This window comes from Felis catus, chromosome A1, assembly GCF_018350175.1.
Source record: "Felis catus isolate Fca126 chromosome A1, F.catus_Fca126_mat1.0, whole genome shotgun sequence".
NCBI lineage: Eukaryota > Metazoa > Chordata > Mammalia > Carnivora > Felidae > Felis > Felis catus.
In genome coordinates, this window is record NC_058368.1 from 108,448,927 (window position 1) to 108,737,284 (window position 288,358).

General features: G+C 37.4%; 4 protein-coding genes across 23 annotated transcripts in view; all 4 read right to left on the reverse strand.

Moving 5' to 3' along the window:
• Positions 1 to 13,101, reverse strand: part of RAPGEF6 (Rap guanine nucleotide exchange factor 6) — a 191,063-nt gene extending 177,962 nt beyond the window's left edge. The window contains exon 1 of one of the 8 annotated variants that reach the window (XM_011281969.4): positions 11,690 to 13,072. In XM_011281969.4, coding sequence (XP_011280271.2) covers positions 11,690 to 11,758 — 69 coding nt within the window. In that variant the 5' untranslated portion in view covers positions 11,759 to 13,072. Of the gene's footprint in view, positions 1 to 11,689 lie in introns of all 8 variants that reach the window. The other 7 variants (XM_003980740.6, XM_045058670.1, XM_045058673.1 and 4 more) reach the window with 7 other exon arrangements.
• A 4,637-nt stretch (positions 13,102 to 17,738) lies between these two features.
• FNIP1 (folliculin interacting protein 1) lies at positions 17,739 to 164,699 on the reverse strand. 3 transcript variants are annotated; one of them, XM_003980742.6, is made up of 18 exons: positions 164,505 to 164,699; positions 104,118 to 104,244; positions 83,700 to 83,834; positions 79,208 to 79,308; positions 78,881 to 78,955; positions 72,653 to 72,744; positions 67,267 to 67,350; positions 66,039 to 66,110; positions 60,541 to 60,676; positions 58,480 to 58,681; positions 54,687 to 54,772; positions 46,699 to 46,845; positions 45,423 to 45,592; positions 40,874 to 42,302; positions 39,913 to 40,081; positions 27,529 to 27,726; positions 22,929 to 23,044; positions 17,739 to 20,548 (listed from the first exon to the last, which is right to left on the reverse strand). In XM_003980742.6, the coding sequence occupies exons 1-18, from the start codon at positions 164,594 to 164,596 to the stop codon at positions 20,470 to 20,472; spliced, it is 3,510 nt and encodes a 1,169-aa protein (XP_003980791.1). In that variant the 5' UTR covers positions 164,597 to 164,699; the 3' UTR covers positions 17,739 to 20,469. The 3 variants fall into 3 exon arrangements, with proteins under 3 accessions (XP_003980791.1, XP_003980790.1, XP_044914614.1); XM_003980741.6 differs by lacking the exon at positions 67,267 to 67,350; XM_045058679.1 differs by lacking the exon at positions 104,118 to 104,244 and having other exon boundaries at positions 164,505 to 164,642.
• A 10,932-nt stretch (positions 164,700 to 175,631) lies between these two features.
• Positions 175,632 to 256,060, reverse strand: MEIKIN (meiotic kinetochore factor). Of its 4 annotated transcripts, XM_023254922.2 has the most exons (15): positions 255,919 to 256,060; positions 255,794 to 255,830; positions 255,365 to 255,467; positions 253,693 to 253,780; positions 252,000 to 252,060; positions 248,017 to 248,154; positions 241,197 to 241,316; positions 231,378 to 231,417; positions 229,600 to 229,664; positions 224,026 to 224,096; positions 205,195 to 205,359; positions 203,049 to 203,129; positions 195,007 to 195,126; positions 185,321 to 185,444; positions 175,632 to 176,044 (listed from the first exon to the last, which is right to left on the reverse strand). In XM_023254922.2, exons 3-15 carry the CDS (start codon positions 255,403 to 255,405, stop codon positions 176,013 to 176,015), a joined length of 1,146 nt encoding a protein of 381 aa, XP_023110690.1. In that variant the 5' UTR covers positions 255,406 to 255,467; positions 255,794 to 255,830; positions 255,919 to 256,060; the 3' UTR covers positions 175,632 to 176,012. The 4 variants fall into 4 exon arrangements, with proteins under 4 accessions (XP_023110690.1, XP_044914617.1, XP_019687275.1 ...); XM_045058682.1 differs by having other exon boundaries at positions 255,794 to 255,934; XM_019831716.3 differs by lacking the exons at positions 255,365 to 255,467; positions 255,794 to 255,830; positions 255,919 to 256,060 and adding exons at positions 254,152 to 254,239; positions 254,385 to 255,033.
• Positions 255,940 to 288,358, reverse strand: part of ACSL6 (acyl-CoA synthetase long chain family member 6) — a 65,724-nt gene continuing 33,305 nt past the window's right edge. For 5 of the 8 annotated variants that reach the window (XM_011281980.4, XM_011281973.4, XM_023254938.2 and 2 more), the window contains 12 exons: positions 288,048 to 288,121; positions 286,388 to 286,465; positions 284,826 to 284,960; positions 284,299 to 284,433; positions 283,144 to 283,239; positions 281,745 to 281,817; positions 278,670 to 278,758; positions 277,827 to 277,943; positions 274,720 to 274,863; positions 272,857 to 272,958; positions 271,858 to 271,929; positions 261,611 to 262,079 (listed from right to left, as the gene is read on the reverse strand). In XM_011281980.4, the coding sequence (XP_011280282.2) occupies positions 261,942 to 262,079; positions 271,858 to 271,929; positions 272,857 to 272,958; positions 274,720 to 274,863; positions 277,827 to 277,943; positions 278,670 to 278,758; positions 281,745 to 281,817; positions 283,144 to 283,239; positions 284,299 to 284,433; positions 284,826 to 284,960; positions 286,388 to 286,465; positions 288,048 to 288,121 (1,253 nt within the window). In that variant the 3' untranslated portion in view covers positions 261,611 to 261,941. Of the gene's footprint in view, positions 256,077 to 261,610; positions 262,080 to 271,857; positions 271,930 to 272,856; positions 272,959 to 274,719; positions 274,864 to 277,826; positions 277,944 to 278,669; positions 278,759 to 281,744; positions 281,818 to 283,143; positions 283,240 to 284,298; positions 284,434 to 284,825; positions 284,961 to 286,252; positions 286,331 to 286,387; positions 286,466 to 288,047; positions 288,122 to 288,358 lie in introns of those variants that run through there. The other 3 variants (XM_045058681.1, XM_023254930.2, XM_045058680.1) reach the window with 3 other exon arrangements.

The following is a 288,358-nucleotide window of genomic DNA, read 5'->3' on the forward strand; positions in this document are numbered from 1 at the left end:
TCCATCACTGTGACATCCACCCTTTTTCACTAGAGACTCTCTACCCTCCACATCCATAGTTGTAACTACCATATATATATACCAATGACGCCAATATTTGTATTTCTAGCCCAGAGCTCTCTAGTAAAACTCAGAAACTACACATTCTAGAACATAATGAACCCTTTCACCTGGGAGATCCATCAGCATCTCAAGTGTAATAAATGCAAAGCTAAACTCATTGTTTATATTCCTGGCTGGGTCTTCTTCCTAGGTTCCCTGATTTACATGATGCTTTCTTCTTTAGTCGCTCTGGCCAGAAATCTATCAATTCTATTTCATAAGTATCTCTGTTCACGATCCCACCTGGAGCAATTTTGAAATTTATTATTTCTCACTGGGTAACAGAAAACAGCCTTCTTGCATCTAAGTCTGACTGCCTGTAATCCATTCTTCATGGTCCTGCCAGAGTTAACTTTCTAAAAAGCATATAGAAACTCCTTAACAAAGAGAAAGCAGTTCTTCACCAGATCTGGACCCTGGCCATGCCTCCAGGCTCATCTCTGTTACTACTTGTGTGCCCAGGCAACTTGCACCTTTGTGTTAAGATCATCTTGTGGCCTTGACAAATGCAGTTCTCTGTTCAGGAAACACAAACTGTCCCTTCTTCATCTAACATTTACATATTCTCATCTATGCTCAAGGCAGCATTCCCTTTTCTAAGACAACAAGAATGACACCTGCCAACCCTTTACTTCTCCCTCCCAGAGTCCTCCTGTAAACTCCTGAGTGCCTCCTTTTACAGCTATACAGTAGTTAACAGGGTATTTTAATTGTTTGTGTATTTGCCTATCTCCTCCCCTAATGAAAGAACTTTAATCTTTGACCCCTGGCATTTAAAAATAGTACTTAAAAAATATTTACCACACAAATATCCACTAGGCACTCCTCCTTAAAAATTATGTATTCAACTCTGCCTCAGTCATTTAAGGCAGGTATTAAGGCATAAATACTTCAAACTCCAGATGGTACCTGTTACACAACTCTTTTGTGTAAAAGAAAAAAAAAAAATCTGTGATAAAGCCTTTTATTATTAGTTGAATGCCCTTAAAAAGCCAAAATTGGGGGCACCCGGGTGGTTGAGTCAGTTAACCATCCATCTTCAGCTCAGGCAATGATCTCATAGTTTGTGAGTTCGAGCCCTGCATTGGGCTCTGTGCTGACAGCTCAGAGCCTGGAGCCTGCTTTGGATTGTGTCTCCCTCTCTCTCTGCCCCTCCCCCGCTCACACTTTTTGTCTTTCTCTCTCTCAAAAAAACAAACTTTTAAAAAAAGCCAAAACTGAATACATAGTACCTTTTGAAAACAAAAATATAAGTTATCAAACAGAATGGTGTAAAAAATCACCAATACAGACATCAAACACACCTGTTTTCATTCTACATAAAACTTGAGAATTCTGAACTTCCATTACATTGATATCCTCCACTGAACTGACACAGCACCTTAAAATACTGCATACATCACAGGCAAGATAAAACAGTAACAATTCAGGAAAATATTAGACATCTATGCAGATGATAAACAAAAGTTCAAAGCTTAAAATATGTCCTAAACTTCACTGTTCTGAGAAGTGGGGTGCTACTGAACTGAGGAAGTCACCAATGAATCATGTGACCTTGAGCAAGACATTTTACCTCTCAGAAGCTTAGTTCCTGGATCAGTATGCAACTCATTTCACTAGCTCTTGACCTCACCGGCTAAAGTATTTCTAAGAGTGCTATATATACATTCACAAATACTTGCTGGCAGTGATACTACTTTAGTTTTGTACTAAGTGTCCTGTCCAGTGAACCCCACTATCTCTGCCACATAACAAAGCCTAAAGCCCTCCAGCTGCCAAAGCTTTAGTTTATGGCAAAGTAGTGGAGAGTGGAAAAACATCAAATAGGGGCTGCTCAGGCGTCCAGAATCTCATGTTCTTAATAAAGTGGCTCGTTCACTTCTTATTTACAGCAATATCTCAGTTTAAATAGGTTGGTCCAAGGTTAAATCAAATAATGACTACAATGTTACAGAGCTCAGTCACTCCATCCCTTCCAAAGAACAGGACTTTGTCACACAGTCAAGCTCATCATGCCTGGATGCTCCTCCTTTCTGCAGAATTCTCTTGGGGAAGCTCCTCAGTCTCTCCGAAACAAAATCTTAGGGTGTCTCCACTCCTCATTGGCTACAGTTTTTTCTCTAGGTGGGAATCTCCAATACATGTAAAATGAGGTGCCCAGAAGAGATGTTGTCTAATAAAGGCCCCATCCAGACTTCTATTCCTTTTCTATCCAGTTGAATTTACAAATGAAGGCCAAAGGGCCCCACAAGCATAAATAAATTCTTTTACTTCCAAAAAACCCTCTGAATGTGCATCTGCTGTAGAAAAGCACAAAAGAATCTTTGTTCTGCCACCCTCAGGGATGTGCACAGTGACTCACTCAAAAATGACTCCAAGTACAATGGCGCACTTTTGCCAATTCAGGAAAAACCTCTACAAGTCTACATTTAAAGACCACTATTCTAAATTCTGAAATGGATAAATAACTACAAGAATACTAAATTTTATCTTCTTACATTCCTAGCTCCCTCTTTGGCTTTTCTAATAAAAAATTGTGTTTTGTTTGTTTTTTTAAGCCTTTTTCTGATTGTAAAAAGGCAATTATATCAGCATCTAGCTAAGCATGAAATTTTTGCCCAGGAAAGTTTTAAAGTCATCCGGTTGAAACTCTATGAGAAATTAAAACTGGTGTTTATCTATATTTCTCCGAAATTTCCTGCACATGTGTTTTTTGTTCGTGTGTGTGTGTGTGTGTTTTAAAACTAAACAAAAAAGGAGTTTCTATCTGTACTACTTATGATGAATTCCAAGGTAAAACAGTCTCTTCATGGCAACTGTACTTTACTCATGTTTTAATTAGAGGATATTAATAGCAAATGTTTGCCATTTTGGCCAAACTTCATCAGTCTTTTAATCCCAGCACTTCAAATATTAGACCAAAAGAAACCACCACTAGAAGAATAGGGGAACAGTAAGTATTTTTCACATTCCTTTTTTTGTAAGTTTATTTACTTTGAGATAGAGCACACACAGGAACAGGGGAGGGGAAGAGAGAGAGGAAGAAAGAATCCCAAGCAGGTTCTGTGCTATTAGCACAAAGCCCAATGCCAGCTCCATCTCACAAACTGTGAGATCATGACCTGGGCCGAAAGCAAGAGTCAAATGCTTAACCAACTGAGCCACCCAGGTGCCTCACATTGCTTTTCTTTTTAAAGTCATTTAAAAAATATCTGGAAACCTACTATGTACCAAGTATTGCATACTAGGCACTGGAACATAAAGATATCTTATTTTCAAGGAGCTTACAGACCAGCCAGAGAGACAAACATGCAAGTAATCATAACAAAGTAATTACTGTGGTGGAGGAAGGTGTCAAATATCCTGGGAACACTGAGGAGTGGAAAAGTGAGCAAACTGAATTTGCCAAGCCATCGGATGGCTTTCCACTAAGGAAATGGCAAGCTAGTACGTATGGCTACCATTTATTGAATGTTGATCACAGGCACGTTGCTAAATACTTTACACATATTATCTCATTTAGTCCACACAAAAACCCCAAAATGATATTCAGTCTTAAAAAAGTTAGGTAACTTGACCAGGGTCACTCAAAGTCTCAGTGCTGGAACCCACACTTGACATAAGGCTTGTCCAAATCCAAAATTCCAGGGCTATAAATACTGCACCATACTTTCCCCTCTTGTGTAAAGCAAAGAGACAGGAGAATGTGACACAATGAACAATGCTTCTCACTGCTATCTATATATCACAACTACTTAAGAAGCTCTCTGTAAGTACTAATGCTTAACACTCCATTCCACAAGGTTCTAATTCAAGAAAAAAAGGGTGGGCATACGCATTCAAAAAAAATTACCTAAATTGAGAAATATACATAGCCTAAGTTGAGAAGTACAGTGTTAAGATATTTGTAAGTAGTTAAAAGGCCTATGTTTGGGGTGGGGGATGATAAGGCTAGAGTGCCAGGTAAAAGATCATGGAGGACTTTATCTGTTTATACATATCACAAATGGTACTTGCTGCCTTCACTTTCTTGGGACTTATTTCCAGGATCCTTATTCATCAATCCAGTGAAATCAGTGATAGACAAAATCCAAAGAATTTATCAGTCCTCACTTTTCTTGAACTCTCTACAGTATCTGACATTACTGATAAGGCTTTGATTTCTGTCTGTTTAACGCCCTCCTGTAGCAGCACTCTTCTGTTCTCCTCCTACCTCTTTAACAACTTCTTTTCACTCTTACGCAGTTTTCTTTTCCTTGTCCCATCCCTTTAACAGGAGAGCACCCAAAGGGGCTGTCCTACTCTCATTCTGCTTTTCATCCTGGTCATTCCTACCAATCTTATGACTTCACCTATAATCAACATGCTGTAGACTCTCATATCAACTCAGATCCACAGCCTGGTTTGATCTTAAGCTCAAAATTCTTAATGAGCATCCCTATTCTGCATCCCTTGCACAGAGTCTCAAACCCCTTCCAAAATTGAATCTCCTCCTACCCTAATTCTTCCCCTTAATGATGCACTCTTTTTTAAAACTTTTTTAAAATGTTTACTTATTTTTGAGACAGAAAGAGCGTGAGCAGGGGAGGGGCAGAGAGAGAGGGAGACACAGAATCCGAAGCAGGCTCCAGGCTGTGAGCTGTGACCACAGAGCTCAACGTGGGACTTGAATTCACAAGTGTGAGATCATGACCTGAGCCAAAGTCGGACACACACCTGACTGAGCCACCCAAGTGCCCCAATAATGCACTCTTAAACATGCAGTTACCCAAATCAAGAATCTAGAAATGATCTAAACTTCTGCTTTGCTCTTGCACCCAGCCAAAACCTGTTCCCAACAAGAAGACAGGAAGGTTTTGCCAGACTTAACCTGGTTCTATTAGAAAGGCTTGAGAGGAACCTAAGGGCAGGGTGTATTTTGGCCTTCAAATGCAACTTCTGGGGCTGAGAAACACCTGTCTCAAAAGTAGGTCTGAACAGTGTGAGGCAGACAATTCAAAAGGGTAGCCAAAAGATGAGTTAAGATACAAAGGAGAGACAGGTGTAGATCAAAGAAATCACCAAGAGAGGAGGTACAAAGTTCAGTCCAGAGATAAAACACAAAAATACAAGGTAGCTTCATAGTCCTCTTGGTTGCTGGAAAACAGGCAGAACAAATTTATGGTAAAAGATGTGACAACAGTGCTTTCCTCTTGGAAAGGGCATTGATTGGAAGGGGCAAAGGGGCAGTTTCTGAAGTGGTGGTAATATTCTATACTTTGATTTCAGTGATACCTAAATATATATGTAAAAATTAAGCTGGCAATATACTTACAGTATATGGACTTTACTGTACATGTATTATAGTCAATTTCAAACTTAAAAAAAAAAAAAGCCAGTTAACGCTTTGGGCCAATTCTACCTCCTCACTATCTCATTATCCCATATGCTACTACCTTATCTCACACTTGAATTACTTCATTTGTTTCCTATAACCAGGACCCGAGCTCCTGGTTTCCCTGTTATCCTGGTAAAATCACTGAAGGTCTCATCTTTCATTCAGAAAAGTAGGCTGTTTTGGACAAAATGTTGCATGTTCACCCTACCTATAACCCTTCCTGCCTTTGTTATAGCACCGTACTTCCTCCCCAATACATCTTCTACAATGCCCAGAGTAATCTTTGTAAAGCTTATCTTCAGGCTCTAAACCCTCCAATGTTTCTCCTTTATTCATAAAATCAAGTTCAAATCCCTAAAATGATCCAACCCAGCCAGTATATCCAGCTTCAACATTTAACATCCAGCACCATGTACCACACCCCACAACCAATATGTGATGTTTTGCAACCTTTATTCATTATCATATCCTTTCCAAAGCACATTTTTAGGCATTTTTCCTAAACGCTGCCCCCACTCCAAATCAAATATTAAGGAATGAAATTCTGTCAGGGAGAACTTAGTTTTAGAAGGCTACAAGCCACAGTAAGATTTTTTTCACTACGCCCCTAAGAAATAATTTTCGTCCCTTTGGGGATGATATCACCCCAATGAGGAATGCATGCTAACAGAGAGGGTTCTTATTCTACCCATATACTTTGCCTTTGCTGTTGTTCCTCTCTGCCTGATAAGACCTCCCTTCTGGATATCATACAGACAGCTATTCACAGTGTTTAAGATTCAATTAACTGCTCCTCAAAGCTTTTCCTCTCCCACTTGCAATCCAAAGTATCCTATCCATACCTTTGTCACTAATAACCTTAACATTTTACTGATGTTTTCATGACTGTCTCTTAAGTCATTGAAAAACAGGGACTATATCCAATTTCTTTCTACAACCTTGGCTTTTAGTATTGTGTCTGACATATTTATTAAAGGAAAGGATAAATTAGTTATTACCTAGTTGATATAACCACACAACTCAGCTTATCTCAGACAGTCCCTCTTTAACCTGTTATTGACATAAACATTAATAATGCCTCAAAATAATGTGGATAACTTATATTGCTAATTTACCTAAGCATGGTAATTCTAAGCAAGACTGAAACATGATTAGATGTAAGTATTAAAAAGAATATCGTACAGTCACCTGGGTGGCTCAGTCAGTTGAGCATCCTACTATTGATTTCAACCTAGGTCATGGTCTCGTGGGTCGTGGGATCGAGCTTCAATGGTGACAGAGCAGACAGAGCCTGCTTGGGATTCTCTTTCCCTCTCCCTCTGCCCCTCCCCTGCTCATGGATATGCTCTCTCTAAAAATAAACACTTAAAAAAAAAAAAAAAGAACACTATAGCAGTGATATAATAAAAAAAATGACTCAAAATACTCAGAGGTAAAATTAAATGAGGGCCTGAACTAGGGTAACAGAGCAGGGGAAAAGAAGGTAGATATTCAGGACATAAGATTAACAAGGTTTAAAGGCCAGTTGGATACAGAGAAGATTAGCAGGGGGAATCAAGAGTGAAAATATGAATTTCTAGACTGAGCAAATGGAGCAGTCACCAACAGAATATTAAAAAGGAATGATGAGTTTTCAATTTAGGACTAGTGACTGAAGAACCTGGAGGACAATTTAGTAGTTAGATATATGGATCCAAAGCACATAAAAGGTGGTTAAGATGGACCAGGTATCAGCACATAAATATTAACTAAAGCCAAGCTGCTGAATGGCTTCCCAGGAGGTACAAAATCAGCAGTTCTAATTGACAGAAACTATTATCTATTTAACATGAAGACCACACAAAATTCTAAATTTTGTTTTAACACATTTATCCATTATTTAGTACATGCAAAGCATGATATTAAACACTAACAAAAAGAAACCCTAAGAGAGTTAAGGAACTACCTCTGAGGTAAAATGAAAGGTTACAGACAAAGAATGATGCTGGATACAGACTGAGCTGAGGAAAAGCCAAATTCAAGGCTTTAATTTTGACTGTAGTATCTTTAACTTTGGTGTAAAGACTCAAAATGAGTACCTTAACAGCTTTCATTGATTTAGAGCACTAAGCTTTGCAGAGTACTTAAGTCTAAAATTTACCATTAAAAAAAAAAAAAATCTCTGTGATGTGGAAATCAGAGAACTAGCTAAGGAAAGACAATGTGCTGTGAAACTGGAACTACAAAGTAGGAGAAATAGCCAGAAAAGTAAAAACTGTTAGAACGCATTCTAAGTGGTATACTTTTAAAACACATTTCCACATTCAATGTCTGGGTCACTAAGATTAAGATGATAGTTTCATGTAAGGACAACAGATGATGGTTCAAAATAAAGGGAATACTAGTTCTGTCCCAGAAACACACAGTAGACTTCTTTACTCATTAACTACACAATGCAAACAACTGACTACAAGATTATAAGGCAGTCATTCTTATCTATTTGTGTATTTTTTCATAACGCTTTGCACCCACTAGGGATTCACAAAAATAACTTGTATGAATTTTATACCCTTCTATTATACACTTCATTGGTTTGGCTTTTCTTTTCCTGCACTGTTTGCTGCCACTCATCCTCTTTTGCTGGTTTCTGCTCTTCTCCCCTGATCTCGTAGTACTCAAGTGTGCCACGGGACTGTCTTCGGTCCTCTTTTATTCTCTGTGTACACTCACAGCCTTGGTAATTTCATCTAGTCTCATGACTTTAATTAATATCTGAAGCTAATGACTATAAAATTTCTATCTGCAGCCCAGCCCTCTCTAGAGAAAAACAAATTTGTATATGCAACTCCTTACTCAACATTTCTAATAGACATTTCAAACTTGAAATGTTCAAAACTAAATTCCTGATCTTCCCTCCCTAAACCTACTCCTGCAGCTTCTCCCCACCCCACCTTGATGGTAACTCCAACACTCCACTTTTCAGGCTGAAGACCTTGAAATCTTGTTCGATTCTACTTTTCCTCAAAGCACAAAGCTAATTCATTAGCAAATCCTACTGGCTAAACCTTCAGAGTTATTTCCATAATTGATTACTTCTTATCACCTGTATTACTATCACTTAGTCTGAGTTACAATCAGCTCTTCCTGACTTTAACATGATAGTTTCTCATTGATGTGCCTGCTTCTTTGTACCCTTGCTCTCATATAGTCTATTCTCAACACAGCAAGCAACCCGCGGACGGGTGCTCTTTAAAAAATTAGGTAGGATAATATCACTGCTTTGGAATCCTCCGGAAGCCCCCTCTATCACACAAAATAGAAGTTAAGATATTTCCAATGATTTACAAAGTCCTTAATGATATACTCCCTCCTACACCACAATTTTTTTTCATGTTTATTTATTATTGAGAGACAGAGAGAGACAGAGCGTGAGCAGCATAGGGACAGATAGAGAGGAAGACACAGAATCTGAAGCAGGCTCCAGGCTCTGAGCTGTCAGCACAGAGCCCAACGCAGGACTTGAACTCACAAGGTGTGAAATCATGATGTGAGCCAAAGTTGGATGCCCAACCGACTGAGCCACCCAGGTGCCCCTACACCAACTGCCTCCATGACTTCATCTCTTAGAATTCTCACCCTTGTTAACTCTCCTCCAGTTACTAAGAGCTCCTTGCTGTTCCCTGAATGCACCAGACATACTCTCCTCTTGGGAGCGCAATCAGTATCCCTTCTACTTAGAAAGCTCTTTCCTCATGTATCTCCAGAGCTAATTCCATCACATGTATGGAGCCTTAAATGAAAATTCGTCTTCTCAAAAATTGTAACACTGACATCTTATTTAAACTGCAACTCAGCCCTTGCCCCTTGCTTCCAACCCCTTCAATCTTTTTTAAATTAGCAATTACCACAGAATAAAATTTTAAGAATCCATTAAAAGAATAAAGATTTCCTGAGAAGAGAAACGAATCTGTGAGAATTTCAAGTTACCACAAATAAATCTCACTTGGATTCAGGTTTACCACTTCTGTACTCAATTTTGTACTGCAAACAAATTCTATACTCACTCAAAAGCAATGCCAATGAATCAAGCAAGTTTTGCTGCTAGATATCTGGACTCTAGACTGTATTGCCAGCAGTTGGTCAGCATTCCCTTAAAGCAATGCTGCTGCTGTTCCAGTAAAACAAGATAAAGTACTTAATGGGGCACACATTGCTCAACAAAATTTTGTGAATAGTTCAGAAAATTTCCTAAGACTCAAAAATGGGCCATTTCAAACTAGTAAATTCTGCTATTAAAGAGAAGTAGAGACACCTGGGTGGCTCAGTTGGTTCAGCGTCTGACTTCGGCTCAGGTCATGATCTCATGGTTCGTGAGTCTGAACCTTGCATAGGGCTCTCTGCTGTCAGTACATTGCCTGCTTAGGATCCTCTGTCCTCCCCCCGCCCCTCCCCCACTTTCTCTCTCTCTCTCAAAATAAATAAAAACTTAAGAAAAAAAGGGAAGTGTGATATTCCCAGTAAGTGTGAATTTATCATAAATTGTATTTAGAAGCAGAGCAGGGGAGGGTGGGGAGGCCTGGGTGGCTCAGTAGGTTGGGTGTCCGACTTCGGCTCAGATCATGATCTTACGGTTGGTGGGTTCGAGCCCTGCATTGGGCTCTGTGCTGACAGCTCAGAGCCTGGAGCCTGCTTGGGATTCTGTGTCTCTCTCTCTCTGCCCCTCCCCCACTCACGCTCTGTCTCCGTCTCTCAAAAATACATAAATGTGAAAACATTAAAAAAAAAAAAAAGCAGAGGGGTGCAGAGGGATGCCTAGGTGGTTCAGTCAGTTAAGTGTCAGACTCCTGATTTCAGCTCAGGTCATGATCTTGTAGTGAGTTGGAGCCTCATGCTGTCAGCACAGAGACTGCTTGGAATTTTCTCTCTCCCTCTTTCCCTCCGCCCCTTCCCCACTTGTGCTTTCCTGCTCTCAAAATAAATTAATTAAATTAAAAAATAAATAAATACAAATAGCAAAAATAAAGGAAGAAAGAATTTTTAAAAAATTTTAAAAGAAAAAAAGTAAAACCTACATTATGCATTGGAAGCCTTATGTAATAGTTTCTAATTATATAAAAACTATAGCAAATTCACCTGTGAAGGTGAACACTTTCAATTAGCTCACAACGACTTCAAGAATCATCACAGGGAAACTAAAACACATGGGATTACAAATGTAGGTCTCAAAACGAGAACTCTGGAAAGTGGCAGAATATGCCTTGTTTCCATTCAAAGATCAGGACCCTCCCCCAAAACAAAGTTTGACTTACCACAACTACAGTTACGGCTTGATTAATGCCATGTCCCAAAAGGTCAGCCCAAAGTTACTGAAACCCACTATGCAAAGCACTATAAATCTGATAAAACCTACAAAGTGACTTAGTAAGAATCAAAGCAATTAATTTCATTTATTGCAACTATATACAAGACAATCCACCGATCTGGTCACGCTGTTGCCAGTTTTTGCTTTTTGCTTTAGGAAACATACCATTTATTACAGAAACTTCTCCAAAGCAAGGAAAACCTCCCCCCCCCCCAAAATTTAAGCACTCTATAAGGCTGTGCAAAATTAAAAGGTTTCAGATACCAGTCTGAAAATCAGCCTTCAGGTCTGATGATGAAAATCATTTAAGCGTATGCCACTGATGCTAAACCAATATACCAAATTCTGGATCCAAGCACAAAATACTGTAAAATTTCCCGCTGACAGTTTGAGAAAGTACCACAAGAAGAGATCTTTAAATATGCATCATCCACTCCCAGAATTCATCATCTGACTGGATGCAGTTTTAAAGTGCTTTTGAAAACTTTCTTTTCTAGGCAATAAGTTACTTCTTAGCAACATGACTATTCACTTATAATGTCTACTTCGTTTTTCAAAGTCTATCTACCTAAGGGTACTCTCCCTCCAAGACGCACATTTTGCCCTGACAAAATACAACTTTGTAATGGTGTCTTCTTATCGAAAACACCAGGAAGTCACCGGCAAAGACGGGTGTACGAGGAACGCGGCATCGCGAGCAAGAAAGGCGGTCATCACCTCGGCGAGAAGGGCCTGGGTGAGGGCGGGGGGACGCAGAGAACAGATACACTGGCAGCAGGTGCGAGGATCTGGCAAGGGGACAGTCGCCGCAGGTTTCGGACCGACAAGGGGATGTTGTCCATTGGACAACTAGAGTCCGCCAACCTTACCTCGGGGGTCCGCTCGGGAGGCTTCTTCTTCAGCGCCTGCCTAGCGCCGGGGTCCACGGGCGAGTTCATGGCCGCTGCCCCGGCCCCCGTGCTCCCCGCCTGGCCTTAGCAGCCCACGAGACAGCACATTCACCTTAGGTAGGGGGTCTACACCTTCCAACCCCGAGGTAGAGAACTCCGGACGGCCCCGGGGTCAGCGCTCAAGCAAACAAGCCTTCGCAACGCCCGCCCAGGGCCTCAGCCCACGCGCGACTGGCCAGAGGGAAGCCCACACGGGGGCGGAAGGGGGGATATTGAGCATGCGCAAGACGGGCGAGCACGCAAACGGGCGCCCAAGGGCGTGTCTCCGGGGTGACGTAAAAACTGGGGTGGTGCATTAGGACTCTTCCGGCTCTTCGTGAGATTTGAAGAAGCGTCGCGAGATCTCACCTAAACCGGCCACAGGATCCGCCTCGGATTTGCGGTTTCGGCCGTTTCAACTTCCGGCTCAGGGGCCGGAAATGCGTTATGACGGACTAAAGAGAAGTTTCCTGTTGGGGCAGAACGGTGGGGTAAGCGTTCTAGGTAGGGGGTTCAGGTTGTGCCCAAATCCGGAAGCTCAGGGCGTGGCCAGGCCCAGGCCAAACTTCAGTTCTGCAACTCCGACGCCCCTCCCTCGGACAAAGTGCAGACTTCGCTGCTACCGTTCAGCGAGCAAGGAAGTTCATTCCCTCTCTTCTTTACATTTGTTGAAATAAAACGAATCTCCTGTGGAAGGAACCCTCCAGGAAGTACTTGCTTGCCCTGTCTTTTACGGACGTACTGAGATCGGGACAGAGAAATCAAAAGCCTCGCGGCCTTGAGCCTCAGAGATTGGCAGGCGCTGATGGCGCGGCCCGCTCAAAGTTAATGTAGGTTCGAGAAGTCGAGTCTGTACTGTATTCACATAACGAGTGCCCAGGGCAGCCCTCCCTCAACTCAGCTTTTTCCTTAGGCGGGTAGGGTTTAGGGTCGTCAGGACTTGAAGTCCCCAATTTCGCACTACATTTTACATGCTAGCCTGTTCCCCAACAGTGCGAATACAACCCATTTCCATTTACAAACTACTGGTCTCTTGGTAAGAAAAACAGACCAAACTTCATAATAGCCAGGCACCCGCAGGTGATGTTTTCACTGTGAGACGACTGATACAATTCCAGAATCCATCGTTCCAGGACAGTATTTTTCATGGCTGTCTTTAGCGCACAGATGGGCCGCACTGGTCTCAAAATGCGTCACTTTGTAGCCATCATAGGCATAATCCTTTTTACTGAATTTGAAGCCTTTTGAGGTCTATACCACATCTACGTACATCGTATTTCTCACAGCAATTAGCACAGTTCATTAAGTAACTCGAAGTGATTTAGGATTATGTTATTCACTCTTTTAATGACGTAGTAAGAATTAAAATTATATTTTAGAACAACAGAAAGTAAAGAATTCAGGCTGCAACATTTACCTTATCTGGGACCTGGTAATGATGGCTGTTAATAATAGTTTTGTTTTCCGTTGGTCGTTGGGCTTGCCCAAACTTGAAGTTTACAACATAATATTAGCACATTTCTTTTTTGGGTATAGGTCAAAAACCTTACCAGGGAAGTTGTGGCTCAGCCATTCTGGAGATAAATTGTGGAGAGATCACAAGGAATTGCAATGACCCTTTTTCGACATTTTTTGTGCGTATAAACAACCTCTGAAAGTCTGCCTAGGATCATAAAGGTTTAGCCCTTCCTTTCTTCAAGGATCAGTTTTTAGGGCCACTTAAGTATTTTGAAAGAAGGTAGAGGAATTAAAGCATGATGACCATGAGCTTGGACTTTAGGGACAAACACTGAATGTGTCGCTTTAATAGGCCATTTCTATTTGAATCACTTGGTGAAGTTACTTAGTATCTCTGAACTTCAGTTCCCTTATCTGTAAAATGAGAATAGTAAAGGACCCCATTGCTTTGGGATTCTCAAGATTATATGAGATAACTCATGTGAAGTACTTAGGATGTTGCCTGCATAATACAAGCACTTTGTTATTCCTATTACTTCACCTCTGAAAAGTGATTTCTCTAAAGCAGAAATTCGAGTTTGAAGAACTGGAAAGTTTTTTTTTAATGCCTAATTTTTTTTTCTTTAATAATTTTCAAACAGGGGCACCTGGGTGGCTCAGTTGGTTAAGCGTCCAACTTCGGCTCAGGTCATGGTCTCGCAGTTCGTGAGTTCAAGCCCTATGTGGGGCTCTATGCTGATAGCTCAGGGCCTGGAGCCTGCTGTGGATTCTCTGTCTCCCTTCTCTCTCTACCCCTTCCCCACTCGCACTCTATATCCGTCTCTTAAAAGTAAACATTAAACATTAAAAAAAAAATAACTTTCAGAAACACTGAGGTATTGATGAAGATGTGGAACAAGAAGAACTCTCACAAACTGCAGATTAAGTGTTAACTGGAAAACTGCTTTGGCAAAAAAATTATGTAGTAAAGCTGAAACATACCCTTTGACAATCCTTGATGTATGTCCTGAAGAATACCCATGTACACCAGAAAAGATGAACAAAAATGTTCATTGTGCATATTAGCCAAAAACTAAAAAATAACACGTCCATCAATAAGAGAATGGGTTTTTATGGTATATGCATTCAGTAGCATATCGACTGCATAATACATGGATGAATCACCAGCAGAGTGTTGAGAGGAAAAAAAGCAAACCACAAAATATCAAGTATAATTATATGCTTGTTCAAACATAAGCAAAATTAAATTATATCACATAGGGATGCAAAGACAGATAAAATTATAAAGAAAAAGGGAGATGATGTTCACAAAAGTCAGGTTGGTAGTTAGAAAAATAAGAAAGAGGATTATATCAGGACAGGGCACGTGGAGGAAGGGGCTTCTAGGTTACTAAAAATGATTTACTTCTTGACCTAAGTGATGGTTACATTAGTGTATATTCATTTTTCTGTATATAATATTTCATGAAAAAATGAATATACAAAAATAACTTACTTTTAGGCTTTACTGTAAGACAACAGTGAAAACAATACATTAATGTTCATGGTAGCTATACAAATCGAAATTAAAGCACATTTTTTTTAAGTTTATTTGAGAGACAGAGTGTGTGTGCCTGTGCACAAATGGGGGTGGGGGGCAGAGAGAGATGGACAGGGAGGGAATCCTAAGCAGGCTCCTTCCTGTCAGCACAGAGCCCAAAAACCATAAGATCATGACCTGAGCTGAGTCAGATGCATAACGGACTGAACCACCCAGGCACCCCACACACATTTTCAAAATCTATCTTGTCCTTACCATCTTTTATGTTCTGGTATGCTGAAAAAAGTGAATTGACACTGAAAGCTCTAATAGCTACTTTCAGAGAAAAGGCCACTTTTGGGATGGGATTCACCAGTACTACCTGGTAGATACCAGGTAGGAAAGGAACCATAATGGTTCTGAATACAAACGGTTTACTAACTCCTAGGAAAAACAAAACATGGTTAAATCTTAAAAAGAAAAAATGGCTTAACTCCTTACCCTACCTTATTTTTCTCCATTGTACTTACCACAACCTGACACCATATTTTTGTCTATCTCTTCCACTGGTGGGAAATATGTAAACTCCATGAGAACACAGAAGAAGGTTTGTGTTATTTATTGGCATATCACTGGCATCCAGACTTGTGCCCAGCACTATAATAAGTGCTCAATCAGTGTTTGTTGAATGAATAAATGAAACTACCTAAGGACTAAGTAATTAAGAGGGGATTTTGCTATAAAAAAAAGATAGGCACTTGATTGCTCTCCAATGGCAAAGAAAGTTCTGGCTAAGCAAATGCTTTAGGCAAAACCAAATCCTAATTAGGCAGACATACTCATAATGTCTGTCTTTCCAAAATAATAGCAAACCAACAAAAACATGCAAGTAAAGAGCCCTGTTTTTAATAGCACCTAGAATAAAGTAAAGAATTGAGATTTGGTATATGCTGGGAGTCTGAGTCACTATGAAAAAGAAGAGCATTTTCTGGCCCAAATCTTAAGTAAGGTCAATTACGGTTATTAAATCAGGACCTGAGGGTGAGGTCTAGGAATTAATATTTCTCAAAAGCTACATAGGTATTTCTAATATGTGGCCAGGTTTGAAAACTACTTGAAACTAACTCAGGTTCTGGACTAGTCTGACCCAACTAATTCCAGACCTTTCATGCAGTGAATGATACTGACCTGTAAGTGCTGGACTAAATGTGCGACACAAAAGTGGCATCACAAGTTTCTTGAGAAAATAATATCACCCTTATACTTAACACATTTCAACAGTGTTATTCCCCTGAAGACTATTTAGGTAACACTGCCTTTACCAAGAATCTGAATTTGAGCATTGAGGTGTATACATCTATTTTTGGACTGCCCTTGTTAAAACAGTCACTTGGAAAAAAGGAAGCTCGAGCCTCTTCAACTTAATACTCTCCTTAGAGTAAATACAGGTTTATCTTATCTGCTGGAGGTCTGATCAGTGTTAACCTAGAGACTGCAATCTGATGAAGGGATCAGACTAGGCTCATACTTTCACCAGAAAGAGAGTCCCTTTAAAAAGAACTAGAAGGGACCAAGTCTCAGGAGGTAGCATATGCTTTAAGACCACCAAAGTTCTCCTGACAAATAATGAATGAATACTTCACATATTCTTTAAAAACATCTTTAGGGATGCTTATAGTTTTTTTTTTTTTTAAGGGAAGTCTCAAATGTTAAACCTAGAACAAACATGACCAAGTCCATGGTCTGCACTCCAAAGCAAGGATAAGCAGCTCTATACTCTCCAACCTCTGCCTTTCTATCTAAGTCCTTCCTACTCAGAACTACAATTCCCCAGCTCCCATTGTACCTTCAACTCACTTTGGTCTTGTTTGCCATCCAACTCCTACATTCTACATTGGCAAAAACAAAGAAATACCAAATAATTTTTTACAATACATTTGTCACCACATAGTAGTTGGAAACCATTCTCGTCTGAGAAACAAAACAAACCCTCAAAGACTACACGATCTCAGATGAAATTCTGTATTTTCAGATTCTTATTACCAAAATCATTCCTCTACACTTGTCAGAAATGTTACAAGATATCATTTATATACAGGAACAGCACATATAGAAACAGGTACCAATTATAAACTTTTAAAATATCTGACGGATGATACCCAAATACTTGATACTTCCTCTCTGCTTTAAAATAGTGCACTTATTTTCTTTGGTCAAATTTAAGAGTCATATATATAAAATGATATGAAAACAGATCTAATCCTATCTCCTGGCATAACTCTGCCAGCCTGAGTAAGAGAAGGTAGCATCTCAACTGCTTACTCAGGGCTTAATCACTACCGCAAAGGAGGCACTCTGGATTGATGGAAGAGATTACTTACCCTATAATGCAGATGAAGAGGACAGACTTGCTCAGAGCCAACACACAAAATCAGTGAACGAATCAGAATTAAAATCCAAACCAACTGGCGAATTTTTTGTTTAATTATAAGGCCAATGGTACTTTGTATTGAATACATGTTCTTAACAGGTTTACATGGATTCTTCTAGGTTTTAAACGATGTTTAGTTTGTTTTCAAAAAGAAGATTTTCTATCTGTCATCATGAGGAACAGGTCAAATGTAACATTATACCAGTATATTTTTTGTGGCTAGGTTTTTATTCACAAGAACATATGTTAAATTCCCCCCCCCCCCCCAAGAGCTGGGTGCCATACAGGGGAGACTGGACAGAATACCTTATAACAGCAGCAGCCAAGAATTATTGACCGTGTGGGGTGTGCCGTGCACTGAGATAAATTTTTGACGTTCACTATTTCACTTGATCCACACAACCATATTAGGAAGCAGATTCTACTATATACCAATAAAGAAATTTAGGATTAAAGGAGGACATAATGAACATGGTCATATATGTAGAAGTGCCAAACTTGTGAAAAGAATCCAAGTGAGGTGACACCTGAGTCTATGATGTTACATACACCTTATTAACACATGAAAGAGACTAACATCATCCATCAAATCGACGTGTATTTATTGCACAAATTTCCCCTAGAACTGGGAGGTTATTATAATACAGGTGTACATTTGAGAAATGTATACAGAACAAGGAACAAGTATGTACATTTTACATATCCCACCATCTAAATAACTTAAGAGAAAGCAGAACAATCTCATAAGACATCCACCAGAAGTAGGCATGGTGTAAAATCTTTTTTTTTAAGTGATCATCCCCAGTGTATGCCAATTGCAACAAAATGAAATCTGTGCTAGTATGTTTATTGCACTTAACATTTTCAAACTCAAAATTAAGACACATTAGTAAAAGCTAAAAATATTTCAAAACAAACCAATTAGTTTATATACAAGGAAAAATTAGTTTTAAATCTATAATGTAAAAGATCCCTTTTTCGTTTCCTGTTGCAACATTAACAGGGTTTTTTTATTCCCTGTTGCATCAAACAGGTTTTTAAAATATGTAACACACAACTGTTTGTACCATAAGAAGTTGAAAAAATTATTTTGAACAGGCCAGAACTCTTTTCACATTCATCATAATGATCACACTTTAAAGAAGTAGCAGCTCATTCCTTGGGCTTTGTGTAAGGAAAAACATGACTATGATGAAGGCAGTAGAAATTACAGAGGGTTAGGAATTATAAAACTCAGGAATCCTATAAGGATTAATGATTCTATTAAGAAACTAAGGTTCTTCCTTCTGAGCAAAGCTTAGTTTTAAAAGGAACGGTAGTAGCATGGGCCATCCATTTACTGAAGACTAGATTTCCTAAATGATAGAGATTTCAAACAGGACTGTGAATCATTTGATGATTAATTAAAAAAAGAAAACAAGCAAAATCAGACATTATCTATCTGCTACATACACATCATTTGAACTACAATAAAAAAAAATAATGTACACTGGCCCCCATATGAATCTGTCTATACTCTGAATTCTGCCAAAGAGACTGACTATAGAATCCCAAACAATAAAAGAGGGAAGAATTTCAGTAATTAATGGAATAAGAAACTCAAGCCAAAGAAAACAGATCTATAAATGCTCCTTGGCAGCAAGTCATCCATGGGAGACTCAGGTATTAACTGGGACCAGGTGACAGGACACAGGGGCAACAATGATTACAGGCACAACAATTTCAGGTTTACACTCCATTAAAATAACCATTTCTTTTCTACTAGAGAGTTCGTGAATACATAAAGAACAAAGCAAAATGTGACCCAACACTATAAATTCAAGGCCAAAGACTAAACAAACCACAGAAATCGTCCTTATTTACTGAAAATTCAAACAGCAAGAATGAATGTATTATACAGTAATTATATTGAGTAAGAGAATAGCAAGTAGGTTTTTTTAAGCTAATCAATTAATTATGATGAAAATAGTCCATGAAAGCAGAAACCAATTTCACTTTCAGCATTAAAAGTATCTTAAATCAGGTAAGTAAAGAATAAACTATAATGTAGTATTCAAGTAAACTGAGGTAGTAGAGCATAATGAAAACTTTATCTACCCATCTTTATATTTACATTACTTACAAGAGTTTGGTTCCATATTAGCCTTTCTTATAAGCAACACTCTACAATATATACAAAAAATATTAACAACTGAAAAGTGAAAATTCTGAAAACAAATTAGATTTTGGAAGGGAGGGGCTATTAGAGAAAAGAGAGTAATTTTAAGAATTAATAAGCTCTATTAGTGTAAACTGATTATTATGAAGCAGTGAAACAAACATTCAGTTCCTATGGGTTCAAGAAGGGCTGATATTGAAAGCAAAGGCCTTGGCTACCTGAGCACTTTTAAAGAAAACAGTATTATTTTTCCCAATGCTTTGGTGCAATTTTTAATCCTAATTTTTATTTATTAAATTAGATGCAAAAATGTAAATACTAACATTTATAAGAATTAGCTTATTCTTACAAACAAAACAAATGGTATAAAGTAGTATTTTTATTTGGGGAACCTACATTACTCAGCCTTAAAAAAAGATTGGCTTTAGTTATGTTTTAGGGTGTGTGAAACAAATAATTCACCAGAAAGCAACATTTCAACACTATTTACAACTGATACTAGTTGAAAATATTTTTTTTTAAAAAGACATGTTTACCAATCAATCTTGTATTTCTACCTCTGCTTCTTTAAAAAATAGATACATATGTACACTTGGATGGATAACATACACACATTTACACTCATTATTCTGGATTATTATAATTAACAGGCTATTTAAAATAGTTTGAGAAATACTCTAAAATTAGCTATTTTGAGTTGAAAAACAAAAGAATAATCAAGTTTTTATAGGTCTCCATACCTTAGAAATAAGGAATTCAAATTAATTAAATGACTATTTCTGAGTCATTTAATTGTGAGATATCCAATGCTATTTATGGGTGTGGCAACACAGGAGTGATCATATGAAATTCCTTGATGATATTCATTTTGTAGAAATTTCTATACTTTGGCTTTTTCAAATGCTTTCCCTAAATATTATTTATGCTGCTTTAGGCTCACTTGGTTAAAAATATACCACCACCCAAAAGTCCAGCCAAAAGAAAAAAGCAATCCAATGATCACACAATATGTACTGCAATGCAGGATACCCAGGCATTTGACTCATTCAGATGGAAGTCTAACAGGGAGAAAAAAAGCCATAAATGCATGTTGCATCTGCTTCTTTAGTTTCTATTTAACTTTCTACCAAAGTTAATTTCTAATGACCTTTGTGTTAAAGGAGTATCTGAGCAACATATGGAGAGTGAGTGCTTGCTACAGCAGCCAGAAGAGGAAGATCACTGGATTCAATCCTGAAATAAAGAAAACAAAAATTTCAGGTTAGGCATTCTGTACCCAGGACATGTGTCCTACAGGCAGTAAGTGCTACGGGTAAAGTCACACTATATCTCAGATGTCAAGAACGTAGGGCACTCTGGCCAAAAGGAAAAGGATAAGAAGAGAGTTGAAGATAACACAAGCTGGAAATTTTTCAGTAAGTAAAAACCAGAGCCAAAGATTTTTTTAAAAAGAAAGTCTCTGAAACCCAACAGCAACAAGATCATGCATGTAGGAAAGCATATCACTGCTAATGGACCATGTATCAGGGCAAGGGACAGTATGTAAGAAATACAATAAATAATAGAAAAATTGTGTGCACCCATACTGTTTTGGATACAAATGTTTTCTTATTTAAAAAAAAAGGGTTTTTTTTTTTTTTTAATGTTTATTTATTATTGAGAGACAGAGAGAGACAGAGCATGAGCATGGGAGGGGTAGAAAGAGGGGGAGACACAGAATCAGAAGCAGGCTCTGGGCTCCGAGCTGTCAGCACAGGGCCCGATGTGGGGCTCGAACCCACAAACCATGAGATCATGACCTGAGCCAAAGTCAGATGCTTAACCGACCGAGTCACCCAGGCGCCCCTGGATACAAATGTTTTTATAAAAAGAAGTACTGGGAAGAAGTAATGGATGCTTCTTAAAAATTCATCCTACCACAAATAATTTATAGGGGGAAAAAAAGGCCAATAAAGACAGAAAAAGTTATGCAGATTCATTCACAGTTAGAGAATAAATCTGAGTAAAATCCTATTACATTTTTTCAGCTAGTAGCTTAACAAAGATGAAAAAATTTGCTAATAGGCAGCAGTAGGAAGAGGTAGCTTCCTGCTGTCTGTGAGAATCTATTCTGATATTTTTTGGATAACCTTTAGTACTACCTATCGCAATAACTAACAATATCTATCAAAAATTTAATACACATGTCCTTTAACCAAAAATTCTACTTCTAAGAATTTATCCTACAAACTTCAAAGATGTATATTCATTTCAGCACTAATTTGTAACAGCAAAAAACCTGAAAATAATTTAAACTCTATCAAATAATGAAATGCTATACAACCATTAAAAATAAATTAGTATGTGCTTGTATGAACATTCAACTCCAAGGCAAATTGCAGGATGATATGTAGAATACAAACTAATTTATATTTTTTATCCTCTACATTTAAAAATTCTGTAAGAAGAGACAATCCATCAACTATGTGGGTGAGGGTTAGAAGTTGAGGAAAAGACACTGATGAATTAATTTTAATTTTATGTCAAAATGCACTGTAAAATCTGGTTATATGCATAATAAATTAAAAGCTAGTTTAAATTAAAAAAAAAAGACATGACACACATAGAATCATCTATGTCCAGTCTAGATGATGAGGATTAACACTGATCAAAGAATTTAATTTGGTTTCTGATGCACAGTTGCTACTTAATGTTGACTTTCCCTCCCTTCTAAAAAGCTTAATTTTAAAAATTTCTACCTTGTTTTAATTTATTCAACAGGATTTTGAGAAATAATTGACATTCTCACACACACACACACACACACACACACAAATACACACACAAAAAGTAGCCACAGAACACAGGCAAAGTGACTACAGAATATAAGGAAAAGGGCTATACAATGCCTCCCACCAACTTCCTGTTCCTCCTTCAGTTGGCATTTTAGAAAAGTGTCTTTTCCCCAGGAGTAACTGCAAAGTAAACAGATAGAATATAAAGATAATAGGGAATGAATAGTAATATGTAGATAATGTTCTACCACCCACAGAATGGTGTTACTTCAATCAGCTCATGTGGATGGCAGGTCATATGCTGGGAATGATGAGTTTTAACACATAAATGAGTAAAAATGAATACTTACTTTCACTAAGATGAAAATTCAGATTTTAGTTCATTTTTATCTGACCATATTCTCAACTTACTGTAATAGTACAAGTGGAGGCCAGGGATGTGCTTTTATATGGTATAGAGCGACCCAACTGGTAACTGTTCAGCTTCTAACAGGAAAATAACTTAAAATGAAAAAAGGCAATTCTGAGGAACGAACATTCCTTTTCTAAAGAAAGTGTAATGAGGGGGGGCCTGCGTGGCTCAGTTGGTTGAGCTTCTGACTTCAGCTCAGGTCATGATCTCACAGTTCCTGAGTTTGAGCCCCACGTCGGGCTATGTGCTGACAGCTCAGAGCCGGGAGCGTGCTTCAGATTCTGTGTCTCCCTCTCTCTCTAACCACCCCTACTTGTGCTCTGTCTCTGTCTTTCAAAAATGAATAAACATAAAAAAAAAAAAATTAAAAAAAAAAAAAGGAAAGTGTAATGAGAAAACAAAGCCAGAAAAGAAACCATAAACATACCCTAGAACCACTCCTAGTTCCTTGACATGGACACGCATCTGTCCTCTCAGGTATTCAGACAGCATTTTGCTCTTGAAGTATAACTCCTGTAATCGGTCTTCGAGATGCATTACACACTGCAGTGAAGGTAGAAATTCCAAAGCATCACATTTGTGACAATTCTGTTTAGTTATTTGTATATAAATTAAAATTTTGAGCACATTTTTAAAGCACATAATTTTAGCTAAAGGAGTGTAAATTTTTTTCTTGCTCATATCAAACATTTAGATCCTACAGAGATTTTTTAATTGTTTATTTATTTATTTTGAGAGAGATAAAGAGAGTGGGAGCAAGGGAGGTTCGGAGAGAGGGAGGGAGAGAGAATCCCAAGCAAGCTCTGCACTATCAGCGCAGAGCCCAATGTGGGGCTCAATATCATGAATCCATGAGATCATGACCTGAGCCAAAATCAAGAGTCAAATGCTTAACTGACTGAGCCATCCAGGAACCCTGTGTTGTTGTTGTTTTTTAATGCAGTAAATTATACACAATATAAAATTTTCCTTTTTAACCATTTTTAAGTGTACAACTGAGAAGCATTAAGTACATTCAAAAAGATGTGAAACTATCACTACACATTTCCATAGCTTTAAAAAACACTTTTATTCCAGATTTGATAAATATAATACTCATGATACATTTCAAATATATTTACATAGGACAGGGTGCATTCTACTCTGGAGAGTTAAAGAAAAAAGTCTACAACAGCTCACAGAGAATGCTCAGTAGTCCTTACTAGAAAAGAGAGGTTTCTAGGCTAGAACATTAAAAACTAAAACACATACACTCCATTTATCAACTAACTTGCTCAATTAAATACAATAGGCAATTTTTCATGTGAATTAATGCTATACATGTATGAGGACAAAACATGAGTTTCAGGTGTTAAAACACTAAATTCTCAGGATGCCTGGGTGGCTCAGTAGGTTCAGCAGCAGATTATCGATTTCAGCTCAGGTCACGATCTCGGTTTGCGAGATCAAGACCTGTGTCCAGCTCTGCCCTGATAGCTCAGAGCCTGCATGGAATTCTCTCTCTCTCTCTCTCTCTCTCTCTCTCTCTCTCTCTCTCTCTCTCTCTCTCTCTCTCTCTCTGCCCCTCTCCTGCTGTGCACCCTCTGGCGTGTGCGCGCTCTCTCAAAATAAATAAATATTTAAAACAAAAACAAACAAAACCCACTAAATTCTTGCAGACCATTCCTTTCCAATGAAAATCAACTATTAAAACTGCTAACAGGTGTGACTGGCTGGCTGGCTCAGTCTGTAGACCATGTGGCTCTTGATCTCAGGATTGTGAGCTTGAGTCTCACACTGGGCATGGAGCTTACTCAAAAAAACAAAACAAAACTGCTAATAACAACCCATTTTCTTCTTGGAAATCAAAACAGAAATTATACGTACACACACACACACACACACACACCTATAAGCTTTACATATAATTTACATATATCTGGGAATTTACTATATTAACCATTTTTAAGTATACAATTCTGTGGCATTAAGTACAGTCACAAAGTTGTGCAACCATCATCACAATCCATTTCAAGAACTTTTTTTCATTATCCCAAACAGAAACTCTGCACCCATTACATAATAACTCCTCATTCCCTCCTTCCCCCAAGCCCTTGGTAATCTCTATCTACTTTCTATCTCTATGAATTTGCCTATTCTAGATACCTCACTTAGCTAGAATCATATAATATCTGTCCTTTTCGCTAATTCTACATAGCATAATGTGTGCAAGGTTCATCCATGCTGTAGCAAAAGGTATTAGAATTACATTACTTTTTATGACTCAAATATCCCATTCTATGTATTATACCACATTTTGTTTATCCATTCATTTGTTGATAGACATGAGTTATTTCCAACTTTTGGCCATTGGAAATCATGCTGCCATGAACATGACAGTAGAATTATTTGAGTCCCTGCTTTCAAATGTTTTGAGTATCAACCCAGAAGTAGAATTGCTGAATCATGGGACAATACAACGTTAAACTCTTTAGGGAACTGCCAAAGTGTTTTGCACAGCAGCTGCACCATTTTACACTCCCACCAGCATTGCGCAAGGGTTCCCATTTCTCCACATTTTGGCTAATCCATGTTATTTTTGTTTTTGCTCGGAGCCATACTTATGGGTGTGAAGGAGTATCTCACTGTGGTTTTGATTTACATTTTCCTAATGACTAATGATGTTGAAGATCTTTTCATATGCTCAATGACTGTTTGTACATCTTTAGAGAAATGTCTATTTGCCAACTTTCAAATTGAGTTTTTCTTTGTTGTTGTTGAATTGTGGGAGTTCTCTATATATTCTGGACACCAATCTCTTGGAAGATACATGATTTACAAATATTTTCCCCTACCCTGCACATTGTCTTTTCACTTGTTGATAATGTCCTTTGATATACAAAAATTTGAATTTGCTGAAGTCCCATGTATCTACTTTTTACTTTTCTTGCCTGTGCTTCTAAAATTTTTTTTAATGTCCATTTATTTTTGAGAGTGAGATAGAGAGAGAGAGAGAGAGAGAGAGAGAAAGGCAAGCAGGGGAAGGGCAGAGAGAGAGGGAGACACAGAATCCAAAGCAGACTCCAGGCTCTGAGTTGTCAGCACAGAGCCTGGACATGGGACTCGAACTCACAAGCTGTGAAATCATGACCTGCCCCAAGTTGAACACTTAACCAACTGAGCCACCCAGGCATCTCTGTGCTTTTGGTTTTAAATCCAAGTAATCAGTGCCAAATCAAATGTCATAAAGATTATCCCCCAAGGTTTTCTTCAAACAGTTTTATACACAGTTTAAGCACTTAAGTTTAGGTTTAAGTTTAGGTTTAAGTCACATTCAAGTTTGAGTTCATTTTTGTACACGGCATAAAGGGCTCAATTTCATGCTTTTGCCATGTGGATATCCAGTTTTCTCAACACGATTTATTGCAAAAGCTCCTTTCCTCTTTGAATGGTCGTGACTCCTTTGTCCAAAACCAACTGACCATGTAAGGAAAGGTTTATTTGGGGGCTATCATATTCTATTGCTTTATGTGTCTGTCGCAAAGCCATATCAAACTGTTTGGAAGATTGTCACTTTGTACTAAGTTTTGAAATCGGGAGGTGTGAGTCCTCCATCTTTTTCTTTTTTTAGGATTATTTTGGCTCTTTAAGTCCTTTGAGAGACCATACAAATTTTAGGATACTTGATCTATTTCCTCAAAAAAAAAAAAAAAAAGGAAGTCATTGGGATTTTTTGTAAGGATTGTACTGAGTAAGTAGATTACTTTGGGTAGTACAGTCATCTTAATAATACTAAGACTTCCAATTTATGAACACTAGATGTCTTCCTCTTTATGTATGTCTTTTATTTCTTTCAGCAATGTTTTCTAGTTTTCAGTATACAAGCCATTTGGGTCTGGTCAAATTTATTACTAAGTAATTTATTCTTTTGATGCTATTTTAAGTGCTTTCTTAACTTCCATTTTAGATTGTTCATTGCTAGTATATGGAAGTACAACTATCTTTGCTGATTTTGTACCTTGCAGATTTGCTGAATTCATTTATTAGCTCTATGTGTTCTTTTGTGGAATCTTTAAGTTTTCTACATTTAAGATTATGTCATCTGCAGAGATAATTTCACCTTTTCCTTTCCAATTAGGATACTTTTTGTTTCTTCTTCTTGCTTAACTGCTCTGCCTAGCAATTTCCAGTACTATGCACAATAGAAGTGGTGAAAGTGGGCATCCATGCCTTGTCCTTGATCTAAGGGGTAAAACTTTCAGTCTTTCACCACTGAGAATAATGTTAGCTGTAGATTTGTTATATGTGGGCTTTATAATGTTGATCTACAGAGGTTTTTAACTAAACTGTATTAGATTTCTCCTAAAAAGAAAAAAAAAAAGAACTTTGGAAATTGGAAATGGTGTCCTCAGTAAGAGGTTATTCAGTATTAGAAGAGGGGTCATTCAAAGTCCTGACACAACAATGAGGCTGTAGAATGCAATGGCATTCTGCACAAAGATGGGGCAGGGGCGCAGGCATTGCATATCCATACCTTACATGACACAAGTCAGGCACTAAATTCTGGCTGCTGCAACCATACAATATACAGAAATGTTCACATCTCTTTCTGAGTTTGGGCTGCCATTACAAAATAGCACAGATTCAATGATTTAAACAACATTTCTGGATGCTGGAAGTCCAAAGATCAGGGTGCCAGCAGGGTCCAGTTCTGATGAGAACTCTCTTCCAGGCAGACAGAGCACTGCCTGTAGCTGCATCCTCACAATCTCTTTTGCTTTTCTTAGAAAGCCACTAATGCCATCATGAGGTCCCCACCCTCATCACCTAATCTAACCCTAATTACCTCCCAAAGGCCCATCTCCGAATAGAATCCTATCAGGTGTTTGGGCTTCAACACAAGGATTTTAGGGAAATACAAACATTCACACCATAACATCTTTCTTCCAGGCAACAGTGATGAAGCTAACAACAGTATTCAATGTAGGCATATACTAAAGTTTAGTCATCTATCACAGTGCTAAATAATTCAAGCCTTACATACTTACAAAATTTGGAGACAAGTTATGCTTATAAAGCTGAAGAGTGGAATGAAGCAGGTTGGAAACAAGACTGGAAACCAATACTTCCTTTCCCAATTTATTATCTGTCATTCGTCTCTGGCTACTGGCCACTTGAACAGTCCATTTATCCATATCTGCTATAATACAGACAGCTTCTGCTATTGGTTCATCCAACACTGGATGCTGAAAAGAAGAATTCATTTTAAGATAAGCAAATGAAGTGTTCAAATAAATGTTAATGAAAATAAGGCAAGGAAGAGATACTAAACAAAAACAGAAAGAAGAATATTAAATTCTGACACCTACTGCCAAAGAATCCTTGACCATGGTAAATGGAATATTTAATTAACTCAGTAACAAATACCCTGAGATATCTTACAGAAATCGTTATTGGAAAAAAAATTTTTTCTTCAAATCATCATTGGTAGAAATTCATTATCAGAAATCTATTCTTTTTTTTTTTTTAATTTTCATTTGAATTGTAGTTAATATACAGTATAATATTAGCTTCAGGTGTAAAATACAGTGAGTGATTCAACACTTCATTAACATCACCTGGTGCTCATCACCAGTGCCCTCCTTAATTCCCATCATCTGTTTCACCCATCTCTCCACCTACCTCCATTCTGGTAAGCATCAGTTGGTTGAACTTCGTATTCTTTAAATTTTTTAAAAAATAGTTATTCATTTTTGAGAGAGAGAGAGAGAGAGAGAGAGAGAGAGAGAGAGAGAGAGAGAGAGAATGCACGTGCACATGAGTGGGAAAGGGGCAGAAAGAGAGGGGAACACAGAACTCGAAGCAGGCTCCAGGCTCCACTGTCAGGACAGAGCCCAACACGGGGCTCGAACTCACAAACAGCGAGATCATAACCTGAGCTGAAGTTGGACACTTAACCACTGAGCCAACCACTAAGCCACCCAGTCGCCCCCTGAACTTTGTATTCTTTAATCCAGAAGTTAACTGTCACCAGTCTTTTGATCATTCAATAATTTTACTGAGTGCTAACTACTGTCAGGCAATTGAAAGAAAATATTTTTTACCTTGAAAGAGCTAAACATTTACAAAGTATGTCCAAAAGGAATTCTAATGAACAAGTTAATGGTAAGGTTCTGTGCTAACTATCCCACCTTGTCAGACATTGATTTACTTGAGCACCTCAGGGGCTATCACTTGATTACATGAAATACCTTGCTGCCTATGTTCCCTGGTTTTTCTATTTTACTACAATATACATCCACATTATGAATATAGCAAATTAAAAAGGAAACAAATCACCAAGCACTAACATGGCTCTCCAAGACACAAGGTTAAGTAGGAAAAAAAAGTCAATAAACGCCCCGACACATGCACGCACATACACCCCATATACATATTATATCCCAGTTGTTTTTTAAAAATTCGTATCTATATCTAAATTAAAATGTGTAAAGAAAAGAATGAAAATACTCAAATCAAACTCTATTATGAAGATCTTTGTGAAGAAGTGTGGATGGAATATTAAGAGTATAAAGAAGGATTTCTTTTTGATTTTGTGTATCTTCATATTGTTTGAATTTCTATCAGAAGCATTTATTTACCTAAGTGACACTCTTATAATTAGAAAGTTTAAGGTAAAATGAAAAATATTTTTAACTAACATATACTATTAAAAGGACCACAGGCACATGGCTATGCCCTTGGCTTCTCATGGTTTATACACAAAGACCAAAAATGACAATCAAGTACATAGCACCACTATTAAAAAGAAATAATGGTCCTAAAGGAAAACAGAAAGAAAAAAGAAATGATGCTCCTACAAGTGCTCAATATTTCAACATCTTTCTACATTTGAAAAGCTAAGGATTTATTTACTGCTGGCCATATGGAATAGCAGGAATAAAACTGAGATTAAAAATTGTCATTTGAAATACTTTAACCCAATGGCTTTTTTCCTTTCAAACTTGTACTGTTACCACATTTTATAGCAAAGAATGTAGGTTTGCTCCTTAGTAAACCCAGGTTTGGCACACGGAAAGGATATCCCTTTGCCTTTGTTAAAGAACAACCACTCTGAATAAAGCCTTTGGCTTGACACTAAGTAAAAAAAGACAATGGAGCTCACAGTCCTGTGTGAGAGATAAAAATAAATACAACTGGCTGTAAAAAGACCTACGTGTAACAGAGAAAACAGGCATCAAGTTGGGGGTAGCAGGAGGGCAATAATGGGTTCTGTGTGATTAGGAGTTTTACAATAGAAGGAACATAACTTTTTTTTTTTTCAACGTTTTTATTTATTTTTGGGACAGAGAGAGACAGAGCATGAACAGGGGAGGGGCAGAGAGAGAGGGAGACACAGAATCGGAAACAGGCTCCAGGCTCTGAGCCATCAGCCCAGAGCCCGACGCGGGGCTTGAACTCACAGACCGCGAGATCGTGACCTGGCTGAAGTCGGACGCTTAACCGACTGCGCCACCCAGGCGCCCCGGAACATAACTTTTAAGTATGTATTGGACTACTGGTAAACAATCAGAGGGGAATATGGATAATTCTGTAAAAGACAATATCATGAGAAGATTCAAAAGAAAGAAGTAGATACATGTGACTAAATTAGTGAAAAATGATACTGAGAAGTGGGGAAGAAGAAAATAGCAAAGAAAAAGCCTGGAAAGTTACACTGTGCAAACTTTCCATGAAGCTCTTAAGTTTGTATTTGTTTTTATGAAATAATACTCAAATATTTCTTAATCAACTTTTACCAAGAATATAACATTTTTCAATTAACCAACTTAATTACTGAAATAAAATTCTGGAAATGGCACATACATCTAAAGATGTAAGCCATACCATACATTTTTAAGAAACAAGATAACAGAGGTGCCTGGGTGGCTCAGTTGGTTAAGTGTCCAACTCTTCATTTTGGCTCAGGTTATGATCTCATGGTTTCTGAGATCCAGCCCTGCATCGGGCTTTGCACTGACAACAGGGAGCCTGCTTGGGATTCTCTCTTTCTCTTTCTGCCTCTCTCCCACTCACTCTCTCTCTCAAAATAAACTTAAAAAAAAAAAAGATATAAACGTATATTTTAATGTAAGTATCTCTATGGTTATAAAAGAAAAATAAGGCAGGAGGTATGATCAAAAAACCAAAGTGGAGGGGCGCCTGGGTGGCTCAGTCAGTTAAGCGTCTGACTTTGGCTCAGGTCATGATCTCATGGTCTGTGAGTTCGAGCCCTGCGTCGGGCTCTGTGCTGATAGCTCAGAGCCTGGAGCCTGTTTCAGATTCTGTCTCCTTCTCTCTGCCCCTCCCCCACTCTCACTCTGTCTCTGTCTCAAAAATAAATAAACATTAAAAAAAATTAAAAAAAAAACAACTGAAATAACAAACTGTTAAAGGCAGATACTACTTTCAAGAGCAGTGGGCATCTTCAGGAGATTAAAATTATGAAGGGGATACATCCATTATTGTCACAAGGAAATGCCTAAACAGATAATGGGGGAACTACTATAAAATATACCTTGTTTAAAAGGTTATAAACCTTAGAAATTAACCTTACCGCTCTTCAATCAAAAGGCATGTGGCTAAGATTTTTCATTTTTGTTTGTTTTTCCCTCAAATTTTTATTCAAATTCCAGTTAGTTAACATACAGTGTAATATTAGTTTCAGGTATGAAATTTAATGACTCATCATTTCCATGCAACACCCAGTGCTCGTGGCAACAAGTGCCCTCCTTAATCCCCATCACCTATTTCATCCATCCTCCCCTCCCACCTCCACTCTAGTTTGCTCTCCATAGTTAAGAGTCTGTTTCTTGGTTTGCCTCTCCATATATTTGTTGTTTTTAAATGTATCTAACCCAAATCTATAAAAGCTATTTTTTTGGTAAGGAAAAGGAAAATGGTCCCAGGTTGGTAGTCTCCCAAGTGAGAAGGGTCTAAATTCCAAGCTTATGATCAGAAATAATTCAAATCAAACTTGCTTTAGAAGTTGTTAAAAAAAAACACAAAGTTGAAGGCAGTGACAGTCATTCATTTTGACTGCTTGTTTTCATTTAATGCACTGTCATATGCAATGTTCTAATCTGATAAAATTTCAATTTAAACAATCCTAGTCTTTCTCTTCATCATCAACTTCTAGAAAAGAGAGACTATATAGCAAATGGGAGAATATTCTCAGGGCAGACCTTGTAGTGGCCTCTTCCACAACCTTAATTAAGCTTGTATCCTGCTTCAGATACTTCCTAGTCATAAAATGGAAAGTAGTTTATGTGAGAAACAGTAAATATAAAGACTTCTTTTTCTTTAATTTGTTTTTGAGAGAAAGAGAAAGCATAAGTGGAGGAGGGGCAGAGAGAAAGGGAGAATCCCAAGCAGGCTCCGCACTGTCAGCACAGAATCCAACACGGGGCTTAAACCCACAAACCATGAGACCATGATCTGAGTCAAAGTTGGATGCTTAACCAACTGAGCCACCCAGGCGCCCCATGAAGCCTTATTTTTCTTAAACCTTCTTTTCTGAGTTTCGTGACTTCTACAGCACACATTCATCCTCAATCTTGCCAGCCTTTTTTTCTCTCCCAGCCATTTCCAGAATGTCAACACATAAACCCCCAAATCTCTTCTCTAGCAGATACTCCTACATCTCCACCCCTTTACAAAACCTCATTATTCAGTCGCCTACTAGCTATTCAAACATGGCCTTGTAAATTGCACTTTTAAACTAAAAATGTACCAACTTAACTTCAGTGTACTGTCCTCAAAACTAGCCACTTTCTTCAATTACTTTTCAAAATAAAAATGAGACCCACAATGCTGCGGAGCAAACAGGTCTTAGAGACACTGCAAATTGCTGTTTAAACTGGCATTGCCTTTTGGGGTGCCTGGGTGGCTCAGTCGGTTAACCATCGACTTCGGCTCAGGTCATGATCTCGCGGTCCATGAGTTCGAGCCCCGTGTCAGGCTCTGTGCTGACAGCTCAGAGCCTGGAGCTTGCTTCGGATTCTGTGTCTCCCTCTCTCTCTGCCCCTCCCATGCTCATGATCTGTCTCTCTCTGTCTCTAAATAATAAATAGATGTTAAAAAAATAAACAAACAAACAAACTAGCATTGCCTTTTGGAGAAGAAACTAACCAACATACATCAAGAACACGAAAATAATCCTAATCTTAAAAGCTGGCCAATAACCCTATTTCTGAGAATCTAGCCTAAAAGAAATAATCTTAAAGTCTTTTAAAACACAGAGACAGTATTAATGTTATTTATAACAGTAAAAGGAATAAAACCTTTTAAAAGTTGAGCAATAGAGAATAGAGAACCCAGAAATAAACTCATGCATAATGTTCAATTAATTTATGATAAAGGAGACAAGACTACACAATGCAGACAGGATACTCTTCAAGAAATGGTGCTGAGGAAACTAGATAGTCACATGCAAAGGAATGAAACCAGATCCCTATCATACACCATACACAAGATTCAAACCAGATTATAGCCTTGAACAAAGAACCCAAAAGCATAAAAATCCTAGAAGAACATGAGGAGTAAGCTCTTTGACACTGGTCTTGGCAATGATTTTTTGGACTTGACACCAAAAAGCCAAGGCAATAAAAGCAAACTAAACTAAAAGGTTGCTGCACAGCAAATGAAACCAGAAGCAAAATGAAAAAGCAGCATATGTATGGAATGGGAGAAAATATCTGCAAACTATGTTATCAGATAAGAAGTTAAAATCTAAAATATATAAAGAATCATATAACTCAATAGCAAAGGAAAAAAAAATCCCTAACAATCATGGGCAGAGAAACTGAAATGACATTTTTCCAAAGAAGACATACAAATGACCAACAGATACATAAGAAGGTGCTCAACATCTCTAATTGTTAAGGAAACACAAATCTAAACCACAATGAGATATCACCTCAAACCTGTCAAACAAGTGTTGGCAAGGGTGTGAAGAAAAGAGAACACTTGTGCATTGTTGGCAGGAATGTATATTGGTACAGTCACTATGGCAAACAGCATGGAGGCTCCTCAAAAAGTCAAAAACAGGACTACCATATCATCCAGCAATACCACTTCTGGGTATGCATATATTCAAAAGACATAAGCAGGCTATCAAAGAAATATCTGCACTCTCATGTTCACTGCACCATTATTCACAATAGCCAAGACAGGGAAACAACCTAGTTTCCATCAACAGATGAATGGATAAAGAAGATGTGGGGGGCACCTGGGTGGCTCAATGGGCTTAGGGTACATCTTTTGATTTTGGCTCACGGTTTTGTGGATTCAAGCCCCATGTTAGCCTCCACGTTGACAGCAGAGAGCCTACTTGGGATTCTCCCTCTCCCTCTCCCTCTGCCCCTCCTGCTTGGGATTCTCCTTTTCTCTCTGCCCCTCCTCTGCTCATGCTCTCTCTCAAAATAAATAAACTTAAAAAAAAAATTTTTTTTAAATATGTGATACACACACACACACACACACACACAGAATACTATTCAGCCATTTGCAACAATATGAATGGACCTTGAGGGCATCATGCTAAGTGAACTAAGTCAGTTGGATGTTAACTAAACATATTATTGCGGTAGTCATTTTGCAATATATACATATATCCAATCATTATGTTGTACCCCTTAAACTAATACGTTGTGAATCATATTTTGAAATAAAAGTGGAAAAAAGAAAGTTGAGCAATAGGAGAATGGTTAGAAAAACTAACCATATAGCAAAACAATGGAATAACCAACAAACATTAAAAACAGTATTTACAAAATATGTTAATAATATGGGGATATTCTCTTACATCAACTGTTAACTAACAAAACAGAATTCAAAACATTAAATACAGGGGCGCCTGGGTGGCTCAGTCAGTTAAGTGTCCGACTTCAGATCAGGTCATGATCTGACAGTTCGTGAGTTCTAGCCCCACGTCAGGATCTGTGCTCACAGTCTCAGAGCGTGAAGTCTATTCAGATTCTGGATTCTGTATTTCCCTCTCTCTCTGCCCCTCCCCCACTTGCACTCTGTCTACATCTTTCTCAAAAATAAACAAACATTAAAAAGAAATTATACATACTGTATATATATATATATATATACACACACAAGGTACATATGCATTTTATATACATGTATAATATATATAAATATGTATTTATACATAAAAATGTAAATTTTAGTGATTTACTATATTGCAGAAAAATTATGGCAAATCTAGATAAAAAATAAAGTTTGTGGGGGGGAATGATCAAAACCATATATACATATATATACTATATATAAAAAATATGTATATGTATATATAAAAGTCCCCAATTAGGTACATATATAAAATGTATATATATATACACACACATACCAATACACACATAGAATAACAACAATGACAAGAAGCTGTAAGATACAAAGAACCTAATATATACAACACACCACACAGTATAACTCTGGTATATAAACATTAGTATTGCTTTCATTATAGCCAAGGAAATCTAGGTTCCATAAGATTAAATATCTTGTCTTAGGATTCACAGATAGGAAGTGGCAAAGTTTGGGTTTTATCAGATGCCACATACTACATAATGACTGGAAGAGGTTTTTATATTAAGAATGTCTGCCACTTCATGGTAGAGCTGGGAAAACTTGTTTTCAGCTTCCTACATATTTCAGTATTTTATATATAGTAAATATACATTGATTTGGTAATGAGAAAAATGCCTCTTTTCTTAGAAAGTGAGGAGAAAAAGAAAAGACACTCCACGATATAGTTCAGAAGAATAAGACTGTATTGTTTTTTAAGTACTATCCTCATGATTTATGTATTAAAAACTCCTACATGGTTTTCCATATAGGTGCATGAGAAATCATTCTCATGTTAAATGTAATGTTGATAAATTATAAGCACACAGTAATTAAAACCATCAAATATAAACCTTAAACATGAATACAGAAAAATGAATGACAGAAGATTCAATCTCTTAATTCTGAGATTAAGTTTAGTATTTTAGTTTTCACTTCCTCATTAAATTTTCTGTAATCTGGGGCACCTGGATGGCTCAGTTCGTTAAGCATCCGACTCTTGATTTCAGCTCTCAGGTCATAGTCTCTGGGTTTGTGGGACTGAGCCCCATGTCAGGCTCTGCAATGACAGCTCAGGGACTCTCTCTCTCTGCCCCTCCCCCTCTTGCACATGCTCTCTCTCTCTCTCAAAATAAATAAACTTAAAAAACTTTTACTGTAATCTGCTTTGATAATAAAATATCTTCTATAGCTAAATGAAAATATAAGAAGAAAAGACTATAAACTATAACTAAATGAAAATATAAGGAGAGGGCAGAAGACAGAAAGCTTACTTTTTACACCACAGTGGAATGACTCCAAGAGCAACAGAAGTACGACCGCTAATAATAAGTCTTGCAAGCTTTGTTTTTGTAATGCCAATTTGCTGTTTTATTTGCATTAACTTCGTACATCTGTTCTAGAGATGGTATGTTTCAGGGATGGTGTTTTGTCTGTGTGTGTGTGTGTGTGTGTGTGTGTGTGTGTGTGTGTGTATTCTTTTTTAAAGTTTATTCATTTTGAGAAAGAGAGAGAGCACACATGTGCAGAGTAAAGGGCACAGAGAGAGAGAGGGAGAGAGAGAATCCTAAACAGGCTCTGCACTGTCAGCACAGAACCTGACACAGGGCTTGAACTCATAAACCATGAGACCATGACCTGAACAGAAATCAAGAGTTGGAGGCTTAACTAACTGAGCCACCCAGGTGACCCAGTGTTTTGTATATATTAAGCACAGAAGCTTAAAAGCATTACTAAAGGCAGATCAGGACTGACTTCTAGCTCTGCCATTCCCTATCTAATGTAACTCTCTGTGCTATGTCTGAAATATACGAATGATAAAAATAAGTATCATAAAATTATTACCATAAAATTAGGTGAGGTATTACATTTAAGTCCCTCGCACATATTAAGGCTACAATAAAAACTGCTTATTACTATTAATATTCCTTCTCTTCCTAAGGTAAAACCCTTAAAACAGAAATGTTTTGTTTTCAATAGGAGACAGTCACCCCTTCCAAAGCGAGGCTTCCAGAGACAGTATCAAAGTACACAGTGTGTGCTAATGGGTACAGATGAAGGGAAAAAAGAGACTGAATAACTAAGATAAGACATAAAGACAAGAGGACACAGTGCATTAGAAGGATCCACATTGGATTTCCTAACCAAGTATTTCAACAAATGTTTACTACATACTACATCAGCAGCAGGACAGAAGTGAAACAAAAAAACCCAAAAACCAGAAATGGAGGCTGTACTCTGAAGGACAAACACCACTAACTGATATAAATTGTTTCCTGTAAAGCATTCAATTACTTTTTATTATCTTTCTCAGGCATGTATTTTTTTATGTATTATACTACACTTATTCATATACTTCCCTAACTTGAGAGTGAGTAAATAACTTGAGATCAGAAGCTATTTCTTTTTCATCTATATATCCCATGGACTATTCGCACCATGTTCAGAACATAGTATGTCAATAAACATTTATCTGATTGGTGTTAAAGGTTTGAGCAAGATGGCTTTTAAATATAAAGAACATGAGTTTTGGGGTGCCTGGGTGGCTCGGTTCGTTGGGTGTCTGACTCTTGATTTCGGCTCAGGTCATGATCTCACAATTTGTGGGAGCAAGCCCCATGTCGGGCTCTGAGCTAACAGTGCAGAGCCTGCTTGGGATTCTCTCTCTCCTCTGTCCCTCCCTCGCTTACACACACACACACACACACACACACACACACACACACTCTCTCTCTCTCTCTCTCTCTCTCTCTCTCTCTTTCTCTCAAAATAAATTAATTAAAAAAAACAAGTCTTGATAAGTTTTCTTTCAAACTTTGTTTTTATCTAGATTTTTCATATTTCCCTACTATATAATAAAACACCAAAGTTTACAACTTTAGATAATTTACTACCAACACAACAGGTTTAAACCTTTCTGGCTAAAATTAAGGGACTGCTTGCTCACTGAGCCATATTTTCTCACTCATGATTTCCCCGTTGACTTTCTCTATTCCTTGTTGCTGTTGTTCTCACAGGGGAAAGGGGGAAGGTTTTGTTAAAAAAATTTATTAGAGTGATACATGGGATTAAAGAAAGAAACAGAAAATTCAACAAAGGTGGAGACTTCAATACTCCATGCTCACTAAACAATGGAACAACTAGACAAAATCAGCAAGGACGTAGAAACCTAAATAAGCCATCAACCAACTTGACTGGACATCTATAGTACACTGTGCCCAACAACAGCTGACTGTTTTTTTCAACTACACATGGAACAAGATACACCACATGCGGGGCCATAAAACAAGACTCAATAAATTTAAAAGGACTAAACTCATACAACGTTTGTTCTCTGACCACAATGGAACTAATTTAGGAATCAAGAAAAGGAAATTTAAGAATTCTACAAATATATGGGGATTAAAAACATACTTCTACATAACCCCTGGGTCAAAGAAATGGGAAGACAAATTTGAAAATATTTTGAAGTGAATGAAAACAAAAACAACATGTCAAAATCTATGAACTTTGGGTAAAGTAGTGTTCAGAGGACAATTTAGAGCTAAATGCATACATTTGAAAAGAAAGAATGCTTCAAATTAATAACCTAAGCTTCCACCTTAACAAAAAAGAGCAAACTAAATTCACAGCAAGCAGAGGGAAGCAATAATAAAGATTAGGATAGGAAACAATGAAACAAAAGACAGAAAAAGAGAGAAAACTCAGTGAAAACAAAAGTTGAACAAAATTAACACACAAGGATAAGGAATCAGCAAACTTTTTCTATAAAGGACAAGACAAAATATTTTAGGCTTTAAAGACTATAAGGTCTCTGTTTCAAGGACTCAACTCTGCTGGTGAAGTAAGAAAACAGTCACAGAATATATAAATGTGTGTGGTCATGTTCCAATGTAACAAGCCTATTGTCCCATGGGCCACAGCCTATTCATCTTTGATACATAAGGGCCCAAAATAACTATTAGGAAGTCAAGCCATGAATGAACTCTTCTTTGGAATATTCCACTTTTAGGAGGGGAAAAAAAAAGGAAAAACACAGATTGTAAGAATCAGGAATGAAAGAAGGGAGATATGAACCATCTTATCCCAACTAATAAATCAGATCACTTAAATGTAAATAATTCCCAGAAAGACAAAAATTATCAAAATTGACTCAGGAAGAAATAGAAAATTGGAATAGATCTGGAACAAGAAGTTGAATCAGTAATTTAAAAATTCTTACTTTACAAAGTCCAGGTCCAAATTACTTCACAGGTGAATTCTATCAAACATTTGGAGAAAAAAATAATACCAATTCTCCAGAAACTCTTCCAGGAAACAGAGAAAGGAGTATGTCCCACCTCATTCCATAAGGCAAGTATTATTCTGATATTAAAGCTACGCAAATATATCACAACAAAAATACAGACTAATATCCCTCATGAATACAGATTCCAAAATCCATACCAAAATATTAGCAAATCATATCCAATAATATATAAAAGAACTATATGGGATTTTTTTCCCAGGAATACAAGAGTTGGTTAACATCTAAAAATCAATCAATGTAATCTATCACATTAACAGTTTAAAGAAGAAAACCAAACGATCATTTAAAGGTGGGGGGGATGAAAAAACTAGGAATAGGAGGAAACTTTTTCCATCTGATAAAGGGCATCTATAAGAATCCTACAGCTAACATCATACTAAACAATGAAAGACTTGATGTTTTCCCCTAATATCAGGAAAAAGACAAGTCTGTCCACTATCAGCAGTTCTATGCAACTCTAGTGAAGGTTCTAGGCTGTAAAATCAGGCAAGAAAGACACAGTGTATCCACATGGGAAAGGAAAATGTAAAACTGTCTATTCATTGATGACATGAACCTATATGTAGAAAAACCTAAGGAATCCAGACACAAAACTTTAGTAACTAGTAAATGAGTTCAGCAGGGCAGATGAATGTAAGATCAATATACAAAAATCAAAGGTACTTCTATATACAAGCAATGAACAATCTGAAAATGAAATTAAGAAAATAACTGCATTCACATTTAAGCATTTACAATTTTTTTGATACCATAAATGATCTGACAATGAACATCCATGAATATATATAATACTCTCCGCATTTCACATTTCTGTTTGCATAGATTCCTGAAACTCTCTACTTGCTTTCATGGTGACAGGCACAAACATGCAGGTGCAAAAGTGACAGATTCAGAGTACAGTGACTGGTACATAGTAAAGTATGACCAAAAATACAAGATAATTTGGGGTTCTGTCAGTAAACAAAGTTCATTCTAAATACATTCAAGAGCAGGGAAGGTAACTCACCTGCACAGCATGAGACAAATCTGACACCAGACACTGACGGAGCCTCTCATCACTACCAATTCCTTGAAGAACAAAGTCAGGCACATAAGATGAGCAGTAGCCACCCAACAAGGACCTCCCAAAGTTGGCAATGTTGGGCTGAACAGCACTCACTTCAATTAACTTTGACCTGGAAGAAAAGTCCCAAAAGAAGGCATATCTAATTAGTAACAAACATATTGTATCAATAAAAAACTTCTTGGACTCTACTACTCCATATTTCTAGTACCATCATTTTCTATAAAATACAGAGTAAAATCATCGTTAAGTAAAAACTGGCCTAAGTGATCAATCAGACCACAAAGTACTCCTTCCTATCAAGAAAAGAGGGTAGATGAACAGCTATGTAAGGAGGTAAGTATAAAACTTTCTTAACAGTCATCAGGAATGCTGTCCCTTTGGTATGTAATACATTCTTAATACAATCAGAAAATGAAAACCATCATTCAAAACAAAGTAGTTAAATAAATACATCACAAACCCAAAGCTTGGAATATAACATTTCTCAAATACAAATCTACTCCTTGTATATTTGACTGAGAGTATCATTCCCTGTTTTTCGTTTTAGTCTTGGCCAAATTTATTTCCAATAGCCATTTCCCACCTTCTCCGTGATTACCTCTCTCTAGTTGCTGGGCTCAGCATATATTTGGGGGCATAATTCATTCTAAAATGGCTTGAAAACTCCTAAGCAGTAAAGAATTTCCCACACACAAATATACTTGTCTTTAATGCCTTCATTGAGCCTTTCTGGGGTGCCTGGAGGGCTTAGCCTTTAATCTTTCCTATGAGTAAGAGCACATGATAATAAAAGAAAATCTGTCCAGGACAATGATCTCTTCTTTTATATTAAAGACCAACTAAACAAAAGAATGGTACATATTTAGAGGGAGTCTATTATACGTTAAAACTTCTTACTCACCCAGGAAAAGGTATCTCATCTTCTTCTGCCCAATCTTCTTGCTCTCCTCCATAATAACTGCTTACTTGTCTAGTCATATCATGACCTGCATCTTCACTTTCACTATCCCCAAGGGCACTATCTGAACTTTCATTCCTTGGAATGTCCCATTCAGTTCCTATAGCAATTTTTTTCTCTGAAGTCTCTTTATCCCCATGGGGGACAAGAATGGAGAGTTTATCTCTTTGGTCCTGCTGAGGAAAGCAGGTTTTACATGAATCTTGGTGAACTGTTTCTACACATTTACAAAATTCACTGTTCTGTTTGCTATTTGTAGTACACAATCCTTTTGAAAATTCTAACATACAGCAGTGTTCTTTACTGTCTGTACTTGTTTTAACTGCAATAATATCATCAATAGTCCTAGTTTCAATTGAATCATCATTAAAATATTCATCAAATAAGCTCATGCTTTCTAGGTCTGAATGATTCCAACAGGGAAGTTCACAGGGCTCTCCAGAAACTACGTTTGGTATAGGAGACTCTCCGGATTGGTCCTTAGCTGTTTGTTTAGTTTCTTGATGCTGCTGATCAACAACAGCCTCTCCTTCTTCCTTCAGTGGCTTGGTGTGGTGCCTGGTAATCTGATCCACCACTGCCTGACTCCTGAGTTCAGTATCTGAGTCAGGTGACATAGAATCTCCAATTAAGAAAGTAACCTTTGTCTGGGATGCTTCACAAGAAAATGCAGCAGTCACAAGCTTATCTGGAGGTTTTTTTTCCACAACCATTCCCGTGGATCTCAACACTTTGCCTGTGTGATTACCTGAGCCCAGCAATTCCTCATTATGCCATGTTTCCTCTGCTGGCTCTAAGCCTGATTTTGACAAGGCACATTTGTCTACTGGAGCAGATCCTGTGCAAACAACGGTCTCCAACTTGGTGTCAAGGCAAGTTCTTAATTTATCTCTGAACTGTTTAACATCAACAGCATTTTCTTCTTGGCAGTCAGAGGGAGAAATCATACGGCACTCATCTGAAATTCCTAGTAGCTCCTTAGAGCTGTTTTGAATCTCTTCTGTCTCTTGTTGTGAAACATTCTCCATATTTTGTCCCAGGAGTGGACGACTGCAATATTTACAGTTACAATTAGGAGTCCTTGTTTCTTCTGGGTCTTTAAAGAGCAAACTGCTTTTGTTTCTGTGCATTGTGATAAGCACATACTCAGATTCTTCTATTTCACCTTTCTCCAAAGTGGTAGTAATTACAGTGCCTGGCATAACGATGGCTTCATCTTCTCCATTTTCTAAAAGATGGGTTTCTTGAAGTTCAGAGCATCTTATAAAATAAGTAAGAAAATAAAGCAGCCTCTGGACCATGTCCTGTCGTTTGCCAACCACTACAGTCCTTGCCAACCGTACAGGAGAGCCAATAGCGCCATACAAGTCCCCTGAAATGGAAAAACCAGTTAATGGACACATCGTCTATTCATGTAGCTAACTAAGCAGGCTATTTTCAATGATCAGAAAGCTAATCTTATTGTATGAGGGCTAGCTCAGGTTTTATTCTTAGTTCTTTCATATGTGAGCGACTATTCAGGAGGATATGATAAGATGAATGAATCTCTTTGTTAGCCAAAGAGAAAGGTGAACAGAGAGGTTTTCCAGATTCCTCCTTAGGCAGCTACTGGTTCTGAAACTTCAACCAAAGAGTCCATTGTGACACTCACATTTATCAAGAATATTCTCGGTGCCAGTCCTCACACAGAGCACTTCAGTGGGATAGAGAAGCTCTACCTAAGGACTATGTGCAAAAGGATTCTATAGCTGCACTCAAAGCAGAGAAGAAAAAGCAAAACCTCTACTGGGGGGCAAGGAGAAAAGGAAGCAACAGTAGAATGGAGGAGAACTGGAGTAGTCACATCACATATCTGATCTTTCTTGATTTAAATTACATCCGTGAACAGTAACTTTTATTGCCCTACCAAGGACCCAAAACTAGCTTTTTAAAAGCCCATTTCCCCTTCCATTTCCTAAAGGGTTGAGTACTCAGAAAAGGCCAGAAAGGACGAGAAGAGTGAGACCTAACTAACCTAAGAGGAAAAGAAAGGGCAACACATTTAGCCATGTAGTTCATTTTCACTTTTACATCCATGTGAGACATAAACAGCCATTACATAAAAAAGGGGAGATGGGGAACCTAAGAGTCATCAATATAAATTTCTGTATTTATGCTATAGCTCAAATTAGAAGACACAGTTGCCAAAGTACACTTAAAAATGGAGAATACAGTCATTAATTTAAATTTAACTCAATTTTAGCATGTTGTTTGCATATATACTTTAAAACTTAACCTCTACATTGTTTAAACATAAACAGGTCTCAAATAAATATATGCTATAAACAATATAGTGACAATTCTTCCCCTCTGGTTAATACACTGGCTCTAATGCCATCATGCCACTATTCAAAACTACTCCTAAGGTTCCCACAAATTACCAAATAAACTGAACTGTTCTGGCATGGCAAATGAGACTTTCATGACTGGTTCTACTTTACTTTTCTAGGTGTATTTTCTTATAGTTACCCTTTTTCATCATTATTCACACAAAGTCCCACTTAAAGCAAACTACATAAAATGAAACACTCATTCTACTCAGCACTTTTAACATGAAGACCCCTTTTCCTCATGCTATGAACTTACCATTTCCCCTGTGACCTCTGCCACTCCAAAGCTTTCCACCCAAGCATCCTCTGTTGGGCAAAAGTAAACTTCCATAACTGAACTCTCACTCAACTTTTCATTTCTCTTACAGTTCCTCTTTGAATTATCCCCGTATTTGTTGACGATAATTTGTCATTGTTATTATTATTGTTCTATTTATTACCTTCAGTAATAAACTATCCACTTCTTGATACCAAGAACTACATTTCACCTTTCATACCCCCCCATATTCTTTGCACAGGACCTTACATATATCATGCACTCAATAAGTGATTGTAGAATTGAAAATAAATTTGATATGTCCAAATAAAAAAATACCACTGAATACTTGATTTGAAAAAAGTTAATATCCATATAATGGAATACTACCTAGCATAACAAAGGGATTGACTATGAATATATACAAAATAGGTGAATCTCAGAGTAATTATGTTGAATGAAAAAAGTCAGACAGAAAAAAAACCATGCACTGTATGATTCCATTTATATCTAGAATTGCAAAGTAATCTATGGTGACAGAAAGCAGACCAACAGCTGCCTGGGTATGGAAAGGAAGGTGAGTAGGGAGAGTAGGGAGGGAAAGGAGGGAGAGATTACATGAGGAAACTTTTGGAAGCGATGAATATGTTTATCATCCTCATTTTGGTAATGGTTTCAGAGGCATTCATATTTTGACATATATATCAAAACTTACAAAATTGTGTGTTTTATACATGTGTTGGCTGTATGTCAATTATTCCACGATTAACTAGATGAAAGTAAAGGAAGAAGGAAGAGAGGGAAGAAAGAGAAAAGAAGGGAAGTTACATGAATAAGTTACATGACCACCTGCCTGACAAGCTCACTCATCAACACAACCTAAGGGAAGTTTCTACCAAGTCATCAAAATGTTCTCATTGGACTCCTCCCCCATGCCCTAACAGCAATAGAGTAAGAGCAGGAGTAACAGCAGCCACATTTACCTCACACTGTTCTAAGCACTTTACACATATTATTTTATTTAATTTCCACATCTTTATGAAGTATGTACTATCTATTATTATTATCCCCAATTTGTAAACAAAGAGACTACAATCCAAATGTGGTCTGCCTAACTCACAGCCTGTCCTTTTTAAAAAAATTTTTTTAAACATTTATTCATTTTTGACTGACAGAGCGTAAGTAGGGGAGGGGAAGAAAGAGAGGAAGACATAAAATCCAAAACAGGCTCCAGGCTCTGAGCTGTCAGCACAGGGCCTGACACAGGGCTCAAACTCCCGGACCGCGAAATCACGACCTGAGCTGAAGTCAGATGCTTAACCAACTGAGCCACCCTCAGCCTGCCCTCACAGCCTGCACTTTTAAGCATCATGCTACAATGCCTGCCTAGTAACCGTCAACTAATCAACTATCCCCTCTCTCCTCAGTTATTCATTTTTTTAACAGGGCCTTGCACTAATGGAAACATTTTCCAAAATTACTCAACAAAAAAACAAAAGTGGAAAACAGGAACCTCAAGGATTGCCTCTCAGTTAACCAGATTTAGTCTAGCTATCACAAGTGACTGTGATCCATGCTTCCCAGGAAAAGTATGTAATGTAAAACACCCTCAAGACCCTGAAGTTACTAGTAAACCAGTCTTCATCCTGCTGCTTCTCTTGTTCCCACTGCAGTTCTATATCTCTAAGGAACAGATACCAATTAATATGGGGATAAGACATGAAAGGACAAGTAAAGAAGTGCTTTAGAATGGAGGAGGTAAAAGAGAACATCTTATTTCTTTATTTTTGTTTTTGCTATAAAGTAACTCCAGACAGTTACACAAAAGTCTAAGTATTATGCATAATGTAAGGGTTTTCAGACATACCTAGTTGTGCCCAAAGTGGGTTATATGGATGAGTCTTTGCCAACATGTCCACACTCTGAGAGGAATGTTTTTCTAAAAATATTTTTATAGGTGGTTGTCCATTTGGCATGACTGTTGGAACCCAGGCAAGATGATTGGTCAGAACTGCAGTAATGAGTGCTGGCAAGAATCTGAAAACAAAAACACAGCTATCATATTCCAAATTGCCTTCATTAGACCTAACGTAAAATGCAGCAAGAGAATAAAGAGACTATATATTCTCATGTAGCCAAACAGCATTAAAAAAGGAGAGGAAAGAAGAAAAGAAAAAGAAAAGATATATCACCTGGATGAAAATAAATATTAACACGGTTTTTGGTTGGGTAGGGGTTAAAAAAAATCCTTGAAATAACAGCAATATTCACACAGGGCTATTTCTGATCATAATTACAAAACAAAACTACCATTTTACTTGAAAAACTAGTTTCTGCAAAATTAATGAATCAACCAACAAGTCTATATATTTCCATATTACTGAATAGGAAAATGAAGGAACATATTAAGCAAACTTTGTCTACCATCTAAAAGAATAAAACATCTAAATTATTCATCTGGATTCTAGGAATCTGATGTAATAATGGTTAGAAGAAAAAAGTATGATAAAAGATCACATTAAATACGTATCACTGGAATCCTGGCACTTCGTTTGTTTTTGTTTTGTTTTGGGTTTTTTTTGTTTGTTTGTTTTACTTATTTTCTATAGAATGAAACTGTAAGTGGATATGACTCACCAAAAAATGGGAAGCCGCAGAGAATTGTTAAATTGTCAGGAACTTTAAGTCCTTAAGTTAACACATAATTAAAGATCTTTTTACAGTTTTTCATTCATAATATTCTGTGGACTTCTATATCTTATCTCTTTTTTTAATATTTAAAAAATGTTTATTTTTCAGAAAGAAAGCACAAGCGGGGGAGGGGCAGCGAGAGGGGGACAGAGGATCTGAAGCAGGCTCCAAGGTGACAGCAGCCCCATGTGGGGCTCAAACTCACAAACCATGAGATCATGACCTGAGCTAAAGTCGGACGCTTAACCAACTGAGCCATGCAGGGCACTCCATATCCTATCTCTTAACTATCTTTTGGAATTCAGTTTTGGTTATTAATAATATGAAATAATTCCAAGGATAACAGTTAATTATTTCACTTTTGTAACTGAGTTTGATCAAAATATAGATAATCACGTTATAGTAAATAATAACTGAGATAGATATACAAAAAGAAAGAGAGAAAGCCATACTGATTTTTGGAAGCATTTTCCATTAGAAATGTGAACTCCTTCATGAAACGATGGCAAAGCTGGTTCTTTTCTGGAGTCCCCGACATCATTGTAAGCCAGACAGGCTCTCCAATTCGTGGCATTGTATAAAGATTACAAATTGTTGTTCTAAAAAGAGGAAAACACATTATGAAATTCATAGTTCCCAGAACTACATACTCTTAAAGTTTATATTGTCAGGTTGGGCCTCACAGGTAGATTATAAAAACTTTCAAAAGGACAAAATCAATCAAGTCATTCCTTCTTTGTCACCAGCATAGTAACACAGGAATGCTCTGCACATGAACTCAATATATGATGGTTCTGATGCAGTCTCTGCCCCTGATGACTGTGTGCTCTTGGGTAAATTACTTCCCTACTTTAGGCATCAGTTTCTGCCACCCATAAAAATGAAAGTATAGAACCAGATAATTTCTAAAGCCCTTCCAGTTCTTCGTTTGTAAGGTATATGCCATACTTAAATATAACGCAAATAATCAACAACCTAGAGGAGAAAAATATTCTGTATTGAATAATAGCTTATCCATACACCCACTCAAAACAATAGTTTATTGGCATCATTTTGTTGCCTATGCTGAGACTCTTTAGTAAAGTTCTAAGGACACTATATCTGCACTCTGTATTTTATAACTCTCAATCTTCTGATGTTTTTCCTTGAATCAACAGAAGAAAGCATTATTGCACAATTATGATGACGCTTGTCTGGCTCTCTCTTGCATTTACTTAGACAACAGCTAGACCCATGAATTACACTCTCTCCTTAAGGCTTCAAGGACACCTTTAAAATATTAATCATTTTACTTCCACATTAATATCTATTCAGCCAAGTCCTATACACTCAGATTAAGCAAATGCTACAAAGCTGAGGCTTAAGAAACTAGTTGATCTTTTGGAAGATACAGAACTGTGTCCTACTTTCTACTCTCTAGAACAGTGCTATGTGATAGAACCTTTTTTTCCACAGTGATGGGAATGTTATGTATCTGTGCTGTCCAAGATGGCACCCACTAGTCATATGTGATTACTTAACACTTAAAATGTGGTCAGTATGACTAATTGATTTTAACTTTAATTTTATTTAAATTAAGTACCAAAAAACAATTCAAGTACCCACATGTGGCTAATGGCTACTATATTAGAAAGTACAACTCTAGAAAGTTATCTGAGATCTCCATAGGTCTAATACCTACTTCAGCATAATTCTTTTTTTTTTTTTTTAATTTTTTTAATGTTTATTTTTGAGAGAGCGCACACAAGAGAGTGGGGGAGGGGCAGAGAGAGAAGGAGACATAGAACTCAAAGCAGGTTCCAGGCTCCACAGTGTCAGCACAGAGCCCCAACACAGGTCTCGAACTCACAAACGGTGAGATCATGACCTGAGCTGAAGTCAGACGCTAAACCTACTGAGCCACCCAAGCAACCCAAGCATAATTCTCTAACACCTAGAACCCAAAAACAGGAAAAGAATTATCTTGCCTGTATAAATTTTACTGAATCTTGACCCAGCATGAACACAATATATTACAATGGATAAAAGTGACAAACACAGGTCACATTAATGAGCTCTTGGTAGGGCATAATATCATGGCTGAGAACTTGAAAATAAACAAATGGAAAAGAATTAAAGGCATTTAACAGAGAAAAATATGATTCAAATATAAACTAGGAATAGCTGAAAATGTTTATTTTTAAAGCCTATTAAGGATGTCCAGGTAAGATGGAAAAGTGAGCACCAATGTTTATCCTGTTCAGTTCTGAGGTCCCAAATGAACACCCGTTAAGGATCCGAAGACAGATTAAAAAAAATCTTTTTAACTGTTTATTTATTTTTGAGAGAGTGACAAGAGTATGAAGCAAGGGAGGGGCAGAGAAAGGCAGAAACACAGAATCTGAAGCAGGCTCCAGGCTCTGAGCTGTCAGCACAGAGCCTGACACAGGGCTTGAGCTCACAGACTGCAAGATCATGACCTGAGCTGAAGTCAGAAGCTTAACTGACTGAGCCACCCAGGCGCCCCAACAGATAAATTACTATAGCAAATAAAAATGGGGAATAATCGGACTTAAAATTTAAATTATACATGTAATAAAATTCTAGAACATAAAACACAGAAAGGAATGTTAAGTGAAGTGTTAAGGTAGATGATGATATGGGTTACAGTGCTCACAGAAGGGGACACATACATAGCTAATCTCCTCCAATGAAACAAGAAGAGGCTCGAGACGGACAAATGCCTGGTAAAGTTAGGACAGGAGTTATAGAGGACTGTAAACAGGGAGACTAATTCAAGGTCCATAAATGGCTGATGACCCCTTTCTGCACCCCCTATTTTTCCACAGAATGACTAGAGACTAGAAGAACAGATGTAGCAACTGACTAGCCCAGAGAAATAACCTTGCTCAAAGCCTTACCGATATTCAAAGATTTCACAGTATGTAAATAGATACACAATGAATCTTTTGATATTAAAATTTAATGGGAAGAAGGGACAGCAATTAGGAGAAAAAATGTCTTATATATGCTCCTTCAGGAAGTGATAATAAAAACAGGTTCACAACCACCACCTTAAAGTTCTCCAGTTTGTGCCTAATTATGTCTAGAACTCCCAACCTGTATTTTAGTGCTTCACTCTCAGCTGTGGAAGGGCGACCCAAATCCTGATATAGAGGGAGAGCCTCCAAGGAGAGAGGGACACAACCAGAAAAACAGAAACACACACTCACTCACACAAAATGACTCCAGAGGAAATAGAAAATGATACATTCAAAAAAAGGAAAACATGAAAAAGACATAAAAGGTCAGTTCAGGAATGCCAGTTACTAACAAAAAGAATTCAAGACAGAGAAGACAGAGGAAAATAAATAATCAAAGAAAGTAGAAAATTTACCAGAACTCAAGCTAGTGCTAGAGCTACACTGAAGTTGAAGGGCCAACAGGCAGGTATAAACTCACGGCAGGAATTAGAAATGCTCCAAAATTGATAAACCAAGAAATATCTACAGTAAGTATACTGTTTAGTAATGTGGAGGTAAATAAAAGAAATAGGTCAGAGTGTTCTTGAGAAGTAAGAATGGGGATGGGAAAGAGAGGATATGGTTCATTTCTTTTTCATTATTAGATTTCTCAGCATATTTTGTGTCTTTAACCATGTGAATGTACTTTCTGATGAAAAGAAATACTGTATAAATGAATGAATGAGCTGATCGATTCATTTTCCATGAGTTTCTTAAGCATATTAGAGACTACTACAAGTCCATGTGTCATGGGGCAGAGCCAGATCACTAACCTTGGTATAGTGGTCCACTGAGGGCATTAGCGTTAATGTTTTGATGCTTAAGACTAGGTACTACAACCTCAGAGTGTATCAAATGCAAAGAAGGCAAAGAAATTAATTATGCAATGGAGCTTCTCATTATACACAACTCTATGTTGTTATTAGCAATCTAGAAATAATAGTACTTTCTTCTCCTCTCCCCTAATGATTATGCCCTAATTTTCAGTGGTAAGAAAGGTAAGAATTTTTAGTTACCTGACCCCTTATTTTTCCTGACTGTCCCTAAAGAATGAAAGACTACCTTAGGTGGAAGTAAACTGTGGGCCTGATTTAGTTTTCTTTGATATGCACAAAGTCTAAGTGAGAGTCCAAGAACCTCAACTTTGCCAAATCGCTCTGCTAACTAAACATGCTTCTTGTCTGTCTAGGTATCATGGCTTCTGCATGCACGTGAATCATTTCCTTCCTCTTTCCAACTACCCTAAATTCATTAATCATCTGGTCTCAAATAATCACATACTTTAAAAACTACCTATTAATTTTTAATAATCATTTAATTTAAAAATTAAGATTCTCATTATTTGCAGCAATGTTCTGTAAAGCCGATGCAAACAATGAATTAGTGAACAATGAATCACTTTACCTAGGGAAAATACATAGTTAGGTTCCTGTGAGTCTCTCATCACATTTTTGTCAGCCCTTCAATATATAACCTTGTTTTATGTGGGTTTCTGTTTACAGATACCTTATTTAATATACTATTGATTCATTTACATTGAATTCACAGCCAACAGCACTGTAACTCAGGTATTCATGAAGGTTACATGTATTTTGTCTGTAAGGCACATCACTGCCTTCTTACACTTAGGAACATTAGACAGCATTTCAGCAGTACACTCGAGGGTGATTTTTTTTTTTTTTTTTAGGTTTATTTTCAAGAGATAGAATGTGAGCAGGAGAGGGGCAGTTAGAGAGGGAGACACAGAATCCAAAGCAGGCTCCAAGCTCTGAGCTGTCAGCACAGAGCCTGACGTGGGGCTCAAACCCACAAACAGTGAGATCATGACCTGAGCCAAAGTTGGAAGCTTAACCGACTGAGCAATCCAGGAACCCCAAGGGTGATTTTTAATAGCAAAATCATTAACAAGAAGCACAAAATGAAAAAAAAAAGTGCCTTTAAATAGATGCAAAAAGGATACTTGTTTATAGAATGAGAGCTGAAACAAGAAGGCAGAGTAATGCCTTGTTCAACCTCATCTAGGAATGTATCAGACTACTCTATTTTTTTTCACTGTTCTGCACATGTTACAAATGATCATTAAAACACTGAGTATATTTTGAGGTCATAAATAAATTTCAGCAAGTAGGTGAATTCACAAATGTACAATCTGTATGTAACAAGGATTAAATGTATATATTAAAGTACTAATGATAGACCTAACAAAAATTACAACAGTTTATAAAGTATTTTTAAGATTCTGTAAGAATGCTTAACTGACTTACAGAGACTTTCATATCTGTACAGTGACTGAAGTAAAATAATCAAACTAATACAAAAGAAAAGGTATACAGTTATGACCTACATTTTCAATGGTTATATAAGTCATACATACTGTAAATTCTAGGCAATATTAAAATTCTAAGACTAGGCCTTTCGTACTACCCAATAATATAGCAATTAACTCACAGGTATTTAAAATTGTTTTGAATAAAAATTTTTATAACCAAAGAGCAAGATCAGTATTCTACTAGAAATGAATCTTATGACAATATTACTATTCTGGTAACCTCTGGATAATGGCAGAGTTTCCTCAGACCTAAAATAGGGACTCTTGGCCTTTTTCCACAAAGCTTGTGACTGCAGAGAAAAAACTATCAATTCAATAATGTAAGAAACAGTTTCTAGTGTAAGGGCAAAGATTCACACTGCCTTGTAATAGTTAAAATGTGAAACTCAAAAAGAATATTACAGGATTCGTTTAGGCAAATAAGCAAAAGTTCTGTTCAAACATATATTTTTAATAATTCCAGTCTAAAGTCAACGGAACAACTCAACTGAAACAAAAATTTTTAAAAATTATTAACAAAATACCCAATCATTAAGAGCACCTTTCTTTTACTTTAAAGGTATAGTATCCACTTCAGGAAAAGCAGAACTCTTAAGAATCTTTGAGCGAACTTTCAAGCAAATTACAGATTAAATTTAGAAACTGAGAAGATTATAACTTTTCATATTTCTTGAAAACCACTTATATTCATGACAAAGGCATATTTTACAGATTTCTCATAGAGAAATCACTCTAGAATTTCTTTGAGTTATGCAGTTAGAGTAAAATTCTTCAGCTCTGTAAACAGAGATGACCAGAGCTACAAGGGAATGTGTGAAGAGCTAAGCTGTCGTAAACCAGGAGAAATGTATAAATAACCATGGTACTCAGCTGATAATATTTCAGGTTACAATGTTCAACATGTCTTGGTTTCAATAAAACAAAAGAACTTCTCCCATAGCACACATAATCTCTCTCAAGAATTTCCAAGGCCAGAAAGTCATTATTTCAAAATAATATTCTCAAATGTGGAGTATGACATCCTTTCTCAGAACTGTACAGCTGCAGTTGCTGTATGGTTGTACAATGAAGGCTTGCAAATATACCTAACATTGTAGTAGTACAGATTTGGTAATTTTTTTCCCTGAAAACAGTTTAACCTAGTAATTTCCACACAGATTGTGAAATAAAAATGCGAGGCTCTAGACCTCCTCATTCAAACTCCACAAGTCTGGGAAACATTTTGTTACATTTGCCTAGTGATCAGCTGAGCACTGCATTTTTCTTTTTAATTGGAAGTTTTTAATATACTTTAAGTTCCAAACAAAATCAATTTGAGTTTTAACAAAATCAATCATTTTTTATTTCAATTCATTGTATTCTTACATGAAAATATTACTTAAAAACAAGCTCACCAAAAAGAACTAAGATTAAACCACAAGATTATAGAATACTTCCTCCTCCATTCCCAGCACCTTGCCACCACCATATTGTATCAACAAAAAATTGCTAAAAGACAATAAACACAGTCTGAAAAGACAAAGAAAGCATCAGAATCAAACTGAGATCTAAGACACAGGTTGTTCCTATCAGATGTTAGTATGTTACCATTTATACATATATATGTGTATATATATATGTATGTATATGTCTATATGTATATATATGTATGTATATGTGTATATATATGTATGTATATATATATATATGTATGTATATATATATACATATATATATAAATTAGTAAAACTATCACCTCCAATATAATTTTCACTTGTGCAAGTTATTTCCTTCTAAGACAAAAAAAGAAAGAATACAGGTTGAAATTTATTTCTCTAATTTTTCTCTACACATTCCCTAACCACTGAATTTAATGAACAAAAGTGGAAGATATTTAAACTCACTTTTAATGCCTTTTATCCTAAAAGCTATGGTAAATAAAAGATGAATGACTAGAAAATTTTATCCTTCTCAGCAGCTGAGACCAGTGGATGATTACTACACAACAGCTATAAAGTATACTCAATTTAAATAAATTCAAAACATGATAAAACATTCCATATTAGTTAGGTTATTTTTACCATGATTTTCTATTTAATGCTTATCTGTAATTCAATTTCAAATATTATACAAAAGATTGTTCAGGCAATTAAGTCTCTCATTTTGAGAGAGGTTAAAAAAACAAAGAAACCAGATTCACTTCCACTGTGGTTTACTTTTAACACAGTAAGAGAAAAATGAAGAATAAAAAAGTTGAAAACAAACACAGATTTTCTCTTATTGTCAAATTTACTAAATATACCACCCCTTAGTAATCTCCATTAACAAAAGGTATGTGGGTATATGTGTATGTGTGTGACATGCCTATAGTTTACCATAGCAATCCTGAAATAGAACAAACTAAAACAGGTTCTCACTTCAAAATGTGATAGTCCTTTTATTTTTTTTATTTTTTTTTCAACGTTTATTTATTTTTGGGACAGAGAGAGACAGAGCATGAACGGGGAAGGGGCAGAGAGAGAGGGAGACACAGAATCGGAAACAGGCTCCAGGCTCCGAGCGATCAGCCCAGAGCCTGACGCGGGGCTCGAACTCACGGACCGTGAGATCGTGACCTGTCTGAAGTCGGACGCTTAACCGACTGCGCCACCCAGGCGCCCCTCTAAATGTGATAGTCCTTTTAAAACAACAATCCAGGAGATCCCTGCCCCAATATAGACCATTCAGTCATCAATGAACAAATATGAAGCCAGTTTTTCTAAAACAGATACATAAACTACTGGTGATAATAACTACTGGTGGTACACTTGACCAGTCTCTAAGAGCCCAACAGGGAAGACAAAGCACATTTCTGCTGGAACGAGGATCTCCTCTTCATATTTGCTGTGTGTAATGGTTCAGTACTAAAAACAATCCCACTGATGAATCCCAAATGTGCCTGAATCCCTAGCCCATTTGACATTTAATAACATAAAAGCCCCACTGGCCTAGTGATTTATACACCCTCATCTGGCCATGGGACAAAGAAATTCAAAAAATTAAATTTTATTAGAATAAGCTAAAGAAACTAAATAAATCTTGCGTACACTGCTAGACAACTCTAAATTATGAAAAGCTGGAGAATACATACCTGAATTCATTTAGGGCATCAACTATTCGATTATATGCCAAACTCCTCTGACTGGCATCAGCAGATCTCCGGCTCATTTTCATAGCCTTGAAAGTAATGAAATAGTTAATTCTTACACTGATCACAGGCAAAATACTGAAGAAAAAAAAAGTGAAAGACAAAGTCACTTATTTCCACAACACTTTTCCATCAACCTTATCTAGAAAGATGTAAAGAAGGCACATATATTTACAGTGGCTTTACTGTATATACCCTTGATCATTAACAATTATAACAAAATTCAAAATTTTCTAATGTTAAATCTTTTACTCTAACTGTCAAATGAAAGAATATCAATACAAAGAGAAAATGATATTGACAGTTTCTATATTATATAAAACTACTTTTTTTTTTTAACAAACAGAACAAGATACAATGATAACTCAGTAACAACAGCTCATGGCTTCCTCTAATATTTCACAGATAATGGCTTGTTAAGTAAACCTTTTATAAAACCTAGAACATCAAGATTCTATTGAAAGATATCACAAGTTATTAGTAATACTTGCTTTCTTAAAACATATTTAGCCAAGGTTGAGAGGCCTTGCTTTAGGTGAACAAAAAGGGGGTCCGGATTAGGATACAGATGTCAAAAATAACCTTGTAATTTTTTAGGCTTTTTCAAAGGGAATGTACTTCTGCATCACTTTTATGATTAAAAATCAATTTAAGAAATTTTAAACATCTTTTTAAGAAATCAGACTACTTTAAGGTCAGAAATCATGTTCATGTATACCCAAAAACTAAGTAAAACTTACTTATGTTTTCACAACCTGTTGACAGATTCCCAATTTATAAAAAAGTGAATATTCTTTAGCTAGAATTGAACACTGTTATTAATTTTACCAGCAGTACAGTATTAAGATTACATTACAGATCTCAAAAGGTAGCACAGGCTTCAAAATAATTCTCAAAGTGCCCAGAGACAAAACCTTACATAAAGGTATTCATTCATTAAGCTTTACCTTTTAGCTATAATAAGAAATAAGATGTTAAACTTGAACAAATATCCAAACAACTGTAAGTACTGCAATGTACACCTTTAGGTTATAAAATGGTCAAAACATTAAAACATTTAAAAAGTAATCTTTAATGAGTTCTATATTGACTGAATATATCAAGTTTTATACAAAACTTCACAATTTTCCCTGTAACCCAAAATGTCAGTTCAGCCACAACTAAATATTATGCATGTGTACAGACTCTGGAAACAACATACTTTAAAAAAGGGACAGCAGCCAACTGAAGAAAATGCCACCAAAGTCTAACTTCTGAAAAAGTAAGTTGACAGACTTCATGTGAATAACAAATATCAGTGTACTCTCTAGAGGCAGATGAGCCTCAGTCATTGATAAGTTACTGAAATGCATCCTCTGCTTTCTAGATCATTCTTACTGGTCTTCCCCTCTACAGCCTCTTATTCCACTCTCTTTTAAAAAACATACCGGTAAATTAATATTCTAAAGCACAGTTTGGAGATAGCTTTAACAACAAAGTCAAAACTTATGGCAAGCATTCTTTGAGATCTGGTTTCCATTAATTCTGCAGCCATACCATCCATGGCTGGTTGGTATGGTAGTGGTGGTTAGTTCCACATACCATCAAAGGGATTAATAATTTAATTATATCCACTGATATATTAGTTTAACTTCCTGGGAATGTCTTCCAAAAATTCACCAAGATGTTAACTACAGTGTAGTTATATTGTGAAAAAGAAGAAATAACCTAATAGAAATATTGTTACTTAAGGAAATCCACTAAAATATATTTAAGAATGATTTATAATGACATGAAAAATATGTATGTTACAATGATGAGTTTTTATTTTTTTTTAATTTTTTAAATGTTTATTTATTTTGAGACCGTGAACATGCATGCACACACACATGCAGGAGAGGGGCATGGAGAGAGGGAGAGAGACAATCTCAAGGAGGCTCCTCACTATCAGCACAGAGCCCAATGCAGGGCTTGATCTCATGAACCCATGAGATCATCACCTGAGCCAAAATCAAGAGTCAGACATTCAACCAACTGAACCACCCAGGCACCCCTACAATGATGGGTATTTTAAAATATGTACATAACAAAAAGAACATGTACACATAACAATACCAATCAAGTAAATGTACAATATATATAGAAATAGCCTGGGTAAGACTTTGAGCAAGAGGTTACATAGTTATTTTTGGGTGGCAAGTATATCTATTTTCCTTGCTATTCTACGATATCCAATTTTCAAAACTTTACATTTAAAAATCATAAACATGCTTTAAGATGTAGTCCAAATGAAACATCTTCTCAACAGGAAATAATTTTTCTTTCCTAGGGACTCCTAACAACTTTGCTTGTCTTTCTTTTTTAGTTATTCTTATGTTCTATCTTGTATTCACAATTTTCTTACTTTATACAAATTTATCATACACACTAGCAGCAGCATGAGATACAAATGATCAGTCCTACCTTCTTAAAACACTTCCTTCACTTGGCTCCCCCTAAAAAAGTACTCTATCTTGTTTCTTCTTATTACTTGAATGGCCAATCCCGTTTCTTCTGTGGGTTTTCTCAACTCTTCAGATTTTAACTGTTGAAATGCTACACAAATCAAGTCTAGGATCTCCTTTACTTTTTTTTAATCCCTCAGTTTCACGGCTTTAAAGATCATCCATACACTGATGACAGTCTAGCCTGGAGCTTTCTCCTAAACTCTAGACTCATATAATGTCCAGGAGGCATCTCAAACAATCAGCTGACTTTCCTCCACCGAAACTGTTCCATCTTAATCTTTCCCATTTTAGTACTAGCAACTCCATCCTTCTTACTGCTTAAATGAAAAATCTCAAGCCAACTGCTCTCTTTCTCATACATCAGCTAATTCAGTCAATCAGCTAATTTCATTAGCTCAATTTTCAAAACATATCCAGAATCCAACCACTGCTCACCAATTCGATCACTAATTTGGTGTACCTGCCATCTCTCACCTGGATCACTGCAACAAACTCCTAACTGCAACATCCACGTTTGACCCTAGAAATCTATTCTCCACCAGCAATAAGAGTAATCCTCATAAATAATGTCATTCTTCTGCTTGAAACTCCAATAGTTTCCCATCTTTCTTAAGAGTAAATGTCAGTGCTCTTACAATGATATCCTAAAAGTCCCTACATAATCTGATCGTACTTCTAACCCAGCCACTTTGGCCTCCTTACTTTGCTCAAGCATCAAGATTACTCTTGACACAAAGCCTTTGCCCCTGCCTGGGAAATTTTTCCCTCAGATAGTTCTATCTCACTTCTTCCATATCTCTGGACCAAATGTCATTTTATCAGGAGCCTTCATGACTAGCCAATAAAAAATGAGCAATAACTCCACCCAACATTCCTTATAAACCTGTTTTATTTTTGTCCACGGTATTTATCATCAAAAATCTTATCTATTAATTTATTTGCTATCTCATGAGATCAAGAGTGCTGCTTTTTCCCCATATTATCTTCAGTTACTAGATTACTGCTTGCCACATTATGGGCCCTCAAACATTTATTAAATGAATGAATGAATGACTTTATACCATTTATTAGACAGTAAGGTCCTTAATAACAGTTGAAGTCTATATTGCATCTCCAGAGCACTTGGTAGGGTACTTGCACCATGGCTGTTAGTTTTTCTGCCAGATGAATAAACATAATACTAAACCAGGAGAGTAAGATTCAGAGGAAAATAAAGGACATTAACAAACCAGCAACATGACTATGCTTACCTGTTCTATTGCACTCTTTAGTTTGTTCATGTGGCTTTCAAAGAGAGGAAAATGTGAAAAAAAGAATTCATTAAATTTGTTATTTTCATCTTCATCTTTGGATAATGAAAAGATTACCCCAATTGCAATCTTCTTTTTCCTCACAATTCCTGGATTAGGGCCACAGCTTTCATCTGACAGATTAAAGCTTTCTTCTATAGACCTTAAAAATAAATGTTTTTTTTTAATATTAAAAAAATAATAATTAAATTCACAATTTCATCTCCTTGCTAATTTAATGTATACATGCTAAAGGTCTTCTGCTGTTTTAACAAGTAAATCTAAAAATGTATCTCAACTGTCTGTGAAAAATCTACTGGCTATTCCTTCATACTCACATTTTTATAAAAAATTTTAACAGAGAGTCATATTGGGAACATTTTTGTTTAGTTAGAAGTCACTAAAAAAAAGGAGTTAATTCCCAATTCATAATCCACCTAAAATGCCTTAATTTTAAGGTTATAAATGACCAGAGTCATTTATATAATTCACTGTTCTACGATCTACTTGTATCTCCTTCTGATTTCAAGAGTAAAATTTAAAAAATCAAGGACTAAAAGGAGTAACTAAAACAGAAAACAAGAAACTTTATTTAATCTACGTTGTACTACGTACATTAATTTTATACTACGTTTAATCTAAGCTGTACTTGACATAGGCTTAAAAAAAATCTTTCAAGAATGAATTAACTTGTCTGATTAGAAACATGAAAAACTGAAATATCAAAACATGGAGTACACTGAACAAACACCTAAACAGAAGAGTTACAATTACAAAACTTTTAGGAAAAAACATAGGGTAAAAGATTTATGACACTGAATTTGGCATTTATTTCTTGGATATGACACCAAAAATACAGACAACAAAAGAAAAAAGATAAACTGGACTACATAAAATTAAAAACTACTGTATATCAGAATGAAAAGGCCACCCATGGAATGGGAGAAATTACTGCCAACCATATGTCTCATAAGGGAATAATATTAGAATATATAAAGAACTCCTACACCTCAACAACAACAAAACAACCTAATTAAAAAATGGGCAAACCACTTGTATAGATATTTCTCCAAAAGACAGACACATGGCCAATAAGCACATAAAAATATACTCAATATCACTAACCATTAGGCAATATTAGGGAATATTACTGCATTAGAGAAATGGAAATCGAAATCACAATAAGATACCACTTCACATCCATTAGGATGGCTATTATCAAAAAAACAGAAAAATAACTACTTACTGGCAAAAATGTAAAATGCCAACTGTAGAAAACAGTATGACATTTCTTCAAAAGCGTATTCAAAGAATTACCATATCACCCGAAAATTCCACTTCTGGGTATACCCACCCCCAAAATTGAAAGCAGGGACTCAAACAGGTATTTATACACATATGTTCATATCAGCATTACTTGCAAAAACCAAAAGGTGGAAGCCACCCAAAAGTCCATCAACAGATAAGTGAATAAACAAAATGTGATATATACATACAATGGAATATCATTCAGCCATAAAAAGAAATAAAATCCTGATACATTCTACAACATAGATGAACCTTAAAGACATGCTGAATGAAATCAGCCACACATAAAAAGACAAATATTGTATGATACCACTTATATGAGGTATCTATAGTAGTCAAATTGAAAGAGACCAAAAAAAAAAAAAAAAAATCGACAGAGGATGACAGGATGCTAAGGGGAAGGAGGAACAGGGAGTTAACTGTTTAATGGGTACAGTTTGGAGGGATAAAAAAGTTCCAACCATGAAGAGTGATGATGGTTGCAAAACAATGTGAAGGTACACTGAACTGTATGCCTAATACTGGTTAAAACTTAAAACTTGAATTTAAAATATATTATATTTTAAAAGTTTCAAGGCTTAAAATACACAAAATACAAGCCCAGGCTCAAAAACAAAAACAAAAACAAAAACAAAACAAAAAAAGCCTTCAGAACTGTGTTTAAGGAACTATTCAATTTTATTACTTTATTATAAAGTGAAGATTCCAACTTACCATCTAGGAAATACCCCATTCTCCAAACTTGTTGTTTGGCTGCGTCGCCAACGTCGCTGGTAACTGCTGGCACAACTTCGGGTAAGTGAGGAGTTGGGAGAGGGAAACGGTGTAATAAGCAAGCTGCTGAGAGATGCTGTCAGTCAAAATAAAAACAAGTATAAGCATTTAAAAATATGTCAATAAAAACTGAGCAAAAATATAAATTTCTTTTTAACAAATTTAACAGTAGTGACTCAAATTTTCCATTTTGTTTCATGAGTTTCTTAAAAATTTCCATTAAAAAAAATAATGTCATTGTTGGAGCAAAGTCTAAGGGCAGAAAAATCATATACCAATAGTGTGTTGGCAAGAGACTCTGAGACATTCCCCTTTTTATATTCTTACCCTCACTCCACCACTTTAGAAGAAAGGGCTCATTTAAAACAAAGCATTATCTCTTTGGCCATAAGTGTCCAAAGCATAGCCAAATAGCCCCTAAATTAAAAGAAATATGCTACAATTCCATTTTTCAAAAAATTTTTTAATTTCATTTTTCTTAAAGTTTGTATTTAAATTCTAGCTAGTTAACATGCAGTGTAATATTAGTTTCAGGTGCACATATATAGAGATTGAATACTCCCATACAACACCTCTTGCTCATCACAAGGCCATTCCTTAATCTCCATCACCTATTTAACCCATCCCCACTAAGCATCAATTTGTTCTCTATAGTTAACAGTGTGTTTCTTGGTTTGCTTTTCTCCCTTTTTTTCCCCTCTTGTTCACTTGTTTTGTTTCTTAAATTCCACATATGAGTGAAATCAAATGATACTGATCTTTCTCTAACTTACTTCACATAGCATACTCTCTAGCTCCATCCATGTCTTTGCAAATGACAAGATTTCATTTTTATGGCTGAATAATATCCCATTGTATGTGTATACACACACACACACACACACACACACACACACACACACACACCCCACATATTGTATCCATTTATCAGTTGATGTATACTTGGGCTGTTTCCATAATTTGGCTATTGTAGGTAATGCTGCTATAAACATGCATTGTAAATTGTATAAACATGCAAGTATCCCTTTGAATTAGTATTTTTATATTCTTTGGGTAAATACCTAGTAGTGCAATTGCTGGTTTGATACAATTCAGTTTTAAAGCAGCAGACAGATTTTAAGAACAAAAGTTTTATTTGAAAATAAGTGCCTGAATGTCATTTAATGATGTCTTTTAAAAGCACATCATCTTATACCTGTCACAATGGCTAGAAACAAAAAGATAAGAAATAAGGGTTGACAAGGATATGGAGAGAAAAGAACTGTCATGTAATGGGAAAGCAAACTGGTACAGCCACTATGGAAAACAGTATGGAGGCTCCTTAGAAAACTAAAAACAGAAATACCATATGATCCAGTTAATTCTACCATTGGGTATTTACTCAAAGAAAACAAAAACACTAATTTAAAAATAGGCACTCCTAAGTTTAGGAGCAGCACTATTTACAATAGCCAAGATATAAAAGCAACCCAAGTGTCCATCAAAAGATGAATGAACAAGTAAGATGCATACAATATTGCTCAACCATACAAAAGAGTAAGATCTTGTCATCTGCGACAACGTGGATGGACCTAGATGGTATTATGCTAAGTGAAATAAGTCAGGCACAGAAAGACAAATACCAGAAGACTTCACTTACATGTGGAATCTAAAAAAACAAAAGGCAGAAAGAGACGCATTAACACAGAGAACAAAGTGATGGTTGCCAGAGGGAGGCTGTTGGATAGGAAGGGCAAGTTGGGTAAAGAGGAGTGGGAGATACAAGCTTCCAGTTATGAAATGAGTAAGTCACAAGGATAAAACGGACAGCATAGGGAATAAAGTCAATCGTACTGTAACAGTATTGAATGGTGATAGATGGTAGCTACACTTGTGGTAAGCATGGTGTAACATCTAGAGTTGTCAAATCACTATGTTGTACACCTGAAATGGATGCAATGGATGCAACATTGTGTATTACAACTATACTTAAAATTATACTTCAATAAAAATAAAATAAAAATACTACTGATCCTTGAACAACATGGGTTTGAAATGTGCAGGTCCACTTATACATTTTCTTTTCAATAAATATAGTATAGTATTATAAATGTATTTTCTCTTCTTTTTAATTTTCTTAATAAAATGTTCTTTCCTCTAGCTTTTTTATTATAAAAATATAGTATATAATACATATAATATGTAAAATATATGATAATTGACTATTTTTGTTATTGGTAAGGCTATTATTTTTTTAGGGAGTCAAAAGTTTTCTTACTGTGCAGGGCTAGAGGAGAGGGTTGGTGCCCCTAACCCTTGCGTTATTGAAGGGTCAACAGTACTCATGATTTGCTTGTGTACAGGTAGTCACGCTTCTGAATGCTTGGCAACTTTTTTTTTTTTCCCAGAGAGAGAAAGAGAGAGAGAGAGAGAGAGAGAGAGAGAGAGAGAGCCCTCAAGTACACACCAGCGGGGGAGGGACAGAGAGAGAGGGAGAAATAATCCCAAGTAGGCTCCACACTATCAGCACAGAACCAGACATTGGGCTCAAACCCAAAAACTATGATACCATGACCTGAGCTGAAATCAAGAATCAAAAGCTTAATGAAATGAGCCACCAGATGCCCAGTTTGGCCACTTTTAATAACAGGACTATACCTAATAAGCTCCAAAGAGTAATCCTATGGACTGCTCTCTGGAGCATTCTAAGGGGTGACAGACACATTCTAACAGAACCCATTATGATTATAATTGCTGCAATCCCCTAATTGTGAGGTTTATTGTCTTCCCAAACCTCTCTTTCCAAAAAGTGCCAAAAGCTACAACCCTTCATTTTTCCTTAGGCTATGAATCCTCCCCTTCTCTATACTGGCTCCAGAGAGGAAAAGACATTAAGAGCTTGCATTTGTTTGGCAAGATTTTATATTCCTATCTTCATGATTACAACCACATGCTAAAAATTTGTAAGGTAATCAAAAACTGCCAAGTATTATTATCATCTATAAAAAGGGACACATCAGATGATATATTATTTTGGACATCAGGAGTGAAAACTAAGACTGTCATTATGAAGATCTGTTCATTTCAATTCTCACTAACAAATTTAATGATCAAGAACTTTATGTGCCATACAACTATCTGAACCATCAATGCATTAATTCTAAACTACTTTCTTCAAAAGACCACATTTTTATCATTGTATTCTAAAACTTTGTAGTCTAGATTGGGTATGTATAACTAACTTGGGTATGGCTTCAATGAAAAATCAAATGCTAACCTAAATTTGGAAGAGCTATGTGTTAACAAATGCTGGTATTAAAAATAACCCTACTTTGGGAAAAGAAGAAAATACACAATTAATTTAAAAGGAGCATGTGAATTTAATGCTTGAACAAGTCTTACAGATCTATCCAGCCTGGTCCTTCAATTTAAACTAAAGAAAATGAAGTGTAGAAATTAATTTATCACCTCTGAAACCTGGATAAAATAAGAACCAAATTCCTGCCACAGTAGAGAAAACTAAAATCTCTAGATTACACAGAAGCAATGAGTATTAAAAGAAAATATACTCTAGATTAGTTCCCAAGAACAAAAATAAAAAACTCAATTAGAAAAGAAGGGTGATCATGCTAGCTACAATCTACGCTCCAGACAGGTATATGGAGTATCTTTCGAAAGCCCCTGGGCAGAATGGACAGGGTCCACACTGGCCAAGCCATCATGTCCATCGTACCAAGCTGCAGAACAAGGGGCATGTGAATGAGGTCCTACAAGGGGCCAAGTTCAAGTTCTCTGGCCACCAGAAGATCCGCATTTCCAAGAAGTTGGACTTTACTAAGTTTAATGCAGGTGAATTTGAAGGCATGGTAAGTGGCTGAAAAGTGGCTCATCCCAGATGGCTATGGGATCAAATATATCCCTAATCATAGCCCCTTGGACAAATGGTAGGGTCTGCACTCAAGAAAAACTTGGCATTGCCCTCTTCCTATTCATGCCCACCAAGAAATCCTACTTTCTGTGAAAGAAAGAAAGAAAGAAAGAAAGAAAGAAAGAAAGAAAGAGAAAGGAAAGGTGAGATTATTTGAAAGATGAAGATTTTTCATATTAGAGAAGCGGTCCTCAACTCTAGCTGTCTGTCAAAAGAGGTATTGAGTTTTTCATTTTGTTGTGTTTTTCAAATATAGTTGCATAAATAAACCTTTCTCTAGGCTTCATAAGAGTCTCATAGTAGAGTTCAGTTGTGTGAACTTTGTTTTTTTTTTTTTTTTTTGGAAACCATGTTATTCTAATTCATACCTAGAGATTATAATATTGGTAAGTTTGGACTTCCCATCTATACTCAAAACTGAATTATAAACAATTTAGACAGCAAAACCGTATAACGTGACAGCTCATAGGGACAGACTACAGTGAATAAAGTTTCTCATACCTTACAATAATGCAAGCCTAAGATACTCTTTTCATTTATTCTAACTCTGGGCCCTGACAAACACTTTTCCTTTTACCTGGAAAGCCCTTACTTATATCATGCCTTAGGCTGGGTAACTCCCACTTCTCAAGATACAACTCAAGTATTATCTCTCTGCAAAGCATTACTGGCCCCCTGCTGCTGGCCCAGGCTAAGTTACGTTCCCATTTTCCAAACCTCTTTGCTCAGGTCTATCACAGAACATATCACACAATGTAGGACAATTTTCCTGACTCCTTTCTCAGTAGATTCTGTGATCCTCAAAGGTAGAATGTGAGCTTTCTTTTTTTTTTTCATCTCTAACATATTGCAATAAAAGTTTGTCAGACCGAAGTTTGTCAGTCCATATTTGAAAACAGTATGTATAGCATTGTTCAAAATGCCTAAGCTTTTCTGGGCAAGAGACAGTCTGAAACTTAAAACTCTAGTTAACAGCAAGCAGATATGAGCAAATGTATTTTTTCTACTATGCTATTTAAGGAGTCTCTTGATTAATATTTTTTTTCGTGTAATGGCTAAGCCTAAACCAATGTGCATTCATTCAGGTGGTACTCCACCAGGTACATGTCACAGTAAACATGAAAATTCTAAATTTAAAGTATTTCTCAGGGCATCTGGGTGGCTCAGTTAGTTGATCACCCAACTCTTGATTTCAGCTCAGGTCATGAACCCAGGGCTGTGGGACTGAGCCCCAGCATGAGGCTCCATGCTGAGTGTGGAGCCTGCTTGGCATTCTCCCTCCCTCTGCCCCTCTCCCCAGCTCGTGCACTCTTTCTCTCTAAAATTAAATAAATTAATAATAAAACAAAACAAAATAAAATAAAACAAAATAAAAATATTTCTCTCTGTTGCCACAATTCTCTTATAAGGTTAATCTCAACACTAACAAACTATGTGCATTAAATTGGATGATAAAGGCAAAAATAAAAATCAATGCTGACTAATAGTGATCTGAAAAAAAAACTAGACTGATACATAAACATGGCATTACCAGAGCGTGCTATGCCACTGTCTCTGTCTTCATTCAGCTCTCTTCCAGGCATGTCCATTGGATTGCTGTGAACTGTGAATTAAGACAAAACTGTCTGTTATAACACATACTGCTATTCAGGGTGATGCCGTTCCTTGTATATAGCAAATGAAATCATGCTTATCTTATTGCATTCCTTTATATTTTTCAATAGCATGGCACAAACCCAACACCAAGAGCTAGTACTCAGTTGAACAAGCTTTGAGATCTATGTGAAGATTTGAAATATAATATGAAAATGATACAGTATCTAAAGAAGCAAAGGAAGACTAAAAGGAAGATATTCACAATACACTTTTAAATGACCAAAAAGCATGCTACTAAACAATAAGAATGATGGTCCTGGCAGTAAGTGATGGGTATACAATGGTTTGCTTTACTATTCTGCCTATATTAATGTATGTTTAAAATTTCTTCATAATAAAAATTTTAAGAAAACAACTGGAATAGTATGATCCCAATTTTGTTTTTTGTAAAGATTAATTCTAGCTGACACAATGGCTAATATATATTTTTTTGCCTATTTTACAAATTTTCTGTAATAAATTTGTACTGTTCCTGCCTCATATTTATAAGGAATATAAATATTAATTAAAACAAGAAGTCAGATACAACTCCCTGAATACAGAGGCATGAACATACACTATAATCATCAATGTAATGATATAAACAAATACACTCACATACACCTTTTACAGATCAATATAATGGTGCTTGTTCATCTAAATCTTAGCTCCAAGAAAAATCGTTCTTATGAAATAATGTAGATCAGAAATTTTAAAATAATAAGATAGGATATTTTCTGCAATTGGTGAACTATGAGTACAAAAGCTACTCAACCATGGAAACAAGAGAGTGTCAAATCAGAAATTCTAGCTGTTATTATAAGAAATAATGTTCATAGTAAAATTTGGTTTAGGATTCTAAAGTTAAAATCTTTATTACATAATGAGATATGAAATAACAAACTAAAGTTTCATGAAAATGTCAATTCCACTGATAGCTGAAAGTTTCTGGAAACTTTTAAGAACATATTCAGTGAAAAGGAATTAAGTTCTCAGCTCAAAAATGTTTTCTTAACTACACCCTCCCCAAATGCATTTATCTACTCTCTTGTTTCCACAGCTAAACTACAGATTCTAGCCACTGGGGCACACCAACTAGTCTACCCACACAGCACATCGCAAACCTGCAAAGAAAGAGGCGCTCCTGATCAGGCGGAGCGGACCCTGTTCAGAGAATGCCCGCCTGGGGCTGCAGAACTGTGAAAGACCTACATGGCAAAAACGTAAAATACATATGAAAGAAGGCTGTTAGAGAAGCCATAAAGCGTCAGGAATAAAGGGTGAGCTTAGGCAGCACAAACGCACAGCAAGAGATATGGATGGAAACTTTTAAACTAAGTAAGAATAATTCAAACAGGGTTCCCTTCTTCCAAACAGGATGGTTTTCTTCTGGTAACAGCTGATGTCAAACGTAACAATTTCATGCCTGTTTACTAATAAATCTGTATATATAATAATAAAAATAACCTTCCACTATACAAGGTAAAGTTTTTTAAATGTTCAACCTTTTCTAACCTAAAACAATGTTTTTAAAGATTCAAAAAAACACAGTAACGTTATCTATAAAATGTGATATTTGCCAAATAAATTTATCTTTTAAAAAGTCAGTTTTAAGACTACAGCATTCTCCTGCCACTGTCATAAGGAGAAAACCACCTAAGTGCTTGGCTGAAGAAAGAGAACACAACATACAACAAAGCAGAAAAGAGATTTACTGGCAAAACAGGTATGAAACTTGTTTTTTCCCTAACCTAGTAAAGCTACAAAGTAACTAACTTTGGAAGAAACCAAAGTTCCTAACCCAAGGGTCAGCCACAATGGAAGGAGGAACACCAACGCACCCATTAGGGCCAGACTCCCAGCTGTCCACAAAGCATGGCCGCCACACACTGGACCAAATGAAGATAACAGTGTCTAAAGACCCCAAAGGGGCAACATTATAGCCGGGAAGCAAGCAGCTGAGTCACCTGTTATGGTTAATCAAGATGGCCTAAAGAGTCACCTAGGAGGTTTACCTAGGAAAGAATAGGGGGCTTTCTGTTCTAAAAAGAAACAAATGTATTTTTCAAATTTGCTAATAGATATTTTTCTATAACAAAAATTTCTAAAATTATAGTGCATATGAAGGCAATCCTTCTCTAGTCACTTCAAAACTTACCTAATGTCTTTAAACTCCTTCTCTACCTAGCACCTCCTTCCTTACTCTCAGGATATGCGACTTCGTCTCTCACAAGTATGCAGATGCAGATGCGTATGTGTGCACACACACGGATTTCACCAGACAGGAACTCTTCCTTTCCTACCCCCTTATCTCCAAACTTAATCAAACACTGACCCACCTGCCTCCTTGATGCCAGTGCAGTAACAACAGGAAACATTATTCAAATCTTACTGTGTGCTAGGAACTTATTCAGTGAAAAATCCTGGGAAGCTCCTCCCTCCCTTCCAAAGCAAATTCTACTATGTCAGATAGTACCTTCAAAAACCTTGCTTTACCGAGTAAGTACCACTTCTATCTCTAACCTTACCCTCCTTATAATCTATTCCATCAACATTTAAACACAGACAAAATTACTCTCCATATATCTAATCCTATATAATAGTTCAATAGTTCTTAAAATGTGGCCTAAGGACTCCTTGGGTCCCTGCAACCTTTCAGGGAGTCTGTGTAAAACTAGATTTTCTTAATACACTTCAACTAAAACAACATATTACAAGAGAATGAACGTTGAAGCAGATAGGAGAATACAGGCAATATTCTATTAAGCCAGAAATTAAAGAGATTTGCAAAAATGTAAAACAATGCCACTGTTCTTCATTAATTTTACTTGGAAAATAATCATTTCACAACATATTTACATTAACATGAAAAAGGATGTTAGTATTTTTTAATAAATTAATAAATGTTTAAAAATCGTTTCAATTTTTAATACAGTATATATCAACAAACGTAACCCACAAAAACAAAAACTCTCTGTGGTCCTCAATAATTTCTAAGTGTGTAAAGGGGTCTTGAGACCAAAAAGAGTCACTAATTAAATCTTGGAAAAAAGTCTAACCTCTGAGTCTCTCCTCAACTCTGGCTTCTATTCTCCCCACTGAAACTGCTCAAGTAGGCCACTAAAAGCCTTCTTATTGATTAATGCAGTCCATACTATCTTATATTACCTTATAGCATATGTGATGTTAAATTACACTTTGAACTTTCCCCTCACAGTTTATAATGATAACATACTAAGTTTTTTTCTTAATCTTCTTTATGTGTTTCTCTTCACCTACTCTGTCTTTAACTCAGCATTTCCCAGGGTTTCATCTTCAACAATCTTGCCTTGTCATTCTTTAACAGTTCCTAGGTCATCTCATTCATTCTCATGCTTTTACTTACCATTTACATGCTAATGATTCATAATTCATGGCAGACACAGCTAACTGTCTAACAAAGAACTGTGTTCTCCCTTCTACTGTATCAAGTAGTTTGTGGGAAGCAGCTGCCCAGCTAGGGATCATATTTCTCAAATCTCCTTATACGTATGTTAGGCCATGTGATTAGTTACCACTAATGGAATGTCAACAAAACCGATGTATATCACATTCAGGCTGAGGTTAATTATGAAATCGAGTGCCTCTTCCATTCTCAATTCCTTTCCACTGGCTTAGTGCAGCTGAGCACAACCTTGGAAACCACACAGTGAAGAAGGTAGAATTCTAAGAAGGAAGGAACTCTAAAACATTGCTTGGAGAAAAACTGTTAATCAATGATGAACACCCTTTAGAACTCCACATGGCTGAAAAAAAACCCCTACTGCTTTAAAGTTATTATACATCCATGGATTTTTATGTTACAGCATCTACCACTACATCTACTAACTAATAACCATAATGGATATCTTTACTTGAACACTCAACCAATACCTCCATTCCAATATACCTAAACCTAAAATCACCAATTCTTAATTTCTTCCAATAAATGGCACTAATACCCAAGCATTTATACAACCAGATAGCAAAGTGCCACCCTTGCTTCCTCCTTTTTCCTCCCCCACTCCATCTAATTACCAAGTCAAGTCCTATCTACTCTATTTCCCATAATGAACCCCTCAAAAACACTCGACCTCACTGGCACAATCTTACTCTAGGTCTCCTTCTCTGTCACTTGGATTATCATAAGCAGCCTTCTTATACAGATCTTTTCTTCAATCCCATCGGTTCACTTGAATCCTTTCCCACTGCAATCAATACTCTTACAGATATAAATCTAATCCAATCATATTTCTGTATCCTGACAACTCCTCTGTGGTGGCCTTGAGAATACATTGCAAAGACCTCCAGCTATAAGGACTATAATTGACTAAGTACCTCAAGCTACTGCATTCTGAAATCTATTGTGATGTTTGAGCAAGGCCACATATCCCATAGGCTGCTCCTAGTCAGTAACTGAACACAGGAGGAATAGTAAGACAGGCACATTTTGGCAATACGTGGGTCACTTTTGACACCAAACTTTGACTCAAAGACTTGTCAATGGCCTTACCAAACCTTTCTTGGATTGCATGGTAGGATAGGACACTTCCATTTCATCTTCTATTCTCTTTCATTTGGGGTCAACATTTGTATCACAATCTGAGGGCTTTCTCAACCTTTCCCAGTTCTTTCCTCTTTTTCTCTCACATAGTCATTTCCCCTAATAATATCCTTGCATATTTAATCATGTCTTGGCACCTGTTAAAAAACAGGTGGAGCACCCAAACTAACATACATACCCTCATTGCTACCCAACTGCTTGCAACCTATATCCAAATTGCTCAGTAAGTCCCACAGTGCCTTCTGTGATCTACCTCCTACTTCTTGATTTAACCTCCTTTACTCCTATTCTTGGCTCCATCAACACTGATTTATACACATCCTTTCTTCATGCCATCATCTCTTGCTCCTAGGCCTTTGCAAATACTATTATGCTTTTTCCTAGAACATTTCTATCTAAACATAAGGCTAATCCTTCAAGGTTAAGTCTCACTTCTTCAAGGAAATCTTCTGGGACTCTCTAGGACTGAATTAGGTACTTCTCCTCATTTCTACCACACGTGCTCTTTAACATGTCCAAAAATTAACTGTAGTATACTGTAATTGTTGTATTATTTGTGTGATTCCCACTAACTATAATTACCAAATACGTTGAGGCAGGAATAGTGTCTGGTTTACCACTGTATCCTTAGGGCCTAGCAGAGTCCTTAGCAGGTAATAGGTGCTTGGTAAGTATTTGTTGATTAACTAAAAATGTAAAGAAAATAAGAGATGGTCCTCAAATATCCTTAATTCACAATTATAAATGTGCAAGTTAAAGTCACTCATTATTTAAAGTCTATACTTTGTTAAATGGATTAATTTCCTATCCTACGTTAAAACAGAGAAGATGAGTATATCTAGCATCTATAAGGTAATTTACCATTTATAAGTGATAATAGATTTGTATTATTAAAATAAACAGCTTTTAATTAACATCTTAAGCTTTGAAAAGTGTCAAATCATAAGGAAAAAAGATTCATTTATTTCCCTGTCACATTTTTACTTTCTTAAAACCAATAAAATAATCAAGTGAGTTAAGAAAAAGCAGAACTACTCTATCTTTCTAAAAAATATGCAAACTGTCTAAAGTACATGCCTTTCACTGTAACTAGCCCATACTATGTGCTAAATAAATGGTTGCTCATTTGAATAAACAGGAATTATGAAAAATAATAGAATACGATACGGTTCAAGTTGGAAGAAAAACTTTTCTACTTACATATATAACTAATATTTATTAAAATTAATTCCAAATAAAAATTCTCACTAAATAGAGAGTAAGAGAAATATTTCTCCTAGTCTAAATGCTGTCCACATTCTGGGATACTATAATATTTTATGCACCAGAAATATGGCCAGCAGCAACTCAGATGAGCTTTCTAGGGTAAAACAAATGGCAAGAAATTTTAGGAACAGTCTGTTGAAATTAAATAACAATAAGAATCAACTATCTGAATTATTAAATAAGCTGTTACTTTAATAAATCTCTTAAGGAACATCACATTTGAATATCTGCCCATTTATGTGAATTCAGGTCACAAAATGAGCACCATTTTAAAATTACTTCTATGGTTAGGGAAGAGACAAGGGACAAAATATAATAATAGTCTTCCTCAGCTGAAATATTCCAAAAAGCTGGTAAAGACTTTTTATATCAGTAACAGTGCCTTTCAAAGATGCATCAAAGTTAAAAACAAAAAAATCAGATAATCAGATATATCTTTAAGTTTTCTTTTTTCATATACAAAATAAATACTCAAATATATAAAAATTATGTTTTCAAATAATACAAATGTTATACATATTTGCAATTTAAATGCCTTTTCCACTTCTAGTATGTCAAACTCTGCGGTCTTATAAAAGATCTACATTATTAAGAAGTAAGTGCAAATCCCTGTTATAGTGTTAACCTTATTTAAAACTTATAAAACCAAAGGAATAATTTACCTATATTTCCAAGTAGTCCATTAATAACTGTGTTACTATCAGCCTTCAATGTACTGTTGTCTTGATTGATGAATTCAAGACTGTCTTGCAGCCTAAGGGAAGAGAAACAATAAACTGCAAATTCATTTTATACAATGAAATTTAAAGCGTCTAACAGTTTTTTAAGTTTTAAGTATTCATAATAGGACTATAAAGTACCTAATCATTTAGATCAGGGGGTGGCAAACTATACGTTGAGGGCTAAATCCAGCCTGCTGCCTGTTTTTGTAAACAAAGTTTTACTGGAACACAGCCATGCCCATTCATATATGTACTGTGTATGGCTGTTTTAATGTTACAATGGTAGAGCTAAGAAACCAGACATACTGTCTGGCCTACAAAGCTAAAATTATTTACTATTAAGGCCTTTACAGAAAAAAGATTACTGACCCAAATTTAAATTGTAAAGTTTCCCCTCATATCTTGGACCTGACATTAGTTTTGAAACTTCTGGCAGGAAAAAAAGACAAAAAAGGAAAAAGAATCCACCAAATATACAAAAAATATCTTCAGTTCACACATTATAAATGAACTGTATTACTCCTGTCCATAAATAACTCAGAATAATAGAAATAAAATTACTTTATGCTTTTAGTACAAAGTATCTGTCCTAAGAACCATCAATAAAAAATTAGAAAACATGAAGAAAGTGAGAAGACTACAGCTAAAACCAGTGATTCCAATATAGGATCTCTAATTTCTACTTTAGTGTTTAATTCTTAAAAATTAGCACTTTTATCATCAGTATTTTTTAAGCATCCAAAATACAGTGAAATACATCTTTCCTTTTCCTTCCTTCCTAAAAGAAAAGCTAATAAAGAGCTACAGGTATTAGAACCTTAGCTAATAAAACACCTGAAAAGTCTTTAGGAACATTTACAATTAATGGAATCTTTTGAAAATTTTTCTAGTTTTGAGTAAACTCCTTACTACCTCCTGTTGCTTCTGACTTTGGGTATCCCTCAGACCCTTGCTAGCCAGAGTTCTGATATGGTCCCTGCAGAATCCATCACTGTGGTCCACTAACATCTCATCCTAGCCCCAGTTCTTCATTTACTAGGTCTGGCAGGTAGTCCAAGAATCTGATATCATATGTGCCTCTGTTTCAGCTTTACTATTCCATTTTTTTTTAATCCAAGTAGGTTAACATACAGTGTAGTCTTGGCTTCAGGAGTAAAAGAACCTAGTAATTCATCTCTTACATATGACACCCAGTGCTCTTCCCAAAAAGTGCCCTCCTTAATGCCCATCACCCTTTTAGCCCATGCCCCCACTCACCCAACTCCCCTCCAGCAACCCTAAGTTTGTTCTCTGTATTTAAGAGTCTCTTATGGCTTGCTTCCGTCTGTTTTTATCTTATTTTTCCTTCCCTTCCCCTATGTTCATCTGTCATGTTTCTCAAATTCCACATATGAGTGAAATCATAACATCTGTCCTTCTCTTATTTCACTTAGCATAATACCCTCTAGTTCCATCCACGTTGTTGCAAATGGCAAGATTCCATTCTTTTTCAATGCTGAGTAATATTCCTATGTGTGTGTGTGTGCGCGCGCGCACGCACACACACCACATCTTCATTATCCATCTGTCAGTTGATGGACATTTGGGCTTCTTCTGTGATTTAGCTACTGTTGATAGTGCTGCTATAAACATCGGGGTGCCTATGTCCCTTCAAATCAGCACTTTTGTATCCTTTGCATAGATTGCTAGCAGTACAATTGCTGAGTCGTAGGGTAGGTCTGTTTTTAATTTTTTGAGGAACCTCCATACTGTTTTCCACAGTGGCTGCACCAGTTTGCATTCCTACCAACAGTACAAAAGGGTTCCCCTTTCTCTGCATCCTTGACAACATCTGTTGTTTCCTGAATTAATTTTAGCCATTCTGACAGGTGTGAGATGGTATCTCATTATGGTTTTGATTTGTATTTCCCTAATGATGAGTGATGTTGAGCATCTTTTCACATCAATGGAACAGAATAGAGAACCCAGAAAAAGACCCACAATACATGGCCAACTAATCTTCCACAAAGCAGGAAAGAGTATCCAATGGAAAAAAGACAGTCTCTTCAGCAAATGGTGTTGGTAAAACTGGACAGGGACATACAGAAGAATGAAACTGGACCACTTTCTTACACTATACACAAAAATAAATTCAAATTAGATGAAAATCCTAAAGGTGAGACAGGAAACCATCAAAATCCTAGAGGAGAAAAAAGGCAGCAACTTCTTTGACTTCAGCTGCAGCAACTTCTTCCTTGACATGTCTCCGGAAGCAAAGGGAATAAAAGCAAAAATGAACTACTGGGACCTCATCAAGATACAAAGCTTCTGCACAGTGATGGAAACAAGCAGCAAAACTAAAAGGCAACCAAAAGAATGAGAGAAGGTATTTGCATATGACATATCAGGTTCACTACCCTAATCCTGGCATTAACAACTTGTAGTATCCTTGTACTCCACCACGGCTTACCTAGGCCAGTCCTGATTGCAGAGTTAATTCTACAGGGGACCTGAAAATTAAAGACCACAACATACAGGTGCTAACTCAGCATGGCACTACAGAACGGAAAATAACATGGAAATGCAGTCAACATTTTACTTCCAGATATAGCTTCTAGAAGCAAATTAGAGAAAAGAGAAAGTACATTTCCTATTCTTCAACTAAACTAAAATGAGAAGTAATCCGGACTCCATACAGAGTGGCTCAATGAATGAAAAACAAGCCAGAGACTCACTTCAGTTTTAAGGATGATATAGGCTCAATATGAAGGGACAGAATAAGATACTCCAGGTAAATGGAAATCAGAAAAGAGCAGGAATAGCTATACTTATATCAGAAAGAAGACTTTAAACTAAAAAGAGTAACAGGAGACAAAAATGGTCATATAATGATAAAAGGAGCAATTCATCAAGAAGACACAACATATAACAATCATGCACTCAACACCAGAGAACCTAAACAGATTCATTTGTCAAATACTAACAGATCGGAAGAGACAATGATGCAATAATTAGTAAAGGACTACTTTCAACAACAAATAGTTCATCCAGACAGAAAATCAACAAAGAAATTTTGGACGTGAACCATACCTTAGGCTAAATGGAACCAAACAGATATATAAATATAGATACAGATAAAACAGTCTATCCACAGGGAAAGCTGAAAAATTCAGACTATGGGGAGATTAAAAAACATGCTCCTGAACAACTAATGGGTCAAAGAAGAAATCAAAAAGTAAATTAAAAAAATACTCTGAAACAAATAAAAATGGAAGCATAGCATATCAAAACTTGTTAGAAGTGCTGCAAAAGCACTTAAAAGAGGGCAGTTATAGTGATAAATGCTTACAGTAAGAAGCTAGAAATATCTCAAATAACCTTGATTTACACCTCAAAAACCCAGAAAAAAAGCCCAAAGTTAGGAAGGAAATAAAGATCAGACGGGAAATATATGAAAGAGAACAAAGAAAAAAATTTAAAGATCAGTTTAACTAAGGGCTAGTTTTCTAAAGAGACAAAATCAACAAACCTTTAGCCAGACTAACTCAAAAAAAAAAAAAAAAAAAAAAAAGAGAGAGAGAGAGAGAGGACTCAAATAAATGAAACCAGATATGAAAGAGACATTACACTGATACCAAATAAAAAGGGATCATGAAACTACTTATCAACAATTACATGCTAACAAAATGCGTAACCTATAAAAAATGGATAAATCCCAAGACTGAATATATAACCTACCAAAACTAAATCATGAAGAAATAAAAAATCTCAAAAGACCAGTAACAAGAAGGTAGAATCAGTCATTGATCAAAAACCTCCTAACAGAGAAATGCCAAGGACCGGATGGTTTCCTTGGTAAATTCTACCAAACATTTAAAGAATTGATGTCAATTCTTTTCAAACTCTTCCAGAAATCAAAGAAGGAGTATTCCCTGGCTCATCTTACAAGGACAGCATGATCCTGACACCAAGGCCAGGACATTATAAGAAAATTACAGATCACTTTTCCTGATGATTATAGATGCAAAAATTCTAAACAAAATATTAGGAAACCAAATTCAACAGAACATTAAAAGGATCATTCAATATGATCAAGTGGGATTTATCCCTGGGATGCAAGGATGCTTCAATAAATGCCAGGCAATAAATGAGAATTACCACATTAAAAGAATGAAACATAAAAATCGTATGATCATCTCAACAGATGCAGAAAAAGCATTTGACAAAACACAACATCTTTCCACGAAAAGAAAAAAAGTCAAAAAAGTAGGTTGGAAGAACAAATATTATTAAAATGTGCATATTACCCACAATCATCTATAGATTCAATGCAAGTCTTATCAAAATTCCAATGGCATTTTTCATAGAAATAAGAAAACAATCCTAAAATTTGTATGTACAAAAGACCCTGAAAAGCCAAAGAGATCCTGAGAAAAAGAACAAAGCCAGAGGTATCATATTTCCTGATTTCAAACTATACTACAAAGCTAAAGTAATCAAAACAGCATAGTACTGGCAGAAAAATAGACACAGAAAACAATGGAACAAAATCAAAAGCCCAGAAAAAAAAACCCGCATATAAAGAACACTTAACAAAGGAAGGAGAGTACCTTCAGTAAATGATTATGGGAAACTGGGTAACTACAGGCAGATGAATGAAATTAGAACCCTATCTTACACCATTCACAAAAATGAACTCAAAATTGATTAAAGACATAAACATAGGACTTCCAAACTGCAAATCTCCTAAAAGAAATCATAGGGAAAAAGCTCCCTTGACATTGATTGTAGCAGCAATTTCCTGGACATGGCATAAAAAGAAAAGCACAAGCAACAAAAGCAACAATAAGTAAATGTGACTACATGAAACTAAAAAGCTTCTGCACAGCAAATAATCAATTGACAAAATGAAAAGGCAATCTATGGAATGGTAAAAATATTTGCAAATCATGTATCTGTTAAAGGGTTAATATCCAAAATATATAAAGAGCTCATACAAATCAAGAGCAAAAAACAAACAACCTGACTAAAAAAGTAGTAACTTCCTCTGAATATTCAGAAGAACTAACTAGACAGTTTTCCAAAGAAGGCATCTGACAAATAGCCAAGAGGTATATGAAAAGGTGCTCAACATCACTAATCATTAAGCAAAGGCAAATCAAACCACAACAAGGTATCACCTCATACATATTACAATAGCTAACATCAAAAAGACAAGAGATACTCAAGTGGTGGCCAGGGTATGGAGAAAAGGAAACCCTTATGCACTTTTGGTGGGAACATATATTGATATAGCCACTTGAAAACAGTATGAAGGTTCTTCAAAAAATTAAAAATAGAACTACCGTATGATCCAGCAATCCCACTTCCTTGGTATATACCCAAAAGAACTGAAATGAAGATCTCACAGACATATCTGCACTCAGGTGTTCAATGTGGCATTAGTGACAACAGTCAATAAATGGAGACAACAGATGAATGGATGTCATACACATACACAACACACGCATGCATGCATGCACTCACACAAAAAATGGAATATTATTCAGCCACGAGAAAGAAGGAAATCCTGCCATTTGCAACAACATAAATGAATCTTAAGGGCATTATGAGAAGTGAAATAAGTCAGACAGAGAAAGACAAACACCATATGATATCACTTCTATGTGGAATATAAAAAAATTGGACACAGAAAAACAAAGAAGAGTGGTGGTTATCAGGGGCTGAGAGTGGAGGAAATGAGAAGATAATAGTCAAAAGTTACAAACTTCAGTTATAAGATCAGTAAGTTCTGGGATCTAATGGACAGCATGCTGATTATAGCTAATAATACTGTATCTGTTATACTTGAAAATTGCTAAGAGGTTAAATCATAGCTGTTCTTACCACAAAAAAGAAATAGTAATTGTGACAGCATGGAAGTATTAGTTAGCTAATGCTATGGTGGTAATCATTTTCCAATATATGAAAGTATCAAACCAATGTGCTGTACACATTAAATTTATATAGTGTTACATGTCAATTATATCTCAATAAAGCTGGAAGAAAAAAGGCTGGCTTCTGTGAACTTTCAAACTTAAGGAGTAGAAGAAAATCTCAATTTAAGCTGCAACCCCGAGAATACTCTGTTTGTTTCCCTACTTTGCACATCCTAAATAATTAATTCTCCCTGCATTCATAATCACTTACGTATTGAGACTTCCACAGATACTGCTGCCAGTCCGTGCAGTAAAAACTTTGCTAAGCATAAGCTGTGGAGGGGAACTATGAAGAAAAAGAAAGAAAGAAAGAGATCAAAACTAAGACAAGGAACTTCTCAATTTATTATAAATCAAAATATGTAAGTGACAGACATTTCACTGTATAGTTACAACAGTCCTGAAGTAGCATGAACCCCACAAAATATCATAAAGAGTATCTGACATGCTCAATCTGCATGAAGACTATATGAAATTCTCTCATGTTTAAAAATTACATATTCTAACATGGATAATGAAAAATCAGAAAAGCCCTCACCGGATCTGATGAATTTTTAAGGTAGATCCTTTGTAGCTCATTGCTACCGAGCCAAACATCATCTCTCCAAGCATATTGGCATCAGAAGAGCACCGGGAACCCTAAAAAAATAACGATAACATTAATCAAATTGCAGAATGTCAAACCTTATGACTATTTCCAATATTGAATTTTATTGACAATTGCTTTGCTATAGTTATTCTACATAATGGTTTTTTTTTTTTAACGTTTATTTATTATTGAGAAGCAGAGCGAGGCAGAGCATGAGAATGGGAGGTGCCGAGAGATGGGGAGACACAGAATCCGAAGCAGGCTCCAGGCTCTGAGCTGTCAGCACAGGGCCTGATGCAGTGCTCGAACTCACAAACCCAGAGATCATGACCTGAGCTGAAGTCGGATGCTTAACCGACTGAGCCATCCAGGCGCTGCTACATAATGATTTTTTTAAGTGATACTACACTGTATACACTGTTCTATAGCTTGATTTTCTCCATTTCACAATGTCTTACACATCTAACTATACGGTTATACAAAGATTCCTTTTGAACAGCTGCATAGTATTCTACTGTATGAAAATACCACAGTTCCCCTTACTGATGGGCTCTTTAGGTTACTTCCAGGTTTTTGCTATTACAATATTGCTTAAATGAACATTCCTTTTTTTTTTTTTTTAAGTTTAGTTATTTTTGAGAAAGATACAGAGAGAGAGAGAGAGAGAGAGAGAGAGAGAGGGAGGGAGGGAGGGAGGGAGGCAGGCAGGGGGAGGGGCAGAGAGGGAGAGACAGAGAATCCCAAGCAGGCTCCACAGGGTCAGCACAGAGACTGACATGGAGCTTGATCCCACAAACCATGAGATCGTGACCTGAGCTGAGATCAAGAGTCAGACACTTAGCCAACTCAAGTGAGCCACCCAGGTGCCCCTTAAATGAACATTCTTAACCACATCTTGTGCATATGCAATGTTTCTCCAGGACAGACAATAAGAAACAGAATTCATTGAACATGCAGAACAGTTTTCACCACTCCTGCTGTACAAAAGAGATATTCACAAACACGGTAATTTACCTCTACTTTGTATTTTTTTAAAAGGACTTATTTAAAACATGAGAATATCTCATTCTCAAAGAACTCCAATTAAAAGTTATTCCTTTCCATCATTTTGTCTTTAATTATCATCCATTTCATCACTAATTAGATACTGTGGTAAATATCACTAATTACCCCCTGAAATATCTTATTCCTTATTTTTTGAAGTCTAATGTGTTTCAGGGCAGCAACGTGCCCAACTGAAAAAAAAGAAAAAACAACTGCATTTCACATCCTCCCTTAAAGACAAACTTAGGGGCGCCTGGGTGGCTCAGTTAGTTGGGCATCCAACTTCAGCTCAGGTTATGATCTCTCGGTTCATGGGTTCAAGCCCTACGTCAGGCTCTGTGCTGACAGCTTGGAATCTAGAGCCTGTTTCATATTCTTTGTCTCCCTCTCTCTCTCTGTTCCTTCCCCACTTACACACTCTCTCTCTTTCTCTCTCTCAAAAATAAATAAAAGATTTTTTTAATTAAAAAAAAAAGACAAATTTAGAGTTGGTTTCCACATTTCGAGGGTTAAACTAATGGCTGGAGTTGCAGCTTTCACAATTTATACATTTATATGCATGAGATATAAATGAAAGTCACTGGAGATGGAGATACCATATTAGGAACACAGAGCAACAATTTAACAATTTAACACATTAACTCTGGGTAAGTAGAAAGATAAGGATACCTTGATCTCTAAAGCCATCTTGAACCCTAAATATCATACCTAGATGGCCTACCTTCAGACCTGTCATCCAGTGAAGAAAATAATCCCTAGGAAAAATGTAATTCCTAACTTGTAGTTATATAATAAAACTGATAAGAAAGAGGACCTAAGTAACTATCTAAGATAATAATTATTCACAAATTTCATTAAATCATTCTATCATAAAAAATCAAGAATTAGGAGTTTTAAGAAAATACTTAAAAGACTCTTCTGATATTAACAATAAAGTAACAAGGACCCTCATTTTACACGTGGAGGATAGGAAATATACCTGTACACTATTTTTATTTTTATGTGATTCTTCTACTCTTTTGCTTATTTACTGCCCATTTTGGATTAAAGAAATCTATGTATTTACATTTGTCAACCTTTCTTAAAAGAGACATCTTCAAATAACAATCCATTTCATCATAATTATTTCATATTAGTTTTAAATATATATTCACTTACATATTTTTTCTCTCTTAGGTGTTAGCCTTAATTTTGTTTTAATAAAGACAAAAAGCTAATGTTTAAAGAAAAAAACACTTTTGATATACCTATTTAATAAAAGAACTCATCTAGGGATTTGGTTAAGAAAAAACTTTTATTTCAAAACACAAAGGTTTGGGTACTAAAAGTAACATTTTAGAAACAGAGACAAATAATTTTTTAATGATCAAATGGGAGGGTCTTTTTTTTTTTCTCCTAAAAAAAAAGATCAATGCAAGGGGTGCCTGCGTGGCTCAGTCCGTAGCATCTGACTCCTGATTTCTGCTCAGGTCATAATCTCACAGTCGTGAGATGGAGCCCCGCGTTGGGCTCCACGCTGCTTAAGATTCTCTCTCTCCCTCCTACTTCCCCTCCCCAGCTACTGTTCCACCCGTATCCAAAAAAAAAAAAAAAAAAAAAAAAAAATTTAATGCCAACCCTACTTGGCAAACTACACTGCTTCTGGTTAATGACAGAAGTGAGAGCCTTCTCTTACAAGCTCATTTTCACTATAACGTGGCTAACTCCATTCTTATTTTGACTAAAATTATTATGAATTTAAGTATCAAAGCAGTTATAGATTTTAATACTAAACTAGAAAAGAAACCTCAGAAACCAAAAAGCAGTAAAAATAAATTGGTGTTTAAATTTTATCAGACCATATAGTTCGCTAGTAAAGGTTCTCTTTGCCTACTCTAATACATATCGAATACTCAGCATAAATGTCACTGGCATATTTATATATGACATAATCTATAATAAAGGTTATAATTTTAGAAGTGCTATTAGTTTAATACTTTTTTTTATAATGCCCTTATTAAAAAGGCAATTTTTTGAACATACTCATTGTTGGAAGTTATTAATCTGTAATAATCTGTGTTAATCAAAGATAATGTTCTAGTTACCTGAAATCACATTTTATCAAGGGTAGTGAACTATATGCTACAATAATTCAATGTCTCTTACTAAAAAAACAGAGTTCCATGACCATACTCAGCCTACTATCAGAATATCTGGGCACAAAGCCTAGGAATCTGTACCTTAAAAAAGAAAATCTTGGGACACCTAGGTGACTCAGTCAGTTAAGCATCCAACTCTTGGTTTTGGCTCAGGTCATGATCTTGCAGTTTCGTGAATTCAAGCCCCACATCAGGCTCTGCGCTAGTAGCACAGAGCCTGCTTAGGATTCTCTCTCTCCCTCTCTCTGCCCCTCCCCCACTCACACTGTCTCTGTCCTTCTCAAAATAAATAAATAAACTTTAAAAATAAAATCTTTTAAAGAAAATCTCTAGAGATATTGATGCAATATAAGAGTCCAATCACTCAATGCTTCAGGGTTCCTATAATCTGTATCCATGTGCTAATTTTCAACTCCATAATCTTAGGAAGAAAGGCAAGCTTACACAATTCATCAAAGTAGTAAACATCCAAATTGGTATAAGTATGATGATGTCACATAGCATATAGCACAATTAGGAACTTATTAATGTATCATGCTTAAGCTGGAGGAATAAAGGTGGACAGGGGAAATTATGTACTACCTCTTAATATCTGGATTTTAATAACTTCAGAGCTCTTTCATAGATACTGTCATATTGACATCATATAAGGGTCACTTTCCTTCCAAACACGACTACCTAATTACAAATAATTTAAAAGCCCAGGATTCCATTTTGGTACCGCTAAATATAAAATACTTGTGATGCATTCATGCAAGCTTGGATGACATGAATAAATTCACAGAGATGACATTTACTTGGTATGAAACCAAACACTTATGTGAAATATAACAAATTTAAAGAGAAGTTACTATTAGATACTATTTTGTTTAAGTTTGTATTTTAAAAGAAGAATCACATTACTTTTGAAAAACAAAAATGTCCATTTCTGCATGTGTATAGTTCCAATCATACTTAATTTCATTAATTAAAGATATCTAAAATAAATTATTCTCATAACCCAAAAAATCTGGTAAATAAAAGGGAGAAAATACTCCTGGCTACCTATGACCATAGTTTTCTGTACTTTTCCTAAGATGTATCAAAATGCATAAATATACTTCTTTAATTATCTGTCTCCACAGCTACAAATGTAAGCTCCAGGAGGGTAAGGACTAGTTCCTATTGTACGGCAATCCCTAGGATGGTGCATAACACATCACGGACACTCAAAAATATTTGTAAATTAATGAATAAGTAAATGACATCAATGATCTTACTTGGTACTTAGGACATTGGTCCTTTACATCAGAAGATGAAGTCACAGAACTATCCAGTGAGGAAGAACTGTCTCCTCCAGGTTTCAACTGGCAGCATTTCCCAAAGACTTTTACTTGAGCATCACTACAGAGTTTCTGAAATAGAGATATTATTCCCATTCATGTTTTAACAAACTTTTCACCATACACAAGTTTAATTTACAGTATAAAAGCCTTTAGAAAAAACAAGTATGAAATAATTCAAAATATAGCCTTAATATATTGATTTTACTACATTTTCTCCAGTACTGTTCTCTATTCTTAATCTCATAATTGTAATAATATTTGTTGGGTTTGTGTTGTGCTTTTCTCATAAACATTGTTAAATCAAGGGAGTTTTTCTATATTATTATGGTCTACAACAATATTCTTTACAAGTGACTTAAGAGATGGCAGCAGTTTTCAAAGTATTTGATCTCAAACTCCATTTAGGCCTTTTGTTTCTGTGAGTTAGATCTATCAATATTTTCCCATATAAGACATTAAAGCTGAGAAATTTTAAAATATTAATTCACTTAAATATAATAATATACCCATTACAAGTTAACATAAATAACATATTTTTAAGAAAGAAAATTTCTATGCAGATATGTAGGGATAAGACGAGAAATACAAAGCTTTCATATTTTACTAAATGTATGTGTATCTGTTTACATATATTAAACATACATGTTTATTATTTTGAAATGAGAATGTATTCATGTGTTGAACAGTTAAATGTTTTGTTTTGTTTTGTTTTTTGCCTTTTAAAAAATTTAAATCCATGATAGTTTACACATAGTGTAATAATGATTTCAGGAATAGAATTTAGCAATTCATCACCTACATGTAACACCCAGTGCTCATCCCAACAAGGGCCCTCCTTAATGCCCATCACCCATTTAACCAATGCTCCCCCCACCCAACTCCCCTCCAGCAACCCTCAGTTTGTTCTCCATATTTAAGTCTCTTGGTTTGCTTCCCTCTCTTAACAAACTTTTAATAAGAGCTAAGTTTAGGACAAGAAGGTTGTACAGTGGCATAGTATGAAAGCATAATGTATTTCTATTCCTTTTTCTTCATTCTCTTGCTTTTCTCCCACTCCCAGATTCTAGAGCTTTCACTGCTCACAACTACCAAAGGTGCAATCTACCATGGACTTTGATACTCCTAAAAATATTTTGGTGCTTTATCACAGTTACCAGTATGTACACTCTTCCATGTAACAGACCTCACGTAGGTTTTCAGAGGAAGTAATCTGACTGAAATCACAGTTTTTGAAGATCAACTGTTTTATAGATGCCATCACCACCAAGGGCATTATAAAAGAGAACACCTGGTAATTCCAAAATCACCTCTAACCAAAAATGTAGAGAGACAGCATGATAAACTAAAATGAATAAAGGTTTTACAACTAAAAAGATGTGAATTTAAATCCTGGCTCAGCGAGTTACCTGACCTCGCTAAATTTATCTATTTAATGGAAAGAAAAACCCTATCTAATGGGCAGGGTATTTGTGACACTTAAGGTGTGTGTGTGTGTGTGTGTGTGTGTGTGTGTGTGTGTGTGTGTGTGTCTCCATATGTACTTATATATAAAATACATAAAGTGCTCTATACAGCATCTAGAACTAGCATGTGCTTACTGGTTTGTAGCTATAAATGATATTAGAAAAAAGTTAAAGTAAGAAGCTAAAATAACTGAATACCTACTTTGGAGTCAGGAAATTCAGTAGATATTTCCATGTATATTATTTCATTTAAACACTTACTAAAATATTGATATTTTTGGTACTGATATTCTTGGCCACATCTTAACAACCTTCTATTTAATGATCACCATCGAAATGCTAGGTCTTTAAAACTATTTTCTTTAATACTCAGGGTGGTAGATATTATAGCCCAGTTTAATGCATAAGAAACATGAAGCCCAGAGAGTTTAAGTAACTTCACCAAAGTTATAACTACATAATATGCTTAAAGGCAAAACCAGGTGGTTTTACATGAAAGATACTCGATATTACTAGTGATTAGGGAAATATAAATTAAAACCACAATAAGGTATCACCTCATGTCTATTAGAATGGTCATCATCAATTAGTTGAGAGATAACAAACACTAGCATGGATCTGGAGAAAAGGGAACCTTTGTATACTCTTGCTAAGACTACAAATTGGTGCAGCCACTTTGAAAAACAGCATGGAGGAACCTCAAAATATTAAAAATAGAACTGTATTACAATCCAACAATTCCACTTCTGGGAATACATATCCAAATGAAATGAAAACTAACTCAAAAATATATCTGCACCCATGTTCATAGCAGCATTATTTACAATAGTTAAGACATGGAAAGAACCTAAGTTTCTATTGACAGATGAATGGATAAAGAAGTTGTAACATAACTTCTTTGTTGTACACAAACTATATTATTTTGCACACATGTAATGTACATTTGTAATGTACACATGTACACACTATATTGTGTACTATATGTACACAAACTATATTATTCAGCCACAAAAAATTAGGAAATCCTACAATTTGTGACAACATAGATGGACCCTGAAAGCATTAGGCTAAATGAAATGTCAGACAAAGAAAAGCAAATACTGTTCAGACTTGTAGTCACCAGAAGTGGAGGGTATGGGGAGGCAGATTTAGAGGAAGGTGGTCAAGAGGTACCAATTTCCAGTAATAATAAGTACTAGGGATGTAATAATGCACAACACAATAATAGATAACACTGCTTCGTAATATTATAGGAAAGTTGTTAACAGAGTAAATTCTAGGGGCACCTGGTTGGCTCAGTTGGTTGAGTGTCCAACTTCGACTCAGGTCATGATCTCACTGGTTGTGAGTTCGAGCCCCGCATCAGGCTCTGTGCTGACAGCTCAGAGCCTGGAGCCTGCTTCAGATTCTGTGTCTCCCTCTCTCTATCTGCCCCTTCCCCACTAGCGCGCGCTCTCTCTCTCTCTCTCTCTCTCTCTCTCTCTCTCTCCCTTTCCTCTCTCCCTCTCTCTCTCAAAAAAAAAATATTAAAAACAATTTTTTAAAGAGTAAATTCTAATAGTTCTCAGCATAAATAGAATTTTTTCTTCCTTTTTTTTCTTTTCTTTTTATTCTGTCTGTATGAGAAGATAAATGTTAGCTGAATCTATGCTGGTAACCATTTCATGGTATACGTAAAGCAAACCATCAGGCTGTATATCTTAAACTTATGGAATGATATATGTCAATTATTTGTCAATAAAACTCAATTTGAATACAATGTATACCAAAAACTAAGAAACAGTTGAATGAAACAGTCCTTTTCCTCATGGAACTAACAATCAAATGAGAGAAAGAGGCATTTAACAAATAATTAGACAACTATGTATAATGAAATATAATATTTCAAATATGTTCTTTTATGTTAGCAATAGCTAACTCATTGTACTTACTATGTGCCTAGGCACTATTCCATTTTACACACAGTTATTCTTTTATTCCTCACAACAACTCTAGGAAGTATTATAATTATCCCCACATTAAAATAGAGGTTAAGGATCAATGATACTTAAGTGAACTGTCCAAGAGAGGACTTAACCTAGTCTAGGGAAACCAAAAAATGACATTTAACCCAGGACTACAAAAAAGCACAGGAGTTAAGATGAAAGAGGAAGAGTGGGAGGGCTAGAAAGATATTCTAGGCTGAGGGACCTTGGTATATCCAATCTCTGAATCATGAAGCAATCTGCTATAGGGAGGAAAGGGACAAACATCCATCAGTTTCAGGACTGAAGCATTAAAGTATACATAAAATTTCTTACTACACACACACACACACCCACCCACACACACACCCCCCCACACACACCCCTCTCTCCTACTAACTCCTCAGCTGTCCAGAGTCTTTTCTCCCTCCCATTCTGAAGTCATGGCTTTTCTGAATCCACATAGCAACAACTTCACGGGAAGATGGTCTAATGAGGGGAGAGGGCACAGTCTGCAACCCTCAGGTAGACAGACATAGGCCTTCTATGAGCACAACCACAGAGCAAAAGGATTCAGTTTTCTTATCTCACTTTCATTCCAAAAAGAATGATGCCATGCTTTATTTTTAACCCACAAAAAATCATGCTCTACTTACGCATAAAAAATAAGTTATAAACACCACTGAAAAAAAACCTGGCTTCTTATAAATGGATTCTAATTTTTATTAACTTTTTTTTAACATTTTCACAAACAAGTTGCAAACTTAGTTCAAAGAATTATTTTTTCCTGAACCAAATGGGAATAAGCTGACTACCTGAGATGCTATGAACTACAGCATCAATACTTCAATGTGTATTTTCTACAAACAAGGACATTCCCTTACATAATCATAATACAGCCACTTTTCATGTGGCATATGATTTCAATGCCCATTAATGATAATATTCTTAATACTGATGATCACTTGATTAAGGTGGCACCTACCAAGCAACCTCACTGTAAACAAACTTTTTTCTCCTTTGTAATTAATAATATTTTGATAAGGGGTGGGGGGAAAATGAAATTCGTATGCTATTTTATTTTTATGCCATAAAAATGCTGTTTCTCATCAAACTTTCAACTTATTTATATCAGTATAAACTCATGGTTTTCTATTTCATCCAATGGGTTGTAATCTGCTACTATCATTATTTGTTTTTATGCTAGAGTTTTCCCTATTTAGCCAGTGACAGGCCCTTCATGCTGGTTTCTATGTCCCTTTGACATGTTCCCATCATTGTTTAAGCTTCTGGCACAAGTTCCAGGCTTTTCTTTTTCTTTCCCTGCTCCAGTCTAAGGACCAGTCATTTCCCTAAAGAGCCCTGGTTCATTCTAATGGAGAAGGGAATTAAGACATTAAGATCTAGATACTAGGTATGAGCCCACATGTTGGGGTCTCATTGTGCTTCTGCTCTCACTGCTCTGACAGGACTGAGGAGTACACATATGTATCTAACATATCCATAAACAAGTTTACATTTACATTTATTGCATTTGAGTATATACATGCGTGTACATATATATTAAAACATAAATTTGCACCAATAAATCCAATTCCATTCCAAGACTACAAGGTTCTTCTAGTTTTCTCATTTATAACTCCCTTTTCTAACAATCAGAACAACATGCCTTTCATTAGCCTTCAAATGTGTTTATTTTATCAATTCCCTTATATGAAACCAGTCTTTCATTTCTCACTCCCTCACCTGCATGGACATTTTCTTTTCCTCAGGCTCAGCGAGCCGAGATGGATGCCCTCAACATCCCACTTGGGCACTGACACTCTGTATCAGGCAGCAGCTATGGAGATGTCCTCCTTAACTTACTTGGGTTCTAATACTCTGCCTTGGACCACCATGTCTCAACCAACTGACATCAGTGTTCAGCCCTACCTAATGGCTTTAGGACTAAATTGTTCAGAAAGGGTAAATGGATGGAAGGTAGAAAGACATGGGGGATTAAAAATTTTAACCTTGACACATAACCATATTTTATGTTCCAGATTCTATATCACAACTGAAATTCAAATAAGTAACCAACACTTACATGGTATTTTCAGTTTACAAGTCTTTCACATAAATTTTCAATTTTTTTCTTGTTCAGTCAACTTTTAATAATTTTAAGTTGTACATAAGTAATCCATTCATATGACTCAAAAGCAAAAACAAAATAAGTAAGTATACACACGGAAATCTAGAAACCCTTCTTGTAGTACCCTATTTCCCACTCCACATATTCCCAATTAGTCACTTTAACTGGTTTATTATTATCCTTCTAAAATTTCTTTTTGCAAATAAAAACACAGTATTACTTTTCTTTCTCTATTACAGAAAAGGTAAGTAATTCAGTTCTGTCCTTGCTTTATTTTCCTCTAAAAGCCTAGAGAATCTTTCCATTTATCGTTAGAAATCCTCCTCCTTCTTTTTTTCATACAGCTGAATAGTATTCCAGTGTGTAAATATATTATAGCTTATTTAACCATTCATCTGTTAAGGAAGGATACTGCTGGTGGAACTGCTGGATTAAAACAAGAATAAATAAGACTTCCAGGGAAGATGGTGGAGTTGGAAGATCCTAACCACATGTCATCCCACGAACACAACTAACTAACACCCATATCAGTGTAAATAACCAAGAAAATGACCCAAGACTGGCAGAACAGACTCCACAGCTAAATGTAGAGATAAGGTCACACGGAAGGAAGGAAGGAAGGAAGGAAGGAAGGAAGGAAGGAAGGAAGGAAGGAAGGAAGGAAGGAAGGAGGGAAGGAATCAGGAGTTAAATGGACCATGGGACTGTCTGCATAAGGGAAGGACACCAACATCACAGGCTCAGAGAGGGATAAGAAACAGACCTTCAGGCCAAGCACCCTAAGCATAGGGATCCCATATAGGGAAGACCAGTCTCCATAACATTTGGCTTTTGAAAACCAGTGGGGCTTAATCTCACAAGTTCTTACCATCAGTGGGGCTTAACACCTGGAGCTTTAAAATCAGCAGGCTCAGCTCTAGGAGAGCAGAGAGGGCAGAGGAAACTGAGTCCCCATGCATAAAGAGCACCAAAAACAGCCCTGTGGAGATACGGCATAGAAGCAGCAGTCTGAAAAATGCCTCAAGTATATGGGAGAGAGAGGTGTTTACTAATCTCAGAGCATGTGTTGGAGGGACAGGGATCCTTGGAAGACTTTTCCAGGAAGAAAGGAGTTGGAAGGCACCATTTCCCTCCCCCACCTCCCCCACCCCCAGACTAGACACATGGACACTTGGGGGGAGAAACCTCAGCCCCGACAAGTTCCAACTAACTTGTTAACAGAGTACCACAGTCCTGTGTTCTCTTCCATACAAGCCCCCTCCAACTATGCCTCATTCCAGGTCCTATCCCACAGCAGACCTGTCCAGACCTGGCTAATACTAAGAAGCCTGCCCCTGTTTTCTCCTGCAGACTTGCCTCCTCCAACAGACCTTTGGACAGAGCCAGCCAAGGTAGTGCACAAACCTGAGAGTATGCAAGCAGCTTGGTAAGGGGCCAGGACCACGTCAAAGTGACTCCTGCACAAGGAGAGGGGAAGACAACCACACACACCAGTTCAAACTAGACTCTAGCAGTGGGCCTGGTCTGACTATAGATTCCACCCACCAATGAAAGCTTCAGAGGATAACACAGGCAAAGGTCCCTGTAGCACAATACACATTCAAGTGCACACAGAACATTCTCCAGAATAGATTGTATGTGAGGGTACAGAGTAAGTCTCAACAAATTCAAAAAGATCAAAGTCATTCCATGTATCTTTTCTGACCACAACACTATGAAACTAAAAAATCAACCACAAGAAAAAGTCTGGAAAGAACACAATACATGGAGGTTAAATAACATGCTACTAAACAATTCATGGGTCAACTGAGAAATCAAAAAGGAAATGAAAGGACGCCTGGGTGGCTTGGTCAGTTAAGTATCTGACTCTTGGTTTCAGCTTAGGTAATGATCTCATGGTCATGAGATCAAACCCTGCATTGGGCTCCATGCTGGGAGTGGAGCCTGCTTAGGATTCTCTCTCTCTTGCTCTGCCCCTCCCTCTCATGTGTGTGCCTTCTCACTCTCTCTGGGAAAAAAAAAATCAGAGGAAATGTAAAAAATACATGGAGACAAATGAAAAAGAAAGCACAATGGTCTAAACAATAAAAGAGGTTCAGCAATACAGGCCTACCTCAAGAAGCAAGAAGAATCTAAAATAAACAATCTAACCTTACACCTAATGAAGCTACAAAAAGAGGAACAAAACCAGTAGAAGAAAGGATATAGTAAAGGAAGAAAGAATATAATAGGATATAAAAGGATATAATAAAAAATATAATATTAGAGAAGAAATAAACAGAAACTAAAAAAACAATAGAACACATCAATGAAACCAGGAGCTGCTTCTTTGAAAAGATCAACAAATTGATAAAGCCTGGCCAGACTAATCAAAAATGGAAAATTCCTAGATACACATAACATCCCAAAACTGAATCAGGAAGAAATAGAAAATGTGCACAGACCAATACCAGCAATGAAGTTTTATTGGTAATCAGAAAACTCCTCACAAACAAAAGTTCAGGACCACATGACTTCACAGGTGAATTTTACTAAACATTTAAAAAAGAGTTAATACCTATTCTTCTCAAACTAATATATACAAAACATAGAAGAGGAAGAAAAGTTTCCAAATTCATCCTATGAGGCCAGCATTACCCTGATACCCAAACCAGATAAAGACACCACTAAAAAAGAGAACTACAGGCCAATATCCCTGATGAACACAGATGCAAAATTTCTCAACAAAACACCGGTAAACCAAATTCAACAATACATTAAAAAAAAGTCATCCACCAGAATCAAGGGGGATTTATTTCTGGGTTGCAAAGGTGGTTCAATATTCACAAATCAATGTGATACTTCACATTAGCAAAAGAAAGCATAAAAACCATATGATCATTTCAATAGATACAAAAAAAAAGTGACAAAGCACACCATTCATTCATGATAAAAACTCTCAACTAAGGATGTTTAAAAGAAACATAGTAAAAGCCATATATGAAAAATCCACAACTAATGTCATACTCAATCGTGAAAAACTGAGAGCCCTTTCCCTAAGATCAAGAACAAGACAAGGATGTCTACTCTCAACACTTTTATTCAACATAGTATTGGAAGTCCCACTCACAGCAATGAGACAACAACAACAACAAAAAAAAGGCATCCAAATTGGTAAGAAAGAAGTAAAACTTTCAATAATTGCAGGTAAAACTTTTCACTAATTATACTATATATATATATATAATTATATAAATAATATATATATTATATAATATATAATATTATATAATATATATATAAATATAAATATATATTATATATATATAAATAATATATATATATATATAAAACTCTGAAGACTTCACCAAAAGACTACCAGAACTCATTAATGAATTCAGTAAAGTTGCAGGACACAAAATCAATACACAGAAATCCATTGCATTTGTATACACTAATAATGAAGCAGCCAAAAGGGAAAGTAAAAAAACAATCCCATTTACAACTGCACCAAAAATAATAAAATACCAAGTAATAAATTTCACCAAGGAGATGAAAGACCTGTTCTCTGAAAACTGTAACACAAGGGGCACCTGGGTGGCTCAGTCAGTTAAATGTCCAACTTCAGCTCAGGTCATGATCTCACCGTTCATGAGTTCAAGCCTTACATCAGGCTCTGTGCTGGAGGTTCAGAGCCTGGAGCCTGCTTTGGATCCTGTGTCTCCCTCTCTCTCTGCCCCTCCTCTGCTCCTTCCCCTGCTCATGCGCACGCTCTCTCTCTCTCTCTCTCTCTCTCTCTCTCTCTCTCTCTCTCCTTCTCAAAAATAAATGAACATTGAAAACTGTAACACAATGATTAGAGAAATTGAAGACGACACGAACAAATGGAAAGGTATTCCACGGTCATGGATTGGAAGAACAAATACTGTTAAAACAGCCACGCTACCCAAAGCAATCTACAGTTTTAATGCACTTTCTACCAAAATAGCAACAGCATTTTCACAGAATTACAACACACAATCCTACAATTTGTATGGAACCACAGAAGACCCTGAATATCCAAAGCAGTCTTGAAAAAGAAATATAAAACTGGAGGTGTCACAATCCTAGACTTTAACATATATTACAAAGCTGTAGTAATCAAAACAGTATGGTATTGTCATAAAAATAGACACAAAGATGAACGGAACAGAACAGAGAGCCCAGAAATAACCCCAAAACGATACAGTAATTTCATCATCAACAAAGGAGAAAGAATATGCAGTGGGAACAAGACTCTCTCTCCAACAAACTGTGTTGGGAAAAATGGACAGCTACAAACAAAAGAATGAAACTGGACCACTTTCTTCATAATACACAAAAATAAACTCAAAATGGATTAAAGACCTAAACGTGACACAAGAAACCATAAAAATTCTAGACGAGTGCACAGGCAGTAATCTCTCTGACATTAGCCATAGCAACATTTTTCTATTTCAAGGGAAATAAAAGCAAAAATAAATTATTGGGACTACATCGAAATAAAAATATTTTGCACAGCAAAGGAAACAACAAAATTTTTAAAAAGCTTATGGAATGGGAGAAGATATTTGCAAATGACTTCTATGATAAAGGGTTAGTATCCAAAATATAAAAAGAACTTATACAACTCAACACCAAAAAACACACAATCCAATTAAAAATGAGCATGAGACGTGAACAAACATTTCTGCAAAGAAGACATACAGATGGCCAAAAGACACATGAAAAGGTGTTCCACATCACTAATCATCAGGGAAATGCAAATCAAAAGCATAATGAAGTATCTCTTACACCTGTAAGAATGGCTAAAATTAAAAAAACAAAAAACAAGAAAAGCTGACAAAGATGCAGAGAATGGAACCCCTTGTGCACTGTTTGTGGGAATGCCAACTGGTGAAACCACTGTGGAAAAACCAGTATGGATGTTCCTCAAAAAATTAAAAATAGAAATGCCATATGATCCAGTAACTCCACTACTGGGTATTTACCCAAAAAATACAAAAACACGAATTCAGAAAGATAAATGCACCCCTATGTTTATTGCACCATTATTTATAATAGCCAAATTATGGAAGCAGCTCAAGTGTCCATCAATAGATGAATGGCTAGAGACGATGTGAGGGAGATATACACATTAGGAAATATTCAGTCATAAAAAAGAATGAAATCTTGCCATTTGCAATAACATTTGCAATAATATAATAAATGGGATTATTATACTCTAGAGAGTATAATGCTAAATGAAATAAGTCAGAGAAAGACAAATACCATATGATTTCACTCAAACGTGGAATTTAAGAAACAAATGAACAAAGAAAAAAAAGACAAAAAAAATTCTAAACTATAGACAATTGATGGTTACCAGATATGAGGTCAGGAATGAGTGAAATAAATGAAGGGGATTAAAAGTACATTTATAATGATGGGCATTAAGTAGTGTATAGAACTACTGAATAACCGTTTTATACACTTGAAACTAATACAACACTATGTTAACTATACTGGAATTAAAATTAAAAAAAGAAAAAAAGAGTCTCTGGGGATGCAGCCTCAGAATCTGTATTTTTAACAAGTGCCCCAGGACATTGTCACGCACAGACAATCACTGGATAGGACCATCAATAGAATTTCTTCCTACTCTAAAAATCTGTTCATTCCCATGACCTAAATTTTAGTTAGCTCTATTTTTCTGTGAACAGAATTGAATTTAAAAAAGAAAGGTACAATTTGCCTGGTGCCTATGTTTGGGGCCTTACATACATTGTTTAATTTTTCTGTACAATAATCCTTTGAGGTAGGTATTATCATCACCACAGTATGCATAGATTCCAAGCTGGAACTCTGTACAAACTTCCAGATAAAGAGTGAGTTAAGTTCTAAGGATGTAATGTACAGCATGGTGACTATAGTTAACAGTACAAAAGTTGCCAAGAGAGTAAATTTGAAAAGTTCTCATCACAAACACACATAAAAATTCTGTGTGACATGATAGATGTGATAACTTACTTTACTGTGACAATCTCTTTTCCATATACACATACATAAAATAACTATATTGTATACCTTACACTTACACAATGCTGTATGTCTACTGTATTTCAATAAAGCTGGGGGGGCGGGGGGGGAGTTGGGACTATGATTTCAAAGTCAATGTTTTTTCCCCACAATATCGTGCTATGGTAAGAAATTATGAAAGAGCTTATTATAACTGATAAACTCTTGTGCAGTACCTTATCTTCATACAATAGATTACTATTTTAGGAACTGTTTCTTCATCCTCTTTCGATCACTGAGTTTCTCCTACTCTGAACCATTAATTACTTGATGTCATGATGATAATATAAAAATAATAAGCTTCACCTTAATTACTCCTTGTCTTATTTTTCTTACCTATTTACAATGTATTCTTCTTCAGGTGCCTAGGAGGCTCAGATGGTTAAGCATCCCACTCTTGATTTCAGCTCAGGTCATAATCTCACAGTTAGTGAGATTGAGCCCTGCATCAGGTTCTGTGCTAGCAATGCAGAGCTTGTTTGGGATTCTCTCTGTCCCTTCTTTCTGCCCCTCCCTCTCTCTTTCTCAATAAATAAAATTTACTAAATAAATAAATAAATAAAATGCACTCTTCTTACATTTTATACATTTTGGAAGGCAATTTAAATCCTTTGTGTGTGGCAGGGAATAAATCAAATGCAAATAAAACAAAAAAAAGCAAAAATAGATATAATATTAGTAGACACTGCAAGATTAACTCCATGGAGATTGTATCACTTTACTCATTCACTTTTACAGCAAAGTATCATGATTAAACATCTGAGTTTTTGCCAATCTAAAAGGAAAGAACTAAAATCACAGTATACTTTTCATTTTTGTTTCCTTTATTAGGAATGAAAATATAAATCCTATTACATGTGTAGTCGTTGTCAAAGTTAAGAGTCTTTTACTTTATGGCCCTTGTATTTTAAGTCATAGTTAGAAAAGTCTTCTTCATTCCACAAAAATATAGGAACTCACATTTTCTTGTGTAATATTGCAGTTTTACTTTTTTTACATTATTATGTCTAACATACTTGAAGTACAAATCCAAATTTATCTTTACTCTAGTTATGTGACTCAATACCATTTACTGATCTTTACTGATTTAAGATGATGTCTTTATCATATACTAAATACCTGTGTGTATGTGGATCTATTTGTGTTTATCTTACTCTGTTAATCTCTTTGCCTATTAGTGTGCCAATTACACACTGTTTTAATTACTGAAACAAAGTATTTTTGCAAATCTGGTACAGCTAGCTCATCCTTACTGTCCTTTTTTCAGTTTTCCAACCAGTTACTGCTTATTATTTTTCCATTTGAACTTCAGATTCCTCTGCCTAGTTCCACACAATGCCGTCCACTAAAAACAAACAAACAAAAAAATGATGGTCTTTTTTATTGGGATTGCATTATTTTACAAAGCAACTTAGAGAGAATGGACAACTTTAGGACAGTATTACCCAAAAATATATTTTGCCTTTCCCTTTGCTCGAGTAGATTCTATATACTTTTGGAGACTTTTAAAATTCTGAAACCATAATTGTTTTTTGTTTGTTTTTTTTTAATTTATGCAAGGCACTTTTTTAAGTTGCTATTTTAAATGTTGTCTTAGCTACCTTCATATCATCTAACTGAAACCTGTAAGTATATATGGAGCTTACTGATTCCTGTATATTACCTTTTTTACAGCTCCAACAACATAAATCCAATGTTCCAAATTTGGTCTCATAATTAAGACTCAACTATTAGTACTTATACAATGCTTCAACGTGTACAAAACTCATACACTGTAATTTGTGTTCACCTTTCCAAACTTACGTGCATTTGCTATACAATTTTATACTTGAATATAATGATTAAAAGCTAAAGCATGTAAATGATCATATAATTTCACTGAGAACTCAAGAAACAGCATTACATTATCATTAAAACAAAAACAATGTCCAGGATAAGGAGAGTATCACAGGATGAAATCACACAGGACACATTTGGCTACATCAGTGTTCAAAGAAACGACATCACAGTGATTTTTATATTTCAGCTATAAAATGAATAAGGTCTGAGGACTGAATGTAAAAAACAAAAAATAAAAATAATTCTTTTACAAAGTGAGTTACTTTATTAAAATCATTGAATGTATTCATTTTAATCTTTACAGTTCAATAGTCATTTTCATAAAATATAATAAAGCTGAAATACGCCTGTTCTGAAAAGCTATACATTGATCAATATAATTTTAACATTATAAGACATTTTAGCATGCAAAGTACTTTAATTTCTAACACAAAATCAAAGCATTCATGTAATTTATGAGTCACAAAATTAAAAAGATAAAATACACAGTTCCCTCATTTTCCCATTAAACCCATTAAATATATTCTAAAGAGGCAGTATTTTCTTTGCATGGAAACATAGAAAAAATCTGTTTATCCATCTAAGGTGCTGCCATGCTCTTCATAGAGAATTCCTTGGTTCAACCAAATCCAGATATGAATCAGTATGCCATTGTGAAAATTTTACCTGCCTTTCCCCCTCCCATCCCAAATAAAAAATACTCAATAAAGTGAATAAAGTGAATCACCTTTACAAAGAAAACTATCTGTCATGTGTTTTATTTAAACGGACCTCATTAAGTATTTTTACAGTGCTCATTTTTTTTTTTGTTTTGAGAGATTGAGTGTATTTAGGCATGCATGCAAGTGTGAGAGGGAAAAGGAGAGAGCGAATCCCAAGCAGGCTCCACTCCCAGTGTGAAACCCAATGCAGGGCTTGATCTCACAACCGTGAGGTCATGACCTAACCCAAAACCAAATTGGAAAATGCTGTCTCCCAAAGCTGCTTCCAAATTGGAAAATGTTAATTTCTTTTTGGTAAAGGGAAAAGAGTAAAGCAATTTCGTATGACTCACACTATAAAATTTAATTCTCCATTTATAATTTATAGTATTATTTTCTCAATTTTAAGAGAGAACTTTCTCAATAAAATTTCTGGTAAAAACACATGTCCAAATCAATATTTGTAATCCTTATCTTTGGTAGACTGTTTTAAACTAAGAAAGAGGAAGGATATGAGAAGTGACTTCAGTATTTATCATATGAAAATAGAATGTTGCTCTGCAAAGACAAGGTTGAATGATTTACCTTTATTCAGCAAACTGCTAATGTCTAAACTATCTCATCATTATGTATAGACTCAAATATTCTGTAAGAAGTAAAAACAAATAGATCATTTACTCACACAGTCCTTCTTTGCCTATGTAGAGCCCACATGATTTGAAGTTCCAAAGGTACAGTAATTGTAGATTTTTAAAAATCACTTAAAGATTCAAACAGCTTGCAATTTGGAGGAAACAATGAGTATTTTGATGTGATTCACAGTATTCAAAAGGAACATATGAAATCTTCATGGAAGTATTTACAGGATTTTGATAATAAACTTCCTAACTATAACTAAAATTGATCAAATCATATCCTGAGTACTTCTTACCACATGTGAGGCAGTAGGCAGTTTAGGAAACTAAGGTAAATAACAGATGAATGTTTTACTTTGTCTTTCTTTCCCAACTAATAATGAATGTGCATAAAAATATAGCTATAATATAGAAGTCTATGAACAAACTATGAATAAAGGATTATGAGAATTTTGATAGAAAAGGAATATACCTAGAAGAATCAGAAAGGAGTCATAAAGTTCTGATAAAATGAACCCTGAAAGTGGATAAATCTTCATCTAGGGAAATGGCACGGAGGATGAGGACATATGAAGCCAAGAGAGACTGGAGATATTCAAGGCTGTTTGATTTCTAGTCACCAGTGAGTCTAGAGAAGTTTGAGTTTTAGTTTTTCAGGGTTTATTGGTTTTTTTTGGGTTTTTGTTGGGGTTTTTTTGAGAGAGAGAAAGAAAGAGAGTGCAATGCAAGCGTGCATGAAAGAGTGTGGAGAGAATCTTAAGAAGGCTCTATGCTCAGTACAGAGCCCAACTCAGGGTTCAGTCTTAGGACCGTGAGATCATGACCTGAGCTCAACAGTTGGATGCTTAAGTAACTGAGCCACCCATGCACCCAGAGAACAGGTTTTTTAACTTTTTTTAATGTTTATTTATTTTGAGAGAGAAAGCGTGTACATACATGAGCAGGGGAGGCACAAAGAGAGAGGGAGAGAGAGAATCCCAAGCAGGTTCCGCACTGTCAGCACAGAGCCCAAGGTGGGACTCAGTCTCATGAACTGTGAGATGATGACCTAAGCTGAAATGAAGAGTCGAATGCTTAAATGACTGATTCACACAGGCACACCAAGAACAGTTTTGTGTTTTTTGCTTGTTTGTTTTTTAAGAGTAGGCTTACAGGAAAATTTCAGAAAAATGAGAAATGAGTGGGTGGTATGAGATTAGAGCCAGCAGACAGATTAATACCGAGACATAGAGAGAGGGAAAAGACCAAGAGACATGAAGCAAACCAAGAAGAGACATTAAGGAGACCAGGGGACAGAAAGGACAGACAGCCTGACGGTGAGGCAGAGAGACTGAGACAGCAACAGATGCTAAGAATGAAGAGTCAGAAAAAGAAAGAGACGACACAGACATGAAGGAGAAAGTAAAAGGATAATCATTTTGTTGGTGTTGTATAAAGGGGCTTTGTGAATGTCTGCAGACAAAGAAAAAAGTTAACCGCGAAAGACATCAGCAAGAGAGAAGACTAACAAGAACCAATTAAGCATCATTCCAGAAAAAGTGGGCGGGAAGGTTCAAGTAACAGCAGGAGTCAAGACTCACGAGGCTGCATAAGAAAAGAAGTAATAATGCTGACAAAACACACAACGAATAAGCATTAATCAAGATAAATAATAAATGAGAGGTCCTATGCTACAATGCAGTGGAACACTATCAAGCAAAGAAAACTCTCAATAAATACTTCCTTAAAAAATCAAAGTAATATATATCAATCAATTATCAATCTGTCAGCCTCAGTCTAGCTCTGCTGAGCTATCAGCAGTCTAAATACAAAGAAGACATGCTTATCACATATGCAACCTTAGATTTCAACTGTCTAACCATCCACAATTCTGTCACTATAAGGCTATATCTCATTACTCAACTATTCAAACCAAACTGTTGGATTTACCAACCACTTCCTTCTCCCTCATCCCCCACATCCAGCCATTCCCCTAACAGCAGCAACTGATTCTTTTCACTATATCTTTTAAACTGAAAGATAACTGACATATAACATTATATTAGTTTCTGGTGTACAACATAATGATTTTTTTAGATACTGCAAAATTACCTCCACAATAAACCTAGTTAACATCCATCAATATACACAGTCACCAATTTTTTTCGTGTGATGATAACTTTTACTCTTTTAACAACTTTCAAATACACAAGACAATATTTTTAAAGATAATCACCATTCTGGACATTACATCCCCATGACTTATTTTATAACTGGGAGTTTGTACCTTTTGACCCCTTTCACCCATTTTGCCCACTTCCCACCCTCTCCCTCTGGCAACCACTTCCTGTTATCTCTATTTAGGACCTTAATCTTTTTTGGGGGGATTCTACATATAAGCAAAATCATAAAGTATTTATCTTTATCTGACTTATTTTACTTAGAATAATGCCCTCAAGATCTATCCATACTGTCACAAATGGCAAAAGTATCTTCTATTTTATGGCTGTTAACACATTTTCTTTCATTCATCCAATGATGTAAACTTTGGTTGCTTTCATGTCTTGGCTATTGTATATAATGCTACAATAAACATAGGGTGCATTTATCTTTTTGAAGTGTTTTCACCGGGTAAATATGCAAGAGCAGAATTGTTAGATAACATAGTAGTTCTATTTGTAATTTTTTGAGGATCCCCCTACTGTTTTCCATACTGGCTACACCAATTTACATCCCCATAAACAGTTCACAAGAGTTCCGTTTTCTCTACACCCTCAACAACACTTGTTATTTTTTAAATTTTTTCAATCTTTATTTATTTTTGAGAGGGAGAGAGAGAGAAACAGAGCGTGAGCAGGGGAGGGGCGGACAGAGAAGGAGACACAGAATCGGAAGCAGGCTCCAGGCTCTGAGCGGTCGGCAGCGAGCCTGACACGGGGCTCGAACTCACAAACTGCAAGTTCATGACCAGAGTTGAAGTCGGACACTTAACCAACTGAACCAACCAGGCGCCCCTCTTGTCTTTTTAAAAATAGCCATTCTGACAAGTGTGAGACAATATCTCATTGCGGTTTTGATTTGCATTTCCCTGATGATTAATGATGCTGAGCACCTTTCCCTGTACTACTGGCCACTCGTAAGTCTTCTTTGGAAAAATTCTATACAGATCTTGTGTCCATTTCTTAATTGCACTGGTTTATTGTTTTTTCTGTTTTGTTTTTGTTTTTTGCTATTGAGTTCCTTATATTTTTTGGATTTTAACCCCTTATTGGATATAAGACTTGTAAATATTTTCTCCCATCAGTAGTCACTGCCCATGTTTTCTTTTAGGAGTTTTATGCTTCCAGGTCTTATGTTTAAGTCTTTAATCCATCTGGAGTCAGTTTTTGTGTACAGTGTTAGATAGTGGTCTAGTTTCATTCTTTTGTATGTGACGGTGCAGTTTTCCCAACATTTACTGAAGAGACTGTCCTTTTCCCTTGTATATTCTTGGCTCCTTTGTCATAGAGTAACTGATTATATATGCATGGGTTTATATCTGGGCTCTCTACCAAAATGATTTTTTGAAATGTTAAAAAGATTCTGGTAGTGGCTTCCCTCTCCATTTAGAACTTAATCTAAATTTCTAACCCAGAGACTGATAAAGCCCTAAATACTCTGGCTCCTGCTGTCTCTCTCCAATTTCATCTCTAGCTACTTTACATACTACTTGCTATCAATCCAGACTGACATTCTTTTAGTTCCTTCAATTCATGAAGCTTCTAAGTCACTTTGTAGTCTGCATTTGTAAGTCCTTCTACCAGGAATATTCATCCCCTATTCCATGCCTTGGGTTTCTTCAGATGTCAGCTGGAATTTCACTTCCTCAATGAGACCTCTTAATACCCCTACATCCAAAATGAGGAAAACTGGTTCCCTTCCTAGGTAATCTCATAAGCATTCTGTGTGTTTCGTTCACAGCACTTCATCACAATTTGGTATTATTTATTTGTGTACTTATTTGTTCAGTGTCTACTTCCCCTAAAAGGATACCTTATTGTAGGTACCAAGGAGCAAAGACTGCTAAATCTCCAAGTGCCTAGTACTTATAAATCTTTAGTTACTTGCACATATAAGCAATATTTTAAGAACATTCTGCAATGCTCTTTTCTAATCAGATTGAAAAAAGTATCCAAAGAATGGCTAAGAAATCTAAACAAAGCACCATCTCCAGAAAACTGAGAAATGTGTTAGTAATTAGAAGGGACATTGTAAAACACGGCAATGAAATTAACTCAAAAATTAGTCAAGTTTCTATTATATGCCACTGTAGTGGATGCTGAGGATGCAATTGTAAATAAAATAGACTATGGCCAATATATCAAATATTTTTAATAACACAAAATCTCAAATATAAACTCCTAAGTCTCAAAAAATGAGTATTTGTTGGCTTTAACAGACAATTCTAGGAAAAGCTTTCCCAAAGCATTTTGTTTCCAGTTATTTAGCAAAATGTTAGTAAAAATTATTAATTTAGAGGAAGGGAGAAAACACTGTTCCAGGGTTTGATTTCCACATTAGAGATGTACAGAATGAGTCTTTAGCAGTAGAAGAAGTAAAGATAATAGCAATCACCTAGGTTTTTGTGAAAATTAGTAATGGATGGGAAACCTCACTAAAATGGAGTCAGAGGGTTCAGCAGGAGTAGCGCTCATGCCCTAGCACTCATACCTAACTGCAGACTCAACAGGAAGAGACAGACTTGACCTTACAGGCACTTGACCCTGCATGAGGATGGTACTCCACTACTCCACCCAAGGAATAGACACGTTCCTCATTCTTCTCACCCCAGTGCCACCCACGGGTAGCTCCACCAATGAGAAGCCACGACACTTCAAACTCCCCAGTTTACCCCAATGGACTTTTTGTTCTGAACCACCTTCCCAACTTACCCTTTTTCTCCTTAAAAAAGCATGTCTCTCCTTTGTTCCTTAGACTTACCTATGGTTTTGCTTCAGCTTGTTTGTCCCGGATTACAATTTTTTTTATTCCCAAATAAACCCACATTTTGCTAGTAAAATAACTAGCATATCTATTTTTAAGGTTAACATTTTCTAGGACAACCAAGTGAATGTCCATGTACTACTCTTAAACTAGTCATAATATATTTCAAAATATGACATCGAAAGTTAACAAAATAGGTGCTCTTTTTACGACGGTAGAGCAGGGGGAAATATCATGCACTAAGGGCTAGATGTAACATGCTTTGCTCCTTCAGACAAATAAATTCACCTCTCTAGGTCACACTTCTCACAACTGTAAGATGGGAGTTTGGACCAGATCCTCTATAAGGATCTCTGAAGCTCTAGTCATATCTCACAATACAATTATATAGGAAAATAAATAATCAAATTAAAATGTTCTCTGGTGACAGAATGATAATAAAGTTCTTTCATTTAAAATTTTTCAAAATCACAGCTCTAAATTTTGAAAATATGATAAAGATGTTTTGTAACGACAAAAGTGTCATAATTGAAATTTCACTCCTTCTTTCTTGAATTATAATATGTGACATTAAATTTCAACCAAATCAATAATGATGCTCACCGATACTGATATGTCCTCATTTTTTCTCTTAACACTGGAGTCAAACAAGACATTTCTCCCTCGTCTTTCACAGTCTTGATACACAATCAGTCGAATTTGGCTTGGATCAAACTCTGGCAAAGGCCAACTTCAAAGAAAAATAAAGATCCATTAGTTACTCTAATAAATACTCCACATAAATTCCTAGAAATAAAATCTATATAATAAAACCCTAAGTTGTGGTATTGCTATAGAATATATAGCAGCTCTTTCTATTAAATACTATCAGTTAGTTTAGGACTAAAAACTCATACGGCAATGACATTTTAGATTAAAAAGTAAAAACAAAAGTTCTAGGAAATGTATATAAAATATAGTCATCCCATATGAATCTAAAAATGGTTAACTTAATAAAAATATGTGGCTACACTTAATGTAATGAAAATACAAATTGTTTCATGGCATGGACCCAGGTGGCTTAATGCTAACCCACATTTTTAAACAGTTTTATTCTGATTCTTTATATATAAATGTAAAAACAGAAACAGTTTTCAGATTAAGTAACAGCAGCTAATTACTTATAGAAACAATAACAAGTAAAAAAAAATAAGGAATGACCAAATGCAGTTGAAATTCTCATATAAAGCTCGTGTGAATAAAAACTGGCTCAATTTCCTTAGAGAGCAGTTTTTTATTTTACTTTATTTTACTATTTTATTTTATTTTATTTTATTTTATTTTATTTTATGTTTATTTATTTTGAGAGAGACAGAGAGCATGTGCGCAAGTGGAGGTAGGGGCAGAGAGAGAGGAGAGAAAGAGAATACCAAGCAGGCTCCACACTGACAGGGCTCAAACTCACCAATCGTGAGATCATGACACAAGCCAAAATCAAGTCAGACACTTAACCAACTGAGCCACTCAGGCACCCTGGCAAGTAGACTTTTTCTAAATTCCTATATCCAACTCTTTAGTTCCCATGTTCCTCTGATGAGCCTTTCCAATCAAGCTTTTTTGATGTTTTTAAAGTTTATTTATTTATTTTGAGAGAGAGACAGTGTGAGCAGTGGAGGGGCAGAGAAAGAGGGAAACTCTCAAACAGGCTTCACACTCAGCGCTGAGCCTGATGCAAGGCTTAATCCCAGAACCAGAAAATCATGACCTGAGTCGAAATCAAGAGTTGGACACTCAACCGAGCCCCCAGGCACCCCTTAAAATACATATAATAAATAGACAAAATCTAGTAAAACTGATTTTTAGTTTTACTAGCAATTCCGTGCCATGCCATTACACAATAATCTTCATAACAGCACTGTTATGGAAACAATGCAAATGTTTATCAAGAGTAGAATGGATAAACATATTATCGTATACTCAGACTATGAATATATGTATATATTCAGACACAATAAATACAATGAATGAACTTCAACTACAGACAAAAACATAGATCAACCCTGAGTAAAAGAAATTAGACAATGGTATGCTCACACAAAACACACACACACAGTTACTGTATTTTTCCATTTACACAAAGTTTAAATCAGGTTAAGTTTTACATACAGATGCATATTTAGTTTTTAAAACTATAAGGAAAATGAAGGGATACCTTCAAAAGTTTGAGAGTGGTTACCTCTGGGGATAAGGCTGGAGGTGGTGGTGGTATAACCAGAAAGGTACACACCAGGTAGACTGGGCACTATGTTCTATTTTTAGACTGGACAGTGCTTACATCAATATTCACTCTAGAGTATTAAAAAAAGCCACTTCTTTGGTTTATGTATGTTTACATATGCATTCTTTGTCATAATTTAAAAAGATTAAAGAAATGAGTAGATAAGGGAAAAGAGAGAAAAAGAGAAAACAATGAACTGTATGGTAAAGATACCTATCCAGTGAACTGAATACAATGCAATACACCTGATGGGACAGTTGCTAACTGCTATTCCAGGGGCTATGTGTTTACTTAATGTCAGGATGAACGGTCAATTCCTCACAATCCATCAGTTACAACTCGTGACTGGGTTCCTTCACCTCCTTAAGAGAATCATAACACTTAATGCATCTTAAATGACCCATAACTGGCAACATAAAATATCTTCATTCCAAATTCTTGACAGTAAATACAATTTTAATTTTCTCCTGTCTAATCCTTATAAACATCTGTATTAAGAACTGATTTACTGGGGTGCCTGAGTGGTTCAGTCAGTTAAGCATCCAACTTTGGCTCAGGTCATGATCTCACGGTTCGTGAGTTCGAGCCCGGCATCGGGCTCTGGACTAACAGCGCAGAGCCTGGGGCCTGCTTCAGATTCTGTGTCTCCCTCTATCTGCCCCTCCGCTGCTTGCACTCTGTCTCTCGCATTGTCTCAAAAATAAATAAACATTAAAAAAATTTTTTTAACTGACTTACCAAACTGTGGCTTGCTGTTATGCAAAGGAAACTATAAAAGAATACACACCAACATATAGGTAAGAGGAAAGAGGTCTTATGGAAACTAGAAAGAACATTTTCGACAGGAAGAAGAAATACCAGGGCAGTCACTAAAAAGCACCCACTAGTTATAGAACAAAGAAGTCTGTGGGGACCATGGCAAAGACACTTCTAAGGAAGTTCAACACATTGCAGAGGATTGAAGAATGAATAGGAACAGAGAAAATACCGAATTTAGGACAAATGTCAAGGAAATAAAGAAAGACATGAAATCATGGAGGGACAGCTTTTTTGTTATTAAAAAGGACACATGTGAACATATTTACATACTGCTGACGATGAATATAAAGTGGAAGAGAGATGATGACAGATACAGCAAAGCCTCCAAAGAAGTAGAGTTGGATAGATATAGACTACAGGTGAAAGGATTCACATCAAACAGGAGAAAGGATAATCCATGCACTAGGATGGAAATAAAGGAGGCAAAGATGGACATGCATCTAGAAAGAACTGTAAATATAAAGGTAAGATGTTGAGAAAATTCATTCTAACAGCTCTAATTTCTTTGTAAAATAGATGAAGGGAAATAAAAGTTGTAAAATGCAGGAAAAGTAGAGAGTAAAATAGAGAAGAACAGTGATGTGGGAATGAAAACTACGATGACTAGGAAACATAAGGTTTCTGGGAAATTCAGGAAGTCTACATGATGTTCAAGACTATGAATATATACCTGCCACCAACTACACAGTTAAGTCATTTTTTCTAACAAACACTCCTATTCTTGAATTTGGATCAGATTGAGCCAAGGCAAGGATTATGATAGGGAGACAGGACAAAAACAAAGGGGAGCCTGGGAGATAGAACAAAAGACTGACAAAAATATACCTGGAATGATGGACAGTGAAATCTAGGCTCGTTAGGTAAGAAAGTGAGGAGGGGGGAAGCTAACAGATTAGAAGAAAATGAAGGCAGTGAGGTCAAAGTGCTGAAATAATATGAAGAGCTATGGGGGGAGGCAGGAAGACAAGGACTAGAAAACCATCATCATAGGGTAGAATACTAGACTTAAGACACTAGAGGTTTAAGATATTAACTATTAGAATGAATAGTTCATTCATTCATTCAATACAAATATGTGCCTACCAAGTGCCAAGCACTGGTTAGGGCAAGTTAGGTAAGAACCTGCTGTGGAAGCAAGAAACAGCAAGAGCAAAGTAAAAAAGAAATGGACATGGTAACTTCAGATAAATAGCTGATGAAATAAAGAAATCAAAACAAGGAATCAATAAACTGTGATAGAATGTGGTAGTAAGGATATGCTATGTGAGTCAGTAAGGTATATTCATTTTTTTTAAGTGCATATCTGGACGAAATGTTCTGAAGAAAATGAAAACTTAGGCTTTGCTAGATGTAGAGTATTCCAACAGAGCTGGAATGAGCAGTGGCCACCATCTCATTCATCCAACACCCTGTGATCTCAAGATACACAAAGAATAAAATCTAAATTCCTTTGCTTAGATGTAAAAATGACCAAAATCCGGCCCTGATCTACCTTTCCAGACTTCCTTCATGTTACCCATAGTATCAACACAATGATCTCAAAGGTGCAAAGACATACCACACAATTTCACAGTTCCATACCTTTGTATGAGTTACTACCTCCACCTGAAATATCCTCAACCACCTTGGCAAAACTCCCATTCATTCTTAAAGATCTAGCTTAAATGTCACCTCTGTGGAAGCTCTTTAGTAATTCCACCAGCAGAGTTAGCTGTTGACTTCTGAGATTACAATGACTTTAGATTAGAAATCTAGTAATACTTTCCACACTGTACTTTTTATCTGTTCACATTTTCTCCCACTAGAAAGAGAGATCTCCATAAGGAAAGCTTACTTATCTTTGTTTAGTTTTGTTTTTTTTTTTAAGTTTATTTATTTATTTTGAGAGAGAAAGGGACAGCACAAGTGGGGGAGCGGCAGAGACAGAGAGAGAGAAAGAATCCCAAACAGGCTCCATGTTGCCAGCACAGAGCCCAACTTGGGGTTCAAACTCACAAAACCATGAGATCATGACCTGAGCTGAAACCAAGAGTCAGACACAACCTACTGAGCCATCCAGGAACCCCTCATCTTTGAATTCCTAGATCCAAGCACATTAAATAAGTAAAACAACATAATCTCAAGAAACCGGTCAGTTACGCATCCAGCTCTTGATCTCAGCTCAGCTCAGGTCATGATCTCACAGTTCTTGAGTTCGAGCCCTACAATGGGATGTGTGCTGATGGCGCAGAGCCTGCTTGGGATTCTGTCTCTCCTTTTCTCTGCCCCTCCCTCGCTTGGGTTCTCTCTCTCTCTCTCTCAAAATAAATAAACTTGAATGAGTGAATGAATAAATAAATAAATAAATAAATAAATAAATAAATAAATAAAAGATTGATAAAATAGACTAGATCAAAATTTAAAACCTGAATATCAAAAGAGAGTTAAAAAAAAAAAGGCCAGCCATTAACTGGAAGAAAGTATTTCAAATGTATATAACTGAGGAAAGGATTTGTATACAAAGAACTACAAAGCAATAAAATAATCCAATTTTAAAATGGGATCAAAAGACTGGAGCATTTTACATAAGTATGTATGTGAATAATGAATGATCAAAAGCACATGGAAAAGATGCTATCAGTACCAATCATTAGAGAAATGCAACTTAGAACCCTCCACAGCTACTAAAATAGCTAATATTAAAAGGACTAATACACCAGTTGATGGTAAGAATACGAAGCACTTGGAATTCTCATACACTGTTAGTAAGAGCATAAAAGGAGACAACCATTTGGTAAAATTACTTGGCAGCTATGACCCAGCAATTATTCTCATAGTACTTGACAAGAGAAATAAAAATTTATGTTCCCAGAAATGCCCCCTCCGGTTTTATTCATCATAGCAAAAAAACTGGGAACAGCATAAATGATCATTAATGGGAGAATGAATACACAACCTAGAATGTACATTTCTACAATGAAATACCACTCCAAAATAACGAGCAATGTGCCACTGATAACACAGTAACATAGATGAACCCTAAAAACATTGTTAAGTGAAAAAATCCAGACACAGAAGCATACATATTGTTGTTGTTGTTTTTTAACATTTATTTATTTTAGAGAAGCAGAGACAGAGCATGAGCAGGGGAGGGGCAGAGAGAGAAGGAGACAAAATCTGAAGCAGGCCCCAGGCTCTGAGCAATCAGCGTAGAGTCCAATGTGGGGCGCAAATTTACAAGCCAAGAGATCATGTCCTGAGCCAATTGAGCCACCCAGCTGCTCCAGAAGCATACATACATATTGTTAATTTCATGTATATGTAGTTCTAGAACAGATAAAACTCATCCATGCTGAGAGAAACCCAAACAGTGGTTGGTCAGAGGTGGAGGGAGCAAGGGGGAATGGACTAGAAAAGTGCATGAAGGAACTTTACGGAGTAACTGAAATATTCTAGATCTTGATTGGGGTTTTAGTTAAACAGGCATATGTATACATTTTTCAAAATTAATCACATTATACACTTAGAATTATGTGTATTTTATGTAAATTTTTAAAAAGAGGATTAAAAAATAATAAAAATAAATTTGAAAATTAAAGAGGATTGGAGGGAGAAAAACAACACTGTATGTAACCAAACTGTATTTACATTACAGACTTCTCATTAAAACAGAGATATTAAACATTTACCACACTAAAAGCACAATGCCAGGTGCTGGGAATATATCTGTTGTCACATTCTTTATCTATGTATTCTTTCACTGACTTAAAAGCATTCATTAAGCATGAAAGGAAAAGATAACTATACCATGAGAAGGTTGATAGTCTAACAGAAAAATAATCAATTTATCAATCTGATATAGTCTATGACTGAGGCAAACTTAAAATCTAGTCAAGACATTTGCATAGGGAGGTCAGTAAGGACTCACTAAAAATTAATAGTAAATGATACACAATAAATAATAAAATTTAACACACATTATCTATTATATACCAACTACTGTTCTAAGTGCATTACATGTGTTGATTCATTTAATCTTCACATTAATTCATTTGATCTTCGTAACAACTCTATTCCTATTTTATAGGTAAGAAAACTAAGGCAGGGAGAGATTAAGTAACTTGCCCAAAATGACATAGCTACCTACTAAAAATAGCAATGCTGGGTTTAGATTCCAAGTAGTATGTCTGTGGAGTACAGGATCTTAACGATTATTATGTACTATAGATTAAGCAGGAAGTACTACTTAAAGCTAACCATTCTCTTCACTGAAAGAAGAAAACAGCATGTGTTGTAATTCTTAGTGACTGTAGCTCAGGAGCCTGCAGTGTAGTTTGTAGCAAACTACAAAGGCAGGCTGGAGCCAGATCACTCAGAAGCACTTCACAGAAACAGAAACACAAAAGAACCTGATCACTCAGGCAGTGAATAAACAAGGGTGTCAAACAGGTGAAAAGATCATTTGTGCATTTCAGAAAATCACATTGACAGAAAATCACATTGAGAACTGACTAGAATGGGAGGTCTAGAGGTAAGATAAACTTAACAAAACAGCACTGAAGACAGAAAGAAAGGGACAGAGTTAGTTATTATTTAGGAGACAGACATGACCTGAAAGACTGTATATGAAGAGTGAGGAAAGAGGATGGCTGACTCTCAGGTTTCCAATTTGATGAAAACAGGTATCATTAACCAAGGTGGAGAATACAGGGGGAAAGCAAGTTTGGGATAAGGGCATAAACAGACTGAGTTTGGAGAGTCTGAAACACAGCTGCAGAAAAGTGTTCAAGAGACTGATGAAAAAATGGTCTGGAGCGTAGGAAGAAAGCTGAGACTAGAGTTTTGGACAAAGGAATTACTGACACGTGTTGGTACTGAAATTATTCAGGAAGAACATATTAGTTGAAAAGAGAAAACAAAGTGAAGGACCAATAAACTATAATTTTAGGACACGGCAATAATTAAAGGACAGGTAGAAAAAAAGCAGAGAAGCCAGGGAAGATCAGTAAAGACAGACCACTAGAGAGAAAAAAGAAAACCCATGGTAAGAGGTTATTTCGAAAGTCAAGGAAGATCTAAAAAGAAAAAAAAAGTCAAGAATATTAAGATAAAGGAATACCGTACAGTACCAAAAGCCAAATTTATAAAGGCTAAAAGTGCCCATGGGATTTGTCAATTTGGGGGTCTTTGGTACTCTTGCAAGAACACTTTCAGTGGAAAAGTGCGATGGGGTGGGGGTAATCACACAGCAATGGCAATGGAATGAAGGGAAAAGAGCTGAGACAATTAAGATAGTAAGTATGTGTGCTATTTGCAAAGGTTTCCCTGTGAAAAGGGAAGAGACAGGAATAACGTGCCCATATAATTCACCACATACACTGCAGAGTTTTAAATGTAAAGGAAGATCCTAAACACACAGGAGTAAACTGAGATTATCTTGGCAACCAAAGTCTATAGTCACCCCAAACAGGTAGGTGAAGTAGGGGCACCTGGGTGGCTCAGTCGGTTGAGCGTCTGACTTCGGCTCAGGTCATAATCTCACATTTTGCGGGTTCGAGCCCCGAATCAGGCTCTGTGCTGACCGCTTGCTCAAAGCCTGGAGCCTGCTTCGGATACTGTGTCTCCTTCTCTCTATGCCCCTCCCCCGCTCACGCTTTGTCTCATTCTGTTTCTCAAAAATAAACAAATGTAAAAAAAAAATTACAAAAAAAAAAGAAAAAGAGGTGAAGCTACAAGAGGCTTTTTTTTAAAGAAAAAAATGTAGACAGATCTTCATATATCTTTTATACACATATATATATTCTTTTATTCTATCTACCTATCTTTATATCTAAAAAGGGTATACACCTAAATGTATGTATTTCCAAATTTATGAGAAGGTAGCAGAGAAACAGTTTAAAAAAGCAACCAGAGAAAACTGTTGGACTAAGATTCCAAAAAAATTAGGACACAGTATCCTGGGTAAGGCTAATGAACTACAAAGTACACTTACTGAGGCAAGAAAAAAAGGATCTACAAATGAAAATTACTGCAGATAGGTTTTCAGGTTGAAGAGACTAGAAACTAAGCATTTGTACTGATCACTTCTGTTTTTTCTAAAAAGTAGAAGTCAAGCATGTACCTAAATATATATGAGATAGATGTGTGGCCTGAACTGGGGTATAGGGTTTGAGAGATAAAGGTCTGACAAAGTCATCAAAAAAAAAAAAAAAAAAGAAAGAAAAAAAAGCAGGGGGTGGGGTGGGGTGGAGTGAGGTGGGGTGGGGTGGGGTAGTGCTAACCTAAGAAAAGCATAAGCCAAAGCACTATCAAGCCAGCAGAGCTAAAAACTATAAATCTGTGATAGGACTAATTTTTTCAACTATCACAAGTTAACCTAGGTACGGAAGGGGCAAAAGTAGACAATGGATTTAACAGGAAATCTTCTGAGTAGCTGCAACGGAAAACCAGGGGCAAGGCTGTTAAGAGTGACATTGAGAAAGAAATTCTGGACACATGGTCAGGATGGAGGTGATGGAAGGAAAACAAAACAAAACAAAAAAACAGTAGTCTCAATGAAGTTAGAGAGCAAATTTATATGAGAGATCAAAGGATATGAAGTTGTGGTCAGAAAAGGAGCATCCCAAAAAGAGAGTAGAGTCAGTTCATACTTAGGCTCAAGGCATAGCTAAGAACAGATCAAGGTAGACAGTAGGAGAAAGAGAGTAAGAGGAGGTACTGTGAAGCCAGAATGTTAGATGTGTGGGTTGCCCAAGACGATGGTGCAAAGTGATCAGGAAAGAAACGCTATCACCTAAATGTCAAAGTTCTTGAAGAATACGAGGGAGCCATCTGGTAGAAGGTCAGCAGTGGATGCCATCAATAAAATAGAGCAAAGTGTGTTCTTATGGCAAAGGCCTCAGAAAAGAAGAGGTTTTCATGAGAGGACAAGAACAATCTGCCAGCAATAATATGGGCCAAGTTCCTACAGCCAGTATTGGGTAGTGTGTGGAAAAATAAACACCCATACTGAAAGGGCAAAAGGAGGAATTACGGCCCATGATAACAAAAATGTGGAGAAATTGCAAAGAAAATGAAAACACAAAGAAGGAATTCTAAATGGTGCAGAGAAAAGGCAGCACAGGCATTAATGGATGGGGAAGGGAATGATGGGGACATGAAGAAGGCTCAATACCTGCAGGGCTCAGACTGTGGGATATGCCTGAATAAGAACAGAGATGTAAATAACACAGCTTTATATTTAAATAGAAATCTTGTGTGAAGTTGTTTTGACAACAGAAGGTCTTACAGTCATTCACTGTTTAGAAAAAAAAAAAATGTCTGATCAAGTTATCTGGAATGAGGGGCACCTACTTGGCTCAGCTGGTGAGCCTCTGACTTTGGCTCTTAAGTCATGATCTCACAGTTCATGAGGTCCAGCCCCACAATGGGCTCTGTGTTGACAGCTCTGACGCTGGAGCCTGCTTTGAATTCTGTGTCTCCCTCTCTCTCTCTGCCCCTCCCCGACTCATGCTATTCCTCTCTCTCTCAAAAATAGGTAAACGTTGAAAAAAAAAATTTTTTTTTAACTTATCTGGAAAGAGATGGGGCGCCTGGGTGGCTCAGTCAGTTGAGCATCCGACTTCGGCTCAGGTCATGATCTCACAGTTTGTGGGTTCGAGCCCCACATCAGGCTCTGTGCTGATAGCTTGCTCAGAGCCTGCAGCCTGCTTCAGATTCTGTGTCTCCTTCTGTCTCTCTGCCCCTCCCCCGTTCATGCTCTGTCTCTGTCTCTCCAAAATAAATAAATGTTAAAAAAAATTTTTTTAAGTTTACCTGGAAAGAGATCTGTGACTTAGAAGACTAAATACCTGAAATGGAGAGGGTTTACTGACAGAGTTATGATTTCCCTTATCCTATAATAGAAACAAGTCGTGAATCCTGAAATTTATAGACATGCCAAACTGAAATTGACTAAATTGATCTGTTACCAAAAAGGTGCCTGACGAATTAATTCTATTTGAAATATACTTGAAGAACATATTAAATACGATAACCCCAAAGTGACTCCTTTAATAGGCAAATAATTGTAAACAGTTAACAGTAATCTTAAATTTATTCAGTTTTCAAATGAAAAATAAAAGAGAAGCATAAATGACCTACCTAACATCACTGTTCTGGTGAGGCTATCTGGTCTCCCCCATTCCATTCACACCCACCTCTATCTTCCACTGGCATTCACTTCTACTCAGCACGCAAACAGTATGGCATGATCCTTTATTATACCAAAACCTAATCTTTGATATCTAATCGACTATGCTTTCTACCTCACCTTGTTGCCTTTTTATCAAAATTTAACTGAAGACATAACTAAGTCAAATCATTAACAGTGATAAGCACACCATTCACAAAAGTTATTTGTAACTTTTGCTATAGCAAAACTTTCCTCAGTATTAGGCTACTGTGTTCAACTTAATATTAATTTAAACATTAGTAAGAAAACTACTCGATAAACCACAAACTATTTTAAGACTCTACACAGATGTTATTTATAGTTTATGTTAGCTTATATGCTCTGCATGTTTTTTATCTAACACTTTCAAAGAATGCTAACAGAAAATAAACATGCTAGAAGAGGCACCTCCCTTAACACACTGACACTGCTAAATCATGCATTCTCGATGGGAGCAAGATGGCTTCCCAAGAGGAGACAAAACAATCTTAAAGGCTCCTTGGGGGGGGACAATAAAGGTAAAAAAAAAAGATTGAGAAACATCAGGCTAAATGTTAGTTTGTATCTCAACACATTTAATGATTGTCACACTTAGATGTAATATCTAAATATTTTACTTTTTCTTTCCTATTTGACCAACTCTTTTGCCTCAACAATTAAATTTCATGCACTTGTAGATAAATACCACCTAGTCTTCTCTTCCTCTACTCCTACTTACATTTGATCATCCAGATATTTTCACTGTTTCTTAAAATCAAAGTGTCTGGAATAATCTCTTACTATAGAGTATATGTATCAGACATGATAAGTTATTTTATTCAATAATCATTTGCAATGCCTACTATGGAAATGGTACTGTTAATTGTTCTTTCCTGGGCCTTATCCATCAATGTTGTCTCACTGAAATGGAAACATGGATGGTGATGCAAACTAACACTGAGCAACAATTAAAATCTTACGCTCTTACAAGACATAGAGAGAGAAGGGAGCCAAGTACCTATACATGAGGAATTAGAGAAATTGCCCCCAATACTAGCAAACATTCTGAGTTTGGTTAAAAAAAAAAAAAAAAAAAAAGAATTGCTGTAGAAAGAAGTGAAGAATGGATGAAGGGAAGGAGGGAGAAAGAGAAGAATGCTAAACTAGGCTACAAAAGATAATCAAAAATCTTTCTCAACATAACAACGTGGCAAGAAGTGGTCACCATCAGAACCCCAAAGCACAATAGCCAAAAAGCACCATATTCAATTAGAGAAAGATATTCTGTACATGGAGCAGGTGACCTGAGTTTTTGAAAACCTGTAGACAGATTGTGCTTTACAGAAATCTGCTGCCAATTAGTCAATGTTCAATAAAATAACATTCACCATTCCCTCTAAAACACAGTGACCAGCAAAGAACTGGCAACTGAATGCATATTTAGGTCTTAAGCTAAAAATAAAAAGTCACAACAAGTATAGTTTTTTAAATTCCTCACTCCAATTAACTTTTTCTTTTAATCTGGAAGTTCCAACTATATCAGATAACAGAGCACCTTATTTTCCTTTCGATATATATTTACTGTGAATTAAAAAAAATAACAATAGTGAACATATGGGTCTGTATGAGCAATTCCCAATAATTTCTAGTAAAAGGACACAATTTTAATATTTTAAAAAATTTGGTATCCAGTAACTGAGAAAATATGAATAAAGGCTACTATGAACTCAGTACAGTATTAATCAAAAGAACATCTATATACTTGTGAAAAACGAAACTACATATTCAACAGTTATTTATTCAGTTTACAGATAGTTTATATAAAATGTGTTTATAAAGTCAAGGACCTAATTCAATAAATCTACTACAACTCAGGGGTTGAAACACCTAATATCAGGATATATACAAAATTAAACAAATCACATACAGGATTACAGGAACCATAAAATACATGTGAAAATTACACTGTACAAAGTTTTAAAAGTATGGAAAAAAGATAAAATATAAATCACCGTCAGAGTATCACTGCATTTCTGCTAGGAGTCACACATTAAAGAATTGTTTAAAGTACATTTTCTTATGAAAGTAGGATTATCAGTAATAAGGCATCATTATTATACAAATTCTGCTTTTCAAGAGAATTAAAAAAAAATTTTTTTAATGTTTGTTTATTTTAGAGAGAGACAGAGACAGAGAGAGCACTAGCAGGGAAGGGGCAGAGAGAGGCGTTGTGGGGGGGAGACACAGAATCTGAAGCAGGCTCCAGGCTCTGAGCTGTCAGCACAGAGCCTGACCCAGGCCTCGAACTCATGAGTTATGAGAACAAGACCTAAGCTGAAGTATGACACTAACCGAGTGAGCCACCCAGCCGCTCCACTTTTCAGTACAATTTAAACTCATTTTGTAAACAGTGAAAATTCCTCCCACATTGATAACTTGCTAATCACAAATTTTAGTTTATATATTATTTTGGTTTTTCTTGTTTCAGTTTCTTACTAAGTACTATGAGATGATGAGAGAGATAAGGAATATAATGTACCTTCAATTAATTTCCTTAACAAGCAAGTGAATGAATGGCTGTATCAGAAAGTACCATTTCAATTCAAGAAGCTAATTTTTTTTTTTAATTCTAATATAGTTAACACAGAGTGTTAATTAGTTTCAGGTGTACAATATAGCAATTCAACAATTCCATACAACACCCAGTGCTCATTACAAGTGCACTCCTTAATCCCCATCACCTATTTCACCCAGGAAATTGTATGTTTCTAATTATTTCTCTTTCTAAGAAACTGAAATTCTCTAACCTGACAGAAAAATAATCCCATGATTTATATGTTAATCTCAGTTCAAAGAAATCAGTTATCAGTTTAGGCCTTTTCCTATCCAAAAAAAATCTTAATTTTTATATAAGCTGTTTATATCCAAGTATTTCTCTCCAATTATGTTTAGTAAACTAAAAATTATAGTAACACTAGATAACCTTTAATCTGTTTATCTTATCATTGAAGTCACAATGAATTCAATTATACCTAGAATATTGATGAAATCCTAATGTCATTTACATTTTAATGAAAAGTATAGTCAGCTAATTGGCTGTAGGGTTACTATTATTTTATCAAACTAGGCATTTACTAGTTTGTGAAAAATATAAAAATATATACTATATATAAAGTAAAATATACATTTTATATGTAACATAAAGTAAAAATATAAATATTACTATGCATAAAGTAAAAATATAACCAGTTACCAGCATTAAAGATCCCCAAATCCATTTATACCTACCCACTAATCTAACATGTATAAAGTCACATGCATGAAGTTAAAATTTTACAAAAAGTATTTCAAAGTAAACAAATTAATAATCTACAATATAAATTCTTGTTGAAATGGAACTCAGCAAGAGTAAATTTCTATAAGAGGATATCATATATCACATCTACTGTAAGAGTTCCTTAATATTTTTCAGCATCACATACGCCTAATTGAAATATACCTGACTTAGGTGGTTTTTAACTCTCTGACATTAATCTGTATACCTGAGAAATTAAGAACCCGTAGTGGAACCCCAAAAGAATGTTAAAATGAGTTAAATAATTCAAAGGGCCAGTATCCAAGTTGTTAACTGAGTTACACATATTGAAAAAATACTTTAAAACTTCATAGTAGGATTCATTTAAAATATAAAAACAATGTACCTTAGTCTAAATTCACTGCTAATTCAGATTATTTAACTCCAGTCATAAATGACTAATTGGGACACGTAAGATGTTCAGAGCATAAAAAACATTACCAGAAAACTTCAGCCCCATGTCATTAAAATTAAAGAATAATATTAACTATAAAAATAATAAGATTATAAAAAAATAGATTATGATTAATAAATTAATACAATATCAATTTTAATTTAAATTTTACTTATATATGTATGAAATACAAACACAATAGCAAACTGCTTTTCAAATATCTGTAATAATTGCTCCTATGTAAACAGGAGAAAAAAAAGCAGTGAATGACCAAGTAAGACACATATACACCAATGATCAATGTACAGTACTTATAAATTATACATTTAAAATAATGAAAACCATCTGCTTAAAACATTCTCAAGAAGTCCTTCTAATTAAATTTATCATCACAATTTTAATCTACTTTTCATAAAATAAGTATATCTAAAAGTCTCAGCATTTAAATTTTTGCTTCAGATATTTTGAAGCAAACTTATCACCAAATTTATAACTAGATTTAGGATGACTCTGAGGTACAACATTTGAAAATAACATCTGAAGTTAAACTGTACATTAGTGGCATTTCTGTTTCTCTTACACAGTTCCACTTTTCAAAATCCCTAAAAACTCCAGTTATGCACAACTGCCAACTCAGGTTAATAATAGCAATGAACCATATTTATATGAAACCACAAGACTGTCAGGTGACATACCAAGAAGTCTGAATTTAACTCAAATAAAAGCTTCTCCAAGCTGCAATGAAAAAGGCTTAATCCTAGCAACAGAACCATGCGCGCGAACGAGAGTCTTTGGGAAATCTATTGCCCATGACAAAAGTCTATTTTTGCATAAGTCTTCAACTTTTCAGTCCTACCATTTCACAACTAGGATCCTATTCTTTTGTTGCACTGAAGACTCTGAGATTTTTAGAGAAGCATAGTATGACTACATTTCAATTCCTTTATGTCTTCTATAAATACATAATTAAAGAAAATCAACCTAAGTATTGTGTCAACTAAGTGCTTCCCTGGCAGCTGCTGCAGCCTAGGAATGCCGATTTTTTTTTAAGGGCGCTTTAACTCAACAATAGCTGGTCTGCGCAGAGGCAACCATGGCTAGTTTCCAGCAATTCAACAATCCCCATCTATAAGGAACTTAGGCTAATCTAATAAACAAGAAGACAGAATAGCTCCTTTTTAACTTCTCTGTGTCCCAACTCTGCCATTTCAGACAAGCACACACACACATTCTTGGAAGCCACACCAAGCTTGTATTCTACCCAGATGACAAGCAACTGGAAAAGCAAGCCCTGATGATCACAGCAGCGGTCACATGTAAACTGGCTCATTAATCTGAACGCCGTGTTGAATTCAGACAGACAAGTCTAGCACAAAATATGACCTCTGAATTTATAAAGTTTATATTTATAAGATTATTCATTTAAAATATAAAAATAAAAATATATTTTTATATACTTCAATAAAACTACCATGTCACATTACTTGGTTGGTTTTGAAATAGAGATATTTCAGCTTGCTTTAAAAACAGTCTTTCACCAGGTTTGTATTTTAACATATATAAGCATGTTCTTTCAGAAAAAGCAAAGAGACCATCTGTGTATTATGCTGATATGACTACTGCAGTAACACAAATGCCTTAATACAATAAGCTATTAATCCACAACCTAATGGGCAATATGCTAAGACCAAGAATCATTCCCCACATCTAACATGGCAGAAACAAAAGAACGGGCTCTGAATCAGCCTAACTTAGGTTTAAATCTCAACTCTGCCACATAGGGGCTGAATGTGATCTTAGAAAATGCCTTAACTTCTCTGGTCCTCAGAATGCCCATCTGTAAGACAGGACTATCTCTATGATTAGTACAGGCATTGTGTTTTATGTCTTTAACACTTAAAACAGTGTGCCACACATATCTAGAATTCAGTAACATTTGCTGAATTACTAACACGCTGCTAGAACTACCTGTCTCTTCCAAGTACATTGCCTTTTGTCTCGACTGTAAAGACTCTAACTTTTCTTTATTTTAATTGTAATACTTTATAATTAATTCTAACAATCCTGGTACTTGTTGAGATATATAAATATCTGCCACAGTGGTACTAGCAATTTCTCCACAATTCATTAGGCAGAAACTTAAAGTCCATCTTTCATCTTTGGGGGCATGGGACAGATGAGTAATTTCTATATCATCTGCTCAATTTTGTTGGGAACCTAAATCACAGCATAATGTATAGAGATGCTAAATCACTGTGTTATATGCCTGAAACTAATGCAGCATTGTGTCAACTACACTCAAATGAAAAAAAAAATTTTAATAAAAAATAAAAAATCCATCTTTGATTGTTCAAGTTAGAAACCTGCATACAGACACAAAAGCAAATTGAATGATTCACAAGGTTTAACAGATCTAAGGTTTCACACGTCATTCATAACAGGCCTGTAATGCAAATCTGGGTTTATTATAATCACATGTAATACAAGCATGTTTACTTCACCACTAAATGTATTAAAGGGGAAAAAAATAGAAACAACTATTATGCCCGTCAATAGGAGACTTGATAAGTAAACTGCACTAACATTCATTCAGTAGAATACTGTACAAGAATGTAAAAGGATGAAACAGAGCTCTATACAAAGATCTCCAAGCTAATTACTACATGAAGAAAAAACAAGGTTCAAAATAGTATGTATACCATCATAGTGAATGCAAATAAACATAAACATAATATTCTCGTAGGTACATTAAAGTAAAATAAGATAAAGTAAGATTTTCAACTAAGATAAATATGAAACTCAATACAAAGATACACAAGCACCTGTTAAAAAAAAAATGAGGGGCGCCTGGGTGGCGCAGTCGGTTGAGTGTCCGACTTCAGCCAGGTCACGATCTCGCGGTCCGTGAGTTCGAGCCCCGCGTCGGGCTCTGGGCTGATGGCTCAGAGCCTGGAGCCTGTTTCCGATTCTGTGTCTCCCTCTCTCTCTGCCCCTCCCCCGTTCATGCTCTGTCTCTCTCTGTCCCAAAAATAAATAAACGTTGAAAAAAAAAAAAATGATCCCCCCAGGAAATAAAAGTAGAAAGTGGAAAAAGGAAGGAAGACTTATTTTCAAATTATGTTCTTTACCTCTAATCAGGTACCAAAACTTTACGTTCATTTCAATAAGCACTTCTTTGACTCCCCAAGACACCTTCTTGTCTAAGAAATACCAAATAGCTTGAAAACCATCATAATCTTACAGAAAGACATGATCTGTTTTTCCACTGAAGAACTTGTCAGAGAAAGCTTGATAGCCACTAGCTCAAAAACCAGCATAGTGTCACAAAACTAAGAAAAAAAATGGAAGAAAAAGGAAGTGTTCCAAAACAGGAAAGCCAGTGGGTGAATTAGCTTATTTCTCTAATGTCAACCTACTAAAGTATTTTTACCTAGAGGCTCAAACCAAAAATGCAGAAGTTACCAACTCTTATTTATTCTACCTCCGAAATGTCTCACGTCAGACCACCACCCCAAACACACTGGCACCATCCTTATGTGAGCTACCGCATCTAACTACTTAAAATAGTCTCCCAACCTCTACTTCTGCCCCCCTCCAGTTTACTCTCCACAGTGTAGCCAGAGTGGGAAAAATCTCCATAGCATAATTGTCTTCTTCCCCCCAACAGAAAGCCCTAAGCTATCAACGTAGTGGATATACAGTGGATGTACCACTGTACATCCCCTATCTTGGTACTTAACAGACTACTGTCGTAATTTCCTGTTTATTGTCTCCATTTTTATCAGACCATAAGCCCTGCGAGGACAGGACCATACTTCTCTCTTGCACACAAGTATATTCCACTGTCTAGCACTATGGATGATAGTGGCTTGGCAATAAGTCAAAACTATTTTCTGATGACATTTCTTATCTTGAGATTAATGTTAAGAAAACACTACCATAGGATCTTGGTAGCTTTTTTTAATGAGAATGAAATAAAAACATCCCTTTCGGTACCTACTTGCTCATACTTACTCTGAGGTACACAGTTATTTCAAGGGGTAATGCATTCACTCTTTCCCCCAATTCTTTATCCGCAAAAAAAGAGAATAATCATTGTAAGTACAATATAAACTGGTTATATACACAGTCCTCTTTTCTCTTTTCCTCCAAGATCAGTTGGGAAAGAGGGTGTCCAGGTCACAAATATTAGGCAGACTTTATGGGAAGCTATGAGAACATTTAACTGTATATCCCCTTTCTTTCCCTTAATTTTCTTTCTCAGTGCTGATCGAATTTTAATGTGTAAATCTTTTACAAAGAGTATTTAAAATATTTGTAACTCACAGAACCTGGCCTCTAATCTTCATGAGGTTTGAACATCATTTAAGCTTCTTAAATCTCTATTTGCTCATCCACAAAATGATTAATAAAATTCCTCTCCTCAACCAACCTCAATCACAGACAGACTTGTTGTTGGGAGAATCAAATAAAAAGCGTGAGAGCAATCTACAAACTATTGCTTCCATTTCTGTCTACTTGGGGACAGGGCATTCATTCTATAAGAAACCTAGAAAACTACCATGAATAAAGCCAGAGAACAGTGTGTAGAAAAGATTTAATATGGCAGGCCTAAGACTGCTATCCTTAGAAAGGCATGTTTGCAACATTAGCCTTTGGCTGGCATCTGTGAACTTGACAGGTAAACAGTTTCCTACCCTGACATGAAACGTTCCCTCACTGGTAAGTGTAGCTTACTACGACTAACCTGTACAATGTGGGTTATGCTGAAAACTTGCTTTTCTTCTGGGAATCTGGATTTTGATCCATGCTACTCAGAGGTACCTATATGCCCAGTCCCCAATAAAAACCTTAGGCATTACCTGATCAGTCCCCAGTAATAATACATAACAGCTATAGGATTTAAAAGCATCTTTAAAAGCATCACTGGAAAAGAACACTTGAAAGAGTACACCTGATTTCCTCTGGACCTTGTTCCAAGGGCCTTTTCCTTTGCTGATTTGTACAAACTTTGTATCTTTTCGCTGTAACAAATTTGAGCTCTAGTATGACCATATAAGGAGTTCTGTGAGTTCTTCCAGTGAATCACCAAGGCTGGGGGTGGTCTTGTAGTACCCCAACACAATAAAAAAATGTACTCATGTAATAAGTAGTATGCAGGTCTGTAAAGGGCATTAAGTTTGCAGTATGAAAACAAAAGTAGTGCTACTTTACCCAGTATTATTTAAAAACAAAAGCAAAAAAACAATTTTGCTCAGTTATGCAATAAATGTTTTCATCCTATCCTGTCCCTCTAGTTACACAAGCCCTCCACTTTACTAATTCCAGTACACATGCCTTCTGATTGAGCTAGAATCTCTGCAGCCTGGCACTTCAATGTTCCCTTTACCACCACCTACATTTTCCCAGATTCCATACTTTCTATTCTTGGCTATTTTCTAATCCTGAATCCCTACCACCACCAGATTCCCCACCATAAACTTGCTTTCTCAACTGAAGAGACTTGCTACAGGAAAACAGAAACTGTACAGTGATCTAATGAGCCACTGCCGTGGCATAGCACACCTCAAACTTATCTCTTACTCATTATGTAAATATTCCACATTTAGTGCTACAATTGTTATCTGACACCATTAAAAGTTCATCATTATATCCCAAAATCTCCACAGCCATTCAAATTGAAAACTAAAATAAGACTGTAGTTAACCGTTCCCTGGAGTTTCCTTTCTCCCTTCCTTCCTTTTAATAACATACCTACCAGAGTTTTCAGAGGCACGAGGCTACCTATCTAGACACTGATTTCCCAGTTTCCCTTGCATCTAAGCGTGGTCATACTACTATATTCAAGTTAATGGACTACAACAGGAATTGATGTGTGCAATTTCTAGGTCATCTCCTGAAATACCAAATGCTTTTCCTTCTCTCCTTAACCCTTTCCTGATAGCTAGGAGACAACAATAACTAGCACAGTCTCTTGGGACTCAGGAAGGGAAGCCACATGTTAAAGATGGCAGAGCTGTCCTAGCTAACCTACCAGTGTGGAACACAAATTGACTTCACACAACTACACTGATAACCTACCAAGAATTACCTACCCAGTTTTTTTTTTTTTTTTAATGTAAGAAAGAAACAATTTTATCTTATTTTACTGTATCTTGTAGACTCTGTTACAAGCTTGGCTTACACCCTGATACATAGCTATACCACTTTGGGTTTGAGCCTCACTTCTTAGGCAAATTGTTTTCCCTTTCTGAGGTCAAAATCCATAGAAGACCAACTTCAACTCTGAATTTATTATTGGTATACATTGCTCTGACTTCTGTCAAACCTGACTTTTTAACAGTGCAATGCATAAGATATATCACTATGCTATATTTCAGGAGCAAAAATTTACAGAGCAAGCTTCATTATATATAACCCCGCATTAAAAATGAGATAGTCTTAGGATGCTTAATAGAAATCTTAAACACATAAATTCAAATAAACACACTTTATGGGAAGGAATTCAGCACAGTAGTTAAATGATTTTAAAAGCAGAGAGACCAAGGTATAAAATCCCAGCTCTGTCATTTATTGCTGTATTGGTAAATATTACAACTATCAGTGTAAATAACAATACTTATTTCATTCTTGTGTAAGGATTTAGAGGAGCTTAATTTAGTACAAAGCATTTGGCACAATTCCTAGGATGCTATAAATATACAATAAAAGATAGCTATTATTAACTGACAAACTACATTTTACTCACTGAACACACCTACATTAGAGACGTATTTTGCGCCAGGCACAACACTAAGCTTAAGATATAAAAATATACATAATTATTCTATGCTACAGAAATATTAGCATTGAAAATATCTATTTTTATTATTATTATAAGTAAAAGTGAAAACACAGGCTTCTGTAGAGGTAAAAACAGCCATCTCAGCCCTGGAAGGGCCTATAATATAATTAAGAAGACAGGGTATATACCAAAATATTAATCATTTACAAAATGGAGTTTACAATATAAGATACATTCTAAAGTTTTTAGAAATTTATACACTTGAGGGGGCAGGGTGATATCAGGAGACAGACACAGCACTGACCAGAACTCACAAGATCAGAGTAAAATATAAGCAACAGGGTCAAAGACTTACTAAACCCAAGGACCGTGCATAATTTGGAAAATAAGGGTAGAAAGGTAAAATTCACCCACCAAAAATCTCACATATAAGAATTCTAAAACTTTCAGATATGACCAAAAAACACAAAAACCAAAAAACAAAAAACCCAGGAATATCACACATTCTTTAGCAAGTGAGTAACACAATTTAGGTGCTGTTAAAAATGTTAAAAATGTAACAGAGAGGGGGTGCCTGGATAGCTGAGTCGGTTAACCATCCCACCCTGGATTTCTTCGGTTCAGGTCATGATTTCAAAGGTTCCTGGGATTGAGCCCCAGCCCCTCACCAGGCTCTGCGCTGTGAGCATAGAGCCTGTTTAGGATTCTCTCTCCCTGTCTCTCTCTGCCCCTCTCCCACACACGTGCACATGCTCTCCCTTGCTCTCTCAAAATAAATAAACTTAAAAAAAGATGTAACAGAGAGAACCAACCTGAAATTACCAATACTGGGCCTAAAATGGTGGAAATGGCAATGGTGACAAAGGGATTTAAGAAAGCAAGAATGAAGGGCGCCTGGGTGGCTCAGTTGGTTAAGCCTACGACTTTGGCTGAAGTCATGATCTCATGGTTTGTAATTTCAAGCCCTGCATCCAGCTCTGCACTGACAGTGCAGAGCCTGCTTGGGATTCTCTCTCTCCCCGCCCCTACACTACTTGTGCTCTCTCTCTAAACAAATAAATAAACCTAAAAAAAACAAAAACAAAAAAAAACAAAAACAAGAATGAAAAAGGTTTAGTGGATAATTAAATATAATATACTAGGACTGTGCAAACTATTCTTTAAGATAACCTAGAGTAGAAATAAGAAGCCTAAACAATTTGATTTTATAATTATCCTAGAGTGGAGGGATGTCAAAATGAAGATGCCCAAAAGGAAGCTAAAATGTGTGTGTGTCTGCTGTGAAGTCAGGACCAGAGATATAATTTTGAAAATCAGCACAAGGCAACTGACAGCTTCTAGAGTAAATTTTTTTTTCCTTTCTCTTTGCCTTTGTCTCCACTTTTGAAACAATCGTCACATTAAAAAAATTAATCTATTTTTAGGGGGAAAAAATCTCAGCATTCTTGAGGATATGAAAAACTGAAAAAATAGGCAGATAGCCTAAAAATGTCCCTTTTTAGCTAGTGGCTTGCCAGTAAGTTTAACTTCTAAGTTACAGAAGAAAAAAGTTTTACAACCAGGCTATAGTATTTTATATATTTAATAATCAACCTGAAGGTCACTGTTTTGAAAAAGATCTTTTAACTCACAAAATGCTTCTGGAATTATGAGAATCAAGAAGTTATCTGAAAGAAAGCAAATATCACCGAGTTGTCATATATTAAAGTATTCTGAATTCCCAGTCCTGACCGAATCAGACTTGGAGTTAGTAACTTTTGTTGTAAAACTGGGGCTAGGAATCATGCTCTTCTTTTTGTAATAAAAGCTGAAAAGTAATTGATTGACTGATAGATACATACACAAACTTACATATAAAAAGTATTCTGAATTCCCAAAAAGGAAAATCATAAGGAGTCATTTTTCAATATCAGCCTAATACTTGAAAATTGGGATGTTGTCTAAAATACAGAGGTAGATTTTAGAAGTCTATGTGCTATACAGGCTGTTCAGAGAAAACTTGACAAATAAGAACTAGAAATAAGTTAATTCAGAATTACAGTAGTGATTCCTAAGGTACATATAATAAAAGCAAAAACTTGCAAAATTAAACAGAATCTCAATAACACCAATTCCATTAGATTATTCAATCTTTTCAATATAATTTTTTAACCCATAATTTAAATTGCTAACAATTCTCAAAATAACCTCTGAACCACAAAACATACAAATATCCCTAGTATCTATCACTTTCATTTCTCGCGACCATCCTAAAATCCAAGCCCTCAAATTTTCCTAAGTAGATATAGCCATCTTTTCAACTTAAGGTTCTCTGTTCCAACTCATTCCAGTCTTATAGGAATATAATGCTTCATCAGGTCATTCCACTACTACAAAACAATCTATGACTCCTTATTTCCTTTCACATGAATGCTTACAAATTTTCTAAGATAACCAAACCTCCATAAATCTTTAGATTTACCTGTAAGAGAGCCCAATCATGCCACACACACATTCCCATTCTACCTTAAAGGGAAAGGTGCTCCTCTCCATCTTCCAAATCTGTCAAGTTGATCCTATCCCTTCTGGTTTCTGGTTCAATCTTGCCTGTTTCTTTTAACTCTGATTTGCTTCTTCCACCCATTTATCTCTAAAAATTTCCAGGATACTACTGACCCATTTCTACCCCTTCTAAATCAAACTTGAAAAGTTACCTAACACAATTTCTTAATGCCCCATTCAACTTTGCACAACATTTGGCACTGTCACATCCTTGCACTCTATTCAATGACTCTCATCCTGTTTGCAACACATTAACATTTCTTGGTTATCTTTCTGAATTCTGATACTAGGGTTTGGAGCCCAGATACACGTGTTTTTATAAACCTTCACACATATAATGGAATACTATACAGCAACAAAAACAAACTACTGATAAAGGCAATAATATACATGAATCTCAAAAGCATTTATACTAAGTGAAAGAACCTGATACAAAAGCCTACAAAATATGTAATTTCACTTATATGACATTCTGGAACAGGAAAAACTATAGAGAGAAAAACGTTATCAGTGGTTGTCAGGAACCGGACGTGGGAGAGAGGAGAATCACTACACAAGGAATACAAGAGGATTTGCGGGGATGATGGAAATGTTCTGTTCTCAATTGTGGTGGTGATTATATGACTACATATTTGTAAAACTCATCAAAAACTCCAAGTCTAGGGGTGCCTGGGTGGCTCAGTCAGTTGAGCCTCAGACTTCAGCTCAGGTCATGATCTCATGTTTTGTGAGTTCGAGCCCTGTGTCGGGCTCTGTGCTGACAGCTCAGAGCCTGGAGCCTGCTTCAGATTCTGTGTTTCCCTCTCTCTCTGACCCTCCCCCATTCATGCTCTGTCTCTGTCTCAAAAATAAATAAACATTAAAAAAAAAAGTGAATTTTAAAGCATGAAAATTACATCTCAGTAAAACTAACCTAAAAAAAAAAAAAAAAAAAAGATTACAGATGACTAGCAGTGCACTGATACAAAGATTTCAAAATCTCTATCTCTAGTCTCAACTGTCTACTAAAAACTGCTACCTGAATCCCAAGGTAGCTCACACTTACTAACTACAAACTTCCTTATCTTCTTTACCATGCCTACTCTTCCCTCCTTTATTCCTCACCTTGGTTAATGGCACTACTATCTTCCATGCCCCAAGTCTCTCATCCAAGTAGATTCAGCCACAACTCCTTCTTCCATATTCAGTCAAAGACTGAATCCTTTTCTCACAGATAAAGCTCTTCCTTTCTCACCCTACTACTATCATGACCTCCTTTCTCTAAGCCTGTTATAAATGTAACAATGTCTTCACTAGTATCAGCTTCCACTCTCTCTCCTACTCTGTCCCATGTGTTTGTCACAATGCCATCTGAGATAATACCCTAAAACACAAAGCTGACTATATCACATCACTTCTAGCTCCCAGTTGCCTAGAACATACAAAATTGTGATTATAATTTGAGATCCACCATAATCCCAATTTCTCATTTCCTGCCATTCCCTTATATGCATATCCTGAAACTCTCAATAATCATTAAACTTGCCATATCCTTTTCTTAGGCTATGCCTATCAACATGCCTCTTCCTTACTTTATTCAACTTGAAAAATCCAATGTATCCTAAATTCAAGATGCAGCTCAAGGCCACCTTCTGTAACAGAAACAGAAGAAACCACTAAGCAAAGGTTATCTCCTCTTTGGCACTCTCAGACTTATTTATATAGCTCTATTAGAGCATGTTACAGTCATCTGCCTAATGTTTACCAGGCATTCTGGAATTATGAAAATACAAAGAAGAAAAGAGATAAAATCCCTGCTCAGACTTCAGGTATAGCTAAGTACTTAAGTGTCAGTCTCACAGCTCCTAAAAGAGAGCTTAAGGTCAAGTCTATGGACACACAAGGTGTATGTAGTTCAGTGTAGAAAATGAACTTGGATAGAGAGGGGGAAAAGATACATTCACTTTCACCAACCTCTAACGACAATTTAGTATTTCCTTCAATTAAAATATAGGCAACAAATCTCAGCACTATTAGCAGTTCCTGTAACTTTGATCACTAACAGGATTCAGTTTCACCACATGAGAGCTGATGCAGATAATCTAGAAAAAAGTTTATGCTCATCATTACTTCAAAATTGCAATACTTATTAGATCTACTGCTACCTCTTTTATAAAAATTTTTTACATTTTATTTTAGAGAGAAAGAGAGAGTGAGTTCACGCATGCAGGGTTAGAAGGGCAGAGAGACAAAGAGAATCCCAAGAAGTGTGGAGCGCGATGTGGGGCTCAATCCCACAACCTGGAACCATGACCCTAGCCCAAACCAAGAGCCAGATGCCCAAATGAACCACCCAAGCTCCTCTACTGCTAACTCTTAATATTTAATGAGTTAATTTGTATACATGCTACTATATCATAAATTTAGCATCTCGACAACTATTTCAAGATACTGAGTTTCCTTTATAATCCTATGAATTTTAAGCATTTATAAACATCTTTCTGAGAAGAGGTCTCTTAAGCTTTACCAGGCTGCAAAAGGTTCAGGCTGTCCCACAGGTTTTGACTTGTCTCCAAAGACCCAGCACAGTATCTGGCATAAAAACAACAACAAAAATCCAAAATGTGCTCACTAAATGAATGAATCAATATGTCTGAAATCAATTTTTTAACTCCTTTGCATTTTTAAAACACAGTCAGAGTCTTTATTTTCTTAATAGTCTAAGGGCAAAACTCAGATAAAGCATCTTAAGTTACCTCTAAAAAAGTAACATTGTATTAGTCTTGGGTGATGGATTTTCAAGAGCTCTAACTTTAAGATTAACTTTTAAGAGCTTATTTGGAGGTTCTAGCAGGGGATAGCAGCTACTCGTATACTCTTGACCAAAGAATGTTGCTCCTCTATGCAAGGTGATCCTCTCTGACCAAGTATACAGCTTTGTGAGGGACATACATGGAGCAGTGAGGGAGGCAGGGACACTGCCTAGCCAGCCAGATCAGCCAAATCAAACCTGGTGATCAATGCAGTGACAGATGTCACAGCCAAAACACCGACAGAAAGCCACACTACTGATGCCTATTTTTTTTTTTTTCCATTTCATACTTTTCCATTATGTTCTTTAAGATTTGGGGAAATTTACAAACGCTCTTTGTTATTATGAAGGAGTAATCAAGCCAACTAATAAAGGTCACTCACAGTATAAAACAAACACATTCTGAAGCACAGGTGTGCATGTTGGTGGCAAGCAAGGCTAGACAACAGCTAAATACCAAGAAAAGGATAAATGGACAATTAAAATTATCCAGTAATATGATTTTAAACATTTGCAACTTCTCAGTGCCCTAGAGTATTTACTATATATCTGAAATACTTTAACTTTTTTTTTTTTAACGTTTATTTATTTTTGAGACAGAGAGAGACAGAGCATGAACGGGGGAGGGGCAGAGAGAGAGGGAGATACAGAATCGGAAGCAGGCTCCAGGCTCTGAGCCATTAGCCCAGAGCCCGACGCGGGGCTCGAACCCACGGACCGCAAGATCGTGACCTGAGCTGAAGTCGGACACTTAACCGACTGAGCCACCCAGGCGCCCCTATATCTGAAATACTTTAAGGAACAGTCATCAGATTTGAAATTCTTCCCAAAATAGCTCTTTTCTTGAGAAGAGGAGTCTGGGAAGCTTCTACAGCTCCACAAACAATACTAATAAATGTTTTTTCATGCTCTCTCTTAGTAACTAGGGATAATCATTAAATACCTTCTATTAATTCATAACTTATTAATGTTACAAGCTTTTTATAAATATCATCTAAACAAATAAGTGCATTTAGATGTGTGACTTATTATTTTTGTATTTATATAGAAATGGACTGGACTCCAGAAGGTTGCCACCTACTCAGAAGTTCCACGTTTCAGAGAAATATACACACAATTTAAAAAAAGCATATAAATGATCATAAAAAGACTCTAATGCATAGTTAAGCTACAATGGAACATCAGTGTTTGTTCAGTATCTAGTTTCTATTTCCAAACTACTATAAATAAGATATGAGACACGAAACAAACCTACGTAATACCAACTGGTACTAGAAGACAACAGGGCTTTTTTTCCCCCTGGCAAACAGTTATTTTATTGTGCATGCTATGGTTTCAGAAAGCTGAATAATCTTTCCTTTAAGCTTTTAAAATTAACATGTAAACATATCAGTACATATCTCACTGAAGACTTTGGCAGGAAGAAAGTGTAAACTCGCAAAGTATCTTTTGTACACAAATAAAACAGTAAAAAAAATTATTAAAAAAATCTATCTAACCTAATACTTGCACGTTCAATTTATAAAATATTGTAAGATAATATCTTTGACAGTTATCTCTGCCATGCAGGTAAATAAAAAATTATTTACTAGTAATTTTAATTCAGTTCTTACCATAATTAGCAAGGTGAAGAAACTGAATTTAGGACATACATATAAAGTACTGCTAGTCCCTGGCTTCTAAAACATTGTCCCTAATTCTAAAAATTTAACTCCTGAAAAATCCATTCTATGCTTAAAGAAAGCCAGAGTACGTTGGGGTACTACTTAAGTGTCTGTCTTACTGCTATAAAGCCAAAGAAGAGATCAGTGGTTGCCAGCAGTTAGAGGGGAAGGGAAGGGTCTGACTACAGAGGTGGTAGCATGAGAGAAATCTAGAGGCATTGAAATTGTTCACTATCAGTGCTGGCAGTTTTAAGAACCTAGTCATGTGTTAAGACTGAAAATAAGTACATGTGTATGTATGTTCTTAGCAGCAAAATACATTTACAGTCGTCAATAAGTAGAAACAGCCCAAATGTCCATCAATGAGTGAATGGAGAAACAAAATCAAGGTACATAAATACAAGAAAATATTATTCGGTCATAAAAAGGGATGGAATACAGAAACATACCACAGCATGGATGAACCTTGAAAACATTATGCTAAGTGAAAGAAGACAGACATTAAATGTCATATAAGATTCTATTTATATGAAATATCCAAAACAGATAAATCCATATAGACCAAATGCAGACTGCAGGGTGCCAGGGATTGAGGGGGAAAGGAAGGAGAAACTGCTTACAGAACAACATTTACTTTGGAGTCATGGAAATGTTTTAGAACTAACTATAAGTAGATAACGATGAGTTCACGCATGCAGGGTTAGAAGGGCAGACCCTTCTAGAAGGACATAACCCTATGAATCTACTAAATGCCACTGAATTGTTCACTTTAAAATGGTTAATTTTATGTTATATGAATTTCACCTCAACAAATCATACACATAAATACATATATATGAAGCTTCATACATAAGCAACATAATGGTGATAATGATGGTGACAATGACAATGATGATGACGATGATGATGTTACAGTGGTAATGAAATGCACTTTAAAAAACCAGGGAGGGCATAGTGTCTACCTTCAACATGCTCAACATTTACAGAGTGTGCAGAACACCTAGAACAGTTAAACACACTGTTTAAAAAAAACGTTCCATCCCTCTGTAAAAATATAGTCACAGCATAAAAGGAAAACACAGATTCTCATCTGACCAGCAAGTCTTATTTAAATGACAAAACTTAACAATAATTTCAGGGGCGCCTGGGTGGCTGAGCAGGTTGAGTGTCTGACTTTAGCTCAGGTTGGTCATTATCTCTTGGTTCATGGGTTCAAGCCCCGAGTTGGGCTCTGTGCTAACAGTTCAGAGCCTGTAGTCTGCCTAGGATTCTGTGTCTCCCCCTCTCTCTCTGCCCGGCCCCCACTTGTGCTGTGTGTCTTTCTCTCTCTCAAAAATAAACGTTATTATTTTTTTTAAAGCAATACTTTCCTTTAAAAAAACAAAATAAAATAAAATAATTTCAGTTAGGGGCACCAGGATGGCTCAGTCAGTTAAGTGTCTGGCTTTTGACTCTGGCTCAGGGCATGATTTCACAGTTCATGGGTTCAAGCCCCACATTGCGCTCTGTGCTGGCAGTGTGGAGCCTGCTTGGGATTCTCTGTCTCTCCATCTCTCTCTTTATCCCTCCCCCACTTCATGCTCGATCTCTCTCTATCTCAGTCAAAATAAAGAAAGAAACTTTTTTAAAAACCCCAGATAATTTCAGTTTAGCCTTTCAAATCACAGTTACTGACATTTGGCTTTGATAGTTTTGTCACTACATGAAACTCAACAAGAAAGTGAAAACATGGTCCCAGTTACAGGGCCCATAAGCTGCTGTTGGCAGGGAGGGAGATCTTGTCACCAACACAGGAAAGAGCAGCCCAGAATGGGTAACTAACTGTTTCCCAATTGCCACAGCTGAGCATTAAGACAGAGGACATTAAAGCAGAAGGCCAACATTCATGGCTTTATTCCCTCAGCAAATGGCATCTTCTGTGTGCCATTTACTGTGACAATCAGTGGGTACACTCTAAATTTCAAAAATGCATAGTTCAAGTCTCACTAGAAGGTGGAGCAAGTCTCACACAAGAGGGAGAGTGAAGAGTGGTACAACCACTTTGAAAAATAGTGTGACAATATCTAAAAAAAACTGAACATATACATATCTGATGACCTATAAAGTCAAACTAAGGTACATATTTAATAGAAATATGTACATACCTCCCTCAAAAAAACCAGTATAAAAATGTTCAAAGCAGGGGCATTTGGATGCCTCAGTTACATGTCTGACTCTTGATTTCAGCTCAGGTCCTGATCTTACAGTTCGTGAGTTCCAGACTACTTGGGATTCTCTCTCTTTCCCTTTCTCTCTGTCCCTCCCCTGCATGTGTTCTCTCAAAATAAATAAACAAACAAACTTGTTAATAAAATGTTCAAAGCAATGTTATTCATTACAGTATCAACCAGGAAATGATCCAAACATCCATCAACGCAATAGTCTGGGTAATAAACTGGTATTTTCACACAACAGAATATTACACTGCAGTAGTTCTCAACCAGGGATGATTTTGCTCCCTACCCCCCCGCTCCCCCCAGAGGATATCTGGCAATGTCTGGAGACATTTTAGGTTGTCACAACTCAGGGGTGCTACTGGCATCTAGTGGGTTAGAGATCAAGGATGCTGTAAACATCCTTCAATGCACAGGAGAGAATTATCCTAACCAAACTGTCAACAGAGCTGAATTTGAGAAATTCTAGCCTATAGCCTATGAGAATGAACTATACAACACAAACCATATGGATAAATTCAAACATAATGGTAAGCAATAAAGAAGCCAAACAAGAATACATATGTATGATTCCATTTACATGAAGCTCAAATTCAGGCAAAATTAACCCCTGACATGAGAGGTGAGGATAGTGGAGGTTGAAAAGTTCACTAGGGATACTCCAGGGGCACAAGCAATACTGTTTCTTGAGCTTGGTAGTAGCTATCTGGCACTATGTGTAAATTCATTTAATTCAATAGTCAAAATATGTACACTTCTCTTAAGTATACTATTCTTCAATAAAAATTTTATTTAAAAAAATTCATAGGACTGTAAGTGCTATGGGAGATTTTTACTCTTTGTAAATTATAAAAATAAAAACTTTGCTTTCCTACCGCAAATCAGTTAAAATTCTTAGTATACTGGTAAATATTTCTCTGAAAAATTTCTCCCGTGAAGTCTGACAATTCCAAGTTCTAGTACTACACTTACCAAGTTATACTGATCTTGCGCAAGTCAAATTTTTCATATTTATATCTTTTTAGAAGTATAGAGGCAACAAACTTACTTTACTGCCAAGGGAATACAAAAAATCAAACAAATATAAAACTATCCCACCAATCTTATTCCCCAGATCTAGCCACTTTCAACATTTTTGTACTCCCTTCTAGACTTTTCTTATAAATGTACAAATACACGTTAACAGAATTAACAAACATATTTATAAAAGTAAAATCATATTGCATACTACCCTACAATTTACTTTTTAACTTAATGTATGTGGAAATCTCTACTAGGAAATACATAATTATCATATTCTATTTAATAGCTATACAGTGTTCCAATGTATAAACTATAATTTATTTAATCACCCTAATTATGGACACAGTAACAACTTAAATTGGAAACTTCAAATAATTCTTCAAGGAACATCAGAATATGCTTATATATTACCTTTGCACAACTGCTGCTCTACAAAGTAGTTGTACCCATATATACTGTCACATAAAATAGGGCTTGCTTTATTTTCTTTTGCCATAATAAGGTATTATTCTTTCCAGTATTATCAGACTGACAGCTTCGTAAATTATAGACAGGATATTATCTTTATTTCTATTTTTCAGTTATTGAGGTTAAACATTATTCAAATATTCAGTAGGTTAAGCGTCGACTTTGGCTTCAGCTCAGGTCATGATCTCACAGTTGATGAGTTCATGTCCCACATCAGGCTCTATGCTGACAGTGTGGAACCTGCTTGGGATCCTCTCTCTCTCTCTCTCTCTCTCTCTCTCTCTCTTCTGTCTGTCTCTCTGTCTCTGCCTTGTCTCTCTCTATCTCCCTTTGCCCTTCACTCCTCTCCCCTTCTCCCTCTCTCAAAATAAATAGACCTTAAAAAAAGGTCTACTGTGAATTTTGTTTAAATCACTTGTGAAGGAAAACATTTAATCACATTTTTATCTTCCTCGGGTACAAAAGTGAGCCAGTCTGACTGGGTGATTGAGAGGTCAAATGAGAAAATGACAGAGTAAAATCAGTGGTTATACTAAGGTATCAGGTAACTAGGGCTATATATCAAAAGCATGTTGGGGCGCCTGGGTGGCTCAGTCGGTTAAGCGTCCGACTTTGGCTCAGGTCACGATCTCACTGTCCGTGAGTTCGAGCCCCGCGTCAGGCTCTGTGCTGACAGCTCAGAGCCTGGAGCCTGTTTCAGATTCTGTGTCTCCCTCTCTCTCTGACCCTCCCCCGTTCATGCTCTGTCTCTCCCTGTCTCAAAAATAAATAAAACATTAAAAAAAAAAAAAAAAAAAGCATGTTGAAGAGCTTCAAAACAAGTTGAAATAATCACCTGGCCAAAAACCTACTCTAGAAGATTGAGAATTAATTCCACATAGGGCAATCTGAAGGATTTTTAGAGAGGTCCACAGGTGATTCTGATGCACACTCCAGGCTGATAACCACTGGCAAATTAGAAAAAAAAGGTCATTCTCTTTCTCGAATATTAGCAAATGTATATTCTCTTTAGATGCATACAGAATCTCTGCTCCTGGATTCTAAATTTTGAAGGACTGGAGACTCTACTGAAAGCACTCTTCTATTGCTTTTCACCCCACAGACTGCTCAGACTACCTGAATAAAAATATTTTCAGTTTTCTGTGCAGTTAAGGCTAAGTTCCAAAGCAAACATTCTTATTTAGTAAGCATATTATGTACAAGGCATTGTGCTTTGGCTGGTTATTAAAATCTTATTGTGTCTCTTTCTACATTCCAAAAACATGCCTAATCTTATACAATAGTACTTCTTTTTTTTATACAATTTTTTAAGTTTATTTATTTTGAGAGCGAGAGAGAGAACACAAGCAGAGGAGGAGCAGAGAGAGAAGGAGACAGAGAATCCCAAGAAGGCTCTGCAAGATCAGCGCAGAGCCCAAAGTGGGGCTCAAACTCACCAACTGTGAAATCATACCACAACAGAAATCAAGAGTCAGACGCTTAACCGACTGAGCCACCCAGGTGCCCTCACAACAGTACTTCAAGTATAGGATGGATAGCATTTATTATTGCCCAGTGGGAAATTCCCTCTGAACTAGAATGTATCTGTAAAAGAGAGACACATGTTAACATATCCTAATTAGACAAAGCTTTTCAAAAGATAACATCTCAACAATAAGCACTAGATAAACCAGATATTCATAGAGAAAAAACCTCAAACCTATCTCACTCTACAGATAAAAGTTAACTCAAAATAAGTCATAGATTTAAACATGAAAGCTCAAAAACTATAAAATCTCTACAAAAAAACAAAAAAGCCAGGATATTTTCCTGACCTTGGAGTACGGCAAAATTTTTTACATCATACACACCCAACCATAAACTTTTATATATATATTTTAAATACACTCTCAAATTGGCTAATATACACTGTGTAAAGTGCTCTTGGTTTTTGGGGTAGATTTTCATGGTTCATCACTTACATACAACACCCAGAGCTCATCCAACAAGTGTCGTCCTCAATGCCCATCACCCATTTTCCCCTCTCCCACACCCCCCATCCACCCTCAGTTTGTTCTCTCTCTATATATTTTTTTAAGGTTTTATTTATTTTTGAGACAGAGAGAGACGCATGAATGGGGGAGGGGCAGAGAGAGAGAGGGAGGCACAGAATCGGAAGCAGGCTCCAGGCTCTGAGCCATCAGCCCAGAGCCCGACGTGGGGCTAGAACTCACGGATCGCGAGATCGTGACCTGGGCTGAAGTTGGACGCTTAACCGACTGAGCCACCCAGGAGCCCTTATTTTGTTCTCTGTATTTAAGAGTCTCTTATGGTTTGCCTCCCTCCCTCTCTGTAACTATTTTTTCCCCTTTCCTTCCCCCAGGGTCTTCTGTTAAGTTTCTCTCAAGATCCACATATGAGTGAAAACATATGATATCCGTCCTTCTCTGACTTATTTCACTCAGCATTAATACCATAAACTTTTAAAAATATCATAGGGGTGGCCTGGGTAGCTCTGTTGGTTAAGCCTCCAACTCCTTTATTTTACAATTTTTTTAAATATTTATTTATTTTTGAGAAAGAGAGAGGGGGAGAGAGAGAGACAGTATGAGCAAGAGAGGGACAGAGAGAGGGATACACAGAATCCGAAACAGGCTCCAGGTTCTGAGCCCGATGAGGGGCCTGAACCCACAAACCATGAGATCATGACCTGAACTGAAGTCAAATGTTCAATCGACTGAGCAACCCAGGTGCCCCATCTTTTTTTCTTTTTTTAATGTTTATTTTTGACAGAGAGGGAGACAAAGGATCTGAAGGGGCTCCATGCTGACAGCAGAGAGGCCCATGAGGGGCTTGAACTCATGAACCATGAAATCACAAGCTAAAAAATTGGAGGCTTAACCAACCGAGCCACCCAGCTGCACTAAGCCTCCAACTCTTGATTGCAGCTCACATCATAACCTCAGAGTTGGTGAGATCGAGCTCCCCATGGGGCACTGCACTAACAGCTCAAAACCTGCTTGGGATTCTCTCTTTCCCTCTCTCTATGCTCCTTCCTCGCTTGCTCGCTCTCTCTCTCTCTCTCTCTCAAAATAAGTAAACATTAAAAAAAAAATAGATAAAATATCATAAGCTAGACTTCATCAAATTTCAGAATTCTGATCTTTGAAAGACATCACTAACACAGAAGCAACCTGGAGCATGGAGAAAATCAGCAATGAGTGTATCTAACCAAGAATTTTGTCCAGAATATATAAAGAAGTCTTGTAACTCATACTAAGAAGTTATCCAGTTTTTACATGGCAAAATACTTGGACTTTATAAAATAAGATACATATATAGCAAATGAGCTCAAAAAATTGCTCAACATCACCCGAATGAAGGAAAGACAAAATAAACTACAATGAGATGCTACTACACACTTACTAAAATTATTAAAATCGTAAGACTGATACCACATTTGCAGTGATGTCGATGGAGCTAGAATGTATTATGCTAAGCAAAGTAAGTCAGTCAGAGAAGGACAAATACCACAGGATTTCACTCCTATGTGGAATTTAAGAAACAAAACAGATGAACATATGGCAAGGTGATGGCGGGGGGCAGGAAAGGGAGGGAAACAAATCACAAGTGACTCTTAATGATAGAGAACAAACTATAGAGGGAAGTGAGTGAGAGATGGGCTAGAGGGATGATGGGTACTAAGGAGGGCACCTGTTGTGATGAGCACTGGGTGTTGTATGGAAGTGATGAATCCGTGAACTCTACTCCTGAAACCAATAGTGCACTGTATGTTAACTAACCAGAATTTAAATAAAAATTTGAAAAGAAAACAGAAAAAGGACTAAGTGTTGGTGATAACTGGAATTATCATATACTGGTGGTGAGCAAGTAAAATGGTGCAACCATTTTGGAACACAGTTTGGCAGTTTCTTATAAAGTTAAGCATACACTTGCTTATAACCCAGCAATTCTACTTCTAGACATCTACCCAACAGAAATAAAAACACATTCAGACAAAGACTCATACATCAATGTTCATAGGAGCTTTATATATAATATTCCCTCAAAGTGAAAATAATCCAAATATTCATCAACTTCTATATGGACAAATTTTATTATATCAGTATAATGGAATACTCATCTTCAATAAAAATCAATGAGCTACTGAAGTAAGCAGAAACACAGGATAAATCTAAGAAACATTCTGCTGAATAAAAGAATCCAGAAACAAAAAAAGCACATATTGTAGAATTTTATTAACATGAAATTTTAGAATGGGGAAAATTAATCTATGGTGACAGAAAGTAGATCAGAAATTGGGGGGAGGGGGGGTCACGGGAGTTGGGGGGGTTGGTTACTGACTATAAAGGGATATAAGAGAACTTTTGGGAGTGACACGAAGTTCACTATTTTTTTTAATGTTTATTTATTTTTGAGAGAGAGAGAGAGAGAAAGACAGAGCACAAGCAGGGGAGGAGCAGGGAGAGAGGGAGACACAGAACCCGAAGCAAGCTCCAGGCTCTGAGCTGTCAGCACACAACCTGACATGGGGCTCAAACCCACAAACTGAGAGATCATGACCTGAGCCAAAGTTGGATGCTTAACCAACTGGGCCAACCAGGCAGCCCCACAAAGTTCTATATCTTGATTATAATAGTTGTTACAAAGGTGCATATATTTGTCAAAACTCAGAAACATAACATTTTATTTTTTTTATAAAGATGACTTTTTTAAGTTTATTAGAGAGAGAGAGTATAGGGGAGGGGCAGAAAGAAAGGGAGAGAAAGAATCCTAACCAGGCTCCATGCTGTCAGTGTGGAGTCCAACATGGAGCTTGAAGTCACGAACAGTGAGATCATGAGCAGAAGTCAAGAGTCACACAATTAACCGAACGAGCCACCCAGGCGCCCCACGAACCATACTGTCTTAAAATGAACCCAGGATTTGTTTTAATCAGGTATTGCAAGACAAAGACATGGAAAAAAACTGTTAGGAAGGAAGAAGTTTATACCCACAGTTCCCTAGAAACAGGAAGCATGTCACACCACATCAGGCCACATGGGAAGCACCAGGGCAATAAGGAGGCAGGGGAAAGAGAAAAATGTGGCAAAAATCTTTACTGTGGTTTTCACCAGAGAAAAAAATGGGCCAGATGTGATAAGCAAGCTAAACATAAGACTGACTAGTCTCAATAATTACAGGGGTCTCCACAGTGTAAGAACAACCCCCTAGTTGGCTGGTACCTAGACCTGGGGTAATTAGAGCAAGAGTATGACAGCTCAGTAAAGGAGGTGGTTGGAGCAGGCTCTGAACTGGTTGGTTCACACATGAAAGATGCACTGTTAACAGGGGAATCCTTTGCTATCTCTAAGAATTAGGTAACCCTGGAAAGGTCAGTCTCTCCAGGATCAAGAAAGCTCCACATGTCAAAACACTAGAAAATACAGACCAAAAAAAGGCATGACTAACACATATATAGTTAAAAGGATGCATTTAATTGAATGTCATATTTCAATAAAGTTGATATAAAAATTAAAATTTTAAGAATAAATAAAACATCAAAGTGGCTAATTCACTGAAAAGGTTGCCAGCACCAAAAAGTATTTACTCAGTTTTAAAAGAAAAAAAAATCCTAATTTTCTAAAATGGTAGCATTACTTAAATGTGGAATTACTCTACAGTATGGATTTTACCAATTATAGAAGTCTAATGTGGGGTGCCTGGGTGGCTCAATAGATTAAGTGTCCAATTCTTGGTTTCAACTCAGGTCATGATCCCATAGTTTCGTGAGTTCAAGCCTGGCATCGGGCTCCACACTAACAGTGTGGAGCCTGTTTGGGATTCTCTGCCTCCCTCTCTCTCACCCCCTCCCCCACTTACTCTCTCTCTCTCTCTCTCAAAATAAATAAACTTAAAAAAATTTTAAGTAAGTCTAATATACTTATAGAGATGTGATCAATTTTTTTTTTTTTGGTAGTTTTTCTAAAATGTATGGTATCATCACTAGGCCCTATATCCCTGGAGTATCCAGCCAATGACATCCACTTTTCTTCTTCATCTTTTTTTCTTGTTCAATGATCCTCAACCCCAGAGCTACATATTAGAGTCATAAAACTGGTACGGAGGAGGGCCTTAACATCAGAATCTTTTTATGTATTTTTTATGCATTTATTTTTTTAAGTTTATTTATTTATTTTGAAAGAAAGAGACCTTGTGTGCACACAAGTGAGGGAGGGACAGAGACAGAGGGAGAGAGAGAATCCCAAGAAGGCTCTGTACTGTCAGTGCAGAGCCCAATAAGGGGCCTGATCTCACAAACTGAGATCATGACCTGCCTGAGCTGAGATCAAGAGGTGAACGCTAAACCAACTGAACCACTCAGGCACCCCTCATCAGAATTTTTTTAAAGCTTCCCTAATGGTTTTAATGAATAGCTATAGTTGAAAACTACTTCCTACTATACATAAGATTGAATTTGAACATCATCTAAATATAAGATATTTTAATGCAAGCATATCAAGGCAAAGTATAGAAAACACATTATAATGTAAATATAGTGGAAAACTATACTGATACAGTGTTATCATGCTTTGGGTAGTTTCCATTTTTGTAAGCCATGCTGGCTCCCAAAAATCCAATATAAAAGTAAAACAAAACAATACGAAAAAACTAGAAAAAAAATTATAAAACTAAATTAAAAGTTAGAAACTAAATTTCTGGAGCACCTGAGTGGCTAAGTCAGTTAAGCATCTATTCAGCTCTTCATTTTGGCTCTGGTTGTGATCTCATGGTTGGTGTTTTCCAGCGCCACATCAGGCTCTGTGCTGACAGCACAGATCCTGCTTAGGATCCTCTCTCTCACTCTCTTTGCTCCTCCCCTGCTCGCATGCTCTCTGTCTCTCAAAATAAATGAACTTTAAAAAAAATTTACAGAAACTAAATTTCTACATCTTAATTACAAAACCAGAAAAGTAAATATAAATTCAAAGCTCTAATGATAGGCTCCCAGCCAATTAATCTGAAAAGAAGAAATTGCTTACCTGCAAAATCATTATTACAGCCACTTGACGGGTCTGTGACTCTAGAAACAATAACTCTCCTACTCTACAGCTTCTACACTACATCCCAGAAATTTTACCATTCCAGTTCCTATTAACATTCCAGTATATATCCATCTCTTGGCTCTCTAAAGAAGCTTCCTTCCAACAGGTAGAGTTAGGAATATGGGCTATTTCCATGGCAGATAACAGCATGAAGAACTCACACTATCCTTCAACCTTCAGGCCAGAAACAATACAAGTAAATAGTATTTACACCAAATTTGCCACAAGAGTCACATGGCGTTGTATGCCTACAAGAACTGTGAAATACGGAAGGGTGTATGAAATTTGGTGAGGAGTAAACAAATATGCCACAGAATGGAATTGCTAGGTCATAAAGTGAGTATTTTCTACCTCACTAAATAATGCCAGATTGTTTTCCAAAGTTGTTTTGTACCAATGTATACTATACAGGGATTCTTACTGCTCCACATTCTTGTTAATATTTGGTACCATCCAACTTTTGGCCATTGCCAAACTAATGCCAATCCGCTTACACTGTTCTTGCCCCAAATATTCTGGCTGTGGAATCAGCAGATACCCTCACCAACCAAAAGTTACCCAGATTAGTGAATTCTGTTCTTAGTTTGCTAAGAGTGTGTATCATAAATGGAAGTTGAATTTTATGAAATAAGTCTGCATCTGCTGACTAATTATGTAGTCTTCCTCCTTTAATAATTAAAATAACACATATAATTCAATGAGCAGACACTGTTGAAATTGCCTTACATATCCTAACTCATTCAATCTTTCCAATGAACTAGTGAAGTATTAGTTACATTTAACAGATAATGAAATGCAGACACCGAGATTTAATTACTTGGCACAGGTACTACCACCAAACAACAAAGAACAATGAGGTTTCAGGGTCTGGGTTCTTAATTCTCTCTCAAAACCTATTAGGTTTTGAGCAAGTTATCTAATACCTTGGTGTTTCAGTTTTCTCATCTATAAAAGGAGGGTAATGTCACCTACCTCATAAAGCTGTTTTTACAATTAAATGAAGTAATATATCTGAAGTCCTTAAAACAATTCCTGAAACATCATAAAGCACTACATAAATATTTTGCTAACATTCTCTTACCTTTTCAACTTCAATCTATCTATAGATAGATTCCATTTCTTATTCTTAGATTAGTTATCTATGGCTTGTTTATTTTTATTATTTTTAGCAGGTTTTGCCTATTTCAAAAAACTAAGTTTCATTTTCTCTTGCACATTCATTTTCTAGTTCATTAATTTTGGGGCTCTTATATTTTTTAATTTTTTTAATTTTTATTATTTTTTTAATATGAAATTTATTGTCAAATTGGTTTCCATACAACACCCAGTGCTCAGCCCAACAGGTGCCCTCCTCAATACCCATCACCCACTCTCCCCTCCCTTCCACCCCCCATCAACCCTCAGTTCTCAGTTTTTACAAGTCTCTTATGGTTTGGCTCCCTCCCTAACTTCTTTTTCCCTTCCCCTCCCCCATGGTCTTCTGTTAAGTTTCTCAGGATCCACATAGGAGTGAAAACATATGGTATCTGTCTTTCTCTGTATGACTGATTTCACTTAGCATAACACTCTCCAGTTCCATCCACGTTGCTACAAAAGGCCATATTTCATTCTTTCTCATTGCCACGTAGTATTCCATTGTGAATTTCGTTAACCACAATTTCATTATCCATTCATCAGTTGATGGACATTTAGGTTCTTTCCATAATTTGGCTACTGTTGAAAGTGCTGCTATAAACATTGGGGTACAAGTGCCCCTATGCATCAGCACTCCTATATCCCTTAGGTAAATTCCTAGCAGTGATACTGCTGGGTCATATGGTAGATCTATTTTTAATTTTTTGAGGAACCTCCAAACTGTTTTCCAGAGTGGCTGCACCAGTATGCATTCCCACCAACAATGCAAGAGGGTTCCCATTTCTCCATATCCTCGCCAGCATCTATGGTCTCCTCATTTGTTCATTTTAGCCACTCTAACCGGCATGATGTGGTATCTGAGTGTGGTTTTGATTTGTATTTCCCTGATGAGGAGTGACGTTCAGCATCTTTTCATGTGCCTGTTGGACATCTGGATGTCTTCCTTAGAGAAGTGTCTATTCATGTTTTCTGCCCATTTCTTCACTGGATTATTTGTTTTTCAGGTGTGGAGTTTGGTGAGTTCTTTATAGATTTTGGATACTAGTCCTTTGTCCAATATGTCATTTGCAAATATCTTTTTCCATGCTGTCGTTTGCCTTTTAGTTTTGTTGATTGTTTCCATTGCAGTGCTGAAGCTTTTTATCTTCATGAGGTCCCAATAGCTCATTTTTGCTTTTAATTCCCTTGCCTTTAGAGATGTGTCAAGTAAGAAATTGCTGCGGCTGAGGTCAGAGAGGTCTTTTCCTGCTTTCTCCTCCAGGGTTTTGATGGTTTCCTGTCTCACATTCAGGTCCTTTATCCATTTTGAGTTTATTTTTGTGAATGGTGTAAGAAAGTGGTCTAGTTTCATTCTTCTGCATGTTGCTGTCCAGTTCTCCCAGCACCATTTGTTAAAGAGACTGTCTTTTTTCCATTGGATATTCTTTCCTGCTTTGTCAATGAGTTGGCCATACTTTTGTGGGTCCAATTCTGGAGTCTCTATTCGATTCCACTGATCTATGTGTCTGTTTTTGTGCCAATACCAGGCTGTCTTGATGATTACAGCTTTGTAGTAGAGGCTAAAGTCTGGGATTGTGATGTCTCCCGCTTTGGTCTTCTTCTTCAATATTACTTTGGCTATTCGGGGCCTTTTGTGGTTCCATACAAATTTTAGGATTGCTTGTTCTAGCTTCGAGAAGAATGCTGGTGCAATTTTGACGGGGATTGCATTGAATGTGTAGATAGCTTTGGGAGTATTGACATTTTAACAATATTTATTCTTCCAATCCATGAGCATGGAATGTTTTTTCCATTTCTTTATATCTCCCTCAATTTCATTCATCAGCTTTCTATAGTTTTCAGCATACAGATCTTTTGCATCTTTGGTTAGGTTTATTCCTAGGTTATTTTATGATTCTTGGTGCCATTGTGAATGGGATCAGTTTCTTTATTTGTCTTTCTGTTGCTTCATTATTAGTGTATAAGAATGCAACTGATTTCTGTACATTGATTTTGTATCCTGCGATTTCGCTGAATTCATGTATCAGTTCTAGTAGACTTTTGGTGCAGTCTATCGGGTTTCCCATGTATAATACCATGTCATCTGCAAAAAGTGAAAGCTTGACTTCATCTTTGCCAATTTTGATGCCTTTGATTTCCTTTTGTTGTCTGTATTATTTCTTTTTCAAGTTTATTCTGTTTTCTCCTTTCTAACTCCTTAAGTAGAACACTCAAGTCATACTTTGAACCGTTCCTTCTTCTCTTATGTAAACATTATAAATTACTGTCATTGAAGCTTTAGGTACATCCAAGATTTGTAATATGGTATTTATTATAATTCAATTCTAGTTACTTTAAATTTCCATTTAGGTTTTCTTTTCCCTGACTCATAAGTTGTTTCCCTAACTGCTCTATGAATGTCAGGGGAAAAAATGTGTTTCCTCTAATTGCTAGTTTCATGCTGATTTTGTTTTCAAAATCTTTTTGTTTTTAAGATTTTATTTTTAAGTAATCTCTACACCCAAAGTGGGCTTGAACTCACAACCGCAAGATCACGAGTCCATGCTCCACTCACAGAGCCAGCCAGGCGCCGCCAGAATCTTTTTTATTCTTAACCTTTTTTTGCTACTTCTAGAGAGGCCAAGAAGGTCTAGAGTGGCTAGACCTTCAATAACTAGAAGAGATATGTTTAAAAGTCACCTACCATGGGGCTCCTGGGTGGCTCAGTCGGTTAAGCACCCGACTTCAGCTCAGGTCATGATCTCACAGTTCATGAGTTCGAGCCCTTAATCAGGCTCTATACTGATTTTGTGCCTCTCTTTGCCCATCCCCTGCTCATGCTTTCTCTCTCCACCCCCCCCACTCTCTCTCTCACACACACAAAAAAATAAAAATAAAAAAATCACCTACTATAGTAGATGTGTCCATTTCTCCTGGACATTTCTGCTTCATGTATTTCCAAAAATACTCTTCTTGGTGAGTTAACCTTTTATCATTACATTTATCATTAATAATTTTCATGTCTATTTTAACTGATGTGACTGCAGTTATCAGCTTTCTTTTTGTTGTCTCAGTATTTTTTTGGGTTTTTTTTTGCTTTCAATCTTTCTATATTTGTATATCTTGAATATATGCTCTTTAAGCAGCAGATACAGATAGATATTATTTTTTCCAGTCCAACAAATTTTTGTCTTCTCTGCATTATTTAGTCTGCTTTCACTTAATGTGGTTTTTATAATGTGCTGGAATTTATTTCTACTACATGATTCTATTGCTTTGTACTTGTTCTGTAACTTATGTTCTTTTTCGTACCCCTTCTTACATTCTTTTTAGTTCTCTTTCTATATTCTATTTTCACTCTAATAATTTGGAAATTACTCTACTTTTATTCATTTAGATGTGTAGCCTTGAAATTTTACCATGCATACTTCATACTTTAGTTAATATCTTTATTCTCAAAACATAATAGAACCTTATGAAATAGAAAGGGGGCATGGGAATATGGTAGAGTAAGAGGACCCTGAGCTGAGCCCCTTCCACGTTTTCAACTAGATATCATCCACATCCAAGTCAATAAACCAGACAGCACCTGAAGACTGACAGAACAAACTCCACAACTAAATATAGAGAAGCAAGTGCATCTGAAAGTAAGAAGGTCAGGAAGGTGGAGGGAGGATGCCCACAGGAGGCAGGGAGCTGCACGAGCACAGAGGGCAGAGAAACTGGCCCTCGCACCAGGGAGCGCACACAGGAAAAACTAATCCCCATAATGCCTGGCTTTAAAAGTCAGAGGAGCTGAACTCAGTGAGTTAGTAAGAACCAGTAAGGCTAAGAACCTGGAGCTTTGGAGGTCAGCTGACTCAGCACTGAGTGAGCCCAAAAGTCAAGTGATAGCCCAGTCATCACCCTGAAAGAGACAGCAGCCTACACAGAGAGGCAACAGCAACAACAACAACCAAAGAAATGGCAATTTACACAACACTGGGCAAAGAGGGCACAGATCTCTTCACAATTATTTCTGAGTGTGTTGGGGGACTTCTCTGAAAATGAGAGAGGTGGCAGGTGCCATTTTCCTCTCCCGGCCCACAGTATAATCACAGAGACATACGCGAGAAGCAGGGCTGCACAGACACTTGCTACCTAACCTGCTAGCAGCGTACCATGCTCACAAGTTCTAAGGAGAATTTGCCCACTCCAAGCCTACTGGCCTCAGCCTTGGGCTCAGGACAAATTTTGTTAAAGCTGAAGGGGCACCCCATCCAGCAGGCCTAGTGCACAGCTGTCACCATGCACTGTGTGCATCCATCCCACTGCACCCAGCTGTTCACCCTCAGCCACTTTCTTGTGTGTCACACAGGCACATTCCCCTGGCCACTCTGGCACACAGGGCCCAGACACCTCAGTACTTCAGAGGGTCCAGCACAGGACTAGTAGCCTGCTGCAAATTGTGCTAACACTGTCGCCCTGCTCCCAAGTTCCCTCACATGCATGCCACCCCAGAGCTGACCTGCCTGAGTCCCAATGACACCACAGAGAAAAAGTACAGCCCACAATAGCCAGAGTCAGTGCAGAGACTGCAATGAAAGGAAATGTGACTCAGGCACAAAAGCAGGGAATAAGCAACACACTTAGGATACTCTCCTGAAAGCCAGGTTCTGATAAAGAAGAGACACTGCACTGCTGGGCATTCCAGGACCTTTTCTTCATAAAGTCACTACTTTCAAGAGGAGAAGACACAGCTGACTTTCTTTAACACAGAGATGCAGACAAAATAAGGAGACAGAGAAATGTATCCCAAATGAAAGAACAGAACAAGGTCACAGTGAGCGATCTAAGAGTAAGAGATATAAGTAACATGCCTGATAAAGAATTGAAAACAATGATCATAAGAATACTCACTGGACTCCAGAAAAGAATTCAAGAAATGAGTGAGACTCTTAACACAGATATAAAAAAACAACACAGGAGAGAAGGCACAATCAATGAAATGAGAAACACGCTTGATGAAATCAAGAGGAGGATAGAAGAAGCAGAAGAATAAATAAGTGACCTAGGAGACAAGGTAATGGAAAGTAATCAAGGTGAACAAAAGTGACAGAAAAAAACTGTGCAAAATGAGAACAGACTTAGGGAACTCAGTTGACACCACCACATGTAATAACATTCATGTTATAGGAGAAGTTCCAGAAAAAGAGAAAGGAGGTGACAGAAAATTTATTTAAAGAAGAGCTATAATCTGGGGAAGGAAACATAGCCAGATCAAGGCGTCACAGAGAACCCCCCAACAGGATCAACAAAAACAGACCCATACCAAGGCATGTTACAATTAAATTTGCAAAATATAGTGATAAAGAAAAAAATTTTAAATCCACAAGACAAGAGGCCTTAACTTACAAGGGAAAACCCATGGGGCTAGGAGGAAACTTCTCAACAGAAATTTAACAAGCCAGAAGGGAGTGGCATGATATATTCAATATGCTGAATGGGAAAAATCTGCAACCAAAGCTACTCTAGCCAGCAAGGCTTTCATTCAGAATAAAATAAGAGAGAGATTTCTCAAACAACAACCAAAGGAGTTCATGACCACCAAACCAGCTCTGCAAGAAATATTAAAAGGGACTCTTTCAATGGAAAAGAGACCAAAAGTGACAATATAGAAGTAGAAAACACAAAAGTAGTAAAAATGAATTACTCTTTCTGTAAAAAAAAAATATCAGTCAAGGAACTCATTAAAAAAAAGGATATAAAATATAATATGGGGCACCTGGGTGGCTCAGTCAGTTGGGCATCTGACTCTTGATCTCAGCTCAGGTCACGATCTCATGTTTCATAAATAAGTTCAAGCCCCGTGTCAGACTCTTCACTGACAGCATGGAGCCTGCTTGGAATTCTCTCTCCCTTGCTCTCTGCCCCTACCCCACTCATCCTCTCTCTTTCTCTCTCTCTCTCTCTCTCTCTCTTCCTATCCCTCCCTCCATCCCTCCCTCAAGAAAAATGAATAAATGTAAAAAAAAAAATTTTTTTTAATACAATAACAAGAGCACCTGAGTGGCTCAATTGGTTAAGCATCCAACTTCAGCTCAGGTCATGATCTTGCCATTCCTGAGTTCAAGCGCCATATCAGGCTCTGTGCTGACAGCTCAGAGCCTGGAATCTGTTTCAGATTCTGTGTCTCCCTCTCTCTCTCTGCCCCTCCCCTGCTAGCGCTCTCTCTCTGTCTCTCAAAAGTAAATAAACATAAAAAAAAAAATACAATAACATACTCTTAAAACATGGGGAGAAAAGGAAAGAATGGGTTCAAACTTAAATGACCGTCAACTTATTATATAGACTGCTATATGCATTAGAGGTTATATAAAAAACTAACAGCAACCATTTGTCAAAAACCACTAATAAATATGCAAAGAATAAAATGAAAACAATCAAAATATATCACTTAAAAATCAAAAAACCATGAAATAAAGACAAGAAATGAAAAAAATCTACAGAAACCACAAAATAAGCAATAATATGGCAATAAATGCATAACTAGCAATAATTATTTTGAATGTAAACGGACTAAATGCTCCCCTCAAAAGACACACGGTGATAAAATGGATTAAAAAAAAGAAGACCCATCTATATGCTGCCTACAAAAGACCCATTTTAGACTATATACACCTGCAGATTTAAAGTGAGGGTATGGAGAAACATCTATCATGGAAATATGTATCAAAGGGAAACCAGAGTAACAAGGCTTATATCAAACAAAATAGACTTCAAAACAAAGACAGTAACAAGAGACAAAAAAGGACACTATATAATAATAAAGAAGATAATCCAACAAGAAGATCTAACAACTGTAAATATTAATGCACTCAACCAACAGAGGAGCACCTAAATACATAAAACAGCGAATAAAAAATAAATAAAATAAAGGAACTAGTTGATAATAATACAATAATGCTAGAGGACTTTAACACCCTGCTTACATTAATAGACAGATTATCTAAACAGAACATCAACAAGTAAACAATGGCTCTGAATGACACACAGGAACAGATGAATTTAACAAATATATTCAGAACATTCCATTGCAAAACAGCATAATACACATTCTATTCAAACACACACAGAACATTCTCCAGAACAGATCACATATTAGCCCACAAAACAAACCTCAACAAATTAAAGAGGACTGAAATCATACCATGCATATTGTCTGGCCATAATGCTATGAAACTAGAAGTCAACCACAAGAAAAAAACTAGAAAGATCACAAACACATGAAGGTTAAATAACATGCTACTAAACAATGAATGAGTCAACAAAGAAGAAATAAAAAAAAATATGGAAACAAAAATGAAGACACAACAGTCCAAAACCTCTAGGATGCAGCAAAAGTGGTTCTAAGAGGGAATTTTATACAATACAGGCCTACCTTAAGAAGCAAGAAAAATTTCAAACACACAGCTTAACCTTATACCTCAACAAACTAGAAAAAGAACAACAAAAAAACCTAAAACCAGCAGAATGAAGAAAATAATAAAGATGAGAGCAAAAATAAATCACACAGAAACTAAAATAACAATACAACAGATCAGTGAAACCAGGAGCTGGTTCTTTGGGAAAAAAAAAATCAATAAAATTAATAAAGCTCCAGCCAAACTTTTCAAGAAAAAGAGTAAGGGCTCAAATAAAATCACAAATGAGAGAGAAGAAATAACCAACACCGTAGAAAAACAAACAGAGAATATTATGGAAAACTATATGCCAACAAATTGGATGACCTAGAAGAAAAAGGTAAAAACATACAAACTATCAAAACTTAAACAGGAGGGGGCGCCTGGGTGGCGCAGTCGGTTAAGCGTCCGACTTCAGCCAGGTCACGATCTCGCGGTCTGTGAGTTCGAGCCCCACGTCGGGCTCTGGGCTGATGGCTCAGAGCCTGGAGCCTGTTTCCGATTCTGTGTCTCCCTCTCTCTCTGCCCCTCCCCCGTTCATGCTCTGTCTCTCTCTGTCCCAAAAATAAATAAACGTTGAAAAAAAAAAATTAAAAAAAAAAAAAAACTTAAACAGGAGGAAACAGAAAATTGAACCAACCAATGACCAGAAAAGAAACTGAGTCAGTAATACAAAAAATCCCAACAAACAAAAGTCCAGGACTAGACGGCTATAAAAAAGAGCCAACACCTATTCTTCTTAAACTCTTTCAAAAATTAGAAGAAGAAGGAAAACTTCCAAATTCATTCTGAGGTCAGCATTACCCTGATACCAAAACCAGATAAAAGATACCACTAAAAAGGAGAACTACAGGCCAATATCCCTAATGAACATAGATGCAAAAATTCTCAGTAAAACACCAGCAAACCAAATTAAACAATTCATTTTAAAAATCACCACAGTCAAGGGGTTGCAAGTGTGTTTCAATATTCACAAATCAATGAGTGTGATACATCACATCAACAGGAGATAAGATAAAAGCCACATGATCATTACAATAGATGCAGAAAAACCAGTTGACGAAGTACAACATCCATTCGTGATAAAAAAAAAAAAAAAAAAAAAACCTCTCAACAAAACAGGTTTAGAGGAAACATACCTCAACATAATAAAGACCATCTATAAAAAACCCAGAGTTACCATCATCCTTAATAAGGGAAAAATAGCTTTTCCTCTAAGTTCAGGAAGAAGACAAGGAGGTCCACTCTCACCACTTTTATTCACCTGGGTTTAGAGGTCAGGTTTAGAATCTTGCAGTTCGTGAGTTCAAGCCCCACACCAGGCTCACTGCTGTCAGTGCAGAGCCCACTTGAGATGCTGTGTCCCTCTCTGCCTCTCCCCTGCTCATGCTTGCACTCTCTCCCTCTCTCTCAAAAATAAACATTAAAAATAATTTAAAAAATAAAACAATCAACAAAACAATCAACAGCTAAGGAAACAATCAGCAAACCTAAAAGGCAACTGATAGAATGCAAGAAGATATTTGCAAATGACATATCTGATAAAGGGTTAGCATCCAAAATATATATATAAAGAACTTATAAAACTTAACACCCAAAAAACCAATAATCCAACTTAAAATAGGTAGAAGACATGAAAAGACATTTCTCCAAAGGAGACATACAGATGGCCAACAGACACATGAAAAGATGCTCAACATCATTCATCATTAGGGAAATGCACATCAAAACAACAGTAAGATATCACCTCATACCTGTCATATGACTAACATCAACAACACAAGAAACAATAGGTGTTGGCCATGATGCTGAGAAAGGGGAACTCTGCTGCACTGTTTTGGGGAATGCAAACTGGTTCAGCCACTCTGGAAAAGAGTGGAGGTTCCTCAAAAAGTTAAAAATAGAACTACCCTATGATCCAACAACTGCACTACTGGTTATTTACCCAAAGAATACAAAAATATTAATTCAAAGGGATACGTGCACCCCTGTTTATGGCAGCATTATTTGCAATAGCCAAGATATGGAAACAGCCCAAGGATCCAAGTGGAAGATTGTAAGCTTCTAGGGATTTATCCATCTCTTCTAGGTTGTTCAATTTATTGATGTATAATTGTTCACAGTAGTTTTTTTCTGATTTTTTGCATTCTGTAATATCAGTTGTAACTTCTCTCTCATTTCTGATTTCATTCATGTGAGCCATCTTTTTCTCTTAGGAAGTCTAGCTAAATGTTTGTCATTTTTATCTTTCCAAAGAACCAGTTCTTAGCATCACTGATCTTTTCTATTGTCTTTTTGTCTCCACCTCATTGATACCCACTCAGATCTTTATTATTTCCTTCCTTCTACTTACTTGGGTATCACTTGTTCTTTTTTTTCTATTTCCTTTACATGTAAAGTTAGATTGTTTGAGATTTTTCATGTTTCTTGAGGCAGGTCTTTATTGTTATGAAATTCCCTTCTATAACCACTTCTGTTGCATCCCAAAGATTTTGGTATATCGTATTTCGGTTTTCATTTGTCTCTAGATATTCTTTTATTTCTCCTTTGATTTCCTCAATCACATTTTTATGGTTTTTCCATTTTTCTTCTTGTAATTGATTTCTGGTTTTATATTACTGTGGTTGAAAAAATGCTTATATGCTTTCAATTTTCTTGAACTTATTCGGAGTTGTTCTGGGACCTAATGTGATCTATCCTGGAAAATGTTTCATGTGGACTTGACAAGAATGTGTATTCTGCAACTTTTGGATGGCATGTTCTCTCTATATATCTATTAAGTCCATCTGGTCTAACATATCATTTAAAACCAATGTTTCCTTATCAGTATCGTCTAGATTATCTATCCATTGACATAAACGGGGTATTAATGTTGCCTACTATTATTCTGTGGTCAATTTCTCTCATCAAGTCTTTCAATATGTGCTTTATATATTTTAGTGCTTCTATGCCAAGCACATATATGTTTATAAATGCTGTATCTTCTTGCTAAATTAACCACTTTATCATTATGCATTGCTTCTGTCTTTTATTACATTCTTTGTTTTCAAGTCCGTTTTGATAGAAGGACAACTACATCAGCTTTGTTTTCATCTCCATTTGCATGGAATATCTTTTTCCATCCCTCTATTTTCAGTCTCTGTGTGTCCTTATTCTGGAGTGAGTCTCTTATAGGCAGCATACAGATAAGTCTTTTTTAAAATCCTCTGAGCCACTCTATGTCTTTGGGTTGGTAAATTATTCCATTTACACTTAAAGTAATTATTGATAGGTGTGTATTTATTGCCATTAACTGTTTTATGGTTGTTTTTGTAATTCCTCTCTGTTCTTCTCTTTTTTTCTTCACTCTTGGTAACTTTCTTGATAATTTCTTATTGTTATGTTTAGATTCCTTTCTCATTTTCTTTTATACGTTTACTACAAGGTTTTGCTTTGTGGTTACCATGAAGTTCTCATATAACATCCTCTATACAACAGTCTATTTTGAGTTGATAGTAACTTACATTTGAATATATTCCAAAAATGTACATTTTTATTCTTCCACAATGTTTTATGTTTTTGATATTGCAGCTTACACATTTTTATTTTATGTATCCCTGAGTAAGTTATTGTAGTCTTAGTTTCATCTCTTGATATTCATACTAGTTTTATGTGATTAAGCCACTACCTTTACTATATATTTATATTTTCCAATGAGATTTTAGCTTTACTATGTTTATCATTAATTTTTATCATAATTAATTAGCCATTTATTTTCCCCTTAAAGAAATCCCTTCAGCATTTCTTATAAAGCTGGTTGCTGGTAATGAACTCTATCAGCTTTTGCTTATTGGGAAAAATCCTATTCTAAAATATAACCTTGGGGCATCTGGGTGACTCAGTCAGTTAAGCATCCGACTTCAACTCAGGTCATGATCTCGCGATTCGTGAGTTCAAGCCCCACATCGGGCTCTGTGCTGACAGCTCAGAGCCTGGAGCCTTCTTCAGATTCTGTATCTCCCTCTCTCTCTGCTCCTCCCCTGCTCGCATTCTCTCTCTCCCTCAAAATAAATAAACATTTAAAAAAAAATTTTTTAAAGATAACCTTGCTAGGTAGTGAATTCTTAATTGCAGGTTTTCTCCTTTCAGTACTTTGAATAGGTCACACCATGCTCTTCTAGCCTAGAAAGTTTCTGCTGAAAAATCTGCCTCTAGTACTATGGGGTTTCCCTCGTATAGAAAGCATTGTTTTTCTCTTGCTGCTTTTAAGTCTCTCTTTAACTTTTGACATTTTAATTATAATGTGTTTCGGTGTGATCTCTTTATCTTATTTAGAATTCTCTGGGATTCCTGGGCCTGAGTGTCTGTTTCCTAACCCAGAATGAGGAAGTTTTCAGCCATTATTTCTTCAAGCAATTGTTCTGCTCCTTTCTCTCTCTCCTTCTAGGGTCCCTATAACGTGGATGTTATTCTGCTTGATGTTGTTGCAAAGTTCCCTTAAGGCATCTTCACTTTTAAAAATTCTTTTTGCTGCTGTCTAGGTAACTTTTCGTTGCTTTGTCTTCTAGCACACTGATCCATTCTTCTGCTTCATCCAGTTTGATGATAAACTCCTCTAATATATTTTCCAGTTCAGTTTCTGTATTCTTCAACTCTGTGACTTCTTTTTGCTCCTTTCTTTGTATATTTTTTGCAAATTTTGTGTATGTTATACAAAATATATTTTGTATATTTTTTGAAGTTTTCACTGTGTTCATTCATTTCCCTTTTGAGTTTAGTGATCATATTTATAACCATTACTTTGAACTCTTTATCAAGTAGATTACTTACCTCCACCTCAGTAAAGTCTTTTTCTGAAATTCTGTCTTGTTCTTTTGTCTAGAACATATTTTTCTATCTATTCATTTTACCCAATTCTAATTCTTCACATTAGGTGAAATAGCTACCTCTCACAGTCTTAAAGAAATGGCCTTTTGTAAGAAATGACATGTGGGGCCCAGAAGCTCAATCCCCCTTCCACCCGGCAACCAGAGCTAGGCACTTAACGGGCACCCCCCATGTGGGCTGAATACAACATCTGGATATGACAAAGCTGCAGCTACAATGTGGGGAGTGGGGTGTACTTACCCAGATGGCTGTGGCACAGAGGTGCAGGGTACTTGCCCAGCCAGCTAGAGTGCAGCTGCAGCTCAGGGGGTGTGAGATGCTTGCAGGCTGACTGTGATATGGCACATGGGGGGTGGAGCACACCCACCTGCACTAACAGGTTAGGACATTGCCAAAGTGGTGCTCACAAATGCTGGCATTTACAAGAGAGACTGAGATGACAAAAATAGCACCCACCAGCAATTCTGTGGCCAGAGAGAGTACCAACAGATTCCTGCCCTTCTGGCAGTCCCTTTAAGAATAAAGACTAAGACTTTCTCCTTCACATATGGTCCAGGTGCTTTTCAATCTGCTCATTTTTTGCTAGCTCCTAGGGTGAATGAGTCTGCCTAAAGACCTTTAAGAGGAGGTTCTCCATTTCCTACAGTTCAATGGTTCGCCTGGACATAGTCTCCACTGGTCTTACACTTTGGGGACTTGTTTCTATAGTGCAGAATCCAAGGGTTGGGGTACCTGATGTGGAGCACAAAACACTTGCTCCTCAGGGGAAAGATTTTTAAGATCCCTCCTGATTGCAGGTCAGTGTAAGGTCAGGGCCGGGATTTCTGGCAAGAGTGTTAGCTCTGCCTCTCCTACTCATCTCAATGTGGCCCTTTTGTTCTTTGCCGTGGAAGAACTGTTTGTCTGGTTTTCAGAACTTTTCCAGAGGAAGTTATTTTATTTTATTTTTTTTTCAACGTTTATTTATTTTTGGGACAGAGAGAGACAGAGCATGAACGGGGGAGGGGCAGAGAGAGAGGGAGACACAGAATCGGAAACAGGCTCCAGGCTCTGAGCCATCAGCCCAGAGCCTGACGCGGGGCTCGAACTCACGGACCGCGAGATCGTGACCTGGCTGAAGTCGGACACTCAACCGACTGCGCCACCCAGGCACCCCTTTTTTTTTGTTTTTTTTTCAGAGGAAGTTATTTTAAATGTAGCTATAGATTTGCTGTGTCCAGTGAGAAAAGGTGAATTCAGGATCTTCCTACACCTCTATCTTAAAATGTCCCTTTGAGGTCCAAGTTTTACAATCTGAATACTGAAGCTGTATTTCAATCACCTATTTTCCTTTAGTAAACATGGTTCTGAAAAATAAATCTAATACTACTACTTAGAGACAGAAAAGCAAAACAAGTTAACAATAAAATATGTTTGCAATTCTCTGCAAAGTTAGACTCTTAGGACCAAATATTACTGCCAAAGAGCATTAACATGTAATTACTTACAATTCTCAGCTTCTCGCTTTAATAAGAAAAGTATGATCCCACAGGATTCTCTGTAAAGAATATTAAAACTTTCCACTATTTCTAATATAGAATTAAAAGGTACGATTTATGGAAAAGTGGTATTTTTTAAATAACAAAAGCCCTTGTAAATGCAGCAAATATTTAGAAAGCACAGTGAAAAAAACCAAAATTTCTCAAATGCAATTCTTACAAATATTGACATTAAAAAGCCAGCTTAAGAACTTCAGAAGCTTAAAATGTGACACAAAATCAGAATACTGAAAGTGAAAAAATAACAAAGCATTAAAGAAGGTTTCGCCTACAAAAATAAAAAGCGTTAGCAGTGAAGCCATTTTTCACCTCATTTACTCCACATCTATCTTTCTCCCCTAAACATGCTCATCTCAAAAAAAAAAAAAAAATTAAGGTCACTAATTATCTCCAACATGACAAATCCAATAGATACTTTTCTCTTTGTCATCTCACAAGACCTGTCAGCAACCAGCATACAAAAGAGTTCATCATACCATCCTTTTTCAAACATGTCCCCCTTGGAGCTTTCCTAACACCACACACCCCTGGCTTTCCCATGGTTTCTCGTGCCATTTTCTTCTGTAGAAAAGACTTTCTTCTCCTACATCTGTACTTTTAAAATTTCTTCAGACCAAAGCCCTGTTCTTTCCAATACCCAATCTACACCTTTTCCTAGATGATCTCATCCCTCCCCTTAGTTTTAATATTGACCATAAACCCAAATTCCTATCTCCAGTCACAACTCTATTGTGAATCAACCTCTGCCATGAATTCTCGATTTACTTCATTGAACTGTCAACTGGACATCTCGAAGTGGATATCTCAGTGGCAAGTAAAACTAGACCAAATGTCCAAAATAGAACTTTTGACTCTCCCTCTGCCTTTGAAATTATTTCATACATACATTCTACATATATTTACTAAGCATATGTTCAGGCACTGTGCTGTATATTGGCACAACAATGTGAACTTGGGGGAGATGGATGGTAAGTTGTAAAAAGAGCTGTGATGAATATAAATCATGCCTTATGATACAGAACAAGGGGGGAAAGTTGCTGCTGATACACTAGTCAAAACATGCTTCTACAATCTTGTATCTTCTCCCTCAAAAAATGGCACCAATCTAAAGGCTCCAGGCAGAAACCTAGGTATCTGTTTCCCACAAACAATCCAACAGGCGGCTCTACAGGGTTCTAACTCTAAATCCACCTTGAAGTTGGAAGAGAACACAAGCAAGCAAAAAAGAGAGATATGGACACATAATGACAATTTTAACAGATATCACAGTAGGAAATGCATTAAGCTATGGGAGAAAACTGCAGCGAAACACAAATCAGTCTGGGAGAAATCAGAAAAAGCTTCCCGGAGGAAGGACAATTAGGATAAGTCCAGATGATCACTAAAAAAATGCCAATCAAAAAAGATATACACGACTATGTCAAGAACAGAGAATAGGACAGCATAGCACATCAGAGAATCTAAAACATGTCCAAGGTGATAAAATCATAGAAGAGGGAGAGGGGATTAAGAAAAGGCCAAAGGAAAGCAGAAATTATCAAAGATTAAAAAGATCATGGCACAAGGGCACAGAAGTCAACTTGAAAAGTCTTCTATGGGCCAAATACGGGACAATTTGGACTATAAGGAATTAAAATACATCAAAATCCAGAAGCTTGTGATGACAAAAAATGAAAATTAAAGTGAAAACTTTCACCGAACAATTCATTATAAATTATTCTGACAAATGATAAAGGCAAACAATCAAATATATGTTACCTTTCCTATAGCAAAGCGTAGCCAAATAGGTGGTAAGAGAAATCTCTTCCAGGAAATAAATGTGGGAAGAATTAAAGAATCAGGATATCACCATTTCACAATTCCTAACAAGATAGTGGATTCAGCCAATAATCAACAAAAGATGCTAAAACCATTAAGGAAAGGAGAATCTTATAATAGAAAAACAAGGCTGATACAATGTGAAATTACTCATCAATCTAAGCATCACTAAAAGGGGGACAACTTGACACTATGTAATTCTAATGGAAAGGAAGTATACGAAAAACATCTATGGTATATTTTTATTAAAAAAAAAAAAAAAACCTGGACCTGAATCTAATAAAGTATCTAACTACCAGTTCTCAGGAAATAGATAATAAGCTAAAGCAGTGGTCCTCAATCTTGAGCATGAGAATAACCTGGAAGGAACTGGTTAAAACACACATTGCTGGGAAGCACTGAATTAAAGAAACCCATAAGAAAGCAAACATAAAGAATGTGGGAAATTTTAAAGGAAAAATAACCCAATTTCAGCAACAAATCCTATTTTAAAAGGGTGAGAGGGATGTTACAGAATCAAAATTACTTAAGCAACGTAACTGCAAATATAATATACAGACCCTTTTAAGATTCTAATCCAAACAAAGCCACTGGAAAAAGACATACTGAAACAACTAAGAAAATATTAATATAGCCTAAGAATAGATAATATTAAGAAATATCTACAATAATAGAATAATGGCTATGTTTTTAAAAATGACCTTAAGTTAATTTAAAAACAAGGTCAAGGCTAGAAACTTTGCAAAAGCCACACAATATACGGCCACTTTAAGGAGTTTGGGCCCAAACAGAATGGTTTTACACATAAACATGGAATCATCATAGCACAACTTCTGGTTTCTGAATGTCATGTGCTAATAAGCACTGCATTAAGTACTTAACCATGACTTATCTCTTTGAATCCTTAAAATAACTCTGTAATGCAGATATTAAATTCTATAACACTTTGCATGCTGATCATAATCAGAATTAGCATTTGTAAAGGATGAAGCATTGAGAATAGTCTGGAGAAAGGCAAGAGGAACAGAAAAAAGAACAATTAAGAGATTGTTACAACAGGGTAAGAATTTCTGATACAGACAGGAAGAGCAAAAGTTCACGTATTAAGAATAAAACAAAAATACAGAATTTTTTAACTAAACATTAATTACGTCCTACAGACATTTAGCTCTGAAACAAACTTCTTCTCCAAAGTAGACTTCTTCCCAGAAATTTTATTTTTAAATTAAAGCAATCATTTCATATGCACTATAGTTATTGGACTTACACTTAATTCTTCCATTGCAAAGTGGTGTGATGGAGAAAACATAAAACTATTCATTTTCCTAAAAGAAACTTCTTCCCCAAATTCTCCAAACTATGAAACAAGTTATTGTTTTAATTCTACAAATCACTGAAATAATATCCCTGTGGATATTTTTCACACTCATCTCCGGCTCAAGAAGCTTAGATAAGCACACAATATTTTAAGGCTCCTAAAGCTTCATATCACAAGTTTCTCCTATCCTAGAGCCCTACTGTGACTTATTACCACTGTGCCTTGTATATTGTTAACTCTAGAAACTGACTCTTAGACGCTGACCTATGGTTAGTTGCCAATGGCTAACAGTGTCCAAGTCAGATTTAACAACTTAAGCTGACTAAAACAAAACAAAACCAAAAAAGGATTCTAGAAAGGAAAGCATGATATACTGGAATGAAATTTTAATCTACTCTAAAACCTGAGTTACATCATTTGTTATTAGGGAAATGCAAATCAAAACCACAATAAGATTCCACTACATCCACTAAAATGGCTATAATCAGAAAGACTCAAAAATGCTCAACACGGTAAATATTGTTGGTGTTTTTTACAATACAAAAAAAAAAAAAAAACTTTGAAAGACCAGCAATATCAGCTTTTGGAGAGGATAGAGTAACTGTAACCTTCACACACTGCCGGTGGGAAAACAAAATGGTACAATTACTTCAGAAAAGTTTAGCAATTTTTAAAAAAAATTTCTTTCCTTTTTGAAGGTCACTTATTTATTTCGAGAGAGAGAGAGTGCATAGGCACGAGTGGGGGAGCGGCAGAGAGAGAAAGGACAGAGAAGCTCCACGCTGTTGGGACAGAGATGGATGCAGGGCTGGATCTCATGACCCTGAGACCATGACCTGAGCCAAGATCGAGAGTTGGACGACCAACTAACCAAGCGACCCAGGCACCCCAAGTTTTTAAAAAGTTAAGCGTATACCTAGCATGTGACCCAGCAATCCCACTGCTAGGTAACCATCCAAGAGATATGAAAACATATGTCTGCATAAAGATTTGTACACAAATGTTCATAGCAGCATTGTTCATCACAGCCCAAATCTGGAAACAACCCAAATGTTTGCCAGTTGGTAGTGAATGGATAAACATATTTTGGTACATCCATACAATGGAATACTACTCAGCAACAAAATAGAAAGAACTACTGATAAGTGCAACTTAGATGAATCTCAAAATCATCATTCTGATTTAAAACAAGCCAGACAGAAAAGGCTATAAACAATATGATCACATTTATAGGAAATTTTAGAAAAGTCAAACCTCTTGTCATTAGAGCAGATAAGGGACTGCCTTGAGTGACAATAAAACGTTTAAGAATGGACTGCAAAGAGGCTTAAGGGAACTTTCTGGGGATGGAAGTATTCTAAAACTTCACTGGGGTAGTGAGTACAAAACTGTGTACATATAACAAAATTCACAGAACTGTGCTCTTAGAATGGCTCAATTTCACTGCATGTAAATTATAGCCCAGTGAAGTTGTTAAAAAAAAAAAAATACCTGGGCTAACTAGATCTGCAAGTTACTAGCTGTGTAAATGTTAGTTTTCATTTTCTCACATTTACACTTGTACACATTTTATTTTTAAAAGCAATCATTTCTAAATTTTACTGCACTTATTGGGCTTACACATAATTCTTACTTCCACTGGAAAAAGGATCACATAGTTATCTATATTGCTACTTGCTCTATCTCACAAGGTTGTTGTGAAATATCACATGAGATAACTAATGAGAAAGTGCTTTGGCAACTCTAAAGTACTATTACACAACTGTATAGTAGGCTTTACATTTTTTAAAAATAGACACGAAAATTTTTTTTCACGAGTGAGTGACTTGAGACCCTTGGAAACCTGAGTACCCCAAAGTCAATCTTTGCCCAGAAATGGAAAGCCTAATCAAGTGTCACCTTTATAATATTCTCAACCTGCTTTCTACTGACTCCTGATTTACTGGATGTCTCAATGGAGTATTAACTAGACTACACTTTCATCTTTCAAAAGAAAATCAGGAAAGAAATGTTTTTTAAAAGTTATTAGATGAGCATGGCAAGGCATTTATTTCCAAGTGCAAAAGACCCAAACCTAGCAAAACATCTTTTACTAAATAAACACCTTTCCAAAATGTCCATACTGAGATTTTTCTTCCTCTAAAAGTCCGTGAATTTCTTTCCATTTAATACTACAATTCCACATGTATTACTCAATGTTGAATAATGTGACCTACATTACAAAGAGAGTGAATAATTTTAAGAATATCAAAACCTTGTACCAGTGTGGTACAGTCATTTCAAACTTTTGCCTGTTGCAAAATTTAACAGACTCTCATTTTTTCCTACTACTACTGAACAACTGGGCTCTCTGCTGTCCTACCAGGTTTGAGTGATACGTGACATTTAGCCCAGTTATATTTACAAGTTTCCACACCGCAGCAAGTATGAAGGCTATGTGAAAGACATAACCTCTTCTTCAAATGCGGTTTGGAGACTAAATTTTACCTTGAATTCACGTTTCTATTACATTAAATCTTACAATTCTACGAAGTTTTTTCAGCCAGCAACAGGTAGTGCAACCAAAAATGGACAAAGCCTGTAATGCCACAAAAGATTTTGCTATCGTTTTCAATTTTTAGACTTATTTTTGGTAAATTCTAACGGGATGATTCGATGGTCAATTCTAAGACCGTACTTCATCTGAATCAGTCCAGTCAGTAGTAACCATAACCTCTTAGGTTTCATCTTTCTCCTTCGATAACACTGAGATCGCTCGTTCCAGCAACTGCACACTTCCAGTATACGTTTCCAAGAAACCTGAAAGAATGGCACCTTGCCTACTTGCTCCTCTAGTCTTCTACCCTCAGAAGGTTGCCCAAAACGTGCAGCTCTCTCCACAACAGCGAGTAAGGGGAATGGAACACCCAGAGGGCGACTTGGTCGCTAGGAGGAGGGGAGAACTTCTCAGCCCAGAGGACGGAGGCTGAGATCCAACCCAGCCCGCTCCCAACTCTACTCGCTTCCAGGAAGGAGTGTGGACCCTACGCTCAGGCCGCGGTGGTCGGTGGGGAAGGCACAGCCGCGCGTGGAAGTCGGGCAGGACATAAACAAACAGACCGGGAGGAGGGGGAAGGGGCCAGCGGAGGGATAGGGGTGGTGGGGAGGCAGGACCTCGCTCTAGCCCTCTAGCACAAGTCCCCAGCTGCCCAGCCCCACCTCACTGAGGCCCAGGTCCAAGTACCCGCGCAGCAATGCCGCGCGGACACGAACACCGAAGGCCCCTGCACATCTGGAGCCCCAAGCCCACAAGGCCATGGGCTCCGCGCCCCCCCGCCCCGCAGCGCCCTACCTGAACGCGCAATCTGGGTCTCGAGCGTCCCGACCGGGCGCGCCCAGCCCGCTCCTCTTGCTGAAGAGCTTCTGGAACAGCGTAGGGGCCATGCTGACCACGGCCAGATCAGGGTTGTTCCTTAGGGCGATTGCTAGGCCCCCGCTCCTAGAGCCGCCCCGCCACCCCCATGAGCGCCTCAGTCATATGACAGAAATTAGTCACTTCAAACGGCCACGGCGCGCGGGGCGGGGCGCGAGGCAAGACCGGCGTCCATTGGCTGGCGGTGAGCCGCATCACGTGGCGGCGCGCAGAGCAGGGGGCAAGGCGGGGGCGTGGGGCGGAGCTGGCCCCCATAGGCTAACGAGTGGATTCCCTCACGTGGCAGCTCACGGGGCGGGGTGTGCGCGGAAAGGAGGGGAGGGGCGGGGAATAGAGGTGGTTGGGGAAGTGAAGGGGGAACGCGCTCGGGTCACGGTCCTTCTCCGTGACGTTGGCTGCTGCTATCTGAGGCTACGATGCCCGGGACTTTGCGATGCAGAAGGCTTCGGCTCCCTGCACCCACGACAAAGCGGGATGCTTAGAGCTCCACGGGCAATCGACCCTTCCCTGCCCTTCCCTCTTCAGCCTCCAAGGTTTTGTACCTCCATCCGGCGCCTGTCCGGGTTCGGTCGCCCCCTCAGCGGGGAAGGTGTTCGACCTAGGTTAGACTTTGAGTGCGGAGTCACGGGCCGGCCCGCGCCAGGCCGCGAGGTGTGTGGGCTCAAAGCTTGACAGCGCGTGGCTGGTGGAGAATCCTGCCCAAGACACCCTCCACAGCCATGACCTCCAGCAGAGAAGGCCTCGGCCAGGGGCTCTGGGCAGCCACCTTCAGGGTTTACCACAGGCTCCTTGAACCCTCGAACCCAGACACCGGGAATTAGCCTTTTGTGAGAGCTAATGATGGGAAGCTCAGGATTTAAGGATTTAAGCTTTATCTTAACGTCTATTATGTAAGGGAGAGAGGAATTCTACAGTGGAATTGTACACAAATGGATTTGATGGGAGGAAAACCACTATCCAAAGAAAAACACATGGCTTGAAAATGACCTTACAGTCTTATTAAACCCAGGACGCCAAAATTTATCAGGGTTCCGATCAAACTGGTCTAAATAAATTTTCAGTACCCCCATTAATTCCCCCACTCCCCCTCCATAATAGAAATTTTTGTAGCGTGGGACGAAATTCTCTGACAAATATGGATGTCAGTAAATGACCGGTATGTGGTTGGAAGGCTGGATTTTAAAAACCCTTTTGAAAATTTCATTTAATTAGGCAGAAAAATAAAACAGTCTTTTCCTTGAGTGGCTACCAACTCCCACTAATTTACAGCTAGAGTTTAAACTCTAAAATAAGTGGTCTTCTGTAGAAAAAAGAAAACAAATAGGCAGACTGACAATTTCGGCGGTTACCATGAGTTTCACTGTTGCAAGATTTTTTTTAAAGCACTATTTATAGATAATCGATTAAGAAACTAATTTATTAATTCCACAAATGCGTAAGTGTCCTTGGTCTGGGTACTGGGGATCCAAAGTAAACAAAGAAGGCATATCTAACTCTATATGAGGAGACAATAAGTAAGGTAATTTTAGACTAGTTTCTGAATGAGAACTAAGTAATGAAACCAGGGAAGTGGGGAAGGTCTTTCTGAGAAGGTGACATACAACATTCTGGGGTTAAGATTCATTTACCAAGCCCCATAGTTTACTGGGCAATACAGGCTCGAAACAGCAGGACAGTACATGTATAAAGATAATCCTTGAGATTCTGGCACCAAAACAGAAAGATTTCTAATAAGGCAAAATGAACTATGTAAAGAGCTGACCTTTGAACAAGTGAGCAGGGGGCATGGGGCCCCAACCACTACAACCTCAAAAATCCAGGTATAATTTTTGACTCTCCAAAAACTTAACTAATAGCCTAATGTTGACCAGAAGCCCTATCAATAACATAAACAGTTGATTAACACATATTTTTGTATTTTATATATATTATATACTGTATTCTTATGATAAAGTAAGTTAAAGAAAATATTAAAATCATAAGGAAAATACATTTATAGTACTAAACTGTAAAAATCTACAGATAAGATTCACACTTGTGTTGCTCAGAATTAACTGTATTTTTCTCCAAAAAAAAAGAGAGAAAAGAAATGTGAATATGGAATACAATTTTTGTAAACAAAAAATGAAATCAATGCAATATTTAGAAGTGAGAATATGCACATCCTATAAGTCAATTAATCATTCATTTGGGGGTATATTATTTTGCTTTTATATTAGTAAGTTACACTAAATTAGTTAGAGTGGAAACAGACGCAAACCTGTGTGTATAGAACCAATGACACAAAGGACTCATGGCTGGTCCATGACTGGCAGAGAGAAGAGTATTTCCTTGTCCTCTCAGAAGTAAGTTTCTAAATACAATAACATTGTGTGCTTTCATCTTGGGAAAAAGTTACTTCATGGATAATTATAGATATTAATAAGGGAAAGAACATGACTGTTTGCATAAGAGATACTTTTAGTATTCTCTAATCATGTAATAACTTCATTTCTGTAGTCTCATTTAGATTTATGCTTAAAAGGTACAGAAAAAACTAAATTAACTTGCTATCATTCATCACATTTCCTTTATGTTGCAGTGTAATATTCAAATTACATTATAAGAAAGCAATGAAATGACACAAGTTTGTTATGACACATAACTATACTTAATTATGCAGATTAAATTGAAAATAACTTCAAATTCAGTAACAGTGTATATTATCTTTTTTTTCTCTTTCACTTAACACTGCCTCTTCCTACAAAGAGGCTGAGGTGTCTTAAAGTAGGCTCTTTTACTTTAGATAATCAGCAAGGAGGAAATGTGAGAAATGAAGTAATTGTTTTCTATTCATTAATATTATATGAATGTGTAACTGTTAGATTTAAGGCCTACACTTTCACTCAGGGATAGGTGATTCAGCCACCCCAAAACCCCAATAGCCTATGGGTCTGTGTCCACCTGCTTCCAGTAACATAAAAGACAGGGGCACTCTCTTCTGGTTACAGATACAGGAAAAGGTGGCAGTAAAACTGGAATCTATCTCCTTTAATCACAATACTAATAAGCATGCCTCAATTATGCTAAATTCTCATGAAACAAGTTCAGTTCTCACCAATAATGCCATAGAACAAGACATTCAGAATCAAGATGATCAAGTAAAACTGCCTGAGTAATACATAGAAGGACTCAGGGTACCTCAGTTTTAAAAACTCTTAAACCAACTGATGATTAACTGCTATATAATAAGGGAAAGGCAGGGGTGCCTGGGTGGCTTAGTTGGTAAAGTGTCTGACTCTTGATCTCAGCTCAGCTCAGGTCTTGATCTCAGGGTCATGAGTTCAAGGCCTGTGCTGGGATCCGTGCTAGATGTGAAGCCTACTTTAAAAAAAAAAAAAAAAAAAGAAAAACAAAAAAACGGTTTTTTTTTTTTAATTTTTTTTTAACGTTTATTTATTTTTGAGACAGAGAGAGACAGAGCATGAACGGGGGAGGGTCAGAGAGAGAGAGAGGGAGACACAGAATCTGAAACAGGCTCCAGGTTCTGAGCTGTCAGCACAGAGCCTGACGTGGGGCTTGAACTCACAAACTGTGAGACCATGACCTGAGCCGAAGTCGGATGCTTAACCCACTGAGCCACCCAGGCGCCCCCAAAAAAAACGTTTTTAAGGGAATAGCAGTAGTTTGAGTCCAGAAAACAAAAACATTCATTTATTCAACAAAAACTTCTTGAGGACCTCCAAGGTCTCAGACTTGTAGGAACTGAGGACACAGTACTAACAAAAATACCTACTCTTGAGAACTTAGTTCTCAGTGGGAAGGGGCAAAATAAACAAGATGTTTGCAAGTTGTGCCAGGAGCTATGAACAATATAGTTGGTAGCAAGCATCTGGAGGAGGCCATACTTAGATAGAATGGTCAGGAAAGTCCTCTCCAAAGATGTGGGATTTAAAATGAAGTCTAAACAATGAAGAGGAACGAGCCATGGAAAGAATATTCTAGCAGAGAGAAGAAAGAGTACAAAGCCTCTGAGGCAGAAATGGCTTTGACTTGTTTGAAGAAGAAAAAAAGAGGTCAGAGAAGCTGAGTGCACTCTGGGAAGAAGAAGATGTTTGAGAGGTTACAAAGATAGATTAAATGTGATGGGAGCTATTGCAGGAGTTTAAAACTACAGACGGACAATAAATGGCTCTAGAAGATCACTCTGGATATTCTGAGAAGAAAGGATTATAGAAGAATAAAAATGAAAGCAGAAAAACTGTATAGGAGGCTACTGTGTATTTTCAGTGAAAGCAGATAATGGCTAACTGGAGTTATTTTGGAGATACAGCTAATAGGAATTCTGATATAAGTGAAGAAAAGAAAAACCAAGGATTAACCCCTAGGTTTTTCCCTTAAGCATCTAAATGGAAGTTATTTCCCAATAAAAAGACCAGGAAAAGCACAGACTTGAAGAAGAAAATCAAGCGTACTAAGTTTGGATATGTTGAGTTTTACTTGTCTATTAGACATCCATGTAGAGATTCTAAGTAAAATATATGGGGAGAAGACAGGATTAGAAAGATAAATGTGGAAGGCATTTAAAATAATGTAATGGATGAGTTTACCTAGGGAGAATGTGTATGTGTGGAAGAGGGTCCAGGACTAAGATTCAACAAAGACAACACTTAGAGGCCTTGAAGAGAAGGATCTAGCAGAGAAGAATAAGGAGAGAAGAAAAAGTTCCCAAAAGAAGGAAGGGATCAACTGTGTTGAATGTTGCTGAAAATTTAAGTGTCCATTAGATTCGTCAACATGGGCATCTTGGTAAGAGTAGTTTCAGTGGAATCGTGTGCAAGAGTGAGTTCAAAAAAATAAAGGGTAGAAAGGAAGTGTTAAAGCAAGTATAGATACTTCCTCTGTTTTGCTGACATAGGGAGCAGAAAAAATGAGTGAGAGGAGATGGAAAGAGGGAAAACTGGTTTCTTTTTTTACGACAGAAGATAACAAAGAATTTTTTATGCTAACGGAAACAATCAAAAAGAGATGGTGCATCAAGCACCTACTATGTTCTTGGTGCTAAGAGTACAATAACAAACAAGACAGGTATATCCTTTGCCCTTAAGAAACCAACAAGTAGGGGTGCCTGGGTGGCTCAGTCGGTTGAGCATCCGACTTCAGCTCAGGTCACGATCTCGCAGTCCATGAGTTCAAGCCCCGCATCAGGCTCTGGGCTGATGGCTCAAAGCCTGGAGCCTTCCGATTCTGTGTCTCCCTCTCTCTCTGCCCCTCCCCTGTTCATGCTCTGTCTCTCTCTGTCTCAAAAATAAATAAATGTTAAAAAAAAATTTAAAAAAAAAAGAAACCAACAAGTAAACAAGTTATTACATACTGTGATAAGTGCTTTTAAGGAATCAAACTTTTACTTTAATATAAAATAAATCAGTTTGAAATCCTGACCTTGAATTCTATTAGAATTCTATTCTATTCTATTAAAATGAAGGCCCTTTAAAATGAACAAATCAGGAGACTATAGATGCTGGTGAGGATGTGGAGAAACGGGAACCCTCTTGCACTGTTGGTGGGAATGCAAATTGGTGCAGCCGCTCTGGAAAACAGTGTGGAGGTTCCTCAAAAAATTAAAAATAGACCTACCCTATGAACCAGCAATAGCACTGCTAGGAATTTACCCAAGGGATACAGGAGTACTGATGCATAGGGGCACTTGTACCCCAATGTTTATAGCAGCACTCTCAACAATAGCCAAATTATGGAAAGAGCCTAAATGTCCATCAACTGATGAATGGATAAAGAAATTGTGGTTTATATACACAATGGAGTACTACGTGGCAATGAGAAAGAATGAAATATGGCCCTTTGTAGCAACATGGATGGAACTGGAGAGTGTGATGCTAAGTGAAATAAGCCATACAGAGAAAGACAGATACCATATGGTTTCACTCTTATGTGGATCCTGAGAAACTTAACAGAAACCCATGGGGGAGGGGAAGGAAAAAAAAAAAAAAGACGTTAGAGTGGAAGAGAGCCAAAGCATAAGAGACTCTTAAAAACTGAGAGCAAACTGAGGGTTGATGGGGGGTGGGAGGGAGGGGAGGGTGGGTGATGGGTATTGAGGAGGGCACCTTTTGGGATGAGCACTGGGTGTTGTATGGAAACCAATTTGACAATAAACTTCATATATTGAAAAAAAAATAAAAAAGGAAATACTAAAAAAAAAAAAAAGAAGGCCCTTTATATAATGCCACACTTCTATGACAAACATTTTTTCAACAAGTATATATTCTTTAATGTTTCATTTAGTTTTGAGGAGAGAGACAGAGACAGAGTGTGACTGGGGGGAGGGGCAGAGAGAAAAGGACACACAGAATCCAAAGCAGGCTCCAGGTTCTGAGCTGTCAGCACAGAGCTCCACGTGGGGTTCCAACCCACGAACCATGAGATCATGACCTGAGCCGAGGTCGGATGCTTAACCGACTGAGCCACCCATGCTCCCGAACAAATATTTTTCAAATACAATAATATGTTTAATGTGTCTGGCAGCTATGCTAGAACCTAGAAACGCACTGATGAACAAGATGTGGTTCTTACACTTGAAGAGCTTACAATCTAGGGGAAAAAAAAGAATTTGACAGGTAATTACAGTACACTGTGACAAATGCTATGATGTGGACAAGTACAGGATATCATGGGAATACAAAGACAGCCTTTCGGGGGAATTAAGGAGAGTTTTCTGAAGGAAGGAATGAATAGGGATTAAAAATTAAAATAGAAGCTAAAGAAGAGGATGTGGGTGGGGGAGTTGTGCTTCAGGCAGATGGAGCAGCACAGGCAGGCCTGCAAGCAAAAGAAAATATAAAAATTCAGTGGCATATAATATAATCTACTGGTAACACTGAACTAGATTAAGAATATTATGTAAAATAAGTTCAAAAGATCATACTTTATTCGGAATACACTGAAGAGCTATTGGGGGATTTTCAGCAGAAAACATGATCAGATGAGCATTTCAGAAAACTCCTTCTTGATGCGTTGTGGAAAATTAACTATAGGATAAAAGAATAAAGGCTGAGAATCTAATGGTAAGGCTGTTACACTAAAGCAGCCAATGAAATACTGCCATGAATTCAGAGAATAGCCATAGGAATGGAGGGGAGTGGAAATACTAAGGAGTCTTTAGGATTCAGGACCAACAGGACTTCATGAATGACTGCCTGTGAGAAAACAAGAGAAAGGGGGGGATTATGGATGATAGCCAAATTCCTGGCTCATATAACTTGGGTGGATGAAGATATCTAGCACTGAAACAGAAAACAGAACTGCTTCAAGGGGGAAAATAAGTTCAGGTTGGGGTATGTTGAATATCAGATACCATGAGAACCCATGCAGTAATGACAAGTAAGCATTTGGTTACACTGATCTACAACTCTAGGCAGTGAAGATGTTCTATATTACACATGATAGAAAAACCAAACTAAACTAGCTTAACTGAAAAAAAAAAAATGATGAACTCTCATAATTTGACCTAAAGTAGATGGAAAGTTCAGGCACAGCTGCATCCAGGGACTGCCCCAATGATATCAAGAATCCAATCACTCTATCACAACTCTAATCTCTTTATGTGACCTCCATTCCCAGGCCTCCATGTGTGGACACAGGTGGCTCCAGCAGCGTTCCTTTCAGGTAAAATCCTTTCAGGTAAAAATCCAAAAGGAAAAAGGAAAAAGTCTATATCCCAGAATTTCCAGAAAAAAACCTCTGAACTTGATTCCAATAGAATCATTTTAGGTCATGGCCCCATTTCTAAACCAATCATTCTGCCAGAGTTGGGTGGGCTATGTTAATTTCCTTAAATCATTAAAGGCTCACCCCTGGAACTAAGAAGGGATCAATCCAACCTAAACCATATGGCTTGGAAATTCAAACCCAATTAGGATGGAGATAGAGGGGAATTAAAATATAATAATGAACAAGTGTAATTCCTTCACTCACGGACCTTATAGTCTAGGAAGAAAAAAACAGAATTTGACAATTGACTATAAGTATTATTATAATTATTACAATTAACATTATGATAATGGGCAAGTATAGGATGCTGTGGGTATATAAGGAAAGACAAGTAACCTCTTGGAGGACAGATGCAGAGACAATCACCACACATGTCTACTACCAATATCCATGGCAGTTACAAAGATTTAGGGTCAACTGCAAAAAGATAGTGACTGAAGTCAGAGATAGATGAAATCACCCAGGGAGACTGTGTAACATTAGAAGAAGCCCTACAATAGAACCCATGGAAGAACGAAAATTTAAAGACTGAACAGAGGAAAATGAACCTTCAGAAGAAAGAGAAGAGAAAGAGCTGGAGATTGGATAAAAGTCTGGAGAGTAATGTTTCAGAGAGGTCATTCCTTTCTGGAGGCTTTCAAGAAGAGAGCACTAGTCTGCATTATCAGTAGCTGGGAAAGAGAGGTTAGATATGATGAACACTGAAAAATACCCCTTAGATTATCATCAAGAAGATTGCTGGTAACCTTGAGGGGAGCAATGTCAGTGGAGAATGAGAGTTGAAGCCAGACTCTGTGTGTATTGGGGGCAGGTGGAGGAGGAGGATGTGCTGAGGAGTGAGGGATAGGTGTGAAAGTAGCACTCTTTAGGAAATTTGGGTGTAAAAGGGTGAAGAATGGGTATGTAGAAGAACATAAGGAGTCAAGGGAGGATTTAAAATGTAAAATGGGTCAACATTTTAAAATGCAGGTTAGAATCTGCAACAACATGGATGGAACTAGAGGGTATTATGCTAAGTGAAAGTGGTCAGAGAAAGACAAATATATGACTTCACTCACATGTGGAATTTAAGATACAAAACAGATGGATATAGGGGAAGGAAAGCAAAAATAATAGAAAAACAGGAAGGGACAAGACATAAGAGACTCTTAAATACAGAGAACAAAGGGTTGCTGGAGGGTTTGTGGGTGGGTGGGGGATTGCTAAACGGGCAAGGGGCGTTGAGGAAGACATTTGTTGGGATGAGCACTGGGTGTTATATGTAGGGGATGAATCACTGGAATTTACTCCTGAAAGCATGATTGCACTATATGTTAACTAACTTGGATGTAAATTAAAAAATAAAAACAAATAATTTGAAAAAGTAAAAAGTAAAATAAAATGTAGGTTAGAAAGCAACAATAGAGTAGAAGATGTTGTAGTTAACTTTTATCTGGAAAGTCTGGGCATTATATCCTTCATAGAAACACATATGCTATATATACAATATGAGAAAAGAGGCCATTCACAAGTGAACAAAGCATGATGAATTACACCTTGGAGAAGTGAAAAAACACTCCAATTAAAAATTTCTAAATGAAAATGACATAACATCTGCCCTTTCATGCATTTTTAACTATTTTCCTGGGGACTTATGACCTGAGATTTCTTTTTCATGAGGTATAATTAGAAAATTTTAAATGCTTGAAATTAATATTAGTTATACATTGAAGTAAGGGGTCCAGTCCCATTGTTAACTGTTTTTAGATCACAGACAACATTGAAAATGTGATGAAAACTATGGAGACCCTCTTTCCAGAAAAGAACTCTTTTTATAATGCTCTTCTAGGGAGGTTCACTGAAGGACCTCGAGACCTACCCACACATATAAAGTGAAGAATACAACCTTCTTGTAGGATTTGCCAACAGTAATCTGCTTTGGACTTCTCATGTCTTCTAGACAGCAATCTAAAGCTTATTCAACTTTCCTTTCTCTTAATAATACTTTAAGTCATACCTCCACCCCTAAGCCTTGAATGCCAATTGCAACTCCTTCCCTCTCACTTTTCTTTATGCTCTAGCTGATAAAACAAAGTGGATTTAAATAGTCCTGCCTTCAGATCCAGGCTCTGTCACTTTCTAACTCACATCAGCCTGGTGTAAGTATTAACCTCTCTCTGAGCTAACTCTATTTTCCTTATCAGCAATACAAAGTAAGTACTTATTTCCTCCAGCCCCACTAGGCCCAGCCTAAGAATCAAGTGTCATTCTTTCTCCTAAGAACCTACCACCTGATTAGAAACTATCAAGTATAATTTGTCCTTTCCCTTCCCACTTGGATTATAAACTTGAGAGTTTCTTTTCTCCTCACTGCTTGTCACATTTCTGCTTTTAAAACCAAGTTGTTCTGTTAGTTGAATACTGATTTAAAATTCAAATCTAGGGGCACCTGGCTGGCTCAGTCAGTGAAGCATCTGACTTCTGCTCAGGTCATGATCTCACGATTTGTGAATTCAAGCCCCAAGTCAGGCTCTGTGCTGCCAGCTTGCTCAGAGCCTGCAGACTGCTTCAGATTCTGTGTCTCCCCCTCTCTCTGCCCCTCCCATGCTCATGCTCTGTCTCTCTCTCTGTCTCTCAATAATAAATAAAAACGTTAAAAAATTTTAAAAACATTCAGATTTAACTTGGTTTTAGCCACCATCTTCAATGATCTTTTCTACATTTCCTAGTAACTTTCCCGTATTTCACCTCCAGATGGAAACGTGAAATAGAAATTAAAAATAGTTTTGTTAGTCGCTTAAGACCTTGTCAAGTAATTTACAAAAATATCTTCATGGAACTCATCTTTAAAAATGAATGTTATACTGGTTACATAACCTCAAATTAATCCATTGATTTTAGAATTTTCTTTCATATTGAAGCAGCTTTGAAAATTTGACTTATTTACTTTTATGTATAATAACATTAATAAACCATTAAGAATTACAATTTCACCAACAGTTATACAACTGATGTTCTCTGACAACAGAGCTGCTGCTTTTTAGGAAGGGCGGTGTAAAGACGCCACAACAAGTAATATCACACATACACAAACAGAAAAAATCCTACAGATAGTATTAGCTAAAGGTTTGAGGATGAGGTAGTATATCAAATACTTAGTGTATGATTGATTGTACATATTATACATTCCCTGCTTCAGCAAACTTGAGTATAGAGTTTCTTTCAGTCAGACCTGGAATTAGGTCTCTCACTCATGTGGTTTCAATTAAGTTCTGTTAAAAATAGCTTGTAATATAAGCATTTTCATTTTTAGTGCTTCAACAACTTTAATACTTTTAATTCATACAGAGGACAAACTTTGGGAAAAACACAAAGGAAGTTACACAGTATTCTGGTACTTGGCTTTTTATAAACAGCTAAAATACCTAGTTAGTGTACAGTCTTTTAAGATATTTATTCTTATTTTACAATACAAATACACATATTTAAGAAGATACAGAAGAATGTCTCTTTACAGACTAAATTATAAGAATCTTGGTAGAATTTAAACACCAGGATATATCACAAATAGAGAATTTTGATTTTTGAATTACATATAATTTCAGGCAGATATTCTGCTTTATGGACTTTGGCTTCACATTCATGCATATCTTCAAAGTGGTGAAAATTCAGCCACAGCTGCTACATCCTGCCATTTGTTTTTATTATAATATCTGGAGAAAAAATACAATAATAGATTATTCCATATATCACAAGAAGGTGACCAATAATTATTAATAACCAGTCTCTGGGGGCATGAGCTCTTGACACCCAACCAATATAGTTTCACTCTGTCCCTTATTAAACAAATCCAGAGGCCATTTAAAAATAAAAATAAAAATAAAAAGAGGAATAGCTAGCACACTCCTTCCTGGACATGCTGAGGTTACTCTCTGAAGTCAGACAATGACATTCCACTGGGAAGTCCAGCAAAGATGGCTGACAGTAGCAACACAAGGCCTCTAACTCGAGCCATATAACCTGGAGGAGTCGATCCAGCTGTGCTCCTCATCCCTGTCTTCCTCAGCAACCACCCAGCAAGAAGATCCTCACATGTCCCTACCCACCCTTCCTTTGTGTTCTACTCCTCTATGCTGTAGCTAAACCCAGGTTCTTCCTAATACAGGATTTTGGGATTCATAATCTATCCTCTGATCCCTACTAAAGACTCGGAGTATCAGTTCTCAGAGTCCAATCTCAACTCCAGCCGAATGTAACTACTTTCAGTTCCTTAACTACCTGATGATACTTTAAGCCCCTGTGCTTCTATTTATCATGGTGCCTCTGCCTAGAAAGCCTATACTCAGAATGCCTCTGAGGGCTTCAGATCATCCTTCAAAGCATCTCCCTATGTATCCCAACACAGTCCTACATATGTGAAAGTACCTATTGGACTTGTTTTACCTATGTGACTTCCTTTATGAGATTACAAATTTCATAAAGACAACTATGTCTTTATCTCAATATTACCAACCACTAAGTTCATCTAACATATGACATCCAGTCAATCAACTTATTGAATAAATGAACCAATTAACTGCAGAACTTCATCTTTTTTGACATCGAATCAACAAGAAAAAAAGTGTCTGTTTAAATATAATACAGAAGCCCAATGTATAAAACAAAGAGAAGCAAAACTGTTATGTATAGATGAGCTGAAAAACTCAGAGCCCTATCTACTCTACCTCACATGCCTTATTTGACAGCTACCCAAACTAATGAAAACCAAGAAAGCTAAGTTCTAATTCTGATTCTGCCAGTAGCTGTGTGAATATGAACAAGTCACTTATTCATCTGGCTAAGTCATTTTTATTACATGTAACATAAGCAAAATAGACCAGATCATTAAAAGGCTATCAAATTTTAGTGCTTACTGGAATCATTTTGAGAGTTCTTCAAATTGTGGATTTCTATACCATATCTCTAGAGAATGTAATTTTCCAGGTCTGAAGTAATTCTGGTGTAGGTGGTCAGAGGACCACCCATCAAGAAACCTTGGACTGGATGTTACTGAAGGCCTCTTTCACATGGATGTACCATTCTCAAACTTCTATTTACCCATACCACCTCATCTATCACTTCTCTTTTGGATTCCTCTTGTGGTTCACTTTCACCACTTTTTTTCCCCTCTAATCAGCATTATTAATGATCAAACATCATAATGAGCAGGGGTCCTAGACCATCAAAAGTAAGCTTCATACTGCAGTCCTGATTAGATAACTGCCAAACTAGCTAAAACGTTAAATGCCAGGACTAAAAATAGGCCGTTACATGTTCAAAATAACACGATCACTAGTTAGCTTGGGGCTTTGCTATTTTTATTAAAGGAAAGGCACAGACAAATGGCCAGAAGTTGAAAGGGAATTACTTAAATGAAGAGGCTGCCAAATGAGGTGAGAGTCTAGAAAGAAGCCAGGAGGTGGCATAATTGGTCAGCATACATCAAGGGGTCTCTCTGAATCACATTAAAAATTTCAGTCTAAACACTTGGAAGAACTTCCCAGACACATTTTAGTATTGATTTGTTGCATACTTAAGCCCAGAATTGTGATATTATCTCATGTCAGAGACTAATATGCACAGCCATAAAATTAAAAGACGTTTCTCTATTTTTATTTTATTAAAAAATTTTTTTAAGGTTTATTTATTTTTGAGAGACAGAGAGAATCCCAAATCCTAAGCAGGCTCCACACTATCAGCCCCAATGTGAGGCTCAAATTCATGAACCATGAGATCATGACCTGAGCCAAAATCAAGAGTAGGATGCTTAACCAACTGAGCCACCCAGGTGTCTCTCTCTGTTTTTATTTTTTAACTTTTTTTGTTACACCCAAAAAAATGTACATATATGTACTACAAAGCTTGATGGGTTTTCACAAACTTACCATATCTATGTAACCAGCATTCAGATAATGAAACAGAACACTACTAGCACCCTAGAATTTCCTCTCATAATGCTTTCTAGTTAATAGTCACTCCCTAATGAGGACATCCACTATAGTGATTTTCATCATAGTTTAGTTTTACCTAGCTTGGTACTAAATATAAGTAATGTGAAATGTACTCTATTGTGTCTGGCTCCTTATGTCATCAATATTGTTGCATGTAACTGCACATTGTTGATGCTCACTGCTACACAGCACTCCCAATGAAAATGAATGTAACACAGTATTGATCCATTCTACTGCTGGTGGGCACTTGGATTATTTCCTGTTTGGGTCTATTATCCAAGTGCTTCTATGAACATTCTAGTATACATCTGTTGATGAACATATATATACACATTATAGTTGGATATACTCTTGGAAGTGGGGCTCCATGGTCCAGGGAAATGGAATTGCAGGGTATCTTTTCATCTCAGTGAAATTTCTAGGGGCCTAGTGATATGAGAAATATACCTCCTAAAATAAATTGTAAGTTATTGCTCCTCCTACAACCAAAAACTGTTAAGTTGTTGCATCTGGCCCCTCCTACTGGGTCTTTTCAGATTTTGGAGTCAACACATACCTCATTTGAGTATACTACTTCAACCCATTTACCAAGTACCTAAAGGCTACTGGTTTTGAGGAAGCCTTAGAATAGGAGAAGGTTCTACAACAGGTCCAGGCTACTGAGCAAGATGCTCTGACACTTGTACCAAAACATCTAGCAGATCCAGTGGTGCATGAAATGTCAGTGAGAAATATACATGTTTTATTGGATCCTGTAGGTGAATCACAGCACACAGGTCCTTAGGATTTTGGAACACATCTCTGGCATCTCCTGTGAACAACTACTATTTTTTTTTGACAAACAGCTTTTGGTCTGCTACTGGGCCTTAGTAGTGACTCAATACTTAACCACGGAACACCAAGTTACAAAGAGAGCTAAGCTGCCCATCACGAATTATGCACAGTCTGATGCACCAAGCTATAATGTTGGCTGTGCAGAGCATCACTACACTATCAAAGAGAAATGGCATATACGAAACTGAGCTTGAGCCTGAAAGGCACAAGTAAGTTAGATGAGGAAGTGGCCCAAATGCCTATGGTCCACACTACTGCTATACTATCTTCTCTCTCCCCGCCTGTACTTTTGGCATCATGAAGAATTCTCTCTACAATCAGCTTACTGAAGAAAAAAAAAAACGCCTCAGACTTGGTTTACAGATATGCAGGCACAACCTAAAAGCTCCTTTCTGTGGCATCCTTGAAGAAAATTGGTGAAGGTATATTCTCCCAGTGGGCAGAAAGAACTTCAAGAAATATATCTCAATGTTCCCTTTGTTAAAAGGAAAAATGGCCAGATATGTGGTTATATACTGATTCATGGATTGTGGCCAATAGTTTGGCTGGACAGTTAGGGACTTGGAAGGGACATGACTGGAAAATTAATAACAAGAAAATTTAGAGAAGAAGCATATAGATAGACTTACCTGAATGGGCAAAAATGTGAAGATATCTGTGTTCCCTGTGACTACTAACCCAAGGATGATCTCAGCAGACAAAGACTTTAGTAATCAAGTAGATAAGAAGACCCATTCTGTAGATACCAGTTAGCCTCTTTCCCCAGCCACCTCCATCACCAACTGATAAACTAATGAACAAAGGGGCCATGGTGGTAGGGACAGTGGTTATACATGGGCTCAGCAGTCCACTAAAGCCAACCTGGCTACCATCACTGATGAATATTCAATTTATTAGTAGGAGAGACCAACACCTAATTCCCAATAAGGAACCATTCCCTGGAGTGATCAGCCAGCTACCAGGTGGCAGGATGATTACCTCGCACCACTTTCATCATGGAAGGGACAGCATTTTACTCTTACTGGAATAGACACTTACTTTAGATATGGATTTGCCTTTCATGCATGCAATGCTTCTGCCAAAACCACCATCCAAGGACTTAGAAAATGCTTTATCCACCTTCATGGTATCCCAAAGAACATTGCTTCTCATCAAGGAACTGGCTTCACAGCAAAAGAAATGTGGCAAAAGGCCCAAGTTCATATAATTCACTGATATTTCCATGTTCCCCACAATTTTGAAGCAGCTGACTTGACAGAATAGTAGAATGGCCTTTTGAAGACTTAGTTAGAGTACCAATTAGGCAGCAATATCTTGCAGGGCTGGGACAAGGTTCTCCAGAATGTTGTATACGTTCTGAATCAGCATCAAATATATGGTACTATTTCTCCCACAGCCAGGATTCACAGGCCCAGGAATCAAGAAATGGAGGTGGAACTGAGATCACTCAATATAACCACTCGTAACCCACTAGCAAAAATTTTTTACTTCCTGTTCCCATGACTTTATGTTCAGCTGTCCTAGAGGTCTTAGTTCCAAAGGAAGGGATGCGTCCACCAACAGACACAACAATGATTCTATTGAACTGGAAGTTAAGACTGCCACTTGGCTGCTTTGGGCTCCTCAGGCCTCTGAATCAACAGACAAAGAAGAGAATTACTGTGCTGGTGGGGTGACTGATCTGACTACCAAGGCGAAACTTCCTCCACAATGGAGGCAAGGAAGAGTATGTCCAGAATACAAGAGATTCCTTAAGGCATCTCTTAGTATTACCATGCCCTGTGATTAAGGTCAGTGGAAAATTATGACAACCCAATCCAAGCAGGACTAATGGCCTAGACCCTACTTAAATGAGGTATGTATCACCCTACGAGTTTAAGAACTATAACCAGCTGAGGTGCTTGCTGAGGAAGAAAAAATATGAAATGGGTAGTGGAGGAAGGTAGTTATAAATACCAGTTATGTCCACATGACTAGTTTAAGCAAGTATCTTTGTTTTATTCCCCCTCTTATTCCCATATCATCTAACATAAAATGTCTTAATAATAAATTCACTTTGTATCATAGCACTTGAGTTACAGGGTATCAAGAAGAGCAAACCCCCCCCCCCCCACCAAGGATTTTGGATCCTCTTCTGGGAAAGGAATTAGCACATTTTGGATTGTATGTAGGACAGGTACATTATGTTAGGCAGAAGTATGACTTTGTTACTGTCTTTATTTACAGATTAAATATGATTTAAGGAGATGTGTATGAACACATACTTGACATGAAGTAGACTGTGATGGTTTGTTGTATGTGTCAATTTGGTTAGGCTATATTACCCAATTAAACTAAATAATAATCTTGGTATTGCTGTGAAGATAATTTGTAGATAAGTTTAATATCTATAATAACAGACTAATCTGATAAGAGATTATCCTTGATAATTGGGCCTCACCAATCAGTTGAAAGGCCTTAAGAGCAAAACCGAGGTTTCCCTGAGAAAGAAGAAATACTTCCTAAGGACTGCATCATCAGTTCCCACCCAAGAGTTTCCAGTCTGCCCTATAGTTTTCAGCCAGACCCTACAACTGCATAAGTCAATTCTTTGAAATACCTCTCCATATATATATATATATATATATATATATATATATATATATATATATATACACACACATCTAGGTCTACGTGTATACTTATAACCTACTAGTTCTGCTTCTTTGGGAAAAACCTGACTGATATGTCATCTACTATTCCCTACCACCATGCTAATGTCATCAGAGACAGAGATAGAAAAAAGCCTATTATGGGGTCTTGTCTTTGAAAACCTCATAACCTGAAGAATATGAAAAGTCAGCACTGTGAATTATGTGAGGTAGTAATATATTACTAAGCGTCAAATGAGTAGCACTGAATTAAAAAAAAGAAAAAGACTTCTGTGGATTTAGGGAGTGCTCAGAGCAGACTGTGTAGCAGAAATGGGGACAAGGATCAAAAGCAAGCAGTTTAGTTGGATTGAGGTTTTACATAACCTATTAAATTTCAATTGCTTCATTGCCTGCTTACTCATAAAATGTCCCCAGGCTCCAATGATTAATCAGACATTCTGTCTGATATACAGTCAGGAGAATACAGAAAAACCTAAATTTGGAGTTAAAAAAAACCTCGAGAGATTGAATTCTTCTCTACCACCCAATAGCAGTAAAATCTTGGACAAAATGCATACTATTTTAAGTTCCATATTCTTTACATATAAAATGAGAATAATAATAAACATCTGTCTATTATAAAGCCATAGTAAGAAATAAATGAGATATAATACAAACTTAGCTCAGATCCTTTCACAGAGGAGGTGCTCAACCAATGGTAAGTGAATGTAAAAATATATGAAAAATATTTTCAGAAAGAATGCTACTAAAAGTGAAACCCTACTAGTAAACCAGATTCAACAATACATTAAAAGAATTATTCACCATGATCAAGTGGGATTTATTCCTGGGATGTAGGGCTGGTTCAATATCCACAAATCAATCAATGTGATACATCACATTAATAAAAGAAAGGATAAGAACCACATGATCCTCTCAATAGATGCAGAAAAAGCATTTGACAAAATACAGCATCCTTTCTTAATAAAAACCCTCAAGTAAGTAGGGATAGGAGGAACATACCTCAAGGTCATAAAGGCCATATATGAAGACCCATAGCTAATATCATCCTCACTAGGGAAAAACTGCGAGCCTTCCCCTAAGGTCAGGAAAATGACAGGGATGTCCACTCTCACCACTGTTACTCAACATAGTGTTGGAAGTTGTAGCCTCAGCAATCAGACAACACAAAGAAATAAAAGGCATCCAAATCATCAAGGAGGAAGTCAAACTTTCACTCTTTGCTGATGACATGATACTCTATGTGGAAAACCCAAAGACTCCACCAAAAAACTTCCAGAAATGATCCATGAATTCAGCAAAGTCACAGGATATAAAATCAATGTAGAGAATTTGGTTGCATTTCTACAAACCAACAATGAAGCAAAAGAAAGAGAAATCAAGGCATCAATTCCATTTACAACTGTACTAAAAACCAAAAAACCCCTAGGAGTAAACCTAACCAACGAGGTTAAAAATCTATACACTGAAAACTATAGAAAGCTTGTAAAAGAAATTGAAGAAGACACACAAAAAAATGGAAAAACATTACATGCTCATGGATTGGAAGAACAAATATTGTCAAAATGTCAGTACTACCCAAAGCAAACTACATATTCAATGCAACCCCTATCAAAATTACACCAGCATTCTTCACAGAGCTAGAACAAACAATTCTAAAATTTGTATGGAAACAGAAAAGACCCCAAATAGCCAAAGCAATGTTGAAAAAGAAATCCAAAGCTGGAGGCATCACAACTCTGGACTTCAAGCTATATTACAAAGCTGTAATCATCAAGACAGTATGGTACTGGCACAAAAACAAACACATAGATCAGTTGAACAGGATAGAGAACCCAGAAATGGATCCACAAACATATAGCCAACTAATCTTCAACAAAGCAGGAAAGAATATCCAATGGAAAAAAGACAGTCTCATCAACAAATGGTACTGGGAAAACTGGACAGCAACATGCATAAGAATAAACCTGGACCACTTTCTTACACTATACACAAAAATAAATTCAAAGTGGATGAAAGACCTAAGTGTGAGAAATGAAACCATCAAAATCCTAGAGGAGAAAACAGGCAGCAACCTCTCTGACCTCCACCAAGCAACTTCATACTAGATATGTTGCTAAAGGCAAGGGAAATAAAAGCAAACATGAACTACTGGGCCTTCATCAAGATAAGAAGCTTCTACACAGTGAAGGAAACAATCAGCAAAACTAAAAGGCAACCGATGGAATGGGAGAAGATATGTGCAAATGACATATCACATAAAGGGTTAGTATCCAAAATCTATAAAGAACTTACCAAGCTGAACACCCCAAAAACAAATAATCCAGTGAAGAAATGGGCAGAAGACGTGAATAGCCACTTTTCCAAAGAAGACATCCAGATGGCTAACAAACACATGAAAAGATGTTCAACATCACTCATCATCAGGGAAATACAAATAAAAACCACAACAAGATACCACTTCACACCTGTCAGAATGGCTAAAATTAACAACTCAGGCAACAACAGATGTTGGCAATGCAGAGATGTGGAGAAAGAAGAACGCTTTTGCACTGCTGGTGGTAATGCAAACTGGTTCAGCCACTGTGAAAGACAGTATGGAGGTTCCTCAAAAAATCCAGCAATTGCACTAGTAGGTATTTATCCAAAGGATACAAAAATGCTGATTCAAAGGCGCACATGCACCCCAATGTTTATAGCAGCGCTATCAACAATAGCCAAAGTATAGAAAGAACCCAAACGTCTATCAACTGATGAATGCATAAAGATGTGGTATGTATTATACATATACAATGTAATACTACTTGGCGATCACAAAGAGTGGAATCTTGTCACTTGCAATTACGTGGATGGAATCAGAGCGTATTATGCTAAAAAAATAAGTCAGTCAGAGAAAGACAAATAGTGTATGATTTCACTCATATATGGAATTTAGGAAACAAAACAGATGAATATAGGGGAAGAGAAGCAAAAATAAGATAAAGACAGAGAGGGAGGCAACCCATAAGAGACTCTTAAGTAAAGAGAACAAACTGAGGTTACTGGCGGAGTGTTTGGTGGAGAATGGGCTAAGTGGGTGATGGACATTAAGGAGGGAACTTATTGGGAGAAGCAGTGGGTGTTATATGTAAGTGATGAATCAGTAAATTCTATTCCTGAAATCATTATTACACTACATATTAACTAACTTGGATTTAAATTAAAAATGAATAAATAAATAAAAGTGAAACCCAATAACACTAAATTTCAAATAGTTGAAAACAGTATCCTAGATATATTTAACTCAGTGGCATAAGCTAATTTTTCAAAAGATTAAGTATTTGACATTAAAAATTTTTTCTGGTCAGGTTCTGACACCGAACCAAACTTTTTATAATTTCACCATTTTCACTTTGTACAAGAGCTCTAAGAATACAATTTATAAGCAGACTTCCTGTGTGCATAAGGAATTTACCATGAAAGAATGTTTTATATCACCCAAAAAGTAGGCTCTGCATTCATACTATAGTACCTTGGGGAATATCTTTAGGTGGAGAATATTTCTTCTTCTTTACAACAACACCTTTACTTTTCACTTGTCTATTTCCTGGTGTTGCTCTAATAATACAACATATTTCTGATTTATTTGAAGGAAACTGAAAAAGAAAAAAGCAGGTAATGCATAATTCTTCCAGGTACTATATTCGTATGTTGTTTTATTTCAAAGGCAAATATTCTCAACATCCATATTTCATACATATTAACTATAGAAAGCATTTATGAAATGCTTACTCCACTCCAGACACTAATGAATCGGTTTGAAAACATTTCCTTATTTAATAATCACCAGAAGCAGATAAGGCAGATTATATTTAACACTATTTGAAAACGAGAAACTTCAGTTAAAAGAATTTGGGTAACTTATTTAAGGACACAGAGAGAGTAATGATAGAGTTAAGATTCAAGCATTTCAAAGTGTGAGAGCAAGTCTATATAATTTACTGAATTAAAACACAAATTTAATTTAATTCTGAGCCAAACACTAGATTTCCTTGATTTCTCAACTCAATGAATTTTGACAGCTGCCCATCAAACAGACAAGACAGGCTCTAGATTAAAGTAACACACCTTACTTCTTAGAACTCAGAAGTAGAGATATGTATTTATCAAGGGCTCCTTACATTTTAGGTAAAGCTGATACAGAAACATCTTCTGCTGTAAAATTCATATCATCCTCTGTAGTGGATATCTGCTATTTTCCTGCCTAGCATCTTTTCCATTTTTCGGACTCTAAACAGTACCAGAGTTTTCTTGGAAGAATCTACTCATTCTCTTAGGCTGCACACCACCCTTTCCTTATGGCTCAGGTGGAACTGATAGTACTTCTGGGTACCAAGATGGCTGTAGGACCCAACCTAGCTGATCAACATATGTCATGCCCTGGGGGCACAGTGACTGGCTGAGACAAGAACATTGTAAATGGGCCAGCAGGAAGAAGGAATTGCTGAACTTGAGACTCTGGCACTAAGCCAAAATCCTTGAGGGGACTAAAGGGGTCCTAGATTGATACTCAATCCTTGCTATAGCTGTTGTAGTAGAAACAGATATAAATCCTCTTAGGGATACACACACACATATATATATATATATATATATATATATATATATATATATATCACACACATATATATATATATATATATATATATATATATATATATATACACATATAATGGATGGGATCCATTGATAGGATTTTTATCAACTAAGAGCAAGGAAATAAATGATCAGGGTCAGTATCAGAGTTGTTCTTCAAGATTCAGCTCAGAATAGTTCCAAGCAGAAATAAGAGACAAAATATATTTGACCATATCCTCTAATTTTATTATAGCAATAATGAAATACCAAACTCATGACAAATCAAGCTACCATATATAAGACTGTACAGTATCAAACAATGGGGTTAAACCTATAGAACATCAGATATCAGAACTGCCAAATCAGAATAGAATAACAATGTATGAAATTATTAAAGAATTAACAATAGAAATCTCATAGATGAGCAAGCAACAAGAGACTACAGGAGTGAAAAGTAGATTTGAGAAAGAAACAACTAGAATGTCTTGAAATGAAAAATAAAATTTTTGAAATGCAAAATTCAATGGAGGTCTTAAGGAGCAAAATAGACACAACTGAAGAATTAATGTTTATTTATTTTTGAGAGAGAGAGAGAATCCCAAGCAGGCCTTTCATTATCATTTCAGAGCCCAACGCAGGGCTTGAATCCATGCACCATGAGATCATGACCTGAACCAAAATCAAGAGTTGGATGCTTAACTGACTGGGCCACATAGGTACCCCAACAAATAAATGAGAAATATTAAATAGACTTTTAAAGATATGGAGGACAGAAAGATGCCTAACTTATGCCAGTTACCATTCCAGAGAGAATAAACAGATAATAGCTGAGAAATTTCCCAAACTGATGAAAGACATGAGTACACACATTCAGGAAGCCTAAAATTCTAAGCAACATTACAATAAAAAAAACAAAAGCAAACACAATACTAATCTTTTTAAGTATACATCCCAGTGAAATTATAGTACACCCACAATAAGAAGTACTTTATAAAGTCCGGAAAGTTTAACTTTAAAAAGTCCCCAAGACCACCACAGGCTTAATGATTTGCCAAAAGGAATCACAAGATTCAGAAAAGCTGGTATATTCACAGTTATGGTTTATGATACAATAGAATACAAATTAAAATCCACAAAAGGAAAAGGCATATAGGGGGAGTCCAGGAGAAAAAGTATACAGAGCTCACAACAGGATGATAAGCTTCCAGTTGTCTCTCCTAGTTAAGTCACATGGATGGTGTTTAATTTTCCCAAGTGCAAAGTGTTGCCAACATCAGAAGCCCAGTAAACTTTGACTCAGATCCCAGTCTCCCAGAGGTCAAACTGATACAGAGGTAGCCCAAAGCCTCAGGTATCAAAAACAGGTATTTACCATAAATCACATTGTTAGCATAAACTATCTGGCATGGATACTCAAAGGGGTCATAACTCTTACAAAGGACTCTTTAAATCTCAATAGTAAAAAACCCAACACAATTAAAAAACAGGCCAAAGGCTTTTCTAGACAGTACACCAAAGATATATAGATGGCGGGGCGCCTGGGTGGCTCAGTCGGTTAAGCGGCTGACTTCGGCTCGGGTCATAATCTCACGGTCTGTGAGTTTGAGCCCCGCGTCGGGCTCTGTGCTGACAGCTCAGAGCCTGGAGCCTGTTTCGGATTCTGTCTCCCTCTCTCTGACCCTCCCCCGTTCATGCTCTGTCTCTCTCTGTCTCAAAAATAAATAAATGTTAAAAAAAATTAAAAAAAAAAAGATATATAGATGGCAAGTAAGCATTTTAAATGATGTTCCACATGACATTTTCTCATCAAGGAGTGCAAATTAAAACAACGAGATACTACTACACACCTATTAGAATGGCCAATATCGGGACACCTGGGTGGCTCAGTCGGTTGAGTATCCGACTTTGGCTCAGATCATGATCTTGAGGTTCAGGAGTTCAAACCCCACATTGAGCTCTGTGCTGACAGGTCAGAGCCTGGAGCCTGCTTTGGATTCTGTGTCTACCTCTGTCTCTGTCCCTTCCCTGCTCATGTGCTCTCTCTCTCTCTCTCTCTCAAAAATAAATATTTTTAAAAAAGAGAAAAGAAAACAAGAAAGATTCCTATTAATGACCTCACCTTCTACCTTAAAAAAGTAAGAAAAGAAAACCAAATCCAAAGTAAGCAGACAAAAGAAAATAACATGAGAGGAGAAATCAATAAAATAGAAAATAGAAAAATAGAGAAAAATCAATAAACCAAACTTCTAGCCATATTAATGAGGAAAGAAAAAAAATAAGACACAAATTATCAATATCAGGAATGAAAAAGGCTATATCACTACAGATACCAACATATTAAAAGGATAACAAGGGAACACTATAAAGAACACTTGACAATAAATTTGACAACTTCTAAAAAATAGACAAATTCCTTGAAATACACAAACTACCAAAGTTCACTCAAGAAGAAATAGGTAAGTTGAATAACCCTAAAGAGATTTTTTTTAAATGTTTATTTTTGAGAGAGAGAAAGAGTGAGAGAATACGCATGTGTGAGCACATACATGGCAAAGAGAGAGGGAGACAGAGGATCTGAAGCTGGCTCCAGGCTGAGAGCTGAGATCCAGATGTGGGGCTGGAATGTAGGAACCATGAGATCATGACCCAAGCCAAAGTCGGATGCTCAACCAACTGAGCCACCAGGCCCTAAAGAGATTTTTAACGGTAGCTTATTTCATTAAAAAAAAAAAAAAAAAAAGAACTCCAGGTCTAGATGACTTCACTAGTGAACGCTACTAAACATTGAAGGCAGAAATACTAGTTCTTTTCCAGAAAACTGAAGATGAAGAAGTACTTTCCAACTTGTTCTATGAGGTTAGCATTACTCTGATGCCAAACTCAGACACAGACATCAATCAATCAATCAATCAATCAATAAATGAAACTAAAGACCTTCACCAACACTGATGGAAAAATTCTAAAAACATTTTCACAAATTAAATATATCAATATATAAAAATAAACATATACCAGGGGCACCTGGGTGGCTCAGTCAGTTGAGCAGCCAACTTTGGCTTGGGTCATGATCTCACAGTTCATGGGTTCAAGCCCCACATCAGGCTCTATGCTGACAGCTCAGAGCCTGGAGCCTCCTTCCATTCTATGTCTCCCTCTCTCTCTGCCCTTCCCCTGCTTGCGCTCTGTCTCTCTCTAAAATCAATATATTATACTCAATTCATAATCATCAACTCATCATATTAACAAATAAAAAAGAAAAATTCTATTATCATCTTAATAACTAAAAAAAGTACATTTGGCAAAAATCCAGCATCCATTCCTGACAAAAACTCTTAAGTACATTAGGAAAAGGTGGGAACTTCCTCAACATAGGAAAAACTTATAGCTAAGATCATATTTAATGGTGAACTACTGAGTATTTTCCCTCAAAGTACAGAAACAAGGCAAGGATATCTGCTCTCCTCACTGCTCTCCCAGCATTGTACAGGAAAATCTAGCTAGTGAAATTAGTCAAGAAAAAAAAAGGCATCTGGATTAAAAAGGAAGAGGTAAACCTTTTTTTCCACAGACAATATAACTGCCCAAGGCCCAGTGGAATCTTGGGGGTATGGAGGACTACTAGAACTAATAATTAAGTTTAGCAAGTTTACAATATACTTATGAATAGAATGTTTCTGTTCCCACAAAATTCATATGGTGAGGGGCGCCTGGGTGGCTCAGTTGGTTAAACACCTGACTCTTGACTTCAGCTCAGGTCATGATCTCACAGCCATGAGATCAAGCTCCATATTGAGCTCCACACTGAGCATGGAACCTGCTTGGGAGTCTCTCTCTCCCTTCCTGGCCCTCCCCAACTCATACACATGCAATCTCTCTCTCTCCCCACACAAATAAATAAACATTAAAAAATATTAAATAAATAAATAATTAAAGAAATTTCATATGTTGAAGCCCTAACTCCCAATGAGACTATATTTGGAGATAGGCTCTGTGAGAGGGTGATAACGGTTAACTGAATTAATAAGGGTGAGGTACTAATCTGAGAGTGCTGGTGCCCTTTTAAGAAGGGGAAGCAATACCAGAGCTCTTTTTTCTTTGTGCAAAGAGAGAAAACGCCAAGTGAAATCACAGCAAGAAGGTACACATTTACAAGACAGAAGAAAGCCCTTGGGGGAACTGAATAGGTCAACAGCCTGGTCTTGGACTTGCCAAGCTCCATCCCTGTGAGAAAATAAATTTTCTGTTGTGGAAGCCACCCAGTCTATAGTATTTGATTATGGCAACCCAAACAGATTAATATGATGATCAATATACACACAAAAAAGTATTTTTATATGCTAGCATTAATAGTCAGATATTGAAATTAAGAATACCATTTATAATAGTATCAAGAATATAAAATACTGTCGTCAGGTGGGAAATGATGACATCAAGTGGGAATAATGACCCAAAGAGTGAAAACTACAGAATGTTTCAGAGAGAAATTAAAGACTCAAAAAATGGATAGCTATACATTTTTCTTGGGTTGGAAGACTCTATAACGTCATGATGTCAATTATGCCCAAATTAATCTGTAGATTAATTCAATCCTAAATCAAAATTTCATCAGGATTTTTTTTCTTTTGGTAGAAAACAACAAGCTGATTCTAAAATTCATATAGAAATGCAAAGGACCTAGAATAGCCTAAACAATTGAAAAAGAAGAACAAAGTTAGAGGGCTAATACTACCTAATTTCAAGAATTGTTATAGTGCCACATTATTTAATACTATGTGGTACTTGTACAAAGCTAGACAAAAGATCAATAGAACAGAGTATCTGAAGCTGGCTCCCTGCTGAGAGCTGGGAGCCAGATGTGAGGCTCACTATGTTACACAACTAAAACTAATGTAACATTGTATGTCAACCATACTTAAAAAAAAAAAAAGACTATTATAATAGGGTATTGCAATAGGGGAGAGAGACTGGACTTAAATCCAAATACAGCAAATACAGCAAGGGATTTACAGCTAACAAGCCGAATGGGGGAAGTCAGCAGTTGGAAAATTACTATGAAGAGACATCAAGGGTAAGGAGATTTTCGTAAAGATTTTCTGTGATACTGTGATTTTTAATAAGAAATATAGATTTGGTTTTTCCCCCCATTGCTGACACAGAGCTCCTAAAACCTTTGTATTTCCCTAAGTGATAACAACAATAAAACTGTTTTTGTTAATGCGATGAAACTTTAAGAATGCACTTAAGAATGGGGGCTGCTTGCCAGGGGAATCGACCCTGGATTAGAGGGTTGGAATTTCTAGGCCCACCCCATAACCTAGGTAGGGGAGAGGGACTAGAGGTTTACTCAGTTGTCAACGGCCAATGATTTAGTCAACCATACCTACAGAATGAAGCTGTTACCAGCTAAACTCCAAGACCTGACCTCTACTGCTCACCTGCTTGTACCCACCAACCTTTGTCCCACATTTTCCCTGAAGCTCTTCTTTCCCATTTATCTCTTAACAGAGGCAAAGAACCAAGGGGCATAGCCTGGAAGAAGACCTTCTAGGGCCAGACCACCCAGATCAGTTTGAGCATAACCACCCTGCCCCTGATTCACGCTTGTACAGATGAACTATGGAATGACCCAAGCTGTGAATGGCAGTTACCTTTACCTCATTATAACACTAAAATCTCTGCCCAAGGAGGAGCACAAGCCTCATTTACATAATTATATGATATATGTACAAGCTTGTTTCCTTAAGTCGCATGCACCACCTTGTGTCTGCCTCCACATATGATGACAAAACTCCTTTACCTAAATATTCATCCTAACCCTAAATAAAAGGAAACCATTCACCGTTTCTGGGGAGTCATGGCTTTGGAAGTTATTCCCCATGATCTCCTTATTTGCTGCAAATAAAGTTTCCTTTGTGTGACAACTCTACCTGGTATAGTTTCTACATGTGACTTACCAAGGAATAAACTCATGTTAGTTTAGTTACATAGCGTCCATAAAACCCCAAAAGGACAGGGTTCAGAGAGTATCTGGGTTCATGAACATATGGAGATTCATGGACAGTGGTGCCCTAGAAGAAAGCATGGAAGCTCCTTGCCCTTTCCCCATATAATGCCCTATGCATTTCTTCCATGTGGCTATTCCTGAATTATACTCTTTCAAAATAAACCAATAATCCAGTAAGTAAAATGTTTCTCCAAGTTCTGTGAGCTACTCCAGTAAATTAATAGAATCCAAGGAGGGGGTCATGGGAACCTCTGATTTAAAGTCAGTTGATGAGCAGCAGAGATAACAATCTAGGCTTCCAAGTGGGATCTGAAGTGGAGGGTGGTCTTGTGGAATTAAGCCTTTTACCTGTGGAATCCAATATCTTTGGGAAGTGTCAGAACTGAGTTGAATTCTAGGACACCCAGCTGCTGAGAGGAATATTGCTTGTTGGAAGTGTGGGGAGCCCCACTACACACACACACTTTGAAAATGGGTCCAGGAACCTAATTAGACCCAATAGGCTAGGGTGCCAAAGGCAGGCCAGGGGGATCAGATATCAAGGGTGGGAGATTCTCTGTAAACTGAGAAAATTCTTGCTAAAACTACATTCAGGATAGACACAGAAGCCCAAGGTCAAGGTCTAGTTAAGAAGAGGGCTCAGAGAAGCCTAACTAAAGTGTGATCAAGAAGAGAATCTTTGTCAATACAAATACTTGTATGTGAATGTTCCCAGCAGCGAACCAATCCAAATGCGTGAGTGAATGGATAAACCTCTATATACCACACAATGGAATACCAAGTGGTGGGTGAATGGATAAACCTCTGTATACCACACAATGGAATACTACTTATCACTAAAAGGGGACAAACTATCAATGCACTCAACAACATGAATGAATTTCAAAATAATTATGCTAAGTAAAAGATGCCAGATCAAAAATTCTCCAATCTCTCACTTGAGTAATCCCCAAACTCCAGAAAAATGTAAACCAATCTATAATTACCATAACTAGATCAGTAGTTTCTTGGGGGGTAGGGGCAGGAAGGACAAGATTGGTAAACAGGAGGAGGAAACTTTTGGGTTGATAGATATTTTCACTATCTTGATTGTGGTGGTGGTTTCACAGTTGCATACATATGTGAAAACTTTCAAATTATACACTTTAAATAATGTGCAGTGTATTGAATGTCAATTATTCCTCAATAAAGACGCTTTAAAATTTATTTTATTTTTATTTTACTTTATTTTATGTTTATTTTATTTTGAGAGAGACAGAGCATGAGTTGGGGAGGAGCAGACAGAGAGGGAGACACAGAATCTAAAGCAGGCTTCAGACTCTGAGCTGTAAGCACAGAATCCAACACAGGGCTTGAACGCATGAACCATGAGATCATGACCTGAGCCAAAGTCAGATGCTTAACCGAGCCCAGGCACGCCTTTTTTATTTTAAAGAGAGAGCATGCAAGTGGGGGAGAGGGGCAGATGGAAAGAGAGAATCTTAAGCAGACTCTATACTTAGTGCGGAGCCTGACACAGGGCTCAATCACTGGGATCATGATCTGAGCTGAAATCAAAAGTCGGACACTTAACCAAATGAACCACCAGGCGCCCCATAAGATGTTTTTTTAAAAAGGTAAAAGTCTCCCGTTTCACCTGACCTCTCGATATAATGTGCTATAGTCTTGTGTTTCCCTACTTCTTCCATTCCAAGTTCCTATTTCAATTTATTTTTACTTCCCTTCAGCCTCTTACACTACATTTTCTTTCTCTCTCTCTCTCTCAGGAAACTATCTCTTTAACTGCCTCTGGTCTCAGCTTTTTATAATCTGTTCTCCATCCCTGGAGCCAGAAGGACATATGATATCATCCCTTGTTCACAATTATTGGCCCCTCTCAGGAAAAAGATCCAAATTGTTTAATATGGATTAAAGACTCTTTGAAATCTTGGCCCTTATTTACCTTTAGAATCTCATCACCAGCTTTCTCCCCACCATCTGGATTCCCATCCTCACCCCAGGGGCTCACTGAAAAGATCTGGCTACACTAAACCACTACATATCCCTAAAATTTTGCCTTTTTATTTCTTTCTCCCTGCCTCTTTCTCTTACACTGTCCTTCTGTCTGTCTGCTCCCATGCTTCTTCTCTCTGGCTCTTTCTCCCCCCACACCCCACTTTCTGTTCCCTCTTTTTCTGCTTATCCCCTATCTCTACTCCCACCCCCATGGCACTTAGCTTGATGACTTTTATGTTTTCTTTTATAATAAAGCATAATACTTCTGTGTATTCATCCTAACACAATGAAATTGGTGACCACAGTTTTAATTTATAGATGAAATAGGTGTTTTGGATCAAAGTAGGTTAATACTGTTTCCTCTAGTTGTTTAATAACCCCAAGTCTTGACAATGCAAAGTGTTCTGGCTGTGGCAGCCTAATATCTTTTATTTAGAATTGTAACTGATAGCTGCCTCCACATGTAGATGATGTTAGCCACAAATGAGCTACAGATTTCTTAGAGCATCTCATATACTAAGTACCTAATATGATAGTAATAATTTCTTTTAGTAATTGAAGGAAAAATTGAGAATACTAACCTCATTTGAAGAATTTTCTTGCAAACTTGACACTGGAAAAATTTCATTTGAATTAACATAAGTGCTGACATTTGGAAATAGTTCTTCAAAAGATGCTCTCTGCACTGAGGACAAATCAATCTATAAAAAATATATTACTCTTATAGAAGTGAAGTGCTGGAAAAGCAATTATTTTTACATACTTAAAGTTGAAATACTCTCTCATTAGAAGCATTTTCTTGTGAAAAAATATGGAGTTTCTTTCTAAGGTGATAAAAAGATTCTAAAATTGACTGTGGTGATGACTGAACATACCTGTGAATACACTAAAAAGCAGTGAATTTCACACTCTAAATAGGTGAACTGTATGGAATGTGAATTATATCTCAATAAAGCTGTTTTTAAAAAGCCCACAACAACTCTATGTAGAAAACCCTAAATACTCCACCAAAAAATTGCTAGAATACATGAATTCAGCAAAGTCACAGGATATAAAATCAATGTGCATTTCTATACACCAATAACAAAGCAGAAGAAAAAGAATTCAAGGAATCAATCCCATTTCCAATTGCATCAAAAACAATAAGATACCTAGGAATAAACCTAACTAAAGAGGTAAAAGATCTATATTCTGAAAACTATAGAACACTTATGAAAGAAATTAAAGAGGACACAAGGAAATGGAAAAGTAGCCCATGCTCAGGGACTGGAAGGACAAACATTGTTAAAATGTCTATACTACTCAAAGCAATCTACACATTGAATGAAATCCCTACCAAATTACCACCTGCATTTTTCAGAGAGCTAGAACAAATAATCCTAAAATTTGTATGGAACCACAAAAGACTCCAATCCTGAAAAAGAAAAACAAAACTGGAGGCATCACGATTCTAGATTTCAAGCTATATTACAAAGCTGTAGTCATCAAGACAGTATGTTACTGGCACAAAAACAGACATAGATCAGTAGAACAGAGTAGAAAACCTAGAAATGGACCTACAACTATATGGTCAACTCTTCTTCAACAAAGCAGGAAAGAATATCCGATGGAAAAAAGACAGTGTTTTCAACAAATGGTGTTGGGAAAACTGGATGGCAGCATGCAGAAGAATGAAACTGGACCGCTTTCTTATACCATACAGAAAAATCAATTCAAAATGGATCAAAGACCTAAATGTGAGAAAGGAAACCATTAAAATCCTAGAGGAGAAACACACACAGCAATCTCTGTGGCCTCGGTCACAGCAACTTCTTACTAGACACATTGCTGACGGCAATGGAAACAAAAGCAAACATCAACTATTGTGACCTCATCAAGATAAAAACCTTCTGCACAGTGTAGGAAACAATCAACAAAACTAAAAGGCAGCCTACAGAATGGGAGAAGATATTTGCAAGAATGGGAGAAGATATTTGCAAATGACATAGCTGAGAAAGGGTTAATATCCAAAATCTATAAAGAACTTACCAAACTCAACACCCAAAAACCAAACAGCTCAGTTAAGAAATGGACAGGAGACATGAATAGACATTTTTCCAAAGAAGACACCCAAATGGATAACAGACACATGAAAAGATGGTCAACATCATTCATCATCATGGAAATACAAATCAAAACCACAATGAGATACCATCTTACACCTGTCAGAACGGCTAAACTTAACACCACCAGAAACAACAAGTATTGGTGAGGATGCAAAGAAAGGAGAACCCTTAAAAAAAAAAAAAAAGAAAGGGGAACCCTTTTGCACTACTGGTGGGAATGCAAATTGGTGCAGCCAAAGAACAGTACAGAGGTTCCTCAAGAAATTAAAAATAGAACTACCCTACAATCCAGCAATTGTACTATTAGGTATTTGCCCAAAGGATACAAATATACAGATTTGAAGGGGTACATGCACCCCGATGTTTGTATCAGTATTATCAACAATAACCAAACCATGCAGAGAGTGCAAATGTCTATCAACTGATGAATGGATAAAGAATATTTGGTATATGTACCCAGTGGAATATTACTCAACCATCAAAAAGAATGAAATCTTGCCATTTGCAATGATGTGGATGGAGCTAGAATGTATTATGCTAAGAGAAATAAGTCAATCAGAAAAAGACAAATACCATATGATTTCACTCCTATGTAGAATCTAAAAAACAAAACAGATGAACATATAGGAAGGGGGGGTGAGAGAGAAGAGAGGGAAACAAACCATAAGAGACTTTTCATGACAGAGAACAAACTATGGATTCACGGAGGGAGGTGGGTAGGAGATGGGCTAGATAGACGATGGTTACTAAGGAGGGCACTTGTGATAAGCACTGGGTGTTATATGTAAGTGATCAATCACTGAATTCTATTCTTGAAACCAATATTGCACTGTATGTCAACTAAAATTTAAATTAAAAAAAATAAAAAGTAAAAAAAAAGATAAAAAGCCCACTACAAAAAAAGTGTTAAACATACAATTACTATGTGACTCAGCGATTCTACTTCCTCTTACAGGTATATACCCAATACAGTTGAAGACATATATTCACACAAAAACTTGCACATGAGTGTTCATAACAGTATTATTTTTCATAATGCTATCAAACTGACAAATTAGTAAACAAAATGTGGTATATCCTTGCTATGGGATATTATTCAGCCAGAAATAAGGAAGAAAGTACATGTTATAACATGGATGAACTTTGAAAACATTATGTTAACTGAAAGAAGGCAATTACAAAAGGCCACATATTCTATGATTCCAGTTATATAAAATAGCCAGAACAAGTAAACCTATAAAGAACCCTTTTCCTCAGCTTGAAAAACTGATCGATGGTTAATTCTCACACTCTATTCTACTAGGAGGGTGTTAAAGGTAACAATGTCAACATTGCTGGTGGTAAAAATGATGATAAGTTGTATCCAGACTAGGAAAGGCTATAAATGAATTATGAATAAATGATAAATATACTATATGTAAATAGCTCCTATGAAAAGCACCATACTTTGAATTTCCCTGACTCTTCATGTTTATTTATTTTTGAGACAAAGAGAGACAGAGTGAGAGTGGGAGGAGGGGGAGAGAGAGAGGCTCCAAGAATCTGAAGCAGGCTCCAAGCTCTGAACTGTCAGCAAAGAGCCTGAAGCAGGGCTGGAACTCACGAACTGCGAGATCATGACCTGAGCCAGAGTCAGATACTTAACCTACTGAACCACCAAGGTGCCCATGAATTTCCCTGACTTGTAATCTGGCATGTCTCTTGTGGGGACCCTGGAAGCTATGTCTATGTGCTATCACAAAATATACTAGATCTCATCTTCTTGTATCTGAGTTGTCCCCAAACTGCTAAATAAACTGCTTCATGGACTTCTGTGAAAACTGATCCCACTAAAGAGGAACACCATTTCTGCCCTGCTTGCAAGTTGTATTCCTGTTGTTTACTTGAATATGAGAAGAACCCTAACTGGGTAAGAGCCAAATTCTAAGACTCTTATAAGAAAACAGAGGGGTAAAATTTAATGACATTGAATTGTGCAATGCACTCTTGGCTATGACACCGAAAGCACAGGCAAAGAAAAAATAGATAAATTGGACTACATATAAATTAAAGATTTTGGGGTGTCTAGTGTGGCTCAGTAGGTTAGGTGTCCAAATTCAGCTCAGGTCATGATCTCATGGTTCATGAGTTTGAGCCCCACATGGGCCTCTCTGTTGTCAGCGGAGAGCCTGCTTTGGATTCTCTGTCTCCCTCTCTCTGTCCTTCCCCCCCCCCCCGCCTCTCTCCATCTCTCTCTCAAAAATAAACATTTTTAAAAAAATGAATGCTTTTGTACAAAAAAGGATACTGTCAACAGAATGAAAAGGTAACCCACAGAATGGGAGAAAATATTTGCAAACTATATATCTGATAAGAAGTTAAAATCTCAAATATATTTAAAAAAACTCCTGTAAAACGGGAACCCTCTTGCACTGTTGGTGGGAATGCAAATTGGTGCAGCCACTCTGGAAAACAGTGTGGAGGTTCCTCAAAAAATTAAAAATAGACCTACCCTATGACCCAGCAATAGCACTGCTAGGAATTTACCCAAGGGATACAGGAGTACTGATGCATAGGGGCCCTTGTACCCCAATGTTTATAGCAGCACTCTCAACAATAGCCAAATTATGGAAAGAGCCTAAATGTCCATCAACTGATGAATGGATAAAGAAATTGTGGTTTATATACACAATGGAGTACTACGTGGCAATGAGAAAGAAGGAAATATGGCCCTTTGTAGCAACATGGATGGAACTGGAGAGTGTTATGCTAAGTGAAATAAGCCATACAGAGAAAGACAGATATGTACGGTTTCACTCTTATGTGGATCCTGAGAAACTTAACAGAAACCCATGGGGGAGGGGAAGGAGAAAAAAAAAAAAGAGGTTAGAGTGGGAGAGAGAGCCAAAGCATAAGAGACTCTTAAAAACTGAGAACAAACTGAGGGTTGATGGAGGGTGGGAGGGAGGGGAGGGTGGGTGATGGGTATTGAGGAGGGCACCTTTTGGGATGAGCACTGGGTGTTGTATGGAAACCAATTTGACAATAAACTTCATATATTGGAAAAAAAATAAATAAATATTCAAAACAAATAAAAAAAATTAAAAAAACTCCTGTAACTCAACAATAAATAAATAAGCTGATTAAAAAATGGGCAATTGACTTGAGTAGACATGTCTCAAAAGAAGATACATAAGTCGCAAATAAGCACATAAAAAGATGCTCAATATCACTAGCCATTAGGGAAATAGAAATCAAAACCATAACGAGATACCATCTTACACCCATAAGGATGGCCATTAGTTAAAAAACACAGCTGGGGCACCTGGGTGGCTCATTTGGTTAAGTATCAACTTTGGCTCAGGTTCTCGTGTTTCACGAGTTTGAGCCCCACATCAGGCTCTGTGCTGACAGCTCAGAGCCTGGAGCCTGCTTCAGATTCTGTGTCTCCCTCTCTCTCTGCCCCTCCCCGACTCATGTTCTGTCTCTCAAAAACAAATAAAAACATTAAAAAAATGTTTTTTAAAAACACAGAGTTGTAATCATCAAGACAGTTTGGTATTGGCACAAAAACAGACACATGGATCAATGGAATAGAAAACCCAAAAATGGACCCATAAATATGTGGCCAACTAATCTTTGAAAAAAGCAGGAAAGAGTATCCAGTGGAAAAAAAAGTCTCTAGCAAATGGTGTTAGGAGAACTGGACAGCAACATGCAGAAGAATGAACCTGGACCACCTTCTTCTACCATACACACAAAAAAACTCAAATGGATGAAAGACCTAAACATAAGACAGGAAGCCATTAAAATCCTAGAGGAGAAAACATGCAACAACCTCTTTGACCTCAGCCATGGCAACTTCTTACTTGACATGTTTCTGGAGGCAAAGGAAACAAAAGCAAAAATGAAATACTGGGACCTCATCAAGATAAAAACCTTCTGCATGGTGAAGGAAACAAACAGCAAAACTAAAAGGCAACCAATGGAATGGGAAAAGATATTTGCAAATGACATTTCAAAGAAGACATCCAGATGGCTAACAAACACATGAAAAGATGCTCAACATTACTCATCATCAGGGAAATATAAATCAAACCACAATGAGATACCACTTCATACCTGTCAGAATGGCTAAAATTAACAACTCAGGCAACAAAAGATGTTGGCGATGCAGAGATGTGGAGAAAGAGGAACACTTTTGCACTGCTGGTGGGAATGTAAACTGGTTCAGCCACTGTGGAAAACAGTATGGAGGCTCCTCAAAACATTAAAAATACAACTACCTTACAATCCAGCAATTGCACTACTAGGTATTCATCCAAAGGATAAAAAAATGCTGATTCAAAGGGGCACATGCACCCTAATGTCTATAGCAGTGCTATCAACGATAGCCAAATTATGGGAAGAGCCCAAATGCCCATCAATTGATGAATGGATACAGAAGATGTGCTACATACAATGGAATACTACTTGGCAATGAGAAAGAATGAAATCTGGCCATTTGTAGCAATGTGGATGGAACTAGAGATTATTATGATAAGTGAAACAAGTCAGGCAGAGAAAGACGGATACCATATGTTTTCACTCATACAAGGATCCTGAGAAACTTAACAGAAGACCAGGGGGGAAGGGAAGGGGAAAAAAAAAGTTATAGAGAGGGAAGGAGGCAAACCATAAAAGACTCAAATACTGAGAACTAAGGGTTGATGAGAGGTGGGAGAGAAGGGAAAGTGGGTGATGGGCATTGAGGAGGGCACCTGTTGGGATGAGCACTGGGTGTTGTATGAAAACCAAGTCGACAATAAACTATATATATATATATATATATATATATATATATATATAAAGATGTGGTACATATAAAAAATGGAATACTACTCAGCAATCAAAAAGAATAATCTTGTCATTTGCAACACAATGGATGGACCTAGAGTGTATTATGCTAAGCTAAATAAGTCAGTCAGAGAAAGACAAATGTCATGATTTCACTCATATGTGAAATCTGAGAAACATAACAGATAATCATAGGAGAAGGGAAAGAAAAATAAGATAAAAACAGAGAGGCAGGCAAACCATAAGAGACTCTTAAATATGGAGAACAAACTGAGGATTGCTGGAGGGGAGGTGGCTGGGACGGGTGGGTTAAAGGGTGATGGGCATTAAAGAGGGCACTTTTTGGTATAAGCACTGGGTGTCATATGTAAGAGATAAATCACTGAAGCCAAGATTACACTGTATACTAATGTGAATTTAATTTAAAAAATAAAATAAAAATACAATTGCACTTATGTTTGAATACATCCTAGAAAAAAAATGTCTTGGAATATAAAAAACTACTATGTATATTCTTCATGCTTTTCTGCCTTTCTTGAAATTTATATTTTCAATGAACATGTAGTTTATAATTGAAGATAGATGTATTTCTGTTTCTAAAGAAAAAAAAATATATTCAAAATCTTGGAGCAGAGTTAATCTGTCATTGTGTCAATTTTGTGGCAGGATGATGTAACTAACTTTTTTCCTTAGAACGTATTGACATTCATTTAAAGATAACATAACACATTTGTGTTCATCAAGGTAGTCTGTGGATATGATTAAACATGAATGCCCACCTTATAGTAAGAAATAAAATGAAAATTGTAAACAAAACAAAACAAAACAGAAAAACACACAGAAAATAGTAAGTGTTGGCAAGGATGTAGAGAAGTTGGAATGCTCGCACATTTTACGGAGAATGTAAAATAGTACAGCTGATATGGAAAAGAATATGGCAGCTCCTCAAAAAGTTAAAAATGAGAATTACCATATGATCCAGCAATTTCACTTTGAAGTATATACCTAAAAGAAGTGAAAGAAGAGATACAAAGAGATATGTGAACACCCATGTTCAAAGCAGCATTATTCACACTGGCCAAAAGATGAAGCAACCCAAATGTCCACAGACAATTGAACGGATAAACAAAATGTGGTATATACATATAATGGAATATATTAATCCTTTAAAAAGGAAAAAATTTCTGACACAGGCTACAACATTGGTGAGGACATTATGCTAAATGAAATTTGTCACAAAAGGACAAATTCTATATGATTCCATTTATATGAAGTATCTAGACTGGTCAAAATCATAGAGAGAAGTTAGAATAGTGTTTGATAGGAACTACAGGATGGAGAAATGAGGAGCTATTGTTTAATGTACGGAGTTTCAGTTTGGCAAGAAGAAAAAAGTTCTGAGTGAAAAAAAAGTGATGGTTCTACAACAATATGAATGTACTTGAACTGTATAGTTAAAAAGAGTTAAAATGGTAAGTTTACTTACCATATTTTACTACAATAAAAAAATGAAAAAGAATCTTTCTAATTTTTCTTCCACATATAGCACTATATAGAGTACTTCCAGCAAAAGCATGTTTATACAACAGAAAACCACAGACATCATTCCATATGTACAAAATTATTCTGGTGTGGCACAAACAGAAAAATAGGGAGGAGGGGGAACCAGAAAATAGATACAAGTGCCAAATGCTAATACTTACCACTAAACCAGCAGTTTGCGAAGATGGAGTACTTGTTAAGAGGTCTCTGCTTTTCTTATCAGGAGTACTAGAATTTGTACTCTATAAATGTTTTGTGAAATAGGGGATTGAATAGCAGAAAGAAAGAAAAAAAATTAATACAGTAAAAACACAGTATCAAATTAGTAGACTAGATCATAATGTGTCAGACTAATAAAATTTTAATGTGCTAATTAAATTTTAAACCACTAGACAAGAAACTAAAAAATCTTCTGGCTTGAGCTAGGTCAAGAAACTCCTAAGAGAACTCTATGTAGGACAAGAACTGTGCAAGAATACTTTGCGTGAAATCACTACTAATTTCAGAAGGTACACTAATTTAAGTTTTCAACTAGGAAATGGTGCTATGATTATCTTTTTTACTGCTAATAAAAAAGTATTTTACTTTTAGAATTTGTTTAATTCCTAGTATATTATTTTACTTTTTATAGAAAGGGATTTTAAGTTATTTCTGAAGCTGTTAAAAATATGTGTAATAAGGATAATTGGTTTAAAATAATACATATAAATGTATATAGACACTTCCATATATGCAGTATCAAAGTCAGAGAAATAATAAAGGCTCAATTCCTATTTTTTGAAGATGCAAAGAATCAGACACACAGAGAGACAGGTAGACAAATCAAGAAAGAGAGAGCAAGAGAAAGACAGGATCAGAGACCTAAAAGTTTAAGAGAGAGAGGTAGGGATGGGGGAGGGGGGAAATGGGAAAAGGAGGAAAGGGAGAAGGAAAGGGAGGAAGAATGAGGAGAGAAAAGAGATGAAGGAAAAAAAGAGAAAGATTGAGAAGAGAGAGGGAGAGAGAAGAAGGATGAAGAAGATAGAGACCAACAAACTATGAACAGAAAGAAACTAACAGAGAAACAGAATTAGAGACAGAGAAGAACAGATGGAGAGAGATCAAGACAGAGATAGGATGAAGAGAGACAGAGATTGAGACTGAGAGACAAAAACCAGGGAAGGCAAAGACAAACAGGCAGCTGCGAAAGACAGTGACAGAAATATTCAAAAAGAAGACAGAAAACTTTATTTCTAGCAATCAGCTGTCTTCTCAACTGCTGGATTCCGTGAAACAACTAGTGCCTCTGATAAATCTCTTTGAATAGGTGTTTATTATATGCAGCCAACTCTGGAACACAAACTCAGAGTTGGAACTTGAACATCATAGGCAAATTTGTGTTAGGTTTCTTTTTTTTTATTTTCTCTTTTTTTTTTCTTTCACTCTTCCTTTCCTTTCTGGCTTAAAATCTCTTAAAATAGCTGTTTGTTCAAGACATAAGATGGGATTGTTTATTAGGAAAATTTTTATCAAAAATTTTATGTATATTTAGCTGGTACACTGTCAGCTCTTGAATTCATTAGCTATTTAATCTTTCTTCATCTGGGAAAGGGAATGATGGGGATTATTCTACCCCTAGGGATTGCTGTGCAAAGGTTACGAATAATACATGTAAAGAGAACCTACAGTGCCTACAGAGTAGGAGATATTCAATGATAGCTAGTATTTATTATTGTGGCTGCCATGGAGGTGTTCTGTTCAGACCTCCGTGAAGTGAGAACCTGCTGTTCCAGTGCAAAGAGTGCAGTTACCTGACAGCGCCCCAGTCCTCCCCCCCGCAACCCTCCCAACTTCTCTGGAATCTCTGGAAAGCTTCAGCTTTCAGGTTGAGGCCATCATCTTCTCAGGCAACCCCTAGCCAACGTTTGAGCATAGAAGCCCAATGTAAGACTCCTGTAATAGATAATCTTTGCTCCAGACCTCCTTATGGGGAAAGCTTCTGGCACACTTGCAATGAGGGCTGAGACTATTCCTGCCCAATACTGCTTTCTCCCTATATTCCTTTCTCAGCTGTTATCCCCTCCAGTATACCACTTGAATGAACTCTTAATTCTGTCTGAATATCTACTTCCCCATGGTCCCAAGAGACATAATTGTTAACTATCAATCCACTAAAAAAAACCTGCCTATATACAGCTATAAATATAAACCTCTCTGCATTTTTTCCTAGATTTGTTAACAAATCTATGTATATCTAAATCTTTCCAATAAGTACATTTTCTGGATACAGGCTTTTCAAGAATTAGTTAAAAGAAGACCAGTGCTTACCGATGCAGATTCCATGGACTGAGGCAAAAGAACGTTGGTAACTGGTTCACCTGCACTGGTTTCAATAACAGATCTCTGGTGAGATGATGGAACCTTGATTTTTAGATGACGAGAACTTAACTTTGCTTGAAAATTTTTATCTGTATGTTCAGGATCTTTTTCAGGCTGAAATAAATTCATAATCATGAAATATACTCCATCATGAAATACATTCCATAATCATGAAATACACTGTAAAATTATTTGCAGCACTTCTCAGATGTCTTATTTTACTGTAATATTAATGTAATAACTATTACAATTAAAATAGGGTATATTTATCAATCATATAAATATTATATATATAATTCTATTCTTATTTCCTCAACTTGAAAAAGAATTTTCAACTTAAAGATAAAGGTTTTGTAAAAAAAAGTAAAGTTTTCTACATATTTAAAAATAAAATCTATTGAAAGACAAAACAGTTTGAAATACACGCAACTCGGGGTGCCTGTGTGGCTCAGTTAAGCATCTAACTTTGGCTCAGGTCATGACCTCAAGATCCATGAATTTGAGCCCCACATTGGTCTCTATGCTGACAGCTGGAGCCTGCTTCAGATTCTAGTCTCCCTCTCTCTCTGCCTCTCCCTCACTCACACTCTTTCTCTCTCTCAAAAATAAATAAGCATTAAAAAAAAAAAAGAAATACACACAATTCAAAAAATTTCCCTACTACATTTAAGGTAACCTCTCTTAAACAGTGTTCCATGAAAACAGATCATAATGAGATTTATCTACCTGTCGGTAGTTCAAACTAAATTTTAGAGAAAACATCAAATGTATTCATATTATGTATGTTCATAATAATGTATTTATTATGCAGTCATCTTCATTTAAGAAATCAAAAGTACTTTCTAAGACATCAGGAAGCTGCAACTACAAGAAAGCATGTTCCTTTACCAATTAATCCCTCCATTGAAAATTGCGGATTGCTCAGTGACTGCTTGTCTTGTGTGACTTGTCCAATACAGTATTCCCAGTTTACATATATTCAACATAACTGAGGAGGTGAAATTTGAGTTGAGTCCTGAAGAATGACAGTAGTTTTGAGTTGGGGCTGAGGGGATAAACACAATGGTAGAGAGAGGTAGGGGAAGGAAGGAAGGAGCTATAAAAAGAACAATGGTATGGAGCAAACAGCAAGGTATTTACTGGCATCTACTGACTTGCTACTCTCATGTATACGAAGCAAACAACTTTTTCTCTCACTCCTGTCACCATTCTCAGCAATTTCGTCACGCAAGTTGATAACTCATCTAACTAACTAGCCCTCCTGCAATTTTCAGTGGTTGACCTTTGCATTTTCAATAACTTTTTCGCTTCACGGTATTTTAATCATTCTGTGATCAAACATAGCTCTTACCATCAACGGAAATTACAGAACCACCAATTTGAATAGCTTCTTACATCCTTCCAACCTATGTTCAATTATGTTCATGAAATCAACTCCCCTCCATTGAAATTTCCAATTTACTGATCCTACCATTCTATCTTGATACATTACCCTTCTCCTGTCTTATTCTTTCCTCATCTACCACCATCTATCCTTGTAATTACTTGTGATCCCTTCTTCTATCACAGATATCTGACAAACCCCCAGCCCTAGATGACTCCTGATATCAATATCTTCTGTACCTCCACTGCAGCTGAGTGCTGGGAAAACCATACAATCTGGCATATCAAAGTCACCACAAACTCAAAAGGAGTAGCCACAGACTGGCAACACTTCTGCATTTCTCTAGCTTCTCATGATTATGTCACTCTCTTCCCATTTTCCTGAAACCTCTGGTCTCCTTCCTTCTCCCATTCTCAGCTGACAGCCTTACCTCACACTTCCCCACAACAACAGAGGTAATCAAATGGACATGACCATTAAGGATTCAATTTTGGGGGCCTGGTGCAAACTAAAAATGTGGGGTCCCTTGTTTAAAAAACTATTAAACATGTCAAGGCAAGAGAGCATTAAATGAAATGTGGGATCCTTCTAAGCACAAAGCCCATGCTGCTACCACTATTTTTACAAATATACCACAATGGTAATATCTCTACTCTTATTTTAAAAATTTTTTCACATTTATTTATTTTTGAGAGAGAGAGAGAAAGAGTGTGAGCGGGGGAGGGGCAGAGAGAGAGGGAGATACAGAATCTGAAGCAGCTCCAGGCTCTGAGCTGTCAGCACAGAGCCCGACTCAGGGCTCGAACCCATAAGCTGTGAGGTCATGACCTGAGCCAAAGTCAGACACTTAACCAACTAAGCCACCCAGGCACCCCTCTCTACTCTTTTAAAGGCCAGTTCCTCCACTTGTATTCTGGATCCCATCTTTCTTCATCTTTTCAAAGACTTCCCTCTTCCTCCAATTGTATACGAAGTTTGTTGGGGTTTTTAAAAACAGCTTTATTGAGATATAATTAACATACCATAAAACTCATTCACTTTAAGAGTAAAATCAATGTATCTTAGTATGTTCACAGGTTTGTACAACCACTATAGCTTAATTTTAGAACATTTTTGTCCCTCCTAAAAGAAACTCTGTTCTCATTAGCAGTACATCTGCTAATGGAGTAAAAACAAAACAAAACATGTTTCCTCTGACCCTGCCTCTCCTTCTAATTACTGTGCTTTTTCTTAATTTACCTTCAGAGTCAAGCTCTATATGTAATCATTACTTCCTCACTTCTTTTTTCTTTTTTCCCACCTTTATTGTGGAAAAATTGACAAATATAATTGTATATATGTGAAGTGGACAAGTAACAGTATATACATATACACTGTTGAATGATAACCAAGATCAAGATAATTAATATATCCACCATCTGACATATTAATTTTGTGTGTGTGTGAGAAAGTTTAGAATCTACTCTCAGTAACTTACAAGTATGTAACAGTGTATTATGATCATCATTATGCTGTACATCAGATCTTCAGAACTTTCTCTCATTATAACTGAAAGTTTGTACCTTTAGACATACATCTCCCCATTTCCCCAGACCCCTAGCCTCTGGCAACTACCATTGTATTTTCTATTCTTTGTTTCTATTCTTTGTTTTGTTTTTTGGGTATTTTTGGGTTTTGCTTGTTTTTTAGGATTCCACATATAAGTGATACCATGCAGTATTTGTCTTCCTCTGGTTTATTTCATTTAGCATAATGCCCTTCAGGTTCATATATGGCAAGATTGTAAATGGCAAGATTTTCTTCTTTTTTATAACCAAATAATATTCCATTATCTGTATCTATATATCTATATCTATATCTATATCTATATCTATATCTATATCTATTTCTATATCACTTTCTTTACCCATTCATCTATTGAAGGACATTTAGGCTGTTTTCATATCTTGGCTATTGAAAATAATACTGCAGTGAACATGGGAGTGCAGATATCTCCCTGAGATACTGATTTCATTTCCTTTTCCTTTGGATCTATACCCAGAAGTAACACTATAGGATATAGTTCTATTTTTAATAGTAACAGTAGTTCTATTTTTAATTTTATGAGGAACCACCATATGGTTCTCCACAATACTTGTACCAGTTTACATTCCCACTAACAGTATTTAAGCGTTCCCTTTTTTGCACATCTTTGCCAAAATTTGCTCTTACCTTTCTGTTAATAGCCATCCTACCAGATGTGAGGTGATCTCATTGTGGTTTGCATTTCCATTTCTCAGATTATTAGCGATATTGAGCACTTTTTCATGTATGTTTTGACAACTTTTACATCTTCTTTGGGAGAATATCTATTCCGGTATTTTGCACGTTTTTAAATTGGATTACGTATTTGCTTTTTTGTTACTGAATTGTATAGGATCTTTAACTATTTTGAATATTAACCCCTTATAAGATATATGATTTGTAAATATTTTCTCTCATTCTTTGGGTTGCTTTTCCAATTAATTGTTTTATAAAAAATAAGTTTATTTATTATAAATTTATTAATTCCTTTGCTGTATAGAAGCTCTTTAGTTTGATGTTGTCTCACTTTAGTTTTTCTTGTGTGCTCCTTTCGTGTCTTATCAAAGAAATCATTGCCAAGACCAATGTCAAGGATGTTTTTCCCTAAGTTTTCTTCTAGGAGTTTTATATTTTCAGGTTTTATATTTACATCCTTAATCCATTTTGAGTTAATTTTTGTGAGTGGTATAAGATAGGGGTCCCGTCTCATTCTTCTGCATGTGGATATCCAATTTTCCCATTACCATTTATTGAAGAGATTATCCTTTCCCCAGTTTGTGTTCTTGGCACCCTTGTCAAAAATCAGTTGGCTGTATATATGTGGGTTTATTTCTGGGCTCTCTATTCTGTTCCACTGGTCTATGTGCCAGTGCTGTACTATTTCCATTCTACAGATTTATAATATATACTGAAATCAAGAAATGTGATATCTCCAGTTTTGTTCTTCTTTCTCAAGATTGCTTTGGCTACTTGGGGGTCTTATATGGTTCCACACAAATTTGAGGAGAGTTTTCTATTTCTGAGAAAAAATGTGATTGGAATTTTGAAAGGACAGCATTGGCTGTATAGATTGCTTTGGGTAGATGGACATTTTCACAATATTAATTCTTCCAATCTAAAAACATGCAATATCTTCCCATTTCTTTGTGTCCTCTTTGATTTCTTTCATCAGTGCCTTAGAGTTTATAGTGTACAGGTCTTTTACCCCCTTGTTTAAATTTATCTCTAAGTATTTTATTGTTTTTGATGAGATTCTAAATGGGATTTTTAAAGAAAAAACACAGTTCTTTCCTCCACTGAGTCTTTCTCTTGCGAGTCTCCTTAACTACTCATTCAAAACACTCACACTTCTGATACTTCTGGTCACTACATGTGTTGGGAGTTTTTCCCACAACAAAATTTCTCTGCAACACCAGCTAGATGTCCTACAATTCAACTCAATTCTAACACTGTTTACCTGCAGATAATATCAGATCCCACAGGTTAAAGGCTTAGTCCCACAAGACTGCTCCCATACAAATCCAGATGCCAATCACAAGTAGTAGGTCCCCAGGTTATCCTCAAGTTCTATACAATTTGGCAACAAATTGGAAGCCCCCATCACCCTATCCTCAGGTTCAATTAATTTGCTAGGGCAAATCACATAACCCAGGGAAACACTTACATTTACTAATTTATTAAAGGATATATACTAATATAGAGTGAGGTCTGGGAGGGTCCCAAGCATAAGAACTTCTTCCACAGTGCAGTTGTGATCTGTCACCTCCTGGTGTGGATGTGTTCACCAACCTAGAAGCTCTTCAAATCTCCTTCTATTAGAATTTTTATGGAGGGTTCCTCATGTAGGCATAATCAACTACTAACTTCATTCCAGCTCCTTTCCCCCCTTTGGAGAAGGGAGTGACTGGGTTGAAAATTTCAAGCTTTTAATTATGGCGTGGTCTTCCTGATGACCAGGTCCATCTAGGAGCCACAAAGGAGTACACCCACCGTTGTCTCATGAACAGAAGATCCTCTAGTATTCTTATAACTTAGGGATTTACAAGGGTTTTAGGAGCCTTGTGTCAGGGATGGGGTCAAAAAAAATATTAAAACAAGAGATACTCCTGGTGTTCTTAACACTTAGGAAATTACAAGCACTTAGGAGCTGTGTGCCAGGAAATGGGGACAGAGACCAAAATATATATTTCCTCTTATCTCACAGGATTGCTTTCTGATTTCTGTTTCAAATAGTTTAATGCTAGTGTATAGGAACATAACAAATTGTTGTATGTTGATTTTGTATTCTGCAACTTTACAGAATTTATCCATTAGTTCTGACAGTCTTTTTGGTAGAGTCTTTAGGGTTTTCAATATATAATATCATGCCATCCACAAAGAGATAATTTCCCTTCTTCCTTTCCTATATGCATGATTTTTACTTCTTTTTCTTATCAAATTGCTCTGGCTAAAATGTGCAGTACTATACTGAATAGAAGTGGCAAGAGTGAACATCTTTTCTTATTCCTGATCTTAGAGGAAAAGCTTTTAACTTTTCACCACTGAGTATGATATAAGCTATGGGCTTGTCATATGTAGCCTTTATTATGTTGAGGTATGTTCCTTCTATACCTAATTTGTTGAAAGTTTCTATTATGAAAGGATGTTGAATTTTGTCCAATGCTTTTCTGCATCTATTGAAATGATATGCTTTCTATCCTTCATTCTGTTAATGTGGTGTATCACGTTAACTGATTCTCTTATGTTGAACTATACTTTCATACCAGGGATAAATCCTATTTGATTGTGAAATACGATGTTTTCAATTCACTCTTGAATTTGGTTTGCTAGTGTTTTGTTGAGGATTGTTATCTATGTTCATCAGGAATATTGGCCAGTAATTTTCTTTTCTTTTAGTGTTCTTTCCTGGAGTTGGTATCACAGTAAAGCTGTCCTTGTAAAATGAGTTTGGAAGTGTTCTTTCCTCTTCAATTTTTAGAAAAGTTTGAGAAGGACTGATATTAATTCTTCTTTAAACATTTAAACATTAGATGAGGCACCTGAGTGTCTCAGTTGGTTGAGCATCCAACTCTTGATTTCAGCTCAGGTCATGATCCCAAGGTTGTGGGACTGAACCTCACATCAGGCTCTGTGCTGAATGTGGAACCTGCTTAAGACTCTCTCTCTCTCTCTCTCTCTCTCTCTCTCTCTCTCTCTCTCTCTATCCAAAGGGAGCCAATTCCCATCACTGAACTTGCTTGCCACCGTGCAAACGCCTACCGCTGTGCTTCTGTGGATCCATCCCTCCGACAGGCCTGCCTCCCTCCCGGTGCTGCAGGGGTCCCTCCCACAAGGGACCACCGAAGGCAAAGCTAGCTAAGCCTGCCCCTCCTGCCCCTGTGCACCTTGCAGAACCACCTGGCTAATACGCCCTTGACCAGATCCCATCTAAGCAGCACCACAAGCCTGGCAGTGTGCAAGTAGCCCAGACGGGGCCACACCACTCCACAGTGAGTCCTGCCCCTGGGAGAGGGGAAGATGAGGTACACACCAGTCTGACTGTGGCCCCAGTGGTGGGCTGGGGGCAGACATCAGGTCTGACTGTGGCCCTGACACAAGTTACTCCTAACAGCATAGGGGAAGTGCCCTGCAGTTTGGAGTTACCACAGGGACTACCCAAAATGATGAAATGGAATAATTCTCCTCAAAAGAAACTCCAGGAAGTAGCGACAGCTAATGAATTGATCAAAAACAATTTAAGCAATATAACAGAACAAGAATTTAGAATAATAGTCATAAAATGAATTGCTGGGCTTGAAAACAGCATACAGGACAGCAGAGAATCTATTGCTACAGAGATCAAGGGACTAAGAAATAGTCATGGGGAGCTAAAAAAATGCTATAAATGAGTTGCAAAATAAAATGGAGGCAGCCATAGCACGGATTGAAGAGGCAGAGGAGAGAATAGGTGAATTAGAAGATAAAATTATGGAGAAAGAGGAAGCTGAGAAAAAGAGAGATAAAAAAAAATCCAGGAGTATGAGGGGAGAATTAGATAACTAAGTGATACAATCAAATGGAACAATATCCATATCATAGGAATTCCAGAAGGAGAGAGAGAAAGGGGCTGAAGGTGTACTTGAACAAACCATAGCTGAGAACTTCCCTGATCTGGGGAAGGAAAAAGGCATTGAAATCCAAGAGGCACACAGAACTCCCTTCAGACGTAACTTGAATCGATCTTCTGCACAACATATCATAGTGAAACTGGCAAAATACAAGGATAAAGAGAAAATTCTCAAAACAGCTAGGAATAAACACACTGCCAGAAAGGAATGGCAGGAAATCTTCAATGTGATGAACAGAAAAAATATGCAGCCAACATTCCTTTATCCAACAAGTCTGTCATTTAGAATAGAAGGAAGGAGAGATAAAGGTCTTCCTAAGCAAACAAAAACTGAAGGAATTTACCACCACTAAACCAGCCCTACAAGAGATCCTAAGGGGGATCCTGTGAGACAAAGTGCCAGAGACATCAGTACAAGCATGAAACCTACAGACACCATAATGACTCTAAACCCCTATCTTTCATAATAACACTGAATGTAAATGGACTAAATGCTCCAACCAAAAGACATAGGGTATCAGAATGGATAAAAAAACAAGACCCATCTATTTGCTGTCTACAAGAGACTCATTTTAGACACAAAGGTACCTTCAGATTGAAAGTGAGGGGATGGAGAACTATCTATCATGCTACTGGAAGTCAAAAGAAAGCTGGAGTAGCCATACTTATATCAGACAAACTAGACTTTAAATTAAAGGCTGTAACAAGAGATGAAGAAGGGCATTATATAATAATTACAGGGTCTATCTATCAGGAAGAGCTAACAATTATAAATGTCTATGCACCAAAACTGGGAGCCCCCAAATATATAAAGCAATTAAACACAAACATAAGCAACCTTATTGATAAGAATGTGGTAATTGCAGGGGACTTTAATACCCCACTTAGAGCAATGGATAGATCATCTAGACACAAAATCAATAAAGAAACAAGGGCCCTGAATGATACACTGAATCAGATGGACTTGACAGATATTTAGAACTCTGCATCCCAAAGCAACAGAATATACTTTCTTATCGAGTGCACATGGAACATTCTCCAAGAAAGATCATGTGCTGGGTCACAAAACAGCCCTTCATAAGTATAAAATAATAGAGATCATACCATCCACTCTTTCAGACCACAAGGCTATGAAACTTTAAATCAACCAAGGAAAAAGTCTGGAAAACCTCCAAAAGCATGGAGGTTAAAGAACACCCTACTAAAGAATGAATGGGTCAACCAGGCACTTAGAGAAGAAATTTAAAAATATATGGAAACAAATGAAAATGAAAATACAATAATCCAAACACTTTGGGATGCAGCAAGGGCAGTCCTGAGAGGAAAATACATTGCAATCCAGGCCTATCTCAAGAAACAAGAAAAATCCCCAATACAAAATCTAACAGCACACCTAAAGGAAATAGAAGCAGAACAGCAAAGAACCCAAACCCAGCAGAAGAAGAGAAATAATACAGACCAGAGCAGAAATAAACAATATAGAATCTAAAAAAACTGTAGAGCAGATCAATGAAACCAAGAGTAGGTTTTTTGAAAAAATAAACAAAATTGATAAACCTCCAGCCAGGCTTCTCAAAAAGAAAAGGGAGAGGACCCAAATAGATAAAATCATGAATGAAAATGGAATTATTAAAACCAATCCCTCAGAAATACAAGCAATTATCAGGGAATACTAGGAAAAATTATATGCCAACTAACTGGACAACGTGGAAGAAATGGACAAATTCCTAAGCACCCACACACTTCCAAAACTCAAACAGGAAGAAATAGAAAACTTGAGCAGACCCATAACCAGCAAATAAATTGAATCAGTTATCAAAAATCTCCCAACAAATAAGAGTCCAGGACCAGATGGCTTCCCTGGGGAAGTCTACCAGACATTGAGAACAGAGATAATACCTATCCTTCTCAAGCTGTTCCAAAAAATAGAAAGGGAAGGAAAACTTCCAGACTCATTCTATGAAGCCAGCATTACTTTGATTCCCAAACCAGACAGAGACCCCACAAAAAAAGAGAACTACAGGCCAATATCCCCAATGAATATGGATGCAAAAATTCTCAACAAGATACTAGAATATCGAATTCAAAAGCATATAAGAATTAATCACCATGATATATTGGGATTCATTCCTGGGGTGCAGGGCTGGTTCAACATTTGCAAATCAATCAATGTGATACATCGCATTAATAAAAGAAAAGAACCTTATGATCCTGTCAATCGATGCAGAAAAAGCATTTGACAAAATTCAGCACCCTTTCTTAATAAAAACCCTCGAGAAAGTCAAGATAGAAGGAACATACTTAAACATCATAAAAGCCACTTATGAAAAGCCCACAGATAATATCCTCAATGGGGAAAAACTGAGAGCTTTCCCCCTGAGATCAGGAACATGACAGGGATGTCCACTCTCACCGCTGTTGTTTAACATAGTGTTGGAAGTTCTAGCATCAGCAGTCAGACAACAAAAGGAAATCAAAGGCATCAAAATTGGCAAAGATGAAGTCAAGCTTTCACTTTTTCAGATGACATGATATTATACATGGAAAACCCAACAGACTCCACCAAAAGTCTACTAGAACTGACACATGAATTCAGCAAAATTGCAGGATACAAAATCAATGTATGGAAATCAGGTGCATTCTTACATATTAATAATGAAGCAACAGAAAGACAAATAAAGAAACTGATCCCATTCACAATGGCACCAAGAATCATAAAATAACCTAGAAATAAACCTAACCAAAGATGCAAAAGATCTGTATGCTGAAAACTATAGAAAGCTAATGAAGGAAATTGAAGAAGATATAAAGAAATGGAAAAACATTCCGTGCTCATGGATTGGAAGAATAAATATTGTTAAAATGTCAATACTCCCAAAGCTATCTACACATTCAATGCAATCCCAATCAAAATTGCACCAGCATTCTTCTTGAAACTAGAATAAGCAATCCTAAAATTTGTATGGAACCACAAAAGACCCCGAATAGCCAAAGTAATATTGAAGAAGACCAAAGCGGGAGGCATCACAATCTCAGACTTTAGCCTCTACTACAAAGCTGTAATCATCAAGACAGCATGGTATTGGCACAAAAACAGACACATAGATCAATGGAATCGAATAGAGACTCCAGAATTGGACCCACAAAAGTATGGCCAACTCATCTTTGACAAAGCAGGAAAGAATATCCAATGGAAAAAAGACAGTCTCTTTAACAAATGGTGCTGGGAGAACTGGACAGCAACATGCAGAAGAATGAAACTAGACCACTTTCTTATACCACTCACAAAAATAAACTCAAAATGGATAAAGGACCTGAATGTAAGACAGGATACCATCAAAACCCTAGAGGAGAAGGCAGGAAAAAACCTCTCTGACCTCAAACACAGCAATTTCTTACTTGACACATCCCCAAAGGCAAGGGAATTAAAAACAAAAATGAGCTATTAGGACCTCATGAAGATAAAAAGCTTCTGCACTGCAACGGAAACAATCAACAAAACTAAAACGCAACCAACAGAATGGGAAGATATTTGCAAATGACATATCAGACAAAGGGCTAGTATCCAAAATCTATAAAGAACTCACCAAACTCCACACCTGAAAAACAAATAATCCAGTGAAGAAATGGGCAGAAAACATGAACAGACAATTCTGTAAAGAAGACATCCAGATGGCCAAGAGGTACATGAAAAGATGCTCAATGTCACTCTTCATCAGGGAAATACAAATCAAAACCACACTCAGATACCACGTCATGCCGGTCAGAGTGGCTAAAATGAACAAATCAGGAGACTATAGATGCTGGAGAGGATGTGGAGAAACGGGAACCCTCTTGCACTGTTGGTGGGAATGCAAACTGGTGCAGCCACTCTGGAAAACAGTGTGGAGGTTCCTCAAAAAATTAAAAATAGATCTACCCTATTTAAGACCCAGCAATAGCACTGCTAGGAATTTACCCAAGGGATACAGGAGTACTGATGCATAGGGGCACTTGTACCCCAATGTTTATAGCAGCACTTTCAACAATAGCTAAATTATAGAAAGAGCCTAAATGTCCATCAACTGACGAATGGATAAAGAAGTTGTGGTTTATATATACAACGAAATACTACTTGGCAATGAGAAAGAATGAACTATGGCCTTTTGTAACAACATGGATGGAAATGGAGAATGTTATGCTAAATGAAATCAGTCATACAGAGAAAGACAGATACCATATGTTTTCACTCCTATGTGGATCCTGAGAAACTTAACAGAAGACCATGGGGAGGGGAAGGGAAAAAAAAGTTAGAGAGGGAGGGAGCCAAACCATAAGAGACCCTTAAAAACTGAAAATAAACTGAGGGTTGATGGGAGGGTGGGAGGGAGGGGAAAGTGGGTGATAGGCATTGAGGAGGGCACCTGTTGGGATGAGCGCTGAGTGTTGTATGGAAACTAATTTGACAATAAATTTCATAGTAAAAAAAAAAGATTTTCTCTCTTTCTCTGTCTGCCCCTCTTCCACAGCTCATGCTGTCTCTCTAAAATAATTTTTTTTTAAATTATACATTTGGTAGAATTCACCAGTGAAGTCATCTGGTCTCTTAATTGCCAGAGATTTTTTATTACTGATTCAATCTCCTTGCTTTTTGTCTGTTCAGATTTTTTATTACTTAATTTTTCAGTCTAGGTAAGTTTCTATCTGTTTCTAGGAATTTATCCTTATATTTAAGTTATCTAATTTGTTTATGTATAATTACTCATGGTACTGTTATGTTCCTTTGTATTTCTGTGGTATGAACTGTAATGTCTCCTCTTTCATTATAATTTTATTAATTGGAGTAATCTTTCTTTCTTTTTAAAAGTTTATTTATTTATTTTGAGAGAGAGAGAGAAAGAGAGAGGTAGAGGGAGAGATCAGAGAGAGAATCCCAAGCAGGTTCCACACTGCCAGTACAGAGCCCCACACAGGGCTTGAACTCACAAACTGATTAGGACCTGAGTCAAAATAAAGAGTTGGGCACTTAAATGACTGAGCCACCCAGGCACCCCTCTTTCTTTCTTAAACTGGACAAAAGTTTTTCAATTGTTTATCTTTTAATAAAACTAACTCTTAGTTTTGTTAATGATTCCTACTGTCTTTCTAATCTCTATTTCATTTATTTCTTCTTTAATTTTTATTTCCTTCCTTCTGCTAACTTTGGACTTTGTTCTTTTTCTAGTTCCTTGCAGTATAAGGTTACGTTGCTTATTTGAGACCTTAATTTTTTCTTAAGGACAGTATTTATCACTATAATGTTCTCTCTTGGGTTACTTTTGCAGCATCCCTTAAGTTTTGGTATGTTGTGTTTCCATTTTCATTTGTCTCAAGATATTTTTGGTATCTCTTTTGATTTCTTCTTTGACTCATTAGTTGCTCACAAATGTGTTAATTTTCACATATATGTGAATGTTCTCCCTTTCCCTTTTTTTAAGTGTCTTTATTTTGAGAGAAAGAGAGAAGGAGCATGAGTGGTGGAAGGACAGAGAGAATCCCAAGCAGTCTCTGATAGTTCAGACATGGGGCTCAAACCCATGGACCATGAGATCATGAGCTGAGTCAAAACCTAGAGTCAGTAGCTTAACTGACAGAGCCACCCAGACACCCTCCCCCCTTTCCTTCTGTTACAAATTTTTAGTGTCATGCTAATGTGTTCAGAAAAGATATTTGATATAATTTAAATCTTTTTAAATTTGGTAAGACTTGTTTTGTGCCACAACATGTAATCTATCCTAGAGCATGTTCCATGTACACTGAGAAGAATGTGGACTCTATTGTTAAATGAAATGTTATGTCTGTTAGGTCCATTTGGTCTAAAGTGTTGTCCAAATCCATTATTTCCTCCATGATTTTCTCTCTGGATCATCTATTCATTGTTGAATAATAGGGTATTGAAGTATTCTACTATTATTGCATTGTTGTGTATTTCTGACTCGAGACCTGTTAATGATTATTTAATATAATTAAGTGCTTCAGTATTGTGTCTGTATATATTTAACTTGTTATATACTCTTGATGAATTGACCCCTTTATCATTATGTAATAACATTGTCTGTTACTACAGCTTTTAACTTAAAATCTATTTAGTCTGATAAAAGTATACCTGTTATCATCAGGAGTATACTCCTGTTCTCTTCTAATTTCCATTTCCATGGAATAATTTTTTTCCATTCTTTCACTTTAAGCTTAATTGTCTTTAAAGCTTAAGTGAGTCTCTTGTAGGCAGCATATAGTTGCGCTATTTTTTATTCCCCCACTTTATGTCTTTTAAATGAAGAATTTTAATCATGTAAAGTAATTTTTTTTATTTTTTTTAACGTTTATTTATTTTTGAGACAGAGAGAGACAGAGCATGAACAGGGGAGGGGCAGAGAGAGAGGGAGACACAGAATCGGAAGCAGACTCCAGGCTCTGAGCCATCAGCCCAGAGCCCGACGCGGGGCTCGAACTCACAGACCGTGAGATCGTGACCTGAGCTGAAGTCAGACGCTTAACCGACTGAGCCACCCAGGCGCCCCTGAAGGAATTTTTGATAGGTAAGAACTTACTGATAGTAAGGACTATCATTTTTTAATTACTTTCTGATTATTCTATAGTTCCTTTGTTCCCTTCTTCCTCTCTTGCTGTCTTTCTTTATGAACGAATGATCTTTTTAAAATGTTTTTAAATGTTTTATTTATTTTTGAGAGAGAGACAGACTGCAGGTAGGGGAGGGGCAGAGAGAGAGAGACACAGATTCTGAAGCAGGCTCCAGGCTCTGAGCTGTCAGCACAAAGCCTGATGCGGGTTTCGAATTCATGAACTGTGAGATCATGACCTGAGCTGAAGTCGGATGCTCAACGGACTGGGCCACTCAGGTGCCCCTCTTTATGAATGGATGATTTTTATAGTGGTATGCCTTGATTCTTTTCTCTTTATCATTTGTGAGTCTCTTAAAGATTTTGGCTTTGGGATTACCATAGGGCTTTCAAAATACTTGTAATAGTCTATTTTAAGATGATAACAAATCAACTGCACAAAAATATTCTACTCCCCACCTCCACATATGTTTTATGTTTTTGGTGTCCAAATTTACTTCTTTTTATATGTTATATTTCCTTCTTTTCTATAACTCTTCAATCTATTCCAATCTGGTTTGCCTGTCACCAGTCCACTAAAATTATTCATGCTAGAGTCATTGGTTTCCTTCTTGATTGTGAATGCAACTGACTTTTAAAAAACTAACACATTTTTTAGAGAAGTTTGAGGTTCACAGAAGAATTGAGCAAAATGCATAGAGTTCCCATATACCCCTTGACCGTACTCATGCACAATCTCCCTCATTTAATGTACTGCAACACAGTGTTACATTTATTAGGATAGATAAACTTATACTGGCATATTATTTTCCTTCTCCTTGAAGAACTTCCCTTAATATTTCTTAAAAGGAAGGCCTACTGGCAACAAATTATAAATTTTTGTTTGTCTGAGAAAATCTTTAATTGTCCTTCATTTTTGAAGGAGAATTTCACAAGGTATAGAATTCTAGCTTGGTTTTTTTCTCTCAGCACTTTAAATATTTCACTTCAGTCTTTTATTTCTTAATAATTTCTAAGGAGAGGTCTGTAATGCTTACCTTTGCTCTTCTATAAGTAAGGTGTTTTTCTCCCTCTGGCTTCTTTAAAAAATTTTTTCTTTCTCTTTGATTTTCTGATGTTTGAATATAATAAATCTAGATGTAGTTTTGGGGGCATTTATCCTGCGTGGTATTCTGTGAACTTCCTGAATCTATGATTTGGTATCTGACAATAATTTTGGGAAATTCTGACTCATTATTGCTTCAAATGTTGCTTTTGTTCCTTTTTCTGTTTCTTTTCTTTCTGGAATTCCAATTATGTGTATGTCACACCTTTTGTAGTTGTTTCACAGTTCTTGAATAGTCTGGTTTTTGTTTTGTTTTGTTTTGTTTTGTTTTGTTTTGTTTTGTTTTGTTTTGTCTTTTTTCTCTTTGCTTTTCAGTTTTGGAAGTTTCTTCGGTCATATCCTCAAACTTAGGTATTCTTTCCTAAGTTGTGTCCAGTCTACTAATGAGTCCATCAAAGGCATTCTTTATTCTTGCTATAGTATTTTTAATCTCTAGCATTTCCTTTTTGATCTTTCTTAGGACATCGATCTTTGTGTTTATATTATTCATCTGTTCTTGCATGTTGTCTACTTTTTACTATAATGTCCTTAGCATATTAATCATAGTTATTTAAAAATTCTGGTCTGATAATTCTAATACTACTGCCACATTTGACTCTGATTCTGATGTTTATTCAGTCTCTCAAACTTTTTTTTGCCTTTTAATATGCCTTGTAATTTTTTTCTAAAAGGTAGACAAGATGTACTGGTTAATAGGAACTGTGGTAAATAGGCCTATAGTAATGTAGTGGTAAGATGTGGGGGAAGGGGAAGCAGTCATAGGGCTGTCAGGACGTCTTTTTTGTTTATTGTTTAGCCTGTGCTTCTGGATGGTAAAATTCACCAGTGTTTCTTGGTTCTCACACCTCCTTAGGTGGGACAGCACAGCTAGAGAGAGGTGTAGTTGTGTATTTCCTGTTTTTTTTTAAGTTTATTCATTTTGAGAGAGAGACAGAGCAAGGGTGCACACGTGTTGGGGAGGGGCAGAGAGAGAGGGAGAGAGAGAATCCCAAGCAGGATCTGCACTGTCAGTGCAGAGTCCCATGAGGGGCTTGAACTCACAAACTGTGAGCTCATGACCTCAGCTGAAATCAAAAGTTGGACCCTTAACCAAATGAACTATCCAGGCTCCCCTGTAGTTGGGTATTTCCATTCCCCCATGTGGAAGTTAGAGGACGCTAGAATTGGAGTATTTTTCTTTCCTCATTTGAAAAAGCAGAGCTGGCTGGAGTTGGGTACTTCCCTTCCCCCAGGTAGGATAGCCTCTGCTAAAATACCAGCAAATTAGGCTCTGGTAAAATATTTTCTTCTGATGGAAGGCTTTGTTAAGAACAAAATACTCCAGGGGCACCTGGGTGGCTCAGCTGGTTAAGCAAACGACTCTTGATTTTGGTTCAGGACATGATCTCAAGGTTTGTGGGATCAGGTTTCATGCTGGGCTCCATGCTGAGCATGGAGCCTGCTTGAGATTCATTCTCTCTCTCTCTCTCTCTCTCTCTCTCTCTCTCTCTCTCTCTCTCTCCTCCTCTCCCCTGCTTGCAGTCTCTTTCTCTCAAAATAAATAAAACATTTTTAAAAAACATTAAAAAAGAACAAAAAAGAACATAATATTCTAGTGTATTTCCAAATGGTTCTTTTTCCCTTCTCACTACTAAAAGCATGAGGGGATTTTTCTTTGATATTTACTGTGAGGACTTGGTAGAGGTCCCTCCTAGAGGTAAAATTCATAAAATTATTGAGGCCCCCTGATGACTGTGTTCCTCTTTAGTTTTTAACTCTCAGTGTTGTCCTCAGTGAGCCTCCAGCAACTCACCAATCACACTAGCACTGGTTCCCATTCCAGCACTGGTTCTCAGGGAAGTTTCTGTTCACACATTTCTGTTCCAGTAAGTCATGATTCTCTATATCCACTGACCTGTCTTTCCAAGTTTTACTGCAGCACTTTAGCCTATGACCTTATTTTTCTGACATGCCTAAAAAGAGTTGTTGATTTTTCACTTTGTTCAGCTTTTTACTTGTTAGGACAGAGAGATGACTTCTAAGTTCCTTACATGCTAGACCAGAAATTTGAAGTCCTCCAATTTTATAAAGTTCTTTATAACACTGGGATTCCAAGCAACATTCAGCATTGTTAACCACTCCCTCTTTTAGGAGTAAATGCTCTCCTCTCTTGTCTTCTATGATACCATATTCTGTTTATTTCCCTCCTTTTCTCTGTCCATTCTTACTTTTGTACCTGACCATAAAGCTTTCCAAGGAGTGATACTGGACTCTTGTCTCTTCCTCACTTGATAGATACTCATTCTTTCTAATGTGCTTTCATCTATTTCTATGAATTTAAAACACTGTACACTTCTTTTCTGTCCTAACCTGCAGAGTTGTAGCCAATGGTCCTTCCAACATTTTCATTTTCAGGTGCCCTCAAACTTCCTGCCTTTCCTATCACAGTAAATAGCACCTTTATCCACCAAAGCTGGTTAAGACAGAATCCTAGATGTCTTTTTTGACACCTCTCATTCCTTTACCCTCTATATCCGATTCTTGAACTCTACAGGCATAATTATCTTGAATCCATGCTTATTTTTCCATCTCTCCTACAAAAAACCCTAGTCAAAGTCACCACAATCTTTTTTTTTTTTTTTTAATGTTTACTTTTGAGAGATTGCGTTCAGGGGAGGGACAGAGAGAGAGGGAGACAGAGGATCCAAAGTGGGCTCTGCACTGACAGCAGACAGCCTGATGTAGGGCTTGAATTCACAAATCACGAGATCATGACCTGAGCCCAAATTGGATGCTTAACTGACTGAGCCACCTACGCGCCCCAAAGCCACCACAATCTTGCACCTAAAATATCTGCAACTTCATACTACGGAGTCTTCCTACTGACAGTCTTGCCCTTTTGCAATTTTATCCCCAATGTATACAATGACAGTAAAGTGTAGTGTAAAGAATACAGGAATAGATCCAGAAACACCTGCCACAAACTCTTCAAACATACTAATTAATATCTAGATCTCATTTTTCTCAGCTATAAAATGGGTGGAAACAAAATAAAACAAAACAAAAACTTAGGTGATAGGAATGCTATAAGGAAAAGATACAATTTATAAAAAAGTGCTTAGAATAATGCTTAGCATTGAATACTCACTCAAATAGTAGCTCTATTACATACAAAACAAAATTCAATTTCCTCCCCAAAGACCTCTAGACTCTAGGACTAAAGTACTAATTCACAAATACTCCTCAGCAGAAAACACTGCTGTGGACATACAGCAAATGTCTTATTTTCACCTTAAATGAATGTTTAATAGGCATCCACTTACCCAAAAGGAATCTGGAAAATCTGTAAATTTCAATTCTCTTTCACTAAACCTATATAGAGTATATATTCAAGTAACAATAATATTAACTACTAAATTCAAAAAATATTTGAAATTATTGACTTAAATAACTGGAAAATAATTCCTATAAAACTGTTAGTTAAGAATATGCTCTATATTAATTAAATTTATGGTTTATGTAGTTATTCTGCTTTAATACTTGCTTTTTTCTTTGTTTTTTCAGGTGCTGAAGGGTAAGTTTTCTCGGCAAGTAAAACTTCACAAGCTGCATTATCTGTAAAGAAAAAGATACTTCAATATTTTAATTATTTAACCTCTCCTTAACTATAAGTATAGAAAATAGAACTCAAATTTGAAAAACAAAACCCTGATTTCAATGACTGCATCTCTGTAATAGTTTCAGAAGAAAAACTTAATATATGTTGAATAATCTGACTTGCTACAGATAAGAGTCCCAGGTTTCATAGGAGTAAATAAGCTCTATGTAAAATATTTACTTTTTAATTAATAGAGAAAGGTGTGTGTGATTAAAATTCTTCATTAATTATCCTTTCATTTCCATATTCCTGTATTTTCAGGCTCTCCTGAAACTTCTCTACTGCAACTTTTCTATCAACATTTAAAATATAGTCAGGACTCTTTGATCTTACCAAAAACTTTATCTGTACCCAATACCCCTTCATGCTATATCCCCTCTCTCCTCTTATCCACAGGCATGTCCACATATACTAACATAACTTCCTCTCCTCCTGTTTACTCCCAAACCCACAGCAATCTAATTTCAGGTACCACAAATATGAGCAGAAACCTTTCCTGCCCTACCTTATTGGACATTAGTACAACAAGCATGAACATTTTCCCTCTGGTCCCTTTCATGGCTCCTACTCAGTCCTGACTCTTCTCTTTTTTTTCACTCTCCAGACTCAATCCAAAAAGCAACAAAAATCTTTTGACTGTCTGCTTTCTGCCAATGTTACCTAGCATATGTACTTAATATGCAAATTTGGCTTTTCTTTATTCTTAACACTAATACCTTGCTTTAAGGCAACAAGAGATTTCCCTTCGGATTATTTCAGTAGTTTTTCAATTTAGCCCCTCTGTACTCCACTACCCCCGTTACATACCTAAAATACAAGTCTAATATCATCTGCTTAAAACTTTCCCAAGGCTTTCCACTGCATTCCAGTTAAAACTCAAGCTTTTTAACTTACCATATAAAATCCTGATTTTTGTGATGCCTGCCTATAATACATATACATTCCCAGCCTCGTTGCAGAGGCTAATTAGGTTTCTAGATACAAATAGGATACCCATTTAAATTTGAATTTCAGATAAGCAAATAATTTTTTAGTATAAGTATATGCCATGTAATAGTACAAGTATATACAATATTTGTGACATAATTATATTAAAAATTATTTATCTGAATTCAAAATTAACTGATCGTTCTGCATCTTTACTTGCTAAATCTGGCAACCCTTGAGACTAACCACTTCACTCATCTTCATCTCCTCAAGTAGAGGGAAGTAGTAGGTTTCAGAATTCTGTAAGAGATAAAATTGGTACCAAGGTTTGGTAATAGATTAAGTCTAAGAAGTAACAAAGAGGAAGGTGTCAAGAATGATCCCGATGTTTCCAGTCTGCTAAGCTACACTTGATAGATGGAAGACACTAGTGGAAGACCAGGTTAGGTCTTGGTTGTAACGATTCTCAGTCCTCAATTCCTGCTTTATTTATTCTCTTGGTAACTTTTGTTACAGCTACTTCTAAATGCTGAAGTGTTTCATTTACATTCTTTTTGCATGTTTGTTTTCTATGCCACTTCCTAGGTGATCTCATCTGATCCTATGGCTTTAAAATATTTATATTCTTGACTCCAGATATTTATTTATAGCTCCAGTCTCTGCCCTAAACTCCAGACTCCTGTATCACAAACTGCTCTCATTACATCTCTACTTGAAGGCTAATAAGTCTCTTAATGTTTTAATATTTTATTGAAGAACTCTACGTACACAATAGTAGGCACAAATCTTAAATATGTATGTATTCACCCATATAATCACCACCCAAATCAAGGTATAAAATATTCCAACATGTCAAAAGTTTCCTATATGGTCCTTCCCATTCAGCACCCCCTTTCCAAAGATTACCACTATTCTTACTTCTACTACCCAAAATAGTCTTGCCTGTTCTTGAACTTCATATATATGGAATTACACAACACATACATGTTTTTGTCTGCATCATTTCATGAAACATTAGGTACAGGAGTAGAGAGATAAAATTCAATGTTGAAATCAAATTATCTCTTTTTTTTAATATGAAATTTATTGTCAAATTGGTTTCCATACAACACCCAGTGCTCATCCCAAAAGGAAACCAAATTCTCTTCATCATCCTCCCAACTTGCTCTGTCCTCCAGTGCTTTCTCAAGAAATGATACCATCATTCATCCACTTGCTTAAACCAATAATTTTAGACTCATCCTTGACATTTATTTTTCTCTTACCCAACATACAGATTAATCAGAAAATCCTAGTGCTTTGAAATATATTCCGGGGCACCTGGGTGGCTCAGTTGGTTAAGCATCCAACTTTGGTCAGGTCATGATCTCACAGTCCATGAGTTCGAGCCCTGCATTGGGCTCTGTGCTACCAGCTCAGAGCCTGGAGCCTGCATTGAATTTTGTGTCTACCTCTCTCTCTGCTCCTCCCTATTCATAATGTGTGTGTGTCTCTCTCTCAAAAATAATAAAACACTAAAGACATATATGTATATATATATATTCCAAATCAGACCACTGCTACCATGTTAGTCTCATACCATTACCTGACCACTACAATAGTTTAACAGGGTCTCTTTGCCTTCTTAGTCTATCTCCACATAGCAGCCAGAGTGATTATTCTAAAATATGTATCCAAGGGGCACCTGGGTGGCTCAGTCACTTAAGTGTCTGACTTCAGCTCAGGTCATGATCTCGCAGTTCTTGAGTTCAAGCCCTATGTTGGGCTCTGTGCTGACAGCTCAGAACCTGGAGCCTGCTTCACATTCTGTGTCTCCCTCTTTCTCTGTCCCTCCCCCATTCATGCTCTGTCTCTCTCTGTCTCTCAAAAATAAATAAAAACATTTAAAAATTATAAAAAAAATATGGATCCAATCACATCATCCCACTTCTCAGCACATTTAGAAGAGAATTCTTACTCCTTACGATGGCATAGGAGACTCTACATTATACCACTTGACTAGCCCTCAACACAACTGCAGTCATTCATTTTTTTAAAACTCATTTTGCTCCAGTCATACAAACCTCTTTTCGCTTATTCAAACGTGCTGCGCTCATTCCCATCTTAGGACCTTTTCTCTTGTTGTTCCCTTTGCCGGCATACTCTATCACAGATTTTCACATGACCCACATTCAAGCTCTGTACAAATATCATCTCCTCAGAGATGCTTATCCTAGAGACTTTTAAATACAGAGAACAAACTGAGAGTGGAAGGGGGTGCGGGCAGGGAAAATGAGTGATGGGCAGTGAGGAGGACACTTAATGGGGTAAGCACTAGGTGTTTTATGTAAGTGATGAGTCACAAGAATCTACTCCCAAAGCCAAGAGCACACCATATACACTGTATGTTAGCTAACTTGACAATAAATTATATAAAAAAATAAAAAAATTAAATAAAATTTAAAAATACAATAAAATAGTATCCCTTGGGCGCCTGGGTGGCTCAGGTGGTTGAGGGTCCAACTCTTGATCTTGGCTCAGGTCATGATCTTGTGGTTCATGGGATCAAGCCCCATGTCTGGATGTGCACGGATAGGATGGAGCCTGCTTGGGATTCTCTCTCTCCTTCTCTCTCTGCCTCTCCCCTGCTCACACACTCTCTCTCAAAATAAATAAATCAACTTAAAAAAAAATCATAAAATGGGGCACCTGGGTGGCCCAGTCAGTTAAGCGGCCGACTTCGGCTCAGGTCATGATCTCGCGGTCCGTGAGTTCGAGCCCCACATCGGGCTCTGTGCTGACAGCTCGGAGCCTGGAGCCTGTTTCAGATTCTGTGTCTCCCTCTCTCTCTCTGACCCTCCCCCATTCATGCTCTGCCTCTCTCTGTCTCAAAAATAAACGTTAAAAAAAATTTAAAAAAAATCATAAAATAGCATCCCTACTCATACCCTGTTTTTACCCTGCTTTATTTTTATTCTAATATTGATGTATATTCATTTGTTTACCTGTTTATTATCTTTCTTCCTCCACTATAGCAGCTCTGTTAGGGCAAGGACTCTGTCATGTTCCCCAGCAACTAAGAAACTTTGTGTCACAATGTAGGTGATTAAAGAATATTTGTTGAATTAATGGAATTAATGAATGGTGTGATAAGTTATCCCTGAAACATCCAAGGGGAAATGTCCAGAAGGCAGCTACATATAAGGGTCTTATTCTCAGAAGAAAGTCTAGATTGAGAGAAAACTTGGAGACCCTGCTTTTTATAGAACACCTGTACATATTAGGGGTAAATTTTAAAAAGATTAAAATCTAGGAACTGGCCTTGAAGAACTTCCACATTTAATGGCTAATAGTGGCAGATTAGATTGCAAAGGAGACTGTGCAGGAGTTACCTGGGAAGTAGTTACCTGTTTATGTTTGTCTCTATGACTAGACAACTTTCTAACACTTAGTAAAGAACGTGACATAGGAACACAGTTGGATTTGTTGAACTAAGGAAGTAAAAAGTAATTCTTGAGTAAGATGTCATTTAATTTTAAATTTCAAGTTAATCAACCACATAGAAGTAAGAATACAAAAGCATACATAATTCCAGAATCACTGTTCTGACTCACTATCAGGCTTTATAAATAGTATTTTCCACAGCCAAAGAAAACTTTTTATTGGGCAAGACCTAAGTAAAATCATGATTGCTTTTGGAACCCTTACTACTTTCACTTTGATAGCCTCTCTTCTCTTGTTCACAAGCTCCCTTACTCTTAGATTTATACAAAAATTCCTCTTCTAATTCTCACCCTCCAGCGTAGTAGATGCTACTCCTTTGAAAGATGGGTGCTTTTACAAGTTTATTTTTTATCACTTGATTAATTTCCCTTAAAAGAGCAACTATTTTTATCATTTTTATACCCAGAAATCCTAACATAATACTTGACATTTAGAAAATACTCAGTAGCAGTATTTCTCAAAGTGAAAATGATGCAAAAAACTATTTTTTTCTTTTAGTTCATACAAACTTGCCTATTAAGAGTAAAACCAGCAATTCTTTGTTTACCCACAAATAAATGCTGTAAAACTTGATTCAGGAAATAAAAATGGAAATCTGAGATACAGCATGAATTAATAAGGTTGGAAATGTCTAAGTTTATTCCAATAATAGACTAAATTATAGAGTGCCTATAATGCAAGACACTGTGTTTATCCTTTTATTTTCAATCATCACACATAATTGCAATATAAATGTTTACTGATTATCTTCCTCTCCCATGACTGAAACTTAGGAGGCAAGGATTTAATACTACTCTTTACTGGTATATATAGCAACACCTAATACAGAGTATATACTCAGTAAATGTTCATGAAATGAATTAATAACGGATATTTTAGTGATAGTTAAAGACACACATATCTAACTTCACATATCTTCATTTTTTAAAATATAACCAAGCTAAAAAGCACTCCGTTTCCTGGGCTACCAATTTTCTAAAAATACACTGCATTATCACAAAAATAAAGAAATACAGAATTATGAAAATGATTAGTTTCACTGTTTATTACCTGATTCTGAATGCAAAGTACTCTTTGGTTTCTGAGAAATATTTTGGTCGGTTAATGTCATCACTCTATAATAGGAACAAATTAATGATTAGTCTCAATTTTTCAGTAACTGTAGAGAATCCTCAAATAATCTTTACAATAATAACATTAAAATTTTTTTTAATGTTTATTTATTTTTGACAGAGACAGAGACAGAATGCATGTGGGTTAGGGGCAGAGAGAGAGGGAGACACAGAATCCGAAGCAGGTTCTAGGCTCTGAGCTGTCAGCACAGAGCCCGATGCAGGGCTCGAACTCACAAGCTGTGAGATCATGACCTGAGCCGAAGTCAGGATGCTCAAATGACTGAGCCACCCAGGCGTCCCTACAATAATAACATTTATGTACTATAAAATATCTGTAGAAAGAACACAACTGGTTAAAAAAATGTTACCATATCTATATGAACAAATAGTTTAATAAAAGGTAATACATTTATATACTTTCCAGTGTGAGACAATACATATGGAGAACAAGGTAGAATGTTTAGAATCAGAAAGACCTGAGTTTAAAGGCCAGTTTTGCTACTGGCCTTGGAAAAGTTACTTAACCTGTCCTGATTCTTGGTTCCCTCTTTTATGCAAAACAGAATGGCAATCTTGTTTCCTAGGATTCTTGAGGTAAGAATCTCAAGTAACAGGAAAGATAATACTTCTTAAAAATTAATGTCCTTTTCTATTTTAGAAATGACACCAGCCCCAGACTGTGACCACCTCCTTGAATTTAGATACTGTCGCTCTCACACACACCCTACCCTCAGTCTACATGCCGCAAACCAAGCTCTTGATCTTTGCTCAGGAATGTTTCTCCTCAGTCTCTCCCATCTTCTAGTTGCTTAAGCCAAAAGTGCGGAGTCAGCCTTGACTACTTTCATACTCCACCATTCATTCCATCAATGAATAACAGACCACCCTGTTAGTTCTGCTTTCAAAATATATCCAAAATCCTTTGGATTTGGTTCCAAAAGCTAGTTCTTACCTATACTCTTACCACTCTGGTCCAATATCTCTTGCCTAGATTAGGACAATAGTCTCCTAACTATATCTCACTATAAGTATAATTGTCTCTTCATAGTCTATTCACAACACAGTAGCCAGGGTGATTCTTTTAAAAACTAAGCTATATCATGTTCCCTTCTAACCCTTTCAAAGGCTTTCCAATCCACTTACATTCAGCTACCACGCCTTATATGATATGGCTTTTTCTCTCATTTCATCTTCTTTTTCCTTCTCCCACACTCCATCCCAGGAGCCCAGGCCTTCTTGGCTCAGAGCCTTGCTTCAGCTATTCCTTCCACCTGGAATCCTCTTTTCTCCTGTGAATTACATGTCTTTCTCTGTTTCCTTCTTTATGTCTCTGCTCAAATTTCATTTATGACTTCTCTGACCACACTACTTAAAATAGTGAACCTTCCTTCCAATACTCTCTAGCCCCCATCTTGCTTTTTATCCATAGCATTCATTACCATATAGAACAGAATGAATTTGTTCATTCATTTATTGTCTATCTCATCCAAGTAGAATGTGGACTTGAGGGCAGAGATTTTGTTTTTAATCTATTTCATTGATTACAATGTATCTCTACCTGTAAGAATACTTCTGGCACATAATGATTCCTCAACAAACACTGAATAAATGAATACCTAAATTTGTGGGCTGACAATCATTCCAGCTATATAACTATTATAACACAGGGTTTTCAAAAGTTCGACAACTTTAAAATAAAATATTAGTTCTTACATTTCTCTATGGCATTTCTGATAGTCTTCTGAAGAGGGACCTAGGAAAGGAAAAAAAACAAAACAAAACACCAATCTATTAGAAATATAATTCAAGCACAGACCAGAGGCCAAAATTACTCTAGCTAAAAGTAAATATTCTCTCTAAAATATATGGTGATAGTGCAGTTTATTTTTATAATTTTATTGTTTTGTATTGTTTTTATCTGCCACTTAAATTATGAAGTATTTTCAAAATACCAAAATAAAACAAAATTGTTAGGAAATTTTATGAGATGCAGGAATCCATCTGCCTGTATTTGGATAGTTAGTTATAATTTTTGAAGTCCTTACCAATCTTTTATCTACTTGATTCTTACAATAGTCCCACAAGGTAAATATAACAATTTACTATTCCCACAATACATATACAAAATAACTGGTCAAGTGATAAAACTAACAGCTGCCTACCTGGAACTTAAACTCAAATATCATGGTTCTTAATCCAGTACAAATATAGATACACATATTAGTAGACTTATTAGTCAAGACAATGCCTACCAGTCAATATTTTGCTGTCTAGGCACTCTATATTACTAGGTATATAAAGAACTGTGGGAGTAGTCTTCTGAAGAATATGACCCTAATAAGCTGCAGAACTCTGCTTACATTTAATTAGGATTTTACAGTTTAGTAAAAGTGAAGTGAATGATGCCTACTAATCATTTAGAAGTATTTCTCTGAAAGGTAGGTTCCCAAAATATAAAGGACTACAGTGAACAGCATCTACTTTCTGCTTTTGCTGATGATAGTCTCTTGCTTTTCCTTGTGATAATCAAGACAGGGCCTGTGACTCAGTACAATGGGAGCCCTGCATCTCTCTGCCCAAAGTGACTGTTCAAGGATAAGCATATGAAATAATTTAAGCCAAGGTATAAGACCAGGACTTTTGTTCAAATCACTGGGAAAGAGAAGCACTTTTGTTCACTGGATTTGAGGCTGTGAGTATATAGGCCTGGACCTAACAAGAGCTACTATATGAAGGGAGGTTAGCTGAGAGTTCAGTTTGCACATTAGTGCTGTGAGCTGAGAGATGGAAAGGAATTGGGTCCTACTGATACCATTTGAAAGCCTGAATTAGGGTTCCTGGGTGGTTCAGTTGGTTAATCATCCAACTTTGTCTCAGGTCAAACCACAGTTTGTGGGTTTGAGCCCCACGTCAGGCTCTGTGCTGACAACTCAGGGCCTGGAGCCTGCTTCAGATTCTGTGTCTCCCTCTCTCTCTGCCCCTCCCCTGCTGGCACTCTGTCTCTCTCTCTCAAAAATAAATAAAAGCATTAAAAATAATTTTTTTTAAAAAAAGAAAGCCTGGATCAAGTTGTAATTGCATATGATATACTGCTAGATTTTTCAGGTATATGTGGTAATAATTTCATTTTTAACCTAATAAAGTTTGAGGTAGGATTGATTTTTTTTTAATTTTTTTCTTTCTTTCCTTCTTTCTTTTTGTTTTTTGTCATCACTTACAGTGGACAAAGAAGTTAACTGAAACATTTGTTAAAGAGACAGGCTGCTTCTTTGGGCACTTCATTATCAGCAAAGGAGTTGCCAAAGTAAACATAATACAAGGTTTTCAAACTGTCAGAAATACTGCCATCCAGATAGATACCAACTCTCCCATAAGGGACCCCATAACCAATGCTTAATTCTTTGATATTATTTATCCCTCCTTTTTGTGAGGCTCTGATAGATGAGCTGACAACATCCACTGCTATTCCCCCTCTCTATTTTTATACATTTTCCCCTTTCTACCACTATAGAGGCTAGAAGAATAAAATACTTGGATTTTTATAAACTTTATCAAAGAAGACTTCCAAGTAGCCAGGAGATACAGGACTCAGTCCTGGCCAATAGACCTAGTCTGCTGGGGAATTAATTGGAAAGCTTTTGCTTTTCTGATAAAAAGAGATCCATGTGGCTAGTACTGCCTTTTCTAATTCTTTTTCCCTGGAACACTGTTGTGATGCCTAAAGGCTTAGCAACCATCCTACAACTATGGGGTAACAAGCCAACACACTTGGTAGTAGAAAGATAGAAAGAGTATAAGATCTTAATGCTATTAGTGAGATGCTACACTAACTCTGGCCTGGGAAGAGAAGTAAATCTAGTATAAACAAGCCTTTTTTGCACGACAAAAACAACATTGTACACAAAAAGACAACTGACAAACTTGGGGAAATATTCACAATATAAGCCACAGACAAAAAACTAATATTCTTTTTTTTCCCAAAGTTTATTTCTTTTTGAGAGACAGAGCATAAGTGGGGGGAGGGGCAGAGAGAGAGCGAGACACAGAATCCGAAGTAGGCTTCGGGTTCTGAGCTGTCAGCACAAAGCCTGATGCAGGGCTTGAATCCATGAACCGTGAGATCATGACCTGAGCCGAAGTTGGATGCTTAACCAACTGAGCTACCCAGGAGCCCTTAATATTCTTTACAAAAATTTTTTTTTAGGTATAGATGAAACACATTATATTAGTTTCATGTGTACTACCTAATGAATTAACTTCTCTAAATATTATATTATGCTCACCACAAGTGTAGCTAACTTGTCACCATATGATGCTATTATAATACCACAGACTACATTCCCTATGCTGTGACTTTTATTCCTGTGACTTATTCATTCCAAAACTCCAAGTCTCTCATCCCCTCTCCCCTTAACCCATTTTGCCCACACTCCTATTCCCCTTCCCTGTGGGAACCATTAGTTTGTTCTCTGTATTTACAGGTCTGATTCTGTTTTTTGTTTTTTTAATTTGTTTTGTTTTTTAAGATTCCACACATGTGAAATCATATGGTATTTGTCTTTCTCATCCTCACTTATTTCACTTACCATAATGCCCTCTAGGTGCATTCATGTAGTTGCAAATGGCAAGACCTTAACCTTTTATGGCTGTGTAATAGTGTGCGTGCATGTCTGTGTGTGTGTGTCTGTGTGTGTGTGTTTGTGTGTGTGTGTGTGTACCATATCTTCCTCATCCATTTGTTCATCAGTGTACATTTAGACCACTTCCATACCTTGGCTATTACAAATAATACTACAATAAATTTTCAAATTAGTGTTTTTGTTTTCTTTGGGTAAATATCCAGTAGTGGGATTACTGAATCATATAGTATTTCGACTTTTAATGTTTTGAGGAACATCCATACTGTTTTCCACAGTGGCTGTGCCAATTCACATTCCTACCAACAGTGCATGAGGGTTCCTTTTTCTCCATATCCTTATCAACACTTCCTTTTTCTTCTCTTTTTATTTTAGCCATTCTGACAGGTGTGAGGTAGTATCTCATTGTGGTTTTGATTTGCAGTTTCCTGGTGATTAATGATGGAAGCATCTTTTCATGGCTGTTGGCCATCTGCATGTCTTCTTTGGAAACATGTCTATTCAGGTACACTGCCCATTTTTTTAAAGTTTCTTTTTTTAAGTTTTTATTTATTTCAGAGAGACAGTTCAAATAGGGGAGGGGCAGAGGGAGAAGGAGAGACAGAGAATCCCAAGCAGGCTCTGCACCACCAGTGCAGAGCCGGATGCAGGGCTCGAACCCACAAAGCTGTGAGATCGTGACCTGAGCTGAAGCCATACAAAGAGACATATCTAGAAAAAAATGTCATTATGGCTGATGTAAGAAAAAGTACTGCCTATGTTCTCTCATAGGATTTTTATGATTTCAGGCCTCACAGTTAGGCCTTTAATCCATTTTGAGTTTGTGTATGGTATAAGAAAGTGGTCCACTTTCATTTTTTTGCATGTAGCTATCCAATTTTCCCAGTACCATTTATTGAAGAGGCAGTCTTTTCCCCATTGTAACTTCTTGCATTCTTTGTCACAGATTAATTGACCATATAAGCATGGGTTTATTTCCAGGCTCTCTATTCTGTTCCATTGATCTATGTGTTTATTTTTGTGCCAGAACCATGCTATTTTGACTACAGCTTGTAATATATCTTGACATCTGGAAATGTGACATCTCCAGCTTTACTATTTCTCAATATTGCTTTGGATATTTGGGCTCTTCTGTGGTTCCAAACAAATTTTAGACTTATTTGTTCTAATTCTGTGAAAAATGCTATTGGTATTTTGATAGGGATTGCACTGAATCTTCAAATTGTTTGGGGTAGTATGGACATCTTAACAATATTAATTCTTCCAATTCATGAGCACGAAATACCTTCTCATTTCTCTTCAATTTCTTTCATCAGTGTTTTACAGTCCTCAGAATACAGGTCTTTCACCCCCCTGGTTAAGTTTATTCCTAGGTATTTTATTGTTTTTTGTGCAATTACACATGGAGTTGTTTTCTTAATTTCTCTTTCAGCTATTTTGTTATCAGTGCACACAAATGCTATTAATTTCTGGATATTAATTTTGTATCCTAAAACTTTACTGAGTTTATTTATTACTTCTAATAGTTTTTTGGTAAAGTCTTTAGGGTCTTCCGTGTACAGTATCATGTCATCTGCAAACAATGATAGCTTAATTTCTTCCTTATCAATATGGATGTCTCATTTCTCTTTCTTGTCTGACTGCTGTGGCTAGAATGTCTAGCACTATGCTGTAGTGTTAGAAAAGTAGTAAGACAGGACATCCTTATCTTGTTCCTGATCTTAGAGGAAAAGCTCTCAGGTTTTAACCATAGAGTATGATATTAACTGTGCTTTTTTTTTTCTTTCATAGATGGCCTTTATTATGTTGAGGTATGTTCTCTCTAAAGTCACATTAGGGAAAGTTTTTTTTTTTTTTTTAAATCATGAATGGATGTTAAATTTTGTCAAATGCTTTTTCTGCATCTACTGAGATAATCGTGATTTTTATCCTTCATTTTGTTGATGTGGAGTATCATGTTGATTGTGATATTGAACCATCCTTGCGTCCCCAGAATAAATCCCACTTGGTAGTGGTGAATGATCCTTTTAATGTATTGTTGAATGTGGTTGATAATATTTTATTGAGGATTTTTAAATCTATGTTCATCAGGGATTTTGAACTGTAGTCTTCTTTTCTCTCTCTCTCTCTCTCTCTCTCTCTCTATTGGTGTATTTGTCTGGCTTTGGTATCATGGTAGTGCTGGCCTTATGGAATGAGTTTGGAAGCTTTCCTTCCTCTCTCTCCTATTTTTTTGGAATTGTTTGAGAAGAATAAGCATTAACTCTTCTTTAAATGGTTTTTAGAATTCACCTGTGAATCCATCTAGTCCTAGACTTTTATTTTTTGGTAGTCTTTTGTGTACTAATTCAATTTTGTTATTACTAATGGTTTCTTTAAGATTTTCTATTTCTTCCTGATTCAGTCTGTTAGATTGTGTGTTTCTAGAAATTTATCCATTTCTTCTAGGATGTCCAATTTTTTGGCATATAATTTTTCAAACTACTCTTACAATCTTATATTTATGTGGTGTCAGTTGTTACTTGTCCTCTTTCATTTCTGGTTTTACTTATTTGGGTCATTTCTCTTTTTGTCTTGAAGAGTCTGCCTAAGGACTTATCAATTTTATTTGTTTTCAAAGAACCAGCTCCTGCTTTTGTTGAACTGTTCTATTGGTTTTGGTTTTTGTTTTAGTCTCTACGTCATTTATTTCTGCTCTAAACTTTATTATTTCCTTCTTTCTACTCACATTGGGCTTTGTTTGTTCTTTTTTCTATTTCTTTTCGGTTTAAGGTTAGATAATTTTTTTTAATGTTTATTTATTTTGAGAGAGAGAGAGAGAGGGAGATCGAGCAAGCACACACAAGTGGGGGAGGGGTAGAAAGAGAATGATAGAGAGAATCCCAAGCAGCCTCTGTGCTGTCAGTGCAGAGGCCCATGCAGGACTCAACCCCATGAACCAGGAGATTGTGACCTGAGCTGAAATCAAGAGTTAGATGCTCAACCGAGCTACCCAAGTGCCCCGGTTTATAAACAGATATATAATTATAAATAAATAGATAATTTATTTGAGCTTTTTCTTGTTTCTTCAGGTAGGCCTGTATCATTATATATTTCTCTCTTAGAATTGTTTTTTATGTGTCTTAAATGTTTTGGACCATTACATTTTCATTTTCTTGTGTCTCCATGTAATTTTTGATTTCCCCTTTGATTTATATGTTGACCCATTAGTTGTTTAGTATTATGTTGTTTAGCCTCCACATGTTTGTGCTTTTTTCCAGTTTTTTTTTCTTATGATTCACTTCCAGTTTTATACTGCTGTGGGAAGAAAAGATGCATGGTATAAATTCAATCTTCTCAAATTTATTCAGACTTGCTTTCTGGCCTAACATTTAATCTATTCTAAAGAATTTTCCACATGCCCTTGAAAAGAATGTACATTCTGTTGTTTGGATGAAATGTTTTGTATATATCTGTCATACCATCTGGGGTAATGTGTCATTCAAAGACACTGTTTCCTTATATATATATTTTTTTCAATTTTTTTTCAAATTTATTTCTGAGAGAGAGCATGAGTGGGGAAGGCACAGACAGAGAGGGAGACACAGAATCCGAAACAAAATCCAGGCTCTGAGCTGTCAGCACAGCTGACAGGGTCCAAACTCATGAACTACAAGATTATGACCTCAGCCAAAGTTGGACACTCAACCGAATGAGCCACCCAGGCATCCCTCCTTATATATATTTTTTAATGTTTATTTATTTTTGAGAGAGAGAGAGAGGGAGAGAGAGAGAGAACATGTGAGGGTCAGGGAGGGGCAGAGAGACAGAGAGACCAAGAATCCAAAGCCGGCTCTGTGATGACAGCAGAGACCCTAATCCCAGGCTCCAACACACAAACCATGAGATCATGACCCGAGCCAAAGTCGGACACTTAACGGACTGAACTACCCAGGAACTCTGACACTGTGTCCTTATTGATTTGCTACCTGGATGATCTGTCCATTAATCTAAGTGGGGTATTAAAGTCCCCTATTATTATTGTATTACCATCAGTTTCTCTCTTTATGTCCATTAATATTTGCTTTATGTATTTAGGTGCTCCAATATTGGGTGCATAGATATATACAACTGTTATTGTCTCATTGGGTTGATCCCTTTATAATATGCAATGCCTTTCTTTGTCTCTAATTACAGTCTTTGTTTTAAAAAGTCTTTTTGTCTGGTATAAGTGTTGCTACCCTGGAGTTTTTTTTAATTTCCATAAGCATGGTAAATGTTTTTCCATCCCTTCATTTCAGTCTGTATATGTCGTTATGGCTGAGATGAGTCTCTTGTAGGCAGCATATAGATATGTCTTGTTTTTTAATCCACTCTACCACCCTATGTCTTTTTATTGGAGCATTTAGGAAAAGGCTAAAATTCTTAATAGCTAATGTACTTAGAAATGGAGGGTAGGGGTACCTGGGTGGCTCAGTTGGTTAAGCGTCCGACTTTGGCTCAGGTCATGAACTTGCGGTTTGTGAGTTCAAGCCCCACGTCAGGCTCTGTGCTGACAGCTTGGAGCCTGGAGCCTGCTTCGGATTTGTGTCTCCTTCTCTCTCTGTTCCTCCCCAGCTTCCACTCTGTCCCTCTCTCTCTCAAAACTAAGTAAAAATTTAAAAAATAAAAAAAAAAAAGAAATGGAGGGTAAAGAATAAAAAAACAGGTGAAAAAATGGGGAAAAGGCATGAAAAGAAAATTTACACATACATGCACACACACATACACACACACAGAAAATAAAAATAGCCTTCAAATATGTGAAAAATATTTAAGCTCACATACAGTTAGGGAAATGCAAACTAAAATAACACTGAGATACCATTTCTCACCTATTAGAGTAGCAAAAATTTTTAAATATGACAATATATTTTGTTGGTGAGGGTATGAGGAAACAGGATATGAGAATATGTTGATGGGATGCAAACTGGTATAATCTTTCTGGAGGAAAATCTGGCAATACGCAACAAAACTATATATCCACTTACCTTATGACCCAGCATCCTACTTCTGAAAATCTATCTTTACAATATAATATATTTTTGTATTATTGATGGAATAAGTTTATTCATTTACACACTGTTTGTAGTGGCAAAATACTGGGGGGAAACCCTAGATATCTAATTCATAGGAGAGTGCTTAAATAAACAAAAATATATCCATACAGTGGAGTACCATGCAGCTATTGAAAAAACATGAGGAAGAGCTCCTTAAAACTAGCTGGAGTGATTTCTAATACATACTAATATGTGGAAAAAAACAAAATAAAAAAGTATATATAAATATGCTAACCTTCATGCACGAAAGAAGAGGATATAGGGCACCTGGGTGGCTCAGTTGGGTGAATATCAGATTTTGGCTCAGATCATGATCTCACGTTTTGTGAGTTCAAGCCCTACATTGGGCTAGCTGTTGTCAGTGCAGAGCCCACTCTGGATCCTCTGTCCCCCACTTCTCTCTGCCCCTCCCCTGCTTGTGCTCTTTCTCTCAAAAATAAATGAAACATTCAAAAAAAAAAGGGAAATAAAGAAGAGGATATAAGAAAATATATACAAAAGAAATATTAGAAAGATAAACCATAAGGGTTGGGTGGGAAAGGGGTAGAAAGAAGAGGGGAATAGGATCAGGGTAGCAGGAAGGAGAAGTGATGCTTTCCTGAGAACATATATATATTTTATAGCTTTGACTCTTAGAACCATAGCAATGTTTCACATACCTTCACATAGCCCCTTCTCCCCAAATAAAGAAACAAATCAGGATGGAAAACCAAAAATTGAATCTGACACTAGCAAATGAGTCTAACTATACTCCAAGTGATTAACAAAATGCACTGAAATATATATAACCTATATAACTTTGTGTATGCTTGAATTATGTAAATAAGTAAATAAAATATTGTATTTTAACACATAAAATAAATATTCATGAATTAATACTGCTATAAACAACTGAATAAACAGCAGAAAAGATACAATTCTTTTACAGTAGAATTTCAATTAGTGAATGTAGCAGGGAAGCAAAAAATAGAAAATCACCATTAAACAAACACCAGCATAATAACTGTTATAGTCAAGTTCCTCTGATGAATACTAATATCAGTGAATGAAAATTTGAGGACAAACAGGATTTATAGGGTCTCAAACTATCTTCTCTGGATATTTATTAACCACAAAGGCAAACTAGTAACTTAACTATTCAGAAAACCACAGACACCACCTTAATCAAGTGATGAAGTTTAGTATCACCAGTAATATGATATACTGACATCAAGAATTTAATACAATGTACTGAAAAAGGCATAACATCATTTCTGCAGTGTTCTTTAAAACATTGTATAAGCTCATTCTAATCATAAGAAAACATTAGACAAATTCAAAAGTGAGGGACATTCTATAAAATAACTGATGAGTAATCTTCAAAAGTACCAAGATTATGAAAAACAAACAAAGACTGAGAAACTGTTACAGACTATAGTAGACTAAAGAAGAAGTAACAATCAGATGCAATGTTTGATCCTGAAACACAAGAAAAGAGATTGGTGGAAAAACTGGTGAAATGCAAATAAGGTTTAATTAGTAGTTTTATGCCAGTGTTAATTTTCTGACTCTGATCATTGTACTAATGTTATATAAGACAGCATTACGGAAAACTGGGTGAGATGTATAAGGGAATTCTCTATTTTTGCAACTTTTTTGCAAGTCTAAAATTACTTCAAAATAAAAGTTATAAAACAGGAGACCGCTATGTTATTTGTAGCCAAAGATAATGCTAATTGATAAACTTAGCTATAAATCATTCAAAAAATTACTTTGTTTTTCTGATATAGATGAGGGTTTTCCTCTGTGACATAAGAAAAAAGAATGTGAAAACTCACCTAAAATTGCAGAGAGGTCTGAAAACTGTGGTACCTTCTCTATTGCTATTGCTTTACTGGTATCCAGAAGAGTGGAATTCTTGCATTGCAGGTGTTCTTCCAACCTGGGACATTTCCAATCTAAAACAGCAGGCAGAAATGGCACACAACTTTGAACAAGAGCACACAAGTAGTAGGTTACCTCCCCCAACTCCAAAGGCCCCAGCCATACTAAGCTGTGGCAATTAAAGATTTGGGTAAGACAGAGAAAAAAGACAAGTCTTGAAGGCATCAGAATAGTAAATATTCTTTGGCCTATTTCAGTACTGTAATCTACTTTCTTTCATGGATTTTTGACCCATAAACATTATTGACATAAGAGACAGACAGCATACCTATGAGGTTCCTTTTAATATTTTATGTATAAATTATACCTACGTCCCATTAAATAACATGCTAGTATTACTTGATGTCAGTTTTAAACTTTCCATTAACTTCCCACTACGCAAGAATGAGGTTATTCTCTCTTACATCCCTGTCCCCACCTTTTCCACACTTCCCATTATCCTGATATTATATTACATATTTAGTTAGATCAATATTCGGTATAGACATTATAATAATAAGTTGCCATAAAAATGCTATTTACTCTTGTACACCATAACAATCATTTCTACCCCCTGGAGTCAGTCAGTCTTTTTTGTTAGTTTAGGTTTCTCTGTATTTTTCATCTATTTAATCCCAAACTTTACCAAGTTCTATAAATTCATTCTTTTCATTCTATTCTCTAGTGTTCTAAAGTTTCACAATGCTTCATCTTGGTGTTTTTCATCAATTGTGGTAGGCACAGTGTGACCCTTTTAACACAGAAATCATATTCTTTAACGCTAGGAAACTGTTCTTGCATTATAACATTGGTAATTTTCCTCTTGTTTCTTTCACCATCTTTGTCTGAAACTGCTTTCATTTGATATTGGATATCATATACTCCTCCACTAACTTATCTCTGTTGAGTAGCAACCTTTCATCTTTATTTTCCTTTTTTTTCCTCCCCAACCCTAATTTCTAATCCTTCTACTAAATTTCTCTCTGCTATTGCATTCATGATCTGAATATTCCCTTTTTCATAGCACCCTATTCTTATTTAATGAACACAATATACATTTTATGTCAGTGAGACTATTTTTTCAATATATTTTTTTCTCCTTGTGTTTCTATTTCTGCTTGGTTCCTTTTCTTAACTTTTAATTTTTAATTTTATTGTGGTAGGAACACTTAACATCAATCTACCCTCTCAAATTTGTAAGTGTACAATATTGTTTAGTATAGTGTATCACAGTGTTGTATAGCAGATCTCTGGAACCTATTCATCTTACAAAACTGATACTTAATACCTGTTGAATAGCAGCTTCCCATGTCTATCTCATTCTAGGCCAGGGCAACCAACATTCTACCCTCTAATTCTATGAATTTGACTATTTTAGATATCTCATGCAAGAGGAATGATACAGTATTTATCTTTCTGTTACTGGCTTATTTTACTTAATTTACTTTAATTATCATTTACTTATTATTTTACTTATTTTACTTTACTTACTTTACTTATTTACTTTACTTATTTTACTTATTCTTAAGGTTCATTCAGGTTGTTGCATATGGCAGGAACTCCCTTTAAGGCTGAATAATATTCCATCATCTGCATATACCATATTTCTTTTATCCATTCATAAATCAATGAAAACATAGATGGTTTCCACATTTAGCTATTGTGAATAATGCTGAAATAGATATGGGCGCAAACATCTCTTTAAGATCCTGATTGCAATTATTTTGGATAAATGTCCACAAGTAGGATTGGTGAATCACATGGTAGTTCTATTTTTAATTTTTTGAGGAACCTCGACACTGTTCCCCATAGCAGTTGCACCATTTACAGTCCAAACAACAATGTACAAGTGTTCCAATTTCTCTACATCATTGTCAACACTTATTTTTTTGTTTATTTATTTTTGAGAGAGAGACAGATCATGAGTGGGGGAGGGACAGAGAGAGAGAGACAGAATCTGAAGCAGGCTCCAGGCTCTGAGCCTGACGTGGGGTTTGAACTCATGAGCCGTGAGATCATGACCTGAGCCGAAGGTGGATCCTTAACCGACTGAGCCACCCAGGATCCCCCCCACTTTTTTAAAAAATAATAATCATCCTAACAGGTGAGGTGACATTTCATTGTGGTTTTGATTTGCATATCCCTGATAATTAGTGATGTTGGCATCTTTTCATATACTTGTTGGCCATCAGTATATCTTCTTTGGGGAAATGTCTATTCAAGTCCTTTGGCCATTTTGTAACGGGGTTATTTGTTCATTTTTTTCCCCCTGAGTTATAGGAGTTTCTTATATATTTTTTAACATTAATCTCTTATCAGATAAGTGTTTTGCAAATATTTTCTCCCTTTTTGTATGTTGCCCTTTCACTCTGTTGTTTATTTTGCTGTGCAGGTTTTTAGTTTTATGTAATCTCACTTGTCTAACTTAGCTTTTGTTGCCTGTGCTTTTGGTGTTACATCCAAGAAATCATTAAGTATCATGAGGGTTTTCCCCTATGTTTTCTTCCATGTGTTTTATGGTTTCTGGTCTTATGTTTAAGTCTTTAATCCATTTTGAGTTGGGTTTTTTGTATGATATAAGGTATTGGTCTTATTTCATCCTTTTGTAGGTGGAAGTCCAGTTTTCCCACACTTGATCTTAGACAAAAGGCCAAGAAGCAATGGAAGTCCAGTTTTCCCAACATTGTTTGTTGAAGAGACTATTCTTTCCCCACTGTGTATTCTTGCCACCATTGTTTAAAATCATTTCTCTCTATTCTATTCATCTACATGTCTATCTTTATGCCAGTACCATACTGTTATAATTACTGTAGTTTTGCAATATATTTTGAATTCAAAAAAGTGTCAATTTTCTGTATGGTTTTTCTATTTATTGAAAATGGGAGTAATGAAGTCTTCATTACTGTATGGATGTCTATTTTTGCCCTCAGGTCTGTCAGTGTTTATCTGTTAGGTGCTTTGATGTTGAGTGCATATTTCTTTATATTTGTTATATGTTCCTGATTAATTGACCCTTTCATCATTATATAATGTCTTTGTGTCTTGTGATAGTTTTTGACTTAACAGATGTTTTATCTGATATAAGTAGAGCCACTCCTGATTTCTTTTGGTTACCATTTATATGGATTATCTTTTCCTATTGCTCCACTTTCAGCCTATGTGTGTCTTGAAATGTAGAGTCTTTTGTAGATAGCATATAGACCTTGTTTTTCAAAATCCATCCAGCCACTCTGTGTCTTTTGATTGGGGAATTTAAACCAGTTACATTTGAAGTAATTATTGATAGGGAAAGAATATTACTATGTTGTTAATTATTTTGTCTTATAGTTCTTTTACCCCTTTTCCTCTCTCGCCATCTTCATTTGTGTTTCATTGATTATTTTTAGACTGATATGCTTTGACTCCTTTCTATTTTTCTTTTGTGTATTTTCTATAGGCATTTTTAATGTGGTTACCATGGTGCTTATATAAAATACAGTCTTAACAATCTATTTTAATCAGATAGCAACTTCCATTATATACAAAAACTCTATACTTTTATTTCTCCCTTCACACACATTTTGTGTTACTGATGTTATGGTTTACATTTTTTTATGTTGTGTATCCATTAACATATTTTTATTTTTAATACTTTAGTCTTTTATATTAGAATTAAAAGAGATTTAAATACCACTGTTACAGTATTATTTTATATTTATCTATATACTTATTGGCAAGTTTTATATTTTCATATGCTTTTGTGTTGCTGTTTAGAGTCCTATATTTCAACTTAAAGAACTCCTTTTACCATTTTTTTTTGTAAGGTGAGTCTAGTGGTGATTAACTCTTTCAGCTTTCGTTTAAGAAACTCCTTATCTCTTCATTTCTTTTTGAGTTTTTATTTTAACCACCTGGTGCTCATCAGGACAAATATACTCCTTAATCCCTATTACCTATTTCACCCATCCCTCACCCACCTGCCTTCTGGTAACTATCAGTTTGTTCTCTATAGTTAAGAGTCTGTTTCTTGACTTATCTCCCCCCCCCCCCCACCTTGTTCATTTGATTTGTTTCTTAAATTCCACTTATGAGTGTAATCACATGGTATTTGACTTTCTCTGACTTATTTTGCTTAGCATTATACTCTCTGGCTCTATCCATATTGTTGCAAGGGGAAAATTTCATTTTTTATGGCTGAACAATATTCCATTGATGTTGTTTGTTTCTATTGATAGTTTTGCTGGTTGACAGTTTCTTTACTTTCACCACTTTGACAGATCATTCTACCCTTTGTGGCCTGCAAGGTTTCTGCTGAGAACCCAATGATAGTTTAATAGGGGTTCCCGTGTACATATCAAGTTGCTTTTCTACTACTGCTTTCAAAATTAAAAAAGTCAAAATTATTAAACAGTCAAATTATTAAAAGTCAAAATTTGACTTTTGATAATTTATGAGTCCCTGTGTGGATTTACTTGGTTACCTTATCTGAGATTCATTGGGCTTCCTAGGTCTGCACGTGCATTTCCTTCCCCAAATTGGGTAAGTTTGCAGCTATTATTTCTGTGAATAAACTTTCTGGCAGGCTCTCTTTCTTTTTCCCTCACCCTCCTTTCAGCCCCTTACTCTTTCTTCCTATTCCTCCCTCTCTCGTCTTCTTTCTTTTACCCTTATCCCTCCCTTCTTTCTTTTTCTCCCTCTCTCCCTCCCTCATCTCTTTGCCCTCTGAGACTCCTATAAAGTTTAAAGTTAAAAGTTGCTCTGTTTAATTGTGTTCTATGAGTCTCTTAAGGTTTCCTCACACACCTTATTTGTTGTCAGTGGCCAATAGGCATCTAGAATATACCAGGTCCCATCAGCACTTTAAGACAATTGAGAAAGAAGTCATTCCCTTGGGTAGCACTCTGAGACAGGCAAGAGACTAGCCAATCCTTTGGGAAGGTCCCAGAAAATTTACAACATTTCACGCATGGTTCAGTTCTTTTCTTCCCTAACCAGGGAGAAGATGGGACTTAGGGGTTTCCTGCCAATTCCTGTTGGCTTTGTTATGGCTGGTCCCATACATGCTTGAGGTGCAGGAGTCCCTTTAACCAGTTTCAGATTTCTCACAAAGGGAAAAAGTCCATGTATTGCTGTTGAATTGGTGTGTCCATGGGGGGAAGAATGGATCAGGGCTTCTTATTCCAACATCTTGCTGATGTCACTCTCTATATATTTTCCTTTGTTTTGATCACTATGTGTTTTCTTAGAAGACTTCCTCAAGAAGACTGATGATCCTTGGCTCTCCTCTTATTTAAGAGGGAGCCCTAAAAGGCTAAGTGGAATCTCTGGCCTTGTTTGGGCTTGTCACAGAGTTGGTTTCAGTGCAGAGTGTTCTTGTCAGTTTCACTGAAGGGGTACTGAAGTCAGTATCTTTAGGTACTTTCTTTATGGTTGCTCAGATTTGTTAGGAAAGAATCTTCCATTCTCCTGCCTAGAAAGTTCAAGTCTGGGTGCTAGTATTTTGGAAGCTGAGCAGAGAAATGGGATGTTGGGTTGGGATGGGAATAGGCATTAGTCGAGAAGGTCTCACAATTCAGATGTACATTTTCATTTAATTTCCCCTCTTCTTCATTCAGTACAGTATCTGAGACAGTTGCCTTTTATGTATAATAACCCCCAAATCTCATTGGCATGATATGAAAGCATTTACTTCTTATTCCCATGTGTACTGGTTGGCTCAGGCAGGTCTGCTTCAGATTACAGACCTGCTGATCAGATGGGACAGCTCCCTGCAGTCTGCAGGTTGTCTGGGACTATTCTGTCCCATACCTCTCATTCTGGGGTCCCCACAGGGGAGGCAGAAGCTAATTAGGATATATTCATCTCACAATGTTAAAAGTTTAAGAGGACAAGCCCAACCATTTAAGCATATTTCAAAGATCTGTTTATATCTTATTGCCCAAAGCAAGTCACATTTCCATTACTGCACCAAAGCCAAACAGGGAGAAAGTTCATTCCACCACTACAAGGATATGGCAAGGGTGTGAACATATGATACTACTCCAGGGGAATGAGTAATTGGGATCAGCATTTCAAATTCCACGATCCTTGCTATTAACAGTGCCTAGTATCCTCCATTCCAGAGTTCCTCAGTTTCAAAATACCCAAAAGAATAAATCTCCATGTTCTATTTAAGTAAGTAGTCACCACATCTTCTACATTTCAGATATATCTTTTTACAAGTATTGGGGCATCCAAATTGTGAGCTTCTCTGGGATACCATAATGCAAATTGGCTTGTTTCTGGGTCATTCCCTAATGTCTTCATCCTTTTCTTATCTGGTGGCTTTTGATGTACAGTCCTATGTGACTGAGCCTGGAATACTCAGTGGATAGTGAGTGAGGGCAGGAAGTTTTAAAGAGGAAGACAAGCACACCTTCTCAAAAGGAACATTATTCATTGGAGGATTTGTGGACAAAGGAACAATTTCTTTTTTTTTTTTTTAATTTTTTTTTTCTCAACGTTTTTATTTATTTTTGGGACAGAGAGAGACAGAGCATGAACGGGGGAGGGGCACAGAGAGAGGGAGACACAGAATCGGAAACAAGCTCCAGGCTCTGAGCCATCAGCCCAGAGCCCGACGCGGGGCTCGAACTCACGGACCGCGAGATCATGACCTGAGCTGAAGTCGGACACTTAACCGACTGCGCCACCCAGGCGCCCCCAAAGGAACAATTTCTATAGTGGGTCAGCTTAAGGTTGAAATTGTTTTCTCACCTAAATAATCTGATCCTCTGAAGAGTTCAGGTGATGGGAAACTACTTAAACTCTCTTCAAAACTCTTGCATTCCGTGTAAGAGTCTGTGAATGAATAGCTCAGAAGAGAACTAGAAATATCATGCTGCAAACTTTGTCCTATAGAATAAACAAACAAAAAAGGTAAAATGTTTCAACAGTAAACACACTCAAAATCCTAAGAATTCAAATATGTAGAAATATACATGCAGTTTTATACAGAGAATGTAAAATTACTTATATAAATGACTGAAAAAGCATACAATTGTACACCACTTTAACTTAAACCTTAGAAAATAACTTGTTTTTTATGTAGAAAAATGCATTATAATCTTTTCCATTGCTTTCCCAAGTTTTATAATTTATTCCTTATGCTCCTTAGCTTCTATTGTGATTTTTTACCCCAAAATACAAGTTTTATATATAAGTAACTCACTAACTGTAAACTAACAAGTTGAGAATAAAGGGTAATCTAGTTATTCCATTTAAAAATCAATGAGCCTACATCACCAGAGAAATACAAATCACAACGAGATGCCATCTCACTCCTATCTGAAGGGCTAAAATTAACAACTCAGGAAATAACAGACGTTGGTGAGAATGCAGAGAAAAGGGAACTCTTTTGCACTGTTGGTGGGAATGCAAACTGGTGCAGCCACTCTGGAAAACAGTATGGATGTTCCTCAAAAAATTAAAAATACAACTACCCTACAATCCAGCAATGGCACTACTAGGTTATCCAAAGGATACAAAAATGCTGATTCAAAGGGGCACATGCACCCCTGTGTTTATAGCAGTTCTATCAACAATAACCATTTTGTGGAAAGAGCCCAAATGTCCATCGAATGATGAATGGATAAAAAAGATGTGGTGTGTATATATATATATACACATATATATATATACACACATATACATATATACACACCACATCTTTTTTAAACAAAAAAGATTTATATATATATACATATATATAAATAATGGAATACTACTTGGTGATCAAAAAGAATGAAATCTTGCCATTTGCAATAACATGGATGAAAAGAGAGTGTATTATGCTAAGTAAAATAAATCAATCAGAGAAAGACAAATAGCGTATGATTTCACTTATGTAGAATTTAAGAAACACAACAAATGCACATATGGGAAGGGAAGGAAAAATAAGATAAAAACAGAGAGGGAAGCAAACCATAAGACACTCTTAAATACAGAGAACAAACTGAGGGTTGCTGGAGGGGAGGGTGGGTGAATGGGCTAAATGGGTAATGGAAATTAAGGAGGGCACTTGTTGGGATAAGCAAGGGTGTTCTATGTAAGCGATCAATCACTGGGTTCTGCATCTGAAACGGATACTACACTGTATGTTAACTAACTTCAATTTAAATAAATAAATTTTAAAAAAGGATACAACCAGTTGTAAATTAGAGACTATTTTCTATTTCCTTATATCTTTCACACATCAACTTTATAAATCTAGTAACCAAGGACATATATTGTGTATTTAAACTACAATTTTACAAAATAATAATTATGGTTAGTTTATTTCCTCTAAACAGAGTATAAAACTCATTCAACAAGCATTTGAAATTATATGATGTCCCAAATATGGGATAGGAACATAAAAGGTAGTGCTTATTCTCAACAGCTTTAGATTCAAGAGTAACAAAAGCAATTATACTGCTGTTTTAAGTCCTGATAGAAGTATACAAAAAGTGCCACAGAACTTCCAAGAAAAAACAACTCATATACAAAGAAGAGGGGTCAGGAGAGGCTTCCCAGTAGAGACAGCACCGGAATTTTTTTTTTCTTGAAGAATAAGTAGATATTAACCAGGCAAAGAAGAAAGACGTAAGGAAAAGCATTTGTTGAGCAGCTCCCTTGCTCTTTTGCACTATATTCTAGAAAATATTTCTCTATTCTATTTTCTAGCTAGCTAATTTGATTTTGAGCTGAATTCACTTCAATATTAGGCTCAATTACTGAGTTTTTAAATTTGATGATATTTTTATGTTCCAAGGACCATTAATTTTTTAAAATAGGGCTGTTATATTATGGATCCAGGGGCCTCTTGTCTTTAAAGAGATATTTAGTTTTTCTCTAGTTCTTCAAGCATTACTCTGTTTGCTTGATTTGTTGCCTCTCTTCTGTGTCACTGGTTTTATTCAAAGGTTTGGGTGTTCCTAGTTGTCTGTTCATATCTCTGCTTGAAAATATGCATTTTTACAGCAGTGTGTATAAATTCTGAAACAGCAGCCTAGCTCTGGAGATTTCTTAGAAGTGTAATGAGACATGCTGAGAACCCATGTTCTACATGGTGATGTCCTCCTGCAGTTTCAGGTATTGTAGGTAAAATGGGGCACTATTTTAATTGTCCGGCTAGTGTACACACTAGAAGGCTCCTTTATCAGAATTTCCACTTCAGGGAGCCATACTACATCTTTACCCTGGGGTTAACAAGCATAATCTACCTCTTTTACCTTTTTCTCCCTCTGCTATCCTTGTGGTAATCTGGATTTACTACAGACTCTCTTCTGCTTCTCACCCCAGTCCCAGCATTGATACTTAAGAACTAAACCCTCAGTTCACTTTCCTTAGGAGTAGTTCTCAGGGTTTATCCTGGCAGCATGCATTGTCAGCTGCCAATGTTTCCAAAATAAGCAAAGGATGAGGCAGAGGAACCAGGTCACATAGTGGCAAAATGCAGTGCTTAATCTATCTATCACCTTGACAATTCCTTCAGGGTCCTTTTTATTATAGGGTTTTTTTTTGTTTTGTTTTGGTTTGCTTTGGGTTTTTTTGCATTTATTCACCAACTATTTGGAATGTCTCTAGAGCTCTTATCTCTGCAGTGGTTTTTCTCTGCTCTTCAAATATTCTCAAATATTCAGCAATCTGATCTCATCTGCTTTTAAGAATTCCTCAGTAATTCTGGTGTGCTGATGGCATCCTTTCTTGTATTCAAAAATAACTTCAATTACACCAATATGTAGATGGCTCATAAATTTCTATCAGCAATCATCCATATCCAACTTGCCTATTTGGCATTCTACTTATTCATCTTAAAAGCACCCATAACCTAATATATTAAAAACATAATTTATGACCTTTCCCTCAAACGAGATTTTTTTTCAGTAAATGGCACCACCTTGTATCCAGTTATGCAAGCCAGAAACAGGTGTCATCTTTGATACTTCCATCTCCTTCATTCTTCATTTGCCAAATTCTGTCAGTTTCGTTTCCTAAAATGGTCATGAGCTAGGCTCACTTCTTTCCATTTTCAATGTCATCCTTTAGTACAAAGTGCCATCATTCCTCCCCTAAAATACTGTAATAACCTCCTATCTGGTCTATTTGCATCCATTCATGCTTCTTTCCATACTGTAGCCAATGTGATCATATATCTTCCTAAGTAAAAGACTCCAGTGGCTTCCTGCTGCTCCAAATATAAACAGCCACATCTTTGACATGGCCTACAAGGCTCGGCAAGGCCTCTGTGTGTGTTCAACCTTGTCTTAATATTGCATTTACCCTTCCTTTCTGACCAACAACCACACTGGACTTCTTTCAGTTCATTGAACACGTAAGGCTTAATCCCAAGTTACGGTCTTTGCTATTCCCTCTGCCTGGGTGGCTCTTAACTCACCTCTTTGCATAGCTAATTTCTCCTTTTCTTCCAAACGCAATTCAATTGCTGTTCCTTCATAGAAGCTTTCCCTAATCTCTCCAGCTAAACTCAATTTGTTACAGTCAAATCAATCTCTTTTGTAGCATTTATAACAATTTTAATTTCCTGGTGTGTACTTGAAAGCTATGAGGATGAGGTCCATTGCACAGGCAGATGGATTCACCTTGGACTAGGAGAAAGATACCTCTTCCACTAAGATGGGAAGATGAAACAAAAATACAAATGGATGCTTATGTTCAGAAGAAAGAAAGTTGAGAGAGTTCATATCTGGCAGTCTTACCTGATACTAGCTCACTACTCGATGAACTACTGTCAACCTGGAGGTCATCAGTCATTGACTCCTAAGTGAAATAAGAATTAAAGGTATAGCACAAACTATGAGACTGAATATTTTTATATTTTATTATATCACATTGATTTGGTTACTTTGAAACGAAAAACTGAACTTTGTGTATCAGCTTCATATGTATAATAGATTCTTTCAGTTTCCTGATCACAGATGTAATCTGATATTTAATATTAAATCTAAAAATAAATACTGAAATATAATAATGTGGGCACATCTACAGAGTCAGCAATATACTAGTCAACTAACTACTGTAGGTTAAACCAGCACCTAGAAGGTGAACATTCTTCTTACCACCTAGGTAGGAAAAGTTTTTCTTTCTCTAGATAGGAAGGCAAAATAAATCAAAAGACTGATAAGTCTAAATAAAATATGAGAAATACAATTAAAGGCAAACAAATATAAAAGTATTTGTTATATATGTGTATAAAAGTGTAACTCCCTTCAACATATAATGAATAAACATTTCACCAAAAAAGAAACATAGATAGCCAATAAAATGAGAAAAAAAGTATCAATTTTACTAGTATTCAGAGAAATGGAAAATCAGATAACATGTTACTTTTCATCTATCAAATATATGTGTTTTCAAATTATCAGATAAAATGGTGCCAACTGCCCAACATGAATTAAAAATGATTCAACCCTTGACCCACTGCAAAATTTTTTATCTTAGAGTGACAATTTGAGTGTACACAAAAAACTTCTGTGGTACAATGCCCATTGATATCTAAGATGGCAAAACCTTGGAAACAATTTCAATCCTCCAACCACAGGAAAAAGTCATACAAATTACAGTATATCTATAAGACAAAGCACTATGCAGACACTAAAAATCATATTTTTAGAGACCACTTAATGTTAGAGGAATATACAATCAGACAACAACTTTTAAATTTAAAAAAAGGCACAGAAAAAAAGGAATGTAGAAAAAATATATAAAAAGTAGAAGAAACTTTTTAAACACTTGTTTTTTTGGCATAGTCTGGATCATCTACAACGAACACTTAACAGTGTTAAAATCTGGGGTAAAATCCTTTAAAAAAATGCCTTTGTTGAAACTGCCCACCCCCAAAACACATGTTTTAGAGATATATGTAAGCTAAAGCACTGGAACATGACTATTTAATGCTAATGGTAGATGAGTCACAAGCAATTTTTAAAATCTGAGTTTCTCCAAACTACTGCTATGTATCTTTAAAATACTGTACAGAATCCATATTAAGTACAGTAGGTCAAGAAATTATATAATATACTAATGGTAACGAACACTGTTTCTAGTTGTTAACGGAAAGTCAAAAAGAAAACATGGAAATGACTTTGAAATGCTTTTAAGTGCTCCTCAACACAAGGGAGTTCCTAAGAAAAACTTACATATACTCAGTAATGGGCATTTCTCAAATTTTTGTCAAGGGAAATTAAAAATAAAAAATGTGGCTATGAATCCACCAGAATCAGAACTTCAAGGCCCTGTCTAAAGAGAAAACACCAGCGTTTGTAAAAATGCTACGAAGCCATGTATTCTCTATTAAACAAAGACTATACTACATTTTAATCTACAGGCGCATCAGTTACCGCTGGTCTCTGCTGTAAGTTTACCCAAGGTCCGTACGAGAAATATACATACACTCAATGGAGCAATCTTCTCATCCCAGGGCTCTTCACTAGTGCTATTTCCACGCAGGCTTTTCTGTCCTGTAACTCTTAACTGAGTGCTAACAAACAAACAACGCAATTAGTTTGCACGGTCTGGACTTGGCTTTCCACGTCTCTGTTCATACTGTTCAGAATCTGAAAGGCCATGTGGGGACGCCATTAAGAAAAAGACCCCAGTGGGTTAATTGTACCAATACCCAACTGATGGTGCGAATGCTTTCTGAAGATTTGAGCTCACTTGCTTTTACGTAACTTGGCAAAACTGCTCTTTAAAAAATTCTGGGCCTATATTGTGGGAGGAGCGAAATCACAGTATTCCACCTATTTTCTTCGTTGACTCTCGGAAGGAGAAGTCGGCAATTGGCAGAAAATGAGGATGAAAATTCTGAGGGGGGCCAGAGGCATGGGCTTGGCACCAGTGGCTACGCACCTCGGCGGCCTAGAGCGGCTAACTCCCCGCCCACTCCACTCGGCTTTCTCTGAGATCTTCGGCAAACAGGGCGCTTCTCCTTTCAGGCCTAAAAGAGGGCGGCATATTTCAGGGAGAAGCCCTGAGGCCCGTTTGCCGGCCTCGGGTTTCCCTGGGCCGAGGCCTAGCCGCCCCCGCCATTCGCGTTTGCCGACCCCGAGTGCCGCGCCACAGGCTTGCCCACCCGGGCTTACAGTGCGCAGAGTGCCTTCTGTCTGGACCTGGAGGGGCCTCCGCCTTCACGGTGGGGCCTAGCTCCGGCGTCGGGGTTAGGTTGAGCCTCTGGCCAGCCCGCTTCTTGCGGGTATACACCCGTAGCGGCCACATTGCCACCCTACCCCCCAAGGCCTTAGGGGCCTCTTGGCCCTCCACAGCCTCTCTCATCGCCTTCCGGAGGAAGCAAGCTAGGGTCTGAGTGCTTCAGCGTCCACGCACAGAAGCTGCCTGCGGAGCAGTATAACAAGAGCTGGGCGGAGAAAAGGCGACAGCCCACGGAACCAACTGCTACACTGGACTGACTGGAGCAGCCCGCCTCGCTCCCGCCTGTTTTTTTTTTTTTTTTTTTTAATCTAGTCCAAGCCGTGCGCTGGCTTCTGGGAAACTGAGTGACGTGAAGGCCGCCCCGCCCCCCTGGAGGTGAGGCGTCCTGGTATTTGGCGGTAGGCCCGCGTGGTTGCAGGTCTAGTGGCGCTGGCTGTCTCATCTCACACTTGAAGAGAAGCTTATGGGAAAAAGCCTTTTAATCTTCCTGGTGGTTGCAACCTTTGCTTTTTATTTTTCCCTTAATGTGTTGAGCTCATCACGTGCGTGCTAACGATGGCTTAGCCCATCTCATTATAAACATTGCATTAATGCCTCAGTAATGTTTTAGGTCTCCGAACATAGGGAGTCTTGGGGGGGGGGGGGGCGGAGTGCGGTGGTCAGCCTGACTCAGTGCAGGGAAAGTCAGACAGCAACCAAAGCACATTACCAGCAGAGAATATCCTCCTGAGCAATCAACTTCAGTTCCGGGGCCACCAGTTTATTGGAGAGCCGTGGCATTTGAGAGTTAGCATTCAAAGACCTTGCTTCCAGGAGATTTCTTCTTAAGGGTAAGAAGAATCCCTTCGCCCCATCCAGGAGCTATCTCCTGGACATCTGGGCAGCTTTATGGTCAAGGTAGAGAATTTCTTACCTCCTAGTGTCCTGGGGCTCAGCTTGTTTGCTCTGCCTCATTGCAGGAACGTAGGAATGACTTCCCTCTCTCCATACATCCTGGTTGAACCACCTGGCTGCATCTGATAAGCATATTGTGCATATAATAACCATCTTCATATTTTTAAAATGACATTTCACATTAAAAAATGCATTTGTAGATATAAAATTACAAAAACTCAAAGACTTGTGATGTTCCAATATTGTATGTATGACTATAGCACACATATAGCCACAATGTTTTCCTAATTAAATTCCTCTGAACTTTTTAAAATTTAAAATTTGCTCACAGAAAGTCACAACAATCGATTTAATATACAATTATTAAAACTTAGCTTTATAAAGAACAGAAGGTAGGAATTCCTACCTAGTTAGATACAGTGTTTTGAGTCACTGAATCAATACTTACTTAGCACCTTAGTCTGTGTTAGGCATTCTGGTAGGTCCTGGGGATACAGAAGTGTGTTAGAAATGGTCCTTCAGTCTAGGATCTCAAAGTCTTGTTGCAACACAAAGCAATTATCATATTTCAACCTCCTTTCTTTAGTCACATCCATAACATGCTGACAAGCAGTCTCTAGTTTACAAGTCAGGTCTCCAGGCTCTCCTCTCTCTCTTTGGAGGCTGTTGTGAAAAAAACTCGGAGTTCTTAAATGACTTGTGGGAGGTATGGATCCTTCCATGCCTTACACCTAGAAAGGGAAGAAACAATGAAAAAGGAAAAGAGCTTAAAGCAAAAGCTGATCTGTGCTTTGGTGTCCCTATTCCTTAATTGTCTCGCTATACTGATCTCCATTTACTGAAATGCCATCAAGTAAAGGTTTATGGAAGTTAATGCATAGGGTTTCAAAACTGGAAATAACCTTTGGAATGATTTCTTGAGCCAAAAGGGGTCCTTGAAGATGATCTAATTTACCCCTCATTTTGCAGCTGAGGAAACTACAGGTTAGGGAGGCTCGTTATGACAGATGATTGGCATAGGTGGCATGAGTCTCCTGGCATTTGGCTAGTGTGCTTGTCATGACCCTGTTCTTCCTAACACATGGCTGGGAAAGGGGTCGGGGGAGCAAGGAAAGGAGTTTGAAGCCCTCAGTTGCAAGGGGATGAAAGATACTATAGACACACTTGGTCTGTTTAAAAAAATTTTTTTTAATGTTTTGTTTATTTTGGAGAGAGAGCGAGAGAGAGAGAGAAAGAGCAAGCGAGCAAACAGGTGAGGGGCAGAGAGAGAGGGAGACGCAGAATCCAAAGCAGGTTCCAGGCTCTGAGCTGTCAGCACAGAGCCTGACGTGGGGCTCAAACTCACAAACTGTGAGATCATGACCTGAGCCTAAGTCAGACACTTAACTGACTGAGCCACCTAGGTGCCCTACACACTTGGTCTGTTTAAAGCTTCACCCAGTGCCAGCCTATAAAAGGGAAGGAGATGTGTCCCATATAAAAGGATGGGCAGAGACGTCTCAATTTAATTATCTCTCTGTTTCTCCTCATTCTGTCCCCAGATACACAAATGCCAGTGCAAGCAATCATCAAGTTAAATTGAACTTCTCCCGTTTCCCTTTGTACTCCTCCCATATCTAGACTCAGAATTCTGCCAGCAGTGTTTCAGTTCACACGATGGGTCACACGATGGGTTTGACTAGGTTTGGTTGGAACAGTTATGGAGAAACTAACTTCCATGGTAAAACAAATCCCAAATTTTGAAGAGATTTCTGAAGGAAGATTTTTTTTGTTGTTGTTTTGTTTTGTTTTAAGTAGCTCTTTTGTGGGTTTAGCATTCCCTGGAGTCCAGAGGCAATCCTTCTCTGTTTTCTTTTGGGGTGACTCACTGAGCAGTTCTGTTTGTGTTACTAACCACAATTTTCAGGGTCTAACTGGAAACCAGTTTATTTCTGCTTACTTGGCCAGACTGTACAAAACCACAGTGACAGAGGAAATGTATCTTCAGGTGTTGTGATCTTAATGCTATGCAACACATGAAAAACAGCCAAGGGGATTTTTCATTCAGTGGCTATTTCTTGAGCATCCTGTATGGGCTAGTCCTTCTGCACTGGGGCTATAACCTCAAGCAACTCACAGCGTGAGTGGGAGTGGGGCAGAGGGAATCTTCTCAGATAAAAGGATAACTGAGCTGTTCTAAGAGCTGCGTGGTGGCAGTTAGCAGAGCTATTAAAGGCTATGGCATTCCATGAAAGTGGGACCATATGTGCCACATGGAGGCACAGAAAAGCATGATGCTTTTAGGGCACTACATATAGTAGTTGATATGACTGGAACCAAGGCTCCAATGGAGGAAGCGCAGGAGTAGAGATGCTAAGCCTTGTGTGCTGAACCAGGGAGTCTGAACTTTATCCTGGAAACTGGGAAGTCATGGAAGGAATATTAAGCAGGAGAGTGGCATGACCAGATTTTCAATTTAGAAAGATCACACTGACTAAAATGTGGATGGTGACATTTAAAGAAGCTGGGGTAGAAACAGGAAAACTAATTAAGAAAGAACAGTAATATTCCAGACAAGAAATGAGAATGGCCTGAACTATACTAATAGCCATTAGAATGGAGGAATAGATAATAGCAAATATACAGAGAAGGCAGAATCTGCATAACTTTAGGCATGGCAGAATGTACCATCTTAAGAAAGTATAACCATTAGCTTATATATGGGTAAAAAACATGGAAATACTGTTTCAGGGGCATCACAGTGGAAAATTTGAATACAGTTCTTTTAAAAGTATAAAAATGATTTAAATTCAGTACACATTTAAATCCAGGACACACTTGGTAACAGAAAATGCACAAAGAAAAGGAGCACCTCAGGGGTGGGGGAGGACTGTAAATCTTTGGAGTTTGGGGACACTTACGGAGAGTGCAGAGTATGCTGACTAGTGGTAAAGTTTGATATAATGTTTACCATAAGCTCTATGATCAATGATTACTAATATATTAACATCAGGGGACTATGCTATATAAATATATAAAATAGTAATTATAAGCAACTTTGAGAAACGAAAAAATCTTTATTTTTTACAAAAGTTTTCATAAATGCATTTTATATTTGATAAGCATGCTATTATAACAAAGCAACTAAAAAGATAATTACAGTTAAGATACTTGTATGCATATTTAAAAGGTAATATTTTAATTTCCTCAAGTTTTAAAAATTTAATGTAGAATAAGCAATTCTTCAAAAAATACCCCTTTTCCCCACCCCGTGCAATTGTTGCAATGACTTAGAAGGAAAATTAATCAGTCAAATGAAATGTCTAAAAGCCACCGTCACCTCATCAGAACCTTTTCAGTTTGGGACAAGGGTTAGAATTGCTTATATTCCAGGTATTTATCTATTGCCTCTGGGTTATAACCATTCATTGTTCTAACTCAAGAATTTCTCATTTAGGGCTTTGTCCTCACTTGAATGCTAATCCCATTCTTAACTGCAGTTAATTGTAGGATCACAGAAAGGACTGTGCAGCATACTTGAGAGACAATTCAAATTATCAGGATCATTTTCTTTTCATGTTTATGCTTCCTTAAAATAAAAAAAAACAGGCAAAAAAATATAGCAACTTAGCTCAACATATAATTTATCAATTTTATATATGATTATTCATTCTTTTTTCTCCTGAGATATTAAGCAAGTTTGTAAGTAGTCTGTTTTCATGCAAAAAATACAGTTTTCCATTGTTTACATTCATCTCATAGTATTTTGTATCCTAAATAACTATATCAACTTTGTGCTTTACACATTTGGAAAATGAAGAATAATCCATTTTCTTTACTGCAGAAAAAATAAAAGATTATCAGTTCTTAGATGGGTAATACAACCTAATTAAGTGCAAACTTCGAGTTGCTAAAACATTACCTGACTATAAAAATTGCAGTGGAAAGTTCTATTTTCCTCATGCTTGCAGTTTTACTCACATGTAGAATGAAAGGTTAACTTGCTCATATGAGGGAGACATAGTATGTTTATTCCTTGAACTTCTGAGTCTGTGAGTCCCTAATAAATGTGGAACTAAGCCTCCATGCCACACCTGGTCAGAGTTTCCTCTCTCACCTGGGGGGAATCATAATACAATATAAAGATGTCTTTTATGGCAAAAGAAAAAAAAAAGGTGTATATTCTATTTGAAAATATACACAGGATTGGCTTCTAAAATGTGAAAATTACTAATTTATATTCCTAATTACATTAATAATGTACATTTGAATGAAAAACAGATAAAAGGCCAAACATTTAGGAACATGATTTTTTAAAAAATAATTCATCTGTTATGTCTCTAGACTTCTGTCGGATCTGATGTCCACTACAAATGTGAACATCTTAAGTACATAGCCTTTTCCTATACTGGTTAAAGAGAAATACAAAAATTTTCCCCCCAAAATAAAGTTGGGGAATCTGAAGCAAGAGGGATTTTCCATTAACACATCTTGTTTTATTTCTTCTTTATTCAAAAATTCAGTGGAGTTAAACAGAGGAATAGATAAATGTACCTGCAGTATATTTAGGGCCCACCGTTTACTTTTCTCAGCACATTTGCTGTAACCTATTTATTGGCCCAAGTGTGATGCTTTACACACAGATCAGGAAGGCCAGAAGAAACACAAGATCTTTAAAGTGAGAAAAACAAGAGATCTTTACCTGTCCATAATCAATCATATCTAACTACTATGAGGTAAAAATACAACCAAAATAAGTGTTACATTATTTGCTTATGTTATATTGTCCAAAATCCTTTTGAAAATAAGAGACAACTGAAATTTTTTTGAGTGGAAGGACAATGAGAGTCAGCTTCATTTTCTTCAAGATGTGAAGCTACTTGCCTTATTTTAAAAGAGTATGAATATCTAATTCAGATAATGATTTTCTCTTTTAGTCAAACATTAAATATAAAAAAATTAATGCTATGTAGATATGGCCTTGGAAATTTTTAGAGTTTATTTATTCAGAAATGCCTTTAAGAAGGAATATGCGTGGAACTAGCTCATATACTAAAAGTCAGATTTGTAAGTGTAAGTAGAGGATCTGCGGACAGAAATATGCCAGAGGAATGTGTAAAGAATTGGATAAACGCATCAGATGAAGGTGTGATCCACTTTTGCCAATACTGAAATATAAGTGTATGTAATCACTGATACAGATTCATCCAGTAGGCCCATGTGATGATGCAGTTTTTTAACCAATAGCATTTATTTACAGCTTGGATTTGCTCCAGGGGAAAGGAACTTCTGGACTGTGAACGCTTTCCCCATGTCTGCTTTCAGAGTCCTGTCTCTATAGAAGAAAACACTTGCCTAGGGATGGTTCCTCCTTCAGAAGCACAGTCTGTAGCTTGGAACCTAACTGTTGTCCATGCTGGGTTTTAATTATAAGAAATTGTTGGTACTCGGGTGCAAGGAGTGTCTAAATACATAATGCAAAAAAAGGAGGTTTCCATGGTTAAGCTTAAAAGCATTTAAAGATTTTTTGAATGGAATTATGCCCTATGAGATATTCATCTATGATGGATTTAAAAACTTTCATAGCGGTGTTTTGAAGAGGTTCTTCAAAATTAAGTTGTTGAAAAACTGTTTTCTTTGGAAATAACATCCCTTCCTCCCCTTGTTCAGGATTACAGCCATATTTGGTTTCCCAGGCCTGGCCTGGACATACTATGACTGGGAGGCCTGAAGAGCCCAGCAAGGAATATAGGTACATTAATTGCTGTCTATCTTGAGAAATAATTCTGGGTTTCTTTTCCCAAGTCTTCCCCAAAGGTCCATTCATTGTAGAGTCAACAGACATCTTTTAGAATTCATGTGGTAAGAAGTCCATGGATATACACATTTTATCCTTGAAGTAGTTGTACATTTGTCTCTAAGTAGTTCCTGAATATTTTAATGAGCTCAATAAATGAGAAAATATGTTGAAAGATCTTTGTAAAATGTTATATAAATATAACATTTGTTTCAATAGTATCTGAAATCGCATTTTTCATGCATAAAAGTAAAAATGACAGGGAAAACTTGTTCACATCAATAAGAATTGTCATGTATAAAGAATCTGAATTTATGTAGAATGTGCATTATATCTTGTTTTAGCATGATTCTGTACACCTAATTTTAATTTTTTAAGTCTGATTTAACTGTGATTTTGACAATCAGTTACTAATGAGGTAGTCCACATTGCTTAGATATTTGCTATATCAGGTTACTATTCCACAAATAATGAAGTACAGTATATCAGTTATGTTTTTCCTTTATGTTTAATAAGAGTTCTGTGAACATTGAGAATATATTACTTTTAGTGGTACACAGTCCTTGAGAAAAGTCTTGATTTTTACATTGCCATTTGTGATATTTTTAGCAGCTTGTTACAATATCATTTTAATAAAAATAAAGTGTACTCAGTGATGATAGAGAAAATATTGTTAAAGACCTCTTGGGACAGGAAAAGGCATGGTCATAAGATCACGTGCTTATTCATTTTCAGCTGCATCATTCTGATTCATTACTTTCAAGAGTAACTATAATATTGCTACACAGTCCATTATACTGAGAAGAACTTTCCTTGAACTTCACATGGAGATTGAGTAAAGCTCTTCTATTTGTTTTTTGAAGTACTCTCTCAGCTCAGGTCTCTTAGCCTTTAATGTTGGTGTCAGCAAGCCATTCTGAACTGAGAACATGTCAGAGTGGATGTGAATGGCTTTAACCTAAAAACCAAATGCAGAATATGTCTTTATCAGGAATATAACATAGCATTTATAGTACACATGATAAAAGTAACAGGCATACAAGAATAGATATATTGATATTAAAACACTATGCTCTTTTTAAAAGTCAAAGTTAGGTTAGTAACATTTCAGCCTATTTAACATGTCTGCAAGCCACCTTTTCTCCCTTCCTACTCCTTCATTTAGCCAGTCAACAGAAATGAGCTGGGTGCTTATTCTGTGCACCCAGGCACTGAGGACACAAAGAAGAATCATGAGTGCCCCTGCCCTCAGCAGGTGCACACTAGCATTCAGCAGAGCAGACACACCGGGCAATTATCAGACAGCGTGGTATGCACAGTGACAGGCGCCTAAGGCAGTGATGGTAGGGGAAAAGGAGGACCAGCCAGGGAAGCCTTCCCAAATTAGATGAGTGTTAAAAGATGAGTAAGACTTAACCAGCAAAGGAGGAGAGGTGGGTAATGGAGGGCATTCTAGGCAGAGACAACTCCAAGAACAAAGCTGTGGGAATGAGAAAAGACAGAACATGCGAATGGAAATCCAAGTGGTTTTTTGGTGTAGATACATGAAGTAGGAGGTAAAGGGGTAAGAGATGAAGCTGAAGTGGTTAATGCAACAGTTTACAGAGGAGCTCAAACTTTATGCTGGAGTCTGTAAGAAGGCACTTAAGGTTTTCATACAGGGCAGTGGCATGGCTAAATACACATTTTAGAAAGATCTCGCCAAGAGAAATGTGAAAATGTTCTTTGAGAACATGAAGATTAGAAACAGGGAAACCAATCTGAGGGATCTGGCCAATCCATGGGGGACCAGATAAGCACCTACACTTAGATACTTAGATTCAGGGCAGAGACAGAGACAAGGAAGCAGTTCTAAGACCCATTCCATGGACAAGAGGTAGTAAAGAGGGAGGCAGCCTCAATGACCCCTGGGTTTCTGATTTGAATAGGTACATGGATGGTATTGCAATTCAGAGCAGGAATATAAAGTTTGAGGGTACATGATGAGTCTGTTAAAAAAAAAAAAAGTCTCACCATGGAATTCTATATCTACCGGAAGGAGGAATGTACGGGTCTGGTTTAGCATTCACACTTCCTATTTCTATGAGGCAGATCCTAGGCCCCCTCATGCAAAGTCCCTTTGCAGTGATGAATTGACCAGAGACAGATGAATTAATGTAGGAGGGCCTGGGCCGACTCCTCCCACGTGGGGCTCTATCTGAAAGGGTCTCTGACAGTTTCATGAGAATTTTATCATATGGGCTTGAGCTGAATCCTTGAGTGATACTGGAAATCGTGTCCGGACTGACAATTGTCTAAATTAAATGATTTTTGTTGAGATAATAGGCCCATATCACTAAATAGCAAACAGGGTTATGGATTGCTGTAATAGACTTCTTAATAACAATTTTTATTACATTTTTGAAAAAATAAAACTGTCATGAACCTGAGGCACAGAGACACAATATGACTACAGATACCATTTGCTAAACATTCATGCCATTTTGTCCTGCATGTTATTCAAAGTCTAAAGTGCAATTTTGAAGCTGAAATTAAGTATTTTCTCAGAATACTCTGGCAGAGAAGCCCAGGTAGCACCAGTAAGAAGTGCACCAAGTCCTAACTACTCCATTGGTATGTACAATTGACCCTTGAACAACAAAACAGGGTTAGGGAAGCTGACCGCCTGCACAAGTGAAATTTCATATATAACTTTTGACTCCCCAGAACTTAACTACTAATAACCTACTATTGACTAGAAGACTTACCTATAACATAAACAGTTGGTTAACACATATTTTGTATGCTGTACGTATTATATACTGTGTTTTTACAATAAAGTAAGCTAAAGAAAATGTTACAAAGAAAATCATAAGGAAGCGAAAATACATTTATAGTTACTGAACTATATATATATATATATATATATATATATATATAGTTCACATCCAAGTGGACCCCTCCAGTTGAAACTCATGTTGTTCAATAGTCAACTGTCATAGACATTTAGAATATTAATTCAAAACCTATGTATTAAATACACATACACATTCATTTATTGTTTTATGTATTTGGTATTTATCAAGCAACTCCTATGTGTCAGATATGTGTCAGGCAACAGGGATACAAAGAATAACAAGACACAGTCCCTGCCCTCATAGATTTACAATCCAATGACAGATGCTGCAGTATGACATTGCTACCACAGGGGCAAGCCCAGAGAGGGTCACCTTTTGCAGGCAGAATCAGTTGCTTTGCCAATACCCACTCCTGACTTCTTCCATGCTAATGAAACCAAAACTATGTCTATGTCTACCAGGGCAATCTTGTTCTCTGATTTCCCAGCTATCCTTGCAGCTAGGGGATAGCCATGAGATCCATTTCTGGCTAGTGATAAAGGAAAGTTTTTGCTTTCCTAATATAAGGTTCAGACATAGATTTCTCCACCCATTGTTCTTTTTTCCTTCCTTGAATATGGACAATGTCCAAAGCTATAACAGCACCCTTGTGATAAGCCAACATACTAAGAATGAAGAGTGGAAAGACAGTAGAGCCTAGGTCTTTGAGGACCTGTACCTTCCTTGGACTGTCTACCTTTGGACATCTTATGTGAGAAAAAAAAAAAAAAAAAAAACACTCTATGTGTTTAAGACACTATGTGTTTCTGTTAGAGCTGAATTCATTTCTGATATAGCACCTAACCCAGGCTCGGGAAGGGTTCATTGAAAAGAGATGCCTGGGGCACCTGGGTGACTCAGTCGGTTAAGCATCCAGCTCTTGGATTCAGCTCAGGTCATGATCTCACAGTTTGTGGGTTCACACCCCACATTGGGCTCTATGCTGAAAGTGTGGAGCATACTTGGGATTCTGTCTCTCTCCCTCCCCTCTCCTCCCCACCCCTTGCATGCCCCCTCTCAAAATAAATAAATAAACTTAAAAAAAAAGAAAAAAAGAAAAAAGATGCCTGAGTTGAACTCTGTATGATAAGTCAGCTTCAGGCTGATGAAGACAGCAAGGAGAAGGAGGAGTGGTTGCTATATGACCTGAGGAGAGGAGGGTGTTCTAGGTAGAAGCAACATGTGCCAAAGCACCTTCAGGGCATTATAAGTGTAGGCTGAAGCATATGGTATAGATGAAGAAGAAGAAAGCAATGGGGCTGGAGAGGTAGACTGGGGCCAAATTATAAAGGACCAAAGTAGGGAGTTTGGACATGATTCTTTAAACAATTTTTAAGCAACAAGAAACAGAATGGCTCTTTGGAAAGAGTACTCTGCTAAGAATAAATTGAACTGAGGTAAAAATGGAAGCTGGAAGACCAGCCAAGAGGCAAGACTGATGGTGATTTGAGCTATAACAGTTGGCTGTGGAGATGGAAATGAATTTGGGGGCTGGAAAGGACAGGACTTAGAATTTGTGTGGGTAAGTGGTAAAGAAAGAGAGATAATAAAAGTAAGAATGGTTCTAGGTTTCTACTTGAGCAGAGAAACTGGAGGAACGGAAACATGCTTTGGGGGAGGGAAGATCAAATGTTCATGTTCAAGTCTGAAATGCTTCTGGGAAAACCACGTGGTTTTTGGATACTGGAGAGTAGGTTACAAAAGGCAGGAGAACAAAAACGAGAGGGCACTCTTTCAGATGCTACTGTCCATATAAGAAGTGTTAATAGAATCAAGGTGCCTGGGTTGCTCAGTCAGTTAAGTGTCCAACTTCGGCTGAAGTCATGATCTCACAGTTCGTGGGTTCAAGCCCCCCACAGGACTATCTGCTGTCAACACAGAGCCCACTTCAGATCTTCTGTCCCCTTCTCTCTCTGCCCTTCCCCTGTTCTCTCTCTCTCAAAAATAGAAAATAAACACTAAAAAAATCTGCTAATAAGATCAGTGGACACAACCAGGAAATGACTTATTTCAAAAATCAATTTATGAACCACTTCCCACCCATTAGAATAGCTATTATCCAAAAAACAGCAAATGACACAAGTGTTGGCGAGGATGTGAAGAAATCTAAACCCTTGTGCACTGTTGATGGGAACATTAAATGGTGCAGCCACTGTGGAAAAGCAATATGGCAGTTCCTCAAAAAATTAAAAATAGAATTATCATATGACCCAGCAATTCCTCTTCTGGGTATATACCCAAAAGAATTGAAAGCAAGATCTGGAAAGAATTATTTGTACATCCATGTTCATAGCAGCATTGTTCACAGTAGCTAAAATATGGAAGCAACCCAAATGTCCACTGACAGATGAATGGATAAGCGAAATGTGATTATATGCATACAATGGAATATTGTTCTCTCTAAATGGGAAGGTAATTCTGACCCATGCTACAACATGGATGAACCTTGAGGACATTATGCTAAGTGAAACAAGCCAGTCACAAAAAGATAAATATACTATGATTCCATTTACATGAAGTACTTAGAGTAGTCAAAGAGACAGAAAGTAAAATGGTGGTTGCCAGAGGCTGGAGTGGGTGGGGGGACTAAAAGTTACTGTTTAATGGATACAGAGTTTCAGTTTTATAAAATGAAAAGAGTTATGGAGATGGATGGTGGTGATGATTGTACATTACAAATACATCTAATACCACTAGACTGTGCACTTGAAAATGGTTAGGATGGTAAATTTTATGTTATACGTGCTTTACCACAATTTAAAAAATTGAAAAAAAAACAGAGGATGCAAACAGTTGCAAGATGTTCAATATGTCAATGACTGTTTTCAAAACTTCTGATGTTAACAGTCTTGTGTCCTGGGAGGTGGGCATGTTGAGATGGCAAAGAATTCTTTGCTCAGAAATCTCTGCATTATGTTCATTGGTTATTCAGATCAAAAACTCAATATACAAAGAAGAATCCTAAAATGGCTATATTTCCAATGTCTGGAAAAATCCTTAAAGAAACATTCTAACAAATTCTGGCATTTTTAAACCCAGGCTTATAATTCAAAAATGTGAAAGTTTTCAAATGAGCACAGCATTAACAAGTCAGATTCACTTTGTTTTTAGACAGTTGTCCAAATGAAGGATTCACTTTTGCTATGAAAAGAATAGCATTTGAAGGGATTTGTGTATGTAGGGAAAGGTGAGGAGGGGGTGTTAGGCCAACACTAGAGCAAGCTTTTTTGGTAGCTGCCTCCACTTGACTTCACATACTGAAAGGATCTCTACTTGCATATCCAATATAAATAGCTGGAAATCTGAGGCTGTTGGCTAAAAAGGGGTCTTGTCACATGCTTCAAGATTAGTAAAGGCTCTTGTAAAAAATGTCTGTTGGAAAACTGTCTCAGTGTTCCTGATATTCAAAGAAGCAAAGATTTGGGAAGAAACAGGTCTGCCATGTTTTGTACCCTCTGGATATACTTTCCCCCCTAATTTGTTTTTATTAAACAGAAACCATTCCAGAGGACTCCAAATTCCCTGGAAACAGGTCCCAAAGGAGACATTTTCAGACACAGTGCACTGAGAAGTAGGGCTCCTGTGGAGGTCACTGCTCGGGGTGGTGCAGAGGTGGAGGTAGGTGCAGCCGGGGTGGCGGGGGGGGGGATGTAGCTGGAGAGAGGCAGAGGTGGGTGGAGGTGGGTGGAGGTGGGATTAAGGGAAGTGGTTGGGTTGGGGGGGCAGGGAGGAGAAAGGCTCTCGTTCAAGCCCCAACCCCATCAGAGCTACCACTGATCTATGTTTGGTGCAAGCTTCACTTTCAGATAAGATGCCATCTAAGCTCTGCTACTTACAGAAGTTTGGAAATCACCATTTGACAACAAAAGTAATTAACTTGAAGAAAATAGGAACACAATCTAAGCCATACTTTAATCTTTGATACTGTGATTTAACTTAGTAACTCATGTTCACTGTCATAAGATGAAAAGCTGAAAACTGACAATGCTAATTTCCTTTTTTTTTTTTTTTTTGAAGTTCTCTTCTGATAGAAATGACATCATGTAAAGACTTTTGGTAAGTGCAAATGATCTATTCACCTTCTTTTGTAAATGAAATTAATAATACAATGGTAAAAGGAGAAGCAAATGCCAAGATATGATATCTGCCGTGTCCCTGGAGCCTGGGTTTCAGCTCATCTTAGCTCCTAAAACCAACATGGAGAACACTGTGTAATTGGGACAAGAGTGCATGTTCAGTACAGGGACTTGGGGTGAGCACCTTTGAAAATCTAGCAATGACAAGCAGAAGCTACAAACAATCAACTACAGGGCAGACGAATTACACAGGGAGAGCTACCTAAAGCTATTTAGATGCTATATAGACTATAAAAGAAAACATTATCTTAGGAACGAAGGACTGAATCAACAGGTAGATTTGCCAGCAAACCTAGAGGCCGATGGGGGCATCTGCAGTTCGGTGTGGCTCCCTACAAAATAGTATTTGGTGATACTCCCTCTGTTTGAGGACAGGGAGTATCACTAAATACAGCCTTGCAGGAAGCCAAGGGATGTGGCACCTGGCTCACCTTTAACTCCCTTAGTTAGTAGATTAGGGGCTTGCTGCCAGGCTGCCAGTTCCTGTTCCAGTCTGACCTGCAGCTCTGGGTCTATTTTAATTCTTCCATGAAAATACCGACACAGACTGCCTGAGTGACTAAAAGTCCAGTTAAGTGGGGAAAAAATGGGTCAAATCAGTTTTTTAACTAATACTAACCTTAACTGTGGGTCCCAAATGTATAGTATTTTTTTAGAAGCAAACCAATGATAAGGGGCACCTGGGTGGCTCAGTCGGTTAAGTATCCAACTTCAGCTCAGGTCATGATCTCACGGTTCATGGGTTCGAGCCCCACGTCGGGCTCTGTGCTGACAGCTTGGGGCTTGGAGCCTGCTTCGGATTCTATGTCTCCCTCTCTCTCTGCCCCTCCCCACTCAGGCTCTGTCGCTCTGTCTCTCTCTCTCAAATGTAAATAAACATTAAAAAAATTTTTAATGATAAATGATAAAACAAATTTTCATTTTCTATAAATAATTACATATTTTCTAATAAAACCAAACTGTTGATTTGTAAAGGGATTTGCTCTCCCTTTATGCCTAACACAACATGAAACTCATTTTCCAATTTGTAATAAGCAAAATTTTTCTTAAGGAAGGAAGGAGATGCTTAATGTTAGCTTCCTTTCTGAAACTACACTCTTGTCACTGAAAAGTGATTCTACAGGGTTTTTTAAAATTTAGAAATATTGTAACATTTAAATATTGTACTGGAATAAAATACTTCAAAAGCGTCAATTTGTGCCAACTCATTAAAGCACAAAACTTCCCATAATTTTGAAGAAACATGGTATTTAAGCTTTTAAATGGTATTAGTGAATGAAACACATAATATTGCTTGGAGATAATAAACACAGAGTGAATAATTTAGGACAGAAGAGATAAAGTAAAAAAAATTAATTAGGGAAATGCTCAATTCAATTTTTTTTCCTGATTTAAAGTCAAATTGGTTAGGTAAGTATTCATTTCAGTGACAGGAAATACAATAACATATTTTGAATGACAGTGAAAACACCAGAATTTGGAAAATCTATCTATCAAGTGTCAAAGTTCACTTTGCATCATCTATACAAACTCATAAGGCATATAAGTGTTAATAAAATGGTTATATCATTGTTAGATGTGCTCAGAAACTTCCCAGGCACCTACATTTTTAATTACTGATAGAGTTATTTTAAATGCTTCCTATCTACTCATTAAAATATATCTTCCAAAGATCTCCTTAAATTAATAATAATTGGTCTCATTCTAGGAATTGTTTTTGAAAATTAAATTACATTAATTTTTAATCTAATTCAAATGTTAATTCAGATCAACCCTGCCCAGTAAGCCTGAACTCCTAAAGCTTTTGGTGAATGATTTAAGCCTTAGGCTTGGTTGTCTATTTGTGTGGTTTTCAAAAAAATTAGTGTTAAGCCTTAACTGATCACTCATTTTTGAGGAAAAAGGAAAAGGACAAGCTGACCATGAATCGTAGATTAACTGAAAGAATTTATACTGATCTTTGGAACACAACTGGGAGCACACATCCTCCTCAGGCATGAAGGCCTGGTTTTTGCTCTCCTGTGGTCAGCTGAGGTTACACACTGGTTGTGGAGGGGAAGATGCACACAGACAAAGAGGAGAAGGAGGACAGAGAAAATGAAGAGGTGACACTGTTGGCAATAAAACTCAGGCCTTTGGGATACCCACATGACTTCCCTGTATTTGAAGTTACCATGGTGAGGGCAGATTATTAGAGCAGAAACTGCTTAAGGAATATGGGAAGACAAGAACACATCTCCTCTCAATAAAGCTCTAATCTGAGCAATGGTTAACATCTGAAACCTAACCAAAGGTCCCCTTTCAGCATAATCTTAAAAGTTGACAATCCATGAATAAGAATCTAACTGTTAAGACTCTCAAGTCCTGGGGCAGGTCATGCATCCCAAGCCCAGCAGGGGGCGTGCTGGCCTCGGAAATCACAAAGGTAGTGGCCAGAACTAATCCCCTTAGGCAGTGCATCCCCAGGGCCCTTATAGCTCCCCATTCAGACCGACACGTAGGCCCAGAACAAATGGGTTGTGGACCACCCATATGTGGCCCCTGCTCTACATCATCATATGATCCAGTCACACAGCTCCCCTTAATGGAAGGAAACGGAAGTCCATCCTAGCAAATTTAGAAATTGAAATAATTATGCCAGAAATATCTTGCCTGAGTGCCTCCGATTTTATAATTTTTTTTAATGAAGATTTATTCATACAAACCTTTTATACCTTACATACTGACAGATGAGGGTAATGGGTGTTTCTCAAACTTGATTTATATAAAGATCCATTTCAAAAGAAAACAATTCTGAAACTACGCTGAGATTTCATCAGTTTGAAACTTAAGAAATTAAAGTCTGATTCTGCAGAAATGGTTTTTGATTGCAAATACTTGCCATTAGAGTTTTATATTGGAAACTGACTTAAAAATGTTTTCAGGTTTTCATTAAAATGAACATACAAAACTCCAAATTCTCACAACCCGTCCAGATCCCTAACACTGTATTTGGGAACCCTATTGGAGAAATATAATTTTATTAAAAATTATTATGTTAAAGACATCCTGGGAATTTTTTTAAAATTCAGAATATTAATATTTCTCTACTTGACAAATTTTTCTCTTTAGATTTTTTGACTAGAGAGGATGTATAAATGGTGTAGGTGAGTAGGACCAAGCTTGCATTGTTTAGGAACTCAGTTACAGTAAGAACCCCAAACCTGCAAAGACAGAGTCTTAGAGTATTGCTTGTTGTCTCATCTCCCAGCATATTCTATGTTTCCTCCCCTTTGTGGTAGACACGCTGGGCTGACAGATCATGGGCCCAAGAAACATGATCTTTCCAATGTCCTAACAACTAAGTTTGCCTGCCACAGGCAAGAAGACAGTCTCCATAAAAATAAAAATAAGAACTCGGGTCTTAAGTATTGCAGGCAGCGTGGAGACAGGCCAACCATGTGTGCACATACTCGGCTAGTGACAGTGAGGGTAATATTTCAGCTTTACCAATGCCTGTGATCAGGAGGACAGCAAGTGCAGTCTCATATGACCTATTTTAGCTCAGGATAGAGGCTGCCACAGAGTTGGCGTGGAACAGGCCTTCAGGGGTCTGTCGGTACATAGCCTGCCCACGGGCTGCAGCATGGAGGGTGGAGAATCTAGGTCAGGGTCACCATGGGCTGGTTTAATCTTTGTCACTGCACAAAGGGCTATAACAAGGTATGGGGAAGGTAATAGTTACCTGTTCGAACGAATGGAGTCCACTCTCTTTTCCTAACCTCACCATATCTTCCAAAATGGCTTTTTTCAGCTCCTGAATTGAACCGTATAGGAAAAATTACAAGGCAAAAACACATTTCAAAATGGAGGTACAGGAAACAACGAGTTTTGAGCAAAATGCAGCTGATGGTTGTGCCAACACCCACCCCAATCCCCACCCCCCTCACTGGGGCTGATGCTCCAGGCCACACACAGCCACCACCTCTCATCAGGCAAGTAAGTGCCAGGCACAGCCAGAGGAGTGGCCATGAACAGACTAGGGGACCATCCATTTTTTAAGGTGGCTCTTTGTTCAGCCTACTGAGTCCCAGGGATCCTGTCACTGCCAGAAGAGCCCAGGACCCAGTGGGAGCACTAGGATCAATGGATGCTGCTGAAAAATGGGCCATGAGCCTGGAGGAGATGATGCTGAGCCAGAGCACAGAGATCTCAGAGCACAGGGATCTCTTCTCTAGGACCCTACATGTGCCCAAGAGGCTTCGGGAAGGTGTGAGTGGTAAAGCTCTAAGCAGGAAGAACTGAGTTACTTTTTCAATTCCATGACTGACTAAGCCCAGTGCACACAAAAGCCACCTCACATTTGGAGAGAGTAAGGCCAATGAGTTAGAAGGCCTACAGTCACACTGGATACTGCTGCTAAGCAGCTCTATCAACAACTGTGTGGCCTCTGGTAAACCCCCTCTCTCTCTGGACTCTCCTGCAAGCTGCAAAATGGCAGGGTGGGACAAGCCTCCTGGGATGTCTCCCAGCTCTAAAATTCAACAGCTTATCCAACTCTCTAAGAAGAAATCTGCATTTTTTTCAACAACAATAATGAAAAGATGAACCTCTAGTTTAGGATTTCTACCATTTATAAAGTCAAGTCAGAAATTTCCCTACATGTTCAAAATCCACTGCTTTCCTGTGTTTCTGTCCTCCCGTTATACAGTAACATAAGAGGTCCAGCAGCCAAGGTACAGACCTTATTTGCACAGAGCTCTGCATATGACCCTTCAATTCCTCTCTTCTGAGCCCAAGAGGGCATGACTTCAGGGTCAGGCACAACAATGCCCACCAAATAGGCCTGCAATCCCAACCAAAGGAAAACACAGTCATTACAAATGCTTTCAAAGTGGTTATTTGTGGTCCAGCATTAAAAATAATCTCTTGGTATTCTCAAATTCCACCCTTTTCTAAAAATAAGTACATCCTTATGTTATGATATATTTCCATCAAAACAACACACATCTTGACTATTTTCTGATATATTTCCTTTTTAAAAATTTTTTCTTTTTAATGTTTATTTAGAGAGAGAGAGAGCTGGGGGGACCGGGAGGGAGAGGGACAGAGAGAGACAGGGGAGAGAGAGGAGTCAAAGCTGGCTGTGAGCTGACACCAGAGAGCCTGATGTGGGTCTTGAACTCACTAACTGTGACTTCATGACCTGAATTGAAGTCTGATGCCCAACCGACTGAGCCACCCAGGTGCCCCACTTAAGTTTTTTTAAAAAGTTAATAAAGGATAAGCTTAATGTGATTAAGAATCAGTAAAGTTAGACCTACATGTATCTGATTCTCATGCCAATCTTTTTTCTTTTTTTTGAGAGGGAGAGAGAAAGAGAGAGAGAGAACAGTGGAGGGGCAGAGAGAGAGGAGAGAGAGAATCTCAAGGGGGCTCCATGCTGTCAGCACAGAGACTAATGCAAAGCTTGAATTCACGAACCGTGAGATCATTTCATGCTCATCTTAAATGAGAACACCTTTAGGATGCCATTCAAAAATTTCTATGAACCAAAACACATGTATTTCTCAGGGTTTCTCACCAGTTTGAAAATGTTTTATTGATATGGTCCCCAGTCATGAAGAATTCCATTTTAATTTTTAAGGGCATTGTCTTAAAAAATAATTTAATAATAGTTGTTTATATAAATGCAATGATAGCACAGAATATGTTCACAGTGATCTTGCTGACTTCAAGTGTAAATGATGCTGAAAGGAAAATAAATATAAATCTTCTGCAAATAATTTAATCCAAAACTATGTTAACATAATAGTTTAATATACTGAACCAATATATTAAGCTATGTTATCATCATTACCATTATTTGCAATACTGTACCCATTTGTCTGTAAAGTTCATTTGCATATTTCAAAATCTAAACAGCAGAAACCCTGAATCCTGCTTTGGTATCTTACCTCAAAATCCCTCTTGGAAGTAGGTGGAGCCTAAGTTAAAAGTAATGGGAATGTTCACTACTACTATTTCAAGCAACTTATTTACCTAATTGCAATTTATCAAACTATAAGCAAGTAAGATTTCTCCTTTAAAAGCAATTTTCTCTCAGGGCACTTGGGTGTCTCAGTTGGTTAATCAACCAACTGTTGATTTCAGCTCAGGTCATGATCTTGTGGTTCATGGGATGGAGCCCCATGTTGGGCTCTGCACTGACAGCGAAAAGCCTGCTTGGGTTTCTCTTTCCCTCTTTGCCCTTCCCCTGATCTCTCACTCTCAAAATAAATAAATAAACATCTTAAAAAAGCAATTATGGGGCACCTGTGTGGCTCAGTCAGTTCAGCATACAACTTCAGTTCAGGTCATGATCTCACATTTCTCTGCCTCTCTCCAGCTCATGTTCTCTCTCTCAAAAATGAATAAACATTTATTTTTTTTTTAAAAAAGAATTTTCTCTCATGATCTAATACGTAGGAGAATATCAGTGTCTGACTGGAAATTAATGTTTACCACTGTAATCAAGTACCAAAGATTTATGAAATTATTCCCAAATAACTCTAGATTTTCCAGCAGGCCCAGTACACACGGAAGGGCTGAAGCACAGGAGACTCACCTTTAAGCTGTTCCCGTGAACAAAGATTTGTGCCACAGGCTCACTCCGTATGTAGATGTTCTCAATCTTCTCGGGTGCAATATATTCGCCCTGAGCAAGTTTAAATATGTGCTTTTTCCGATCAATAATTTTAAGAGTTCCTGCCTGTGGAGTTGGACAAACAGCTTCGTGAAAAGATAGCATTCTTGAGCCTAAACCCCTGACTCAATGGTGCCATAGGCCCTCACCCCTGTGCCATCCCACCCTGCAAACCCCACCTGGATCTGCTCCTTCATCTGAGGTCTCTGCTCTTACATGTCCCCTGTGTGACTGGAGAGGGCCACCCTGCACCACAGGTTGATGCTTTTCAAGATCTGCTGGACCCTGAGTGCCCACCCTCAGCACTTACCTCCCTCCCCCAACTCTCTGTTCCCATGCCTGCCACCCTCATGCCCAACAACAGGTGTCCCCATCCTCAGGAGGCCCATCTACCTGTATCCTGGCTCCCCTCTCACCCAGGCCCTTGCTCCAACTGTCCCTTTTCTCACCACCATCTTCAGATTCACTCCTTCAAACAAAGCCTAGGCTTCTGTGCCCAGTTACTGCCTCTACTCCCAAAGAGTGGCCTCTCCCTTGCCCAGCATACAGCACAGCCTGGTAGAGGCTCCTACCTGACAGACAAGATGCATCAGGAGTCCTCACCATTCCAGGGCCTCTGCAGCAGGCAGGCCACCCCTTGGTCAGTGAGTGCTTGTGACCCTGGCTTCTAGAACCCCTCTTCCCCCCACCTCACTGACTCTATTCAACCTCTTTGAGTTTCTCAGGTGAAGAGGTAGGTCTCTTTCCTTGGCTCAACCCTCCTTACCTCCACTGACAATGTTACTTGAAATAACCCCCATTTATTTCTTCATTCATTGGCCATTCCCACTTCTGCCTAACCATCCAGCCAAACTTCTTCACTGAATTGCAGGCCCAGAACCTAACACTCAGAACGCTTCAGAAACCAGACCATTTGCCCTGCACATTACAAACAGGCCACTAAGGAAGCCCATCTCTGTCTTCCTCATGCCTGTCCCGGCCCCCATGCCCCAAACTTGGGAGATGGCCTTGCTATTTGCCTCTCCTGGGACTTCTAACCGTCAGGCTCATTGTCCTCAATCATAAATCCCTCTCACACCCCCTCCTTCTCCCATCAAAACCACTTCCTGGCCGGGCTTCTGCATACACTCTGTCCCTCCCCTCTGTTTGATTAGCCAAAGCAGAGCAATCTCTCCAGAAAAGAAAAAACCAACCGATTCTGTGTCGTTCAAAACCCAGGCTGGACCTTGGGCACTTTCCCTACACTGGTTTCTTTGGCCCTCCTGGCATCCCCTCAGCTGGTTGTCATCACCTCCATTTTACAGATGATGAAAGTGAGGATGAGAGAGGTTAGTTAATTCCTCCAAAGTCACACAGCTTGAAAGTAGGGAAACCAGGATTTGAATTAAGTCTTTCTGCATCAGAAGTTTACCTCTTTTCTTTAATCTATCTAATACTATTTCAAAACAATAATAATTTTTAAAAAATGGACTCCTCCAGACCGCCTGCCTGCTGTCTTAGGCTCTTAGTGGAATCACAACACTACGTCTCCACATGAATTAGTTTACTTGCTTCTTATAACACCCTGCAAGGTGGGTGCTTGCATCCAAATTATAGGGAGTCAGGAGCAGATCCAAGGTTCTGTGGAGCTTCAAGCAGTTTCCATACTTGAGGGTCCTCCTTCTTTCAGAAAAATAAGATGAAACGAAGGGCAGAGGCTTGGAAGTTACCTTTGTAAGTGAGGGGCCCTGAGCCCAAGCTTCCTGAGCTGATGGGTCAATCGCCCCTTAGCTGGCCTGCAGGACCCTGCTGCCTCTCTGGGCCCCCTCCTCCACACCTGGGGGGCCTCAGTTAGAATCACCTACCTCACACCTCCAGTGTCTCTCTACTCAGCATGCGCTCTTACTTCTGCTCTGACCGCCCTCACTCTCTCCTCTCTCCTCAGAACATGACTCACATCCGAAGACTCCAGCAGGTGCTTGTCCTCCTCTGCCTCTCCCCAGGTGAGCATGGCCCTCAGCTTATGCCCATCATATTGGCCTGTGAACTGTCTAAAGATGCGTCTTTCCTCTGAGCAGAGTCCCTGGCCCAGGGTACATATACGGTATACTTCCATGTCTGCTACAGGAATGAGGGTTTCTCAATTCAAGCAGGGGCAAATCGGCTCACCAGCCCAGAGGACCACTGCAGGGCTCAGCATCATTCATGTGCCCAACAAACTCGTTTCTGAATGGTCACCCTAAACCTTAGCAACTTCCCAAAGACACAGGGGAGATTTGTGGGGTGGGCTGCATCAGGGGAGAGGCTCTTGGTTCCAGTGACAGAGACTTTTCCTGGTCACAGTTTTTATCTAAATACGTCCCGTGCACCAGGCATTGTATTAACTGCTCTGCAGGTGTAACTCATTTGTTCCTCACAACAACCGTAGAGGTAAGCAGTGTCATTATCCCCACTTTACAAATGCCAGAATGAGGCCCAACAACTGGGTCTGGCTGCGTCACAGCCAAAGAATGTCATGTAGCCTTACTCTTTTACTCCACAAAAAAGTCTGTGGCCCCAGAGAGGGATGAGACTTCGGGAAAAGGCCTCAGAGCAACTGCTGACGGAGCCAAAGGAACTCAGATACCCTCCCACCCAGTTCCAAGCTTTTCTCACTGCTCTTGGCTAGGGGCCAGCATCTGTGGGCTCCTGGGCCCTGCCTTTCTCAGACCTCCCAGGGCTATGAACTCCCTGTGTCTTGCACTCCACCCACTGGATTCCACAGCACTGTCTGATCTGTATCAGAGAAAGAGATAAGGTAGGGAGTGGATCTTAAACTCCAGCTCTACCCTCCCATAAAGATCTCTATCCCCTTTATCAGGAGGATGGACAAGAAAGCTTTTGGGGGCAAGGTAAGGAAGAACCTCCCAATCCCCGAATGGCTAATTCAGTTCCTGAATGGCTAATTGTCAGGGCAGGTAAGGAGAAGACTTTTGCCTCTGAAGTGAACCAGATTACACACCCTCGCACCACCAGCATGTATGAGGAGCCATGGTTGCAAACATACGCACCGGCAGCCATTTCCCAATGTCTCCAGTATGAAGCCAGCCGTCACTGTCCAGGGCCTCTTTTGTCCTGTCTGGATCTTTCAAGTAACCTTTGAACACATTTGGTCCTCTCACACATATCTGTGGGGACAAACACCAGGTTTCTGTCAGCCCACAGCATGAGGGGTCCTGAAGGGAGGCTGGTGTGAGACACACATAGAATAAGGTATCCTATTCCTCAGGAAATGCACTGCGGAGAATGCAGTGGCAGAGAGAGAGGACAGGAGCAGCTACCAGCAGATTGTCACCTGTCTCCCGCTTCTCTTAAACACCATCTTCTGTCCTTGCCATCTCTTCTCCCTGTCCTGGCCATCCCAGGCCTCCTTCCCTCCCTCCCTTTAGCATATGCTGCTTTGTGACACTGGATGGGGTCTCCTCAGGGATTGATAACTGGCTAATTCCCCAGACATGCTTGAGCCCTCTTCTTCATGACTAGGCAGTCAGCTTTCTCATCTACTCCCATACGGTAAACAAGGACAGGCCAGCACTACCTACCCCTTCTGGCCTAGCTGCAAGTGGTACTGTTTCTGCTGGGACAGAAACATAGTAACAGGCCAAGTCAGTTAGGAAAAAAAAAAATGAATTAAAAAAAAAAGTTTGGGAATTTCAAGTCTTGATTTAGACCAGCCCAGTCCCAACCTTGGGGGTTGGTTGCTTCATTAATAGGAGAGGAAATGCTGAATTAAACAGAGTCAAATAAATCAGTAAGTTAAAGTGACTTTACATGTAAGGTGAAAGAAAAATAATTCCCTTTCACTCACTCTATGTGGCATCCACAGACATGCACAGCTAAATTCCTAAGTTTACCTCTCCCTCTCCTTTGTAGGTCCAATAGTTCAGTTCCTCGACATCGACGAGCTTGATATGATTGCAGGGCAGAGGTGCCCCTACATGCCCTACAACACCAAAGCAATATGGCATTTGTCAGTGTTCAGATCCATTTCAGCACTGAAGATGCTCCATGCCATGTAGAACCCCTCCAGTGGTCAAAGTGGGGAATTATGGAAGGAAAGCAATATATCTTTATTTATTTAATTTTACATGTTTTATTTATTTTTAAGAGAGAGAGGGGGACACAGACTACGAGTGGGGGAGGGGCAGAGAGATAGAGGGAAACACAGAATCCGAAGCAGGCTCCAGGCTCCGAGCTATCAGTACAGAGCCTGACGTGGGGCTCCAACTCGTGAATTGCGAGATCATGACCTGAGCTGAAGTTGGATGCTTAACCGACTGAGCCACCCACACAATCCAGAAAAGCAATATACCTTTAGATGAGCATTTGTCACAGGCAAGCACTGATGATAAAAAAAAAAAAAAAAAAAAAAAGGTCTGGAGAAAGAACAGGCCAATCTCTGTTAGGTCTGTTTTACATCTGAGTCTTAAAAAGCTAGACAGGCACACCTGGCCCAGCACCAACCTGAATAGGGTCTGTAGGGGGTTCATACCCACACCAACCACACTATCAGGACCTTTTACAATAGTGCCCATATTCAACATTTTTTCCCATTGTGAGACCCTTGGTTTTCGGATAATATATAGTCATCATCACTTTTCCTCCAGTCACCAGACTATTGATTAATGTGCATAGTAATCGTCTAGAAATCTTGTTAAAATACAGACTCTGATGAGGCCTAAGTATCTATGTCCCTTATGACACCAAGGCGATACTGATCCTTCTGGTCCACACATAAAACTTTGAGTAACAAAGGAATGGGAGACAAGGATGAGGTAACTCATCCCTGAAAGATACGACTTCAAATGTTGTTGGTCATATATACTCCAACCACAAAATTACATCTAAGTCATTTTCTAGTAACTGTGGTTGTTAACACAAGTCACTGGCAAGATAGAGGATTTTTAAGCAGGTGCTGGCCAAGGTCCTGAAAGAAAAGTGAGCCACGTAGATGAAAAATGAGGCTGACACTCTGGTTTCTCTTTTAAATGACAGGCTGCCAACTTTTACAATACTGTGCAAAGATATCTATCCTCTCATACTCAATAGCTTTGCAACTTTTTGCAGTAAATATGATTTAAAAAGGCAAAAACCTCAAAAATCTTACATAGGAAAATGTATAAGATGACATTAAGAGGGAAGAGAGTGTTCAGAAAGAAGGGGATGTGTGAGTGATCAGGAAATATGATGGCAACAATAAGAAAAGAGCTACTGTTCCAGGATCTCAGAAAACAGTACTTACAGTAAATTTTCCAGCAATAGAGAGATCAAAGAATTTATACGTAAGACAGGCTTTATTCAACTAGAGTGTGAAGAGATAAAACGTGGACAAAAATGCTTCTGTCCGTGATGTGGCCAGATATGATTTCAATTTGGAATCCACCTATCATGTTTCTGCTGACTGCCTCAAGGTGTTCTGAAAATAGCATTACATTATTGTGCATATTTCTTTTCCATGTGCATCACCCTAAGTTTTCTGGTTTGTAGTTGGGCAAACTTAAGGATGAAGAGTGGCTCCAGGCTCCCAGAGAAAGTTGGTATCCTCAAGGATTCTTTTGTTCTGTGCTTTTCAGATTCTTCCAGTGTTTGGTTTAAATTTGGTGATGGGCAATACATGGGCTACCTACTGCTTCCTCCTTGCCTTGAAAAGTGAATCTCTTCAGAATGAGGGCGTGGAAAGGGGCTGCTCCTTCCTGAAGTTGCTGTTTTCTTCCAGACATTAACATCATAGGACACCCCAGTTCCCAAAGAGCCTCAGAAATGGCCCTTTAAGAAATAGTGCTCTTGGGGCACCTGGATGGCTCAGTAGGTAAAGCATCCAACTTCAGCTCAGGTCATGATCTCACAGTTCATGAGTTTGAGCCTCGCGTTTGGCTCTATGCTGACAGCTCAAGAGCCTGCAGCCTGCTTTAGATTCTGTGTCTCCCTCTCTCTGCCCCTTGCCCGCTCACACTCTGTCTCTGTCTCTTTCTCTCTCTCTCTCAAAAGTAAAATAAGCATTAAAAAAAAAAGAAATAGTGCTCTATTCACTATGAACTTGCCTTTCTTTTGTAAATAATATCCAATTCATAGCCTACTTACTTCATTCTAAAACAACCACAACCAGGGGCGCCTGGGTGGCTCAGTTGGTTGAGCATCCAACTTTAGCTCAGGTAATGATTTCGCAGTCTGTGAGTATGAGCCCCACGTCAGGTTCTGTGCTGACAGCTCAGAGCCTGGAGCCTGTTTCAGATTCTCTCTCTCTCTCTCTCTCTCACTCTCTCTCTCTCTCTCTCTCTCTCTCTCCCCCTCTCTCACTCTCGGCCCCTCCCCTGCTCACACTCTGTCTCTCTTGCTCTCAAAAATAATAAATAAACATTAAAAAATTGTTATAAAACAACCACAACCAAGGCTGTGTGGTATTTAGAACCTGCAAAATCCAATATACTGATACTGACTGATATTGAAAGCATTTTTCTACCTGGAACCGTATTCTGTCATGTACTACTTTTTTAAAATGACTTCTAGTTCTCTATAAAAGAAATAGGAAAATACAAAACATACTTGGAGAATACTAAAACATGTTACAAAAAGAACGACATCCATAATGCCACAACCCAGACATAATCACCATCAGTTTGTTTCTTCTTTTTCTGTCACTTTTTGAGATCTTGCTGTTTTTTTTTCAACGTTTATTTTTGGGACAGAGAGAGACAGAGCATGAACGGGGGAGGGGCAGAGAGAGAGGGAGACACAGAATCGAAAACAGGCTCCAGGCTCTGAGCCATCAGCCCAGAGCCTGACGCGGGGCTCGAACTCATGGACCGCGAGATCGTAACCTGGCTGAAGTCAGACCTTAACCGACTGTGCCACCCAGGCGCCCCGTGATCTTGCTGTTTTTAACTCAGCAGTGCCCCATGAGTCCCTCCCATACCTACAGGCCATCCTACCTGAGGTCCAGTCCCCAGGCGTGGTGAAGGTACATCCAGCCGTGCACTCAGTTTGGCCATAGCCTTCATAAACCTTCAAATGGAAAACAAAACCACACTGTAAGTATACATGCTCCTACAGCTGATGGCCTTCCCTTTTCAGCCAGCTAACTTCCCACTGAGCATCTAGCTGCTCCATGCTGGTGACAGAGGGAGGGAGGTGCTTTGGAGGTAGGTTTCTCCAGGTGAAACGGAACACAAACAACAGGTGTGACCACTTGGTTTGGAAGAAGGGTGATTTGTACCACAGACACTTAGTAGATAAGGTTATGTGGTTTGGGTTAAAGATTTCTGACCTATTTTCAACTACTGACTCTATTTTTCATTTGGATGATATGTATTAAAGGCAAATTTTTTTAAAGTTCATTTAGTTATTTTGAGAGAGACAGAGAGCACCAGCAAGGGAGGGGCAGAGAGAGGAAAAGAGAGAGAGAATCCCAAGCAGGCTCTGCACCGTCAGTGCATAGCCTGATGCAGGGCTTGAACCCACAACCATGAGACCATGACCTGAGCTGAAGTCAGACACTTAACCGACTGAGCCACCCAGGAGCCCATGGGTTTATTATTTTCTATTTTATGTGTAACATAATTCAGTTGTCAGCATATGTCTGGAAGAAGACAGAGAGAGAGATACAAAGTGAGGAGGGGAGGGGCAGAGCAAGGAGGGGAGAGAGAATCCCAAGCAGGCTCCACACTGTCAGTGCAGAGCCAGATGTGGGTCTCAAAGTCATCAACCAGTAAGAAATCATGACCTGAGCTGAAATCAAGAGCTGGACACTTAACTGACTGAGCCACCTATGCACCTCAAAGACAAATATTTTAAAACCTACTGTAAGTTTTACTAGAACTCTGTTAGATATTCCCCTCCAGAGCATGTGCACGCACACATGCTCTCTCAATCTCTCAAAATAAATAAACGTTAAGAAAATATTAGTTGAACAGATAAATGAAAAAATGAATATTTTAGAGATGACAAAACCTACTGAACCAAATAAAAAAACATCAGTGAACTTTGATCCCCCTCTCTAGTGCTCTTTTTCTGGGTTGGGAGATATTTTGCAGGATGGAGAACTCAGAGATGCTATTGCAGGTGTGGTATGGGTTCTCCAGCACAATTATGATCCACATGTAGTTTATCTGACCCCTTTTCCTAGAGTAGATACAATTGGACTTTGTAGGATATCACAAGATCATCCTGGCTTTCACTGAGCCTTTTTTCATCCTCAGAGGAGGGAGCTTTTGTCCCCCTAAAATTTTGCCCCCAGGATCTTCCTCTATACAGTAGAGGGTGTAGTGGGCTCCCTGCTCTGCCTTAACACACATCCCATTGCCCCTAGGGAAAGTCACATAAAGGCAATACCTGGCATCCCAGAGCTGCCCGGAGGAATCCCAGGACTGCTGGTGAAGCCGGAGCTGCTCCAGTAACAATCATCCGCACACACCCGCCAAGATTAGCCTGTGGGAAGAGAAAAGAACCTGCCAGTCTGGGCTGCTGAAGGTGGCATCTAACCCATCTGGGCCTCTTTCAAGGTCAACATTCAACAGTTGGATCCGACCTGACCCTAGGTCAGGTTTAAAAGAGAAGGCCTGAGGCTTTATAACATGTGAGCTGAAGATTCAGTCCCTTCTCCTTACAAATTAATCAACCCAATCAGCTTTGCAACTGGACCCACAAAATGGCCAACTTCTCTTTGCCTTTGGAGGTAAGTGCCACTCTTCTGGGCAGTGTTCTGTATGTTCTGTAATTTTGGTTCTCCCTTCCTTGAAATGAACAGCTTTCCTCTCATTCTCCCATCATCTGCCAGCAGCCAAAACAATTACTTAGAACAATTTCTTCCCACTTCCATCTTAATGGCATAGCCTTTTTTCATTTATAAATCAATACTGTTTTCTGCTCTATTGACTATGCACTGCATAGGACAAAGAATTGTTTCTGTAAGTTGAGCCAAGAGAGTTTAAATATTAATTTTCTTAGAGCTAAAAATAGGGTAGTAAGAAAAAACGAGTAATGCTATGAATTAGCTATAGATTCTTTGGGTAATGCAGAGCTTGACAACTTAAATGAGGATACAGAAGTGAGTAATTCATGATCAGTCTGCACTGGTAGGGGTTGAAGATGTAGCTAACAGGAAGGGAAAGGAAGATTCTTGGTCACCTTGCTAGAACCTAGTGTTGCTGGGAAGCCAGCATGGCCAAGGCTACTGGGAAAGGCAAGAGAAACTTCGGGCCACAGAAGCTCCTGATGGACCTGACCATAAAAGGGCAAAGTTGCCCCAATGCCTGGGAAGACCAACAGATCTATTTTCCAGGAGTCCTTCTTGCTGGTTGCCTTTTGGCAAATATCACACACATCCAAATAACAAAAATGAGTCCTTTAATATTTCAATGTTAGTTTAAGCTTTGACTTCATGAGCAAATGAATTATCATTTTATAAGCCCACGGGAATGGGTTTCTCCAATTTTTCTATAAGGCCACTTTGGTGTCACTCCATAATAACACTGTTTGTTTTCTTACCTGAATCTTATTAAAGAAGAGTTCGTCCCAGATGCTATCATTCCTGATGATTCCCTTTCGGACCTCAGCCTGTTTACGCTTTGCTGCAAACTCCAGGAGCCAGCGCTTTAATGGTGTGTCTGCTTGGCTAAAGATCTGAGGAACAGAAGTTGGAAGGAGCTGTTGGCCCCGTGTACTACCTCTAGACAGATCCCCCCAGAAAGAAGGCCCAGACTAACCAAAAGAGAAGCTCCATTTTGCCCCTGCAGGACATCAGTGGATGTGACACCCAGCTAAAGTGAACATTACCAATGTCTGGCCACATTGTAGGGATGGAAATTCCTTAAGAAAAATCTGTCCAAACAGGGTTTTGGAGAATGGGAAGAAAACAGGATAAGGAAGGGGACAGTGAAGGAATACAAGAAAGGAGGTTAACTTCCAGGACCTGGGGGAGGAGGCATGGAAAGCCTGCCTGGGGCTTCAGACCCTGTACAGTCAAGCAGACACACAGCATATCAGCCTGGCTAGAGACCCCCTCTGGGGCTTACCTTGTCATACATCCGGTTCAGTAATCGAGGGACCACAGGGAAGATGGTGGGGCACAGAGCCTTCATGTCATCTGAGAGGAGACGGATATCTCCCTGGAAGAAGCCTACGCGCCCTCCATGGCAGTAGACGACAGACTGGAGGGAGAGGACAGGAAGGGAGGAGTCCCTCAGGGTGATCACTCCTGGCTGCAGTCCAAAGCTCTGCCCTACATGGAGGGCGCCCGTGACCCCCTATCCCAGCACCAGCTTCTGCCATGAGACACTTAAGAATGCTGTCTGGGGTGCCCCCCGTTTCCCACTAAGTCCCACTCAGGCACGGGGTGAAGCAGCAGGAGACAGGGAGGAATCCTGGGTCTTTGGGAGATGCCAGAGCAGCCAACTTCACTGGTTCCTGCTCCCTCATGCTCAACTCCCAAGCCCTGGGCAAGGACCTCCCTGGGGTCTCAGGTCTCTGAGCTATACTGCATCTTATCAGTAGATCTGATCCAGATCTGTGGATCTGCCCCAGGGACACCTCAGCAACTCTGGAAGGGTGTGCAGTGCCTGTGAGTACCGTGGGACAATGCTAACGCTGGCTCTGGGTATTGTTTGGTGGAGGGGGGCCAAAAGGGGGGGTGTCCTGGATGGTTCTTGATGAGGTTAGGAATATTCCAGGGGCCTAATGCATGTGCCTTTCTTTAATGTTCACAGCACCCCTATAAGTGAGGCAGCATTTATATCTCCATTTTGCAGATGAGGAATGGAAAAATCAGAGAGGTAAAGGGACTTGCCCAGAGTCGCAAAACTAGTTCATAGTAATGAACTATGGCATTCTAATCTATGTCTAAAAGCTGGAAAGCATTGCCCTAATATACCAGCCCTCCCCCAAGATAGATGGGAGAGGCTTTAGAAGATATAGCTCATTCATAAGCTGGCCCCCTGAGTGACCCATGTGTGGAAAATTATTTGTTCCCACTACCTCATGGGGACTCCCCCCACTCCCTCTACGCTCCTGTAAAGCCTATCTCAGGGCCAATCATAATGCCAGTCCCATCTCCAGAGCGAGGGATCATGACAGTTTGATTCCCCAACTTTACTGTCTTGTTTTCTTTTCCAGGAGTTGGCGAGTTTTGGAAGTTATGGTATGGAAATGTCTTGGCCATAAGTGGAGCCATATGGCACAGAGTGTGAATGGTAAAAATACTTCTGCAAAGCTATAGTTCTCTCTGAGCACAGGCCATCACCTGGGGCCTCTCTCAGAGGAGTTACACCCACAGGGAAAACAAGGCAGACCTGGGGTCTTCCCTGGAGTCCTCCCAGGACCCCTGTGGTACCTGTCTGAGGACAGGGCAGTTTAGTTCTATTTCATGGCACCAGTGACAAGTGGCACTCTGGTAGGGTTCTGGGTTCTGGGCACAGAATGTGCCTCCCTGGAGCCAGGGCCTTACCTGAACCATTCTCTCAAACATGTGTGCTAAAGGCAAATAGGAAATGTGCACATCCGCACATGTGGGAGCCCACTGACTCTGTAAGAAAACAGAAGGAGCCCAGGCAAGGCCCGGTCAGTCAGGTGGGCGTCTTACCTGGATTACTCTCTCAAACATGTGAGCCAAAGGCAGGAAGGAGATGAGCACATCGTCCTGTCTCGGAAAGATCACTTTCTGCAGGTGACGGGCATGGGAGACAGAAAGGAAAGAAAACACTGACAGGAAGACGACAAGAGAGTCATAAAACAATACAGAGAAAAATGGTCCTGGAGGGGCAAACAGGAAGAAGGGAAGGGAAATGGGGAGGTGGGTGGGGAGGAGAGAGAGAGAGAGAGAGAGAAAGGCAAGATGAGAGAGAGAAAAAAATGTGTGAGAGAAAGAGGAAGATGAAAGGCGCAGAAGAAGAGAGGGAGAGGGAGACAGGGCAGCGTAGGAGGCGGAGTGTTAGGGCGCAGCCAGTGGGTCTAGGTTATCTGCAGAAGCAAAAAGCTCAGTGAAGCACACATAAACCAGCAGAGCTGAGCTCCGCAGGGAAGTCTCCTCTGGGGCCAGACCCCACTTCGCCATCTCCCTGGGCCACCTGAGCCAGGAGTCCAAGGGGCTTGGCTTATCAGCACTTTCTAGTCCTTCTTCCAGAAAAGGGACCCAGGGAGCCCTGGGTCTATACCAGCTGTGGCTGGGGTATGAGCCCAGGACAAACAGATGGCTAAACCAGGCCTCACAAGCCAAGGTCTGGGGACAGGGCCTGTAGGGGAGGCCAAGAGGGAGCCCTGCTGCACCCCTCCTCCCTGGCCCACATCTCACAGATGGGACTGATCTCAGGGACAGGGGCTGCTCCAGCCAGGGGTGCCTGCACAAGGCCTGTGCCCAGGAGCAGGACATACCCTCAGGTGCTCTCCTTTGCTGGACTTCCCTGTCCCCCACCCTTTCACAGGGGCCTTTATTCTTCCAAGGCTGGCTTTTGAATGAGTCTGGACAAGCCCTGGGAACTGGGCAAACAGCTCCTGTCTTGGGTTCAGCCACCAACAGTCTCTTACAGTCTTTTACCAAAATCTATCAGTGTTTGGGGCATATGCTCCGTAATGCCATCTGGCAGGAATGCAGACAGTGATTTTTCTCCACTGTGGAGAAAAAGCCTAACTTAAGTGAAAAGGAACATTCCTTTCTCCTTAAGGAAGCTGCAGGAGACATGGATACTCACCACTTGTGGAAAAATGTCCTTCTTTCTTAGCCGGTTATAAAATGCTAACATGCTTTTGTCAGGCCAAGATATCAAGCTTTTTTTTTTTTTTTTTTTTGTTGGATTTTAGATTTACCTGTTTAAGTACAGTCTTACACATTAGCAGTCGCCATTGTTTCCCAGACTCTAGTAGTCCTTAAACACGAAATGACTGAATTAAACCCTGACCTATTTGAAAAACAAGTAATTAAGGATTACTTTCTAAATATAGGTACACATAAAAACCACAGATATCTCACTTTTTGCAGTTAAAAATGAAAAAGAGTTTTACAGGTCTTTCTGGGATCTTAGCACTTTTAGAAATCAAATTGGCTATTTTTCAGGTATGGATCACTTCAGGGTTTGAGGTTAAAATATCTATAAAGGTCAGATTGTACTAATGACAATAGAAACACCTGCCTGTGAAAGGCAGCTCAGATTACATCAGGGCAGAAAAAAGAAAGCAAACAAAAAAAACCTCTGAGACTTGAGGGTGTCCTCAAGAGACACCTGCTTTAGCGAGTCTACTTTATTCACCTCTGTCACTTTCAGAAAGCCTGAGAAATCAGCCACCACGTTCCCATGGGTGAGCATCGCACCTTTTGGGTTCCCTGAAAAGAGAAAGCACAAAAGGCAAATTAGTTGGAAGCTCAAGGGCCACTCCTTGAGAACAGTGCCCAAGTTGACAGCCCCAGACTGTTGGACCCAGACCCAGACCCAAGCCTCTGGTCTTCGTTGGCAGCCACTTCAGAGTCCTAGGCAGATGAATGCCATGTCAGAGACTTTCATCCTGTAGACACTCAAAGCCCACCTTGAGACTCCCAGCAGCTTAAACCAGAAGGCAGGTG

Bases quoted from the DNA above. Each gene is read 5' to 3' on its own strand.
- FNIP1 (XM_003980742.6), bottom strand. From the start codon at position 164,596: ATGGCCCCTACGCTGTTCCAGAAGCTCTTCAGCAAGAGGAGCGGGCTG. The intron at 46,846-54,686 runs GTATGTATTCTC...TCCTCTTTTTAG, and splicing joins GATGCCCTAAATGAATTCAG to AACAACAATTTGTAATCTTT. The intron at 42,303-45,422 runs GTATGTCTGAAA...TTTCCATTTCAG, and splicing joins CCCACTTTGGGCACAACTAG to GGGACTTGTATGGCGCTATT.
- MEIKIN (XM_019831716.3), bottom strand. From the start codon at position 254,574: ATGAGAGAGGCTGTGGAGGGCCAAGAGGCCCCTAAGGCCTTGGGGGGT. The intron at 205,360-224,025 runs GCAAGTATTAAA...AATTTATTTCAG, and splicing joins CTGAAAAAACAAAGAAAAAA to CCTGAAAAAGATCCTGAACA. The intron at 195,127-203,048 runs GTAAGTATTAGC...TATTTTTTATAG, and splicing joins CGCAAACTGCTGGTTTAGTG to ATTGATTTGTCCTCAGTGCA.